Source organism: Eumetopias jubatus, unplaced genomic scaffold (genome assembly GCF_037043125.1).
Source record: "Eumetopias jubatus isolate StellerSeaLion01/CBP00866 unplaced genomic scaffold, mEumJub1_p1.0 scaffold_2, whole genome shotgun sequence".
Taxonomy (NCBI): domain Eukaryota; kingdom Metazoa; phylum Chordata; class Mammalia; order Carnivora; family Otariidae; genus Eumetopias; species Eumetopias jubatus.
In genome coordinates this window covers 184,552,714-184,841,071 of record NW_028274808.1, presented here as the reverse complement: position 1 = coordinate 184,841,071, position 288,358 = coordinate 184,552,714, and the positions used below count along the sequence as shown (strand labels likewise).

The 288,358-nt window shown below is 40.6% G+C and overlaps 1 protein-coding gene and 1 pseudogene across 1 annotated transcript; one reads left to right on the top strand and one right to left on the bottom strand.

The window, feature by feature from the left end:
* Nucleotides 1–32,220: 32,220 nt before the first annotated feature.
* On the top strand, nt 32,221–33,178 carry LOC114198511 (mitochondrial coenzyme A transporter SLC25A42 pseudogene; annotated as a pseudogene).
* Nucleotides 33,179–77,680: 44,502 nt separating this feature from the next.
* ADGRA3 (adhesion G protein-coupled receptor A3) lies at nt 77,681–199,927 on the bottom strand. Its single transcript, XM_088020870.1, has 19 exons — nt 199,680–199,927; nt 167,074–167,145; nt 153,654–153,725; nt 147,423–147,494; nt 141,164–141,235; nt 138,699–138,859; nt 136,342–136,555; nt 131,008–131,172; nt 127,968–128,169; nt 126,903–127,058; nt 110,555–110,716; nt 108,226–108,429; nt 100,772–100,985; nt 100,352–100,560; nt 91,671–91,795; nt 90,462–90,585; nt 81,613–81,758; nt 79,067–79,162; nt 77,681–78,923 (listed from the first exon to the last, which is right to left on the bottom strand). Exons 1-19 carry the CDS (start codon nt 199,925–199,927, stop codon nt 77,681–77,683), a joined length of 3,957 nt encoding a protein of 1,318 aa, XP_087876996.1.
* Nucleotides 199,928–288,358: the final 88,431 nt, after the last annotated feature.

Genomic DNA, 288,358 nt, shown 5'->3' with positions numbered 1-288,358 from the left:
CTTTTTGGCATCACATTTTATTGATTATAAGATGCCCATTCAGTTCTCATGTTAATCTCTTTGAGACTGGTTACATTTCATAACTGGTGCAATAAGTCATTAAGGGAGAGCTTAATTGAGTTTATTTTTCCCTTTCTGAGTAGCACAAAAAATAAAGGTGTGTCTTACGATCTATAACAAAACATAGTCTATGAACTATGGACATAACTTGCAAAATGTAGTTAATAACAACCAACATAAATAAACCTATTAACATTACCTTTCAATCCCTCCTCTAAGAACTGTACCCTCAGCATATAGGTAGCTCTCTAAGTGACCAGAGATACCAGTTTTACCAGTTTTACCACCACATATGTGGCCCTCGCACCATCAGATTTTTATTCTTGTTTTCTCAACACTGGCCACTCAACTCAAAAAGCAAATATCCTGGTATCACTCCCTGGGCGGGCACAGTATTTTCCCCTGCCATGTCTGCGAAGAAGCTATACACATGCTTGCACACTTTGTTCTGGCCTTTTCCTCCCCCTTCCCATGAGAACAGCACGTCGCAAGTAAATCTGACCCTTCGGTCTACGTCCCAAGATAAGACATACAGGGCAGAGCTGAGCAGATGAGATATACCATGAAATCCAAAAGATACTAAGTTTAGGTGATTTTTAGAGATGATTTCTATTAACCATACAAGGAAAAAAACAATCTTTGTTTTACACAAACTGCATCACAGAATATTAAAAAAAGAAAGCTACAAACTCATTTTATGAGGTTAATGTAACATTGATATCAAAACTAGAGAAGAACAGCACAAGAAAAAAACATTTAAGCCAATCTCACTTAAAAATATAGATGCAAAATTTTAAACACATACAAATACAATAAATTTAGTACTCTGTTAGAAGTATAATAACAAAAATGGGTTAATCCCAGGAAAGCAAAGGTAATTCTACATTAGAAAATCTATTACGATAATACTAGAATAACATATTAGGGGAAAAAACATATAATTACCTCAATCAATGAAGAATCACTAAATCCTACTTCTGAAACTAATATTACCCTATATATTAACTAGAAATTAAAGAAAAGCTTGAAAAAAAGGAAAAAATCACCTGACAAAAACAATTTCGTGAAGAAAACCTCTAAACAAAGAAATAAGGAAAATATTTTTCTTAATAAAAATTATATATGAAAAGAACCACACTAAATCTCTTTCCTTACAACCAAACATTAAAGGAATTTCTTAGAACAAAAGTGCAAAACAAGTATACAACTAAGATCATTTATATTCAGCAATGTACCAAGCCCTAGCCAAGATAAAGAAATAGGATATAAGAATTGAGAATAGAAATTATGTCCCGATTTGCAAATAATATAATTATAAAAATTCCTAGAAGATCTGCCAACAAATTATCAGAACAACTAAGGTAATTCAGCAAAGTTTCTAGATGAACTTCAGCAAGAAAAATGAGCAGCCTTCCTTACATGGTTAATAATCAATTAGAAAATGTAATAGAAAAATGCATGAAATATTTTGAAATATTTGAAACATATGAAATAATATCAACAAAAAATTTAAGCTATGAAGAATAAATTTAACAAAAGATTTTCAAGACCTTGTTGAAGAGAATTATAAACCATTTCCAAAGGGGGAACAATTCAAAGAAGCAGCTGCCTCGAATAAGTGAAGACATATACTGTGTCCATGAATAGGAAGAATCGGTATCTTAAAATGTCAATTTGCCCCCAAATCGTTTATTGAATACAATGCCGTTTCAATCAACATTTCACAGGGCTTTGATGTGTTGCTTTGTAGCCTTATGTTTTTGTGGAATATGGCCAGCCAAGGGTAAATTTCATATGGAAGATAAAAGATTTTGGAAGAAGATAAGAGAGTTGCTCTATCTGATATCGGGAATCATTACTAAGTTAGTAACCGACACAGTCTGCTATCTGCACAGGAATAGATGGAGAGGCCCACCACAAACTTGATGGCTTAAATGGTGCACACAAATTTATGTTACATCTCAGTACTTTAGAAATCCAACATGGGTCTCATTGGACCAATAGAAATGCATCAGCAGGACTATGTTTCTGGCATCTCTAATCAGCTTCTTTGTCTTTTCCCACTTCTCGAAGATGCCTACATTCCTTGACTTGTTGCCCCCATCTTCATCTTCAAAGCCAGCAACATTGCATCTCTCACCATTCCCTGGAGTCGTAGCTCCTTCTGCCTTCCTCTTTCACTTTTGAGGATGCTGGTGATTACATTGGGTAACCTAGGATAATCGGCATATCTTAAAGGCAGCTGATTAGCAACCTTAATTCCATCTGCAACACCAATTCCCTTTGGCCATGTTACCTCACATATTTCCATGTCCTGATGATTAGGATGTGGACCTCTTTGGAGAGCTGTTATTCTACCTACAACAGACAGCATTAAAAAAAAATCAGTGGGCACCAGATGCATCCAGGTGATGAATGGTGAAGCCTGAAGCTTATTTGGAACAGGTGCTCTCTTTAAGAAAAAGAGTACAAAAATATTTTTGAAAGATTTATAGAAATAATATGACTATGTGACCACAGTGCTAAAACTCTTGCTGGGGTCTTAGAAGGGTCTGGGAACAGTGAAGATACCTAAAGCTTATGTTGCATTTGCTTTGTACTAATTCTGCCCCTGAGCAAAAGATGACTATTTAATATAAGTAAGCTGGAATCCTTTGTTAGAGAGATGGACAAAGATAAAAATAAATGCCTTACATTACCTCTACCAAAAAAAAAAAAAAAAAAATCCCAGTAGAATAAAAAGTTAAATACAAAAACAAAACTTCAAAACATTTAGATGAAAATATAGACAAATATTTTTATAACTTTGGGCTAGAGAGGGATTTCTAAAGAAAAAAATGGGGGTTTAAACTACATGAAAATTTAAATCTTGTATCAAAACTTGACGCTCTCCGGTTTCCCTTTGACTCCCACTCAGCTGTGTCTGCATTCAGTCCTTGTTTCCCCCGCCCGTAGTCTGCCTTCTCTGTTGCTGCAGGAGTGGGAGGATTATGTGGCATGCTGTCCTGCGAGAAGAATAACTTCAGGGTTAGCTGTACAATAAAGACAGATGGCCCCTTGCATAGAGATGGGCGGCATGGAGTTCGGTGTTAACACTGTCCAACATCCTCTCGAATGGAAGGAGCTCAAAATCTAACTGTGTAATCACTGACTGCTGGACCATGTCTGCTCCATGCAGCATGTTCTCCATGAAAGAATTGCCTTGGCTGGTCTTGTGATAGTCTTCCTGTGATATTTTTCCTTAGGGAAGAAAGGGGTTTGGATGAGTATTGGAAAGCAGGGATATTCGGAATTAGAGGGAAAAATCAGTGTGGGAGAAAAGATGCCCATCGCCATCGATCTTTTCCATCAGGCTGCTCTACACTAAGAGTTTTCTATAACTACTTTCTGTTCAAATTTAAGCTCCTGTTTATAAACAGAAATCAAGTTAAAATATAAAAATTAGTATCCAAAGATTCACACATCTGAAATCTTGTAAGAAATGCTAGAGCCAGATTTCAAGCCTGTGGAGGCCCCTGAATGCTTGTGTTTAACCAAGTCCTGCTTCCTGGTCTTTGGCTCCTCTTCTGCTCCAGGGACCAAAGCTTTAACACCTGCAGTCACCTCGTCAGCCATGCCTGTGCTGTTCTAAATCCTGAGACGGCACAGAGGAAAAGCACTGAAGAATGGTCCCCAATGTTCCTTTGGCTGCCATTGCTTCCGAGTGCCAAAGGGAGCCAGGGAGCCCGAAGGCTGTCACAGACACTCTCTTGAAAAGAAATAGCATGTCAAGTGACTCCAGTATCTCCTGCTTTCAGCCAATTCTTTTGGCAGACAGCACAAGTGCTGCTGTCACTTGAATTTCTCTGCTGGAAGCAAGGAAAGGGCCAACTAGGTTTTCTTGAAACCACGTCCTTGCACAAACACTGCCCTATCTCCATGCTTCCGCCACTGGATCTGAGAGCTGTTCAAGCCACAATGGCCGGCCCCAATTTGGTTAGGTTGTTTTTGTCATTCCTTTAGTTCTCACCACCTGGGGAGGAAGTAGGAGTTAAGGAGGAAAGGACAAAGGACATGCATCTGGTATATTCTGCTACTTTCTCTTCTCTCCAGGGCTTTCTCACTCTCTCTTTCTTGGTTCAGGAAACCAGTGCTAAAACCAGTGGGAAGTGCGGCAACATCTCCGCAGGAGCACTTCCTGCCATGTTCTTCTCATGCCAATTACTATGTGCTGAGAACAGTTATCTCATTTCCCCCTCGTTTTCCCTTTCTTTCTTTCTTTTTTAAAGATTTATTTATTCATTTGAGAGAGGTGGGGAGGGGCAGAGAGAGAGAGAGAATCCCCAACCGGAGTCCCTGCTGAGTGCAGAGCCAGACGCTAGGGCTCCATCCCAGGACCCTGCGATCATGACCTGAGCCAAAGGCAGAGGCTTAACTGACTGAGCCACCCAGGTGCTCCTTGTTTTCCCTTTCTTATAGCATATAAGCCCCACAGCATCACTTCATTCATCCAACAAATATATCTTAAGCAACCTGCCAGGGCTTTGCACGAGCTACAAGAGATACAAAGGCAGATAGAATATGGTTTCCTGCCCAGTGGGCGCCTCTGATTCATGAATAGGACAGTGCAGAAACACTAAGGTTAGAATGCTAGGTAGGCTTTGTGTGGGAGCACAGAGGTGGGGCACCCAGCCCAGCTTGGAGGGATAAGAAAGACCTTCCTAGAGGAGATGACATCTCAGCTGGGTCTTATGTGAGTCAGAGACACCCAGCTAAGAGGGGAAGAGGGACAGGAACAGACCAGGCAGAGGGAATGATATGCACTAAGGCAGGGCTTCTCAGTCTCAGAACTACCAGCATGTAGGGCCAGATAATTCTCTCCTGCAGCGGAGGAGGGCTGTCCCGTGCATTGCCCAATGTTTAACAGCATCCCTGCCTTCTGTTGCTTAGATGACAGAAGCATCCCCTTCCTCAGTTGTGGCCATCTTAAATATCTCTGGACATCGTCAAATTTTACCCCTAGGGGACAAAACGGCCCCTCTTTGAGAACCACTGTGCTAAGCACAGAAGACTAGAAGCAGGTTGGCAAAACTACGGTGTAAATCATGCGACAGAGAGCAACTAGTGTTGGAGGTAGAGAAGTAAGCAAACCCAGATCTCCCAAGGCTTTTCAACTTTAGGAAAGAGTTTCCTCTTTTATGGAAATAGTGATATTTTCTCCAGAGGAAGGCGATGAGGGCTAAGTCAGATCACATATGTAAAGAATGTAGTACAGAGCTTGCGACACATAAAAAGAGATTTGTCCCCTCTCTTCTGCTCAGTCCCACTGTCTAGTATGGGAGTTAGGGGGAATGCAAGGGAGGGCAGTCCAAGGGCAGAATGAGTGATAGGCAGGCCCCCTAAGGCAGGAACAATGAAGCCAGAGGCAGAGCTGATGAATGCGGAGCTGGACCTTCCCCCACCTGGCAAACGGAAGCTTGAAATCCTCTGCGACTTTGCCTTTACCCACTTCTGAGCTATCTTTCCAGAACACCTGGCTCACATGTGTCAGACATACTTCTTTGTCTGATGTTAATCTCAACCCAGCAAACAGCTACCCTGTTCCTTATATAGACATACTAGGTCATGGACAAGGTGGGGGGTGGCAGGCAGACACCATAATAAATAGAAAATCTGGCCTTCAGGACCTCCTTGTAAAGGGTGAGGAAAATAGCACCCCTGCTCCTCCCTCTCTCTAAGCCAACAAGTTCAAGTCCTAGCCCAGGCATCAGTGCCTCTCAGAACCCAGTGCTGGTGGCCTCCCAGTACCCATCGGGGCGCGAGCTTCACTTCTCCAAGCGACTCATCGCATCCATACCTCCCCTCTATCGCAGCCATCGGCATGCTGCATTATAACTGATTTGTTGGTTGGCTTGTTCACTAACCAATGACTTAAGCAACTTGAAGGCAAGCATCCTCTGTTGAATTAACGTGATTGATTGAATTAACGTGCCTAGCCACACAGCCCCAGGACAGCATTTCAACTGCCTGAATGTGAGCAAGCCGAGACACTCGCCTCTCCCCATGCCAGTGCTGGCGTGTGAATTACACCGTAGCTAGCACGCACCTTGTTTTCAGTTCTGTGTCTCAGATTTTCTGCCCTCCCATCTTCGTTTCCTAGGGCTGCCGTCAGCACACCATAAAATTAAAACAACCCTGGTGACTTAAATCAACAGAAATGGATCCTCTCACAACTCCAGAGGCCAGAAGTCTGAAATCAGTATATACAGGCCCCAAATCAAAGTGTTGGCAGGGCCATGATCCATTCAGAGGCTCTAGAGGAGATTCTTCCAGACTCTGATGGCTGTGGGCATTTCTGGGCATTTTGTGGCGGCCTGACCTCAATCTCCGCCTCCGTGGTCACACTGCTTCTTCCTTTTCTGTGTCTGTCCTCTGTGTGTCTGTTCTAAGGACACTTGCCATTAGACTTAAGACCTGGATAATCTAGGATAGTCCCTTGATCTCAAAATCCTTAACTTAATTACATCTGCAAAGACCATTTCCAAAAACAGTCACATTTGTGTATTCTGGGGATAAGTCACGGACATATCTTTTTGGAGGTCACCTGTCAAGCCACTATCCCATCTTTCAACCAAGATGCATTGTTTAGAAACCCAACCAGGTATGGTTCCTTCCTCCAAGATTTTAGCCTGTTGAAATCCAGCTGTATATAGTTAGAATTAAACAGAGAATGTGGGTTCTTTTGAGCTCTACCTAGTTATAGTAGGTAACATGTGTTGTTTAGAAGTATTTTTCTTTCCTCTGGTATGTTGCAACAGAAAGACCTCTGTGTTCAGCGTTGAGCATAGGAAGATAGAGTCCCAGGTTTGCACCTTGGAAACAAGTTAGCTTCAGTTTCCTTATTTGTAATCGAGGGCCTTGGACAAATTCATGGGTTTCTTTACCTCATTACCCATATCTTCTTTCATTTACCCTTCATAAAAAGCCTTCAAGGTGGGAACTATTGCAATACTGATTCTTAGAAATCAGGAAATTGTGGTTTAATATGACTAAGCAATTTGCCCATTATCACAACGTGGGTCAGTCCAAGGACTGGTCTGACTTCAAAATTTCTCCTTCCCCCTAAACCATGTTACCCATCTCTTCCACCATATCTGGGACAAGAAGCTATTTTATCCTAAATTACTCAAATATAGGATTTCATCAGCGATCCAGATTCAAAATACCACACACACACATTCTCTATTCACAAAAGATTCTATAAATAACTGAAAATCAGTTTTCATCTGCTTGACACTAAGTGTTGACAGGGCCCTGAACCGGGGCCTATGTCAGCATTCTTCAGAGGCTTTGCTGGTATTTGATAACTGCTTGTAGCGAAACAAACTCACTGTCAAGCAGGCTAGGTTTGAGATAAAAGTTTCTACAAAGCAAAAATCTCTTCTCCTGGACTGTCAACCCAACCTCAACGAGGAAGTGACCCTGTTAGGACTATTTTCTTGTCAGTGCTGGCTTTTAGCCTGATTTTTTTGGCAGACAAATAGCCAACTTAGTTGAAGACTAAACCTGTAGCAGGAAAAGAAAGAGGAGGGCAATAAAAACTGTAAACTGAAAAGGAAGCTGTCCTCATCTGGTAAACAGGCCTTTCCCCCAAGGAACATATATTTTGAAATATTTGGTCCTCCATATTGCATCTGCAAAGTAATAATCCATCCTATGTTTTTGTTCATTGTAGGCCCAGGTGAATGCCAATCAGAGATTCTGATTAGAAGTGTATTAGGATTTTCATTCTGAGTTACTGTACTTAGATGAAAAGCTCCAACTCTTAGCGGCAAGACTTCCTACTGTCCTAGGTCTTAACATCTGATGTTAAGGATGAGAAAATCAGAATACTGGGGAGTGAGAGGGGGTTGGTGAGGTGAGGAAGGGGTAAGAAGAGGGCATCTTGCATTCTCTCTAGAGGCTGGAGTGGTGACCCCTCACCTCTGGGGCTCACAGAAAACCACCGTATTGAGCAGAGCGGACGTCATCCCGGAGCAGGGCCCATACTAATGGCTCATGCTGACTGCAGGATTTATGAGCTCTCAGGAGGAAGTTTGTGACCACCCGAAGGCAAAGCTACTCTGTCACAAAGCTACATGTTACCCCTTCAGTTTTCTCAAGAGTCAGATGAGGCCAAGGTTATGGGACCAACCTACAGATAGATCATTTAGCTTTGACTTCACCCATGACCACAGGTTCACCCTTAGTGTCCTAGCCCGGGCACCTGGGATCGCCCAGCTTCCTCTCCACAACTGCACCTAACTGCACCTAAACACACATGGCGCACTCCCTCCCTCCTTCAAGTCTTTGCTTAACTAGCACCTTCTCAAGAGCATGTGTGCCAATCACACTATTTTAAATGACCATCCCCCACCAAGGCACGCCTGATGTTTCTTATTAGCCTTTTTTTCTTTAAAAAAAAACAAAGATTTTATTTATTCATTTGAGAGAGAGACAGACAGAGAGAGCACAGGCAGGGCAAGGGGCCAGAGGGAGAAGGAGAAGCAGACTCCCCGCTGAGCAGGGAGCCCGATGCAGGACTCAACCCCAGAACCTGAGATCATGACCTGAGCCGAAGGCAGATGCTTAACCATCTGAGCCACTCAGGCACCCCAAGCCTTTTTCTTTATCTATAGTAATGGCCAGCTTCTAATAAGCCCTATAGTACTTATATGTCCTATCTCTTTTCTATTTTCTATCTCCCCTGGTAGAATACAAGAGCCATAAGATCGATGAGGACAGGGATCTTTGTTAGTTTCATTCGTGATGGAATCCAAACACTTACCACAGTGTCTAGCACATTGTGAGCTCTCAGTAAAATCTCATTCTATCACTTTGGTTTTCCTAGCTTCTTATCCCGCCTCAGGAAATCTAACTCAGATGAATTCCATCAACTCTTCCAACTTAGATCAAGTAAGTAGGATATGTAGCCAAAATAGTACATCAAGATCTGAGTTGTGAGATGCTCGGCTTACCCCTGGCCTAACCAACTGATTCTCCTTGACCAAAGGACTTAAACATTCTCAAGCATGATACTTGACTGTTGAATCCATCGCTTATTTTCTCTGATATTTCATACAAGATATTTACTCATTCATTCATTGTTCACTGAGCATTGGTCTATGTTTATGTACAGACATTAATGCCAGCATAAAATAATTTAATACAAAACCAAAATACACTGTATAAATTATCCCCAAGACCTGCAATATATTCCACGACATGTAATACATTTTCTCACATAGTCAATAGAAACTGGGTAACTGTACATCTTGCTACCTGTGAATCATAGTGATAAACTATCAAGGCAAAAGGCAGATATACCAATTCAGATCAATTGAGCTTAATGTGGCTGCAAACTTATTAAAGGCCATGCCACCACTGCCTTTCTAGTGAAGGATGAATTGCCTAAGGAATATTAATACATTTCCAAAGTGAAAAATCTTATATAAGGCCAGACCTAACTGAGACATACATAATTCCTTTTACAATTCAGATTTTCAAATACATAAATGGGACAATAAATTTTGAGGGAAGCTATTCAACAGGCAGTGGCTTCAGTTCCTGCGGCTAGCATTCTGTTAGTGACAGTATCATCAATGTGAGTCCAAAGAATGGAGCTCTGTTTTGATCTTTGGGAAAATCCAATTCTAATACCACAAAAATGAATTACTCTTTCCTTTTAACCATTACCGTTACCATTCGATCATGGTAAATGCTCTATCTTTGGTTTGATGTGGTTAAATTATAATCCCTTGTTTTGTTATTACTCTCACCCTTCTCAAATTGGATTTTCCTAAAGGACTCATTCTTTGAGCAATGCTAGCCACCGTGATGTTGCTTGGTGCACAGAGAGCCTTACGAAAGTTGCTCCTTTCAGCACTCAGATGACATACGGTTGCATGGACAAGATTGCAGAGGCAAATGAGAGTCTGCAGGCTTGGAGGGAAAGGCATTTAATTATAGTTTGAGTTCTGAGCCTGAATTTCTTGGGGCACATCCAAGGTTTCTACCACAGTGTGGGCACCTACAAAATAGGTAAAGCACAGCTCATCATTTATCGTCTCACAAGAAAATGATCACCCACATCTATTCCTACTCAGGAACTCTGGCTCTGGCAAGGCAAGTGAGATGGGACAACGATCTGTAAAACACGGTGTGAGAGCTGGTGGTGAAACTGGCCAAATTAAACCATCATGATTATTAAATACAGAGAAAAGGCAATAGAAGGAAGACAAGAATAGTACCGTGCACCGTTTATCGAGCGTGTGGCAGATGTCAGGCCTTCTGCAGGTGGCTTTATGTCCCTCGTGGTAAATCGTCCCTGACATCTTGGAAAGTAAGTGTTCTTATTCCCATCTTTTCACACAGAGGAACCCATGGAGATTTACAGACATCAGATAGTTTGGCCAAGGGCCCACATATAACAAGTAGCAGAGCCTGCAATTAAATTAAATCCAGCTTCACCTCTGATGCTTAGAAACAAGCTGTAGCTATGTAATTGTCATGGGATGCAGAAGAATTGAGGGGGAAGAGGTGGGCTTTCATATACTTTACAGGTATCTCAACATCTCCAGTGATGGGGAGTGTGTGTGTCCATCTGTCTGTTTGTAAAACGCTGACTCACATGCTCCTTTCTTCTCCTTTGTTCATTTCCTAAATCACAGCAAATCTTTAGCCATCTTTGGGATGTTCCACAAAACAGTGTGACTGAGTCCACTGGCCTTGCTGTGTCACTGCTGGTACCCAACATTGTATATGTGACAGGGATTATCACTACCCTTCTGTGTCACTATTCCAGAGTCTGTGGTAGCCCTAACTCTCCAAAAGCAATGGAAATAGCCATGTTTGAGGCCCTTGCGTCCATATCTGATTTTTTAACTCTAGTGAGAATTTACCATTGGAGAATGAACAATCTTACAGCTAAACCACCTGTCCACTCAACACACTGCACTCCTTGCTATCTCTAGGACTTGGTCCATGCTGTTTTCTCTACTTTAATGTCTTTCCCTTCTATTTCTGGTGCATTTGTATCGGTGGTGTTCATTCTTCATGGCCCAGGTGGAATGTCACAGTTTCTAGAAAGCTTTCTCCAAAACTTCCAGACAAAATTAATCTCTTTCTGTGTTTCTATTCATATTTTACACTTTACTGTGGACGTTTAGCATTTATTTGAATAGAATCAGTTGTGTTCATCGCCCCCTATTGTACCTCATTCCTCTATTCCCTGCATCTAATACAGGGCTTGGAATATAACAGCAGTTCAAGACCCATTCACTGGGTTGTGTTGACAAATGAGCTCCTCTTTGCAAATTTTTAGAAATTGGAAAGATGGCGTGTCAAGGATCATCCTGGAAACACCTGGATACAATCCCTTGGGAAGTAAATGCTAAATTATATTTAACTTTCAACTTCTGTGTAAGGATTTTCTGGAGATAAAATTCATTCTGTAAAGACTGAAGAAAGAAACAGAAGACTGAGCTGGGTGGGGGCACGAGCTGAGGGAAAGCAGTGAGGCAAAGATGGACGCCCCATGGAAGCATGTTTGCTTGGGACCATAGTTCCTATTTGTAGCCTTGACTCCGCTCCACAAAAAGAGATACCACTCTTAAAAACAATCCTCTGGGGCGCCTGGGTGGCTCAGTTGGTTAAGCGGCTACCTTCGGCTCAGGTCATGATCCTGGAGTCCCGGGATCAAGTTCCGCATCTGGCTCCCTGCTCAGCTGGGGGTCTGCTTCTCCCTCTGACCCTCTTCCCTCTCGTGCTCTCTATCTCTCATTCTCTCTCTCTCTCAAATAAATAAATAAAATCTTTTTTTTAAAAAAAGAATCCTCTGATGCAAGAAGTATGATCCCTCTTTGATAACAAAGAACTGAGTCTCAGAAAATTGCTCAAATGTCACATTGAAAATCATATAATTGGTTGGAGGCTTAGATGAAACTAGGACCTAGGTAGGGTTTTTTAGGGTTTGGCTTTGTTTTGTTTTGTTTTGTTTTGTTTTGTTTTATTCCACTTTCTGCTCTTTGCCTTACAGCATATACTGTGTCAGTCAACAACTTTCAGTTGGCACTTGTCCTCAGTTTACTCTTTTCCTTGGTTATCCCTTTTTGTCACTTTTTTCCAATTCCCTGTACTTTTCTCCCTAAAATCCCTGCACAGACCCTTTTAGATTGTCACTGTGAAGAAAGAGCCCTGTAAACAATGCCAGGTGCTCTGCCTCGTCTTAAATCATTAAACCCCAAGTCTGCAGCAGGAAAGTGACTATTGGCAGCAAATTGGTCTTTTCAGATACACCTGTTCATACAGAGAACTGTCACTCCTGGGAAAACCATCCTAAAATATTGACTGTTCTACTTTCAGAGTTCTCCAAGGTACTGCCATTTAATGCACTTGGGGGAAAAAAAGGTGCTGTTTGCTAAGAGTATTTCATGTCTACTGCTCTATAGCTGCCCAAATTTCAAGTCAACAGAAGTATATTGAACATCTAATACAGGTCATGCCCTGTTCTGAACACTGCAGATTCTCCAAGTTAAATGAAACATGGTCCCTGCCATCACCGTGGTCTTAAGAATAGTGAGTTATAATACAATAACCGGGTAGAATACAGTAGGCTGAAGTTATGCATCACAAACTGAGCAGAATGGTCCCACAACCAATTTATGGCTTCCTTTGGCCCTTTCAAAGCCACTAACCTGTCCAGGCACCCATCTGCCTTTTCCTAGGCAACATTCATTCCTTTCTATTGTTCACAACAGTTCATACCTTCACCACCCCTCAGCGCTCTGCTACCTAACACCTTGATCCTTACGCTTAGCCAAAACTTTGTCACCTCTTAGAGAAAGTTTAAGAAGTCCCTTCATTTTCGGAGCACTGTTGCCCCATCTACTGCAGCAGCACAGGCTTATCTGCACCCATTTCCCTCTTTGTGCCTTGCTTTTCCATTTCCATGGAAATGATGTTTCTACTCCCACTGGCACCCCATATCATCTTGCTTCTCCAAGACCTCACAACACCAAATAGCCTCTACCTGTGCTGTCTGGCCAATATTTTCCACCATCCCTGTCCGGACAGATATACAAGTCTCTCTCATTTTCCTGGTGTCCACGTCCAAAACCTAGTAGTCATCCTTGACTCTTCTCCCTTGCTGCGCATCTAATCAGTCACTATATGTAGAGATTCAAACTCCTAAGGGCCTCTTTCATCCACCCCGGTCTGTGCTCATGCCACTGCCTCAGTTTGAGCCAGAATCCTTTCTTACACTGGTCATTCCAGTAGCTTCCTGACTAGTTCTCTCTTTTTCTATTCTATGTTCTCTCCAATCTAATGGACACCATGCTTCCAGAGAGCCTTCTAATATCTGCAACTAACCATGCTCCTACTCTGCTTAGTATCTTTTCATGGCTCCCTCTTGCCTGTGGAGTAAAATTAGACTCACTTACATAATGCACAATGCTTTCCCGGATCTGCCACCTACCTACCTGGCCAGTCATTCTGCCTCTCCCACTGGCACTCTAGCCTTCTTAACTTAATTCCTCCCATGTCTTTATCCTCCTGTTCATGTTCCCCCTCTGCCTAAAACACATCGCCCCTTCCATAGCCTAGCCTTGACAAGTCCTTTTCCTTCACCGATCCTTCAGGAAGATTCCCCAGACTTCCGCTGGGTCCCTCCCATGTCACACACACACACACACACACACACACACACACACACACACACACAAACACACACTGACGGTGTGGCCAGTAATGTCAAATGTTTAGAGAAACCAAAAAAGGAGAGTCATTTTACCTGTTAAAATATTGTTGGTTTTAGGGACTTTATCTAAGCTGATTTATCTAAACAGCCCATGTATTATTTGGGGCTCTGCTTCTTTGAAAATCGAGTGCTAAATTATTACAGCCTCACTCATGTACCTTTTTTGATATGAAACTCCCATTTTCATAGAACCTAATTTTCATGTCAGGATGAATTGCTTCAGAAACTCCAGTTGCAAAGCCTAGCAGATGCAGATGGCTCTGGGAAAAGAACAGTCAGAGGCAGTTAATCATGAGTGCCTGCTTTTCAGTAAGCAAAGCCAGATGCTACCGTTGTAGGTCAGTGACAGGTAAACTGCAAATAAAATAAATTATCACATAGGCCACATCACGTGTCAAAGCTTTTATTGAGGTTGAGGTTCTTCATTCTTTAGGAGAAAACATGTGCTTGTTTTCCATCAGGAATGAATGAAGACATCCCTCCGCCAACTGGATCATAAAAAAGATCACCCAATTATATACAATCAGTCCAGTGGTAGCCCCCGTCCTGTGGACAGGTTCTGACTGTTACAGAGATGAGCCAACGATGGTGCCCTGTGTGGCTTGTGGCCTTGAGAATCCTTTTGCCTGGGTTTAAGCCACTAAGCCTGGCCACTTAGTGCCTGCATGGCTTGAGTGTGTTCCTTGACCCCTCAGTGCTCCAGTCTGCTCCTCTACAAGAGAGGATTAATAAAGATAATAAAATTTACCTCACGGAACTGCTACAAAGATTAAATAACATATACAAAATTCCCGACACTCGTTCACCCCCAATAAGTGGCATTAACAGTTATCTTGGTGTTAAATAACAAAGTCTAACAGAATCCATTGAAAGGGAAATGCTCTTCTTCCATGAGTTTTGCTCACATTTCACTCCCTCTCCTAAACTTTACCTTTAACCATTGCTCTTTTGATAGCACAGTGCAGCTGTGTTTGGGACCATGGCTGAAAAAAGGTTTGGACTGTTGCAGACAATTTTACCATCAAGATCTTAATTACAATATTTTTGCAATGATTTCAATTTCAAGAGGGAAATCTCAAGTCCCTGACTCTGTATTTCAGGAAAAGATCCCTGCCCAAGATTCAGTTTGCTCCCTCAGTCTTCCTCTTACAAGGTGGCTGGTCAAGACCACACTGATGGGGACGCCTGGGTGGCTCAGTCGTTAAGCGTCGGCCTTCAGCCCTGGAATCAAGTCCCACATCGGGCTCCCTGCTCAGCAGGAAGCCTGCTTCTCTGTCTGCCTGTCACTCCCCCTGCTTGTGCTCTCTCTCGCTGACAAATAAATAAATAAAATCTTAAAAAAAAAAAAGAGAGCACACTGATGTTTCATGCCATCATACTGGGCACTTAGGTCACAGAGGAATCCCTCTACAAAAATTCATGTTGCCCAGCTTGCAACTAAAGAAAAATGCCCAATACTTGCCAGATATAGAGGTCAGCAGAACTTACCCTGGTGCTTTCTTTAAAAACTTCACTGTGGCCCTCAGTATCTAAAGCAAAATTTTAAGTTCATCAAAACTGCAGAAGATATTCCAAAGTAATGGTTTTAAAAACTACTCTGGTATTTATTTTGATCTGATCACTTCAAAAAAGGAAGGGAGGGAGGGAGGGAGGGAGGGAAGGAAGGAAGGAAGGAAGGAAGGAAGGAAGGAAGGAAGGAAGGAAGGAAGGAAGGAAGGAAGGAGAGAGAGAGGGTGGGAGGAAAACAGGACAGAAGAAGGAGGAGAAGATTATTTCAACTTTTTGTTTTATAAAATCTCACTTTTGGGCGCCTGGGTGGCTCAGTCGTTAAGCGTCTGCCTTTGGCTCAGGTCATGATCCCGGGGTCCTGGGATCGAGTCCCATGTCAGGGGTCTGCTTCTCCCTCTCCCTCTGCTGCTCCTGCTTCTGCTCTCTCACTTTCAAATAAATAAAATCCTAAAAAAAATAAAATCTCACTTTTTTCTTATTTACATATCAATGCAAAAATCTATCACTAATTAAAATATATGGACAAGGGGCGCCTGGGTGGCGCAGTTGGTTAAGTGACTGCCTTCAGCTCAGGCCATGATCCTGGAGTCCTGTATCGGGCTCCCTGCTCAGCAGGGAGACTGCTTCTCCCTCTGACCTTCCCCCCTCTCATGCTCTCTCTCTTTCTCATTCTCTCTCTCTCTCTCAAATAAATAAATAAAATCTTTAAAAAAAATAAAATGAATTATATGGACAGATATAGTCTGAGCTATGGATGAAGAAACATATAGATATATACTGTTTATACACACACACAAATACAGTATTTAAGATAGGACAAAATCGGAGGAAACATTTTCTAGTTTCTTTTTGCAAAGATCTGAATGGCTTTCAAGCACGTACAATCCATTGTGTTACACTGTGTTTTGTATCTCCTGCTCTTTCATTTTTCTCAAATTTGTTTCATGATATTTCCCTGAGAAAGAGTAGCCTATGAGTTCAGGAATTAAAGGAAAATTGTCAAAAGGGTGAGCAATGTCTTGTGTAGGAACCAGGGACTGGGTTCAATGCCTCCCAATTGATGTTAATGTAAGGGATCCTGCTGTTCTCCCTGCTTCACAGATACAAATGAAGAGACAGTTAGGCAGAGGCACTTTCCCCTTCACAGAACTGCCTCACCTTCCTAGAGTCTTCAGTTCTATCCTGTAGGTCTAATTCTCTGTCTCTCACATGCAAGAGTGTACACACACACACACACACACACACACACACACACACACATTTGATTCTAGGCTTAGATTTCCTCATTCATCCAACAAATATATATTGAACACCTGCTCTGCTTCAGTCTCCATTCCAGACATGAGGGATACAAGAAGCCTATAGGAAGCTTGCACTTTGTGTGGGTAACAGATATTAAAGAAATGTATCAAACAAAAAATCATTGATTACAGTCATAATGAATGCTAGAGTAGAATGTAGAGTATGAAACGACAGCTCCTAACATGGGGATCTGACCCAAAATGGAAAAAAAAGCATACTAAAAATATCATTTTTATTAAGAACATATTGCACTGGTCCACTCGCTTCTTGACGGTGTGAACTAGCCCCCCCCCCCCAACCCCCGGCTTTCTCACTGCTTGAAGCAATTGTATATTTTTGATCCATGATACCTTGTCCCCATACCAGACCAAAGGTTACAGAAATCTCGAAGCTTCTCAGGGTTCAACAGGTGCCTGGATTCTGATTGTCATGATGCACCCTCCTATGCTAGTTTTTTAACATATATATGCTGTAGCTTCAATTTTTAACCTATGGATATGTGTCTTTAGATTTGACATTCTATGTCAGGCATTTTTCTTTCTCTTGATGACTCTGATTTGTTGAATACACACTATAAAAATTGCCATAGGAGGGTTTTTACTGTTACTTTGCTTAACTCTTCTGTATTCATTTTCTCAATCACAAAGTGTATATTGATGCTGACCCTGTGCCAGGCATTGTGTTGCCCAATGAATACACAGCTGGGAACAGAACAGGCATGACCCCAGACCTCCTGGAGATTATACATTAGGCTGATTCTTTGTTGCTATACGATTCCTCAAATACTTCCTAAAATGTTTAGAAAAGGCTTAGGACTGTCAAAGATGCAGATGCTGCCGAAAATCACATCTCTAGCCCTGCAGAATTTAAGTTCTTATGAGGGAGACAAGACCTAGCACACCAAACAATACATGAGATTATACTGTCGAAAAAGGAAATGGATATAGATAGATTCAAGATTCCAGGGGAGATTCTCTGAAGAGATGAGGTTTGAAAAGTGCCTTGAACAAAAAATAATCTTGGCTAAGTGACGAGAAGAGAGGAGGTCATCCAGGGTGGAAATGACAGAGGACCACCTAAAAAGGTTGGGGAGAAGACAGCAAAGAGACAGGGTTATCTAGAAGGCAAGCTGACAAAAAAAAGAAAAAAAAAAAAAAGAAGGTGGGTGTTAAGTGCTCAGATAAGTTCTTGAGAATTGTTTTGACAGATAACATGAAGCTTTTCTTTTCCTGGAGTAAGGAGCTCTTGGATCCCCTTCTAGTCATGTTTATGCTGCAAAAATTATTTTTGAAAATGTATTTGGATTTTAAAGACAAAGAAATAAGAGGCAGGGAGAGAGGTGAGAACATTGTTGATTTGATTTAGGTGTGATGATACCTATCCAAGCATGTACCCAATGGGACTGGAAGAGATGAATCCAAGAGATAATATATAAATAAGCCTGTGCTACAGTCTGAATGAAAGGGCTAAGGGAATGATGAACAGGAATATAGGCCAGGGAATGTGGGAGGCGAGGGAGTGAAAGACAGACATGAATGGATAGCAAAAGAATCTTGGTTAACTTGGGGTTTATTGAATTTTATTTGGTGGTGGAACTTTTGCATGAAAATGTCCTGTGTTTGTTTAAAACCATGGGCCTGGGCGCCTGGGTGGCTCAGTTGGTTAAGCTACTGCCTTCGGCTCAGGTCATGATCCTGGAGTCCCGGGATCGAGTCCCACATCGGGCTCCCTGCTCAGCGGGGAGTCTGCTTCTCCCTCTGACCCTCTTCCCTCTCGTGCTCTCTATCTCTCATTCTCTCTCTCTCAAATAAATAAATAAAATCTTTAAAAAAAAAATAAAATAAAACCATGGGCCTGGTGCCTGGGTCAGAAGCCTAGCCTAGAAATCAGGAGGTCATTGGAGCAGGAGGGATGTGTAATTCTGAAAACAGATGAGCCCTATGGATGGAGGGGATGTAGAGACAAACCTAAACTTTCAGAAGCCAAAAAAAAAAAAAAAAAAAAAGTTAGCAGTAACTATCTACTAGAAATAAGAAAACAGAATAATTAGCCTTCAGATGATAAGAATGTCTATGCCATTGACATCAGGCATTTATTATGCTTACAAATTTCTTGGGAAAATGTAAATGCTAATTTAGAAAAGAAAAAAGCCCTCTTGATTCAGTTGCCCTCATTCTAATTTTGTGGTTTCTAGAGAGGTCAACACTATTGGCTTGGAAGAGGCAAGCTTCCAGAATTACCTGACAAATGCTAATGATTCGTGGGAAAATGGTAAACTCCCCATAAAGACAATGAGAAGATGGAAGCTGATTTATTTCCAGTAGCTTCATAAATCATAAGAAAACTTGAAAGATTTAATTAAGAACAGAAATGGCCCCCAGACGATTTGGTAAAGGTAGTTTTTTTTTTTTTTTTTTCCCAGATTCTTGTCACTGTTAGCTCAAGGCCCCCATGTTAAAAGCTTTAGTGACAGATAACAAGCTTTTATTTCCAAGACTCTTGCAAACGATTTGTGATCTTGTCATTGAGTATGTTCCATATATACCAACGTATTTGCCAGTGAACTCTCATGACCCCTCTTCCCAATCACACAGAAGATACCCACAAAAGTTTTTAAATTTTAAATTGCAATTTCACTTTTAAAAATACCAGAGAATGAAGGTATAATTGGAAAGACAGAATCCATGCAATAACTCCTGAATGCAGACACCAGTTCTGATACCCAGAACTTCTTAAAAAACCAAAACATGTCCCAAGTGTTAGTATTCAGTCTTAGTCTGGCTGCCTTGAGTGAAGCATATTTCAGTCCATACTATGTCCGCTTTCAGTCAGTTATTCCCAACCATTGTACTGCTAGTTCCTTATCTTTAAGTGTCTCTCTCACTAGGCAGTTTAGGAAGAAACAATACCTTACAGTTTTAAAGTCTCACTCCATCATCTTGGTCTGACAAGCTCTTACTTAGTTCCAAAGTCCTTTTCCTTCTGAAATCATTCATTCATTTGCTAAGAAGAAGAAGGAGGAGGAGGAAGAGGAGAAAAAGAAGGGGCACCCGGTTGGCTCAGTTGGTAACACATGTGACTCTTGATCTTGAGTTCGAGCCCCAAGTTGGGCATAGAGATTACTGAAGAAAAAATAAAATCATTCATTCATCCATTGCACAACCATCTAACGATAAGTGCTGGGTGGGTAGATATGAACAAGACAGAAGAGGTCCTTGATCTTACAGAGCTTACACCTGTGAGTGTGTATGTGTGCATGTGCGCGCGCGCGCACGTGTGCATGTGTGGGGGCGTGTGCGCGCGCGCACGTGTGCATGTGGGGGGGTGTGCGCGCGCGCACGTGTGCATGTGGGGGGGCGTGCGCGCGCGCGCACGTGTGCATGTGGGGGGTGTGCGCGCGCGCGCACGTGTGCATGTGTGGGGGCGTGCGCGCGCGCGCACGTGTGCATGTGTGGGGGGCGTGCGCGCGCGCGCACGTGTGCATGTGGGGGGGGTGTGCGCGCGCGCACGTGTGCATGTGTGGAGTGCATGTGCGCGCGCGCACGTGTGCATGTGTGGGGGGCCGGGATGTGGGAGGATTGGGGGGAAGAGACAAAGGAGCGTCCATGACAATTTCAAATACTGGTAAGTGCTGTGAAGAAGGAAATAAGGAGTGAGTTGCTAGAGGGTGAGGAGGGGACTTCTGAGCTCAGGTCTGCAAGAAAACAAGGAGCCATCCAAGGGGGTATCTGGGGAGAGTGAGTTCCACGCAGAACGTCTGAGGTGAGAGCAAGCTAGACACATACAGAAACAGAAGGAAGATTGAGACACACACAACAGTGTTAGTGTAACCTGCAGTCCCTACCATGGTGCACTATTGTGCCCTTCAGTTATTACAGTGTGGAGCCCAGAGGAAAGGGGACGGAGATGCAGAAGCTATGGGATCATGTTGGGTCTCATAGGTCTTTGTCAGGGACTGGGTTTCATTTTAAGCCTAACAGGAAGGCCCTGACGGGCTTCAGACAGTAGAACACGATTTGCTCTGTATTTTTTAAAACTCTACTTACGGCTGTGCAGAGAATGCACTGTAGGGTGGCAAGAACAGAAGCGGGGAGACCAGTGCAAGAGGACCCGGGGAAAGTGGATGGCAGCCTGAATTTGGGAGAAAACAGTGCGGTTGGAGGTGAACCGGCAGGTTTAAGATGCAATTCAGGGGAAGGGTTTGGCTGGACCAGCGGATGGACTGAAGGTGGGAGATGAAGGAAAGGGCCAATTCATGGATGATGCCTACGTTTTTGGCTTCAGCAGCTGGGAACACTATGAGGAACGGGAATTGTTTGGGAGAGTTGGAGCAGGAAACCAAGAGATCACCCCCAAATCTTTTCTTACTGGTTTTCTTACCTTAAATACACCTTGTTGCTGTGTGTGCCATGTTTTATTGTAAACTGTGTTTTAACAGATTTTTGAGTCCCTGGAAAGGGTCCTGTTTTATTCATATCCCAGATTCTACCAAAGTGTCTGGCACATAGTAGGTGCTCAAAATATGCTTATTCAATAATCCGTGAATTGAAGTAAAATGCTTCAAGTCCAATTGCTTGTCTCTTTGGAAGAACAGTGTTTGCGTAATTGAATATTTCCTTTTACTTTGACTTATGAACTATTTTATTCACACTGGAGAATGCACACCATATAATAAAAAAGAGCTATGACTGTGATTTAGATGTGCCATAATTAAAAGAAGCCCCTATTTATATGTAAAGCAGGTCATACTTTATGTAGAGAAGAAATCACATAAGTTGTTTATAAACAAGAAATCTTTGCAGTCCCTGCACGGCTTGGGTTAGTCCCTCTGAATTTAGTAGGGTTTCAATACATATTTATTTAATAAATGGAATCGAAAGTAACAGAGTATTTTACCGAAAAGCCTTCATTGGTCTATAAAAATTATATATGAGCAGAGTCCTTCAGAATAAACTATTAAAATCTTGGGAGGGTTTAAATTCGCTATCCTGGAAAAGGGAGCCATTTATATTTAAAGGCCAGAGTAAGGAATCAAACGGGCACTTTTCATGCGAATTGGCCCCTGGAGATTATACTCTCTGGGGCTGCTCAGCAGCTAGCTCAGTCCCGTGTCTGTTGCGTGTAACTTACTGTTTTTGTTGTAATGGCTTCCCTATATCTCCTACTTATAGGAAAATGAAATGTTTAAACCACAGAATCCCAGGTGGTTCAGCTGACAGGTATAAGAAGCAATGCAATACAGAAATAAAACATTGTCAGTTTTTGATTAATGGGAGGAGAAGTTTTGATATAGCGTGCAGGCTTGAGGTTTTTTTTCCTTTCCTAAGCCAGAATGTTCTATAAAACCTCCACTGACACAATCACTACCAAAAAGCATGGAGAAAAATCATTCTCTGGGTACAGTAAGGAATGCATTGGAAAAAATGCTGGTCTTGCTTCAGCAGAGCTAATATATAAGAAATTATAGAGACACAAGAGCTCAGATGGAGGAATGGGGCTGATGAGGACTCCGTGGTGGGTAGCTAGAAACTGAAGCCACTTCAAGGCTTGAATTCTGCATTTCTTGTCTAGCAGGACCTGGCCATTCTGTCACGGGGTGTCTGGGGGTGTGTGTGGAGGGCCACAGGAAAGGATGCCAAAAAAGGACAGCAACAACAATAAACGGAAGTATTACTTAACGGATTTTTTAGTAAGCAATCTCTGCGGCTAACACAACACCACAGGTTTGTATTTGTTGGCCCTAAGTCCACAGTCATCTCACGAGGCAGATTTGTTAACCCCACTTTTATTTTTTTTAATTGTTTTAAAAGATTTTATTTATTTGAGAAAGAGAACAGGAGTGGGGGGCCAAGGGGGCGAACAGAGAGAGAGGGAGAAGCAGACTCCCCGTTTAGCAGGGAACCTGATGCGGGGCTTCATCCCAGGCCCCTGGGATCATGACCTGAGCCAAAGGCAGACGCTTAATGACTGAGCCACCCAGGTGCCCCATGTTACCCCCACTTTTGGCAGAAGAAACGGCAATTCAAAAATGATAGAGAAACTTACTCAAAACAATATTTCCGGAAAGAAACAGGCCAGAATCCAAACCCAGCTACAGTGGATCTAAAACACCGTCCTGAACTAGGGAGGGATGCAGAAAGAGGTGACATCGGAGGGCCAAGGCATGAAGCAGAAGAGCCACATCTGTGACCAGGTCCTAGGGAGCAAACCTTGGTTTGCTTGGAGAACCTCCTTCTCTGCTAACCCAGAAAGTATACTGTACTGAGAATGAGTCCTTCATCTTGGAGAGAGTACTCACTGTCTCACTGTCTTTCGCAAATTTATTTAGTAAATGTAGCTTCTAAGTATAGTTTCAGTTCTTCTCAACTAATCCTTGCTATCTTCAAAACGCACCAAGCAACCCCCCATTTGGGGTATTATTGACGAAATGGACCTCAAATGAACTAACCCATCTCATCACGGTGGTCAGGGTTTGCATCCCAGAGGTGCAAACCGGGTAAGCAGAACGCCCCAAGAAGGTGTTACCTGAATAGGGACCTGAGTGTGCCCTGTGACAGAACAGGTGGAAATGTTCTTCAGTCTCCCCCCGAAACCCTTAAATGTCTGCCGCGTTTAGCAGTATGTATGCATGTTTGCACCATAAATAGTTTCAGTGGGGTTGCATTTTATAAATACATCTCTGGCCCATTTTCCAGGTGCTCTGCGATTGTAAGCTACGCGGACATCATGAGATTCAGCATTGATTGTAGTTCAACTGCCATACTTTCCTAAGCCCTTTCAGCTCTTAGGCTTTATGATCAAGAGTGACCAATTCTGTGTCCAGTAACTTTCTGGGTACACTGGGGTTGATGGTGAGCTCTTCTTAGAGGCACAATCCTGTTAGTCAATTTCAAAGATAAGAGAAAGAATGAAGAAAAACTCAATTCTTTGATAACAAGAATAAAATACAGGAGTTCATAGAAGGGAAGGAAGGAGTTGAAATTAGCAAGGAGAAAGGATTTGTAAAGCAGTGAAGATGCTCTTGTCTGTGACAGATGTGTAGGGGTGGGTGATGTCACCGGGATATCAACGCTTACTGATCAGCTACTATGTATCCAGCAACCTTCTGGACACCGCATGTAATTTCTCATAGGCAAATCTCACCCATGTTACAGATGATGACGTGGACATTGCAAGAGAATATATTACCTCGGCTAATGGTCATATGACAAATAAAAGGCACTCAAATATTCAAACTCAGATCTGAATATGTCAAGATTCTGTGCCATTCCCAGTATGCCAGAAGAGGGACCATTATTTCATGGCCGGGGTTATAACCCGGAGGTTCTCTCTGTTCTCGGGTATGCCAGACTTTGCAATGTGTCCTTTGCCGGGAAAGTCTTCTTCCTCCTTTTCCCTTGGTTAATGCCTAACTTGTCCTTCAAATTTCCGTTAAAAATCAGCTCATCAAGGAGTGAAGCATGGAAAAAGGGGGGAGAGTCAGAAGATCCCCCTAAACCTCCAAAGTGGATGACTCCCCCAGTCTCACAGCCACCTGCACCCTCACACCTGTATTAGAATTAGGCTTAGCTCAAAGTTCTGACCTTTGACTCCTTGGTCTTGGAGATCTGCCTCTTCTCTCACCCCTCAGCTTTCCATGTGAGGATGCAAAGGCCATGTGAAAAATGAGGCGGGGCAGAGAAGGCGGGCATCCCAGATCCGAGTTTTGCTACAGGCCTGTTTCACCTTGTCTGCCAGGGATTTCAACAGGAGGTTTGCGGGAAAGGTTTGGTGCCACGGTCTTGCTAAGTAGCTTCTTAGAACTACCTGTTCAGTTTTCCCATTTGGGGTGCAGAACGCTACCGTACCTCCTATGACCTAACTCTCTGGCATTCAGGAGTTAAAGCTGCAGGAAGGGGGCCTCCCAGAGCACAGCTCCGTTCCTTCTTCTCTGCTTACCCTTGGCTAGCCTCTGTCCATCCCTCTCACAGGACTTTGCTGAAATCAGCAACGAACACACACACCCACATTCTGAACATGTTCATTTCTCCCCAAGCTACAGGCTTACTTAGCATGTGGTCGGTTTTCAGAGGTATCTCAGGTTGAAAGTCACACTGCCTCTTTGGCCACAACTTTCCAGCCTGTGAACCTGTGTCTTTGCCACTTACCACCTAACGGGGAAGACGGTACCACATTTTTAGGTTAAGTCCCGGAACACAGTTGAGAGGGTGAAATTCTACATGAGATGTATGTTGGCGGGGGCGGGGGGGGGGGGTGAAGTACAATGGAAATCGATTAAACCAAGTTTTTTACCTCCAGTCTGTTATAAATTATTGGGAATCACTTCAGTTTAAAGTGCTTTGTGCGGGTGGCTCAGGCGGTTACGCGTCTGTCTTCGGCTCAGGTCACAATCCCTGGGTCCTGGGGTTAAGCCCCGCATCGGGCTCCCTGCTAGGCGGCGAGTCTCCTTCTCCCTTAGTGCTGCTCTCTCTCTCTCTCTCTCAAAAAAGTAAATAAAATCTTTAAAGAAAATAAACTGCTTTGTGCAATATAGTCCTCGAGAAGGATGAAAACCGCAATTCAGCATGTTTTTTCATGATTTTCCAACATTACATCTTATTATCAAAAGTCTCTCCATACATTGCCTGTATTTTCCCCAAACTGCCGTAGATTGCAAACACCTAGTTCTTTTCCTGCTAACAACTCACAGCAACCCCTGGCAGATGAGGCTGTGGAAGGTGTTCATTCCAGGCTGCTGCCCTAACTCCTGGGGTTCACAGCTCCAATCTGGGCTCTTCTGCAGTGGCCTCCCAAGCCCTCCACTTAACCTGTATCTGAAGCCTTGAGTTTAAAGCCAAATTAATTAAAACTCTTAACTTTTCACTCGGCTCTCGGAAGTGGCCTTGGGTCTTTATAAACATGTGTGTACATTTCTCTGCTATTCTAACGGAAAGTGACAACATCCTTGTATGTATGTGTCTATGCATTTGTTGACAAAAATGAATGAATCTCTCATCTCTTAGTTACAGTCTGGATGCCAAAGGAACAGACTTTATGATCCCACCTACTTCCTCTCCTACCAGACAACACAGGTTGACTTTTCCTTTTCGTGGGTGGGTAAGGAGGTAGATGGATAATTGACAGATGGAATTGATAGAATCATGGATGGGTGAGAAAGAGGGAGAGGCATGCGTGTGTGGCCGATCTGACAGACTTGAAATCTAGGTTTGGGTCATCCTGAATGAAAACCTATTTTGGTGCTCCTGAGGCTCCTGAGAATGTTCCTTCTCTCACTGCCCACTCTCTTTGAGCCATGTACTCTTGTCTGCTTTCTTTCCTTCACTTCAAAGCAGTAGGCAGCGGTAGCAGCTCCTCTGGAAACCTTGGCCTGCTGTTTCGTGGACTAATTTATCCTGTCTTCTGCTTTTGACCCCAGCTGCGTCCCCCACCTCGTGCGCTCTGACTCACTGGCCATAACAGCAGAGGCCCAGGGCATTCTGTGAAGCTTTCTTTCTTTCAGAAGGCCAGGCCGGGCTCCTGCGTTCACAGAGGGGGTGTCTCAGCTTTGGCGAGTGCTGCAGTTAGCAAACCACAAATACCAGCTGACCAACGAGGGTTCTGTGCAAAGCCTGCCCTATTCAGCCCTTCCCACCACCAAACGCATTCCATCACTGCAAAAAAGCCACCAAGCAAGGTCCTGATGCTTTTGAGCCTCTGGATTCCAAAGCCAGCAAAGGGAAAATATGCTGAACAACCAGCTAAGGTCCCTGACCCCAGAGCCAATTCCAGAACTCCATTCCTCCCAGGACTTGATGCTACATCAATTAAAGATTTATTCCTATTGACAAGCACCTTAGTGAGAACTAAATTAGATCAGTTTCTTCTTAACACGTAGCTGTTCTCATTGTCAGGGAAGCAAGAAATATTAAGACGGAGAGAGAAAAAAAGAACGACTGAGGGATAAAGGATACGTGAGGAAGAAAGCTGGAGAAGTCCTGGGTAAGGCTAAAATGGTGCCTGATCAGGGGATGTGGAAAATAGGAACCTAGACCACTTTAGTCTGGGTGCAAAGGCTCTAACCCTTGGAGAAGGTAAAGAGAGATAGAGAGAGAGAGAGAGAGAGAGGAGATGGTGTCCTTTCACTACCCATAAAGTGTGTGGGAGGGGCGGTTCAAAATCAAATAAACCTCATTTCTCATTTCTCGTTTTTTCTATTCAGGTTCTCCTTCCCACACTCCACTCAGGCCCCCGCGGCCCCTTCTGACATTCATCCGCCATCCCAGACATGTCACGTGCGTGTGCAACAGAGCAGACTTCTTTATGCCACCCCACCTCAGAAAGTTCCCTAAGCCCTTTTCCTGACTTCCTTCTCTCTCTCTGACTTATCGCCAACTAGCATGTTTTACACACTTTGCTAACATATAAACACACGTCCAACTGTTTTGTTTCCACTATAACTAGAGAAGGGCCTGGAGGGCTAGAGCAGACCCCCGCTCAGTACTTGCTGCCACTTTGCATGAATGAATGAACAAATGAGAGCCTGGCTACCCGTGGAGATGTTTCAAGATCTGACCTATTCTCTCTCCCTTCAGACACTGTGGTTTGACTTTTCTTTTTTATGTTCTATTTTATGTTCATCAGAGCAGAAGTCCACATCCTGGTCACCTATTGCTAAAACCAAAGGAGGGGTCACTTTCAGGAGAATCTCAAAGTTAAAACAAGCCACACCAAGTGAAGGGAAGTTGTATCTAATGTTTTTTTGTTTTGTTTTGTTTTTGTCTTAGTAGGCTCCATGCCCAGCGTGAAGCCCAATGCAGGGCTTGAACTCATAACCCTGAGATCAAGACCTGGGCTGAAGAGTCACTTGCTTGGAAGGCTGAGTGGCTCAGCTGGTTAAGCATCTGCCTTTGGCTCAGGTCATGACCCCAGAGTCCTGGGATCGAGTCCTGCATCAGGCTCCCTGCTCAACGGAGAGCCTGCTTTTCCCTCTGCCTCTGCTGCTCCCCCTGCTTGGGCTCACTCTCTCACTCTATCTGACAAATAAATAAATAAAATCTTAAAAAACAAAAAAGTCAGCTGCTTAACCAACTGAGCCACTGAGACGCCCCCTCCCCAATACTTCTTTAGTTTAAAGAAGAGCCTATTTTCCCGTGTGCAGCGTGTGCTCACGTGTAGGTGTGTTAAGCAAACCTGTAACTATAGCAGGAAGGCTGCTAAGAATAAATGTCCAGCTTTCCAAAATTTGGCTGTGAACCCAGTGCCAAGGAAGGTGGGTTAGACCACTTATACCATTCTTTTCACGGGAAAAGACATCCTCATTGGACTTGCCTAGAACACTAGAGATTTAAAATGTGTAACCCAAGGCCAATAAACCACAGATCATACTGGCAAAGACATGTTCTGACAAGTATACTGGGCAATTTGTGAACGGTTTGAAATCTAGGCAGAAGGTATGGCTAGCAGCTTGTGTCACCCAACGAGTAGTAAGAGCTTGAGCAATAGCAACTCTATTTTAAGAATGACAAAGGCCGGGGCGCCTGGGTGGCTCAGTCGTTAAGCGTCTGCCTTCAGCTCAGGTTATGATCCCAGGGTTCTGGGATCGAGTCCCACATCGGGCTCCCTGCTCGGCAGGAAGCCGGCTTCTCCCTCTCCCACTCCCCCTGCTTGTGTTCCTGCTCTCTCTCTCTCTCTCTCTGTGTGTGTCAAATAAATAAATAAAATATTAAAAAAAAAAAAGAATGACAGTCTCCAAGCCAATAAACACATCGGATATTGCCCTTGCACCCTTGTCCTGGAGGTGGAGGTACCCACACTGGGAATGAGCAGGCGCAGAACAAGAATCAGTAGTTTGACTGTGAGCTGACCTCCTTTCTCACTCCTTCCTGCAAATACAGTTTTACTTGACATAAATCAGATTGACCTATAAATCGTGTTCTCCCTCTTTATTATTTTCCACTCAATACTATCACTTTTAAGATGTACATAGTTGCTGTATGTAGCACCCTGATTATTGCTTCCTAATGCTAAATAGTAGGGCTTTGTGTGCACCCGTCTTATTTTACTTACTCTTCCCCCAGCGAAGGTTTCCTGCAGTTTCTCACTACCGCAAACAGTGATGCAAACAGGGATCCTTAGACATGCTGAAGAGCAAGAACAGGGTTGTGGGAGTGTTAGGGGGTACACATATCTAATCTCATTTGTACTGCCAGCTTTCTCTCCCCCAAGTTTCTACTGGTTTACCCTTTCTCCAGCAGAATATGAGAATTCCCCATTTCGTTCACCAGTACTTGCTATTTTCCTCATTACCAATCTCAGAAGCATAAAGGACTGTATCAGTCTTGTATGACCAATCTGAAGAGTATAAAGGATTAGATCATTACTGTTTTAATTTACACTTCTCTGATTATTAGCCAGTGTAAGAATCTCTGATACTTAAAAGCATTCAGGTTCCCCTGTTTGCGAATTGCCAATTCACATCTGTTCATTAGGTTCTACTACTTTGTTTTGTTTTAATTGCAGATCAACAGACATTTCTATTATGTCCTAGATAATAATCCTTGGCTTTTAATGTTGCAAATACAGTTCCCAGTTCCCAATTTGTAAGTTGTTTTGTTACCTTCACTGTCCTTTATTGCCAAAAATCTTTAATTTTGTTGTAGTCGTTATCCAATTATCCAACCCACTCTTTTTTTGAGATCTTAAAAAAACTTTTTTAATTATTTTATTTTTTTTTTAGAGAGAGAGAGAGCATGAGTGGCAAGGGGCAGAAGGAGAGGGAGAGAGGGAATCTTAAGCAGGCTCCATGTCCAGCATAGAGGCCAACATGGGGCTTGATCCCACAACCCTGAGATCATGACCTGATCTGAAATCAAGAGTTGGATGCTTAACCGAATGAGCCACCCAGGTGCTCCCCCCATTTTTTCTTTTTTTTTACATTTATACATTTACTTCATGGAAACATGTCTGCAACATATTGTTAAAGGAAAAACAATGAGTTCTAAATTAGCAGGTATACTATGATCCTACTTATATACAGTGATTCACAACATTAGTAACAAGTATGCCCCCTCATTGGTTTGAGTACAAAGTAAAGCCATATTTCTTTTACTGTTCAAATTATAATAACCCAGATCCTATTTTGCTCAATTTAACAGAAAATATCACTTTCTTTCTTGGCTCCCCTGTCCCAAGATCCCTCAATGTCAGTTTTTATGATCTTTTCATAGAACCAACTCTTGGTTTTGTTGATTTTTTTTCCTGTTTGTCTATTCTCTATTTCATTTATATCTGCTTTAATCTTATTTATTTTCTTCCTTCTGCTAACTTTGCTCAACCCACATTTGACTTCTAGGGCGTGTGCCTTAGTGTTCAGTCTAAAAAGTCACATTTTTTAAAGTTTAGCTTTCTAATTGGTGTAAACACCGATTTTTTTCTCACATAAAAAGCAAATTTCTTCAACATCAGCAACTAAAAAGTCCTTCCTTTCCCTGTGATTTGTGGTGCAATTTGTATTATTTAATCAGGAGTAGATTCTGAGTTCTTCCTTATATTTCACTGGCCCTCTTGAATTCATGAATTCTGTTATCCATTCATTAAACAGATACTTACTGAGCACCTGCTATGACTGAGACGTTATTTTATGTGCTGGAAAACAGACAAGTTTCCTGACTACCACAGAGCTTACCTTAGGGTAGGTAGGTAATGTAGAGCCTTCAAGGTCACTTAAAGAACTTTGGCATTTACTAAAATAACCATAACGGCCGGCACATATATTTTTGCACTGCTGTGCACCAGGCACTGTTCCAAAGGCATTATACATATTAATTTACCTGATCCTCTCAGCCACCCTGTGATAGACTTACTACTATTATTCCCCACCTTACCGATAAAGAAACCACAGCAAAAATGGCTTAAGTAACTTGCCTAAGGGCATACAACTGGAGGGAGACAAAGCCAGAATTCAAACCTGATCAGTCTGATTCTGGAGACTGTTCTCTAACACATTGCTCTCTACTGTCTCTACCTGGGATGGGAACCCACTGTGTGAATACCACGAATGATCCAGATACTAGGTTTACTTAGACTACTGTGTGGAAAGTAGGCTGTAGGTGGGCAAGAGTAGAAAAAGGAGACCTGGGGTGCCTGGGTGGCTCAGTCATTAAGCGGCTGCCTTTGTCTAGGGTCATGATCCCAGGGTCCTGGGATCGAGCCCCGCATCGGGCTCCCTGCTCCACGGGAAGCCTGCTTCTCCCTCTCCCACTCCCGCTGCTTGTGTTCCCTCTCTCGCTGTGTCTCTCTCTGTCAAATAAATAAATAAAATCTTTAAAAAAAATAAAGAAAGGAAAAGGAGACCGACCAGGGACTATATCAGTAGGCTCAAGAAGAGCTGATGGTGATCAGGACTAATTAGCAGCAATGGAGGAAGTAAGAGGAGTCACATTCTTGATTTGTTGACAACTGGGCAGTGGAGCATTGGAGAGAGAGAAGAGTCACTGACGATTTCAAGGTTTTTATTTTGAATGACTTGAAGGATGGAGTTGTCATTTACTAGATGGGGAAGACTGCCTGAAGAACAAATTAAGGGAAGAAAACTCCCTTAGCCTTTTAGATGCCATTATATAAAGGGATCAAGGGCGCCTGGGTGGCTCAGATGGTTAAGCGTCTGCCTTCGGCTCAGGTCATGATCCCACGGTCCTGGGATTGAGTCCCGCATCGGGCTCCCTGCTCCTTGGGAGCCTGCTTCTCCCTCTGCCTCTCTCTCTCTCCCCCTCTGTCTCTCATGAATAAATAAATAAAATCTTTAAAAAAAATAAAAAAAAATAAAGGGATCAAAAAGATCCCTTTTAGATGTCATCAGACACCGGGATTTGAATAGGCAGTTGTATATGTGAGTCTGGAATTCAGAGGCAAGATCCGTCTAAGACATATAAGTATGAGTAACATTGCCACATCGACTTAAAAGGCTAGAAGAAATCACCAAGGGAGAGGGAGTAGGAAGACAAAAAGTCCAAGGACTGATGTTAGCATATTCCAACATTAAGAAGGCACCGAGATGCAGAGGAAATGAAAAAAGATTAAGATGAACAGCCAGTGAAGGTGGTATAAAACCAGGGGGCTACAGTTTTAGAGAAGCTAAGTCAGTCGAGTGTTTGGAGGAGAAAGTAATCTTCTTTATCAAACAGGTGATGATTAGTACCACTGTTTGTTTTTGTAAACTCATGTCTCAGCAACAGTGCTACAAGATCTTATTAGTTATAATAATTTGTTTATTTCTTGTTGGCTTATGTAAGAACTCATAAATCTATAAAGAAGGACAATTTTGTGTCTTGTCCCCTTTTCCTATTAATATACTTCTGTGGTAGTCATCAGAAAGGCCCACCAGTAATTCCTATCTTCCCCTTTCCGGGTACATATTAGGATTTAACTCCCTGTCTCTCCTGTCGGCGGGTGGGGCCACGGGGCTCTTTCTGGCCAACTGAGTTTTGAGCCGAGTGACACGTACGACTTTGGAACCACAGCATTTAATTGTGGATGCCAGACCTGCCTGAGTTGTCATTTTCCCTTAGACCTAAAGACTGGCAATGTTTAAGATGATGGCTCTTCCCTCAGCCTGCCTCTCGGAGCGGTAATGAGCCCAATCTCTCTGCCAACCCATAAGGAGCATTTAGTAAGAGCAAGAAAGTCTTGTGGAGGCGTCCAGAGGCCTCGAGGCCTGTGTCACAGTGTGAAGGAGGGCGCGGCGCACCTGCCAGGAGGATGCCCAGGCCGTCCTGCCCTCACCTTTCCCATCCCACAGTGACCACAGGCAAGTTCTCAGCTCCCTCCCATCTGGAGATTAGGTCTAGGGGAGATCGAGGCCAGTGTTCTCGCCAAATCGGCCGTATCTCCCCCAGACCGACCCCAAATCCTCTTTCAAGTGTCTTCAAAACGATTTTCTGCCAAGAAGGCCCTCCAACTCCTCTACTCCATCCTACCGCCACGAGGGCTTTCTCAGCCAGGGGCGCGGGAGCTCGGGGTGCCCTGCCCCGCCCCCCAGCTGAGCGCGCACGCGGAGCCCCACTCCTCCCGGGCGCCCCCGCTGCGGAGACCGCGGCTTCGCGGACGGGTCAGAGCGGGGATGGCCGTGACCTCAAAGGAAATATACAGCAGCACCTTTCCTGTCTTCTGCCTCAACTCCCGAGAAGAGGGCCCGAAGACCCTTTACCAGGGATTCCCGCCCACCGTGCTGGGGATCAGGGCCGACGCCGGGCGGAGCTTCCTCCCCCGGGAGACGCTCAAGAGCCTGCCCACAGCCCGGCCCTTTGCCCGCGGGATATTTGAGGTCTGCGTGGGTCTCCGCCGGCAGTCTGCCTCTTACCCGCCGGCCGTGGTGCCGCGGCGCCTGCAGACCTCCGGGTCACCCGCCACCTGCGCGCCTCCATCGTGTGCCAGCGAGCGGGAGGAGGGCGCCGCGCGTGGCCCAGGAACTGCTTCAAGGGCCCGATCGCCGTGGGCATCAGCTTCACCATCTTGGACCTCATGCAGGCCCCTCTGCGGCACCTGCAGAGCTAGGGGCCCTGCGCGGGCCAGCCGCTATTGAGACAGGGAGCAGAGCTTCGACGTGCGCTGAACTACTGACCCCTTTTGTTTCTGAGCCGGGGGAGTGACGGTGGGCTTGGTTCCACCCTACGAGTCACGTTGGAGCACCTTGTAAAACAAGCTGGGGGGGCCTGTACTGGGTCCCAGAGGTCCATGAGTAAAACCAGCGGCCCTTGAAATGCAGCGGGACTGGTGAGCGGGGCTCCCACAGTCTCCCCATCCCTCCTCCCCAGGGCTGGCACTGCCTCCTGGAGGTGTTGCCCTAAATGTCCCGAGCTGGGAAATGCAGCGGGACTGGTGAGCGGGGCTCCCACAGTCTCCCCATCCCTCCTCCCCAGGGCTGGCACTGCCTCCTGGAGGTGTTGCCCTAAATGTCCCGAGCTGGGAGTGACCAGCACCGCTTCCTGGCGCTCTGTGACCTTGGACATGCTTCTAGTTCTAGTCAGCCTCTGCCCAGGGGGCTCAGAGCCAGACTTGGCCTGCCCCTATGCTCACGGGAAGGAGGGAGCTCCAGAGCGTATAGAGAAGCTGGCCTCCGGGGCCTGGTGAGCTGGGGACAGACTCATACTCAGTTGGAGCTCTAAATGTTGCCTCTTCCCAGTCCAGCCCCGCCCCCACCCCACCCCCACCACACCTGTCCCGCCTTTACCATTGCTTCCCAGAGGAGGGACGTGACTCCTCTATCACCAGAGCCTCCGGCTGGGGAACAGCCTTCTCCCAAGAGCATTATTCGGATCCGGGACTCCACGGCCAAAGTCAGGCCCCAGGAGTGCGTTCTCCCCTCTGTTGCCCAACTGCCAGTTTGTAATGGTCCCAAGAGGGCCACGCCTCCCCCAGGCTACAGGATTTGAGGAATCGCCATGGGTCTGGGTCTGAGTCATAACCTGGGGGCATCTGGCACATCCCTGGCTCCCCTCCTTGGCGGGCGCTTGGCCAAGACACGGGGCAATGTAGGGCCCACAGGGTTGTCTGATTTCCATGAACGGAGTGCTGGGAAGTAGCTAGCTGGTAGCCTTGATCTTCCTAAAGTGGGAGCCCCTGAGACAGAGTGTGGCATGGGGGCCGGAAGGAAGCTCGGAGGAATCGGAGGAGCGCACGGAGAAGTGCCCGGGGGCCTGCTGAGTTTCTTGATTTCTTTTGGTTTTGCTTTTCAAGCCGGCTGACCCTGACTCTAGTCAGGGTCTAGTCACAGTAAACCCTGACCAGCGCCATCTGGTTCCAGGCAGAGGGTGACCAGAGGGTCAGTGTTCACAGATGGCTCCACAGCCAGGATGTGTGAAAGGGTCGGTCTGAGAAGGCATGTTTGCCCCTCGCACATTCCCAGTCATGGCTTTCATTTCTCCCCTTTGTTCTGTCCCATTTCTGTTCTTGCCTTGGACCTGTGGGTGTGAAGACCCCTCTCTGTCCTTCCTTGCATGGGTCCAGCGGCCAGCCCCAGTCTCCGCCCCAGGGTCCCAGGCAGCCCGTGATGGCTGTCCTGTTGGGTGGGCTTCCCACCTCCTCTCCCGGCCTTGCCAGGCTGGACAAGAGAGGCAGGGACTGCTCACAGGGAGACAGGGTGGGGACCCAAGGGCCTCCCGGTGAGAGAAAAGTAGCAGGGGCTGGGGGTCCACTCCAGGCAGATGAGACCAAATGAATGGTTGGGCAGCACTCTATGCTGAGCTGCAGGCTGGGCAGCTCCAGGTCCTGGGGCCCCCGTGTTCCTCCCCAAGGTGGCTCGCAGCAGAGTGGGCCTGGGCCACACCCCGCACCCCCAGCCCCGCACACAGCTGGGCTGGTGCCCTCCAAGGTCACACCCCTCCCCACTGGTGTCCATCCTGATCTGGAGTTACCTTTTGATGTCATGAAGACATTTTGTTTATATATATATATATTTATTTATTTAATTCATTTATTTATTTTAGAGGGACTGGTTCTTTGTGCCAAGAGAGAATATTTAATAAAAATAAAAATGACCAAAAAAAAAAGAACTTTTTTTTTTTTTTAAGATTTTATTTATTTGTCAGAGAGAGGGAGAGAGAGCACATGAGCAGTGGAGAGGACCAGAGAGAGAGGGAGAAGCAAGCTCCCGCTGAGCAGGGAGCCTGATGCGGGGACTCTATCCCAGGACCCTGAGATCATGACCTGAGCCGATGGCACACACTTAAATGACTCAGCCATCCAGGTGCCCCCATAAACATGTTATCTTTAATATCAATACATTTTTTAGTATTTGGGGGCAAGTGGAATCGTATAGGAATAGAACAGAAACAGAAAAGCAGTATTTTGAGATAGGAGTAGGTTGAAAACTTTTTTGTGCCCATTTCTTTCAGACCCTTAACTGACTGAGCCACCCAGGCGTCCACTCTTGTGGTTTTTAAGCAATTAAAGCATTTAGGTTTTATGAAGTGTAGCATCATCTCAATCATCCTGATTTGATATGTTTCATTTTTTTTTTATCTTGTTACATTGGTCAGGACCTCCAATTCCGTGATGAAGAGTAATGGTGGGAGTGGGGATCCTCATATTATTAAATGGCATTACATAATGTTTGTAGTGAATTTTAATCAAGTTAAGTAATTCTCCATTCATTTCTAGTTGTCCAGATTTTATTTTTCAATCACAAATAGGTTGGATGCTATCAAATGCACTTTCTGCATCTATTCAGTTAACATGTGATTTTTCTCCTTTAATCCATTTGCTGTAGTAAATCTGTTTTAAACCATACTTGGATTCCTTTTTTTTTTTTTTTTTTAAGATTTTATTTATTTATTTGTCAGAGAGGGAGAGAGTGAGCACAAGCAGGGGGGTGGGAGAGGGAGAAGCAGGCTTCCCGCTGAGCAAGAAGCCCGATGCGGGGCTCGATCCCAGGACCCTGGGATCCTGACCTGAGCCCAAGGCAGATGCTTAATGGACTGAGCCACCCAGGCGTCCCCCATACTTGGATTCCTGAGATAAACCCTAATCATGATACATTGTTACATTGTAGGATTTAATAAATATCTCATTTGCATTTAGTCACCTATATGCAAAGGGTCTATAATTTTTTCTCATATCTTTGTATTTGGAAGAATGGTCTTCCTAGTCTCATAAAACAAATTGAGTCTAAACAAAACCATCATGCTGTACACCTTAAACCTGTACAGTTGATGTTTGTCAACTCTTTCTTAATAGAACTGGGTAAAAATTAATTGGGCATGATTGATTGATCTTCTTAAATCGGTGTTGGGTTTACTTGACTTCTCTGCAGTAACATGTGCAGTGGCTATCCATTGCCTACGTAATAAAATTTAAGGGGGCTCCTGGGTGGCTCAGGTCATAATCCCGGGGTCACAGGATGGAGCCCCGCATCGGGCTCCCTCATCACCAGGGGGTCTGCTTCTCCTTCTCCCTCTACCCCTTCTCCCTGCTCATGCTCTCTCTCAAATAAATAAAATCTTAAAGATAAATAAATAAATAAAATTTAAATATTTCTTAGGAAGGCATTCAAGGTCTCTCCATAATCTGGCCCAAATCAAACTTCTCGGCTTTACCTTCTCTATCTCATTCTCTTCCTGTCATATTGGACAACTGGCCCTTCCCAGAACACATTCTATTTTGCTTTATAGGACTTTAATGCTGCCTTTCCATACACTGAAGAAGACTTCTGCCTTTTCTTTATGTCCCCCAGCCTTACCTCTCAAATGTGTCCTTAAAAATCCAATGCAAATCCCCACTTCTCCATCAAGCCCTCCTTCTCTGACTGCCCAAAGGGTTCTGGCACCTTCACATGCTTCTTTCATTTTAGTTGTCTGGGTCTTTGACTTGGTCAGTCAACACATCACCTGAGAATACAGGGGCAAGAGATCTGGTGTTTTGCTTTCTTTTTTCCCAGAATCCATCATCTCCCTTTCCTCTGGCAACCGCATTTATATGTTCCTTTGGGAAACCTCTCCTATCCTTTTAATCCATATAATTTGGGGAAGGGCACCCTTGGGCAAGGGAGGCATAAATAACCCAGGCCCACACGCAGTAACTGGCTCAGGAAGCAGATATGTCACTGAAGCCATGGAAATTCGAATCTGTGACCATCAGGTCCTGGAAGTGCTTCTAGAAACATGGAGGCAGGGGGAGCTCCTTACTGGTGGTGTAAAGCAGACTGCATGTGCTCCTGAAGCTGTTAGGGAAAATCTGGCTCCCGGGAAGAGGACTTTGCTGAGAATTAAGCCAACAGAAGAAAGGAAATCCAGGAGAACAAAGGACAAATACTGTTGATGTCATCGTTTGCATCCTGGGATATGCCCATGCCAGATGAACTCCTGGGTTTTTCAGTTATGCCACCAACGAATGCCCTTTGTTAATGCAGCCGGAGTTTGAGTTTCGAATACTTCAAGTCCTGTCACCTCTACAAATGGCCACACACAACGTTCTCTCCCAGCTCTAGGCCTCTGGGGCACCTACTGTGTAGAGCACTAATTCAATATTTAGGGCAAAGTGGGCTATATGGTGATTGACATGGTTAATGCATTTCCTGCCTCCCCACCCCTCCCTGCCGTTTTCTGCAGACTCTGACGCCACATTTCCTGGGGCTTGAAGGCTGGCTCCACCACGTACCGAGTGACACTGAGCAAAGCACTTCACCTGCTTGGGCTTCTGCTTCATCGTCCATAAGATGGGAATTAAAATGGCAACAACTGCAAAACAAAAACAAAAAGAATGGTACCATCTCAGAGAGCAGTTGTGAGGAGTTAATATACGTGAAGCCTTTAGAAAAGTATCTGGCACATAATATGCACCATACCAGTGAGCCCTATGTAAGTGTAAGCTATTTTTATTACTATTATTATCACAACAATGCTGATTATCATTATTATTATTATTTGTAACCCCAATGCCTACTGCAGTGCCCCTCAATTATAAAGAGTGAATCACTCTTAACTACTATGTAAGAGAATTTTAATATAGTACTTGTTTGTCTGGTCCTACAGTTTTAACATGGATCAAACCACCAAGGCGTTAAAAGGCAGCCCCTGCCATCTCAGCTCAGAGTACTGCCAAAGTCCCAAATCCTCCTGCCTCATTTCTGCCCCTTCCTTCCCCTTCCCCTCCGTCCCCGCCTGAGCTCACTGCCTGCCCTATTAGTCTCCTCTCTCATGCCTAGCCTCCAACAGGCCCTAGAACTTGACGGATTTCTCCTTGTTCGTTTTTGGGTATCGGTGCTCTTCTCTTCATCTGTCTCCCCGCCTTCCTGTGGCTCCTCTGTATTACGGCACACTGGCCTTCTATCCTGCCATTTAACAGTTAACAGGAGAGCATCTACTCCAGTGTAAGGCTTTAGGATACACTCTAATCGGAATTTAAAATGTAACCACCAAGACACAGGAAGTAACTGAGTATTTCAAAAGGGACTAAGAATGAAACTACATCTTTTCTTCCACTAAAATCCTGCCCCCCTCCCCCATGGCTGTTGCCCTCCAAGTCCAAGGAGAATTTCTAGGTTAGGTTGTGCCACCGCATGTCAGCAGTAGTCAGTCACCCACACAGGATTAGGATGCTGATAGGGTTACATTAATCACTCACAATCTGATCATTTACAATCTCAGGCTGGAGGGAAGAGGGGCCAGTTCGCAAATCATGAGCGCTCCTGAGCTCTATGTAAAGTCTATTTATTATGACCTGGCCATGTTGAGAGTTGAACACCATCACCAGTCTGGATGCAGAAGAAACTGCCATCATTCAGAATATTACCTGAAGCAAAGTGGGAGATAAAGTTAGCAAAAGGCACACAACCCATAAAAACATCTATGATTTAAACATGAGACATTTCCAACGTGCTAAATTTGGAATGATTTGCTTACCCATGGTCCTGCTGGAAGAAATAAAATGCGCAGCTTGGGAAATGAAGGAAGAAAACATATCAATGTTTTGCTCATAATGCTGAAAGAAACAGAATTATCTGAACCATGTGAATTCAAAATGTACCCATTTTTAAAAAGCACATTGGCTATATTTGGAATACAACTTAAGAACTTAGACTTTCAAACTCCTAAAAATTCAATAGTGGAATTTTTAAGGCAATTTCTAGTTTCCATACAACAAATACACATAAGCTGCACTTTTATACATGAACACACTCAGCAGAAAACTTTTCTGCATGGTGTGCTACAAAAAGTATCAAAGGTCAAATCAAATCTTATGAAAAGTCATATAGTAACAGAAGGCATCCTAATAGGACACTGCGTGTAATGTTGGTCATTGATTCTTTCCTACCTAAACAAATTACAAAGGCACACATACCATGTTGAACAATGAAAAGAAAGAGGGAAAAAATGAGAATACGCATTAGATTTTAATGTATACTTTTTCCTAGGTCAACTTCCCAGAAGCAGATCCTGAGATGAAGGTTCACACGCAAGGGATTTATCAAGGAAATGCTCATCAGTAAAACCAACAACAGGCTGAAGGAAGAAGGACAGAGAAGGGGAGGAAGCCACATAAGGGTATGATCTCAAGCAAAATCCCACACAGCCTAATCCCATAGGGGACTTTGAAGAAGAAAGTATCACCTGAGAGTTGTTCTAATCTGAGTCAAGAAAGAAGGGCTTTGAAACTCCATTGCCAAAAAGCATTGCCAAAGGGTCATCCCAGGAGGAACATAAATTCCCATGCGTTCAGAGAAGGTTCCAGTAGACCAAAGAAAGTCTCCCCCCAAATCACTATAGATTATGAATGATGGGAATAAAAGCACACTGAAGTCTGGAGATACAAAGGAAGAGTGAAAAGGATATTACAGAATCTGGATAGAGTACTGACATTATTTACTATTTGGTTCTTTAATGATGTTTACTCATATAAGTAATGCCTCATACCATTATTATTAACTTTATTATTTGAAAATACTGGATAGATACACTTGCACAATTCAAACACTGGATATATCTTCCCGATATGAATAAATACGTTTAACTGCCTATCCAGACCAACTCAAACCAAGAATTTACTCTGTGATCCACCATTTTTATTTATCCAATCACTCAAAAGTATTTATTGATTGGCCACTATGGACAGTCCATTTAGCAATGTTGTTAATAACTCTGGAGTCACAAAGAACTTGTTTTGAATCCCGGCTCTACTGGTTACGAACTATATGATTTGGAGCAAATGACTAATTCTCTAAATCCCTGTTTGCACATGTATAAAATGTCGGCAATCATATGAGGATTAAAGGAGCTGTTACATGTAATTGACTTTGCATTAGTGTATAGCACAGAAGTGCTCAATAAATGTTAATAACAATGAAAATTATGATAATGTTCAAGGCAGGGTGGTAACTTCTGTGTATGCTATAGTATGCTTAAAAGAAAAACAAGATGTGGTCCCTGCCTTAAATAGTTTATCGTGGAGGGCAAGGCATGACATTTAGCACAGAAAAGAATAATCCATAGAAATAAATAATCCAAGAAATAATCCAAGAAAGCAATGTATGACCGATGCTGAATGAGATACATAAAAAAATGAACAGACATCCCACCACCAGTCTCTCCTTTCCACTAACATGTTCTCCACACTGACACTGGAGTTCTTTTTCTAAAACATAACTCTAATAGTGACACTCTTGTGTCCATAAGTTGTAATGGCTCCTGTGTATTATCCACATAAAACAGTCCAGGTTCCATAGCCTTCACCCCTCATCTATGTGCTCCCTGTCCCCAGCGATCTACTAGCGTTCACATCTTCGGCTTCACCCCAGTGATAGTTCTTCATCCCAGGAGAGTTAAGAATAATATCTTTCTACTTGTGTGTCACCGCTCAAGCAGTTCATCCATGTGGAATCTCTTTTCCACTTCTTACTGCTGAAATTTCTCCATCCTTAGACATCCATCCCAAGTGCCATATCCTGCATAAATCTTCCCTATCTCCTTCATGCAGATGACTTCTATTGTGTCCATTTCCTGTAGTACATTGCTCTACCACTCAATGGGTAGTGCCTAGCTTGACACTTGTGTACTAACAGATGCATCGAAGTAAATGGCTGGGGCGGAGACGTCTGTGCACTGAGACTGGGCCAGCCACTTAGCAATGTCTGCCAAAATGTTAGACTTGGCACCGGACTGTAAGTTTCTTGAGGCCAAGGATGACCCCTAAGATATCATAGGCAAATTACAAAGAAGGGAAATTAGCATACTGCCATATTGTGGAAATTAGAGGAAGTTAATGTCAAGAAAGTAGACAAAGGATTGGGTGTCAAATACTTCTGAGAGGTCCAGGAAAACAATGACTGAAATTTGTATAGACAAGATCATCGGTGATTTTGGAAAATGCAAATAAAAGCTATGAGACACGGTAGCTGGTGGTGGGAGGTTGAGGAGATTTACGTCATGAGAAAGTAATTTGCAAGATTTTTTAAAAAGCTGTTTTTGTTAAAGGATAAAGGAAAATGATTCATTTAAAGAGGGACATATTAAAAATGCTAGAGAGAATTATTTGAGAAGGAACTGATTTTTTTTTAACTATACTCAAAACTTTACTCTGTAATTAAATAATGTGGTTGTGTAATTCCTGTAATTTCAGAATGAGGAAATTAAAACCACCCAAACTCTAGCTTGACCTTTTTGCAATTTAGCATTTTCCCATTACCATTTCGTAGCTAGATTCGCTTATCTGAATTCCAACAGCAGTTGTCTGCCTCTAGCTCCATTCTTAGGGAAATTCCCCACTGGTTCTCTATGGTTCTCCCTTCAAGCTCTCACACCCACTCAGGATGACCAGATTCTCCAGCCTGTTAGCAGAAGCTTCCAGGTGTTCCGGACTGCTGGAGAGTAGCTCGATTGTCCATGGGAGGTCAGTTGGCAGGTGTCCACACTAGATGGTGTGCTTATCACGGATCATTTCCAGATGACTGGCCTTTCCTCTCCCTCCTACTTTGGGGATTCCTAGTCCCTTTTCCCGTTCTTTCCTTCCAGAGTCACCGCCCTGCCTTTTCTCTTTCTCCAGCCCCAAACCCTCAACCTTACGTTCTATGAGAAAAAGAAAACAAAAACAAAAACAGACCCAAGAATCTTTGTTTAGAATTCAAGTCAATAGTCTGAATCTTTTTTTTTTTTTTCAGCATTGTGTGGGGTGAGGGAGGGAAAAGCTCTCAAGAGATATGGAAAACTGATTGGTGGTTATGAGAAGTGGGGAGTATAAGGTGGGCAAAATGGCTGAAGGGGTCAAAAGGTACACATTTCCAGTTCTAAAATGAGTAAGTCATGGGGATGTAATGTACAGCACAGTGACTATAATTACAGGATACTACATATTTGAAAGTAGCTGGGAAAGTGAATCTTGAAAACAAGTTCTCAGGACAAGAAAAAAAAAACTTGCAACTATGTACGGTGATGGATGTTAACTAGACTTACTGTGGTGATCCTTTTCCAATAGATACAAATATCAAATTATTACGTTGTACACCTGAAACTAATATAATGTTATGTCAGTTATATCTTAATTAAAAAAAAAAAAACCTCAAGATTCCAGTGAGAGCAAAAAGGAGTAGAAAAATATACCAAAAACAGATGAATGACCCGAGGCGTAATTCTGCCATGTTATCAAACAGATTAATAATAAAAATGGCTAACTTTGAGTTAGTATCTACCAGACACTGGTGTCAGCTTTTATGTATATAACTTATGTAATCATCATACAAACCAATGAGAGAGGTGCAATTATGTTTGCCACTCTACGGATAAGAGACAGAAGCACAGAGCGGTTAAATATTTTGCCCGAGGGTACTCAGCTAAGAAGTGGTAGAATTCGGAGTGGAATTCTGAGTCTGGACTGTCCCGTTCCAAAGAGGCCACACTTGTAATCTTCACTCCATACAGCTGGGATATCATGTTCTTTGCTTTGCGGATATACCACTTCTCCAAAATTAAACACTGCCACTTTTGGATAATATTTCAAAAGTAGATATTATTTTGATATTATTACCCTGTAGGGAAAGATTATGTCATGCAAATCGACATTCTTTGGTCCCTATGTTGGTCCAGCTATAAAAGTACAAAGTATAGCTGTGGATACCAGGTGAATGCAATATTGAGAATATTATCTGTTAGATTCCAAGTAGAGTGACAGTAACTAGTTACATTTATTACCCTAATTTACACAGATGGTTTATAAAACCACATATAACTTGCTCTGAGAGTACGTAGGTTGTTAGATATACAGAGAAATGTGGGAACTGACAAAATGGATTTGTCTCAGTTATATTTCAATTAAGTTTTTATATAACTACTTTACACATTGCTTGAGTAATGTGAAAATCATCTGCAGATACACAGCACATTTATGTCATATGGATTCTGAGGTAGATAATTACAGTTATCTCCAGAAACATACTATAAATATGCTCAACATCCAAATGAAGCCTTCCTAGAGAATCATCTATAGATACAAATGGAAGCATTACTGCGGATATATCAAAAACTGGTAATTATCTTTCGGTTTCCCATAGAATTTTTTTTTTTTTTTTAGAGATTTTATTTATTTGACAGAGAAAGACACAGCAAGAGAGGGAACACAAGCAGGGGGAGTGGGAGAGGGAGAAGCAGGCTTCCCGCTGAGCAGGGAGCCCAATGTGGGGCTTGATCCCAGGACCCTGGGATTATGACCTGAGCCGAAGGCAGCCGCTTAATGAATGAGCCACCCAGCCGCCCCTCCCATAGAATTTCTATATAGAATTCATCCCCCTTGATGTTGACAATATCTAAAACAGTAGTTTTCACTCATTCGAAGAGGCTAATTGTGTCTCTGAAATGTAGATTCCTGGACATGCCCAGAAATTCTGAGTCATTAGGTCTGGCATAGCCCCCAGATCTGTGTTTTTAAACAAGTTCCTCTGGGAATTCTGATACAGATCATTAGCCCACCACACTTTGAGAAACACAGATCAGAGACAAACAAACTCAGGGCAACGTATGGCTCTGTCCTGAAGAAACACATGCTTTGTTCAGTAGCATCTGGAGAGGAGGCCATTGACCTGGTTTGGTCCACAGCCACTGGCTACCCAATTTGTAGGTACCCAAATTGACTACCCAACTGTGGTACCAGTTTGTGCCTACCCAACTGAGCTATCACCCTTAACCACTGCTGAAGGATTCAGTGACTTGGGATTTTGAAAACCAACACAAGGATTAATTGAAACTGAACCTGGAATATAGAATGAACTCTTTGCTATTTACTCAATATCAATTTACTGCTTGCATTATGCAAACATGTAGACAGCAAATTTTTAGGATAAGTTATTAATATCTTATCCCTCCTCATCTAAGGACTAATGAAAATTATATCCAGATGAGATTAGGGGTGATGTTTTTGTCCTTATTACTGCATGAATCATCCCTGTTCGTTGTCTTAGTTTAATGGAATCTGCTGCTTGTCTCAGGTGTTAACATTGATTCGGCCATCTACTGATTTAAAAATATTCTTATACTATCTGTAATCACTCATGAAGTTCTTTGCCAATTACGCATCTATAACTGTAGTTTTTCCTACTTTTCTTAGCTACTGCACAGATCTGTGTAGAATTAAAATCTGTTTCTCCTCTGACTTGAACATGTTCCCATGTCCAGTTATGACAGTATGAGGACAAATACCATCTTTGTTATGACAAAGTGAAGATGACAGAGACAGCCTCGCCTTTTCACAAGATAAGAAGGGCTGCCAAACCGAGTGATGTCTAAAATGGTTTCCAACAATGGGCAGAAGGCTTTACTTTTTCCGTATGTGTTACATAATCCAACACCCAAATGGATGCTGCTATTTAAACATACCATTCCCTCTTCTGTGTAGGTTTTACGAGCTTAGTTTTTGTTACCATGTTGGTTCTTTTGTGACACAGCGTTGCATCAAGATCTACTTGCTGGGGTTGCAGTTTGTAGTGGAAAATACATTTTTAGTATCTTTGGAAAGCTTGGAATTTTACAGACTAGTCTTTTTTAAGGGGGTTAGGAAAAGGAGAGGTCTTCAACATGCCAAGACCTATAGAGAGACAGCTGATAATTGTTTTCAGTCCCTTTTCCCAGTGATAATTTCCTAGGAAAACCAGAGGATGAAATCTTTTCTTATATCCTTCATTGTATAGTTTTTAATTCTAAAAATTCATAAGTCGTCAACAGTGCTAAAAGGAAGTCAGGTAGTTACTCTTGTGCTTCTGCACAAGTACCTCCTGTCTCAGTAAGTGGCGCCCTGATGAGAATCCTTACATAACATGCACCATGGAAACTGCAGTCCATGTGGGTCCATGGCTCCATGTGGGGAGCCAAAGTGCTCAAGGTCAAGCATCTGCACCCAAAAGTATGTCTGGGAAGCTTTGGAAGCCAATCATGAAGAATTTCTCTATTTTAGCTCCCTAAGTAGGGGAAGAAATCTTGTTATCCTAAGTACAAAGAAAGCAAAGAAAATCTGGCTTTCCCATTAAAGTTATGTGTTTTAACAAAAACAAAACAAAACCAAACAAATGAGGATGAAAGCAAGTCTGAGTTCCTGCTTAACCTTAAGTTCATTCCAGTTACATTCTGATCAATAACAGAGCTTCAGAAGTACCGTCTTGTTTTTTATCCCCCCTCAGACATGTATCATATTTTTTTTAAAAGATTTTATTTATTTATTTGAGAGAGAGAGAGAATGAGAGAGAGAGAGCACGAGAAGGAAGAGGGTCAGAGGGAGAAGCAGACTCCCTGCTGAGCAGGGAGCCCGATGCGGGACTCGATCCCGGGACTCCAGGACCGTGACCTGAGCCGAAGGCAGTCGCCCAACCAACTGAGCCACCCAGGAGCCCCACGTATCCTATTTCTTGAATTCTACACTACTTACTATTTTGAGGTATCTATCCATTCTCAAGGCTCTAAAGCTTTTGTTCTGCCCAACTTGTGTGAAATTTGGGGGGTAAATTTTTGCTTTTTCCTTGAAATTTCATTGCTCAGCTAAAAGTCTCAGAACCAACATTTGTATTTTTGATGGTTATTTTCAGAGCAAATAAACACTTCAGGTTGATTAAGCTAAAGACAAAATAGTTATTTTTTTCTAAAAAAAAACAAAAAAAAATGTTCAAAAGCTTAGTGGAACATGGGTTCGTTAGTTGTGATAAATATACCAGAGTAAATTAAGATATTAACGTGAAGGAAAACTGGCTATGGGTATAAAGAAACTCTCTGTACTAACCTTGTAACTTTTCTGTAAATCTAAAATTATTCCAAAAAAATAAGCTTTTTATAAAGCTCAATGGGTACAAAGAAGAGAGATAAGTGAGGTAAGAATTGTGTGAGAGACTTTAAAGATGATTTAGCCCAACCAACTGCTGAGCGTTGAAATCTTTTTGTCAGCGTCACCCAGAAAGTGTCATCCAGGCTAGATACACTTGAATTGTATTGTAGACAGAAAAAGCTCTAAGCCAAGGCAACCCAATAAGCCTATTTCTGGGAGACACCTTACAAAGTTCTTCCTGTGACTGAGTCCAAAGCTGTCTCTCTGCAGATTCCAATTTGGAGCTATTCCTTGGGAGTCCTCGTCAGCAGGGGGCTCCTCCAACTCATACCCCTGGCTCAACACTTTTTTTTTTTTTTAAAGATTTTATTTATTTATTTGACAGAGAGAGACAGCGAGAGAGGGAACACAGGCAGGGGGAGTGGGAGAGGGAGAAGCAGGCTTCGCGCCGAGCAGGGAGCCCGATGCGGGGCTCGATCCCAGGACCCTGGGGTCATGACCTGAGCTGAAAGCAGACGCTTAACGACTGAGCCACCCAGGCGCCCCTCAATACTTTTTGAATATAAAACAAATCTCACATCTTCTGTCAGTTTGCTAGGGCCAGCCTAACAGAATACAACTAGACCTTTGTCCTTGGCTTGCAGATGCCACCTTCTCACCGTGTCCTCACGTGTTCTTTCCTCTGCTTGCATGCACACCAGTACCTCTTCTTAGGAGGACATCAGTCCTACTGGATTAGATCCCCACCCTTATAATCTTGTTTCATTTTAATTACCTGTTTAAAGGCATTTCCAAATACAGTCACAATTGGAGGTTAGGGCTTCGACATGTGAGTGGGAGGGAGCACAATTCAGTCCATAATACTCCTTGTAAGCATTAAAGCCCTTCAAATATTGGAAAATTGCAGTGAGATATTACAGTACTGGTAAGGAGTATGGACCTGGGGTTAGTCCTGGGTTCAAATCCCAGCTCAGGCACTAGTTAGGAAGACGTCTAAGGGTAGCTACTGAACCTTATGGAATCTTCATTGTCTCATAGGAAAATGAGGAGAATAATGGTAATTACTTGATGTGGTATTATGAGGTTTTTAATTCATAATTCACGTAAAGCACCTAACAGGATATCTAACACATAGTAGGACTTTACTTAATATGCATGATAATAATACATTTTGATTCTCCTCCAGCCTAAGAAACCCTTACTTCTTTGAAGTAGTTTCAGTTTCCTGAACCTAAACTGTGTGTCCTCAAAGTGACTGTCTGGGTGTGTCCCTGCACGTGGGTTACACTAAGCCAACTGCTTCCATGGGGTTGGAAACATACATCCTAATACAAAAGCTAACAGCACATGTACTCTTCTGGCTCTCAGATCACAATACCTTCACATTAAGCTATTCAGTAAATAAAACCGCCGTGTCTTTTTGACTCATGAGTCTTCTTCTTTGGAGATTTCTGCTAAGCCAGGTCCCATTCTCAACTAATGGGAAGGTCAATTTCCTAGAACCAAAGTCATGAATCCACATTCACTTACATCAAATTTTATCTTGTTAGCATCGTATCTTCCGCTCATTCTCTTTTTAGATGTTCACAAATCATCTTCTCTCTCATCAGTTATCTGTTTAAGAGTTTTGTTTAGATCCATCCAAGTTTACTGCTGAGCACAGGGGAACAGCTCCAGCCTGACGACCTTGCAGGTATCCATATAAACAAAGCTTGAATGGGAGCTTATCTGAGTCCCGGCGGAACACCATCCTGGAGTGCAGAGAGGGTGGGTGGCCTCTAAGGAGCTGCTAGGAAGCCAAATCCCACCCACTTCTCTATCTCCCCGCGAGGATGTTATGAGACAGTTTCTCATTATCTCCTGGGTTCTGATGAAGGACAGGCAACTCAGTACCACGGCATCCTACAACTAATCTTGCAATCATTGCCCTTTGTTTGGGTGTTACCCTGTTTGGTGTGTAGGACACAGAACTTGCCCCTCTGACTTATTCTTCTTCCTGCTGTTTGTAGTGAACTATCAAAATCTAAAAATGGTTCATTATATTTCTACTGGTTGACCCGTCAGGCCTTGGCTTTACCTTGTCTTCTAAGTGTAGGTGAGCTTGGCAGCATAGGGAAGCTTCTCATTCTTTAAAATCGAAAATAAGTGCACCTGAGTGGCTCAGTCGGCTAAGTGTCTGCCCTTGGCTCAGGTCATGATCCCGGGGTCCTGGGATCGAGTCCCACATCAGGCTCCCTGCTCTGCAGGGAGCCTGCTTCTCCCTCTCTCTCTGCCTGCCACTCCCCCTGCTTGGGCTCTCTCTCTCTCTCTCTCAAATAAATAAATAAAATCTTTAATAAAAAATAATAAATAAAATCGGAAATAAGTTTACCCAACTCCGATTCTTCCAGAGTTTTCCGCTCCTCACAACTGAGGACAGCTATGACTTAAAGCGGCTGGTTGTTGCTTGTTGCCTTAGAATCTTCTCACCCATTTGAACTTCCTTTCACTCTTACCCAAGTTCATTTCATACTTTACAGCTTTTGTTGTGCATGCGAACTTCAGCCACCATTTACACACCACCACACCAATGTCTTGGCTCTAGAAATCACAACCTTTGACTCCTGGATAGCTGTTTTGCATTGAGGCACACAGTTGTTCTTTTATTTGGGCACTTAGCAAGTGGTGACTAACAAGGAACACTAAAATACTAAGGGGTTAACACTTAACAACGGTCCTTAGCAGGTGTGTATTCTTTACATGTACAAACCTGTTTGATTCTCACAACAGACTTATTTAGTATGTTCCATTATGATGGCATCCATCCTATTGATGATTAAAACTACAAAAGGTTAAGTAAATTCTGTTTACCACAGGATGAACAAGGAATGACCCCAGAGGTTCAGGGGCTCACAGTCCAGCAACTCTGAGTCTGTGATGTCTAAGTCATTGGTCCTGAAACCATAACTGATACACTAATGAAGGGCTTCCTGAATCTGGGGCTAACCAGAAGTAGAGCACATGGTGCCAACAGGCAGAAATGAAAGAAGATCATGAAAGATTGAGGAAGGGAATGAGAATACCCCGAGATCATGACCTGAGCCGAAGGCAGATGCTCAACCGACTAAGCCACCTGGGTGCCCCAAAAACATTATTTTATAACTCGTTTAGAGAAAGCAATTTACTGTAAGGAAAAGGCTCACACTGTTGTAGAGGCGGAGAAGTCCCGGGGTCTATACAGCCAGCAAGCTGAAGACAGGGCAGAGTCGATGGTATATACAGTTCCAATCAGAGTCCAGAGGCCTGACAACCGGGTCAGCTGATGCGCTAAGTTCCCGTCCAACACTAAGTCTCAAAGTAGGACAAAGCTGGTGTCCCAGCTTGAAGACAGAGAGAGTGATTTCTCTCTTATCTTGCCTTTTTGTTCTATTCAGGCCTTCAATGGATTGCATGAACTCCACCCACCCCACCTTGGGAAAAACAATCTGCTTTACTCAGGCTATGGATTCAAATATTAATCTCATCCAAAAACACCCTCACAGACAACACTCAGAATGACAGTTAACCAAATATCTGGGCACCCCCTGGCCCTGTCAAGCTGACACACAACAAAATTAACCATCATAGCACCACCAAGCCATCATTCCAGTTCAGGGTTAGGGGAAAAACAACATTTTTTAAACAATGTGTCTCTGATGTCATACATATCCCTTCTGTTCCTATCCTACCGACCAGAAATTAGTCACATATCTAGGGAAATATCCAAGTTTTGTGGAGTCTGAGATTTAAAAGACATAACATTTAATATTTAGAATGAACAAAATATACAGCTTTTTTAAAGCTATCAATTTCCACAAATATTACAAAATCCAGAAAAATAATGGTATTAATCCCACTAAACCTTCATACTATTTTCCTATATTTTTGACAGTATATTCTGATTACTTCTTCACACAGTATTCCCTAATTATCATTTTGTATAGTGAGAATAGAAAAATAATTTCCTCTAATATGGATTATCAAATTTTGTATTTTACTATTGATGGTTTAGAAAAGTTCCTTTCACCTTCACAATCCACTGTTGGTAATGTCAACATCAGGCAACATCTGATACTCTGAAATGTATAAAACATGTAACTTAAGATACAAATACTCTATTTGTAGACTTGCTAAAGATTTATGTACCACACATGTAGGAATTCTGATCAGTTTAATTTCATGCAATTCTCATCAAAGTAAGAAAAATGTGTAGAATGCTTATAATTGTATGCTTTGAATAAGTATATTCCAGATGGGAAAGAACTTCCATTTTGATTAGGCATCAATGAAAACTGAAACCTCGGACTCCAATCTGATCCTTGAAAGACCTTTCCACAGTCTAGCTTCTGGCTCTGCACACTTCAAACCTACTTTCCCCTCCAGTACCCACACACTTAGGAGCCCTGAAGGCCACCTCTACACTGGGCTGGCTAATGATAATGTAACTCTGCAAGGAAGTGACTGCAAACCACACAAATATATCACACTCAAGGAAAAGTAAATGGACACCAATTCCTCTCCCCCTAGATCCCCAAAACCTCCTGTGACCACTCCATCATAGCCAACACAAAGTGTAATAAAGAAAAAGCTAGGAAGGCAAAGACGTAGTAGTCTTAACCTGTTGTGATCACAATATCTTACTCTTATACATTTCCTAAACTTATGACAATACAAAACAAAACACACACCAAAACTTAAGATCAGGTGAACAGATTGAGAGGGTCCCTCCTGGGTTTGGGAAACAACTTTTGCCAAGCAAGGACCTCAAGCTTGCTTACGTGTCATTGGTTTTGTTGTAAATCTCCTTCAGAAAAGGCCAGAAAAATGTAGTTACGAAATGAGCAGCCATGGACCCATCTAAAGGCATAGATAAAAGAGAGAAATGGACACTGGAAAGCCATTAGCAATCACTAATCTCTGGATAGCCTCTATTCAGCTTCTTTCAGTGATAATCTCTGTCCAGGGAGAGAAGAGTTGAGAAAATAGGCAAATATTTACTAATGCCAGTCATATTTTCAGGGCTTACATCATGACCATAGAAAAACTTACAGTAATGTTTTATTTGTTTCAAATATTTAGAAATAATGGAGCTTGTTTCTTGAACCAAGCTTTGTGTGAAGTCAACCTCATGCACATCTAGGGGGGAAAAAAGCAAAAACAAAACAAAGAGACATCTCAGAGTAATGGCTCTACCCACATCTTCCTTTTGTTTGAGAAGCACATATCCTCACGCTCACTCTCCTTCACGGATAACTTGTATTTGTTAAATCTTGTTGCATAACAAATCACCCAAAACTTAATAGCCTATTATTATTTTTCATGATTCTCTGGGCTTGTTCGAGATGGCCTCATTCATAGATCTAGTGGTTGGCAGGCTGGCTGGGACGGCTTGCGTCTGGTCCACATGATCTCAACTCCTCCATATGCTAGCCCATGCTTCTCTCCATGATGGTCTAGGGTTCCAAAGAGGAGCGAGAACAAGTAGCTTTTAAACTTACAGTTGTGTCACTTTTGCTATATTTTCTGGCCAAATCAAGTTATATGGTTAAGCTTAAATTCAAGAGGGAGAGAAAATAGACTCCGTGTTTTGATGAGAAGAGCTTCAAAATATTATGACGATTTTTGCAATCTACAACCATCTGCACTCTAGCCAGAATCACTTCAAATCTTCCCAAATGGGAAATATGCAAACCCCCAACCCTGGGGCCCTGAAGTCTCATTCAATTACGGTGTCAGACTCAAAGCCCAGGATCTCACGATCTATATCCGGTCCAGATGCAGATGAGGCTGCTTGGATTCACATCATCAAGAACAGATTCTCCGGTTCTGGAGACCTGGTGAACTAAGAAGACAAACCACCTACTTCCCTTCAATGAAAACGCACTGGCGAAACCAGAACAGGATAACCACAGTGGACAATCCCATCCAAAAAAAGGAAAAGCAGGAAGCTGGAAATATTCCTTGGTTGGAGTCTAGATCTTCTCCCTGGGAAAGGTTTACTCTTTGTACCACCTTCTGATCTCATCTTCAAAATATCCTTCCATTTTAATAAAAAATCTCCCATGTTTCCAGAAGACAATGCTTCTGACGCTTTTTCCTAGCCACAAAAGTTGGAATCCTAGAGGTCTTTTCTCATTTTCAACTTTCTCTGTCCTTTTTGGTCCAAGCTGGAAGTACGGACTGTCCTAACATAATTTTCTTAAAAATTATGTGCATGTCCTACGTTAATTAGCAGGGCTCATTTCCTACTCCAAACACCACATCCATAATTCTTCCAGAGAGATTTCTCTGTACTGGACCACAGGATAGGTAACTGAGTAATTGGACAGAGCTAAATCGGACTCTTGGCTGAATTTTGTTTCTAGTTCTGGTTCTCATGCTTACTGTTCCTAGATGACTGTGTCCACACCAGTGGCAACAGTGTAATGGCGGGGGGGCGGGTATTATTATGGTCAGCTCCTTAAGAGATTTCTATTGGGTATCAGATGTCAGGAATGGGGGTACCTAGGTGGCTCAGGCAGTTAAGCATCTGCCTTCAGCTCAGGTCAGGATCCCAGGGTCCTGGGATTGAGCCCCATGTTAGGCTCCCTGCTCAGTGGGGAGTCTGTTTATCCCCTCTTCCTCTGTCTCTCTCCTGGCTCCTGCTATCTCTCTCTCTCTTTCAAATAAATAAATAAAATCTTAAAAAGAAAAGATGTCAGGAATGGGTATGACAGTAAATGTAGAATCTGGTATACTTAGCCTTTTCCTTGGCTTGTATTTGTTTTTTTATCTGCAACAATATGGGCTCCTTTAACTCTAAAGATTCTTCTTGCTTGTCCAAAAACTCTAGCCTTTTATATTTTCCCTTATAAGGGGTCCAATATTGTCAAACTCCATGAAAACAGGATTTCTAAACTAAATATAAAAATAAACAATTTCTGGCAGGCTCTTTGATTTCTCTAAATAAATGAATTAATTCCATATCAATGTCCCTGCAGGGTCTTTAATTAAGGCTAAAGAAAGGAGAGAGGACAAATCTGTATCACTTCAAATTAGAAAAATTGATCCAGAAAAATAAGGGTTCCTACAAGCCGTGTAAACCAAGAATTAATGGTTCTACAAAATATAATCAAGTTCAGCCTTTAAAAAATGATGAAAATCAATGACATTATTATAAGGTATATGGACAATGAAAAAAGTTCTGCCAAATTCAGAAGAGAACAAAATTGCAGAGATGCACAACAATGTTCCCTCAACCGATCTAGTGGTCTTAATTATACAGTTTTGTCTCTTTAACTGAGAAACATTCTTAATAGCTACTAACAACTCCGTTTCTACCTTAAGAGCTGTAGCTTTATCACAATTAACTCTTCTAATTTTCTAAATAATTGATAAAATTTGCATTTCATGAATAGAAAATACATTTTGAGCAAACAGTTTGATATACCTTGGTCACCTCTAGAGTGAATGAACAAACAACATTGTAAGTTGTTTTAAAATCTAATGGGAAAGGGGGCTTCACTTCCAGCAATATTAGAGTACCCTAGATCAGATTTGTCCACATACAGTAAAGAAGTAGGGAAATGGACAAAACATGTGGAACTGTTTGTGGACATTAGAGAACATGCGGCAAAGGACAATCCCTAAAGGAAGAGCAACATCACAGTCACCCCAGCTTTCTGCCTGGAAGCACTTTCTCAACTGTGCTGGAAAAGAGAACGCCAAGCAGAACTCAGGAGTGGCAGTGAGTTCAGGAAGGAAGACTGGCACTCAGTGAAGCCCTGTGATTGTACTTGTAGAAAAGAAGCAGAAACGAGAGAACCATATGAAGAAAGAGCCCCAGGAATCTGCAGGGTATCTGCTCCAGACTATAACTGAATACTAAGTTGTGCATGCATGAAGTGAAATTTCACCAAGTCAGGAAAAAGCATCTGAGAAACTGTAAGAACTCTTACATGGAACTGAGAGATGTTTGCGTTTTAACCAGGCAGGGCAGGGAGGCCACAGTACCCACCAAGAATAGACACCTGAGGGTTACTGCTAAGTTGTAGTGGTAAACCAGCCTCACGGTGAAGTCCACACGACACAACCCTGAAATACCAGCCTCTAGAGGATCAAGCAAATCTGCAAGTGTCTTAACTGCCTTCCAGAAGAAAATAACTCTAGTGCTTAAGACAACAAAATCCAACACTCAACAAGATAGGAATCACAACGTACAACCTTCAATTAAAATCAATAGACTGAGAAGCTGGAAAATGTCACCCAGGAATGAAGGGGGAAAAGTCAGTCAACAATAAAAAACACTAGAAATGACATAGAATGATAGTATCAGACAAGGACTTAAAAGAGCTATTGTAAATATGCTCAATATTTTATTCTAAAGGGAAACACACACATAATGAAAAATACAAAGAAAGACCAAATTAAGTCCTGGAGATGAAATATACACTATCTGAAGTAAAAACTGAATGGGCTTAATAAAGTATCTAATCTCTAGATACTTTAGAAGAAAAGATCAGTGAACTTGAAGATACAGGAATAGAAACTATCCAAACTGAAGAACAGAGAGAAAAACATACAAAAAATGAACAGAACACCAGTGATTTTGGACAATGTCATGCTAATTTATGTGTAAGAAAAAGAAAAATCAAAAGAACAGCCTGCAGATTTCACAAATTTGATAAAAACAATAAACACGTAGATCCAAGAAATACATACATAAAGAAAACCACACCAAACACGTCATAATGAAATTGCTGAAAACAAATGATAGAGAAAAATCTTAAAAGTAGTCAGAAAGATAAATATTTTATTTAAAAAATCAACAATTCAACAGGCATAACAGTTCTAAGTTTATATATGCACTTAATTACAGAGTTTCAAATATATGAAGAAAAAAGATGACAGAACAGAAAGTAGATTGACTATTATCACTAGAGATTTCAATATCCCTCTCTGAACAATAGAACAAGTAGACAGAAATCAATAAGAACATAGACATCCTCAATAACACTGTCAGTCTAACTAATCTAACTTACATTTATAGAACATTCTATCTAACAAGAGTAAAATGTACATCCTTTACACATGTTCATCAAACATTCAACAAGAGATCACATGCTGGACATAAAACAAGTCTCAAATTGATAAGGCCTAACGACTTATGAAGTGTATTCTCTGATAACAAAGGAATCGAATTAGGGAATCAATAATTATAATAATCACATCTGGAAAATCTTCCAGCATACTCCCAAACACCACATGGGTCAAGGAAATGATGAAGAAAATTAGAAAATATCTTAAAATGACTGAAAATGAGAAAATTGAGGGGATCCAGCTAATATAGAATTTAAAAGATAAATTTATAGCTCTAAATGCTTACACTAGGAAAGAAGAAATGATACATAACAACGGTGAACAAAGTTCCCATTTTAAGCATAGAAAAGAATAGCTTTGAGTTAATAAAAGGCATCTATGAAAACCCTATTCCTAACTCATATTTAATGGTGAAAGAATAAATGTTTTTCCTTTCAGATTGGAAATAACCTCAAGAAAACAAAATAAAACACATACAGATTAGAAAGAATTAAAATTGTCTTTACTTGCAGGTAAAATGATCACATATATAGAAAATCCTAAAGGATCTACAAGAAAGTTACCATAATTGCCATGTAAATCTAGCAAGTTTACAAGATTAATAAAGAAGTATTGTTTTTCTACATACATCAATGAAAAATTAAAAACTGTTACTTCTTTCCCTTCCTGTTAATCCTGTTTTGCTTTGTTCCATTGCCAATTCCCAACTGTTAATTTGTTATCCAGCTTTCACATACTACATTCCAAACAAAACCCTCAGTTAATCATAGCTCAGGAAGAACCTCACATTACCTGTAGATTGCAAAAAATGGCCACAAAGTCTTCCCATCCCGTATGCACATTCCTTTGAAGTATGACTTTATAGCTCTTCCCATCAAGAGATAGTCTGTTCTCTAGGTCCTTGCATCTGGGCTTGCCCACATGACTTAGGTGTTTAGCAGAACCTTAGCAGATGTGTCAGAAGTAGAGGCATGAAAAGTGCTTGGCCCCTGGAGTTTACTTTCTCTTCACGCTCTTTGGAACCCTGGGACTCCTGTATGAGGAATCCAGAGCTAGCCTGCGGATGGATGAGAGAACACACAGAGCAAAGAGATGATGCCAACTGAAGCCCTCCTGTACCATCCAGCTACAACCAGGCTGACAGCTGACCACTGAGATAAGCCAAGCTGTCTCAGACCAAAAGGTATGCCCACCCAGGCCCCAGGATCACGAGAAATAATGCTTGCATGAAGCCACTAAATTCTGGGGTGATTTATTACACAGTAATATCTAACTGGTACAGGTTACTCCTGTTCTCATTCCAGTAGTGAAAGCAAATCACAAGCCCACAACTCACTTCAACGTCCAGCATCCCCAGCAGGTGTGTGAGGCAAGCTCCTAATGAACAGTAATCCTCTATGCCTCAGGGGTTAGGCTGTAGATCACCTTTGTTCTTTAGAGATATATATGGATATATTTAGAAGTAAAAATGACATGAAGTCTAAGTTTTAATGTAAAATCGTCCTTAAAGGAAAGGAGGAAGAAGGCAGAGGAATAGATGAAGGAAGTGCGACAGAACAGTGATAATTTGTGAATATGGGGTGTGGAGAGAGTGCATTCATCTGCTTGGGCTGTCGTGACAGAATACCACAGGTGGGTGGTTTAAACAACAGCTATTTCTCTTCTCACAGTTCTGGAGGCTGGAAGTCTGAGGTGAGGGTGCTGGCATGGTTGACTGCCGGTGAGAGACCTCTTCCTCACTTGCAGGGGGTCACCTTCTGTGTCCTCACGTGGTCTTGTGTGCATGAGTGTGGCGAGAGGTCTATCTTCTTACAATCCCGAGATTAGGACTTCATCCTCATGACCTCATTTAACCTTAATTACCTCCAAAAAAAAAAAAAAAAAAGCCCCATTTCTAAGCAGAGTCCCATTGAAGGTGAAATGGGGTTAGGACCTCAACAGATGAATCTGAGGGTGGGTACAAGATTCAGTCCACAGCAGGGATTGAATTCATTATACTACCATTTCTAATTTTTTACATTTGAAAACTTCCATAAGATTTGGGGGATGTAACTGTATTTTGGCTCCTGTGTGTTTATACTTGATTTAGTGAGAAACAGAAAACATTGGAAGGTTCTATGGTCCTGTCAGACCCTTAAAAATCTCTTGACTAGGTAATTAGAAATGACAGTTCAAGATAGTAAAGCTGTGAATTTGCATTAATGTCCCATCTTCTACTTCCTTCCAGGTTGCTGATACTACTATAGTTCCACGTCTACCATAGAAAGAGAGGGTGACCGGCCTCCCCAGGGCTGTGTCTCATCTCCCCCATCTATCTCAAGTGGCTCTAGCTTCTATTAAAATGAACACGCTGGGGGAAGAGGTTAAGAAAGGTGTTACTGGAACAGGAACTCTCATATGTTGGCCCTGAGCTCTCTGGGCCCAACTCTGCTGCTATTTCCTTGACACAGATGTGTGCATATGGTCACTTGGTACTCCTTCCTTAAGCCAGGAAGTCAAGGGCCCACTTCCAGACTCTTCCGGCAGAGACTCCCTGCCCCCACAGAGGGCAGTCCTGGGCAGGCCTCACGGAAACCTCCCACCAGCCATCTCTCCTGTGAGGCCCGTATCTGATCCACAGAAAATACTCACCCTTCCTTTCCCCCCAAGTCTGTGCCTCTCAACCTACATGACAGCAACAACACTCTGAGCTCGGTCCCCGAAGCAGCAACCTGCGTCTTAGTTTCCAATTACACAGAAACACATTATCACAGATTTATCATTTTACAGTTCAGGAGATGAAATGTCCAAAATCACCAAAATCAAGGAGCCACTAGGGTGGCATTACTTTCTCTTTTTAATTTTATTTTATTATGTTATGCTAGTCACCATACAGTACATCATTATAGGGTGGCATTACTTCTAAGGGCTCTGAAGAAATGGAGAGAACCCACTGCTTGCCTTCTAGAGGCTACCTGCATTCCTTGGCTCATGCCACACTGCTCTGACCTCTACTTCCGTTATGACGTCCCCTCTGGCTGACCATCCTGCCGCCACCTTCTCCAAAGGATCCTTGTGATGCCACAGGGCCCACCTGGTTATCCAGGATCATCTCACCACCTCAAAATCCTGAACCGCTTTTGCAAAGTCCTGTTTGCTAAGTGGGGTAACATATTCACTAGTTCCAGGGATTAAGATGTAATCACCTTTGAGGGAACATCCTGTCTTCTATGTTTCTCGAGGGTTGGAGTGAGTTGGACCCCAATTCATTATGCCTCTGTTTCAAAGGACACAGAGGGCCTTCCCTGGCTTCCTCATGGAAATCCTTCCTACCAGGTTCGAGGTAAAGAAGGTAGCACTCCACTCCTTCCCCAGGGACAGCAAGAGGCCTCCAAAGAACTCTCTTCTCCTGTCCCCACACAAAGGGCTATCTGGCCCCTTCTCTGACCCTTAAGTCTGTCAGACAGATAGAGACTCGTGGAATAGGTACCTTCACATTTCTTTCACAGAATTTGTATGCAATGCTTTCACTCCATTTGGTATCTTGATATTCAGAGAATCGGCACCTTAGTTGAAACCGAGGCATGGAATGTTCCACTCTAACATCCTGTACATAACTATTTCCCTAAAGCAGAAACATGAAATTATAAATAGATCCTCATGAATTGTTAAATTCTTAAAGCTTGTCTCCTATTTGGTGACGGAATGTATTTAATGAGTCAAAGGAATTTTAATATTCAAAGGTGAATATTAAATGAATAACATTCTATAGAACACAAAAATACTTTTAGGAGAGTATTTTTGCCTCTGAATAGCTTTTCAGTCAGTTATACTGTTCCTTCTTGAATTAAGAACTATCACTCAACCAATCTTCTGCTCATGTGAAAAGAGTAATTTGAGCTGGAGAGCAAACCTCACCTGCAAAACAGTAAATGTGATATGTGATGTTGGCATACTCTATTTTGCCTAAAGAAAGGTATTTTTTCATTCTCAAACCTCTCTCTCATAGTGTGATAGCTAAAACATTTATAAAATCCACAAAATAATGGTGCTATAATTTACATGTATACATTATTAGGCATTTCTACTAAAATGATGAGAATGAATAGAGTGTTTATGCAAAAAAGAAAACTATAGTATTTGATTGTCAGATCTGGAATATTTCTTCCATCAGATATTCCATCAAAACAGAGATGTCTAACCTCTGAGAACACACACACACAAAAATGAGATGGAGGCCCTACTAGTATATTAGTTTGAACTCTTTTGAAATGCAAGTAACAAATTAACTACAGTTTCAGCCAAAAAAAACAGAGTGGGGGAGGGAGGGGAGACTCAATGATAGAATGTATGGCACAGAACTCACAGGCAGGGAATGCAGCCCAACTGGAGGAAATTTCTAAACCCTGTTTCTTGTCTCCACTCCCTCTGGTTTTCTGCATTATTCTCTCTGGCGGCAGGGTGACATGACAGAATATAGGACAGTCAAAGGATCCTAAGTCTTAACCCATCAAGTGACTAGAAGAGATTTCTTATTATTTTTTTTAAAGATTTTTATTTATTTATTTGAGAGAGAGTGAGAGAGGGTGTGAGGGGGGGAGGGGCAGAGGGAGAAGCAGACTCTCCGATGAGTAGGGAGCCTAATGTGGGACTCCATCCTAGGACTCTGGGATCATGACCTGAGCCGAAGGCAGACACTTAACCAACTGAGCCACCTAGACACCCAAGAAATTTCTTTTTAGTTCAAATTCCCAAGGAAGAGACGGCCGAACCTGGCTGGGATCATATACCCATTCCTGGAGTAATTAACTATGGCCAGGAGATCACACTGCATGGAGACGGCCTCCACTGTAGATGAGCGTGAGATGGAGAGCTGCCAGAAAGACGACTGTAACAGGTCACTCCAAAGTGCTGGGGTAGCTAATGCTGAATACCTAAGAGACGGTTCACATCTGGACTCATAAATCCTACAGGTCTCCGAGAGTGTGAGCTTTCAGTCTTGTACTATGTTTGCTTCTTCCATCCGAGGAAGTGGCATCGAGCAAGGACGGCCATATTTATTTTACCATCGCTGGTTGGGGGATATTTATAGAAGGATGCAGGCAGTAAAAATTTAAATACCAACCCATGTGGTTATAAACTCACAGAGGAGATAAACCAGAGCCCAGGCCATGACTGATAAACTCCCGTTTTCTATCTCTAAAAGTGGGTAGATTTCTTCCTGTGACTACAGCCCCTGAGGGACTCACTTTTGTGTGGTATATCTTGGCTGCAAATTCCTGTCTCTGTAGGTATCCAGGCCTTCTGTCAACAAAACCAGTCAAACCTTCCAGGCCTGCCATGGTGTCAGTTTGCCAGTGGAACCCTGATGTCAGTAGAATGTATGGAAATCTCGTATAAACGCAACTTATCAAACATAGTTTGCATTCGATGCTAAGAACTTTTAAGTTGTAATGAAAAGTCTGACTCAAATCATTCCCTCTTTAAAAATTTCCATTTTTTACTATAATAATTCTAAAGGGTTTTCTTCACTTTTTCATAAAGCTAAACTACTTCAGGGAATATTCTAGGTGAGAAAATCATCTATGTGTCTCCCGAATCATGGTTAGAATTGTTCTACAGCAAGATACTCTCTTCGGGTTTTGCCTACACCGAGAAGTCTCACAGGCAATGTGTCCTCAAATGGAAGCACATTCTGGCATTTTTACCACATGCCATTTACCCCAGAAACTTCTAATGGCATGGAAAAAGAAGAAAACCCTGTTAAAATGAGGAGTTATGAAACTTAAGCAGGTAAGGGGATCCTTGGTGGGAGGGTTAAAAACAGAAATGATGAATGAACTTTAAAAAACAGTTCCTCACTGTACTCTAAGGGAAGCAGAAGTAGCCTATTATTTTATTTATAATAAACAAAAAGGAAAACATGAAAGTATTTACACAATCCTATGGTCCTCATTATTTCCAAACAACACTCACAGAGAAATACAGAGCTCTAATTGTAGATTTTTTTAAAAATGGAAAAGTTAAAAACCCTTTTGAAAAAGCCAGAGAAAGGAGTGCCTGGGTGGCTCAGTTGGTTAAGCGACTGCCTTCGGCTCAGGTCATGATCCCGGAGTCCCAGGATTGAGTCCCGCATCGGGCTCCCTGCTCAGCGGGGAGTCTGATTCTCCCTCTGACCCTCTTCCCTCTCGTGCTCTCATTCTCTCTCAAATAAATAAATAAAATCTTAAAAAAAAAAAAAAAAGCCAGAGAAAGGAGTGCCTGGGTGGCTAGTCTGTTAAGCATCGGACTCCTGGATCTCAGGGTTGTAAGTTCAGGCCCCATGTTGGGCTCCACCCTGGGTGTGGAGCCTGAATGAATGAATGAATGAATGAACGCCAGAGAAAGGATAGCAATGCAAACTGCAAAAACAGGAGAAAGAATAATGAAGAACAAAAGGTCACAGCAGGAGAAAGCAAACGTAAAATAGACAAAGTGAACAATACCAGAGCTGGTTCCCTGAAAAGGTTAACACAGTGTCAAACCTCTAAGACTGAATTTTTTAAATGGAGAAAGCCCAAGTAGCATTAACAGGAATTAAATAGGTGAAATTAGTATACACTTTAAAGGATGAGAGGAAATTAGAAAGATCTTTATGACAATAAATTTGTCAACTTTTGATGAAATGGCCAGAGTCTTTAAGAAAATAATACATCTTATACAACTGAACAAGAAAATACAAAAAAATTTTAATAGTTCAAGATCTTTCAGAAAATTGACTCTGTAACTGAAAAACTACCCATGAAAGAAAACTTGAGGCCCAGGTAACTCCCCTTGAAAATGCTCTTAAATACGTAGGGAAAAACTAACCAATCTTACAAAAACTCCTTCTGAGAACAGAGAAGTATCAAGTATCACAATTCATGTTAAGAGGCCAGGATAACATTCATCTAAAACCCTTTAAAAAGGATATTAAAAGTATAGACCAATTTCTCTAATAAATGTAGATGCAAAAACCCAAAAGGGACTTATGCAAATCAAGTCCAGTTTAACAGAGAAAGGGTAGTATTATACGACCAAATAGCATTTACTCCAGGAAGGCAAAGTTGTTTTCACATTCAAAATTCAGTCGAGTACTTGACTACAGTAAAAGAATAAAGAAGAAAACCAGGCATTTCAACAAATACAACAAAAGCATTTGATAAACTTCAAATCCCATTCATGGTAAAAACTCAGCTAACTAAGCATTAAAAATACTTTCTTAATATCATGGAGGGTATCTACAGAATGCCTATTTCAGTATCATATATAAAAAGGTGGAAGACTATGATTATCAGTGCAAAAATCTGCAACAAAATACTAACAACAAAAATCCAACAGCACATTGAAAGGATTATACAACATGGCCAAGTGGGATTTATTCCTGGAGTGAAAGGATGATTCAACATATGAAAAATCAATCAGTGTTAATATGCCACATTGACAGAAAGAAGAGGGAAAGACATGATCATCTCAATTGATGCAGAAAACGCCTTTGACAAAATTAACTTAAACAAAAAAATTAAAAAAGCAAAACAAAACTAGGAACAGAAGGAAATTACTTCAACACAATCAAGGCCATCTACGAAAAGCCCGTAACTAAAATCATACTCAATCGTGAAGAAAAACTTTTTCCTCTAAGATCAGGAACAAAACAGAGATGCTAACTTTTATCACTTCTATTCAACACAGTACTAGAAGTCCTAGCCAAAAGCAATTAGACAAGAAATAGAAACAAAAGGCACCCAAATTAGAAAGGAAGTTAAATTATCCCTGTTTCCAGATGACATGATATTATATCCAGAAAACCCTAAAGATTCAGGAGAAAAACAAAAACAAAAACAAAATCCTGGTCGAATAAACAAATTCAGCAGAGTTGCAGGATATAATAATATCAAGACACAAAAATCAGTTGTTTCTACACACCAACAATGAAAAATCCAAAAATAAGGTGAAGAAGACACTCCCATTTACAATAGCTTCAAAAAGGATAAAATACTTAGGAATATATTTAACCAAGGAAGTGAAAGACTTGTACACTGAAAACTACGAAACACTGCCAGAAGAAATTTTAAAGAAGACACAAATCGATGGAAAGACATTCTGTGTTTATGGGATTGGAAGGCTAAGTATTGTCAGGATGTTAGGATGTTATGATCACCATGCAAAGTGATCTACAGATTTATTTTTCTTTAAAGATTTTATTGACTCATTTGACAGAGAGAGAGAGAGAAAGAGCACAAGCAGGGGGAGCGGCAGGCAGAGGGCAGAGGGAGAAGCAGACTCCCCGCTGAGCAAGGAGCTCCATGCGGGCTCAATCCCAGGACCCTGAGATCATGACCTGCACTGAAGGCAGACGCTTAACCTACTGAGCCACCCAGGCACCCTGTGATCTACAGGTTTAATGCAATCCTTATCAAAATCCAAAAAGTATTTTCTGCAGAAATAGAAAATGCCATCCTAAAAATCATATGGGATCCCAAGGGGTCCCAGATAGCCAAAGTAATTGTTTTCTGAATTACATACCCTCCAAATTCCTATGTTGAAGCTCTAACCTCCTCCCACCCCTTCCTCCCTCCACATAGCTCAGAATGTAACTGTATTTGGCTGATTGAGTTAAAAAGAGGCCTTTGGATGGGCCTTAATCCAAGCTGACAGATGTCCTTCTAGGAGGAAATTTAGATACAGAAAGGGACCTCAGGAATGTACCCACAGAGAGGAAAGGCCATGTGAGAACAGACCAAGAATGGGACCATCTGAAAGCGGAGAAGAGAGGCCACTTAAGAAAACAAACCTGCAGACACCATGACCTTAAACTTTTTGCTTGTGTTCCTTATGCTTTTGGTATTATATCCAGGAAATATTTGACAAACCAATGTGATGAAACTTTTCCCGTTTTCTTCTAAGACTTTTATAGTTTAAGGTCTTACATTGAGGTCTTTGATTCACTTTAAATCATTTTTGTATTTTTTTTCCACTCGTTAGCCTTGATTGAACCTCCTTCCACGTGGCTTCAAGCTACCAGGACACAAGACCCCCAGTGCTTAATCTTCTCCCCAGCTCTTCTGATGGAGAATTTGGCCTTCATGATGGCGGGCTGTTTTAGAAGCTCTCCCTTCCCCAAAACTTTGTAGTAGCCTGATCGCACCACATCAGTGATAGGAGCAGCTCCGGGCTTATTTCTGGAGGTATTTACCCACATATGCTTGCTGACCCAGGTCCACAGTTTATCAAGGTTGACAGTTGGCCAGGAGCTCATGTTCCTCCTTACGTGGTAATGCCTCATACCAACTTTTCCAAAGCAAACTGGGTGGTGTTTGTCAAAGCTGGTCCTGTGGCGATGCACACCACCACCATGACCCCAGCAAAAATTGATAAATAGGACATCAACTTAAAAACTTCTGTGCATCAAAAGACACAATCAACATAATGAAAAGAAAACCTACAGCATGGAAGAAAATATTTGCAAATCATACCTCTTATAAGGGGTTACTATCTAGAATATTAAAGCACCTCCAACTTCACAAAAAAACCGAATAACTCGATGAAAAAAATAGACAAAGGATCTCCATATTTCTCCAAAGATACACAAAATGGCCAATGACAATCTGAAAAGATGGTCACTATCACTTAGCAAAATGCAAGTCAAAACCCAAATGAGCCACCACCGCCTCACACCCATTAGGAAGACCACTAAGAAAAAAAATAGAAGTCAAGTGTTGGTGAGGATATGGAGAAATCAAAACCCCTGGGCAAATGGTGAGAATGTAAAATGGCGCAGCCTCCAGGAAAAATATTATGGTGGTTTCTCAAAAAATTAAGAATAGAATTGCCATATGATACGGCAATTCCGCTTCTGGATATAAACCCAAAAGAATTGAAAACAGGGTCTCAAAGAGGTATTTGTAGTACACTGATTTTCAGAGTAGCATTATTCTCAAGAGCAAAAAAGATGGAAGCAATCCAAATAAAGACAATGTAGGACATACACACAAAGGAATATTATTCAGCCTTAAAAAGGAAGGAATTCTGACGCATGCCACAACACGGATGAATCTTGAGGGCATTATGCTAAGTGAAATAAGCCAGTCACAAAGAGACAACTATGTATCATTTCACTTACAAGAGTTACCTAGAGTAATCAAATTTATAGAAACAAAGTAGGATGGTAGGTGCCAAGGGCTGGGTGGAAGGGAAAACGGGAAGTTAATGGGTATAGAGTTTCAGTTCTGCAAGACCAAAACGTTCTGGAGGTTAATTACATAACAACTGTGAATATATTTCACCTTCAGCAAATGAGCCTTGCAATATAATCACTGTTAAATAAGAATATCAAAGGACATATAGATCAGGATGGATACTGAATTTCCATGTATTTCCTGAATTCTTTTAAAAAATGGTGACAATGACATAATTTGCAGACTGACATGAAATCTAATATTTTTGTTTGAAACTCATAATGGATCAGGGCTTTTTTTGAAATTAAGATTTTTAACAGGTAGGACGACAAGGTGGGAATAGAGCTCACCGTTGTCCATCCTGGGAGTCTATCCTCGCGGCTGTCTGGTTATTTGTTCACCAAACCATCTTTCCTTCCTTCCTGGGCACAGAGCTGGACTCAGTTGCCTAGCCCACACTGCAGTTAGGTACGGTCACAACTGTTCTCTGGGCAATGCCATCTCCAGGTCTGATCCATAAAACGCTCCCATGCGCTACCGTTCATCCTCTGAGGAAGGGCCTAGAGAGCGCAGAGATGGGGTGAGAGCCCCTGGGGGAGGCTGCCAGGCTAGTGATATATACACCAGACCACTGCTTCAGCGAGAAATTCTTATTGTGGTAAGCCCTTAAAATGATGTATTTTTTTAAAATATAAAGTTTAAAAGAAAATATTTAACTAAGCAGTAAAAATTGTTAATCATGGTTGCCCACTAAACATTTTTAGTCCGCGTTATGTAGGGATGGACACCAATCACAAAACAAACATCCTGCTTAGCAGTGGAGGTTCATTACTTTCACGTGGAGTATCTTCCTAGACCCAGTCTTCACCGAGTTGGGGACCCATGACTGCTCCTGGCTTTGTGAGCAGTCACATCCTGCCTATCTATTTGCTCATGTGAACACTCTACTTTAGGTGTACAAACCAGCCTTCATCAATATTATATGCAAAGACACCATACACTATGATCGTGCCATTCAAGATGGGATTAGCTGGATTCTTTACATGGTGAATTCATCTCAAGAACCCTCTAGAAAGATTCTGAACTTCTGAAAAAATGCATGGAATATTCTGATAAAAAATTTCATCAGTACCTTCTCAAACTAGATATACAGCAGCTGGTAATGGATTAAACATATACATGCACACACACTTTTTTCCCACCACGTTGTAAACATAACACAATGAGAAGGACAATATGTGTTTCAGACAATATAAAGCGAAAGTCGGCTGGAAAGAATCTAACGAGATTTTGGCCAGGAATTAATTCTAAGCATCCAACTCTATAAGCGTAGGTAGTGGTCCATCGCTGACTATAATATGGATCTTGTAAGTTCACACTCGGTGTCTACCTCTGAGCCACTGGCATCCCCGGTAAAAAGAAGCTGAAAAAAAGCTATGACCAAAGGCTGCTGGGGGCTTCACATACACCAGCAGGTTTACCAAGGAAGGTAGAAAGACAGAATGAGTCAGTAAGAGTGACTGAGTACACAGAATAAACGGTTACCAATTTCTCCCAGAGGATTTGGCTTCATTAATACAAATAAATCTATTGGATTTATCATCCCTTGTATTTCACTGAAAAAAAAAATGAGTTGACCCATATGAAAGCATTAATATAAATGGAGAAAATATGGCAAAATTGGCAAGAGTGATGAATGACCCGTTTGGGAAACACTATCCTAAGTGCTATAAATAATCAAATCATCTCTCAGATAAAAGCACTGGAGTGAATATTTAAATAATTAAATGATTCTGGGACTCTGAAGAGAAAAAGAGACTTAACATTTGTTTTAAATTTTGGATTGCTGCTGGAAGACTCACTTTTCTTGATGATTTAGCTTAATTCCTGGCTGAAATGTTTTCAGTTAATTTTTTTTTTACTTCCACATTTTTATGGTCTCAACCAACTGCAGTTTGGGCATTCTGAACTCAGGACCTGAAACACGTAGGTTTGCAGGTTTTAACTTTCTTATTTTTCAATAATGAGCAAAATGTAAGCCTCAGCATCTACATATAAGGTGCCATCTGTTCATAAGATTACATTTATATAAATATATTGAACATGGATATAGAGTTAAGTTACATGTGCAAAAAATCCCAAGGTTTCAAGATTAGTTACTACCTATTATGACCTGAAATATTAATATACATTTGTATATGTATATAAATCTAGTCACACAAATACTCAAGCACAAACTTGATTTCTAACTGCTACCTAAAAACATAGGCTGGTATTTAACACTAGCAAATAACATCAAGTTACTATATTATATTACATAGTGTGTGACAACAGGATTAAAAAACCTTTCATGGAATAAAATAATAAATCATATGCATTTCCTTGAGCAGAACATGACCAATTATAACTCATTATGAAATTAAAACTCAAGCGAAATAACCGGGATGAGAAGAAGGTTTGGTTAAACTATAGATCATAAATACCATGAAGAAATCGAGTCATTGCCTCCAGGGAAGCAAAGCCATGTGCTGCAAAGCTTGGTGACCTCAGCATCAGAAATGGGTCCTGTTCCTAGATAAAGCGTAACTGGCCAGCATATTCAGCAAGTCAGAAATTCTTTGAGTCCCAGTTGCCAAATTTTTAAATGGGGAAAATGAACGAGCCAATCTCTGAGAAAACTGAAACACCTCTTAACAGTTTACACTCCTCTGAAAAATGGAGAAACCTCAACCAGCAACAAGCCATAAATCAAAAATGACAAAGGTGGGGGGATACAATGTGTTCTTGATATTCTACCCACAAACATCGCATTCTGACTCAACTGACTACTGAGTGGGATACATAAAGTCATTGCTCATCACTTTCTATGCTTTGAGTATCCACACACTCCAAATATTTTTAGTGGTATCTTTATTTCATTCCAAGTATTTGATTTTTTTCTGTCCTCCACCCCTCCCGTAGGCCCAGGCTTCTTGTCTTCTGTTACCTGCATGAAGTTATATTTAAGTTAATAGATACTTACTGAATGGCCAGTATGTCCAGGAAGGGAAATTCCTCACTTCCTGTGAAGAGGTAGGAAATAGTAGAGGAACAAAGTTCTTTTCCCATGTGAAGTCGACCTATGGGTCAGAGAAAGAGGTCAAACATTGTAAGGATGCTTTGCAAAATATAAGAGCAAAATTAAAATAGCAATAAAGAAACAGGCATTATTCACTCCATCTCTTATTAGTCTATCTTTGTCATTTCTAAACATTATCCTACACATATACATCAACTTACTAGGAGACCCTGGGTCAGGCAGTGGTTCAATGTGCAAGTGTCAAATCTATCCATTTGGTTTCCTTGTTTCCCCCACCAAAAAGAGTGTCTCTAAAACTAACATCTGACAAAAGCTATTTCTATTTAAATAGAACTACCAGTTTTATTATTGCAAAGCAAAATAATGTCTAATGCCGTAACCCAATGACAAGTGAACATTTACACTCTAATAAGCTATCTTGTGGTGTCTCTGAGAATTACTCTATATTCAGTGCAATAGTACATCGCTCAGATTTGAGGTTGATCAAGCTACACTTGACTCTCAGCATTTCTTGAATGTATACTTTGAATCTGATCTGATTAAAACCTTTAGTCAGCTGCCACAGATCTGAGCTGTGCCTCACTTCTCAAGCGTTGTCTTGCCTATCTGAGGGCCTAGATGCACAAAGGAGTTAGGGCAGACCCAATCCTACCTTCAAGAAGTTCCAGGAATGAACTTCCAGGGAAGATGGTGGTGTGGGAGGACCCTAAGCTCACATGATCCCACGGACACAACTAGATAACAGCCAGGTCAGTATAAATAACCCAGAAAATAACCCAGAGACTGAAAGGCCAGACCCTCCACAGCCAAATGTAGAGAAGAGGACACGCTGAAGAGGGTAGGAAGGGCAGAGACAAGGTTCGGTGCTAAACAGAACTGCAGGACTGTCTACAGGAGGGAGGGACACCACGACACCACGGGTGTAGAGAGGGGAGGGCAGCAGATTCTCAACCCAGGGAGCCTGCATGGGAAAGATGAATCCCCATAATGTTTGGCTTTGAAAACGAAGGGGCCAAATTTCTCGAGTTCCTACAATCAGCAGGGCCTAATATCCAGAACTTTAAAAATCAGCAGGCTCCGTTCCAGGAAAGCAGAGGGTGGAATTCCTATCCTTAAACAGACAGCACAGCAAACAGCCCCATGGAAAGATAGCATAGAAGCAGCAGTCTGAAAAATTCCTGGGGCATATAGGACACAGATTAGTTTACTAACCTCAGAGCATGTGCTGCAGGACCCGGGATCTTTGGGAGACTTCTCCAGAAAAAAAGGAGTTGGCAGGTGCCCTTTCCCTCCCCTGCACCCGTCTAGACACATGAACACCTGCGAGAACCAGCATAGTGGCAACACTCTTTACCTAACTTGCTAAATCCATGCCCCACCCCCATGTTCTCCTGTGGACACACCCACCCCCAGCCAGATGCGGAAAGGTCCCCTCCTGCAGCAGACCCACACAAGCCTTGCTAACACCACAAGCCCACCCTCTACTCCCCTCCACCTGCCACACTTCTGCAGATCCACTCCCTCCACCTGACCTGCCTCAGTCCCTTCCCTCAAAGGACCAGTGCAGACCTTACTGGTACCACATGCTCCAACACCATGTTCTTCCACCAATGAACCCCCTCCATTTACTCCTGTCTAGAGCCCATACGAAAAAGTGCCACAAGCCTGGCAGTGTGCCAGCAGCCCTGACAGGGGCCAGCACCACTCCAAAGTGACCCGTGCCCAAGGAAGAGAAGATAACCACACACACCGGTCTGACTGCAGCCCCAGAAGTAGGCTGTGGGCAGACATCTGGTCTGACTGGCATGCCCCATTCAACAGTGAACACTTCTCAGGGAACAAGACAGGGAAAGCACCCAGCAGTTCAGTGCTACTCTATCTCTGATGAATACCTGGTCTGACTCAACTTAGGCCCAAAGTGACCCATTGGCCCACTAACACAGGGACCAAACCCTGCCCACAACAGGCAGAGAATCATTGCAGATGATTGAAGCATCAGGTTCTGGGGGAGAACAGGGAACTCTGCACTGCAGGACATACAGGCCCTCTTCTTCATAAGGCCACTACTTTCAAGAGTAGGAGACATAGCTGACTTTCCTTACACAGAGAAGCAAACACAGAGTTAGACAAAATGAGGAGGCAAAGGAGTATGTCCCAAGTGAAAGATGACAGCAAGGGAGCTAAACAAAATGGAGATAAGTAATATGCCTGACAGAGAATTTAAAGTAAGGTCATAAAGATACTCACTAGACTTAAGGCTGTAGAACTTCAGTGAGACCTTAAAGAGAGAAAACAAAAAAGAACCAATCAGAGATAAACTCAGTAGCTGAAATGAGTAATACACCAGATGAAACACGTAGTAGACTGGAGGAAGCAGAAGAACCGACCAGTGACCCGGAGGATAGAGTGATGGAAAACAATCGAAGCTGAACAGAAGAGAGAGAAAAAATAATAATAAAAAATGAAAACAGACTCAAGGAACTCAGCAACACCACCAAGCATAAGTGTAGTAACATTTGTATTATAGGGATTTCAGAAGGAAAAAAGAGAGAAAAGGGGGTGGAAAATTTAGTTGAAGTACTAATAGCTGAAAACTTCCAAATTTAGGGAAGGAAACAGAAATCCAGATCCAGGAGGTACAGAGAGCCCCCAACAAAATTAACCCAAGGAGGTCTACACCAAGACACATAGTAATTAAAATGGCCAGAAGTAGTAATAAAGGGAAAAATTTTAAAGTAGCACGAGAAAAGAAAGCAGTTACATACAAGGAAAACCCCATAAGGCTATCAGTTGATTTTTCAGCAGAAATTTTGCAGGCCAGAAGAGAGTGGCATGATATACTCAAAGCAACGAAAGTAAAAAACCTGCCCCCAAGAATAGTGTATCTAGTAAGACTATCATTCAGAATAGAAGGAGATAAAGAGTTTCCCAGACAAACAAAAGTTAAAGGAATTCATCACCACTAAATCAGCTCTACAAGAAATGTTAAAGGGGACTCTGAGTGAAAGGGGAAGACCGTAAGTTGGAGTAAGGAAAGCAGGAAGGACAAAGCAGTAAAATCAATACACAAAAATCAAAAGATTCACAAAATAATTCACAAAATAAAAGGAGGTAAAGTATGACACCAATACCTAAAATGTGGGAGGGGAGAGAAGTAAAAATATGGGTTCAAACCTAAGTGACCTTCAACTTAATATAGACTACTACATGCATATTATATACAAACCTAATTGTAACCATAAATCAAAACCCGGTAATAGAGCTGCAAAAAACAAACAAAGAGAAAGAGAGAGAGAGAAAGGAATCCAAGTCGATCACTAAATAAGGCTAGCAAGCCATGAGAGAAGAGTTTAAGAGAAGAACAACAAACAACAAATTGGCAGCAAGTACATACCTATCAATAATTACTTTGGATGTAATGGACTAAATGCTCCAATCAAAAGACACAGGGTGATGGAATGGATAAAAAAAACAAGACCCATAAAAATGCTGCCTACAGGGGACTCATTTCAGACCTAAAGACACCTGCAGATTGAAAGTGAAGGGACGGGGAAACATTTATCATGCAAATGGATGTGAAAAGAAGGTCAGGGGGCACCTGGGTGGCTCAGTCATTAAGAGTTTGCCCTCAGCTCAGGTCATGATCCTAGGGTCCTGGGATCGAGCCCTACATCGGGCTCCCTGCTCAGTGGGGAGTTTGCTTCACCCTCTCCCTCTGCCCCTCCCCCCACGCATGCGCACGCTCTCTCTCTCTCTCGATCTCAAATTAAAAAAAAAAGTCAGGGTAGCAATTCTTAGACTTTAAAACACAGTAACAAGAGACAAAGATGGGCACTATATAATAATAAAGGGAACAATCCAACAAGAGGATATAACAATTGTCAATGTTTGGACCTAACAAGGGAGCACCCCAATATATAAAGCAGCTGTTATAAAATAATAAATAGTAATACAATAATAGTAGGGGACTTTAACACCACACTCACATCAATGGACAGATCATCCAAACAGAAAATCAACAAGGAAACAATGGCTTTGAATGACAAATCGGACCAGATGGATTTAACAGATATATTCAGAACATTCCACCCTAAAATAGCAGGATACACATTCTTTTCAAGTGCACATGGTATATTCTCCAGAATGGATCATACTAGGCCACGAAACAAGTCTCAAAAATTCAAAAAGATTGAAGTCATACCATGCATTTTTTTTGACAACTTTAAGACACCAAAAATTAACCACAGGGAAAAATCTAGAAAGAACACAAATATATGGAGGTTAAATAACATGCTACTAAACAATAAATGGGTCAACTGAGAAATCAAAGACAAAATCAAAACATACATGGAGACAAACTAAAAAGAAAATATAACGGTGCAAAATCTTTGGGATGCAGCAAAAGTTGTTCTAAGAGGGAAGTTTATAGCAACAGAGGGAAGTTTATAGACCTATGTCAAGAAGCAAAAAAAAACCTCAACTTAACCTTGCACCTAAAGGAGCTAGAAAAAGAACAAACAAAACCCCAAACCAGTAGAAGGAAAAAGTTAAAAAGATTAGAGCAGAAATAAACTAAATAGAAACAAACAAACAAAAAAAAATAGAAAAGATCAATGAAACCACAAGTTGGTTCTTGGAAAAGATCAACAGAATTGAAAAAAGAAAGAAAAGAAAGGATTCAAATGAACAAAATCAGAAATGATAGAGAAAAATAACACCACCACAGAAATACAAAGGATTATGAGTATTATAATGAAAAATTATATGCCAACAAATTGGACAACCTAAGAAGAAACAGATAAAACATAAAACCTACCAAAACTGAACCAGGAAGAAATACAAAATTTGAACAGAACAATTACCAGAAATGACACTGAATCAGTCATCAAAAAATTCCCAACAAAAGCCCAGGACCAGTTTCATAGGTAAATTCTACCAAATATTTAAAGAGTTAATAGCTATTCTCAAACTTTTCCAAAAAATAAAAGAGGAAGGAAAGCTTCCAAATTTATTCTATGAGTCCAGCATTACCCTGATAACAAAATCAGATAAAGACACTACATAGAAAGAGAACTACAGATGGGTTAGCCTGGTGATGGGTATTAAAGAGGGCACGTTCTGCATGAAGCACTGGGTGTTATGCACAAACAATGAATCATGGAACACTACATCAAAAACTAATGATGTAATGTATAGTGATTAACATAACAATAAAAAATTAAAAAAAAAAGAAAGAGAACTACAGGCCAATATCTCTGAGGAACATGGATGTAAGATTCCTCAACAAAATATTGGCAAACCAAATCCAAGAATACATTTAAGAAAATCATTCACCATGATCAAGTGGAGTTTATTCTTGAGATGCAAGCATGGTTCAATATTTGCAAAGTGATCAACATGATAAATCACATCAACAAGAGAAAGGATAAAAACCATATGATCATTACAACAGATAGTATAACATCCATTCATGATATAAACCCCCAAAACAAAGGTTTACAGGGAACATACTTCAACATAACAAAGACTGTATGTGAAAAACCCACAGCTAACATCATACTCAATGAGGAAAAACTGAGAGCTTTTCCCTTATGGTCAGGAACAAGACAAGGATGTCCACTCTCACCACTTTATTCAACATAGTACTGAAAGTACCAGCCACAGCAGTCAGACAACAGAAAAGAAATAATAGATAACCAAATTGGTAAGGAAGAAGTAAAACTTTCAATATTTGCAGATGAAATGACACTAAAGAAAATTCTAAAGACTCCACCAAAAAACTACTAGAAATGATAAATGAACTCAGTAAGGTCACAGGACACACTATCAATATTCAGAAATCCATTGCATTTCTATACACTAAAAGTGAGTAGCAGAAAAAGGAATTAAGAAAACAATCCCAGGGGTGCCTGGGTGGCTCAGTTGGTTAAGCAACTGCCTTCGGCTCAGGTCATGATCCCGGGGTCCTAGGATCAAGTCCCGCATCGGGCTCCCTGCTCTGCGGGGAGTCTGCTTCTCCCTCTCCCTCTGCCACTCCCCCTGCTTGTGCTCTCTCGCTCTCTCTCAAATAAATAAATAAAATCTTAAAAAAAACCCACACATTTACAATTCCACCAAAAGTAATAAAATACCTAGGCATAAACTTAACCAAGAAGGAGAAAGATCTGTAGTCTGAAAACTATAAAATGTTGATGAAAGAAACTGAAGATGACACAAACAAATGGAAAGATATTCCATGCTCATGGATTGGAAGAACAAATACTGTTAAAATGTCCATACTACCCAAAGCAATCTATAGATTTAATGCAATCCCTATCAAAATACCAACAGCATTTTTTTTTTCACAGAACTAGAACAAAGACTCCTAAAATTTGTATGGAACAAAAGATCCCAAAGAGCAAAAGCAATCTTAGAAAGGAAGAACAAAACTGGAGGTATCACAGTCCCAGATTTCAAGATATACTACAAAGCTAGTAATCAAAACAGTATGGCACAGTCACAAAAACAGACCCAAGATCAATGGAACAGAACAGAGAGCCCAGAAATAAATGCACAATTATATGGTTGACTAATCTTCAACAAAGGAGGCAAGAACATGCAATGGGAAAAAGACTTTCTCTTCAGCAAATGGTGTTCAGAAAAATGGACAGCCACATGCAAAAAGAATGAAACTGGACCACTTTCTTACACCATACACAAAAATAAACTCAAAACGGATAAAGGACCTAAATGTGAGTCCTGAAACTATAAAAATCCTAGGAAAACAGACAATAATTTCTCGACATCAGCCGTAGCAACATTTTTCTAGGTATTTCTCCTGAGGCAAGGGAAACAAAGAGCAAAAATAAACTACTGGGACTACATCAAAATAAAAAGCTTCTACACAGCAAAAAGAATCAATAAAATGACAACCTACTGAATGGGAGAAGATATTTGCAAATGATAAATCCAATAAAGGGTAGTATCCAAAATACATAAAGAACTGACACAACTCAACCCCCAAAACACAAAGAATACAATTTAAAAATGGGCAGAAGACATGAACAGACATTTCCTCATAGAATATATGGAGATGGCCAACAGACACATGAAAAGATGCTCAACATCACTCATCATCAGGGAAATGCAAATCAAAACGACAATGAGATACCACCTTACACCTGTGAGAATGGCGAAAATCAACAACACAAGAAACAACTAGTGTTGGCAAGGACGTGGAAAGAAAGGAACACCTGTGCACTGTTGGTGGGAATGTAAACCGGTGCAGCCACTGTGAAAAACAGTATGGAGATCCTCAAAAAATTAAAAATAGAACCACCATGTAAACCAGTAATTCCACTACAGGATATTTATCCAAGGAATATGAAAACACTAATTCAAAAAGATATATACACCCCTCTGTTTATTGCAGCATTATTTTCAACAGCCAAATTATGGAAGCAGCCCAAGTGTCCATCAATAGATGAATGGATAAAGAAGGGTTGGTATACGAACACACACACACACACACGAATATTACTCAGTCATAAAAAAGAATGGAATCTCACCATTTGCAACAACGTGGATGGATCTAGAGAGTATAATGCTAAATGAAGTAAGTCAGAGAAGGACAAATACCATATGATTTCACTCAAGTGGAATTTAAGAAAAACAAGTGAACAAAGAAAAAAAAAAAAAGACAAACCAAGACACACACTCTTAACTACTGAGAACAAACTGATGTTTACCAGAGGGGAGCTGGGGTGGCAGGATGGTTGAAATAGGTGATGGGGTTGTAGAGCACACTTATCATGACATGCGCTGAGTAATATATACTACCGTAAACTAATGTAATAGTGCACGTTAACTATACTAGAATTAAAATTGTTTTAAAAATGCAACATATTAAATAACTTAAAAAACAAAACAAAACAAAAGAGTTCCAGGAATGGACTCCAGTGAGACTAGGGACCAGGGATGTTTAAGGACTGTAGTGCATCAACGACCGATGACATTTGGATCCGAGAAGCTTTTGCCCTCAGAATGCAATTTAAAGATGAGTACTTCAGCATGAACCTGAGGAACTCTATTCTGTTCGAGAACAAAGTAACAGTCAACATAACAGCCAATACTGAAGAACTCAGAATAAGTGAGTGTGATTCTTAATTACTCCTCATTTACATTCAAGAATAATATATGTGCTGGAGGGGGCAGGGGGGGAATGAAAAACAAAATTAAACCAAAATGTAAATCACTGAAAAACCACAAAGGTGACAAAACAATATTAATAGGACCGAAGTGATACAGCAAAGTGATGCAATTTAGAAAGAGCTTTTTAGGCATTTTGATTTTCAAAAAAACATTCCATGAGATCTTTTAAAAACCTTGTAGCATTTAAAACTGTATTTCTAAAATACATCCATCCAGAAGAGCTTTGATTTATGTCATAATCAGCGGAGTTAATACTGTGAAAGTCTGATAATTGATTTACGTATTATGCTCATTAAGATATCCCCATGTATAAACACAATTAAAACAGAACTACATGCTTCTCTTATAAAATACAAAAACATAAGACTGACACAATGACAAACACCTATTTATTGTATTAAATACAGGCCTGAAATGTTAAGTAGATATAACAGGTTCCAAAAAATTACATTTCAGATTCTCCAAGTTCTGCTGGTGTTTTACAACTAAAACAATGCTTTGGAGGTTTTTTTTTTTTTTAATTCATAAAAAAAGCAACAATCGGGGGATATAAAATCCATAAAATCCCAAACGTAGAAGTTTATTCAAAACGGTGCCGAATCCCTAAGGTGGCCGTAAACAGCACATGTTCGTAGCTTAAAGGAATGTGAAGCTCACAGTTTGCATGGATTTCTGCCTTGGAAGCCACTGCCCACGCCCCCCCCACCCCGCCCCTGCCACCCCCGCCGCCGGCTACACGGCAGTTTCATGTTTCCACAACCCGGTCCTAACGTTGCCAGTGCTCTCCGTACCCAGCAAGGGGCCGTCCTGCCCGTTGCTCTTGATTGGTCCATTCTGGACAGCCAAGTTGAGTCCGTAAGACTTCTGCTGGCTTTCAAGTTCAACTACAATTGGCTTCCTTAAGGCATCTTTCTTACTACTACTTGAAACGGGCTTTTCGAAATTTCTGGGGCTCTGGGGGAGTGTGCTACAGCCATCGCTGCTCTCCTGTTGGGGTGGGTTGTACTGTCTCTCTCTGTAGGCTAAATACGCTCTTCTGCTTCTCGCGTGTCCTTCATTACCGCCCGGCCGGCTTTTAGGGAAGCCGTTCTGCACACTGCCCTCCACGCTTGTTGGGACGTCATAGGCATATTCTCTGAGGACGGCGAGCCGGCTTGCCCGGTGTCCTTTACTTCTGTTTTTATGATGGCGGCCCGGGTGCATGTTTGGGCGAAACTGAACTTCTAAAGGCGCCACGTGCATCTTGATGTCATTGTCCATCGAATGTTCTGTCAGACTATTATCGAGCTGAGGTGTGGAGTTTAAGGGCAGAGGGTTGGTGTGGCACTGAGCGGCAGCAGCCTGCAAGTTTGTTAATTTGCAGCCCTGGGAGGAATTCTTGAAGCTCGATGTACTCTTGTTGGTGCACGAGGATTCGGCGCTGCTGCTGGTGCACTTCGGGGCCTCTCCGTTTGTGCCACTGGAGTTGGGGGGCTGCACGTCAACCTGCACAGAGTACGAGCTCCGGCCGGGGCAGCAAGTCATGAGCCAAGCAAGTCTAACGTCCTCCCTGTTAACGCAGTGGTGAACCACGATGAAGGCACTGAGGCTTAAACACGTAGCTCCAAAAAAGAAGCTAAACACCAAGTCCAGGGGGTAATACAAGGAAACAGCCAAGGCCCCAAACATCCACAAGGCGACATATAAAAGCAAGGTAAGACTGGCCCCCAAAAGTTGAGAATGGAAAGTGTGTTCATTTTCCAATGCTGACGTCGAGATCAGAGACAGAGACAGTGAGTCCTGATGATGCACTTCGCCATTTCCACCGGCCGTCAACCGCTGCTGTGCCTCAGTGGGCTCCTTCAGCTCGTATCTGCGCTCAGGGTGTCTTTTCAACTGAATAAATATGCTTAGAAAGTACACACAGTTTACGAAAGTGATGAAGCTGGCAGGCCCGTAGAAGGCTCCCAAGGAGGGCTCCCAGGCCATCCAGCAACTAGAAAAGAAAATGAGAAACCGAGTCAGATGCTATGATGCATCAACAAACTGTCCCAGAAACTGCAATAAAGTTAGGGCCTGGGAAATCATTAAAAAGAGGAGCAATCGGGGTCAGGTATGCAGAGAACACAAAACACTCACTAGGGCGCATTTGGCCGACTGCCGTAATTCTTGATGTTGGCCGCGGCTGTTATGCCACAAACTATGATGGGTATGCCACCTCCGATCAGGTAAAACCTGGAAGAAGGAACAATGCAAATAGCAGCTCATCATTCCAAGTTACCAAGGTGCGCACATCCCAGTGTCTCCATCCTGCAAAAGTCTTTCCTTCGTGACCAATTATTATTCCTATCCCAATAATAAACTGGAAATTAACTCCTGGAGGCTGCTTTGTTAACAATAACTTTCTGAATTTTTTTTTTTTAAATTTTTGTTTGGATATCTTTTTTTTTTTTTAAAAGCAGGCTACCAAGTTTCTGACTAGAGGAGAGCTGGTCAGCTTCTGCCACCCTGTGGACAGGCAAGGCTACTGCAGGTAGGGTTTTAGTTCTTTTTGAGAAGGCACTAACTGGCTTCCTTTCGATTCAGCTGGCGAGCCAGAAGTTAGCCCACTACCAAATGGACCTTAAGGTCTCCCTGTGCCATACGTCAGACAAAACACGTAATGACATTATTTGTTCATTAATGTCTGGCTAAGCCTCCGTGTTCTGGGACACCCTACCGCTGTGTATGCTTATCCCTAGTCGACTACTCAGGCAAAGTAGGTGCTTGGTCCCAGCAGCTTCATGCAATGGGAAGGCCCTTCCTGACCCCTTTCCCGTGGACTCACTGGCGACAGCAGGAAAAATGAAGGTGCCTAAGAACGGAGGACGACAGAGTGGTGGCAGGCCCTACAAAGAGAAACCTCTTTCCTTGGCTTCTTTGAGCTCTCTGAAAAGAGACGGTAGGAACTCTATGCCCTGGCTGGGTCCTCCTGGGCACAGTCACAATCCTAACTCTGCATCTGCCACTTTGTAGAGACACAACCTGAGTTCCTGAGCTGGCTGGCTGAAGACTGTATTGGGGACTCAACGCCTGTGCTTGGTCTTTTTTTTTTTCTCAGAACCTAAAAGGAAGGAAGATGGGACCCCCAAATCTTCAAACACCATCTCTCCATTCTTTTAAGGCCAGGGACAGACACGTAAAATGGCCTCCCGACTCTGTGGCCGGGCACTCCTGCTGCCCCTCATCATCCAGGGACCACTCACCTCCTGAATCTTCTATGTTCTCAGGTGTTCTCTTTCAATCCTTCCCTTTCTTGGCTATGACCCCTCTACTAAATGTCAACATGGCCCCAGGACCATGCTTTTAACTAACTTCTCCCTGGGGCATGTGGTTCACGACCACATATGAGAACATCTCCTGTTATCTGCAAAACGCCTTGCACCGTCTCCCTGCTGAGCCCCCGGTTTCCCACAATGTGAACGACTCACAGAAAGTACTACCCTCCCCGCCCATTCTACGTTTCCCTATATTCTCAGCTGATGGAAGCACCATGTGCTGAGGTGCCCTCACTAAACTAGAGTAATTTGAAACCATCTTTGAATTTCTCTCCCTCCCACAATTTTAAATCTAAGTGGCCATCCATTCTAGAGAAGCTGCCTCAAGTGTCTTGAACACGCACCCCCTCTATTCTCTCTGACACTGTTCTGGTTTCAGTCCTCATGCGGACCAGCGAATGACCTCTTGGCAGAATTCCTTACTCTCAGGCTCTCCCATTGAGACAGGTTACTAATGCAAGGCTGTCCCTCTAAAAAGATAAACCTCGTAGGGCCACTCCCTTAGGTAAAAGTCTTCAGTGGCTTCCCACATTTGCACATGGCTCCCAGAGGCCTGACACAGAGCTTTCACCCTGAATTCCTGCAATCTCCACCGTATGCCGTCGGTTCCAGCCAAAGTGCAGGCTCAAAGTTCCCTCAGCTCCCCACATAATCCTGTATCTGGAGTGTCACCTCTGGCCTTTGCCCTAATCACTCAGGAAGGTCATCCCTAATGGTCAATACTTCCCAACACCCACCCTCCCCCCAAATTAATGGCGCCTTTGTTTGCACTTTCCAAAAGAATGTTATCTCCACCACAGTTCTCACCCCACCCACAGCTGGTTCTTCACGGTCTCCTCAGGCCGACTGGAAACTCTTCAGAGGCAGGACAGCTTAGGTGCCTGGCCTGGTGCTGGCTACAGAGCCAGCGTTCAATCCACAAGTCACCACTGGTCAGTTTTTACTCCTCTAGTTTGGTAATCCATTATTTTTTTATTATAATTGGGAAGAAGGGTGTAACTCCAAAACTGTGTTGTCTTTTGTGGAGAATAATTAAATTGAAACATATTGCGGAGGTTAAAATCTCTGACATGACCCCAAGGAAAAATAACCACAGCTAACATTTTCTTAGAGCCTGTTAGACGGCTGGTGCCACCTTAAGGCATTTATTTATTCCCACGTTACAGATGAGAGAGGGAGGCCGGGAGAGGGTAGCGAACTTCACGGGCGGCTCCCGGCCAGTACTCAAACCCAGGAAGCCCAGCTTACAAAGTCCATTCTGGACTTTCCAAAAATTTACTCAGCATTGTTTTGTTACGTTTAAAACGGCTTCACCTCAACTGTTTAATGAACGTTTAATATAATGCAGTAAACAAGGATATCAGATACCTGAGCATCGGTCTTGGAGGAGGCGGCAGTTCATCGGGATCCTGGCATCTTTTCGCCTTTTTAGTGACTTGTTTATAGATATTTCGAGCTGTCACTCCAACCCATAGTACTGTAGCAAGAGTGGAATAATGAAGAATTATTCCAACCTAGAAAGAAGATTGAAGAATATATAAACTGAAAGGAGAAAAAAAATTCCCCAGGAACAGGGGCCTCCAAGGTTTACCAAAAATACCTGGTAAGTAACTTTCGAAAACAGAACTCAAAAACAGCATGAAGGTATATTCTAAAGATGGATTCCTCTGCCCACTAACGAAACAAGGCGTTCTAACAGCCGTGGAACAGAGGATCATGTCCTCTCACAGACCCAGGAGAGGCCCACAGACCATACACAACGTTTACCCAAGATAACCCTTCAGACGCCATGGAATTGACTCTTAGACAACATTAAACCAAAGGTGTGTTTCTCCCAGACGCCATGTTATAAAGTAGAGTTCAGTTTCTGAGGCCCATTTTAAGGAGGAAGGTAGAGGGCAAGGGCAGAGAATAAGCTTGTGTGACAGCCCTGAGTTGTTCTAATTCAGAGCTTTCATATATGGTAACGGTAGGTCAGCAATAGAATATATTGGCCAGTAAGAGGGTGAGATCTAGAATCAAAACTTTTACCCGGTTTTAAAACCAGGATCCACCCCTTATCAGCTGTGATAACTTCAGCAAAGGCGTATAACATCTCAAACACTGGTTTCCTTGTTCGTAAACAGAGAGAGAGAGATGAAAGTACTGTGGGGCTAACTAAGACTGTCTACATAACGCATTTAGCATGTTGTCTGGCCCATGATAAGCAATCAAGACAAATGATAGCTATATTTTTATTATTAAGTACTTATTAGGAGTGTGGTTTTAAGTAAATAAAGTCACCTCTCTAAATGAATTTTCCCCTTTGGAAGAGTGGGAAGATTATCAATGACTATCTCTGGCGTTTCTACAGGGACTGTATGGGCACAGTATTTGAAACATAACAGGTACTCAATAAATAGCGGAAACCTGCAGTATAGGTAATGGTCACACTAATTAAATTTCTTCCCCCAGGGGGTTATGGAGGGCATGTTTACCGTGTGACCTGTGAAGCAACTCCGTTTGGAGCTAGAATTCTAGATGAAGATATATATGGGTCTAAGAAAGGTTTAAATCCATTTTAAGAAAAGTGTATGTGTCACTGGAACATCAAGGACACTATTCAGCTTTCTTAACTGACTAATTACTTATTATCTGTTTGATCATTTCTTTTTATATAATTACCACAGGTAAAATCCTATTAAGGAAAATCTTCAAGACAAATTTTTTCCTTCTAAAAGGATGGCTCTCTGATCTCAAGAAAATCAAACTGACATTATCAAACCTAGGGCAGTGATAACAGCATTTAGATTGTTGCCCAGAGTTCATTTCATGAGAATCAGCGTGCAGCCAAAATGTGGCAAATGAAAACCCAAGTCTTATTTTGCAGGACAAAAATGAGGACAGTCACTGTCCAGTGTGAATCTTGCTCTAACTCGGGAAGTGGCTGGCAGGGTGGGTCCAGGTTGGCCAAACTAGAAAACTCAGTTATTTTCTTCATAAGGAGAAAAGTGGCTCCTTGGTTTCCATTAGTTTTACTGTCTGTATGATAAAAGCAAAATTTACAGAGAAAAGTAGAACAAAAAGCATAAAATAAACCTTAGGCTATCTGGAGTCACACCCAATACTAGAAGTAAAAATAATGTCAATGAATTTGGTATACAGACACCGAAACGTTCACGACAAATCACTGGTATTGACTCAAAACGGTAGGCTCCACCAGAGGTTTCTCAGATGATGAGGTCAGAAGAACGAGACGGAGCGGTGAAGTAAGTTTAAAATAGGAATGAAAATATTTTCAACACAGGAGGTGCAAGATGGAGCATTTTCTTGTTTTAGACCTAAGAGGGAAAACTCAGCCTTTAGATTGTGAAGTGTTTCCTATGGTATTTCAAAATTTCCAGAGTGTTCACACTTGAAAGATACTAAAGCCTTCAGTCAAACAAAATTATTACTAATGGTAGAATTTTAGGGGTCTGATGTCACCTAGTAACCATCATGTAAGCAAATCCCCAGACATTCCATGAGAACCAGAATAAAGGGGGAGCAGAGAACCGGCAGAGAGGGTATTTCTTTTGGAATGGGATACATCCTACTGTTTTCTCCATCAGACACTTGAAATGCAACCTGTCAAATTTCTTTCACATAAATCAGAAATACATGTGGAAACTTTGTAAAGTTTGGGAATAAGTAATCTAATTCATAGGGCATGTAAACGATTAATTAAATGCAACAGATAATTACTTGAGAAAGTCACCTGACCTCAGGACATCAATTTCCAAAGCTGTAAAACGGATATAAAATAATTATCCTAAAGAGTTGCATTTTATATGTTACTGAACCATACATAAGCTCTCACAAACTAGAGACCGGACATTATAATAATCATATCTGTAACCACCAATAACCCTAAGATAGTACAGTGACTGTGCAAAAAAATGATCTTTATATTCATATAATCATGAATGAATACGTGTAAAAGAGCAACAGCTTCCACTATTGAATACCCACTGTGTGCCCCAAAATGTACGAAGACAATCTGTAAGTGCTTCCATTTTATCCTCCTAACATCACCGTTTGGTGGAGGGTATTAACCTCGAGCTACAGACAATGAGACTGCATCTGAAAGGCGTCCAATCATCACTAGAGGTCACCTGGTCAGTGGCAGGGCTGCAACTCAAACCCATGTCTGCTGGTTTCCAAAACCCATGCCCCTCCTCTTAGGCTGTGCTGGTCCTCACTAAATAGTGAAGCACAGTGACCCCAGTGCGGGGGCGGGGAGCGGCTCGCGGGGGACCACAGCTGAGTCAGCAAGACTGGCATCTGAATCACCCCTCCGCCACCCAAGAGCCCTAGGGATTTGGGACAAGTTGTTCAATTCCATAAGACTCAACTTCTGTACTGATAAAATATAGGAATAACAAGTACCTCCTGGGGTTAATATGAAAGTTAGGATAACACATTTGCAGTAGTTGGCAAGGAAAAGGTCTTCAAATTCACTGATTAAATTTCCCCAAGGCATTTCACGTGCCACGGCAGAAGAACTCTTGAGAAGAGACACAAAAGGACACCAGAGAAGGTTAGCTGGCGCTGTATTTAATAAATTAAATCATGGAGTGGTAGAGCAACAAGGTGACTTAAGTAAGATTCGGCTGTATCTTTTCACCACACAGCTGAGGAAACCAAGGACCAGAAAATTAATTATCACACAATTATTTGGCAGCACATCATGACCCAGAACCCAGGACCCTTCCCACCTGGAGTGAACAGCCCTCGCTACTCTGTCACTCGGCTACTCAGCTCTTCTTCAGCTCCTTCTGCAAAAGAGAGCCCAAGCCTGCAGAACGCACCCACGGTACCACCAGAACTGACTCATGACTCAGAGTGGGAAGGACCTGGCTGGTGCCTCATGGCACCTCCAACAACCTCAACCCATCACTGTGGGGAGGAAAGCATCGTAGAACCCGTTCGCACCGTCCATCAAGTATACGAGCTCTGAAAGGGAAATAAGAAACATAAAACTGCACCAATTATGTGCACATATGAAACTGCATATAAGGTATGCACACATTAGGATTCTAGTAGGTGCACTTAGGGCTCGGCTGGAAGAACCTTAATGATCACGTAAGTTAACTAGCCAACCCATTATTTTATAGAAGAAATGTTAAGCCCCTACTAGGCTAAATGACTAATCATACAGATGTGGGAAACAAAGGCAGAAGAAAAATTATTAAATTTCCTACTACCTACAGCCCATCGCCAAATCCTTGAGTGACATTCCTCTAGGGGCTCAGCTGCCTCGATGTTACTACTTTGCTAAGGGCAAAAGCCAAGCTTAGCCCAACTCCCAGGATCCTGTAAGTCTCCTTTAACACATAAAAATTCCTTTAGAAACTTCCTTTATCTCTACCCCTCAAGATACCTGTTGGCAATCATCCCCCAAGCATATGGCCCACTGATACACATCTGAAGGGTCTCATGACTACAGTTTTATTAGAAGGCAGTAAATGACTTCTTCCCAACAATAGCTAGCCCCCTCAAGGTCCTGGAAACCTTGCTTCCAAAATTCCTTAGAGACTTTCACTCTCCCTAACCCCCTCCCAACTTGGAAGTGTATAACGGGCCACTTGTCATGACCCGGGTGCAGCTCCTTCTGCCCACGGGTCTTGTCCCTCTGCTTTCATAAAACCACCTTCTTGCAGAAGAATTCTTTCTTGGCCGTCGGCTTCGAACCTTTCCATCTTTCCTACACCATACTAGTCATCCCGGCAGACACAGAATTAGAACCTACCTACTAGTGTCTGGAAGCCCAGGCCAGTGCTGCTTGCCTTCCCCAACCCCCCGCTCGGTTGGCTCCTCACTGAACTACCACAACAGCAAAGAGAAGCCAGTCATGCCTGAGTCAGAAACGGCAAGAGTGTTGTTTTTCACAGAAGGAAGAACCATGGAAAAACAGAAGAAAATGACATGTAAAAACATCTAAGGACCTGCCTTTCCCTTTAAAAAAAAAAAACAAAATATCTTTAAGCCACGGACATTCAATGTAGAGGCCCTGAACACTCCCTGCAAATTCCTCTCCTTTTCTTTCTAGAAAAGGTATAAAATATCATTCAGGACAATGAAAGGCAGTCATCTTCACAATGGCCTCTTTCTATTCATTGCCTCAGTGAAATCAAGGTGTCTGCTTCGTGAAAACAATGAATACTTTTAGACAAACCGAGACTACCTTTGCCACCACCATGTGCTGAGCACTCTCCTCACAACCTCTGCTCAAAATGGTTCCAGGGTCAAATGACTTCTACCATTTGTAAACCGAGGCCTTTTTTGTTCATTCGCCCAATAAATATTTGCTAAGCATCTAGTATCACCTACTCTGGGTCAGGTCCTGTGCTGATCCTTGGATAAACACAGGTGAATCAGATCATTGGGATTCCTTGCAGAGCGTCAGGTCCAGAGACAGAGAACAGGTAAACAGCAGTCAACTGTGAAGGGTTGTAGGCATCATGGAAATTTAATAAGCACCATGGGATAATGAGGGAAGGGGAGGGACGGTATCTCTCAAACAGTAAACTGAGACCTACAAACAAGATGAATAGGAATCAGAAGGGGTGGGGGGGACGCTGAGAAAACAGATCATCTTCTGTGCATGGATTCAGCTGACCCAAGACCCATTACTGACCTCTCGTACGGTCCAATCAAGTTGGATTCCCAGTGTATACTAATGGCCTACAACAGAAACACTCTGCACAGCAGAGAGGTAATTTTTTCCATAGTGACACTAGCAGTAATAAACTCTCCAGCACCTTAATCCTCTCCATGATTCTTACACACACTCACATTTTAAACTGGATGTCAGCTATACAATATTGGATTAGTTGTCAACCTTAGGTTCATGACACATTCTAGTGACTGGACCAAGCACGTCCTGCTTTTATTTAATTAGTTATTATTCGTAAGTGGCTAAGAACTTATCAGCAAGACAAAAGGCAAGACCTTGACCAAAACCTGTATCAAACAGTGTAATTCCCTTCCCCCAAGGTCATCATTACTCTCTATCTTGTTTATCATCCTTTGCCTTCCTTCTACAGTTTTATTGGATCCACATATTTTCATTAAAAGTGAGCAGTTTCATTTTCATTACTTCCTGCTTTATAAAAAAAAGACAGCAGGGTGGATGTAATTTATGGGACTTAATTTTTTTACATATATTCCTAAGACTTACTCATATTGTTACACATTGTTGTAATTCATTAGTTTTGACTGCTGCATAATATCACAGTTTATTCACTCACTCTGTTACCAATGGGCATTTGGGTTGCTTCCAGGTTTTCTCTATTGGGCACAGTGCTGCTATGAATATTCATACGCACGTGTATACTCCTAGACACACGTCTGTTACATAGGGGCGAGCGTACTCTCTGAGTCAGGAGCGGGGCTGCTGGGTCTCAGGGTCTATGCATGGTTAACCTCAGACCGCAAAGCCTCCCAGAATCATCTGCTTAGCATTCCCACCCACGACGCAGAAAACATGCAGACCCAACATGTTCTTCATGACTTGGCATTGTCAGGCTTGATTTTTTGCTGACAGAAGAGGCATAAATGCTACCTCATTGTCTTAATTTGCATCTCCATGACCACCGATCATGCCGAGCACCTCTTCCCACGGATACGGACTCTGCGTGTCCTCTTCTCTGAAAAGCCTGTCCACTCTCGCCACTTTTTCTACTGGGTTGTTTGTGGCATTTTCGTTGATTATAGTTCTTAATGTGTTTTTTATTCCAGTGCCTTTTCAGCAGTATGTATTAAGAAGAGCATCTTCCAATTTGTTAGCTTGTCTTTCCACTTTCATTAAGGAACCTTAATTAACAAAAGCTCTTATTTTTAATTTGGTTAAAATTATCTCTTCTAGTCAATGCCTTTTAGTGTCGTATTTAAGAAATCCCTATCCCAAGGACTGTGATATTTTCTAATGTGAATTTTAACATTTTGGTTTGGCCATGGTAGTTTTTTAATCCACCCGAAGTTGACATTTTTTATAAGGCATGACCACAGATCCACTGTAATGTTTTTCCACGTGGATTTTCTCCAGCTCCTTTATGCTGCACAGAGGTCTCTCTTCCCTGCAACTGAAGAGCATGCAAACGTTGGTCTCACACCAGAGTTGCACATGGGTCTGCTTCTGAGTCTCTGTTCTACTGTGCTGGTCCATGTCTCTCTCCCTACCCCAAATGCCGCAGTGTTAATGATGAGAGCCTCCTAAGTTCTGATGCTTAGAAGGACAGTCACCTTGCTCTACTCTTCCTTTGCAGAAGTGTCCTGGCTATCTTTATCTTTGGTCCTTTGCTTTTAATGTAAATTTAAAGACCATTTTATTGTGTTTTGTGAAAAACTCTCTTATGTATATATTAATTTCAGAGGAACTGCCATCTTTCTAATAGTAACACTTCCTGTCCTTGGGCCTAGTATATCTTTCCATTTATTTAGGTCTTCTTAAATATCTATTACAATTTTGCCTGTAAATCGTGAACATCTTTTTTTCACTCTTGGTACCTGATATTCTGATACATGGCATCTTCACATTAATTATGTTTCCTCATAGTTGCATTTCTGCATCCAACTTCTTTTGTTAAACTTAGATTCACTCTTGGCTAAACCTTCCCATTACCTCAAATCATTTATCTGTAAATTACAGTAGGGTTTTTTATATATATATATATATATATAAATAATCACATCATCTGACAACAACTCAAAAATTAGTCCCAACTTATGGGTGAGAAAGCTGAGACACAGAAAAGTTAAACATTGAAATCACAGGATCTCAAAGAGACATCTGCACCCCCACGTTCACTGTAGCATTATTCACCACAGTCAAGAGATAGAAGCAACCTAAATGTCCATCAGCAGATAAACGGATAAAGAAAAGATGATGTATCTGTACAATGGAATATTACTCAGCCATAAAAAAGGAAGGAAATCCTGTCCCATGCTACAACACAGATGAACCCTGAGGACATTATGCTAAGTGAAATGAACCAGTTGCAGAACGATGAACGCTGCATGATTCCACTTAGACGAGGTATCTAAGCAGTCAAGCTACAGAAAAGTAACACAGTGGTTGCCCAGAGCTGGGAGGACAGGGAAATGGAAAGCTGCTGTTTAACAGGTACCGCGTTTCAGTCATGCAAGATGAAACAGTTCTAGAAATCTGCTGTGCAACACTGTACTTGTACTTAATATTAAACTGTACACTTAAAAGTTTGTGAAGAGGGTAAGTCTTTTGTCATGTTTTACTGGCAATTAAAACAAAAGTTAAATAAATTGCCAATAAAAACAGCAAAGTAGACCTGAGACCCAAATCCAGGCAGTTTGAACTCAATCACTACATGGCACCACTTCCTATCCTGTATATGGAAAACAGTATGCAAATATAGGAAATATGTACAATTTTTGATGTCTATTCATATGTTGAATAGTTTTGATTTTTCTACATATATCCCAGAAGAATACTAATACTGTTCACTAAGGCGACATGTATGGTAATTTATTTGGAATTAAAAGTTGAGTATTTTTAATTTTTCTTATTTACCACACATGAGAAGCTTCTGATTTCTGTATCTTACAGTTAAATCTTTTTCAAATTCCTATTATTTCCATAAATAGATGAAATAATTTTTAAAACCCTACTACTGGGGCACCTGGGTGACTCAGTCAGTTAAACATCTGCCTTCGGCTCAGGTCATGATCCCAGGGTCCTGGGATCGAGTCCTGCATCGGGCTCCCTGCTCAGCAGGGAGCCTGCTTCTCCCTCTGCCTCTGCCCCTCCCACTGCTCATTCTCTCTCTCGCTCATTCTCTCTCAAATAAATAAATAAAATCTTTAAATAAATAAGTAAACAAATAAAACCCTATTGTCAGAAAATATCACTTTTTTCTTAGCCCAAGTCAGGGTTTTACAAACTTTTTAAATTAAATGTTCGGCATTATAAAAGACATAACAAGTAGCAATGAATTCCCAAGGATAAAGAGAGAAGTTCCCTAAGTCACATGTCCAATTGTGAAATAACAGTTCAAAACTTGGGAGTACACCAGTTAAAAACATGTGAGTGACAGACGCTCAAGTTTAACTGTAAAGAAAAACAACTTTAAAAAACATGCTTCCTTCTACAGTTAATAAAACATGAAATTACTTTCTAATGTCATTATTTTTTCCCATTTCAGGTTTTCACTCTGACTTACCGCTTGGCAGACACTGCCATTTCTGGTTTGGGTTATTCCTCCCACGAAGACCACACAGGTCAGGAAAACATGAAAGCACAAGTTCACAAGCATATGCCAGCCCTTGAGACTGATTCTAATCAAACTGTTAAAAGGAAAAATATGAATATTCAGGCTAGTTCATGTAAGGCAGGAGGCTATGATATTCATCTGCAAGTTTGCAATTCCAACTGTATAAAAGGCCAAACGTAAATGTTTTATGCTTAAACATCTTACTTAAAATACATGTACTATCAGACACACACACACAAACACAGGATTTGAGACCTCATTTAACTCAATACAGTTTCTTAACATTTCACTTCACGCACTAAAAAAGACAAGTCATTTATGGAACTATTGCACCCACTAAAGGCTAAACAAATTCTCCATAATAAGAAATATCTGGGCTTCTGTTAGTTACCACGTCTTATGACAGCTGGATTATTTGTTTGCTTCCAGGAGATTTCTGCTTTTCTTGACCTACTAGGATAACACGGTCTAAATGCCCAGTACATTTCCTCCTGGCCTTTCATAACAAAATGTTGAAGTCTTTCTTTCTTTCTTTTAATATCAAAATCTCCTTTTGTTTCTTCACTAAATGTCAAGAAATGCCATGTAAGTCCAGCTTAAATAGGAAAATACATTCTAGCAAAACCTCTTGTAGAGTGAATTTCTGCTTAGCAAATCCTTCCAGTTCGTTATTTCCTACCATAAAATAAGTTTCTGTAGCTTTGCCTCCAATTAACAGAAACCATATCCATGTTTAAATGCCACAAACTGCCTTACAAGGGCCATCTATAAAATAAAGAAGATCACAACATGCACAAAGGCATAAATTAGAAGTAAACACCACCGTCGGCTTCTGGAAGACACCGCCACAGGTAACAAGCCTCCAGCTCACCTCACCTGCCTGCTGCCCCCGTCCCACCTCCCAGCCTCCAACACATACCTCCCATATTCTTTCCCAGAAACAAACAGAGTGAATGCTACAAAAGGTGAACTGACCATCTCCTGGACTAATTCCTCATGTGTCGAACTGCATGAACTGAAGGAAGCTTGTATGTATTCTAAAGTAACGGCTCTTCCTTCAGAAGGAAAGCATGGTGTTGAACTCAGTTTTATCCTAATTTGATGTGAAATAAACTCCCTCCACTCGAAATCCCCCATTTGCCAAGCTGCTTTTCTTACCTGTGATGGTATAGATAACTGATGAGGACCGCCAAGAGGCTTAAGAGGAGAATGACGGCGGTAGTATAAACCACGGGGTGCAGCAGACCGGCGGCCTGGGCATAGAGTTCAGATCCTGTCAAGTCCTGAGGGAAAAAGGAAAGCCCTGTTCCAGGTGCACGTTTCTGGACGTGCAGAGATTTTCTCCAGGGATGAACATACGCTGACCCTCATATCTCTTTGTTTTATTCAAGGACCAATGTTTCATGCTATCTTCTTCACACCTTACTCTGCCTTCCTAACTTCCACTGTGTAAGCTACTTATGGTGTATGTACGTATGGGGTGTGTGTGTGTGTGTGTGTGTGTGTGTGTGTACATGCATACATGCACATGTACATATTTAGACATGCACACACCCTTGCTCTACATCTGAGATGTAGATAAATCTGAATACTGACTTCGCTACAAGGGTCATGGAGAGACAGCAACAGACTTGTGATAAGGCAGAGTAGTACCTCTTAGACAACCAAGCCTAAACGGGCCTCGCTAACCATCTGCGGTCAAGTTCAACTCCGAGTTCAACAAATACAAGCGGACTGACCACTGGGTGAAGCACTGGGGACACAATGGTAAGACGTGGTTCCTGCCCTTGAAGAGCTGCCCGTCACAGGGGAGAGACACCCACAATCAGATTGCAACAATGTCTGAAGATGGTAAAGGCAACACGGTTTTGGGAGTGAAGAGCTCAAAATCTATACTGTAAATAAGAGCAAATCACTTCTAAAGCATTCATCATAATCCAGGCACCGTGCCAGCACTTTACACCGAGTAACTCTACGAGTTATAGGTACATTACCAGCCCTGCTGTAGAGGTTGAGCAAGTGAGGCACAAAGCGATTAAGTGTCATGATGATTTGGTCCAAGGGAACGTTGCTGCCAAGTATGTCCTCCCGAACACAATGCAGACAGTGCCCGACTAAAATGAAAACAGTTGACACCATAAGGCTTCCTTCCTTATAAAGGACCAAAGCAGGCTGGGCAGGTGCCTCTGCCCCAGCCACAGTCGCCACGCCAGAAAACAGGGGTTGTAGAGTCTCCAGATCCTCTCCCAAAATTATCCTTCTAAACTGACTCTGGAAGCTACAAAAGGACAGCTGGATGGAGGAAGTCGTCCACAGTAAATGCATCTTTAATCCGGAGGTGCCTGACACATCTATAAAAGCTAGATGGAAAAGGGGGCAGATTTTCCTGAAGAATCAGAAGTCAACAATATACAAATTGTAGATCTAAAAAGATCATATCAGAACACCTTAACAAGCCCCTCACTGTAACAAATGATGAAGAGAGGCCCACGGAGCCTGACAAAAATCACAGTTAATAGGAAACTGGAGCTACAACATGGGAAATTGAATTCTAGTCTAAGATCTCCACTACGTCGTGGTGAGTCTCAAACCTGCAATTCATCTATATATTTGACAAATGTTAACTGGGTACCCACCATGGCCAGGCACTATGCCAAGCACTGGATACCCAGTGAAACTCAGAACGTAGTCCCAGCCCTCGAGAGCTGACAGGCTGTAAACTGAGTACCAGAAAAGGGAAAATATAAGAGAAAAAGCCTATCACCATGAAGTCTGCACCATCTGCCCCTATGAGATGCCCACACGATTAGTCTATGGTCCCAGGACCTGCACGCACTCACATTTTGCCAGAAGTCCAGAATATCCATGGGAAAACTAAAAAAAAAACTGGGGCAATGAGAACCAGTTAGATGCTAGTAAAAGCAGTTCCTCTCAATTTCTACAAAGAACTACTATTCCAGTGCAGAATTAATAACTGGTATTATTCAGATAAGATAATTCAATATCTAGGATTTGGCCTCTAGACTCCTCCCATGCACCACGTATTTGACATTCCTCTAGGAAATGTTCAGTAACACGTCACGACTCACTTGCTGGCTACCTGAGTCTGGAGCCGTTACCTCCCTATAAAGTGAAGACACCACCAATCACCTGGCAGGGTCTGGGTAGGGGCCATAGGGAGGGCACACCAATGTGCCTTCCACAGGCCTCATCGGAGAGCTAACAAACACAGGTGGCCACATATCTAATGAACCATCAAAGTGCCAACTCAGTTCTCAAAATATATTGTATATAATATTTACATTTAAAAGCAGTTAGTGTTTTTCAAAAATCAAGTGAAAAGAATAGAGTATAAGAAAGAAACTGGAGGTTGAAATAAAGGGCAAAGACCCTTATCCAAGTTACAACTGGAAGAAGGCACAGGTGCTCCTGTCACTGGTCCCACAGGGCATGCTTCTTCTGGGGCATTTTGGATTGTCACCACAAACTGACCTACCCAAATGGAAGAGAACCCCAGCGGAGAGACTGACCCAGGGAAAGGGGTAAAGTGCCAAACAGTAAGTGCTTTAGGCTTTGAGGGCCAAGAGGGAAATTGAGGTTACTATGCAGGTGCTTATTAATCACTTAAAGCAGCTGATGGGACTGGGCCTGTGGGTCAAATGCTCACCATGGTTTACAGACCTCAGATATAAAGAAAACAAATTAAGCTAAGAAAACCTATCTCTTTTTTTAAAAGATTTATTTATTTGAGAGAGAGAGAGCAAGAGAAAGTGTGTGTGTGTGTGTGTGTGTGTGTGTGTGTGTGTGTGGGAACGGGGTAGAGGAATGGGGGAAGACAGAGAAACAATCCCAAGCAGAATCCATGCTGAGCACAGGGCCAGATGCAGGGCTTGACCTAATGACTCAGAGATCATGACCTGCGCTGAAACCAAGAGTCAGACACTATTGATTTTTTTAAAGAGGATATAAAAAGCACTAACTATAAAAAGCAAGACCTTAGGAAAATTAAGCAACTCTGTTCATAAAAAGACAACATTAAGAGAAAAAGGAAAATGGCACTTTTATAGACTGAATGTTTGTGTCCCTCCAAAATCCATATGTTGAAACACGAATCCCCAATATGATGGTATTAAGAGGTGGGGTCTAGGGCGCCTGGGTGGCTCAGTTGGTTAAGCGACTGCCTTCGGCTCAGGTCATGATCCTGGAGTCCCTGGATCGAGTCCCGCATCGGGCTCCCTGCTCAGCGGGGAGTCTGCTTCTCCCTCTGACCCTCCCCCCTCTCATGTGCTTTCTCTCTCATTCTCTCTCTCTCAAATAAAGGAATAAAATCTTTAAAAAAAAAAAAAAGAGGTGGGGTCTATTGGGAGGTGATCAGGACACAGTGGCCTCATGAATGGATTAGCACCTAGATAAAAGGGACCCCGGAGAGCTCCCTTGCCCTTTCCACCATATGAGGACACAGGAAAAAAACGCCATCTATGAGCCAGCAAGTGGGCCCTCACCAGACATCGAATCTGCTAGGACCTTGCTCTTGGGCTTCAGGCTTCCAGAACTGTGAGAAATAAATTCCTGTTCTTTATAAACCACCCCAGCCTCTGGTCCTCTGTTACAGCAGCCCTAACTCATTAAGACCGGCATGAACTGGGAGAGATACTCGCAACACATAAATCCAACAAAGAGCTCCCATTCACCATTCATATCTAGAATTCCTGTAAGTCAGTAAGAAGACAACAGATAACCAAAGTAAAAATAGGCAAGATGTAATGTGGAATCTTAAAAACAAACAAAACAAAACGAGCAAACCAACAAAAAACCCTCATAGAGAAAGATCACTTTTGTGGTTACTAGAGGCAGGGGAAAGCGGGGGGGGGGGACTGGATGAAGGTAATCAAAATACAAACTCCCAGTTATAAGATAATACTACTGTATGGTATATTTGAAAGTTGCTGAGAGTGTAGAGCCTACAACTTTTCTTTCTTTTTTGGTATCTATATGAGATAACAGATGTTAACTAAACTTATTGTGGTGATCATTTCATAATATGTGGAAGTCATTATGCTGTATACCTTTTACACTTATGCAGTGTTGCATGTCAATTATATCTCAATAAAACTGAAAGAAAAAAAATTAAAAGTCAAAGATAATGAAAACAGGCAAGATCTGAGCAAGAACCTCACAAAAGGGGATACCCAAACTGACAATAAGAAAATGGAGAGGTGCTCAGCATCATTAGTCAACAGACAACAACAAATTAAAACCACAACAACATATCATAATACCACCACCAAAGACTAAAATGAAAGACTCACGCTACCCAGCATTGGCAAGGATGTGGAAAACCTAAAACTCTCATTATTGTTGAGACTATAAACCAAAACCACCATGTTGGTCAACTGTATGGCACAAGCGACCAAAGCTAAATATACGGATAGCCTACCAACCAGTAATTCCACTCCAGAGTGCCCATCTCCATCAAAAATCATGTACATGAATACTCACAGCAGCTTTCTCTTGAGAGCCAAAACCTAGCAACAGCTCAAATGCCCATCAAATGTGCAACACCCAAGTTCTGGTATTTTCCTACAATGAACTGTGTAGCAATGAAAAAGAATACACTGCTGTTACATGCAAAAACAAAGATATATCTCACAGATGTAGTGATGGGAAAGAAACCAGACACAAAAGAGTATATACTGTAAAATTCCAATTTTATGAAGTTTAAGAACAGGCAAAATTGATCTATGGTGACAGACATGGGACAGGGGATATCTCATGAGACGGTGCGGGGATTAACCAGAAAGAAGCACAGGAGAGCTAACAAGTAATCAAGCCAAAATCTTGATCTTGATGGTAGTCAAAGGTGCGTATTCACATAAAAAAATCATTAACCATACACCTAAGATCTATCTTAGGATCTATCTATGCATTTTGCTCAATACCTCCACTGAATAAAATTGGTCCCCCTTTGAGACCACTTCAGAAAACTTATCCTGCAGATTTTCTATAAATATGTGAAATAATACTGTACAAGGCAATTACTGGAAACAGAGGAAGACCTAAATAAGTCATGGTAGGAACATAAAATAATGTTCAATGGTGAAAAAGAATGAAGCCGGGGAGCCTGGGTGGCTCAGTCGGTTGGGAGTCAGACTCTTGGTTCCGGCTCGGGTCCTGATCTCATGGGTTATGGGATAGAGCCCGGAATCCAGCTCTGTGCTCAGCGGAGAGTCTGCTTGGGGATTCTCACCCTCTGACCCTCCCCCAGCTTGCTCTTGCACTCTCTTTCTTGCTTCCTCTAGAATAAGTAAATCTTAAAAAAAAAAAAAAAAAAAAAAGAATGAGGAAGATATAGGAAGATTTCGGAAAGGAGATTTAGTGGAGTGATTAAGACATTGATTTCTGGAGTCTGAATTCAAATCCCGATTCCAACACTAACTTTGCAAAGTTGGGCATGGTGCTTAACCTCACTATGCCTCAGTTTCTCCACCTGTAAACTGGGGTTAATGAGAATAGCACTAGACCTCATGAGGTAGCTACAATGACCAAATAAGTTAATGCATGTAAGGATTTCAGGAGAATGCCTAGAACATAAGCACTTAATGAAAATTAGCCACCAGCATCATATCATCCGAAAGTACCATAAATTATATTATTCCAAGGACACCATCACCGTCCGAAGATACACTGTTTCATGGGGGGAAAAAAGCATGGTTTGAAACAATGTTTAGAGCATGCAGCCTTCATGCAAAAATGGAAGAAAATAGGACTAGATATTCATTCTGTTTCAAGATACATGAAAATCCCTTCAACAACAGGCAAGGAACTTCTATTAGTGACAAGTTACCGACTTTGTACAGATAGTGACCATAATGGAAGAGAGGGGTGGAGGTCAAGTTTTCCCTATACATTAATGCGTTGAAATAACTAAGACATTTGATCCCTGTGAATGTAGTAACTACTTAAGAGTTGTATTTAAAAAAAAATGTTGCTAGCATGCATGTTTAATTATAGCATAGGTGAAGCTGAAGTTTGCTTTCATTCAGCAAGTTTTATACAAACAAAATTTCAAAGCTACACTAGAGGGATGTAGAAACAAATGAGAGCTCTCTAGTTTCCTGTATTTCTGTGTGAACACAGTAACAAAAGGGAATCACAGTACAGGGGCTATTTTATCTTTACTACTATCACCGATGGTACTACCCAAATAGTCTGACCCCACACGTTACCTCCTTACTATTCAGGTTTCTTTTGTCTCCTACTAACCCCAACTTCCAGGAATCTTTCTGCCCCAATTCCTACTATTTCTGATCATTTATTTCAAGCAGACCCAATTTCTGCTTAAGTTTGTTCCTCTGGCTCCCACTGTGACCTAGGATATACATAACTGGTTACAGCAGGACATCTACTGAACAAAACCATGGTATCTATTCTGATTTGCAAACAAATATATTCTTTCTGTCTCATTTTTTTAAGCACGATCAGGGAAAAGTTTTTATCTGCCAAAATAGGAATTTAGATTTGCTATAGAAAGCCATCTATTAAGACAGTTTTCAAGAAAAATAGGATTTTATCGATTATTCAAAATAGTGTCAGATAAGGAAAAAAGATGCTGATTTCCAAAATTTAGAAGACACCTGTTTTATCTCAGACATAGGTTCATTCAAAAGTAGGCATAATTCCATCAGCTGTGCCTTCATGTTTAATTAGCAATTCTAAAAATCCCATAATTTTTGTTAACAATTTTTGACAATTTCAGACACATTTCACTTTGCTGCCTCTAGGTGGCACAGTTACATTTTAAAAGAGCAAAAGAAAGGCTATTCTTTGAAAATAGAGAAATATCTCGGTACTGTATTTTAGCTTTAAAGAATTGTGTATTACATTTTTTAAAAGATTAAAAGCATGAAAGATAAAATAGCTTATTCTTTCTAGAAAAGGATTATGCCAATTTAAATAGTTTAGAAGAAGAGCTAGGAAGTTCAAAAATAGATGCTTTTAAGTATTAAATAAAAAGTTTCACATGTACAGTATCATGTCATTAACAGTGAAGCCTATAAAATGCCTTTTGTGTGTGTTTTGCTTCATTTATTTTGCCCAACTTTCTCTACTTATTATGTAAGATACAATGCTGTATCTCTATTATTTCTCCTCCAGTACTTTCTAATTTCAGGTTATTTTATCATCAAAACCTGAACAATAAAACACTTTGAAAGAAAATGTCTCATACTTTATGGCTTCATGCTTGAATGTGAAAGGTTACTACAAAATAATAAAATGTGAACTTAGAGAAACCAGACTCAAACTTACACATATCAAACACCTTCTATCTGGGAGAAGTCTAAACTTACCAACAAGAACTATAAACAAGAAAGGGATAAATAACTTAAACAAGTATGACTGAGTCGGCGTCCTGCAGTCTCCACCCACAGTCAGCTGAGCTAAAGAACAGACGTGCTGACAGAGGTCACTGAAAGACAATCCTCATGCCCCTCTAAACAATCTATTTATTCCCTGCTCTGCCTGTCTGACCAGAGGCTGGGTACGGTATATACTTAGTTGAGGTGCAAAGAGAAAAACCAAAAAAGGAGTTCAGGAAAATCTATTCTACTTCAGGCTTGCTTCAAAATCATTTCTAGTGGTAAATACACTTTCTGGGTTTGTTTGTTTTTTTTTTAAGATTTATGTATGAGAGAGAGCGAGCGCGTGTGAGTGAACACAAGCGGGGGGCGGAGGGGGCGGTGAGAGAATCCCAAACAGACTCTCCGCTGAGCCCGGAGCCTGACATGGGGCTCAATCCCACAACCCTGAGATCATGACCTAAGCCAAAATCAAAAGTCTGACGCTTAACCGACTGAGCCACCCAGGCACCCCATGCTTTTGTTTTGTTAAGAAAAGAAGAGTTTACAAAAATTAAGATATATCACGTTTCAAGATTATTTAGTGCTTTGATAAAATCCTGTCTAGATAACAGATTCAGATCTGGAGGCAGGAACAGAAACATAAGCATCCTCACTCCCAGGCTAGCCTCGTGCCATTTCTCAAAAATGTCTTTCAGATTCATAAGTAATTCCTTCCACTGCTCTCCAAATGCATGTCTACGTACTCCATGTATATACTGTAATATAAAATACAAACTAGTATGGCTAATTTCACACTTACCAGCTCAGGAACCAGATTCACTTAAGTAACTCGTTAATAACACAACTGTTCCTATACATTAATATACACATTTACACACATCTATATATTTTAGTTTCCCTGAGACTAAAGAAACTGGCTAACACAGACTAACAGGTATGAAGAGTGGTAAATAACGGAAAAACAACATTAGCGTGATTAGCATTAACGGTGAAAAGACATGACCTGGGTCAATACTGTCACTTACCGTGACTAAATTAAAATTGCCACGGTTACTCTAAATTCAAGAGTCTAAAACCTATGCTGTATAGTGGGAAAAAGTGGTAGATGGCAAAGAAGGAAAATCTCTCACTATTCACTGTGTATCTTTGGGCAAATGAGTCACTCTTTCCTGGTTAACAGTTGGACTGTATGGACCCAAAATGTCTTCAAATTTCAGAAGATCAAAGTTTAGTGGAACTGATTCACTTATAAAGTTTCCTGAAAAATCGCTATAACCAAGTTCAATCCCATACATCGCACTCGGTCGTCACTTAATTTCCCTTTAAATTCAGAATTACCCCAAATATCACCTCCTAACAAAAGGTAACAGTTTATGTTAAAAGTTAAAAAAAAAAAAAAATCTTCACTGGAGCTTAACTATGCAGAGGGAAAAAATGAAGAAATTTAGTGTGTATGCATAAAGTTAACAACTGCCGTACCATTAAAACTGCGTAGTTACTAAGGGAATAGCACTGAATGGTGGTGATATTTTCATCCGAGTAGAGTATATGGCACCCATCTGACTTCCAGCCTCCTTGTCCGTTCAGCAAATCGAAATCCCACTGGGCGGCCACAGCATCTGCTCCGTGCGCAATTCGACGCAGCGTCACATTAACAGGGATGTGGTGGGTATCCACATTCACACCATCTGGAGAAAATGGGAAATGAAAGTATTTCTGAAACAAACTTCAGAAACAATGAAATGTCGACTTACCCATGAATGGGTACTCTGTGGTATTGTTTCTCACTAGGGACTCATTAAAGCGAGAAGGAACAAAAAATAAGCATTTTTTAGGTATGGGGTATCATAAAGTCCCACTGCCCAGTCACTACAGGAGAACCTAAGCCACGTAACAAACCTATTTTGGTGAGAATCACAGGGGTAACCACCGTACGCCGTTTTCCATCATCAGCCAAATTTGTTGAATTCCCAGTGGCTGGGAAAAGCTTTCCATTGCGGAATGCGATGAGTTGAAGCTTATAGAGGGAGTCATCAGTGGGTCTGACTTCCCTTTTTTGCTTTGGTGAGAAAAGGGAAGGAGGAAGCTGAATAGAAGCCTCGACGATAGTATTCTGAATATACATAAAAAAAAAAAAACAAAATCAAAGAAAGTTTGCCATATTAGTGTGCAGAAGCCAGAAAGAATAGTTCAGACGGCTATGAATGTTTAATAGTTAGAACAATTTATCAGTTACGCGAAATATCCGAACACCACACCAAAGCACAGAAGAAGCATAAAATAAAGAGAAATGCAAACTCTATTTCAAAGAGTTAAAGTCGTAAACAAGGAATTATTTCAGACAATAAAGTGAATTTTCCCATGGTAACAAATACTGCTGACGTCGATAGCATTAAACAGACCAGGAATCTCAGTGATCACCCTTTCTATCAATTTTACAACAATCAATTATAGATATAAGCATCAATGCAGCCCACCACAAATGTGAGTTTAATTAATTTGGACTTATGGAACTCTAAGGTGATTCAGGATGGATTCAAACTGTCAACAAAAAGAAATTCTACAGACTTGATAGAAACTTAGATTCAAGCAAACTCTGATCTTAGCAGAAGTGCCCCTGAGACTAAGAAACATGTTAGAAATCAGGTTAGAGAAACACAGTAACAAACAGAGCAGCTGATCATCGAATGCTTTACATACTTCTTTATTAGGGATTGTTAAACTATAAATTATTTAGCATTCAATAAAAAACAAATCTGTATACTAAGGAGGCAAATAATTAAGCACTTAAAAAAATTCCGTTTTAAGAATTCATCCAAAGTTTTTCTCTTGACATCAATCTCTCCAATCCACAGAATTTCCTCCTAAGAAACATATTTGATCTTAAATTAGTTTAAAGAGCAACCCGGTTCTCCAATGTTTAGTGAATACTGCCCCCAATCCTAAGTACATCATATGATTTGGCTAAAACCTTCATTTCAAATTCCTCTTCTAACATTCCCTATTCCACCACCTGTAACCTGGCCACCCTGAATATATCAATCCTTGAGATTTCCTACATTTTTTATGCCACTTGGGAGTGCTGCACACACCAGGATCCCTTGCTGAAATGCCCTGCTGTTCTTTTGTCTGGCAAACTCTTGAACTGGGCAGATCTGATTTCTAGCAAGATAATTTTGCAGGCAATGCCAAAGACGGATCAGAGTAAGAGCTGCTGACAGCCAGGAGAAAGACATCCTTAACATGGGGCTTCTTTGGAGGATTAATTACATGACTCCTCAGTATGCTGCTTTTCCAGTTAGCTGCTCCCTCTTCTCGCCTCCCGTGGCATTCTGCACACAGCTCTATCGTAACTAATACATGCAATATCACAATGCAACTCACTGTCTGCCCCTTTAACTACAGTAGCAGGATTTTTGAGTGCAGATCATCTCATTTACTTTTCTGGACCCCCTATGTTAATAATAGTTCCTGGTATTTGTATTTGATAAAAGTAACCCATTGTTTGTAAAACTAATGAAAGTCTGTGTGGCATGATTATATTTTTTTTAAAGGTTCTATTTAAGCAAGTGATTAACTTTAAAATGAGTTTTTAACGGCTGTGCTTAGAACAATGCTAGAACACACTGGACACACACAAATATCTGCTGAATAAAGTATTCTGAAAGTCTGAATATTGGAAGTGTGAATACTTCTTTTAAATTGAAGATGCCAAGAAGATAACTGTTAGAAATATTTTGCCTAAGAAACATGCACAAAAAGGTTTCTACTATTCTCACAAACATAATAACCTGATGGAGATACAAAGTCTGTTATAAATTCATCTAGTAAATTCCTATTCTGTATATAAATTTATCTGAAGTGTGAAATGAGGTATGCAAAAACGGAAAAACATCAACAGATTGACTAGTTAAAAGGTCAAAATCCTGACAAAGCGTTACAAACTGGACATTTATTAAAATTTAAGAACTATATGATTCAATAAAATAACTTTATTGTGAACACAAAACGACTCAAAAGCAAAGCACAACTCTCTGGGAAAGCATTACCTATGGGTTATCAAATTAATTTTAAAAAGAAGACATACTGACACTTTTTAAAAGAGCTGAAAAAGGAAATGACATCTTTGATTTCTAGAAGTCAGAAAATGTTTTCTCCAAAGTTTAAACTTGTAAAACCATCCAAACAACAAATTATAAAAAGTCAGAAGAGTATGAACAGATCACCAATAGATGAAAGCTACATATTCTGGCTTCTAAAATATCCTTTAAAGTCCAATAATGGAATATGGCTCAATAATAATTACAGGGGCCCTGGAATGGACAGAGGATGGCTAGGAGTGCTGGAAAACTGTATCAATAATGAATGTTTGGATTTTTATAGTAAGAATATAATATTTGTATATTTCATTTCTTTAAAAGAAGTGATTGTTAATTATGGAAAAGTTGGAAATTTCATGAACCAAATCACCGAGGAACACCCATTTGTTACATCTGTCATGATTTTACCTTTTGCCACTTGGCCTAAAGGCAAGGAACCAGTCTGTCATTTCATTTAAACCATCTATTCACTTTAAAATGCATGGATCACAGCAATGGAAACAAGGCAATTATAGCTAATACGTCAGAAAAAGCGCTCTTAAAACCCTTTGGGAAATACATGTTTTGGAGTCTAATGTTCATTATTGCAGGTCATCTGCCACCACTGGGGAAAGGAACATAATATCTGAAATAAGAAACCAGGATGTGGGTCCCAGCCTTACTTCCTGGCCCCTTAACACGGCACAGTTTTGTTTACACTCTCTGGGTCTCATCTGTCATGGGCATTGAATGATGATCTTTCTAACAAATGGCTGTGAGGACCACAGGGAATCATGACCACGACAAGCACAAGAGGCTACATAACTGTGGGTGGTATTTTTATGACTATTACTGCCTCAGTGTGGCAGGTGGTTATCTGGAGGCTGGCGGGGGGGGCGGGGCGCGGGGAGAAAATGCCTTCAAGTAACAGACTTACCAACAATCATCTAGAACCTCATCATATTTTGAGTTCCACAATTCACTTTTAGTATTAATTTCAATACTAAAAATTGACTAAGTATGAACACACATGAAATGGATGTTATCATAGAGCTCTTATTATTTTATTTGCAAAATTCATGTTTATTTCCCTACTTACAATGACATTAAACTGGGAAGAAAATACACATCATAAGGGATATTAATTCAAATACTTCCACTAGATTTTAACACTTTTCCTTATGAAACAATTTGAACTTCTGATACTGTGTAATTAATAAATTAAAATTTCCTGAAATCCTAATTTTGCTCACTTCTATAGAATTCTAACACTAAAATTGGAATGAGTCAGAGGCACCTGCCTTAAAACAATAAAATACTAAAACAAACAATAAAAATACTAATTTACTTATGTTGTCTTAATCTACACTCTTGATTTTAAACAGATAGATATGATATGTGCTAATTTTCTTGTGTATAATTACTTATTAAATGCATACCACTTTTTGATTATCTCACTGCTAAAGATTAACAGGGATTTTGTTTGCCTTCAGAATCAAGTTTTTAACTAATTTTCCTTGCTAATTAAGCTTTGGCTGCTAAATTTTATCCAACAGTATTTACTAGATGTTTCGTTGCTCTGTGCTAGGCACTCTGGAGATATTCGATGAGTAAGCCATGGTCCCTGCCTCAAATTTTCATAATCTAACAAGGGAGAGGCAACAACAATAAAACAATGATAAGAACATTTATCAAGCGCTTGTTCTGTGCTGGACCCTATTATGAATGTCCACACATTTGCCTCACATAATCCTCTCAATAACCCATTGAGGTAGGTACTATTTCATGATGCCCATGTAACAAATGAAGAACTCACATTCAGAGAGGTTAAGGTACTTGCCCAAGCTTGCACAGCTGTTAAGTGGGGGAGAAGAACGTGAATCCAGGATGTCTGGCTATTGAGACCACATTCTTTGTCCCCATATCCCATGGCTTCTCACTATAACTCAACCTGCCATGATACCAGCTTCTAATTATTCTGGAGAACGAACAAAGCACTAGGAAACTAACAGGCAGGGATGAATTCTCAGGAAGAGAAGGAACGTACTATTTGAATGGAGTCTTAGAGGAGCAAGGCTCTTACCGGGCAGGGGTATGGGCCTGAGGGCAGAAGAAGGGGCAGAAAGGAGGGAGGGGGCATTAAGACATACACGACTGGTCTGGAAAGTTAAAGAAGTTCAGCTGGGCTAAAACCCTAGGTGTCAAGGACGAGGGAAATAGGGGATGCAGAGAGAAACACTGATTTCTAAATTCCAGTCAAGAAAACTTTAAAGAACCAGTTCTTTTAGGCTATATTACAGCTCTATATTGAACTCAAAACACCAGCAAGTTCTAAAAGCTCTTAGTCATTTATCACAAACAGGTACTGTCTGGTCTGTTATGGTGCCAATGGGGGAAGGAAGCACTCGGTGAAGACAAGAGCAGAGATTCGGTGCTGTAAGAGTCGGATGACAGCTACCTCAGTCTCCCCCTGGCCAACCGACCGAGGCCAGGCACTGGAACTCACTGCTGACTCAAGCTCTCGCTCTGCCCTCAAGCAATCCTCGGTCCGGTGTAGGAGCCACGTCATGCACAATGACACAGGAGCCGAGCATTACAGGCAAAGTACAGAAGAGAAATAAAGGAGATGAGGGTGGGAGAGGACCGACAGGATGGCATTTGGTCAAGGTTTCTTGAAGGTGACATTTCTGCACATAGCCAAATTGCCCAGGAAGGGCAAGAGTAGCAGCTGGGAAGTCTAGCAGGAGAATTAGCATGAGACTGGCCTAGGAATGGCCAGCGGTTGGGAGAGGAGCCAAGGGAGGTCTGTTGTTACCGGACCGAAGAGAGGAGGGAGGAAGAGCCGTGTGGCAGGAATGCAGATAAATGCCAAAGGAGGAAGCTACCCGATGGCCAGCCTCCAGATAGACAAGGAGTGTCCATCAGGGGATGAGCAAGGTCAGTATCCATGCTGCGTAATCCAGGGATAATGCTAACAATAGTAACCACCTGAAATGACGTGCACACAGACAACCTGCACAGCTTCCACAAACCGGAAGGCTCCTGGAGGCCCTCTGTTCTGTAGGTACCTGCCCTTCAGTTGCTAAAGGATGGACGGACTGGGTGATGCTCCCTGGAGGACCAGCAGGGCTCGGGGAGCCCTCGGGAACTGGTACAGCAGCTGAATTTGCTACAGGGTAAGGAAGTATTTTAGTATCTTACTGACTGTCCTGGTTACATCGGGACATGCTGGTCGAACGTCAGGCAGGCCTAGGTAGACCAATCTATACAAGAAGGATGGATTTTTAAGGAAGAGCCTAGAGACCCAAAGACTACATGGGAAGTCACAATGGTTTGGGTAATATAGAAGTCCAAACCAGACTGTGATGGTAGCAAAGACAGGACAGAGATCAAAGAAATACGTAGGGAGCAATTCACGTAAGGTTCCTATTGCTAACAGAGAAACTGCCTTTTTAGAGGCTTAACTTCATATGTTAGCATATTCTCCCATTCAAGGGTAATATCATTAATTAGGAGGTGTTCGCATTATCTACTTAGGATATTCAAGGCATTTAAAAAAAAAAAAGACATGCAAGAAGAGTAAAAATTGCCCTAGTAATAAAGTTAAAAATGTAAAGTAAATTTTCTATTAAAGTACTAAAGCATTTTGCTCTGTTGATGTTATAATTTTTAACTAATTTTATGTCACAAAGGATATATTTCCTTTCTCACTTGGTTTAATCATGTCCATCAATGAAGCATGAATAATAGTGTAATGTGTCCTTGGTTTCTGGCCATAGATGATCTTAAGAGGATAAAATAGTGTGAAATTGACAAATCTGAGTGTGTTCATTTAAAGCTTTCTACTCTGGCAGGTAGAAACTCTCCTTACCCGAAGGGGCAGCTTGTGAAATTGATGAAATGCAGGGTTTCATCATTTGTAATCCCTTTCTACCAACTATGATCATCTAAGATAGAAGTGTTCATCAATTTTAAGTGCTCCTCAAAGACACATGCTTCCCTCTCTTGGGCTGGTGTGCGATCCTGTGTCTCTGCCTTCTGCGGTGTGTTTTTACTGACGAACAACACAGTGAGGAAAACAGCAGGTTGGCAGGAGTGTGGCTGGGTACGTTAAGTACCCTCCCAGAGGGAAGAGTCACAAATAAATCTTGCCAGTTTTCCTCTGAGTATATTATATCAAGTAAATATATTATCATTATAGACATTCTGACCTAGCTGAGATTGTCTTGGGCAGTGGGGGAAGTTGGATTACTTCTAAATTTGGCAAACCGGCTCTCCTTATGGAGGTCACCGGCAGCAAAGTGAAGAAAATTAGGTTAATTTTCTTTCATTCATTCTTTCAATATCTACTGAGTGCCCACATCCATCCATCCACCCATCCATTCATTCATTCAATATTTACTGAGTGCCCACATCATCCATCCATCCATCCATCCATTCAATATTTACTAAGTGCCCACAAAGTATCAGGACACCTAACACCCATTTGATCAATTACCATGCAGCCTTTAAAGTGAATGCAATGCTGTTTGTGATATAATTCAGGGACAAGCCAGAACCAAAGAACATACTGTGTAATTAAAATCCATAGAGAACACAGTTACACATGGCCACACAAAGCTAAATGAGAAAATGTGGTTCCATTAGGGTGTTGGAATTGTACCTCCACTATGTGCTTTGATGTAGTTTAATGAAACACATCTATACCCCAAATGTTGAAACTCAATAAAAATGCTTTTCATTGCAATAAAACACACATTTTCTGAAGACAGATCACATGTTTGCACTTCTTTGCCAAAAATCTTGATCTACAGCTTGCCTGATTAAATGCCCGATCTCAAGGCTGGCTTTTCCATTAGGTCCAGTGGGCACAGAGCCAAGGGCACACAATATCTGGAGGAGGTCTATGGAAATGTTTTCATGTCTTTAAAATTGGGAGCATAAAAATGAACTTTCAGGTCAAAGAAAATGTTCTAAAATGTATTAATAGATTCATCTTTTACCACTTGCAGTCATAAAATATAATTTGATATTTTTGTGTGGAGAATGGGGTCCAAAGGGCAAAAGTGTCTAGGCCCATGAAAATTATAACATGTCCCTTCCCGGTCTGAATTTCTTTTCAAACAACAGCCAAAACAATACCAATACCCACCCTACCCTGCCCCCAAATAGCTTCTAAAAATTAGGTTATTTTGCAAAGCAAACCATTTTGAGTTTTCTAATCTGACAGTACTAACAGTAAAGAGTCTTAAATGCTTATGGAATACAACATACCTTTAGTGCCAGACTTGAAAACGTATTTGAAACATTGCACTTAAAGCTCAGCTGCTTATCCAGGTTTCCGTCCGGGTCCCGCCTCCCATACTCGGAAAGGCCTGTCCGATCAGCAGCTGCTACCTTCTGGAACACGGTGCATGTCATCCCAGTGAAGCCCGCCGCCTTGATGACATAAGCTTCCAGAGCAATATTGGGTGAATACTTCAAAAGTCAATCAAACAGGAGTTATGAAAGATTTACAGCATGAGGGAAAAGCACTTTTGAAGAGTTTTCAAACACAAATCACTGTACATAAGCTGGAGGCAAAGGCTCCACTTCTTACTTAACAAAGACATTGTGCAGGTAACTGGCACATAAAAAAAGATGCTGGAAACCAAAGGATATCCTAAACTAGACAAGATACCAAGTGAGGAAACAAGTCATAAAGTATGGAGGATCAGAGATAAGTGAGAAATCAATAAAAATCACTTAAAGAGCACTTTGAGGAAACTATAAGCTAAAAATGGAAGTGTCTTATTAAAAAAAAATGAGCTAGAGAAATCAGTGGACTCTCTTAATGATAATACAAGAGGAGTACTAGGGTTTGAAAAAAATACACTCTTAACAGTCGCCTCACTCTCGACTGGCTCAGTTGGAAGAGCATGCAACTCTTGATCTTGGGGTCATGAGTTGGAGCCCCACGTTGAGTACAGAGATTACTTTAAAATAAAAATTTAAAAAGTAAAATTAAAAAAAAAAAAGAGGTCTCCTCATTCCAATACTTCATGCCATATTCACTCTTTTCTATTACGGGGAAATGAAGTTAACTCTTTGCAGGCAGACAGCATCTCCGTCCTTCCTTTAAGGATGACTGAGTGATGCCTACTGTAATCAGCAAGGCACCATTCTAAGTACCATATACAGACAATGTCCTCTTTTTCAATTTTTTTTAAGCATAAAATTTCTGTGTGAGGTATATAAAATCTATTAGGAAGGTAAGATACAAATTAAAAAAATATAAAAGGCCACATAGAATCTGCCATGCACCATACGCATGGTAGAAAAGAACTGTTTTCCCAAATATTCAAGACTGACAAATCTTTACATTAGCTTCTGTCACATGGATGACACATGGTGAAAATTCTTACTAAGTTCAATTATATTTGTTAACAAATGACATTCCATTCTTTTACTGAGCAAAGATACATATAATTATGACAAACATGTGAAACCTCCGTCAAAAGAAAACTGCAGTTTTGAGGTGCTCTGGAAGCTGTATCACATTACAAGTAGATGCATAATTTCCTGGAACCTTTTTCACACTTTGAAGTGGAGTGCAGACACCTACAATGCCCCTTTATTATATCCTAGAGTTCTCTGAAGAACCAGTGAGGTGCAGAGGAAGGAAGCAGCTCTTGGAGCCAAGTAGTAAGGATAAAGCATGGGATTTAAAATGGATCTAGATGACCAGACAGGACAAAATGTGGCCATAAAAATGGCGAGCTGGTTTCAAGTAAGTTCATGTATCTGAGAAAGAAATTACCCTGAACTACATTGTCAGGATAGCAGCCAAGGTAGACCTCCATTCCATTTATTATTCAAGGAGGTAATCCTAAACTTCACTGAGCAAAAGGAACAATAAAACATAGTATCATCAAAAAGATCCCATTGATCTTTGGGAAAACAGTAATCTTTAACTGTATAAAATCATAGGAGGATTTCTAGAATATTCTATGAACCCACTGAAATAATTAGGAAATGAAAACCATGGTCCAGATTCCAGAGTGTGAGTCATAAGGGAATGAGACTTTATTTATCACATTTTACCACACTTTTAGAAAAAGTCAGCAGGACAGCAGCTCAGTTTAGCACAAATAAAATTTAATACTATTTAACTGAGTGATTATTAAATATAAAAATTCATCATTCCAAGAGTGACACCGACTGGAAATGCCAAGAGTTCACATGTGTTGGAGGGCCTCCCAGTTCTCTTCTGAAATTAGAACCCGGGCAAGCAATCAGACACTCTCTCAAACTGGGACTGGATGGTGGGTCGATGACAGACAGTACAGCAAACCTACCGTGTGCTTGTTTGGTTTTAGATTAAATGGTGAGAACCATTTAAACAGCAAATTAAGAAAGTATTTTCCAGTTACCAAGAAAACAGACCACTCAAAAGCAAAATGAGCTTTTAAACTGTTAGACAACAGGAAATTCTGTAATAATCGGCAGTAACGGAAAATACCCACCCTATCATGAGGGGGGCAAAAAAACCGTATCTTTTTTAAGTTCAAGTTGGCTTTCAATGAATTTTTTTCTTAGAATTCGAGGACAGCTTTACACTTACTGTTGAATAAACATGAGCTCCGTTTGCTAATCGGTATGTAGCAATGCGCTGCAGACACTGAACAATTCTACTGCAGGCCTTCGCTTCCCTCTGTGCCAACCCAAGGACACGCTCATCAGCCAACATGATGTTACTTGCAATGTCGACCATCACATCACCTAGCTAGCAGGTGTGCAGGGGAGAAAAGAAAGACTTCTAAAACCAATGCAGGGTATTTTACATAATCAAAATCACAATGAGACACCGAAATTAGCCTTCAGCCTCAATGTTCACGTGAAAACCCAAAGGGCACTTTTATTTTTTCTCACTGAAACGTTTCCAGACAGGCATAGCACGTTCGGTTATGACCATTTGGTAATATTTAGCTCAAAACAGTATACTTAAACCACCAACTCATTGGGGAAGGATGGCAGGTGGTACTCCATTTGACAAGGGGGAAAAAAAAGGCAATTAAGTTAATCAAGGAGAACGGAAAGACATATGGATCCCCGAATAAAAAGATCTCAACTCTTTGTCTGAGAAAACATTTAAAACACCTCTTTCTGTGTAAGTGTTAATTCAGTATTATTATTAAGAAATAAACATGACCACCTCATTAGTATCCTGTCACGTCCAAAAAAACCTAAGTGTGTCCAGTTACTGAGTTCCCCACATGGGCTGGGCCACTGGATGGGTGTTAGCACATATGGTTTCCACTACCTCGAATGAAGTTCTTCCGTTCCTCCCAGCCTGATGAATGCTTTAAGATCCAGTGCCACGAAATTAATGGATCCTAAGAGGTGCTCACTTTTCCACCGCTTGTTTTGTTTCATTTACTGAATTCCTTCTATTAAGTTCAGTTCCTCACTCACAGATGTAAGTATCTGCCAGGCAATCCCAGCAAAGTGTCAATTAACTCTTGTTGATCCTGACTTGTATGTCCCATGTCAATGAAATGCAATGAATAGTCCAGGCTAACGAGACACACTGGTGTCGAGGGGGTTTGGTATCGAGCAGAATGTTCATGAGAGGGAGATCTATGGCAGAAAGAACTACAAAAGCATTCCAGAGGCAGGATCAGAGGATTTACAACCTGCTGGGTCCTCTAATCAAGAAGCAAGTAGCAAAGGTGGTAAGTCCCAAAGCCTAGCGAGAAAGCTAAGGCCGTTTTAGCAGATGTCTTCTGATCATCCCAGAAGATCCCAGATGAGTTTTTCAACCCTATTCTGCATCCAGTACTCTTCCCAAGATGTGTAATTATGAGGCTGAAGCGGGACTGGAAAATGTTTGGTCCATCCCACCCATGGTTCACTTCACAAAGGAGACCAGAAATCCACCAGATCACAACAGCTGGAACACAATGGGATGAGGAACTGAGTGAGCACAGGGGCGAAGGACACGACTTCAAATCCTGACCACACTGGCTGGCTGGACAGTTACCCTCCTGTGTGCCTTCCTTTACTTGTAAAAGGGGGGTAACAACAACCCTGTCTTTCCTGAATGTTGTGAAGATTAAGTTCCTGTAATAAATACTAGGTTCCTGAAACCACGCCTGGTTAGCGGTCTTCATTATTTTATTGCCTTTTTTTTTTTTTTATCATTTCAATTCCAGCACAGGCCTTTTGTTGCAGATAGCTCTAGAAGGAGTGTTAAGAGGGGTGGTACATTTACATCCGAAAATATGTAAGAACTCATATAACTCAACAGCAGAAGAATCAATCTGATTAAGTTGGTTCTGGAGTGGAGCATCTGAATAGACATTTTTCCAAAGAAGACATACAGGTGACCAAAAGGTACATGAAAAGGTGTCCAACGTCGCTATGCATCAGAGAAATGCTAATCAAAACCACAATGAGATGTTACCTCACACTTGTGAAAATGGCTACGGAGAAGAGAGGAGTAAAAGGGGATGAGAACGTGGAGACGGGGGGCCCTGGGCACTGCTGGTGGGAATGTAAACTGGTGCAGCCGCTTACTTACAGAAAACAGTATTGAGGCTTCTCAAAGGATTAAAAACAGAACTACCATATGATCCGGCAATTCCACTTCCAAGTATTTATCCAAAGAAAATGAAAACACTAATTTGAACAGATACACGCACTTCATGTTCATACCAGCATTATTTATAATAGCCAAGATATGGAAACAACCTAAGTGTCTACCAATGGATGAATGGATAAAAAAGATGCGATGTGTGTGCACGTACACACACACACACACACACACACACACACACACACACACACACACACACACACACACACACACACACACACACACTGGAATATTACACGGCCATGAAAAAGGACATCCTGCCATTTGCGACAACATGGTTGGAACTTAACTTGAGGTATTATGCTAAGTGAAATAAGTCAGAGAAACACAAATACCGTAGGATCTCACTTACATGTGGAATCTTGAGAAAATAACAAAAAACCATACCCAAACAAAACAAAACAAAAAACCACCAAGAGAACAGATTGGTGGTTGCCAAAGGCGAGAGTGGGGATTGGGCAAAACAGGTAAAGGGAATCCAAAGGTACAAATTTCCAGTTATAAGTAAGTCATGGGGACGTAACGTACAGTATGGTAACTATAGTTAATAACAATGTATTGCATATTTGAAAGTTGCTAAGAAAGATCTTTCTCATGACAAGAAAAAATATCTTCTAACTCTAGGTGATGGATGTTAACTAGACTTACTTTGGTGATGATTTCATAATACACACAAATGTTGAATCATTATGTTGTACACCTAAAACTAATATATCAATCACACCTCAATAAAAAATTTAAAAATTGATTTATAAAGAGGGGTGCCTTTTTAAAGTCTGAGTTCATATAGAAAAAGGATCAATGCATCCGGCAAAACTGCCTTTCTCTACTCTCTAAAGTGCTGCCACCTCATTCAATTAAAAATACTTCACAGACTTCTTAATGCCCCTAACATAGTATATCACAATTCTTTCCTTATTTTATTTACAATGTAAACATCTCGAGGGCAGAGACAACACAATGTCTTACTTATATTTATACCCTTACTCAGTAGTAAAACTCCTGGTATAGAAGCCAATAGCTACACAGTTCCGTTTACTCACTGACTAGTTATTGAGGACCAAGGTAAGCCAGACACTGTCCAGAGCAATGGAGATACAACGGTAAGAGAAACATACAAGATCTATCTGGGGGCTTATAATCTTTGAGGAAAATACAAAACAAGCAAGTAAACACATATTTTTGTAAGTGACTAGGTTGGGGTAACTGCAGTGAACAAACCTACCAGAGTGATATATGATGAAGAGTATTAGGATTTAATCCAAACACCCTATTTTAATAGACTCAGACATTCTCAAAGGGCATTTCCCCCAAACCCAACACATTAACAGGATCAACTGAGAACTAGAAAGACCTGTAATCAACCTCAATGCAATCCAGAGCCTATCCATTTTATACAACTCATGGAGTACTAGCATCCTAGTATATATTCTACATATTCCTAACAAACAGGTATGGGGCTGAATTTCATTCTAAGAGAACCCTTTGGGGCGCCTGGGTGGCTCAGCCGGTTAAGCGTCTGCCTTCGGCTCAGGTCGTGATCCCAGGGTCCTGGGATCGAGTCCCGCATCGGGCTCCCTGCTCAGCGGGGAGTAGTCTTCTCCCTCTCCCCCTCCCCCTGCTTGTGTTCCCTCTCTCGCTGTGTCTCTCTCTGTCAAATAAATAAATAAATAAAATCTTAAAAAAAAAAAGAAGAGGAAGAAGAAGCAGCCCTTATTTGTAGAGTTATAAAGAAAGGCAGTGGTTCTCAATATGGCCAATTGCTGAGTATGTCCATCAGCCATTTATCCACCAACTAGAATAATACCTGCCAACTCTTAACAGGAATTCAGAGTTAGCTGGAAAAAGCTGGCTAAGGGTCTATTATTACCTATTGTTAGTTCAAAAAAAATCTTTAAAGCAATTTTACCAGATTGAAGTATAAGGGACAGGGAGAGCACAAAATGTAAAGGGGATTCTGAACCCTGAAACAACTCTTGCCAAGGAACAGGCTGATACTCTTTTCAGTTAAAACCATGGGCCACTTGTACAGAAAAAAGCTCACTCAGAATTTAAAAGAAAAAAGCAGCCCAAGGGAGGAGCCAAGAATTGTGGAGAATTAATTCGAGGCTTACTCAAGGGACTGGTGATTTCAGGTGAACTTCAGAATCTCAAATGGACCGGGTACTACCGTGTGACTCCTACTCCCCCTCTTTAGAGAGGGAGATACTCTATCTCACAACTGTGTGTTTGGTGAGTGCAAGGCACATAACTTGTCTCCTTAGTTCACAGGTCTTTAGACTGAGAAGTACTCGACACAAGGAACCTCATTCAAGGAGCCAAATACACACTTGGACCTGATTTTGATAATGGGATCCTGGGGCTCAAGCCTGACCTGGAAGCAGTAACAGGATGAAAATACTGGAGTTTTGGGGAGTATCTTGCATGTGGGGAGGGATATAGATTTTAAAACGATTTAACACTTATCCCGGGCTGATGTACTGTACTGCTTAAATTCTGTTACATAGGTCATACCTACACTGGGTGGACAATTGTGCAGGAGTAAAACATCTCTACTGTGGAAAGAAATGGGTTGTCACACCAATGATTTCTATCACCCATGTGTATTTGCTGTGGGAGAACCTAAGAAAAATTTCTTGCTCCAAGGAGCCTTGTGAAACAATGTGATACTCTGACTGCATGAGCTTCTTCAATTATTGGCCACATATACACAGGAGACAAACAAGCAAGCAGAAGGGGGAAAAGAAGTCATGAAAAACTAATTCAAATTTTTATGCAAAAATAAATAAGTAAAAGAGATGATGGGGTTAAAATATACTCTGTGGCTACCAAAGAAATTCCCATTGGCTGCAAACACCTAAAAGATAATATATAAGAATATCCAGATTCTAAAGTACTAGAGAAATAAATATATAAGGTATTTATAAATTAGCAATTTATAAATTTATAAGTTAACAATTACAACTCCACTTGTCTCATGCTTTTAGTTTTAAACGTGTGGACTTTATAAAGATCCAACATGAGACCTGACAGATACATCATTTCTACTGAAAAACTATAATTATTACCTGATCAAAGAGCCATGGCTATGGCCCACTAAGTAAGGCCAGTAATGCACTTTAATATGTGTTAATAATTGTAAAGAAAAGAAATCTCTCTAAGAGGGTACATAGCTAGCCAAGAGTGATTGCTTTCACACAGAACCAGCTATCTTTCTCATTATTTCATTCCAAATGGCTAAGAACTTAGGAAAGGGATTTGTTGCCAAAATATTCCCTAGAGCAGGTAATCACAAAATGCTGTATACTTCCATAGCTTGGTTACGGAAGCAGTTCTGAATCTGTCACAGTGGCAAAAAAGGACACAGAAAGGATAACAGCGCATGAAAAATTACATTGGATTAAAAAAGTAGTCCTACGATCGGACACACAAAGATAGTTTGGCAACTGCAAGGAGCGTTAAAAAGCATTGTGCTTCTCCTTGACCTCATTTCCCGAAGGCCACTCCAGCCACAAAGGGCCAGGAGGAATCATGCACCTGCTCTCCCACCTGTCACACTAAATGGTTGAGGCTCAAATAAAAACATGTGGGAATGCAATTTTATCAAAGATAAAAGGGTAAAGAAATGAAAATGCCACATGAGTAACAAAGAAAGTATTAAGTGTCATTTGTTGTAAGAATATTTCATGTTCTCAATATATATGTTTATTTTAGAACTCTGATCAGAACGAGCTCCACATCATCTGTAAATTTCATGAATTTCTGAAATGCTAGCATATGAAACACACAATACATAAACTAAACTTGGTATATAATTTTAATGGAGAAGTAGAGTATAACCCTGAAGACAGAATAATTTTGTGCTTTAAATACTCCTGGGTTAAGTCTTCGACTCTGTCACCTGCCAGCTAAATGTCTATGAGTCAATTATTGAGACTCTCCAAGCCTCAGTTTGTTTGCTCGTTTGTAAAATGAGACCAGGAACCCTAAGAGAATTTCCCAGAAGGTTTCATTCCATAGTAAATAAAGAAAACAAAACTAAAGACAAATATCCTCCTGAAGAAATTCATGCCATTTTTGAGAAAAGCCAAGGGATCTAGGCCCCTCCCCAGTTTGCATTTTCCAGCTAAGCAGCAGGGGGTACCCACTCCCCTCGCCCCCTTAAATCTAATAACCAGAAAAGCAAGAATTACAGACTCATGTGTGGAACTGGGCAGTTGCTTGGGGACAGGTAAGGTGGTGATGGGTTGTGCAGGAATGATGTGCAGTCCAAACTCGACTACATAAAAATAGTAATAAACAATAATAATAATAATAATAGCAGCCGCTGGTATTATTATTAAGTTCAGGCAATCCTCATGATTTTCTCCTAGATACAAATTACATATAATACTGAGAGCATACCTATCTCTAAGTATGTTACTGCCTGCTTACTTTTAATGAAGGACTTGCCCCACTGTGAAGCCAAGTTTTAAAAGTGTATTTATGTCCCTCTTCACTAGCTTCAGTGTCCTGAGTGCCTCAGGATCCCACCGCAGGCTTCTCGGCTCGCTTAGTTAAGCAGTCAATATTCAGTGAGAGTCTCACTGTGATAATCACCAGGGCCTGTGGCAAAGATTAAAGATCTGATTTTATTGTGGTCGAGGAGCAAAGAAGGTAATGAGGAACGCGACGATGAGAACCATGGGGGATCCAGGGAAACAGATGGGGCGGGGGGAGATGGAGAATAATGCTGTGTGGAATAAATGTCACATTTATGGCCCATTTCCTCACAAAGAGGATTTAAAGTAGCTTAGCAAAATAAAAAGGATTATTCTTTTTAATTAAGAAAACAAAGAGTGGGAAATACAGACTTACAAGAAAAAAGAGACATAGGTAAAAATATGCATCAGTGCAGAGCTTCTAGGACCCGAGGAAGATGGTGTGTTTCTAGTCAAAGCGATGAAGACAACACCGTAATTATCAAGAGAAAGGAGAATATTTCGGGGAGTCTGGGTGGCTCAGTCGGTTGAAGGACTGACTCTCGGTTTCAGCTCAGGTTATGATCTCAGGGTCGTGGGATCGAGCCCCATGCAGGGCTCTGCACTCAGCAGGGAGTCTGCCTGAGATTCTCTCTCACTCTCCCTCTGCGCCTCCTGCTCATGCTCTCTGTCTCAAATAAATAAATAAACCAGGAAGGAAGGAGGAAAGGAAGAAAGGGAATGGAAGGGAATGGAAGGCAGGGAGGGAGGGAGGGAGGGAAGGAAGGATAGACGAACATCTCTTCCAGGTCAACAAAGCCACTTTCCTGACAAGTTCTCGGGACATATGAGGTGGAACTTGGGGGGCGGCCCCCTGCACCCTCAGCCAGACCTTCACAGTGAATGGAAGAACTGAACTCGGGAGAGTCCTCTAATTCTCCCAAGGGAAGCACAGTTTGTGTTTTCTGATGAAAGACACGTGCATCTCCCTCTCTGGGAGGATGGAGAACTAGGTACTCGGGATGATTCTCCTGCTAACACGTGAAAAATGCTGAGCGAAAACAAGTGAGAGGAAAACCTGCGCCACTGACCAGTCAGAACATAAAGACTATTCCAGAGGCCAAGAGCAAAACAGCAACAGGAATCCAAGGAGCCCTGAGGCTGAACTCTGATGGCTACGACCAGTGATCTGCCTTCCAGGCAGGGCCCGGATCCTACCGATGCAGGCCCAAGAGGAGATCACTGCACTAAGCTGATAATAAAAAGGGGACACCTCCAGGGTCAGGGCGAACCAGCAAGCAAATGTGCCAAGGTCAAGACAGTTTCACAAGGTGAGAGGTGAAAAATCTCTTCCCGGACAATTTGTAAACACAGCTGATCTTCACACAGGACTAAGGTCAGACATCACATTATTTCTGAGGTCTAAAAAACCTCAAGGTGAGAACTAATTTCAAAGCGAACCCCTTACCTTGGTATCTCCCCTAGGCACTTGACAGAAGCAAACAAATATCACACTTAATAAGGATACATTCGACTGTTGCCATTTAAGACTTCTTATCACCAACATTACAGCATTGTTCTAGAGGTTCTCACTAACGTATACCAGAAAAAAGAAAAATTAAAAAAAAAAGAATACAATTTAAATAGGAACAGATAAACTGTTATTCGCTGGTGACATCTGTCTAGAAAATCCCATATAACCAACTGCAAAATTATGTGAATCAAGATGCACATTTTTAAAAACCATAATCAAGGAAAATTGAACAAGGACTAAATATTTGATGGTATTAAGGACTCAGAGCTCATTTGAATGACATGTATCATGGTTCTATTTTAAAGTTCCTGATATTTCAGAAAAATTATGGATGAAATAGGTCTTCTAGAATTTGCTATTAAATGTTCCTGAAATGAAAAAGGAAAACAAGAAAGAAAGGAAGAAAAAGAGAAAAAGAAAAAAAGAGAGAGAGAGAGTGGACGGAACGGGGACAAAGGAAGTAAATGGACAGATGAAACAAGATTTCAAGTCTGGTGAAAGGTAAGACGTAGATATTAATGATCATTAATATCATTACCCTTTGGAATTTCTCCTACCCTTTTGGAATTTTCCAATAAAAAAGGTTTCTGGGGCACCTGCATGGTTCATTCAGTTGATGTCTGCCTTCAGCTCAGACCATGATCTCGGGGTGCTGGGATCAAGTTCTGTATCGGGCTCCCTGCTCGGTGGGGAGTCTACTTCTCCCACTCCGTCTGTGCTTTCTCTCCCTCTCTCGCTCTCTTTCAAATAAATAAACATAATCTTAAAAAAAAAAAGTTTCTTAAAAGTTCTTAGGAAGTTAAGCCCAAAGATTACTTTTTCTAAAAAGAAGCAGGACAGGGATAGAAAGGGAAGTTACTACAGTGGTTCTCAAAGCTGGTGCAAAGTCATGCCACCTCGAATCTCAGTCTAAATCCAATTCTCAGACCTCCGGGCAGACACACTGAATCAGAAACTCAGGATGCAGGCCCACCAATCCATTTAACAAAATCTTCCAGGGGATTTGGATACACACTCAAGTTTCAGAAACAATGTTTTAGAAAGGGTAACAAAGCCAGGCCCAGGATCTCAGACCAGCTTAACAATACAGAGAAGTCTGACAAAATCAAGAAAAAAAACACTAGCGCTACTGAAAAACAAAACAAAACATAACTGTTCATACGGAAGTGATTATGTTTTAAGATTAAGTATGTGAACTTTACATTTGTACATAAAAATGTGCCAAATGCTCAGAGATTTACAACGAGAGCACTACGATGCATAGCCCAATCTGATCTTCAGATCCATTCTCAATCTTCTGAAATGCATATATATTGTTATCCTAAGAGAAATCACCACAGTAAATATGGTGCAGACACTTAAACTGCCTGACAGACAACCTTCAGCTGTTTTTAAAAGACCCCACTAAATACACCATTTAGACCTGGTAGCTGTAGAGCTTTCGGCACCCACCCTAAGACTGCAGAGCACCGGTATGTGCTTGCTGCCTGAACTTAATCACAGGTTAAAAAGCAATTGCCTCACAATATCGTGTGTATGAATTATTCATAGCAGAGAAACTTTTTGGACATAATGCAAAAAATCAATTTAATTATTTGTCCAACTAAGCCGTACACATTTTGGGATACCTTAGAATAATTTCACAGTAATTAACATAAAATGAAGCCCTTAAACCTCATGATTTCTTTCTACTATTCTAATAAATGGCGTACACTTTTACTTCCCGAAGAATCTGATAGGATGGCTGCCACTGCACCACAGGTAATAATATTACATTTACACTTCAATTATGCAAACCTGAAATTTTTCCTCTGTTTCTTCTATTTACGCTTAATAATTTGCCATCATTTGTCTCCAAAGTTAATTCAAACTTTACCTGCTATGACATCAGTGAAAGTGACAGCAACCTCCACCACACTAATTTTTAGTTAGATAATTAAAGCACTCTGGTGATTTTTTTTTTTAAAGGACCTCCTTCTTAGCTTCTGAGATAAGAATGTTAAGGAGGGCAAATATCATCCCCGTTTTAAGAATAAAGCGCCCAAGGTTAATAAGTAATTCATGAAACTGTATCTACCTCCAGTTCTCAACAAGATGCTTCTACCTGAGCACATGCCAAAGTAGCAGCCCACCCACTGCACACAGTGGTAAACATGGTGAAATGTACACTTTCTGGGCATCACACTGCTCTTCACTAGCTGGGAGGCACACAAAGCTCCTTCACATCCAAACAGAGCAGCATGGGAACAAATTGGCATTATATGATGGCAAACTATTTTTCAGTGTCCACATTCTAGTGACTCAAACCATCCCACTTCCATGCATAACGTCTAATCATGGGGCAGCTAACCTGTGATTATAATGAATAATGGAGCGCAGTACTACCACAGAGCCGGAATCCAGACAGCTTCTCCCACCGCTGGGGAAATTTACCACCGGAAGCAGGCTGTGGCCCAGAGAGACAAGCAAGTACCAAGACCGTTCTTGAGAAAACTGTGGTCTGAAGTTCAGATAGCAACACTGAAATGCTATCTCATTATCAAGTGGCCCCGTTGACCTGAGTCCCATGTAAAGACATGTAACTACTTTCCTTCCTTTAGTAACACTGGGATGTAGCTCCAAATCCCCAAACTTATCACCAAAATGCAAGATATTAATAGACAGTCTACCAAAAAAAAAAAAAAAAAAAGGTTCCTTAGTTTAAATGATTTGGAAAAACAAGGCATAGTATTTACCTTTTAACATTACTAATGAATCTGAGATGTCCCACATAAAGAACTATATGAGACTTTGTTCACTCCAGTATTTTCCCCACAGCTGTACGTGGAGTTCTTCCAGAATTCCACGACAGGGCAACACTACCAAAAAGTGAGAGATGATACAGCAGGAAGCCTCTGGATCACACACACAGGACTCCTGGGTTCTGTGTTCAGCCCCACCCTAACCTCGCCATATAGAAACTCAGGGAAATCATTTAATTTTCTTTGGGTGTCTGTTCATGACATCTAGATTTTATCTATCTCTAAAATCCATTTTTGCATAAGTGACTCTATCACATAAGAAACAGTTACCTATCAAGTTCTCAGGTAGCATGAAACTTACAGTTTAAGAACACATTAATCTGTATCTAAAAACTGACTCAAAACATTGTTTTCTGCTCATTCATTCTTAAGATGGTAGTTGTCAATGTTTTCACCCAAAGGATATCATAGTTTTAAGAACACGGCCCTGTTAAAATATACTCATTTTCCAAAGTCACTAAATTTTCCTAACTTGCATATTATAATCATTGGAATTTCAAAAAGGTTCCTAAAAAGTGGTTTCATTTTCCAGGACATTACAAAAGAAATGAAGACATTCAATACAAGATCTGGGTGACTAAAGCTCACATTAAGGATGGCTGTGCTGCTAACCCATGGCCCCATCTACTCCTGAATATGGTCTCCAGTCCTGACCGTATCTAGTAAGCCTGACCAGAGAATTCAGGCAAATGCAAAGCCCATCCCACAGCCTCACTGGGGCAGAGAACAAAGCCCGCAGTTCTCAGCCAGGGGAAAAAGCCCCCATCCCCATCCTCAGAGCTCTAACAGTTCCCTCGCCCAGAAGCAGATGATACCAGCAGGTCCCACCTGCCCAAGGACATGCCCAGCAGACACACCCAGAAACCCAAACAGAGCTGACTGGTGAAAAAACTAACCTGTGAAGACTAGAAGAGGAGCCCCATTACTCAAATGCATAGACACCAACGCAAGGAATCAAGGATCGTGAAAAGTCACGTAACTAGGACACCACCAAAGGAAACTAATAAAGTTCCAATAACTAACTCTAAAATAATGGAGGACCCATGACCTGTTAGACAAAGAATGTAGAATGATCCTGTTAAGGAAGTTTAGTGAGCTCCAAGAAAACAGAGACAACTACACAAAATGGGGGAAACCGTGCATGAACAAAACAGTAAATCGGACAAGGAAACAGTGGCCATTCAAAAACAAACAAATCCTGGAGTTGAAAAATATAATAACTGAAGAATTCAACAGAGTTTCAAAAGTAGACTCGACCATGCAGAAAAAAGAATCAACAACTAGAGAGGATAGGACATTGGAAATTACAGAATCATAGGAGCAAAAAAGGGAATGAAACAGAATGAAAAAAAGCCTACAGGAGTTATGGGACACAATGGGAAAACAAAATAAAACAAAACAAAGCAAAATATTCACATTATGGGAATTCCAAAAGGAGAAAAGAAAGAGAAAGGAAAAGAAAATATATTTAAAGAAATAATGGCTGAAAACTTTCCAAACCTAGGAAGAGAAATGGACATCCAGGTCGGTGAGGCCCAAAAGACCCCAAAAAGGTTGAACCTGAAAAGGGCTACGCTGAGAAACATCATAATTAAAAAGTCAAAGACAAATAATTTAAGAGCAGTAAGAGAAAAGAGGGAAGTTACATACAAGGGAAACCCCGTAAGACTCTCGGATTTCTCAAAAGAAACATTTCTGTCAAGGAGAGAAGACGACATGTTCAAAATACTGAAAGAAAATAACTGTCAACCAGGAATTCTACATCCAGAAAACCTGTCCTTCAGAAACAAAGAATGGATTAAGACCTTCCCAAACCAACAAAAGCTGAGTGAGTTCATTACCACCAGATCCGCCTTACAAGAAATGCTAAAGGGTGTTCTTTGAATAGAAGTAAAAGAGCACTAACATAACAAAAACTTAAAAAGGCAGTGTAAATCTCACTGGTAATGGTAAATATATAGGCATTTTATATTCTGTAATATGACATAGTGGTGTATAATTTGCTTAAAACTCTAGTTTCAAAGTTAAAAGTGTAGGGGTGCCTGGGTGGCTCAATCGTTCAGTGTCTGCCTTTGGCTCAGGTCATGATCCCAGGGTCCTGGGATCGAGCCCCACGTTGGGCTCTCTCCTCCGCAGGAAGCCTGCTTCTCCCTCTCCCACTCCCCCTGCTTGTGTTCCCTCTCTCGCTGTCTCTCTGTCAAATAAATAAAATCTTATAAAAAAAAGTTAAGAACGTACTTAAAAAACCATAATTACAATTAACATGGTATTTAAAAATTTTTTTTTTATGTAAACTCTATGCCACACAAAGGGCTCCAACTCATGACCCAAGATCAAGAGTGACATGCTCTGCAGACTGAGCCAGCCAGGCACCCCTACATGTTTTTTACATTGTATAAAAAATAACAGCAGTAACCTAAAACATGAAGAAGAGGAGAAGGAAAAGTGTAAAGCTTACAAACTCTACTAAAGTTTTTATCAGTTTAAAATGCGTGTTCTTAGTTTTAAGATCTTTTATGTAAGCCTCATGGCAACCACACAGAAAAATCTTGTAGTAATTACACAAAAGAAAACAAGAAGTCAAAACATACTGATACCAAAAGACATCAAAAAAACAAAAAAGGATAAGATCATAGAATAATGGATCTACAAAACAATCAGAATACAACTAACGAAATGACAACAGTAAGTCCTTAGTAAGGACTATCAATAATTACTTTAAATATAAGAAAATTAAATTCTTCAATTAAAAGACACAGACTAGCTCAAAAGATAAAAACAAAAAACAAAAAAAACCCCAAAAACCAAATACAAAAACAAAAAAATAAAAAACAAGATCCAGCAATATGCTGCATACAGACTTACTTTTGCCCTAAAGACAGAGTAGACTGAGAGTGAAAAGGATGGAAAAAGACCTTTCAAGCAAATGGTAACCACAACCAAACAAAACAAAGAGGGTAGCTATATTTGTAACTGGACAAAATGGACTTTAAAAGTGGTATAAAAAAAATCATTATACAATGATAAAGAGATCAACGTAACAAGAAGATTAACAACTGTAAATCCAACACTGGAACATGTAAATACACCTAACAAAAACAGAACTACAAGGAGAGACAAACAGTAACACAATAGTAGTTGCCATCTTTGATACCCCACTCTCAGCAATGGATAGATCATCCAGAGAATCAATAACACTACAGAAGATCCAAATAACACTACAGAAGAATTGGGCCTAACAGATGTACATAGAGCATTCTACCCAAAAATAGCAGAATACACATTCTTCTCAAGCACACACAGAACATTTCCTAGAATGGACTATAGGTGAGGCCACAAAACAAGTCTTAACAAATTCAAGAAGACTGAGATCATCTTTTCTGCCCACAATGACATGAAACTAGAAATCAGTAGCAAGAGGGAAACTAGAAAATTCACTCACAAACACATGGAAATTAAACAACACTCTACTCAATAACCAACAGATCAAAGATGAAATTAAAGGAAATTAAAAAGGGCTCCTGAGGATCGTGTGGTTGGCTGGCTCAGTTGGTAGAGCATGTGACTCTTGATCTCCGGGTTGTAAGTTCAAGCCCCATACTTAGCACAGATTACTTAAAAATAAAACCTTAAAAAAAGGTTCTTGACACAAAAATGGAAATACAACATACCAAAACTTGTGAGATGCAGCCAAAGCAGTTCTAAAAGCAAAGTTCACCACAATAAACACCTATATTAAGAAGCAAGAAAGAGGGGCGCCTGGGTGGCTCAGTCGTTAAGCATCTGCCTTCGGCTCAGGTCATGATCCTGGGGTCCTGGGATCGAGCCCCGCATCGGGCTCCCTGCTCTGCGGGGAGTCTGCTTCTCCTCTCCCACTCCCCCTGCTTGTGTTCCCTCTCTCACTGTCTCTCTCTCTGTCAAATAAATAAATAAAATCTTTAAAAAGAAAAAAAAAACAGCAAGAAAGATCCCAAATAACCTAACTCTATGCCTCAAGGATCTAGAAAGAGAAGAGCAAACCGAACTCAAAGGTAGCAGAAGATAATATTTGACAAGGGAGCCAAGAATACTCAATGGAGAAAAGATAGTGCAAACCATTTATCTGGTAAGGGGTTAATATGCAAAATATATGAAGAACTTATATAACTCAATAGCCAAAAAAAACACAATTTAAAAATGGGCAAAGGACCTGAAAGGGCAATAGGTACATGAAAAAGTCTTCAATATCACTAGTCATCCAGGAAATACAAATTAAAAGCACAATAAGGCACTACCTCACACTCGGTAGAATGGCCATCACTGAAAAGACAAGAAAATACTGGTAAAAATATGAAGGGGAACCTTTGTGCACTTGGTAGAAATCTAAATTTGTATAGCCACTATGCAAAACAATATGGAGGACCCTAAAAAAATTAAAAATAGAACTACCACTTGATCCTGAAATTCCACTTCTGGAAACATATGCAAAGGAAACAAAAACCCTAACTTGAAAACATATCTGCATCCCCATGCTCACAGCAGCATTATTTATAATAGCCAAGACATGGGCACAACCTAAGTATCCATCAATGGATGAAAGGAAAGAAACTGTGATATATACATGCACGCACGCACACACGCACGCACACAAACACACACACACACACAAAGGAATATTATTCAGCCATAAAAAAATGAGGAAATCCTATCATTTGTTCCAACATGGAGGGACCCTGAAGGCATTATGCTAAGTGAAGTAAATCAGACAGAGAAAGACAAATACATCTGATCTCACTTACATGTGGGCAAAAAGAAACCTCACAGAATGACAACAGACTTGTGGTTACCAGGGGCAGAGGGTGGGGGAGGGGAAAGAGGAAGATGGTGGCCAAAAGGTGCAAATTTCCAATCACAGGGTAAGTACTAGGGACGTAAAGCACAAATGGCGACCCAGCGAACACTGCTGTGTGGTATATAGGAAAGTTGTTACAGTAAGTCCTAAGAGCCCCCATCACACAAAGAAATTTGTTTTCCCTTTTTTTTTCTTTTTATTTTATCTATGTGGGAAGATGGATGTGAGCCTAACTTATTGTGGTGATCATTTCACAATATTTGTACATCAAACCGTCATGCTGTTAAACTTATACAGTGATAAATGTTTATTTCTCAATAAAACTGGAAAAAAGAGCGAGAGAGTGAGAGCGAGAGAGAGAGAAGGATGAACACATGGCTGTGTGGGGAAGAGAAATCCCAGAATGCCCGAGAGGTAGCTACAGCCAACCCACAGTATGGACACAGGCTGGCTTTGCTCTATCATGATACCTTAATTTCCAAGAACTGATTGTCCACCTCTATTCCCTCCAACAGCAGATGACTATACTAAATGGAGCATAAATTTCTCCTCAACAGTTTTGGAAATTAGAAAGGGCATTTAGTTGAAATACAGCAAACATAAAGAGGCTTTAAAAATAGAGATTCAGCTCTACCACATGACCATATGTTGACATGCTATATGCTACAAAGGTGAACCAGAAAAATACCTCTTTGGACTTCTCCTCTTTGGTAAATCTTCCAAATTTTTCTATCATTTCAGCCACAAATATAACATCCATCTTGTCAGAAAAATTGGCGGCTTCCACAGTGTAAGCCAGTAACTGTCGGGCTGTGGCCACAGCATTGGTAAGATTGAGAGGCATCTATATTAAAAAGGCAAAAATGAACAACGAATTTTGATATTTTATCTTTGCATTTCAAAACATGGCAGCGAATTCAAACTCTTTTATCATTTATCACCAGGACCTTCTTAAAACGCTTTCTCAAACCTGAGGAAAGCGGAATTATAATGGTAACTAACCTGAAGGAATTTTTTTTTCAACTTTGAAATACAGTAATACATCAAAATACATCTGGTAAAAATGCTGCACCATCTCTCCCTCTCTACTTATCCAAATTCTACACATACTCAATGCCAATTGCTAGTAAAGCCTTTCCCGAGTATTCCGACTGGGAGGGATCAATAACTCCCCTGGAGCCCCACGCATGGGAGGAAGAAGCATTTATCTCTACTGCCATGCACTGCCAGTAATGGTCTACATTTGCTTATTTATTGACTTAAACACAACTTGGCACCAACCATTCCACAAAGGGTGTAACAGGTACCAAGGAGCGTAAGAAAATGCGTAACACAGAAAACCATCTTTCAACTGCTTCTAATCTGGTCAGGTTAAAAAGAGAGGCGTAAGAGCGGAGACAAGAAAAGGCATCTGAGGGGTACAAGTAGGACAAGGGGTCATTGGGGACAAAGAGATTATAAAAGAAGCCCAAGAGGTGGCTTCTCAGATGGATTTGAAGGAGGGTTGGGATTTGGAACAGTGGCTACAGATGATAAAGATGTTCAAACAAAGGCAGCGATTGGAAAGGAAAACAGACACCAGGGAGGACCCTGAATGCCGGGGGCGGTGACGAGGCTTGATCCCGAATACAGACGGACTGAATGTAAACACCAAATCCTTATGCTTTACTAGTATTTAAAACACACATACACACCTGGTATTTCAACTAAAATACATTAACAACCTCAGCAAAAGGTAAGACTTTGCAGTTACCTGATTAAACATATAAAGCACCCTAGTGACATCGTTTGCATACTGGCAGCGAGAATAATCATCATCCGCCCAGAAGCCCCCTCTATCGCATCTGCGCCAAGCCTTCCTCTCATCCTGTGGGTTTCCAGGATAGATCCCACTGCCGTGGGTATTCCGAGCGCACTGAAGGTACGCAGTAATGCCTGCTAACGTTCTGGGCCATCTAGACAGATGAAGACAAAACAGGATGTGAAAACCAACACGGACGCAAATCACAGCGGAGAAACATTCAGGCTTAGGACAGGTCACGGATAATCATGGATAAAAATCAGGAAGAAACGGATTCCTTGCAGAACAAAGAGTTTAAAAAAAAATTAAAAGGTTAGCATGGACTAAGCTGTTTTAAACTATCAGCCACATTTATTTTAATACCGTAAGACATTTTCTTAAAATGTTCTAAATGTTCCTATAAACACAGCAAAATGGTCTTATATCCAGTAAAAGAAAAGAAAAGAAAAAAGAAAAGAAAAGAAAAGAAAAACAGTTCAAGAGATGGCACAGAAGCAGTGTTCCCAGATGTGCCGACAATTCACTACAGCAGGTGCAGGACTGCTATCCTTAGCAAGGCCTGACTGCCACCCTGGGGGGCCCCTTCAGTGGCACCTAGGAATTTGGGACTTGGGAGTATTCCCATGAACAGTTAACCAGTAAGGGTTGTTCACCATGCCTAGACTGTTTGGAGAAGCAGTACGGTTTATGCTGAAACTTGCTTTCTTCCCGGGAGTCTGAAATTTTGGTACATGCTAGACAGAGGGTGCCTTGGAGTCTGAAATTTTGGTAGGGAGTCTGAAATTTTGGTACATGCTAGACAGAGGGTGCCTGCCTACTCGACCAGCAAGAAGAACTTTGGATACTGAGTCTCCAAAGGGCTTCCTTGGGGAGCAACACTGTATCCACTTCTCTACAGTGCTGCTGCCCTTTTGTGGCTGGAGGAATACCAAGAAGCCTGCCCTTGGATCTCTCCAGAATGCACCTATGTCTTTCCCCTTGTTATCCAGCTACCATCTACTATATAACCAAAATCTATTTTAGCTGTGACTACAACTACATGCTGGGTACCATGAGTCCTCCTAGCAAATTTCTGCAAGTGGGGGCGGTCTAGCAGACCCGCAACACAGTATAGAACTGAATTTATCTGGGAGAAGGTACGTACCCTCTATGCAAGAGACTACACAAATCTGTGGGCATGGATTGTCACTAGCAGTTGGGAGAAATCTTTGTCATTTGAGCTCCCTTTCTCCAAAACTGGGAATGAACTGAATATATTTAATAAAAGTTACAGTTGACCGATAACATAGGAACTGATAAATTAGAATAGCAGTCATACCAAAATATAATTCATTACCAAAATCTGCATAAACAGATTAAGCAACACTAAGCTAAATCTTATTAATGCAGTGAAAGTTTAACTGCATAATATACTAAGGAGTGTTAAAAGCTAATTCATTAATCAGTCAAATAATCAGATTCTTCTATTTTTAAAAAATGTAAAATAGTCAAATTATGAGCAAAAACAGAAAATCCACCATAAATGGAAAACATTATGATTACTTAATAAAAGATGCAGAATATAACAAAATTCACAAATGTTACCTGTTTTTTAGGTATACAGTATAAATATTATCTATTAACAGTTAATCTACATAAAGGACTTATCCATTGGCAATAACAAATGCTAACTTCCATATACTTGCGTCAGGGAGAATTTTTTTTTTTAAAGGACAAAAGACAGTTTTTAAAAAAAGCATTTAAGAACTAGCTGAGCTAGTTCTTGGATTTATTTTTTATTTTTATTTATTTATTCTTTAAAATTTATTTAAATTCAATTTACTAACATATAATGTATTATTGGTTTCAGAGAGAGTTCAGTGATTCATCAGTCTTATATAATACGCAGTGCTCATTACATCATGTGCCCTTCTTAATGCCCATCACCCAGTTACCCCATCCCTCCACCCCCCTCCCCTGCAGCAACCCTCAGTTTGTTTCCTACGATTAAGAGTATTTTATGGTCTGTCTCCCTCTCTGATTTCGTCTTGTTTTATTTTGTCCTCTCTTCCCCTATGATCCTCTGTTTTGTTTCTTAAATTCCATATATGAGTGAAATCATTCACTTTGGATTTAAAAGATTAATACCAAAGGGTTTTCTTACCCTTAAAACTTGGGTAGTAGGAGTTCCAATCACAGGAGTACAAACTGGGTATTCAACAAACTTATGCTGCTTTAAAGAGCCACACAGTTCCCTTCATTTACAACAACTATAAAGTCATTATTAAAATCCTGAACATAAAAACATTAAATACGTAATATATTTAAAAGACGTTTTTTAAACAACCTTGAAAGTAAGGAGAGTCTAAGGCAAAAGCTGTTACCTCCCACAAATTTTAAATTTTCTCTTTAAAAAAACTGTAGTATCTCACTCATTCTGCTTATCTCAATAGAGTCCAACAGCAGTGGCTCCCAGAGTTTCAGGCCATCCAAAAGCTTTCATCCCCCAAAGTCCTTCTTGCTTAGGACCAAACTGGGGAGGATATTGAACTTGGCTTTCTCCTCATTATCATGTCTACTTAACTGCCAATAGTTAAAAGTATCTTAGCAATACAAAACCTTCCAAAGGTCATCCATAAAAGAGCCCTTAAAAAAAACAGGACATACCATTAGCCTTTCTGAATTCTGCAATTTTAGTAGAATTTCCAAAACGTTTCCCTAAAGTAGTGGTTCTTAATTTTTACAACAAACTGTTAAACATGAAACACTCTGTCTGCACAGACTTTATATCAACATGTCTGAGATAAAGTGCAGGCACCTTTTCTTCTTAATCTTCATATATGACTCTGACATCAGTGTTCTGAAGGGCAGTTCTTAGATATATACGGATATATATGTGAAAACATAGATATTTCTCAAATTTTCTTCTTGAGGATAGTAGACCAATTATGCGCTTTAAGAATAAAAACAGATATGGGCAAATCATTTTTCCAGCACTCTCCATGTCACTGACCTGAAATCCCCTTTATTGTTTACCACCCTCTCGGGAGGACAGTACTGTGCAGAGCTTTCTAATACCACGATATCGACCGTTCTTGTATTGTTCCCGCGTTTGGTCTGGACATGACAGCCCCAATTTCCAGTCGATCCAGCCTGAATATTAGAAATGGTTAGGGCACTGCATGGAGAAAGATTTTAAAGAGAGAGAAAAAAATGGTTAGACAAAAAAGGGAGACAACTCAGGCTTCTATCATTCATTTAGTTAAGTATGTCTGAATGCACAGTGTGGGCAAAGCACTTGCTTATATATAAAAACGAATTTAAAAAACTATCCCTTGGGCGCCTGGGTGGCTCAGTCGGTTAAGCAGCTGCCTTCAGCTCAGGTTTTGATGCTGGAGTCCCGGGGGTGAGTCCCACATCGGGCTCCCTGCTCAGTAAGGAGTCTGCTTCTCCCTCTGTCCCTCAACCCGCTCTCATGCTCTCTCTCTCTCTCTCAAATAAATCAATAAAATCTTTAAAAAAAAAAAAATCCCTCCACTTAAGAACTTCAGTGGAAAGTCAAGACAAGCAGGTGAAGAGCTACTTAAAACACTCTGGTAAAAACTATGGGAAGAGCCCAGATGTCCATCAACAGATGAATGGATAATGAAGATGTGGTATATATATACAATGGATTATTATACAGCCATCAAAAAAAAAATGAAATCTTGACCCTTGCAACGACGTGGATGGAACTAGAGAGTATTATGCTAAGCAAAATAAGTCAATCAGAGAAAGACAATTATCATCTGATCTCACTGATGTGAGGAATTTGAGAAACAAGACAGAGGATCATAGGGGAAGGGAGGGAAAAATGAAACAAGATCAAACCAGGGCGGGAGACAAACCATAACAGACTCTTAATCTCAGGAAACTGAGGGTTGCTGGAGTGGTGTGGGGTGGGAGGGATGGGGTGGCTGGGTGATGGACATTGGGGAGGGTATGTGCTATGGTGAGCGCTGTGAAGTGTGTAAGACTGATGAATCACAGACCTGTACCTCTGAAACAAATAATACGTTACATGTTAATTAAAAAAAAAAAAAACGCTCTGGTAAGAGCTATGTTGGAAGTATGAACAAAGTGCAAGGGTACGTCATGCCTGACATTTCTGCCAGAAAGAGTGAGAACAGGACGCAGCCCGGAGGGGGACAGCAAATGCAAAGGCGAAAACGTCACAGCACGTTCTTCAGCAAAACTAATGGAGACGTTTCCAAGTTATGTCTACCTTTTCAATGATTTGGAGGGAAATATTCAAGCATGAAAGAAGGAGATTAATATTATGAAGAGAATATTTAAAATATTTAAGGTAAAAACATTTTGCAGAGGAACTCATTAAGTCTCTAAAAAGATTTAATAAATTACCAATTGATGCTTTACCGAAAGGAGTTTTCCATGTAAAGGAACACTTCCATTTATAAAACAGCTATATTTCTAAAGAGCTGTCAGTATATTCAATTTTCAAGACGAACTCATAATTCTCTAATATAAAGCCTATTAATTAAAGAGCAAATGTCAGAACCTTCAATTAACCTTTCTCCCTGCCACATGACCCACCATGCTATGCTTTTATGTAAATAGAAAAATAAGAGATAATTAGACATAAAAGATATATCATTTTAATTAGTTTACAAAGTTATGCCTTGAAGTTAAGACACATTTTTCCAGTCTCCTAAATCATTAATCGCTACACAACATCATATGTTCAAATAAAGACTTTGAGGCACTGTTACTCTGAATCAGAGAAAATGTTTATCATCTTTGTTAATTAAGTCAGTGAATAATCCAAAACGCTGTAATAAATATATTCAAGATAAAGTGACACAAAAATATTTTACATTAAATTTAAATAACCAAATTCCAAAATAAGCAATCATTCTCTAATCCAGAGGCTCCCAAACTCTCTTGGTTCACAGCACCTTCACTGACCAGAAAACTGTTTCAGAGAGCTCCGAACCCAAAAGAAATACCTCTGATGGTCCAATTACTAAATCCCAGAACTGTGTAGCTATGTCCTAATAACTTCATAGCCATTTGAAAAAATAACACACATCAATTTGAGATAAATATTTCATTCTTAAATAACCCAACTTCCTGATGGGTTGTGCTTGTCTGTTGAGCACTCCAAAATTAATCTAATGTCAGATAAAGAACAGACAGCGAGACCCTTATTTCACGTTCCACAATGACTTTCACACAGTATTTGCTCTGCACCATAGTGATCACCAAGAACTCAGCACCCTCAAGTATGGCATCAGCAGCATGATCGAATGAAATCATCACTGCCTGGGGCTGGTAGCTGTGTGGTGTCCAAAAAATGTCAAGTATTACCATGCTTCTTCCAAAACTTAAAATACCCCACAGCAGCTCTCTAAGTGAACTCACTGATGTCCCAGGGGCTTTAGCACACCCACTGGGAGCTCAGGTCCTAATATATTTTGCCAATGTGTTTTTAAAGATGACCTTCAGCAATACATTCAATGTCTAAAACTAATGATCAGAATACAATTTCCAGGAATCCTCAAGGCAGCGTATTTAGAAATTTAAGGAGGAAGAGGCAGCTTCAATTTCATCTTTGAGGAAAACTACAAACTCTGATTCTTACTAATGAAGGGTGGATGACATAAAGAAACCAATGAAGAATCAACAGCTATCTCTCAGGTTAACCAATTCAATACCATACTTCCTTTTTCTGTAACTTCGTTATTAATACGGAGGCAAATTCTGGGTAAAGGACTTCAGTCTTCACACAAAAGATTTTCATATGAGTCAAGTGTCCCTCCCAACAAAACTATGAGGCAAGGATGCTAACCTTAATTTTCTGTACTGCTATAAAGAATTCAAAGTATGACTTGCAGAAATAAATTTATAAAGTTAATCTAGTTACTTTATAGTTGCAAAATATAAAGAGTTCTAAATTAGAGAGAGAGAGAGCATGAGCGCGATCAGGGGTCAGGGGGGAGGGCAAGGGACAGAGGGAGAGGGAGAGAGAGGGTCTCAAGCAGGCTTCACGCCCAGCATGGAGTCTGATGCGCGGCTCCATCTCACAACCCTGAGATTATGACCTGAGCTGAAATCAAGAGTCAGACAACTTAACCAACTGAGCCACCCAGGTGCCCCAGGGTTCTATATATTTTTAAAGCTTTATTGTCGTATCATGTGTCAATTATTACCTATTCATATAATAAAAACTGCTTAAAGCTCACATCTTAATGAGTTTTAACCCATGTATATACGCTTATGAAATTATCACCACAATACAAGTAAAGTAACAATTAAGAGTCTTCTCTCACTGGGACCTAATAAACTGTTTCTGACAATCTTATGCCCTAATAAAGGAACTTTGATTCTGGTAACAGCAGACCAGCTTCTACCAAACTACCCTCCGTGCAGTTCACTATTATTTATAAGCTCTGCACAAACTACAAAATGACAACTTTAAACTTTAAACAAAACTTTAAACAAACACATGGCCAGTGATCCAAAACAAGCAGAAACCAGAGAGAAGTTGACCCTAGGAAGAAGGCATCAGCACTGGGGAGTAAGACCCAGGAAATGGTTTCCAATGGCTTTTGTGCAAGGATAGGCCCTACTCAAACAGAAATTCAGTCTTCCTTGTTGAAAAATCACAGAGGAAGAAAGGAACATGGCTGGAAGCCCAAACTTCTGCATATAAAATCACACAGATCTCTAACTGGCCCCTGGTTCCCACAGATAGGGTAGACACCACGCGGATCTCAGCCGCTGCCATCACAGAAAAGACAACGAGGAGTTTCAGTTTAGCCAAGTAACTGCTCAAGGGAACAAAAACCAGCTGACTTCAAGCAAAGGGAAGAGAATCCAGAGTCAGGGATTTGCAAAAAGTGGTTTTCTTTAAAGGCCAGACAGTGGGATGCCGGGGTGGCTCAGTTGGTTAAGCGTCTACCTTCAGCTCAGGTCATGATCCCAGGGTCCTGGGATCGAGCCCCGCCATCGGGCTCCCTGCTCAGCGGGGAGCCTGTTTCTCCTGCTCCCCATGCTTGTGCTCTCTCTCGCTGTCAAATAAGTAAATTCTTTAAAAATAAAAAAAATAAAGGCCAGACAGTAATTATTTTAGGCTTTTCTGGCCAAGAAGCAACTTGGAAGATAGTATATAGCTACTTACATAACCATTTGAAATGTAACCATTTACAAATGTAAAAAATATTCTTAGCCAGCAGGTCCATCAGGCCACATGTGGCCCATAGGCTGTGCTTTGTCAGCTTCTCTACAGTGAATCATTCATACTGTCCAAGATAGAATCCAGCATTACTAGGCACATAAACAATATTTTTTTTAAATAGGAAACTATAAAATATATACAGAAGCAAAGTAGTCAGTGGTGATGCTCCCAAGATGACCCAGATGTTGGAAAGAGCAGGCAAGGATTTAAAAGCATCTACTATAAATATGTTAGAAGACACAAAGGAAAACATGCTTCTAATTAACAAGACAGCAAATCTCAGGAGGGAAACAGAAATTATAAAATAGGATATTCTACCCCAAAAACTTCCACACGATTCTCAACTCAGAGGGTCTTTATTTTCTAGACAGATAGCTACAGACTTTTTTTTAATGGCACTTCTATGAATCTGCAGTGATATTACCCTAAGACGCCCTGGCAGAGTGTGGAAACTACAAATCTATTATTAAATGTTCAAGTTGACTTCTGTCTTTAAGAAACTGGTAGGAAGGGAAAAAAGAAAGAGAGACAGAAAGAGACACACAGAAACAGAGAGACGGGGGGAGAAGAAAAAGGAAATTCAATGCCTATAGATTAAGATTTTACCAAAACAAAATATATAGTGATGGTAATACATACATTTTTACTCTCTTTTTTTACACTTTATAAAGTTCATTTGAATTAATGATTTTGGTGATCATACCAGGCAAGGGATTAACAGAACAGGTGTTATATATTTTTTATACCAGTGGAGTAGAGAAAGGAAGTATCTTAAGATGTAGCATTAACCAAGATAGTGAAACTTAGGTGATTGCTAAAAGTGAAAATCTGAGTTTAGCAGCAGTAAATGGTTAGAAATTAAGTTTGGCATTAAAAGTTTACATTTTCCCACCTAAAACTTTAAACAAAAAGTATAACAGTGTTTCCCTTTAATCCTATGCTTTTTTTCATCACAACTGGATGGAAAAGGCAACTCCTTAATTTCTGGAGAAGTAAAAATCAGGAAAAGGAAAACCAAAGGTTTGCGTTTTTAAATGCAAGAAGAAAAATTATTAATTTAAATTCTAACTAAACGTGACAATTCTGAAATAAATAAAATCCACAGTTTACCTTGCAATCAACGAGCAGTTGTGAATCATGTTCTTTTCAACAAAGATACCTTGTGATTCATCAGTTTCAACTATCCGTCCATCCTGATACCATAACACTTGCATGTCCTGATCAATATATGAAGCCATACACTGGAAGGGAAGGCTGTCTCCTTCAAACACAACTTGACGATGAGATGGAGTCATGTAGAAAGATGGTAATTCAAGGGGTGGGTCTACAGACAATAAAACGAAGACTCAGTAAACAAATACAATACTATATATTCACACTCCCGAATTAAAAGTTAACAGAGGGGCAGCCTGGGTGGCTCATTCAGTTAAGCATCTGCCTTCGACTCAGGGCATGATCTCAGGGTCCCGGGATCGAGCCCCGCATCGGGCTCCCTGCTCAGCGGGAAGCCGGCTTCTCCCTCTCCCTCTGCCCTCCCCCTGCTCATGTGTGCGTGCGCACGTGCTCTCTCGCGCGCTCTCTCTCTCTCTAATAAAATCTTAAAAAAAGTTATAGAAATTCTAATTAAAAATTTTTTAAATGGAGAAACAAGTTTTTCTCAGTAACCAACATTTTAATGCTAGCACCAACAAGGCTCCTACTGAGATAAATGAGTCCTAGATGAAAACAAAATTAGTAAAATTGAAATGAAACCATCTCATAATCAGTTCTGACACTTAAAGTTGTTCCTTTTTGGTGGTATCTAAGCAATTACTAAAAAAAAAAAAAAAAAACAGATTGTAAAATGATACTTAAACCTGGAGAATGGAACTGGTGATAAGTATATATATAATTTTAATACCCTCAGCAGACAGCACTACCTTTGATTAAACCACTGGTTTCTGTTTATATAAGTAATGCATACTCATTGAAAAAATTTAGAACATTTAAAGAATAGGGAAAGAAAAATCTTTTAAAATCCCATATATTACCATCACTATTAAAAAGCTGATATTCTTTTTTTCCAGTCATACAAACAAAAGGGAGGAATCCTAAATATGTATGCAAGAATACATACAAACACCATGGACTCGTTAAAGGCCTTTAGAATATTTAGCCCACTGTCTACTGTTTTTAGCAGCAGTCTATTTAAAATAAGGAGGAACAGCACAATATGCAAACGTGCATGCAAGGAAATTAATCCTTGCAATTATTTATGAAGAAATTATTAACAACCTAAAGAGACATGGTAACAACATCTATATCATGAATTGGTATGCATCTATTTTATATGATAAGAAAATGGGTTTACATTATCTCAGGTTTTAAAAAGTTACAAAATACCATTAGAGTATGATGACATTTTGGTCAAAGCATAGGAAAAAGATGAAGAAAATATGCTAAGTTATCTTTGATAACAGCTACCTTTGAGTGATAAGAATGCAAGATGGGCTTTGTTTGGTTTACTTCCTTTAGTTTCTTTTCTCTTCCAGCTTTACTGAGGTATAACTGAAAAATTGTAAAATATTTATTTGTATTCTCCCCTCCCCCATTCAAAATTATAAGATATTTCAAGTGTACATCATGATGATCTGATATATGTACATGCTGTTTCTTTTCACAAATCTTAATTTTCATCCAATAGCATACTTCACTTGTGGAACTACAACAATAATGATAATAAACAGAAAAGGTAAAAAAGTACAGAACTCTTATTTCCAGATACAAAGACTAAACTGGAATCTCCTTTGATCATTTTAAGGACTGTTTTTGGTTTATGTGGTTTTTTTTTTTTCTTTTCAATTTAATAAACATATTTCCCTCAAGTCTTCAGATACTATTCAAAATCATGATTTTCAATAGCTGCATATTATAAATGGATGTGTCACAAGTCATTTAACCAATCCCCTATTTTTGAGACTTGAAGATATGCTTATACTTAAATATTGACATACAAAGCTGATCATTTCCTAAGAATTAAACCCTCGTGTAGAATTACTGGATCAAACTGTATCAAATTTTTAAGAACACTGATACATACTGCCAAACTCTGTATCAAAAAGTCTCTATTATTTCACATTCGTACCAACAAATAATGGTTGCATTCTCAGATTTTTTTTAACTATCAACAAATTCCTGGTTTGCCAACTGATGGAAAATCTGAAGCTCTACACTATTCTCTGAAATTGTTTTCCATAAAGAAAGGCTATTCAGAACCCAAGAACCTTTTAAACACCAATCAAAAAAATGATTTTTTATCCAGCTGACTTAACTGTTCGCATAAACTAAATATGTATTATCAGATCCGTGAAGATTAATGGTTATAATCAATTCCAGCACAGTAAACAGAGAATTTTCAGATTGTCAAGAAAAACAGAGTAGCAAGTAAAATATGACGAACCCTTCCTCTGCTTCCCCTTCTCCCTTACCGCATGTCAGCAACTCTTGCCTCACCCCCGTGACTGGCTGGGCCTGAAGAGACTTCGGATAAACACAGCGCGTGTCCCGAACAGTGATGTTTCTCTCCTTCACCCAGCGATGCATCCACAATATGTTACAATCACACAAAAGATACTCAGTCTGAAATTCTCTGTAGCATACAAAATACAAATTAGGGAGTATGGTGAGTAAAATTAAATAGCATGTTTGCTTTATATTGGCTTCTGCTTTGGGTGACAAGCACACCACCGCTCACCCTCAGCGGCCTTTGGCACATACTATACCAACCGGTTCTCTTCTCCCTTCCAGTGAGAAGAGAGGTGGAATGGCTGACCCCAGCACGCCTCCCTGCGAATTCAGGGACTACCTGCTTTAGATCAAAGCTGGGATGCAAATACAAATCTACATATCATCCCCCTTCTATGCAACAAGTTCCTTAATCCCAGGGTCCAGAAGACCAAATCTCCCATCTTCTGTGCGAATCAAATTTCTACCCATTCGTCAATTAAGCATGGTGGCACTAACACAGGACCTTGAAGACTTCCCTAACTGTTCCAACATCATTGCCATGTTCTTGCCTTAAATGCCTTCGAACTATTAATTTTGGCAACATAAAGGAATATGTGACCATTTACCATGGTTATATTCTGTCTAGTCTGACTAGAGTCTAAGTTTATCAAGAGTGGAGACTCTCTCTGACATCTCTCCACTTGCACCAAGTGATACCAAGATACTTACAAACTTAAGGGGTACAGACTCAACCAATCAAAAAGAGAAGAATACCTCACACTTGATATGAAAGAATATACAGAATTATTTTTACATGAGGCAAGAAGTTTTATAATTTGGCACCTGGGTATAAGAAACAAAGAGAGGATAATATATATATAGCTTGGATAAAAGCACAATAATTTATTGAATACTTGGTTTTACAAAGTGCTATTTATGTGCCGCACAGTGTGCTAAGTCCAGCTAATAACAATAAATACAGATGCTGTCCCCTGTCAACCCGGAGGACATTATATAATAGCGGAACAAAACAAATACAACCAATACAGAATGTAACGTGTTCTATACAAATAAATCAAAGTGCAAAGAGCAAACATAATATGTGCTCCTAACATAGATAGCATACAAGCACAGGCTTCAACTTATTAGTTCTGGCAAAAAAAAAAAAAAAAAAAGGGATGATGGGAGCTGGAATGAGATACACAAAGAGAAAGTAAATTTTAAAAACCAATACAGGATGCCTGCACTGATTTCTAACTCCTAAGCACCACCTTCTGGTCAGTTTCCAGCACTATCGGGTAAAAAAACACTGGTCATTTTCCCCCGTTTTTGGACAAAAATACTTCCTACATTCCTGCTACCCAGGGTCTCAAAAGCCCAATTATTCTTTGTAGTCTTTTTTATTTTCTTACCTTCACATAAATGGCTGACTCGAGCCCACTAAATATGCCAAAAAGAGATGTTTTCACTAAAAAACAGTAATAGAAACAAAAAGACCAGACAGAGTTTAATCCAACATAGCTCCAGAAGCATGTACAGGGGTCCACCATAATGCTGAGGAGCCAGATGAATGCCTAAGTATTAGCTACATCTCACTGAAAACTGCTAAGTGTTAGGTCTAGAAACTTCAAGAAGAGCAGAGAAGGGGAGGGGAGCGGAAGGGAGGGCTGGTAGGAAAGAAGTCAGCAAACACCGAACAGCATCTGCTAGAGAAGACATTTTTCCTTGGAAAAACAGTCAATCCCATAAATTATACACAATAAAAACTTAAAAAGCATTATATTTAACTGTATCTCCAATAGAAATTAGTGTAACTTATAGTTCAAAATATATTATGGTTTAGCTAGAAATACCATTACTGTCAAAAGGAACTCCCGTACAATCTCAGTTAACAAAACTGTTCCAGGAGGGAAAAAAAAAAAAGAAATCCACCAATTCTAAAGCTACAGAGAAGTGTCGATATGATCTTGCATTGATTTCATAAAGCAAGCATTCTACATAAACATTCCTAGCAATGTCAGTAATAAGTTGTGAATTCAGTTTGGGAAAGGGGTTACAGGATAAAAGGTAAATCCCAAAAGCATAAAATATTCTTAACTATAGATTCTTCATAGGGAGGGATATTTTATACTTTGAGGATTCAACTAGTCAAACAGTAAAATATTTTCTAACTTGAAAAATAAAGTGAAAGAGAATGAATTGCCAATTTATTTACTCTAAATACAGAGAGAGATATAGTATTCTAAGGAGAAAACGGTTGTCCCAGTCTGAAACACATTATTCAGGTTTACGGTATGTTTTCCAATGAGAACGCATACTCTCGAGTGAGAGTCCAACTTTTGCAAAATCATCAGATTTTCCCTATGAAGTCTCTTAAACCATTAATAACTTTTTAATTTTTAAAAACCAAGATATATTTATCAAAACAGGAAAAAAAATTACTTACAAAGACCGTAATGAGCCAAGATAATCAAAAGTTCCTTGAGATAATGAAGAAAACAAATTCCCTGAAAGGTTTCTAGGAAAAAAAAGGAAATAATCTCATTTAAAAAAGACTAACAATTATATATCATTTTATACAATTTCCTAACGTGTCCTATAATCACTGAATAATGTTATAAAGAACTTATGAAAGTTGTTTTAAATCTTATAAAAAGGGAACAACTAGTAAATATTTTATCCAGGGATAAAGAAATTTGTTCTCAACCAATATAAAGTAATAAAATTATTTTGAAGTTATTACTATCAGGTAATGATTACCAAATACCAGGTGAATCTGAAAGGTACCTTACTGAGCCAGAACTTCAGTCACGCTCTCATTATAAGTGAATTACTCCTCACATGTTAATTCATCATTTAAGAAAACAGAAATGTGAGAACAAGAAAAGGACAGGGATGATCTGAATAACCAGCAGTAGCAACCCACAGGAACTGAATAAAATATGTCAACAGAGTGCAATGAGTCTGGGGTTTAAAACCGATATAATTCAGTGCTGGCCTTGGGCAAATTACTTAACCTATCTTGTTTCCCCTTGTATCGGATGACTTTAATAAATATGTAAAACCTCGCAGAGTTTTATATGAATTAAACCCAGAATGCCCTATGCTACAATTTGAGGTGGTTTGTTATACCCATAATGATTCCACACTTCACCCTAAGCTCCAAGACAGAGGGCCTTGTGGGTCTTATTTACCAGGGTACCCCTGGCAGCTAGTAACAAGCTGGGGTACACAGTAGGTGCTCAACAGTGGTGGCTATTCAGGATGTAGACTCCATCTTCAGGAAGCTTCTAATACTAAATTGGGACTGAAGGCTCTGGGAAGATGGCAGGATGGTCTAATCACCACAAGCTCTGTTCAGTGCCTGTTGTAGTATCAAGAATAGATACAACTTAAACCTAGAATTCTCAAGGAAGATGTCCTGAGACCTGGGCCTCTCCTCTAGAGTCTGGGCTGAATCCCTCCCATGTAGGAGAAAGTGACAGTCGATAGATGGATTCTGCAGCAGTGTATTCCTGGTTGGGAAGACTTAGTACTACACAAATGCCAATCCTTCACAAATTAATACACAATGAGATTCAGTAAAAACATCCCTGGATTGGCTTTTAAATGTAGCATACAAATTTTTGATAGAAAACATCTGGATAAAAGGATTCTGATCTTCACAGGAGAACTACCTAGGAACTTAAGCAAACGACCAAAAAAGGGTATCTGTCGATTAAAAGAACAATGAAAGAGATGCCCTTCTCTTTTTTGGCCTATCAGAGGGGATACTGAATGTAGATCTTGAAAAGGGTATTGCAATTAAAACAAACAACAGTACTTTTATGAAGCTATCCTATGTGGAATTATATGATTACTGAGATCTGTTTAAAATAATGTAGACAGGAAGACAAAGAGATGGGAGATAGAACTAAAACAAGACTGGCCATGAAGTTGCTAAGTGTTGAAACTGGGGGAAGGGGACATGGAGATTCCTTATACAATTGTTTCTAATGTTTTGGGGTTTTTTTGTTTGTTTGTTTGTTTTTTACAAGTTTGAAAGATTCCATAATAGTAAGTTGGAAATAAAACTCTACCATACAAATACAGGATTTAAGTATAAACAAAATAATGGCATTTCAAAGGGATCATTAGATTCTCATTATTAGGTAATTTCATTCTAATCATTAGATATTATTAGCTATTTCCTCTTAAAAATCACAGAGGAAGGAAGGAATCACATTGGAGTAAGACACACCACCCTCTCAGTAAATCCCAACACACACCAATTTTCCCTCCAGGGCTAGAAGAAGACTGGCTGAACACCAGAGTACTGGCTTTGGTCTGTGGACCATAAAAACTTACACACATTTTAAAACACCAGAATCACACTCCAGCTCTGAGATACTTACACAAAAAAGTAAAAGGGAACTGAGAATGACAACCAGCAAAATCACTGCTCCCATGTCCCATCAGCTCCCTGAATACAACAGTAGGTGAATTATCTATCCATCCCCACTCCCACCCCTCTTTACACTGTGGTTTCTTAATATCTTAATTTTTCTTTATTTACTTAACTTTTTGCTAAACAGATATATTTGGATTCCTACAAGTTAAATATATATGATGCATCACCTATGTATATACAAGGGATGTTTACCAGGGCCAATCTGTTAAAGGAGGGGGAAATGCAATCAAACGGAATCTCCTACAACAGAGGAATACGTGACTAAATTATAATTAGTTCTATACTTGGAATATTCTGTAATTATTAACAAACACAAACTATATCAACATGTGCCTTCTTGAAAAGATATTAATGACATGCTGGTGATTTTTTTAAGTAAATTGCTGAGTACAGCACAAATTTAAAGCCCGGTATGTATGCCTGTACCTTTGTGGGGGCAACAGAAAATCTGAAAATAATACACCAGATAGCTAGCACACGCTAGCTCACGATGATACGTCTGAAGTGATGGGATAATTTTTCCTTCAAATCTCTATGTGGTTTTATTGCTTAACGACATCAGTAATTGTTCAATTGTATCAAGGAAGTTCTTATAAATATCACTCATCGATTATTTCTTTTTTAACTTTATTTATTTATTCAAGAGAGAGCACAAGCAGGGGGAGGAGCTTGGGGAGAGGGAGAAGCAGGCCCTCCACTGAGCAGGGAGCCAGACCGGAGGGGCGGGGGGGGGGGCCACCTCCATCCCAGGACCCTGGGATCATGACCTGAGCCAAAGGCAGATGCTTAACTGACTGAACCACCCAGGCGGCTCCACTCACCAATTATTTCTGATAGAAAAATATTAAAGGTATAATTCTTAGAAAAAAAATACAAGATTTAAACTGATAAAAATTCATAAAAAAGGGGAAAAGGGCGCCTGGGTGGCTCAGTCGGTTAAGCGACTGCCTTTGGCTCAGGTCATGATCCTGGAGTCCCGGGATCGAGGCCCGCATCGGGCTCCCCGCTCAGCAGGGAGTCTGCTTCTCCCTCTGACTCTCCTCCCTCTCATACTCTCTGTCTCTCATTCTCTCTCTCTCAAATAAACAAATAAAATCTTAAAAAAAAAAAAAAAGGGGGAAAAAAGAAAGTTTTTGACCTGTTGCGCTCCTGACAACTTCTCTGGAAACTGACATCCTAAGTGAAGGACAGAGACTTCACAGAAGTTCATTTCCAGCTCCCCATCTTTGGTTTGCCAGTTATTTCCACTGTGGAGAGGTATGGGGTAGGAACATCTGGGAGTATGTCTTCACTTCTCTGAGACAGTTGTCCCCAGAAATTCTCCATCAACAAAGGCAAAGATCCATATACAGGATTAATCAATTACGCCCCCCACATCCATGTCCACTGAAGCCTCAGACATATTTAAGGTTATTTCTGAATTCTTAACCTAAACCTCCAAAGCCATGACTTGTTTCAAAACGATGAGAAGCATGGGCGAGAAGACCACCATTTGTCTGCCAGGGTCTCACCCAGTGTCCACTCCAGCCTCCTTGGCTAAGAGGCCCCACCAGTCCCAGATCCCAGGTTCCAAGGCAATCCAGAGAATCCAGCTGAAGAAGCAGTAAAGGAAATACTATAAAGAGTGATCCACTCTGGATTCCCTTCTTCTATACACCTGCTCTTCTGGGTGGGAGACAGACTTTATGTAAGAAATGTACTACATGCCCGATTGCTAATCAAATTCCCTTTTCCACTTGTTGGATTGAGAAGATGCTTTTCTTCCCGAGCTGAAGGCAGTCGCTTAACCAACTGAGCCACCCAGGCACCCGATGCTTTTCTTCCCAGTGGGAAACACAGATAGTTATCAGCCTTCATAACCAGCAGACAGGCTGCCTCAGAGAGCCTAGAAATCTGCAGTTTGCTGCTACCCATACAGCACACTTGTCCAAAGTTTCTTGATCCCTGACTCTAGACCTGTGTCAACCCAACTTATTATAAGCATCTCCACTGCAATGCATTCCTGAAGTTAAAAAAGCTACCTCAATGGCCAATTTTTCTTAGAACAGTCTTTAAAGGATATAAAGTCAGGTTTATTTCTGTATGTGCCATAGAGTGTTGCATTTAAAAGAGCCACAGTGACCTATTATTACATGGGCTACAAAATCACTCAAACCAAATCTCAAAGAAGGAAACTTGGTAGCACTATTCTTCTGTTTTAATGATTCACTTGGATAAATGTCCTGTAACGTCTCACAACAGATAGCACAGAATTAATAAAAATGTAAGAGATGGACCCAAGCTTCAGAACTTCCAAAAACTTCAGCTTTTGATGCACAAGGGAAAAAAAAGTGTAAGGAAATAGTAAGTGGCCCTAATGTAAAGACTGTCCCTTCCAGCTCTTTTGCCTAAAGATTTGCCGATAGGTCAAGAATCTCTGAGCCACAGTTATAAATTCATCTGGAACTAAAGTCGATGAAACGGTAAACTCAAGGCTCTTTCATTACTTGAGTCACAGCTACCCAAAAATATAACAGATTTTTCCTTCATAAATGCCTCATTTTGCCAATTCTTATGCAGTCCTCAGAACCAAAAATACAAGACTCTCAAGAAGATAACAGAAGCACTGAAATAAAATTGCTGCAATCCAGCCACAAAAAAGGAAAAATGCAATTGGTTTAATTAATTTCAAGTTATGAGCAAAGCTGTACACTAAATCAATCTTATACTTAAACACTTAAGTTTGGCCATGTATCTCTCCTCCCAAATTAAAGGGCTCACGGAAAAATGCTACACGTTTGTAAAGAAGCAGGAGCACCCGGTGGTATCCTAACAAGTGATCTGAAGCCCCCTCCCTTACTGCAGAGATGAAATGATCTCACTATTGAAGGCCCTAAGAGCTTTTTTAAAGTTAACATGAATGGGCGCCTGGGTGGCTCAGTCGGTTAAGCGTCTGCCTTCGGCTCAGGTCATGATCCCAGAGTCGTGGGATCGAGCCCCATGTCGGACTCCCTGCTCAGTGGGGAGTCTGCTTCTCCCTCTACTCTTCCCCCCTGCTCATGATCTCTTTCTCACTGTCTCTCTCTCTCAAATAAATAAATTCTTAAAAATATATATAATAAAGTTAACATGAATGAAGTTGCAGCAACATTCTGAAAAGCCACAGAAAGAACCAGGCACAGACAATCCTTGTAACTAGACCTTCGACCCTCAAATCCCAAATTTCATCCTGCACCCTATTCCCAGACAACTATTCTGTAAAACAGGATGCCACTTTCCCAACGTAAATGTCCTTCAGTGGCTTCTTATTGTTAAATCTGTTCTAAGCCTGTCTGCCTTTCATACGCTCCCATATAAAGTTCTATTAAAGATAATCAGCCTGATTTCTAGTTACTCCCAAACAGAGCCTCCTCATTTTCACAATAAAAATGTTATTTGATGGCTTATACAAAGTTCTTCTGTATTTATATTATATATAAATTATAAAAGAGATAGATACAGATCATTCAAATTTTAATTAATCTTTATAAGAACTTCGAGGTACCATGAACCTACTTTAACAGATGAAAAAAAACAGAAAAGCTCAGAAGAGTGAACTCACCCCAAATCACAAAGTCAGAGGCATGATTCAAATGGTGATTTCACTCTTCACATCAACGGCTTTCCCCTTAACACTGGCTTTGCTCTCACCTTCCACCTTCATGCATCACTGGCTCTGCTTCTTTTCCTAACTAATCAAATCTCTGCAATCTCTGGACCATCAGCTCAGGTTTTACCCCTTCCAGGAAATTTATCCAGGCCAGCAAAGCTTCTGACCATTTCTCTCAACATGAACATGTTCCCTGAGGCTTATACCCCATTAAGGGGCTGTGTGTGTGTGTGTGTGTGTGCATAATACATATTATGTTCTGATGACATTATATCCCCAAGATTGAATTTCCAGCTCTTATCTCCTCCACTGTGTGTGTGTGTGTGTGTGTGTGTCTAATACATAATATTATGTCCTGATGACATTATATCCCCAAGATTGAATTTCCAGCTCTTATCTCCTCCACTGTGTGTGTGTGTGTGTGTGTGTGTGTGTGTGTGTGTAATACATAATATTATGTCCTGATGACATTATATCCCCAAGATTGAATTTCCGGCTCCTTATCTCCTCCTCCTTCTATAATGCTGACAGCTGCTACTTCACTATCAGACATGTCCTAGGTGTCTATAAATATCTGGGTACTAGTCCACATGCCTTCTTATATTTTAATAGAAAAGACATACTTACAGCCTAACCAGATTGGCGAGTCCTCGAAATATGTCTGCATTCAGACATCCTATTCGATTGTTAGTCAGATCCCTGAGGAGAAAGGGGGAAAAAGTGTCTTCAATTAGTTCTCTTGGATGAAGGTTTCATACGTTCGATATTCAAGGACAGCACCCAGGTATCATGCTAGATCTTTCTTTTCAGCATCCCTGAGAAGTTTACCTACTTCAAGTGAGTTAAGGGGAGGACTGAGAGAAAAAATAATCCTTGCTTTCACCTATATCTGCTGCATACAGACTAAGCACTGCCTAATTATAGTGCCCTCTATATTTCAAGCACTTAACTCCTGTAAAATGACTCACGATAAGACTTGAGTGGTAAAAATGAGACTCAATCTATCTTACTGTTTGTGAGAGAATACCTTAGATGACCTACACCGTTCACTAAGCTGTGGAAGTCAGGGACAGAGCCCAGTGTCAGCGAATATCAGACAGACAAAAGACAAAGGGGCAAATTACCAAAAATGCTGGAGTTTTTATTTCCTCAAGAATACCTGAAACTTAGTGCTTTCTGATGTCATCCCTTAAATAGTCAGAAGTTTTGACTGTAATGAGAAAACTGAGTTTGCTTTTACCTCACAGATCTATCGTTTAGTCTCCAAGCCAGACTACTTTAGCTTTATCTAAGTAATGGCCTACCTAGTTATTTTTTCCCATCACTCTAAACTCCTTTTTTTTTTAAGATTTATTTATTTTAGAGAGAGAGAGAAAGAGAGGGAGGGAGAATGGGGTGTGGGGCAGGGGGAGAGAGAGAGAATCCCAAGCAGACTCCCCCTGAGCATGGAGCCCAAGGAGGGGCTCAATCCCATGATCCTGAGATCATGACCTGAGCTGAAATCAAGAGTCGGACAGTTAACTGACGGAGTCACGTGGGCGCCCCACTCTTAACATTTTTTTTCAGATTTTATTTATTTGAGGGGGAGAACGTGCATGCGTGCCCTTGGCGGGGGAGGGGCAGAGGGAGAAGCAGACTCCCCACTGAGCATGGAGCCCCACGTGGGGCTCACCACCAGGACCCTGAGATCCTGACCTGAGCTGAAGTCAGAGGCTTAACCAAATGAGCCACCCAGGCGCCCTGCCCCATTCTTAACTTCTTAGAGTTCCTATCAAATGTTACTTTCTAAATATTTTTTTTCTCCTCAATCCACGAAACTTTTTCCTTTTTATCTACATATAATGTGTAGTAGATATTGCGTTCTTTCTGCACTACTTTTCTCCATACCACAGACAGTGAACACAATTTTAAATTTTAATCAAGAGAATGCATTCTAACAGGGAGATAATAAATGACAATTTCTGTAAACTTCAAGTAAGAGCCCATGGCTTTCAGCAATTTTTCCATCACTAGACTTACTAAACTGTATGCAGGAAAACCCTAAAACAATGAATCTTAATTTTTATCAGTTCCTACTTAGGAATTATTCACCCCCTGGATTTTGACAAAAGAATTAGACAAGATTCTAAACCAAACTTCCAAAAATATTTTTATCACCTTTTCTTCAATGTCCATATTATTCTTTGTAATGGAAAAGTACCTATTCTTTGAGTTATGCTCTGAGTTACTCTTTAGAGAAGCAATATGCACCACCCATTTCTGAACTAAAACTGTTGTAGTCCAAATTGTATAACTTGGTAACAGCAGAAACTGTGTTAGCCAGACTAGAAACCAGAAATGATAAGGATAGGGCATCTGAATCAGGCACCTATGCACTAAGTTTCTCCCCTAGATATTCCGAAACCTAGCTTAGGTAATCCTGAGTTTCCCTACATTTCACAGTTCTGCCTTTCCTATCTTAGGGCAACTTTTGATTAAAAAAAAAACAAAAAAAAAACTTAAGCAATATGAAACTTTATCTGCGCCTGCTGTGTTCCAGGCTTCTGCTCCTCAGAATATTAAAGTAAGTATTTAATCCGATGGGCCTTTTTTTATTCCAGCTGATTTCCCTTTTATTTCTGGGTTTTACTGTTTAAGAAAATTAGGCATCATTTTGTGAACTGCTGCTTAAACAAGCATTTCTGGGATCAATTCATTATCTTGTCTCACTTCTGAGCTTTAACTGGTGTAATTACCAGTGAATCTTTGGGAAACAATTTCATTATAGCTACACCTATTTAAAATGGTATTTAGGTATTGATAATGGGTTTTATTTAGATTGAGAATCAGCTTGAATTTGTTGATAAAGTAAAAGAGAAACTGAATAGGTCTAGGTTTTGTTTTACCTACTTTTGGTAGTTTATACTTCAGAAAGCCACTTAATCTTCCGGATTCAAATTATCTATCAAAAAAAGGCAAAGGCATGGTACACTTACAAAAAAGCTTTATGTGTGGCTGTCGAGTGAGAGGCACAATTGAAATGAATGATTTAGAGCCTCATAAGATAGGGCGCCTGTATCCACAAGCAACCAGCAAACATTACTACCAGAAAATATCTTTGTATCTCATTGAGTTTACATATAGGACTCTCTCAGCTTGCAAGTCGTATACCATAGGTTCCATCACATGTCAACCGTTTGAAATTAAGAATGTATTTTCTAGTGGGAAGAATATTATAAATGGCAATTACCTTCCTAGGCAAGAACACAAGAGACTACTTAATGTGTAATGCAATGAAAAAATGCTCAGGCAGTGCCAGGGACGAGATCAGTAATTAAATGCTACTGAACAAGAAATTTATTTATTTATTTTGAATGGAAGTACTTGAGAAATTATTTACTGAAGGATAAAGAACCGGAGAGAGAATCTAAGATATTCTGCATTATCCTTAAAACAACCTGATGAAACCGCTTTTTATTAGCAGTCAAGTTCCCTTCAACCCGTATCTCAATGAAGACATTATTAGCATGTTATCTTTCTAAAAAGAGCTTCCCTCCCAAAAAGCTGGGAGTAAAGTGGGGCCAATCACAATCTAAATAAAACCCATTATCAATACCTAAATACCATTTTAAATAGGTGTAGCTATAATGAAATTGTTTCCCAAAGATTCACTGGTAATTACACCAGTTAAAGCTCAGAAGTGAGACAAGATAATGAATTGATCCCAGAAATGCTTGTTTAAGCAGCAGTTCACAAAATGATGCCTAATTTTCTTAAACAGTAAAACCCAGAAATAAAAGGGAAATTAGCTGGAATAAAAAAAGGCCCATCGGATCACATAAGCTGTCTGTCTTGTCTGGCAATATGACGTCATACCCCTCCATAGGAGGGAAAAAAAAAAAAAAAAAGAAAGAAAAAGCTGGAGGGGAAGATATTCTAGAAGTTCCCAAACTCAGAATTTCCAGGAGGGACAAATAAAACAAAGATGGTTCGGCCTCAGCCCCGGGTCTTGACAGGATGGGTCTAACACCCACACTCCCACTTCCTACTTGAGGCCGCCTGTTCCCACCCCTGATTCAAACGGACCCTCCGTGTGCACCTGGTGAGGAGCACAAAAAAAGTGACTCACTGTCATCAACCAAGCTTGCTGAGCCCCTCCTCTCCCTGACCGGTGCACGCAGCCTGACTACGGCTGTGTCCCAGGCCCTTGCCCGCGTCAGAATGCCTGGGTCCTAGCAGCTCTCGGCAGCCACGCTCTGGCCACAGTTCCCTCTCTCTCCAAGGAGATTCCAAGTCCGCATCGAGGCTCCTGGTCGGTGCACAGGATTCCACGAGACGGCCAAGCCCTCGAGGGGTTCCTGCGTTACCCTTGTATCTCTGGACCCGGGCGCACTGCTGGGCACCCACAGCAGACTCCATTTTTGTTCAGCGGAACTGATGCCGCTCTGTCTCACCACCTGATCTCCCCACTGGATGCAGTTACCACTGTTACTGGGCTCTAAACCGAACTCTACACCGTGAGTCACTGCCACTCGGACGCCCACATCATGCCCACTCACCTCCAACACTTATCTTCCCTACCCAGAACTCCAGTCTCCATTAACACCACTGACCTACTCCAGACGGGCCAGTTTTTCTGACTTGCCTCATTAAAAAGCCTAAACTGGAAAACAATGGAGAGCAGGGCGCACGGGGAAGAAAACGGATCAAGGGTGAGACCTCCTGCAGACATCCTGGGGCATCCGGAGCATACAGAAGTCTGATAAAAACAATGAACCGCCACCCAGCGCCCTCACCAAAAACCATGGTAATGACGTTCCCTCCTACAGAGTCTGACTGAAATTCCAAACAATGTTACACAATGAAGAGAGAACTCCTCCACTCCTACTAGGCCTCATCGTCTAGAATTCTGAACACTAAGACTGACTAAGACAGGGGACTGAGAGGAGAGCTTCAGAGGATATGTTTTAAATGAAAAAAAAAAAACTGTATTTGCAAAAGTATTTTTTAAAATAGGCAAAAATGGCATAGCCAACTCTTACAACTGGATCTGACCGTAAAAAGGAACGAGTTTGGAATGAGAGAATAATAGATACAAAATGTCAAAAGTATTAGGAGGGAAGGTCCTTGTCAGCATTTAAGTATGTCCTGGCATGATTCAACTCAGAGCAAACACAGCTTATTTTATTATACAAACAACACGGGAAACAAAGAAGACGTTAAAAAAAAAAAAAAAGGTACCCAGGCACCCCCGATACTTTATAAACGTTAAATAGTAAGAGAGCCTGAGAGAGGCGCCTAGCTGGCTCGGTCAGTAGAGCAGGCGACTCTTGATCTAACGGTTGTGAGTTTGAGCCCCATGTTGGGTTAAAAATAAAATTTTTTAAAAGAGAAAGTAAATAAAAGAGTATGATAGAACCAAAAAAAAAAAAAGAGAGAGAGAGAGAAAGAGAGATAGGGACACAGGGAAGGATGATTGTTGAGAAGAATGAAAGCATCGTCTCATCCCCAACATCCTCTGTCCCCAGTTCTCTGCACGTAAGTGGTTTCTCCCTCCTGCCATCAGAAATACTCTGAAACACAAATCTGATGTCAACTCCGTATTCAAAAAGTCCTGCTAGCCCCACACTGTCTAAAGAGCTTCAAAGTTCTTTAACATGGCAGGTCATCTTAGGCCTACAAGAGCCAAGTCTCTCCATGACTAGCCTAAACTCCAAAATCCCTCTTTCCCCGCTTTGTACTTCATGCTCAGGCTCCACATGGACGCCCACTCTGCTTAGAACGCCCGTCTTGTTATTTTTCAATACGTAGTACCCATCCCTCGGGAGCAAGGTCAAATCTGCAGGCCATTCCCCTCCCAGGTGGTCTCTCCTTTCCTTGGCACGTTCTTACTATGATTTTATCTGTGATGGCTCCCATGTGAGTGTGTTAGGGCGTATTTTCATTATCTGGTTGCCCCCAAGGGTCTGTGAGCTCTTCCCAAGAAGTCAGACCATGGTAAGCAGCCAGCACTTAATAATAAGAAATGTCTTTCGAAGGAATAAGGGACGGTGGGACAGTCCGCAGGGCTCGAGTGTAGGGTTACCTCTCCAATTGGAGCGTGCTCACACGGCAGCTATGAAAACTGCATAAAAAGGAGTGAAGGGGAGTTGTTCAGCTTCAGAAGGAATAAAAACTGCTCTGTGGGTTTGAAATAATAATACACAGATAAAATATACATGCAAATAGCAAGACTTTGAACCATTCATAGAAAGGGGCCTCAATTGATAAGCATATACAACAGAGTTTGAATGCATTCGTAACTTGAAAATCCTCTACTCATGACTTATTATGATCACTGGCAAAGCCAATACAGTAAACATCTTATTAGCATAAGAAGGACACAACCATCTACCATCAAACAAGTCAAATTATTGCCCAAATTAACCACTTTCTAGGCTACTTATATTAAATATTCTTTTTGTTCTATCATGGACCTAGTCAATAAACTAAAAATTGTTTAAAACCCATTTTTTTATCATGTTAAAGCTTGAAGTGGGTTAACAGTTCCTTATAAAAGAACAGTTCGGGGGTGCCTAGGTGGCTCAGTCGGTTTTAAGTGTCCGACTCTTCATTGCAGCTCAGGTCATGAAACTCTTGATTTCAACTCGGGTCATGATCTCAAGGTCGTAAGATGGAGCCCCATGTCCTGGCGCTCAGCACGGAGCCTGCTTGTCCCTCTCCCTCTGCTCCTCCCCCTGCTCACGCTTGCGCGTGCTCTCTCTCTCCCTCTCTCATGTGTGCTCTATCTAGCTGTAAAATAAATAAATAAAACCTTAAAAAAAAAAAAAAAGAAAAAAGAACAGTTCAAACTCAGAAGCAAGCAATTCAAATACTTACAATCTTTTTAGCGATGAAAGTCCCCAAAAGGCGCCTGGATCTATACTACTAATAAGATTATTTCGGAGGTCCCTGTTAAAAACAGAATAAAAGTTATCACACTTATCAGCCCTATAACAAATATTCAGGCAAACTACAGTTACGTGCTACACAGAAAACAACAATAATGGCAGGAAATTAACGCCAAAAAGGTTAACCCCGGTAGTAAGTGGCAGAGCCAGAATTCAAATTCAAGAAGTCTGGTTCCAAAGCCACTTATTTTGGTCAATATATTAAAGCCATATACCAAAAAAGGATATATATGTCCCTATATTATTCAAATTCAAAGTTATGGCCAGGCTACAATCTTATACATTCTTTCTACAATTTTCTCCTTAGTATGCTACACTTGACTTTTATCAAAACAAATCAGAGATTATATTTGTGAACACGATTAAATTGAATTTTTAGAAACTATCTTCTAAAATACACACTCTAAAATTCGTGTCATTTAGTTTTTCATATTTTTCCCTCCCTGGGCTTCTATGGTTCGGGTTCCTATAAAATAAAACTGTGATCATGCACAACACGCAGCTCAAAGCAAAGATCCAGCAGCCCCCAAGACCATGGTGTCTGAGGGCAGTCTCAACGGAATCCCATTCTCGCGGGCAGCCCTGCCATGTCAGCACCCCGCCACCAGGGGCCAGTGGTGAGCGCCACCGCCACAGCCCTCCCCCAGGGAGGATCTGGGGGGACCCCTAAGGCGGCTGGCTGCTCTCCAATGGGTAGGGACCCAAGTGGCCGCACACAAATGTTCACACAGACCTCAAAGACAGCACTCAACTACAGGAGCACTTAGAAGCAGGACAGTGGCCCGTTTTCCCTGACCACATTCCCACCAGTGGCTGGCCCACACTTGAGCTTTGTCAGACCCTTGGGCCGGACTCACTCATAACCTTGCCCGCTGAAGTCAGGCGTGGTTTCCAGTCATCTCTCAGAGCACCTGACGTCAGACTATGAACAGAAGAAACTCTTTGCAACTTCTCTTGTCCGTCCCTTCTCCCTTCTTTAACCCACAATGGCCAACACTGCCCCTTCCGTGTGTGGCATCTCATTACCCATAGGGATGCACGCAGAGTGGGTGAGACAATACAGAAACGCAGAACAACGCCCATTACAAACCACCTCACCGGGTCCTTTAGTCCCTTACTTACTGGAGATTTAAAAGGCCCTCCTAGAAGTGTATCTGGGGTCAATGGTGCCACCTGTTATCATGACATTAAAGTGACAAGTCTCTGGGATCTTTTGTAACTATTGCTCCATCATGGTAATGTTAGCCTGAGCCCACACAGTCTATAAACTAGAGAAAAATCCGGTGTTTGCCTTTTCAAACCACTCCATCTCAGAAAGCGTCTGACTTCCCTTGTCTATCTGTGCTGAAGAAAAGAACCCCAAGGAAGTCTTACTGTAGTGAGCACTGATCCATGTTATTTCCTTCCATCCAGTGAACGGAGGCACATTCAATTTTCCCGCCCCATCACCTAATGAAAACTATCTGATGTATGGCCTGCTTCATAACATGCTATTTTTTTCTAACAGTTCATTCGAACTATCAATATATACCAGTGACAATGCTGGGGTTAGTTGCTGAACAGGTTTCCTGGAAATTTCACAAGAACATCCTGATGAGACTGGCCGTCTGCCCATCGTGGTGGCAGTCATTCGTTTACTCTAAGTTCGGCATTCTTTTTTTTTTTTTTTTTTTTTAAGATTTTACTTATTTGACAGAGAGAGAGTGAGAGAGCACAAGCAGGGGGAGCAGCAGAGGGAGAGGGAGAAGCAGACTCTCCAGCTGAGCAGTGAGCCCAACGTGGGGCTCGAAGGCAGACGCTTAACCGACTGAGCCAACCAGGTGCCCCATGTCCAGCATTCTCGCTGTGTCACTGGCTTCCCAAACTAGACATGCTGTTTAATACGTGGTGACAGACGCTGGTCAGAACGTCTCATAACACTTCTCTGGAAGTGCATTCTGCGAATGCCGGGAGCATCGTGCTCGCCAGCAAATCCTGCTCTGCTTTTCTGCAGTTGTACTCCCAGGGTCACACACCTGGTGTTCTTGCGGGGGAGGGCAGAGCTGGCATTCCACCCTCCTCCCCAAATCAGAGCCTGATTTGTCTAAATAAAACTGAACCCCCAGTACGTTGTTAACTCTTGTTTTTGTTTTTTTTTTAAGAAATAACTGGGGCACCTGGGTAGCTCAGGGGGTTAAGCATCTGCCTTCGGCTCAGGTCATGATCCCAGGGTCCTGGGATGGAGCCCCGTGTCGGGCCCCCTGCTCAGGTGGGAAGCCTGCTTCTCCCTCTCCTTCTCCCTCTCCCCCTGCTTGTGTTCCCTCGTTCCCTCTCTCTCTCTCTCCCAAATAAATAAAATCTTAAAAAACAAAAGAAATAACCATTAAACATAAAATCTACGCTCTGGGGGTGCCTGGGTGGCTCCCAGGGTCGTGATCCCAGGGTCCTGGGATTGAGCCCCATGTTGGGCTCCCTGCTCAGCGGGGAGTATTCTTCTCCCTCTCCCACTCCCCCTGCTTGTGTTCCCTCTCTCGCTGTGTCTCTCTCTGTCAAATAAATAAATAAATAAAATCTTAAAAAAAAAAAAAACTATGCTCTGATTACCATTACTCCGTAAGTATGTCATTGATCAGAACTCAGATTTTATATTCCACAAGAAAACAGCTTTGTCAGGGCTGGCAGCTGCCCTAACTTTTTGGGGTTTTTTTTTTTTTTTTTTTGCACCACAGCCTATAAGATATTTTTTTTTAAATACAGTAAATGAAAATATCTGAAAAGGCCAGGTAGCTTCACGAAATGGAACTGGATGGTAATCCAAGTTTCAAAAGATATTCAGGGGAACTCACAAATCCTACCCTTCTCTCTGAACTTCCAATCAGCTTTTAAGTTCTCCTCTTAACTAAGGAGTCAAAAAAAAAAAAAAAAGACGTCCTTGGTGTAGCAACTTTAACAGAAAAAGAAAATCAGGCAGAGAATAAGTTCCCTGCTACAAGTGTCATGGCCTCAGCTTCCCTCATCCCTGAACACCTGCTGGGAGCCCAGATGGCTACATAGGGAGATTCGCACAGCCCAGCCCAGGACAGCAGCCCCCCTACCCGCCACGCTGCCCTGCAGCCTTTCTCTTGGCCTACTCCTAAGAGCCACTCTGGGGAAGTCAGACGTGAAGGGCGCAAGTGGCCCTGAGAGGAGCCATCGTCCCACGAGAGAGGGAAGCAGGAGCAGCCCGGCCTCCAGGGGGGTGAGGATGAAGTATGCGCCACAGAGGCTCCCAGCGGGCCAGGCCCAGCTGCCTGCCACACGGGCGGCTGCCCACGCACCGACTTCCTTCCCTTTGCTCTCTCACTGTCCCATTCCCTGAGACGTGTGATTTCTTGGACCACCTCTCAAATGAACCACCTGAACCCAAAATTTCATCTCAGGACCTGCTCCTGGGAAAACTCAGGTGAAGACACCGGCCCACGAACATGAAGCCCACCAGCACCAGGCCAAGCGTTCACATCCAGGGCAGAGACCTCGGGAGACTCTACCCACCTGCTCCATTTTGAGGGCAAGAGCAGAAACGGGAAGACTATTAGTCATTCAAAATTTCAAAACCTTGGGCGCCTGGGTGGCTCTGTTGGTTAAGCATCTGCCTTCGGCTCAGGTCATGATCCCAGGGTCCTGGGATCAAGCCCCACATCGGACTCCCTACTCGGCCGGGAACCTGCTTCTGCCTCTCCTTCTACTGCTCCCCCTGCTTGTGCTCTCTCACTCTGTCAAATAAATAAATAAAATCTTAAAAAAAAATACAAAACCTTAAAAGAAAATAAAATTTATTCCTAAGGGGGAAAAAAAAAATTCAAAAACTTTAGAGTAGGTGGAGGTAAGGAAGGAGAGCACATATGAAAGGCTCCAGAATTTAAAAATGATAACTCCAACTATGACTGCTATCAATCATTTCATGTTTAATTGCTGTGCTAAACATTTTTTTAGGGTTTTATTTTTTGGTTTGTTTTTCTGGTTTTTGTTTTTTTGGTTTTTTTTTTAGTTGTTTTTTGCTGCCTTCTCCCTTGCACTGGGGAGGAGCACCCCTACTTGTCTCATAGATCATATGGTACCAACAGTGCCCCAGAATCCCCAAAACCACCCCTCCAGGTATGGCACTCGATCAACCTCCAACCAGATTTTTCAAACGTCGTAGTCTCAGTAACGTGAGGATCACATGACCCTGGTCCAACTAAACCTAGGGTCTGAGGCAGTGGGGAGGAGATGGATGGGGACAAGGAATGGCCATTTCCACTGGTCTGATTAGAGGTCAAGAGGTAACCCCAGGACCCTCCTGCTACCATGATTTAAGAACTTGTCTAGGGGGCACCTGGCTGGCTCAGTCGGTAAAACACGTAACTCTTGACCTTAGGGTCATAAGCTTAAGCCCCATGTTGGGTGCAGAGCTTACTTAAAAGTAAATAAATAAATAAATAGCCTGTCTAATGAAGCCAAAAGATAGGAAAAGAGAATTAATGCTGAGCCCTTGGATCCAGCCAAGCCTGAAGTCCAGCTCTAACTCTCTGGGCTCCTCAGTTACACAAATCATTAATTTCAGCAAGTTGATATCTGGCACCTATCATCCCATTAAGATCTCACAATCAGTCCTAGGAGATAGGACTCCTGCTGCAGATAAAGAACTCAGGTGAAAAAAAGATTATGAAATCAGGCCAACTTCTGAGCGGCCGAGCCAGAAGTCACGATTTAAACACACCTTTCTGACTGATAACAGTGGAGATTTACACCTAGAGCAAGAGGGAGACAGATAAAGCAAACCGGCCAAGAAGTTGGCAATGGTTAAATCAAGGTGCTAGAGATACCGTTCTCTCAAATTCTCTGCAATGTTTGATAAATTTTATTCACTGGATAAAGTTATTATATGTGGTATTGTCCAGCCTTCCAACTTCACGTGAAAGCCTTCCGCCTCTCCCTCCTCGCTGTCATCACCCCCACCAGTGCTGACTGGCGTCCTTGCTTCTCTCATCCATGCTCCATTTAAAGTGATCCTCCTGGGGCGCCTGGGTGGCTCAGTCAGTTACGTGTCTGCCTTCAGCTCAGGTCGTGATCCCGGAGTCCCGGGATCAAGCCCCGTGTTGGGCTCCCTGCTCAGCGGGGAGTCTGCTTCTCCCTCTCCCTCTGCTGCTCCCCCCTGCTTGTGCTCTAGCTCACACTCTCTCTCTCAAATTAATAAAAAATCTTAACAAAATAAATAAATAAAGTGATCTTCCTAAGCATAAATCTGAACCTGTCTCTGTGCTGGTTAAAACCTCCATGAGCTCGTTCCCTCAGAACGGAGTCCAAACTCTTTAAATACCTTACGAGCCCCTCCATGGCCCCGGCCCTAACTCCGACTTCTCATTCTGCTCCACACCTTTCTTTGACACTCAGCCAGCCTTTCTCTCTTCATATTACTAATCATATCTCAAGACGTTTCTAGAAAGAGTCCTACTTGTCTCACCTCCAGGCCTCGGCACATGGTTGCTGTGTCCCTGACACACGCCCTCTCCCCCGGCATCTGTCCTCACCTCCATCCTGGTTTTCTTGCCTGACTAACTCCTACTCATCTTGAACAGCATTCCTTTCTCCAAAAAAAGTATCTCTGAACAACCGTGCCCTGGACTCTCCTGCCGTGGCCCCGTCGCTCTCTACTGATTTGCTTAAACCACCTTCACTGAGAGACCAGCAGTTCCACGAGGGCAGGATCCACATCCATCTGTTCAGTGAGACGGACAGACATACATTATAGTGTGCGGACACTGCTATGGTCTGGATGTTTGTGTCCTACCAAAATTCGTATTAAAATCCTAACTCCCCAAGTGATGGAATTAGGAGGTGGGGCCTCTGAGAGGTGATGAGGTCATGAGAGCAGAGACCTAAGGAATGAGGGTGATGCCCTTATAAAACAGAGCCCAGAGTGTCCTCGCCCCCTTCCACCACGTGACGGTACAGCCAACTAAGAAGCGGCCCCTCACTGAACACTGAATCTGCTGGCACCTTGATCTTGCACTTCCCAGCCTCCAAAACTCAATGTTTGTTTGTTGAAAACTACATTTTGGTGTTTGCAAACTACTCCATTTATGGTATTTTGTGATAGCAGCCAGAATGGATGAAGACAGTTGATAAATGGATAAAAATGTACACGAAGGCTGAGAGACAGAAATATATTACCTGTCCTTCACTACAAAAATCTTTTTGGTAAATTACAGTTAGCTACAAAATCATTATGATATTCATAAACTCAGGCAACACAGAGACGGCTGCAACTCATTCATAACCACTTATATTTCTCAATAAAGGCAGAGGGTCATGATGCCTGCAACTGACCGTCAAGTAATTCAGCAAACGTGTGTATGTGCAGGCATGTTCCAAGAGAAAGAAAAAAATGACAGCAAATCATTCTAATTATTGCATCTGGGTAAGTAAACTGGTGATACGGGAGGTTACTACATTAATTCTTTAAATTTGTATGTTTAAAAATTTTCATAATAAAAATTATTTTTGTCCCCAACTTTTTAAGTTCCAGGAGGTATAATTAATCATCAGGTCCAACTTATTAGTCCCTGTCTCCCCCTGGCCCAAATGATCCCAATCCTACACCTCAAAGAGAAATGATATTTTAGGAGAAAATTCAGTCAGCATATAATTGACTCATACTGAATAAGCAAAAAAGCTCTGCAAACAGAAATATATGTCAGTTTCATTTTTTTTTAAACATGTGTTTCCCTTTTCAGATTTTAAACCGCATCTACAACAAATACTGATTTAGCTAAAGCAGTCCATAAATTTGTGGCCAATGATATACTGCATGTGTTTCTACATTATACCTCTCATGAATAACTGAGTACTGTAATATGACTTAAAGATACACTTTTTCTTTAATAATAAAAACTCCTTGACACATTATATAATACTTAATAATAGCCATATTAATCAGGCATTGCCAAAAGATATTTATAGTCCAATTCTTTCATTTAATATCTCCCCTTCCCTTACCAATCACAGCTTCCCTAGGGAACAAGAGTGTAACTTTAGGGTCTATCGCTACATCTAACTATGTTGGATCATTAAAACATAAATGAAAAAGTGCACAAGAATTGCTGAAACAAAATTAAAGGAGTGTTAATAGTTCTTGGAAAAAGAGTAAGCTCCTTTAGGAAAGAATGCCAAGTGTAGCAGAAAAGATGCTTTTTAATTGCAAGTATCAGAAACTTCTACTCAAAAAGGTTTCAGCAATAAAGGAAATTCTCTGGCATTAAGGGAAATCAAGATGTAGGACAGCCTAAGGGGTTTCTCCGCCCTTCTCAGCATATCAACTTGGCCTTCACGCTGACCCTCAATTGTGATAGGCTATGCCAAGGTCCACAAACCACCTCCAAGCACAATGACAAAGAGCTGATTCTTTATTCCTGTAACTCTTTAGGAGCCAGGAAATCTTTCTCAAAGCCCCACAGCTAAATACCCCTCATCATTCTTACTGGCTCCAGCTGGCTCTGGCAATAGTTAGAACAAGATGCTATGGTGACCTGGACCCATCATTTGGAATGGAATAGAAGCTAGGGAGTCGAACACATTGCTGGTATGTTATCTTAGTGTCCGTAATTAGACTATAGAGGAATGTCACTAAATACTGACAAATACATAACAAGAATCACAATACTCTCAGGGCACTTGGGTGGCTCAGTCGGTTGAGAGTCCGACTCTTGGGTTTCAGCTCAGGTCATGATCTCAGGGTCGTGAGATCAAGCCCGAGTTGGGCTCTGCACTGAGTGGGTAATCTGCTTAAAGAGTCTCTCCCTCTGACCCTCCCCCGACTTGCATGCTCTCTCACTCTCTCAAATAAATAAATCTTTAAAAAAAAGAGAGAGAGAGAAAGAATCACAATACTCTAAAATGAAGGATATGTGCACCCAGGCCTGTTTTATTATATAAGAGAGAAAGAGAGAGAGAGAAAAAATGAATCCCCTTCATGAAAGAAGCTGTTCTTCAAATCAAAAGAAATGACAGGGACAGCCTGACCTGCAGATTTCCTTAATCTCTGAAGTGTATTTGCTAGTTAATTCAACCCAGCCAGCCCTTAATGAGAAGGAAGCCCAGACAAGGGGCACCGGTGAGGAGACCTCCAGTCCCCTGGGGAACCGTGGAAGACAGTGTAGAGCAGCTGCAGGGTCACCCCTCCTGAGAGGTGAGGTGGTCAGGTGGTAACCCACCACCTGCTCTCAGTCATTGCCCGAGGGTTCCTGGGGCAGAGGGGAGTGGCGTTCAGCCCAGTGCTGGAGCACCAAAAGCTCTCAGGTTCACATGTGGAAGACTGAAGGAGAGACGCACAGGAATGACCAGCAGTGAAGGAATAAAATCAGCTACAGTGTTTTTTCAAGTAATTCGGAAAAATCTGAAACTGATGTCATTTACAAAGACCTTAAGTCACTTATGTGGCTAGCTAGGTCTTCAGTCCAGAACTCGACTTGAGTAGCCCAGATCTTAAGTCACTTACTGCCAGCCAGTAGTCTACTGTAGAAAGAGCACTAGCTCTTTGTGAACAACCCCATCTCTTTGCTCAGCAAGGGCCATTCTGCTGTTCCCCTGGGAAACTCTACTAGACTGTCCTAGCCCATGTGCCTCAATGGCTATGTGACCAGTTCTTCTGCGCCTATATTGCACTGGGCCCTGGGAAATTTCAAGGGTTTGCTTCTTCTCCAGGAAAGATGCCTCAGAGGCCCTCTGCCCTTAGATCCAGAACTATATATTGGTTTTATTACATGGTCTTTTTCCCTGTCCTTCCCCTAAACCCGGTAGGGATGGGGAAGCAGAGACGAGAACCTTCTTAGAGACTCACCAGCATATAAGCTCTTCCTACAGGACCTCTAACTCCCCAGTGAGTCCACAGAATGTGTATCTAGAAAAGGAGGAAGTTTCTCTTATGTTACCTTTTCTCAAATCTCTTTTCTATTTTGGACTAGGTAGGACTTCTGAACTCAATGGCCAAAACTGTGTCCTTTTTTCTATTCTCTCATCCCTTCCAAGACAGCGTAATTAGGAACAGGCAAGAAAAACACACATTAGCAAATCTACAAAAATGCTACATCATCGTCATAGGATGAATTGTGTTTCTCCAAAATTCCATGTTGAAGTCCCAACCCCTCCTCCTTCAAAAGAGGACTGTATTTGGAGATGGGTTCTTTAAAGGGGTGATCAACTTAAAAATGAGGACATTGGAGTGGGCCCTAATCCAATGTGACCAGTGTTCTTATAAGAGGAGGAAATGTGGACACACACACACACACACACACACACACACACACACACACACACACACTGAGGAAACACCATGGAAAGACACCGGGAGAAGATAGCCATCTACAAGCCAAGGAGAAAGGCTGGGAACAGATCCTTCCCTCATGGCCCTAGAAGAAGCCAACCCTGCCAGTGCCTGGATCCTGAACTTTCAGCCCCCAGAACTAGGAGCAAATAAATGTCTGTTGTTCAAGCCACCCGGTCTATGGCATTTTGTAATCGCAGGCAGAGCAGACTAATGCAACCACTGCATTCACACGGCTTGTGTCTGATACACAGAAAACCCAAGACAAAGTCCTAAAGGCTCTGCAGAGTCTTGGAAGAGAAGACCCCTAAGATTCACAGATAAATGATGAGATCCCACAGCAAACCAGAGTCCATGAGAAGAATTCTACAGTGAAGAAAATCACAGAAGGATTCAAAGACTACAACTTAAAGAACAGAGTTGCTAGACATGAAGGAAGGACAAGACAGTCTGGATTCCATCACAGGAAGGGGACAGTGGTACACAGAGGCAGAGTACTTTAGTTAAGTTAGATGACCTGGTAGAGAGGGAAATGAGAAGAGCTATGAAAATAGTAGAAAGAATCAAGAGATTATTCAAGGAGTTGGTATGGAAATTACAAAATCTACAGAGGCTTTAGCTTTAACATCAGTACAGCAAATCAGAGAAGAACAAGACAGCAGAAAGTGTAACTGTAAGAAAGACAGTGCTGGGCTCCAGGGGAAGGAAAGCCTGAGTTACCCCCGGGCCTCCCTCCCCATCACCCTGCACCGACACCCACCTTCCACGCCCACAGAGGATGAATGGGGCTGCTCTAGGAAAGGCCTGAGAAGACATTCATCAGTGTTGGGTCATGAACTCCTGGTAAAGGGTCAAGCCACTGGCTAGGGGATCTCTTTGTTTTACCTCATTTTTAGAGCACAAGATAGACCAAAGACCAGGGTGTTTCCACAAGGGGCCAGCCACCGTCAGCTCTCAGGCCCTCTGGGGCCTTTCCAACCACTGGTCCCAGCAGGAACCTGGAGGAATAAGGAGCTCTGTCTGAGCTCATGCTCACACACAAAGGAAGGCCCTATTGACAGGACGCTTCCTCTGGAAGTCTTGCCCCCGCTCCCCCTGCCCCGTCCTTCCTTCTCAAAGCCAGAACAGTAAGAGCCTAGCCATATCATCTCTTGTTCTTTCTTTCTGAAGTGTGCTGTTCTCCCGCGAAGACAGCACGGGGGACAGGTCCCACCCAGGTGTGCGTGGTCTCTCCCTCAAACAGTGACCGTGAGGCCAAGATTCAGGTTTGGGCTTTGAAGGGTCTGTAGGAAATGCTGAGCTTAGGTAAAAATGTTTCCCAACAGAGATGGCCCAGATCCCAAAGTCATCACTGGGGTCTTTGTGTGTGTGTGTGTGCGTGTGTGTGCGTGCGTGTGTGCGTGCGTGTGTGCGTGCGTGTGTGCGTGCGTGTGTGCGCGCGCACACACACACTCATACATGTACATATATGTATGTATGTGTGAGTCTACGTGTCTACGTCTGTATCAGTTGTCCCTACAAGAGATCCGGTGTTCTGGGACTCAGGTATACATAGGCCCTTAGCTAAAAACAATCACAGCCGTGTCTTCCTATCACCTAACATGTTTGTGGCAACCTAGTATGCTTCTCTCATGTACAGGGATTTATCATCAATAAACGATGGAAAATAGGTCAAAGACCAAAATGAAATTAAAAAATAAAAGTAAAAAGGGTAGTAATTCACAGCATAGCACAGATCATTAGCTATGCTACCCCTACTTTTTTACGATGTACATGAACAACCACAGCAACCCCAGGGGCCGAAACTAAAACATGTTGATAAACACAACAGACACCATTTGTAACCCAGGCGTCCCTGTCATCCTTCCTGGGGAAAGAAAAGATCCCACTGATCCGTCCATTACTGACCAAGCACCTACTCAATGCCTGGCAACGTGCTACATGCTAAGACTATCTGTCAAGCGCAGTGACTTTTCTTTCAAGAAACAGAAAGCCGAACAGGAACACACTGCCTCACAGAACTGTAACAGCCCAGAGGCAGCCCTGCTTCAGCAAGGTCCCTCCAGGTGACCATGACGTCGGCTCCGGCCCAAGCCAGTGGCAGGACAGCCTCTAGACGGTACAATCATCCGTTCTGATGACAGTAAGGAAATGCCTTTCCCAAAGAGCCCTGAGCAAATCCTGACTGGGTTAAACTGGTCAGTGCCCATTCCTCACCCCCTGTCTCTGGAGTGTGAGTGAAGGACTGTCCCCTCCTGGTCAGGCCTGGCGCTGAGTTCGACCGGCCTCCTCTGAGGCACACGGCCTACATGGAACAGGACAGGAATAGCTGAATGAAAACAGAAACAAGAAAACCTGAGAATTAAGCACTGCTGTGCCAAGAGCATTTTACGTACGTGTACGTGTACACACATCTATGTATACAGACACGTGTATGTGTAAATATGAATGGACTGCTACTTTCTACACGTAAATGTCCTATTTTCATATATGTTTATATACATGTAAAAACCTAACTTTAAGACTTTTGATTTAAGGGGCACGTGAGTGGCTCAGCTGGTTAAAGCGTCTGACTCTTGATCTCAGCTCAGGTCTTGATCTCAGGGTCGTGAGTTCAAGCCCCGTGTTGGGCTCCACGCTGCACGTGGGGCCTACTTTAGAAGAAAAAAAAAAAAAAAGACTTTTAAGACATACGATCAATGAAAAGAACAGATGTATATAAAAGGATAAATAAAAACTCTGTGGGGGCACCTGGGTGGCTCAGTCATTAAGCATCTGCCTTCGGCTCAGGTCATGATCCCAGGGTCCTGGGATTGAGCCCCACTAGGGCTCCCTGCTCAGCGGGGAAGCCTGCTTCTCCCTCTCCCACTCCTCCTGCTTATGTTCCCCTTCTCACTGTATCTCTCTCTGTCAAATAAATAAATAAAATCTTTAAAAAACAAATAAATAAATAAAAACTCTATGTACATGCTTAAATAACACATCTGTGATCAAAGCAATGATGTCTTGTGGGAGTTTGTAGAAACCACTGGGTCAGATGGTCAAGGGAAGATCACACAGAAAGAAAGTGAAGCAGAACAAAGAGAACTAAGAAGGGAAATCTGTAATTCAACAGAAATGGAGAGGCTCACAGTAGAGCTTCCTTATATTACCTATACCTTATATACATCTGAAATGTTTTTGTAGGGGCGCCTGGCTGGCTCAGTCCCTAGAGCATGCGACTCTTGATCTCAGGGTCGTGAGTTGAGGCCCCACGTTGGGAGTGGAGCCAACTTGGGAAAAAAAAAAAAAAAAAAAAAGAATGTCCTGAAATGTTATCCTAAATGTATGAGTAATAAAGGGAATCTGAAACGTGATCCTGGATTATCATTCATAAGGCAAGCAAATTAAATATCCACTGTGTAAAATCCAAGGCAAAAAAATAAGCACTACTTCTATCTGATCATAAACAAAACGACCTAATTTCTAAGCAAAACACAATTATCACATTCAAAGACATCTGAATAAACTACCAAAGTTTATCCAAAAGTTTTCCTCCTTAATGTGTTTAAATTCTACTTGACTATTTTATAAGGCCCATGCACACTTCATGACAGAACTTCAAAACAGCATCTACACTCCAAAAGCCAGTGATCAACAAACCATGAGCCCCAGCCTGCTTTGCAAGTAACGTCACCTCCACATCGATTCATTTCTTTATTGTCTATTGCTGCTTTCCCATTATCATGGCAGAATCGAGGAATTGTCACAGAGACCGTATGGCCTACAAAGCCTAAATTATTTACTATCTGGCCCTTTACAGAAAGTTTGCCAACATCTAATTAACTAATTGTTCCTTGAAATTAAATTCTTGAAGTTTTTCATAATAAAATGTTGGGAAAACTCAAATTTTTATTTTGGAAAATTCGGGAGTTTAGTAAAAGACTTAAAAATGCAGCTCAGTATTATCTCACTCAAGTAAAGTTCATAATAAACAAAAAAAAAAGTGCAGTAAGTAAAATAACAATAAGATATAATAAAAGATACTCACAATCTTTCAAGGAGACTTAACCCAGAAAATGAGCCATTCTTCAGCTCGGATATTTTATTGTTACTCAGAATCCTAAAAATGACAGAGAAAAAAAGGTAAGTTGCAGAATATATGTACACCATCAATATCAAAATAATTTAGCTCCTTATTTTTAAACCTATGAGGAATTCTAAGAAGTCACTTATTAGCCAGTTTTTGAGATGCCTGACAAAAACAGGAGCTTCTTTCTTTCTTTGAGAAACCACCTAAAATAACTCGCTCACTCTTCTTGTCACCTCTTAAATTGTTTCTATCACATTTGACTAAAAATTTTAAGGTAGGGGCGCCTGGGTGTTTCAGTTGGTTAAGCGACTGTCTTCGGCTCAGGTCATGATCCTGGAGTCCTGGGATCGAGTCCCGCATCGGGCTCCCTGCTCAGCAGGGAGTCTGCTTCTCCCTCTGACCCTCCCCCCTCTCATGTGCTCTCTCTCTCTCTCTCTCTCTCTCTCTCATTCTCTCTCTTTCAAATAAATAAAAAATCTTTAAAAAAATTTTAAGGTATAAAGGGAGAGAAGTGAGCAGAAAATAGCTCTCGAGTTCAATATGAGAAGAATGCCACATACACAGAATTAATCAACTTATGTAAGTCGAACATTTATTTAAAGACTAGAAACTTAATAGAAAAATGTGTAACATGCCCTATAAAATACTGATCTTACAAAAGAAATAAAGCATCCACTGGATATGGCAATGCTGAATATTATTCGTAATTTAAGAGTATACAAATCTACTGCCTGTGTGTATGAAAATAAGCTTTTGCACACCCTCACCTACAGATAACACAGGCAGCTGTATAACGGTGTTGTATCTCATGTATCAGGAGGATGTTCTTAAAGATAGGACCTGACAACAAGAACTTACTGAAAGAAGTCAGTCAAGCCACCCCCATAATAGGACTTGCCTGAGAAGGTACTACACGTGCACATGATCTTGCTCCCTCTCTAGGCATTGTAGCTAGGCACCTTTTGTAGCTCAAGTACCGAGAAAGATTTTCCATAAAGAAAGTGAAAATGCTAAAGCTACCTGATTTGGAGGAGTGGGGACATCGAGATAAGAAAATGAGAAAACCAAGGCAGAGAAGAATTAACCAGGTTAACAACCCAAGGTGACAGCAGCAAATGCCAGAACCAGATCACAGACCCAGAAAAATCTCTCTTCCAGACCTCATGTTCAACATACGTCAACGTGGGTCCTGACATACTACTGGCCTCGCGGGCAGAAAGTCCTCCATCACAGACTGTGCTACACTTCAGGGGCGCCCTTCACGTGGGGTACAAAGTTGCACGGTGCCCCCCTCCCACCCCCCAGACACTGCAACGCAGTAATTCCGTGTATATATACATAACAGAGTGCCTCTGGGTCCTAAGAGTTCAGGTATTCATTTTTAGTGTATCTACTTTTATTATTCTAAAAAAGAACCCCTAATTACTTGTCTTCAAACAAAAATAGCCATTTGACATCTGCTTTTCTTCTGATATAAGTGTAATTTAAAAACAAAATCCCTGTTCACGCAGATGCACATTTCAGAGCCTTTTTCGTGGGATGATTATTAGCAGCTTCTCGAGTCAAGGATACCCGTGTTTGAAGCTCCGCTCTCTTGCTTTCAAGTTCCATTGATCTTGGCCAGTCCCTCCACCTCTCTGTAAGAGTTCCTTCCTCATTCATAAAACAGGAAGAAAAATATCTACCTCATAAAGAGCAGAAAGAGATTAGGAAATGCATGACACACTCAATGAGTATTCATTAAATTTCAGATTGTTTCCTTGGTTCTAAGACACACATCCTCCCTCATTTTAATGTTTCTTGCAATCCAGGTATATTACCATGTAATATCTTGGGTCTCCCTCAAGCCGTTGCTGAAGGAAGGACAGGGCATTGTCAACTATTGGGACCAAGAAAACAGAAAATGTGGTGGTCGAAAACACTGCAATTAAAATACAATACCATTTTCTCTAATCAAAATTGCAAAGGTTTTTTCCAAGTGAGGTGGTTGGCTAGAAAGCAAACTCAGTCTCGCTTATGGCCACCGACGTCACTGAAATAAGCCTTCTCAAGCAGCCCATGGTGCACCGTGAAGAGCCTCCCACCTTGCTGCCCAAAACATCACTCCTAAACAAGTCACCAAATCTGACAAGAAGGATATCCCATGACCTTATTTCAGCATTATGTAAGAGGAAGAGTAAAATGATGGTACATTCAAACAAAACTTCATGCATCCATTAAAAAAGGATTCTTCCAGAGGGAACTTGATAAAAAGCAAAATGCTTACACTCAGTTCAGAAGCAAACAAAACTGACAGCACCAATTGAAAAGAATCTATGCAGAGATCAAAAACAAACGAACAACAACGACAACAAAAAAAAAAAAAAAAGAAGAAAAGAAAGACTGGGAAAAAACACACCCTAATGGATCAACACCTTACTGATGGGGCTTCTATTAGTTTCTCTCCTATTCTCTATAATCTTGTAGTATCTTTTGAAATACCTAGCAGACAACTCTTACTATTTAAATATTTTTTCTCCTGATGATAAACATAAGAATCTCCATAACTAGGGAGAGTTTGAAATTGAGTTAATTTTGCATATAATTCTATCTTAGAAGTACATGAATACTTTAAGCTTTCAGATTAAAGACTCACGTTTATTTATGTTCAAGAAACGTATATGCAGCGGCAGTTTGCAACTTAACAGGCACTAGGAATAGTCACTAAAAGAACAGAAAGGAACAATGGTGTTGAGATCCACCGCCCAGAGTTTTAATAGAGACCCGCTCCCCCGCCCCCAGCAATAAATGATTTAGGTCACCTCTCTAGTTCGACTTCCATTTCACCACTTTTAAGATGGAAAAAAATCAGACCAGAATGACCACCAAGATCCCTTCTAGCTTCTTTTACTTTTCTGTATTGGTGTTTTCATGAGCAAAACTGCCGAACTTGACAGTGACTGACAATTTATCACTGATAAACGGAGAACTAAAGAAACAAAGGAAAACTACACAGTCTACCAGGTAACAGGCTCGGTGACAAGAGTACCCAGTGTCTGGGTGAAGAATGATCCCCAAATACGAAGGGAGCTTATGAAAAACTGTCAGGGCGCCCGCTGAATTACACTCAGTACTGTTGCAGTGAAAGGACTGTCATTTGCTCGGTCATAAAGGCTTTAGTACAATAAATGATAGATTTTATTGAGAAGAGTAAAAAGGAAGACATTTCATCACACTTAAAAAGTTATAACTGTAACCTTAAAAATACAGTTTACAACCTCATGTTAATATATTCAGTCTATCCATTACTTGGTGTGTTTAAGGATTTTGTGCAAGAAAACAGGATCGGTATGAATAAATCTACTTTGCAGACAGTTTTTATACTCAATTTTGAGACTGGGGACTGTGGAGCGAGCAAATGCATAATCTCATGTATCATTATAAGCCTAAAACCCATTGTAATCAATATTTTTGCTGACATCTTTGAAATTTCAAACTTTCCAGAAGGTAACTAAATGAAAAGTACAAAACTTGACCAAAGTTATAAAGCTTATGTATATCCATTTCTGTTCTATACTAACGATGTTATAACACCACCTGATCTATAGATGATGCTTAGGAACACTATTCTGGGCTCGTGCCTCTTGAATTTAAACACTGTAAGAAGACTTTGATGTCCACTGTTACATTTAACACGGTATCAAGTTAGTTCAATATATCATTTAGGCTGAAACGTGAAAAAGGGAGTAAGACCTAACGTAGACATGTTTAAAAAAAAATCAGAAGTTTATGGAGCAGAAAAAAATAAAAATTAAGTATTACAAGTTCTCAGTCACTTGCTCTTGCAAGTCCCAGAATGGAATGGCTATGCATAGCACCCACACACTGTATGGCAGAAGGCACAGAATAATTTTCCTTTTGAGAGGAACTGAAAATACATTTTAAGAGCTTTAAATATTCAGATCAAACGTTAGGAATATAATTCTTGAAGTCAACCCCTGGAGGGGAAAATCAGGAAAATAATCAAATAGAGCTCTTACACTGGGTGGAATGGTGGCCCTCCAAAAGATATGCCCCCCACGCCGAACCTATGACTTTGACCTTAACTAGAAAAGGATGTTTACAGATGTAATGAAGTTGAACGTTTCGAGATGAGATCATCCTCAGTGAGTGTGGGTCCTAAATCCAATGACAAGTATCCTCAGAAAAGAAAGAGGGAAGACTAAGAAAATGTCATACTTAAAACAAGGACACTCTCATACAGACTAAAAAAATACAGAGAGAGAGAAAATGAAAGGCAGACAGACTTAGAAGCCAGAGTAACTAAAGATTTTCTAGAACTAAGAAAAGGTGTAAACAGGACTACATCTTTAAAAGTTTGATAATTTTAAAATCATAAGCAATGTTAAAAGATAAACAACAAATACTTATGACTACTACCAAAAACAAAGGCCTCATTTCCCAAATATATAAAGAGCTCTTAAAAAATAAAAAAATAAAAAAATCCCCCATAGAAAAACTAGCAAAGGCCATAAAAAGACAGTTCAGTGAAAGTAAATACAGATGGATCATAATCATATGAAGGGATATACAACCACAATCATGAGAGAAATGCAAATTAAAACCAAACAAGGTACCATGATTCACTTGAGTGCAAGGAAAGTGTGATAACACACTTTGTATTTAGAGGGAAACAACCACTCATATTTTGCTATCAATCAATACAAGCATTATGGAAAGCAAAAGTACAAGTGCACTTACAGCATTTGATCCATTAATTCCCCTTCTGGAAATTTATCCTAAAGATAAATTTGCAGGTGTGCAATATACATGTTATATATTAAATTATGCAATTATATATTTATACAACAAAAGTATTCGTTGCACTATTATTTGTAAAACCCAATGACTGGATATCTAGGTTGATTCCAGGAATGGAAGTTTGGTCCTGATAGAATACAGGATCCACAAAATGGGATATCATGCAGATGAGGGGCTGCAGAATCGGAAGAGAGAATGCTTTTTAGGTGTTCACTCAGAAAGATCGAAGACAGACTAAGGACTGAAAGTATGCATTTACATATTAAAATTCTCCATCTCTTGACATCTCTGATTTGCTCAAGCAATACAAACTGTAGTAAGTAACACAAACTGATTCTGCATTAGATTATGTAGAGTAATAATTGTTATTGCTACATCTTTATCAAATACAAGAAAAACAGACAATATGGCTAGGCTAAGCGTTTGAGTCACTAATTGCAATAGGCACATGTTCTAAAAATTTAGGACCGCCTGTGAGAAGCTAAAATCAGATATGCTAAATCCTCAAAAATCAATTTTAGTGCTTTGCCTCATTTATCCCACTAATGAAAACTGGTTACTCCCACGTTCGCTGAAGTTCTAGTCCAGGGGGTGGCCAAATCCAACCCACCACCTGTTTGGACAGCCTGTGGGCTTCTAAGAATGGTTTTTATATTTTTAATGGTTGAAAAAAAATCAAAAGAATGGTATTTTATGACACATGAAAATTGTATGAAATATAAATTTCAGTGTTTTTAAAATTTTATTGGCACACGACCATGCCCATTTGTTCACATATTGTCTGTGGCAGGTTTCCTGCAATGACAGCCGAGTTGAGTAGTGACAACAGAGACTGTCGTAGCCAGGAAAGCCTAAAATATTTACTATCTGGCCCTTTACAGAAAAAGAAAAAGTCTGTCAAGCCCTGTTTTAGCACACTGTGTCCCAGTTTATTCTTTGGTTTCCGGCGAATGAAAATCAAGTGCTCTTTTCTAAATTAATTCTCCCTAATAGTAAGAGTTAAGTATCTACTAGAGGGCAAAAATCCTCATCAATCTGAGTAACCTTTATATTAAAACCACATTTAATTCAGCACACCATCGGCGATACACACATTTTGCCCTAAGTATTAGCAGTTTGTTCACCAATGTGTCCCCCGAATTCGATGCATCCATTCATTCAGCTCTGCAAGAGAAAATTCTGGGTGGTAGGCTTTAGTTCCAGTGTGTCAAAAAATGTTTTGCCCTCAACTCTGCTGCATCACCTTGTTTTAACAAGGACTTTGTGAAATCCCTGTTCAGGGACTTGTGTATTTGCCATGTCTCCCATGACTGGGTGAATCCCACATAGGGATCTTTTCGAACATGACCATCTCTGCATCCCCGCAGGAGTGGACCTAACAGTGAACACGTAAGTGAGTCCACCGTCCAGCCTCTCTTTATATGGGTGTACTCAGTTACTCTTCATCAACACCCTACAACATCAATATTATTTTCTCTAAAACTAAAATTTGCAGAGCACCTGGGTGGCTCAGTCTGTTAAGCATCTGCCTTCGGCTCAGGTCATGATCCCAGGGTCCTGGAATCGAGTCCCATATCAGGCTCCCTGATCATCAATCAATAAATAAAATCTTTAAAAAAATAAATAAAATAAAACTAAATTATTGCAAGTTCGGTGACTCGTCCAGGTTCAGATTCAAACCAAGTGGCAGAGTTAAGATTCGAATGACGCCTGGTACATGATGAGACTCTTGTGGCTACGGAGGTGCGCCCCGCAGATCCTCCTTCAAGAGTGACCCTAGACAGGAAGGCAGTTAGCAGAGAGCCTCCAGCTGCCGCTGTCCGGGGGGATCTGCCTCAGTTTCCAAGCACAGTCCATCCATTTTGTAGGCAATGCCGGCTGAGGACTCAGCACAGCGGGGGTGACAGGGCTTTCCATTCCTGGCCAGCCCAGACTCCCCAAGAGGCGATTTCTACACCAGCACTGGCCCAGACTTCCGCACAACTGTCCTACACTACTGTCCTTCCTGCCCTCTCTCCCTTCACAGAGGCCAGACCTCCATCCCTGTCTGAAGGGTCACCCTGCCCACTTCTGCTTCATTTCCCTTCATCTTCCAGATATATTTCCATCAGTACAAATCTTGTACTTCTAACCCCTTCTGTATACTTGACATGTGCTTCCCAGAGGATCCAACTGGCAAGATGCCCAGAATATCTGTTCAGTAAATGAATAAAATAAAAAAATATGGCTGGGTTTAAGGTTCCGCATTCAAAGATCCCTCTTACGGAATTAATAACATAGCATCTACAACATACCCAATGTACCGGCTTCCTACGGTACAGATGAGGAGTATAAACCTCAGTGCTGTTCTCGTTACTCCTTCTCTCTGAAGCTTATGGAATTTCTTTTTGGGGGGGAGGGGAAGAATAAAAAACTCTACCAGAATATATCTAGTTCGTGTCTTTTAATATTGCAATAGAAGTGTCCTAAGCTACTGTTTTCCACATTTTCACCCTTCTAAAATTAGGACCATTTTAAAATTGGTATCAAAGGAAATTTCCAGCTGCTAGGAAAAGGAGTAAGTTGAGAATTTATCAGTAGTTGTCATTGTTGGCACACACACTAACTGTGGTTGAATTTTAAGTCTGGATCCTTAATTACGGCTTAATGTTTACACATTAAGGTTTCACTATGATACAGCACTGAAATAAAAAGTTGTGCAATAGGAGATTGCATATTATATGGCAGTAGGCGTAATTAAAGGCAGTAGAAATGCTAAATCTCTCAGAATTTAACATTTAGGAGAGGTTGGTGGGATTCATTCATGTGTCATGTGTCATGGAGAATGATCACTCACGCAGCTCCCAGCTCTCATGAGTTGCCAGCTCATTCCTAAGGGAAGCAGTTAAACTTCCAGTGATACATGATTAAATTAAATTGGGGGGGGAGAGCTTTTTAACTGAGTAAAAAGTGCAAACAAAAGCCTATCTTCATCGATATTCAAAAGATACTATCAAGACTAAAGAAGGAAACAAAGTCAAAATCACCTTAATAAAAAGATCAGTGGGTTACGATGTGTGCATTATACTGCCAAATGATTTAAAATAGATTTATCGCACACACAAAGAAAAAGCAATTGATAAAGGGGTAAAATGTTATTAACAGCAAAAGCTCCAGGTCAACGTGGGTCACTTCTTGCTTATGCATTTGAGAATTGTAAGCAAAACTAACCTAGTTCCCCGCAAACTGATATGAGGTAACCACTAACCAATTCCTCTATTTTAAGAAAAGTCTTAATAACACTCACTGCCTTCCCACTCCTAGAAGCTACCTTGGAGCTCCATTCCATGTTTGGGGTTGAGGGCTCCTGGTTTGCAAACAGTCTTCTGGTGTGTGCACAGTAAACTCTGACTAATGACCACTTTGGTGATTCACTGCTTTTCCGTTCTTTATAAACTTTGGGCACAGGTCATTAGAAGCCGACTTCCGGATTGTTCCCGCGTCCTCTCTGGCTACTGGGTCCTCTGAAGTGGTTGGGGTTTCCCGAATCTTGCCGCGGCCCACCTCACAGCTGTGTCTGGCTCAAACACCTCGGTACTCTTCTAGCAGCCTGAGCTTGGGAGTGGCGGTGGGAGGGCTCGGCAGCGGTCTCAGTTCTGGCCGGCTGGTGGGAGGCACTACCAAAGCTCACCTGAGGAGTTAAATGAGGTCAGACCCCAAGTCTGAAAACTAAGCTAACAGATTCATGTGCTTGGGGAAAGACAAAATGTACTTGGCCTCCAAATTTAGAAAACAGGTATCCTCCTGGCAGATTTACGGAGTCAGTGTCTCCTAAGAGAAAGGCACGGTTTTCAGGGAAGGGGCCAAGGGAAGGAGTTATGGGCTCTGATTAAGGAACTCTGAACCTGACGCCTATCACAACAGCTTTGTTACCCTGAGGAAGTTCCTGGCGTATCATGGTGGGGTTTAGAGTAGAAAGAGGACCTGTGAGATCTACCAGCACAGGACAGATCTCTCATTTATGTCAAGTTTCATTTCATTTCACCCTGATGATTTATAGGAATTACTGGGAGTAGCTTACCAGGCGGTTCCTCAGCCCCATCAGTGTTATTATCTTGAGGATCTGAAGGTTGAGTGCTCCCTCTTCTTGGATAATTAGGTTGTTTGCGGGCAAAGTCCTTTTTTTTTCAATGTCCCTTCTGCTCACAGTCTTGACAAGTATCCTTGTCAATAGGGGCAGGTACAAAGTCAGTTCTAAAGTTTAGTCGACGCCCCTGCAGCTCCTTTAATTGTAGGGCCATGAGTTTATTTGCTTGATAACCCTTTTTCTGTTCTAAAATTCGTTCAAAATGCTGAGCAAGATGTTGGAGCTCAGAAAGGGGAGTGATCTCCCTTCTTAATTTATGTTTCTTTAATAAATCAGGAAGCTCAGGGAGAAGCCCATTAATGAAATGAACAGACAAGGCACTACCAACTTCGCAGTCCCGGAGACCAAAATGTTCTCTAAATATTTCTTCTAAGCAAAATCAAAACTCTGCAACTGATTCATCCCTTTTTTGTTTACAGGATCGTATCATGGCGCAACTGATTCTCACGGGAAAAATCCTGGGTATAGCTCAAGGAGTGAATGACCTACTTTTCTCACTTTTTTTATTGTTGTTCTTTTGAGGCATGTTTGGTGGGATCCTCAAAGACGTTTGGAGGGGGTCTTTCCAATCGTCTGCAATGGAGCCACCTCTCGACGCCTCCTGGACTCTTTACCCCATGTAAATGAATTGATATAAAGCAGAAAATCCAGGGTCAGAAGCTCCAACAAGAATCTTGAAGTCTTTATAAATTTAGTTTGATCCATCTTTAGGCATGGACAATACTTTACAAATCAGAGCTGAGGTGAAGACCAGGGTTTACATTTTGCTGCAGCTGAGATCCACGGTTCACGGGATGGTCTTACTGTCAAGGACATCAGGAACTTAGGAGGTTCGGGGAGGTTGAGGGGGGAGATCGAATGGAAGGTTAGCATCGGGACAGGCAGGTGCAGAGGGGGTTAGCTGGAGGGTCAGGTCAGAGTTTTGTCTTCAATGTTTTGTCTCCTTGTAATGATTCTTTTAGAAAAGCTATTTGAGAGCCATGCTGCCTTCTGAAGGCCTCTGTTACCCAACAAAAGAATACATTTCATTGTTTTTGAGAGATTCGGGATCCTCTTTTCAAGGGCGCCCTGAAATTCGATCATCTTTTCTAAACTGTAGGTTCCCCAAAGTGGAGGCTAAATTTCCAAATTATGCTTTTGTTAGGTCCACCCATTTTTCCAGAAAGGCACAAGATCCTGGTCGATTGTGCGTACACATCATATAAGACACAGGAGTCTTTAAGGGAGGAAAAGAAGATTTAGACCAGTTGGAAACCATCTCTGCCTTTAGGTTCCTTAAAACAAACCGCGGGGAATGGGGTAATCCCACCATTGCCTTAAAACCCAGGGAAATCACAGGTTTCTCCCCTTACAGACGGGAGGGTGACTTACCAAAGGAGCTTCAGCAAACAGAAAGCAAGTGTGCTGTCAGTAAAGTTGGACAGCTCAGAACCCAGAGCAGAGCCGGGATCCTAGAGACTGACCCAAGAAACTCCAAGGTCAGTGAGAGAAAACAGTGAGCACAAAGGGCTCAGTGGGGACTGACACCGGTTTTGCTCACAGGCCTCGGAGTCGCAAGGGGTCAGCGTCTAAGGAGCCCACCTCTGACACCACTGTGCACACAACCAAAAAAGACTGCCAACCCACAGCACTCACACCCAACATGGAATGAGGCTCTGAAGTGTACTGTTCTAAAGCAGCTTCTATGGCGTGAGGGCGGCATTTACTCTAAGTCACTGGTTACAATGTTAGAATTTTCTTAAATGAAAGGGAATAGGCTAGTAGTTACCGCTTATCAATTTGGGGGAACTATTTTAGTTTTCCTTATGATTTTCAGAAGCATAAGCAAGGAGTGACCCAGGTCAAGTTAACCTCACTTGTCTTGCAAAATAAGCTAAATTAAGCTTTGCTTGTATGACTAACTGGTTTTGTCTGTTCAAAGCATTTTCAAGAATGGTCTCCGTTTGTGTTTGATTTTAACATGGAACTATCAGATGGGACATAAAATAGTACTACACAAGAAGAGAGAAAGAAGGGAGAAGTCAGACAACCTACAGAGATGTAATAACAGCATACAAAATTAAAATTTTTTGGAAGAACATGGCTTGACTTATTTTAATGTATAATTCTAGCCTTATTACTGAGCTGTATAACACACATACAATAAAACATACAGAAGTATCCAGTTTGATGACTTGACAATTGTACATGCCTTTGTAATTGCCACCCCAACAAGATAGAGAACATCATCCTCTCAGAAAATTCCTCCCTGCCCCTTTCTGCTCCCCTGCTCTTCCCCATGTGATGCCCCCCCAGCCCACAGAAACCACGTTCTGACTTCCATCATCATAAATTAGGTTGGCCTTTTGGGGAGACATTTATCACAGTTTGTATGTGTACATCTTCTTTTGTTTAATGTAATTTTTTTTAGATTCATCCATACTGTTGTATTCTAATTTGTTCTTTATTTCTGAGTGCTATTCTACTCTGTGAATATACTTCCATTTATGTACTATTCCCCTGTTGATCGATATTTGGGTTTCCAGTTTCCGACTACAGTAAGACTGCTGTGTGGGTCTTTCTGTGGATGTTAAGTTTTCTTCTCTTGAATAAACCTACAGGGTTGGAATTCCTGGGTCACAGGGTAGTATATGTATAAGGTGTTGAACTCAAAGCAGTTGTACCCTCCTACAGTCCCCCTGGCTATGTGTGATGGTTCCAGTTCTCTCCACATCCTCTCCAAAGTCTGATGGTCTATTTGATTTGGGCCTTTCTAGGAGGTCTGAAGCTGTATCTCATTGGTACTTTTGTCAGTATAAAGCAGAGCTTCTCTTGATGTGCTTATTGACCATTCCTATATGTCCTTTTGTAAGGTGTCCATTTAAATGTCTTGCTCATTTCTTGGGTGCCTGGGTGGCTCAGTTGGTTAAGCGACTGCCTTCCGCTCAGGTCATGATCCTGGAGTCCCGGGATTGAGTCCCACATCGGGCTCCCTGCTCAGCAGGGAGTCTGCTTCTCCCTCTGACCCTCTTCCCTCTTGTGCTCTCTGTCTCTCATTCTCTCCCTCTCAAATAAATAAATAAAATCTTAAAAAAAAAAAAAGAGTCTGTTGCTTCGTTTGTTTCTTCCCCCTTTGCTCCTTTGTTTTGTTTCTTAAATTCCACAAATCATGTGGCTTGACTTTTTTAAAATTCAGTAAATAAAAGACAAGAGGCACCTGATGAAATCTGGAGACTATGCAAATAACAGGGGTCCAGGGGGTAAAAAAAAAAAAAAAAAAAAAGGAACAAGTAGTGGAGCGCCTGGCTGGCTCAGTTGGTGGAGGAGACTGGATCTCAGGGTTGTGAGTTCAAGCCCCGTGTTGGGTGTAGAGATTACTTTAAAACATCAAATTAAAAAAAAAAAAAAAAAACTGGTAGAAAAATGACAATTAAATAAAAGGAAATGTCTCTGCAGAAAATAGAAGAGAAGTCAGCAGGGTGAAAGGAGCAGGGGAGGAGGGTTTAGGGAATTATTATGTAGCAGATACAGGGTTTACATTGGAGATGATGAAAATGCTGTGGGTATAAACAGTGACGGTGTTTATATATATCACCACAAAGGTCTTTAACATCACTGAATTATACACTTACAAATGGTGAAAAATTATGTTATGTGTCTTTTACCACAATAAAAAAGATAATGTCTAGGGGCACTTGGGTGGCTCAGTTGGTTAAGCATCTGCCTTCGGCTCAGGTCATGATCGCAGGGTCCTGGGATCGAGCCCCGAGTCGGGCTCCCTGCTCAGCGGGGAGCCTGCTTCTCCCTCTCCTCCCCACTCATGTTCTCTCTTGCTATCTCTGTCTCTGCCTCTCTCAAATAAAATCTTCTTAAAAAAATAATGTCTAATAAACGTGTATATAAAACAAACAAAAAAAAGGACATGTCTCCAGTTTGAAGATGTATAAAAACCAACCATATGCCAGGCAAACTAATCTAAAAACAAACAAAAAAAAGTCATGTACACCCAGGCATATTCTAATAAAATTTTTGAATTCCATGATAAAGAAAAAAAAAACCCTCTAAGTTTCCAAACAGACATGAAAACATGTGGGTGTTTTTATCATTTGGTTTTAATATCTTTTTCACAGATTTGGCAAATTAGGGAAGAAGTTCTGTATACTCTGCCTGCCTTCTTGAAGCTGGATGCAATAGTACTTCCAACTTTGATCTCCGTGAGGTGAGTAATTATTAAAATGAGACAGCAAGTCAAAGACATCAGCTGCTAACATTGTCTTGCAGGGGTCACAAAATAATTTATCATCAAACAGACACTTGAGAATAACACAAGGTACCATTAATAATTACATGAAGACAACAGGTGTCAACCTGGACATATGGTCGCGCTTAACTATTCAAACGGTTCATTGAATAACCTTTCAAGTTTCCACGCATTTTTAATCAAAGACCTGACATTTTTTAAGGCCTTTTCTTTCTTATAATTATTTCAGATTCTTTATTTAGCAGTTTCGTAAACAAAAAGGAAAGAATCTATTTCTCTGCTGACATTAAACAGTAAGTCTATGTGTATTTAAATAGCATTTGGTTAAGAAAAACGAAACGGGTTTTTATGCCATGCTAGATATATGTCTGAAATGCCTAAAAATGAAAAACTCTTTATTAACACTTCATCTTATCTTATGAACACACCAGCTCCCTGAGAAAAGGGAGCCCCATTTTTCAAGATTTCTATACATCATAAAGAACACTGGACACTTAATAGTTATGATACAATAAAAAGCAAGTTATTTGGCATTTTAATCAAATAAAGAACGCTCTCTAGGGAGCATACTGAGGTCTTTTCAGGATTTTGAATCTTTGATTTTTAAGCTAAAATTCATGATGGACCTACTACACATTAATACACTGAACCAACCACCTATTGTGCTAGGAGTGACACCAAGGATACATAGATCCACGCGTAGTGTTAGTCCTTGAGGTCTAAGTGTAAAGTGCTACATGTGGGATGCATGACTGATCCAAACGAAATACAGAGGGGGTTTTTTTTGTAGGATTTATTTCTTTTAGAAAGCACACGCACACGCAGGCCCAAGTTGGGGGAGGGACAGCGGGAGAGACTCTCAAGCAGACTCCCCTCTGACCACAGAGCCCAAGGAGGAGCTCGATCTCATGACCCATGAGATCATGACCTGTGCAGAAACCAAGAGTTGGATGCTTAACCGACTAAGCCACCCAGGCGCCCCAACACAGAGTTTAAATGTTGCTGAAATGCGGAATGGTGAAGGGAAAGGTTTCTGAACTTTATTTAAAAAAAATAAAATAAAATGAGTAGTAATTCCAAGGGCAAAGAAGAAGGGGGAAATCCTTTTAAACAGAGAAAACCCCTCAAAGGTCTGTATTAGTTTTCTACTGCTGCATAACCAATTATACAAAATGATTGCTTTAAATCAACACATGTAACTGGGCACACAGCTGTACAGAAGTCCAGGCACTGAGTGGGTGGGTCCTCTACTCAGGTGGAGCTGGCTACAGAGTACCTGAACACCACCAGGAGAGATGCTTGAGTTAATGGATGGGGTGGAGGGAGGGAAGGATTAAAGTATACACATCAACTATGAAGTAGTCTTACCAAAGTCACACCTGAATCTAAGTAGTGAAAAGTGGCACCTCCAAATTTTAATTCGCACTTCCAATTGTGAATGTGTGTCCCCTTCCTGGAAATGTCCTTTGACCACTACAACACAATGGTTACAAGTATGAGCTCTCGAGTCAGACATTCTGGGCTCAAATCCTGGTTCTATCACTTACTGGCTAGTGACCTCACGGAAATTAATAAGCCTCCATGCCCCACATCCTCAGACACAAAAGAGGAATAATAATAATGATCTCATTAGGGAACTGTATGAATTAACTTAAAACATGCAGGACAGGATCTGGCATGCTCAGCAGACGTTACCTATTATTACTGGCCCCTACTTCTGATAGATCATGTATTGTTTTTACTAATTTGCAGGAGTTCTTAATATATGGGACCCACCATTTTCCTCCAATACAATCTCCCAAAGATCCTTAGGCAGCTGGTCCAAATGCTAGGAGCCACTCTACTAGAAGATATTTGGAAAGCACATTTTAGAAACCATCACCAAGGACTGAAATCTCTATTTTGACAGAGCTTACTACTAAGTATAGAATCTAAATAATTCTCCTAGTAAGAAATCTCTCAAGACCTTTTGTAAATTTAGGTGGCTAAGCCACTCTTTTAAAGTAGCTATTGAAACTCTCTCAAACAGTAAAGAACACTGATATGCATATGCCATATGATCCCAAGATTATAAAACCAAAGAAACGATTAATGTAGTCATTAACAGAGTCTTGGGCTTCCACGGACAATGGCAAACAATGACACGTGTCCCGCCACCTCCCTGTCCCGTGCCCAGGGCAAATCATGTGTCAGTCCCAGCTCTTTCCTGATAAGCTCACACAACACTCCTGATGGCTAGTCCCAATTCACCAGTGCAGACATTCTGGAAACCTATTTCCCATCCTGGTTCTAGTGCAGAAGTAGATCACAGTCAACTAGGACCCCAGAGGTACTTTTATAATTGGTGGAGGGATTGTGACCAGGAATTGGCCGGCCTCCTAGAGAGGAGTCAGGCAGTAAGGGTCAGCAGGGAACAGCGTGAAACAGCATCAGCCGGAACGCCAGCAATAAAAGATTTGTAGTAAATAAGCGGTAATACAGGCAAAGCCATGAAGGGTGGGGAAGCAGCATGCCAGCAAGAAAAATAATTGTGTGACACACAATCTGCAAGATCTCCATTATGTGTGTATGAAGTTATGAGGGGTATCTTCATCATGATGAAGAGAAAAAGTATGTTTCCAAATGTTATGGACACCCTGTAAATTCCTCTGAGACTCAGAAATTCAGATAAACAAGCTGGCCAACTCATTGAGCTGGGGGTGGTTAAAAATCTATATTCCTGTAACAGAGGAAAGAATAGGCTTATACAAAGAGACAGCCAGAGTTCAGATGCTAAAAAAGCCTACCAAGATCTTAAAGATGGGAACTCAGAGACAAAACAGAAATCCAATTAACAGAAAGGGAGTGCAAGGTCCCAATGTTGGGAGTAGCCCTAGGGAATGAGGGCAGGTCTCAGCCTGTAAGTGACGGGCAATTAGCCCAAGGAGTGGTGAAAAAAGTCATGCAAGCTCAGGAACCACACAGGCCAGAATTAAGGACTGAACCGACCCAACACCACACCCCCTCAACCAAGAAAAGAGCCCCTGCACTTACTATTGCAATGCAGTCAATCAATTCTAATAAATCAATTTCAGCTTCATTAAATGTGCTTATAATGTCTGTGGATTTTTAAATATACCTCTGTGATCTTATCAGGTGTGGTTTGCTTTAGTGGGATATATAAAACCATAGAACTTTAGCAGTTCAAGAGCCCTTAAAGATCATCTGCTTCAAAACCCCACTTTACTATTCAGGAAAGGGAGGGCCAGGAACATTATGACTGGCTAAGGGTCACAATTCTACATGGTAGCAAAGCTAACCTGAGGCCCCTGTACCCATTCAGCCTCATAGTTATTTCCTCTGTACCCTCCTTTCTGGTCACGTCTTTATCCAATAAGAAGAATGCCAGTTCTCTGCTTACCCAGCACAATTGTGACATGTAGGTGTGAACCGCCCCCAAAAAGGGAAACCTACCCAAAAGGCAACTATTTCCCTATGCTCCTATTATTCCTTCCATCTTAACATGGCAGCCAAGCTTGAGATGGGGGCAATTACTCCTCCAGGATAAAGTTTTCAACCTCAAGAACGCAGGCAAGAAAAGGACTGGTTATCTAATCATCAATAATACTACATTGCAGTCCTACGTGGGACCGCCCCAGTCACTCCCAAACCCCTCGATGGTATTAAAATGGGATGTTCAAATTCTTTCTTCTACAGCTCCTTAGACATAACGCGCAGCTGGTGAGGATTCTCAGTTACGTCATTATCCCAACAGCCAGCCGCCTCTAAGAAATGGTTCAAAGCAAACAAGTCCCATATCCTTTGTTTCAACAAAGACTTAACCCCACCCTACTGCCAAAGTGAGCACTTAAGTTGTTGGTTATGTCTTTTACGGACATAATACTGAGAATTCTGGGCCTAGAGGTCACAGTCCAGGGCCAGAAGCCTACATAACAGGTAACTTGAGAGAATCAATTTACCTGTCCACGCTTCAGTCAACACACCTGTCAGACGGAGACACTACCAACCTCACAAAGTGGTTTTAATGAGATGTGGTATGTGAAGCATTTGGCACAGGACCTGGCACATGATAAATATCTGAATGTTGGCTGTCATTACAACTTTTAAATCAGTTAAAGGATCTTATATAGTTCTGTAAGCCAAAGAGCTGTAAAGACAGCTTAAGGTTCTCTCGTCATTGTATTTCCATGTAATTACCAAACTGGTTTTGGGAGAAAGTTAAACTAGCAATAGAAACAGTTTGTAACCACGTAACTCAATCGCGAATCCTGCAGGTTAAGTCAAAACTGGAAAAAGCAGGTCTATCAAACTGATTTCATCAGAAGGTTAAGCCAGGTTTTCTGAGTCCCATGCTCTTGAAAGAGAATTAAGACCAGAATCTTTCCATTGATTTTATTATCCTGCAACATCCCAACGGAAAAATAAATGCATCCCTAAAAATAACCCAACCTGAACTGAAATAAATTAAAAATAATCACTCAGGATCAAAATAAAATATAACCATGAAGGCGTACATGTAGTTTCATCGACTAGCAGAACAAAGAAATATAAAAGAGCAAAAGAGAGCCTGATGGGGCCACCTCCCAGCAATGTTTTCCAGGCACAAGGGGAGTCTGGTATTCACCGACTGCAGGTCCCCACACTTTCCATTTGAAAGCTGCCACCATCTATTAACACTCAACCTAGGAAGACTACGTAGAGTGCCTCCATGAACCCCCCTCACCTGTGCTCACGCAGTGACAACAGGATACCCGCAATCTTTAAGGGGTTTTATAATCACTCAAATGGGAAAAGATGGTAACACTAACACAAAGACCTGAGAACATTAGAAAGCTGAAACAAGGGAAAGTCTGACCAAGTTTTTACACTCATGGTCCCAATCTGTGGTTGCTAACTTCTAGTGGAGCTGATGGACAAGTTTTTCAACTTTACCCCTGAGAGAAGAGCTTTTTTTTTTTTTTTAGTAAGGAGCCCTGAAAAATCTAGTCACAGAACAACTCTCTCGGATTCTTTAAAACAGGCAATAATCTCAAGTGGACAATCTCTATTTCTCATGGGTTCAGAGTGGACGACACCCATTCTAAGTACTTCAGGAAGCATTAATCAGGACGTATGGCTCTTCGTGGTCGATCTTGGCAGGGAAGCCACACAGCCAAGCTGGCCACCCACCCCTAAGAGCTTCCCGGCCCAAACCATGTGAACTGCCAAGATTCAATCATTAGGCAAGCCTGATAATAGAGGTGGGGACCGACAAAGAAAAGGACCAGAAGATGATCCATGGGGGTGGCGAATGGAACACGTTTGTGTCTAGACAGATTTCAGACTGGGCACAGTCCAGAAACTAGACAGCAATGGGTTGAAACTGAAATAAAAAGTGAAGAAATGAAGACAATGGATTCAAGCCATTTTTCAAGAAGTTTTATTGTGAAGGAAGAGAGTGACCCCTCCAACACGGTGTGACCAGGGGGTATTTTGGGGAAAGGAGAAAAGGCATGGCTATGTATGCCCAGGAGAAACATCACAAACCAGGGGAGAAACTCAAAACACAGGAAAAACAAGTGATGGTTTCTCAAGAGATAGGAGGAAACAGGATCAAGAAAAGTGGGGGAGGGGGAGGCAAACTAATCTGGGTAAGACACCTTTCATTATCAAATGAAGAGTCAGAGTGGTGGGAATGTAAGCCTTGACCTTATTGGGTATTCCTCTTTGAAGAACCCCAAGCTTATCCATGACAGATTCGTCCCTCGTTAAGAATGATGCAAGATTCTCACCCCAGTCCTACTTGAGAAAAAAAACAGCGGGGAAAATGAGACTTCTTTATACAAAGATTTACTGAGTGCTTATGTGCTAGACACTGAAAATACAGAGATAAATATCACCATCAAGAGTTCACAATCTGGTAAGAGAGGGAGGATTATAAATAGCTCAAACAGTATGAAGGCTGCCTTGTTGCAAGCAAACGAGAGGCAGGACCCAGTCACAAGGAATGAAGAGTCAGCCTAGCATTGTCAAGGTGGACTGCAAGTCCCACGGTATTGTAATGACTTTAGAATTCTAGTCGAGTCTTAGCCATTAAGAGAGAGTTTATGCTTGGTCTTGTCTAAAACACAAACAAAAGACAGGTTTAAAAAAAAGATTAATCTAATAGAAAGCACATTTATCTTACACATGGTCCTGGAGATGGATACAGCACTCGTCAATTTCTCTCTGCCTCTTCGTGAGAAAAGAGCTGGGGAGCATTGCACAATAAAACAAAGGATGCTTTTAAGTCTTATCTTGATGGGAAATGAATCAATTTAATTAGACTTAGATTTAAGCAGACTTAAAGAAAGAAAAGTTTAACAGTTGCATTAAAGAATCTGTATTACACTTACACCTCGAGGCCGCTCTAAGCTTCCTTCGATTAAATTTAAGGAGGGTTTGGACTGAAGTGTCATCCCCCACACAATCTACAACCCCCTTTCTGTCCAGCCCCCACTATGAGGCCATCACAGAAATACCCTTAAATACGCGTCACTATTCCAGGCGCTACAGTTCAAGAGGGAACAAGGCAGAGTCAGTTTCTGACCTCGGTGGAACAGACATTCTAGATGAGGCCAGGTCACATATTTGGAACTACATATTCTAATTCAGAAATATCTTCATCTAGGGAGTGAATTTAATTCAGAATCACATACTGCGGATTACTCCCTGTGCTAGGGATGCAGGAGTGGGGAGGAGCAGGGGGCTAGGGGAGCTCTGATGACCCCAGGAATCCCCTACATCTCCCCAGCCTCAGTAGAGGGCATGCTTATTCCTCTCCCGCCAAGACATTTTGGCCTGCAAATACCATTCTTAAATAGGGAGGAAGCGGTGCTTTTTCATGGAGAGCTAACAATTTTGCCAAAAGATATCCTTTATGCTCAGGGCACTGTCACCAGAAAGTTTGAACAAAAATTCTAAAATGATTCTAAGGGTCTGGATAATTTAGCTTTCTTTGTATAGGATATATAATTCTATAGACCTGCCCCCCCACAGGATTACTCAGGAACAACCACCAAAAAAAAAAAAAAAAATTTCAAATATGTAAAATTCAAACACTATGTAATTTAAACTTAAGGCAAAATAAGGGAGGGGGGTGCAAAAGATGTAAGATGTATTTTTTTATTTTATTTAAACTAGGAACGAGGAATGTCCATCATCTGAATTGATGATCAGCTAAAAGCAACTAGCAAAGGCCTGCTGTGTGAGCTGATTCAGGCTCACAGCCTACAATAGAGAAAATCTCCTATCCTGGTCTGCCCAACATGCCTGTCACTCAAAGTCAGAAATATGACAAGGATTCCCCCCGTCTGGCCTCCTTTGTCCCAGCCAAAGCAGCAAGAAAATAATTTTAAAAATGTTACCAGATGATTAGGTAGTGTCTAAAAATCTCAAGAATATCAAGGGGGAGCGGGGGGAGGGAAGTAGTAGAAAATAAAAATGTACAGAGAAGGTGGTCAAATACGAACGACCCTTTTGTAAACATGCCAAATTATATTAAACTGCGCTAATAATCACAATGCAAATTAGAAGAAGCTCTTTTTTTTTTTTTTATTGTAAAGTCCCCCCCCCCGCCACCGCCAAAGAAACCAATCCCCCGAGCAGGTACACACTTGGGAAATTGGGCCTCTCATACTTTCTCTCTCCTTTTATATTAATAATGCATTATGAGCAGGAAATCTTTATTTTTTTAAGATTTATTTATTCATAACTTTAGAGAGAGGGTGTGGTGTGCAGGGTGAGGAGGAGAGGGAGAGAATCGCAAGCAGACCACCCCCCCCCCCCCACTGAGCACCGAGCCCATCTCAAGCTCGATCCCAGGACCCATGAGATCGTGACCTGAGCCGAAATCAAGAGTAAGGCGCTCCACCAACCGAGCCACATAGGTGCCCCAGGAAATCTCTATTTTAAATCTAAAATAACGGATTTAAGGTACACTAAGTATTTTGTGGCCTGCTCCACCTGAGTACCAGGCCCTCAAATGCTGGTTTGGACAAACACTCGCTGCTGCTAGGTGCTTTCAGTTCACTCGATGCCACCACACGTGCTAAAACTTTAGTGTCCTTAACCCCATGACCGGATATTAAATCACTGCCCTCAGTTTGTTCCTCCGTTCCTTCTTCTACTTCTGCTGCAGAACAGCTGGGCCAGATGGTTAACCCTCAGGTCGCTAGGCTACTAGACAACAGGTTCTTAACCCAGGTGACATCAGAATCACCTGTAGAGCTCTGAAAAACACCATCATCCAGGCCTCATTCTGGAACAATCAAACAAGAGCATGAAGTCTGTAGCCCAGGCATCTGAGCTTTTCATGCTCCCAGGTGATTCCATGCAAGGCTGAAAACCTCAACAGCAAATTCACCATCCGGGTTACAGGAAGGTGGAGAGGGCTGCTCCCCTCGACCCCCTGGGGCTGGGATGCAGGGGCTGGGGCATCATTCACACAAACATCATTGTTGCCTATACAGGTTATGGCATGAAAGTTCTCGGAAAGAACTGCCATAAATAATGGAAGCGATTATAAGAGATCTGAGACACACTAGGTTGGGAAAAGGTTTTGTGCCTGGCAGGTGGACGTGAGGGGTAAGCAGGGATGGTCACTGAACGAAAAGGTCTATCAACTCCTTTAGCAAGATTCTCCTAAGCCAGTCTTGCAAACTTCCCTGTAGAAAATGCCTATAAGAATTTCTACAAACCCACCTGTTACCCCTCTGCTGTCTCTAGCTCTCTCAGCCTATTTGAGTGCAGCCACGGAGCGAGATACCAGTTAAATCACATCACAAAGAGCCAGTCTAACCAGGGAAACGTAGGCTAGATACTGTACAGTTTAAAGGCAAAAAGTGGGGTTCCAGAAAGGGATCCAAGCATACAAGATTCGGATAAACTGGTCTTAATGGGCCAAAGAGGGAGTCATGCCCAGAGATGATGATGATGATGATGATGATGGAGGACGAGGAGGAGGAGAAAAGTACCGGCCAATATCCTTGATGAGCATATGTGCAAAAATCCTCAACAATTTCAGAATTAGCAAATTGAATTCAACAATTCGTTAAAAGGATCAGTCACCACAATCAAGTGGGATATTACAGGAATGAAAGGAGGGTTCAGTGTCCATAAGATCAAGCAACACGTTGCATCACATTAACAAAATGATAAAAATCATGTTATCATCTCAGTAGATGCAAAAAAAGCATTTGCAAAGTACAACATCCATTCGTGATAAAAACTCTTAAGAAAGTGTGTTTAGTGGAACATACTTCACTATAATAGAGGCCATATATGACAAACCCACAGCTAACGTCATATGCAATGATGAACTGAAAGCTGTTCCTCTAAAATCAGGAACAAGGGGCACGTGGTGGCTCAGCCAGTTAAGCATCCAACTCTTGGTTTCAGCTCAGGTAATGATCTCAGGATTGTCAGATGGAGGCCCACATCAGGCTCTGTGCTCAGCAGGAAGTCTGCTTGAGATTCTCTCCTTCTCCCTCTCCCTCTGCCTCTCCCCAGCTTGTGCTCTCATACACGTGTGTGCACACTCTAAAATAAATCTTAAAAAAAACCAACTACAAACTACACTTATCCTGATGCACAGTAATTTACAGAATTGTTGAATCACTATATTGTACACCTGAAACTAATGTAACACTGTATATTAATTATATTGGAATAAAATTAAAAAACATACTACAAAACCATGGCAATCAAAACAGTATGATACTGACACAAAAATACACATAAATCAATGGAACAGAATAGAGAGCCCAGAAATAAACCCATGCTGATATGATCAATTAATCTACAACAAAGGTGGCAAAAATATACAATGGGGAAAAGACAGTCTTTTCAATGAACAGTGTTGGGAAAACTGGATGGCTACATGCAAAAGAATGAAACTGCACCACTTTCTTACACCACAAAGATAAACTCAAAATGGATGAAAAATCTAAATGTAAGACCTGAAACCATAAAGCTCCTAAAACAAAGCATGGACAGCAATGTCTTGGAAAATGGCCTTAGTAACATTTTCCTGGATATGTCTCCCCAAAGGAAATAAAAGCAAAAATAAACTATTGGGACTAAATCAAACTAAAAAGCTTTTGTGCAGCAAAGGAAACCATCTACAAAGAGAAAAGGCACCCTAGTGAATGAGAGAAACACTTGCAAATTATATATCCAATAACAGGTTAATATCCAAAATATATAAAGAACTCAACACAATTTAACACCAAAAAAAAAAAAAACCCAACCCTAACAATTTGATTAAAAATGAGCAGAGGACCTGAATAGGCATTTTTCCAAAAAAAGCGTACAGATGGCCAACACATGAAAAGATACTCAACATCACTAATCATCAGGGAAATGCAATCAGAACCACAATAAGATAGCACCTCGCACCTGTCAGAATGGCTAGTACAAAAGACAAGAAATAGTTAAGTGTTGGCAAGGATGTGGAGAAAAGAGAACCTCTGTGCACAGCTGGTAGGAATGTAAACTGGTGGAGACCCGTAAAGAGGCTGCTCAAAAAATTAAAAAGAGAAATACCATATGACCCAGTAATTCCATTGCTGGGTATTTACCCAAAGAAAACAAAAACACAAATTCAGAAATATATATGCATCCCTATGTTTACTGCAGCATTATTTACAACACCCAAAACATGGAAGCAACTTAAGCATCCATTGACAGATGAATGGATAAATATGTGGCGCACGCACGCGCGCGTGTGTGTGTGTGTGTGTGTGTGTGTGTATCATAAAGTATTACTGAACCATAAGAAAGAATAAAATTTTGCCTTTTGCAACAACATGGATGGACCTACAGGGTATTACGCTAAGTGAAACACAGAGAACGAATTGGTGGTTGCCAAAGGAGGGATGGATGAAAACAGGGAAGGGGATTAAGAGGTACAAACTTCCAGTTATACAATGTTACACAGATGAAAAGTACAGCATAGGGAATACAGTCAACAATACTGTCATGAGTTTGAATGGTGACGGATGGTAACTATACTTACTGTGCTGAGCAGTGCATAATGTATAAAATTGTCTAATCACTATGTTGTATACCTGAAACTAATATAATACTGTATATAAACTATGCATCAACTTTTTAAAAATACATCACTTCAGCAAATACCAAATACTTTCCCATTCCGTATCTCTTCAAAACAAGATCATTTCGGGCGCCTGGGTGGCTCAGTCGTTAAGCGTCTGCCTTCGGCTCAGGTCATGATCCCAGGTTCCTGGGATCGAGTCCCGCATCGGGCTCCCTGCTCCACGGGAAGCCTGCTTCTCCCTCTCCCACTCCCCCTGCTTGTGTTCCTGCTCTCGCTATCTCTGTCAAATAAATAAAATCTTTAAAAAAAAAAAAAGATCATTTCAAAGACTGTATGTTTTTCCTTTTCTTTCCTGGTTTTAACCTCAAGGAATCCTTTAAAACTTTCCCTTTTATTAAGGATTTATAAGATTACAGTTCATTGGGGAACACAATTTCTTTCTATACAGTTTAATTGTTTTCTTTGTATTTTTAAACCAATGAAATGAATAATGAAACCCAAATATTAGCTGCCGTAAGAGAATGGGGTAAATTAAAGTTGGATACTAGAACCATTAAAAAAAAAAAAAAAAAAAGAATGTCACTAGAGAACAGTAAATATCCAAAGTGGTTTCTGGTCTTTGGACAGACGCTGCTGGATGTGGAAAAGCACAGATTTAAGCCTGAGCTTGAAGTTTACAAAAAGGAAAAAGAAGACCAGAGTGTCCGGGGGCGGGAGGGAGGAGTGGGGGAGGGATTATTCTGAATAATTCTTAAACCAATCCCTTAAACTTTCCTTTTCTTTAGACCCTGGACAGGAGGATCTGAGGGCAAGAAATGCTTCCCTGGGCGACAAGCCCAGTATCTGCCCTGTGCTCAGCTTGGTACTAAAAGAACGTGCCTTCTGTGAGATGCCCTCTACATCTGGGTAGAGTGGGCCCCACCGACTCCGACATGCAGGTGATTCCCTTACTAGACACGCAAAATTTCTGAAAAGTTTAGTCATGAAGAAAAAAGAGGAAAAAAAAGGAAAGAAAAGAAACCCCAGCTTGGGAGACCATGCTCACTTTTTTTTTTTTTTTTAAGATTTTATTTATTTGACAGAGAGAGACACAGCGAGAGAGGGAATACAAGCAGGGAGAGTGGGAGAGGGAGAAGCAGGCTTCCCGCGGAGCAGGGAGCCCAACGCAGGGCTCGATGCCAGGACCCGGGGACCATGACCTGAGCCGAAGGCAGACGCTTAACCACGGAGTCACCCAGGCGCCCCCCCCCATGCTTACTTTCTTTAAAACTCCCTCCTCAGACTGACATCATCTGCATTTGAACAGAAATGCAAGCTACACCATAAAGCATTAAAATTACATTAAGTTTTAAAATAAATTTAGTTGGGCAATAATTAAAACTTCATTGAGCAAGTAGACATCTATCACGTCCTTATCTTTGCAAAAACTGACTTAATAAGCTACTAAAATTTAAAGGTCTCTGTATCCTAATTTTTGTCTGTTTACGATAAAAATGTTGACACAACAATAAACGAGTGTATTCTCTGGATTTGAGATTCCTCCAGAGGAATACAGCCAATATAGAAAACAATGGCTTTCAGACATGCAGCAAAATAGGAAAAAAAAAAAAATCACTGATGACATTAAAACGTTGCACTGTCATTTTCTGACTTACTTTCAGAGCTTTTACTTTTGTTTTGGGGGGGGTTTTGTCCGTTAAAACCATCTTTACAGGCTCCTGGGCAAAGCAGCTGAACTGGAGCAAGGATCTCCAAACGCTCCTGCATTCTTTTGTTCCTGGTATTTTAATTTCTGGTTTATTGCCAAACCTACCAACTTCTCTCATACACTCCTGATGATGCTGGAGCACTCCAAGCAGGCAAGAAGCAACAAGATTCACAGGCTGGGTCATGTAACACCTTCTCACCATGTTGGAAAAAAAAAAAAAAAACCTTAAGATTTGCATTCATGGACCAAATGCCTCAGTTGCCCAAAATTCTTCACTATTTCTGAGCAACTTGCCACCACACTGTCTCATGTGCGGTCACCACACACATAAGATCACTTACTTCAAATGTAAACAGGGGCACGTGGGTGGCTTAGCAGGTTAAGTGGCCAACTCTTGATTTCAGCTCAGGTCAGGATCTCAGAGTCCTGGGATGGAGCCCCGCACTGAGCTCCACCCTTAGTGGGAGTCTGCTTGAGATATTCTCTCTCTCCCTCTTTTTGCTCCCCCCGCCACTCTGTCCCTGCTCAAGCACATGCACTCACTGTCTCTAAAATAAATAAATCTTGGGATGCCTGGGTGGCTCAGTCGTTAAGTGTCTGCCTTCCGCTCAGGTCAGGATCCCAAGGTCCTGGGATCGAGCCCCGCATCGGGCTCCCTGCTCAGCGGGAAGCCTGCTTCTCCCTCTCCCACTCCCCCTGCTCGTGTTCCCTCTCTCACTGTGTCTCTCTCTGTCAAATAAATAAATAAAACCTTTAAAAATAATTAATCTTTTTAAAAAAAGTATAACTGTAAAACAGATTTGACATACCCTACGGCCGTAAAATGCTGACCTAAATAAATAATTGTTCTCATTTGCCGAAATAGGGTAAAAATCTGAATTCACATCCCTCTTTCATCCCCGCACGTCTTTTATCCCACCATACGGTATTATCTTTGTTAGCATGACTCTTATCAATAAGGAACAACTATGTTCTCACCCATACTCTCACTGGACTAAGGTTTCCCAGTCCTTCCCTTCAAGGGTATGTGCTTTAGGAGAGGAATATCAAGTGTCACATAAAGTGACATGGCAACACAGATAGCAAGCACTACTTGGGCTCAGAGAAGGGATGGATCAAAAGCCAGAAGGTGAGAGAAAAACTCGCAGGAGTTGAGCTGGATTGTGAAGAACCCAGAATTTACCAGGACAGGGATTCCAGGCAAGACTGAGAGACTAACCCGAAGACATACAGGAAACCAAGTCCAAACTCTGCTCGGGGGACAATGAGAGGCACACTTAGATTAAGCAGCAACTTTGTGTGCAGGACTGATCCTTAGATGAAAGAATCATGTCTTCTTTTTCTCCCTGAACAGCCCTAGCACTCAGCACAGTGCCTACAGTATTCAAAGTGCCTCAACCGATGGGCAGGGAAAGAAAACAGAATTTGTACTGGCAGTATTGGGAGATGAGGCCACAGAGGTATGGAAGACTTTGAATTCAAAGGTAAAAACCTAACCCTGGACCCATAAGAATTCAGGCTACAGCTCGCACCTCTCCCTCTGCTGCACTCCCCTGGCCAAGCAGCAGCCAGGCCAATCCCAACTAGTCACACCTCGGGGCTGAAAGCGGCTGGAGAAAGAACTGAGCTGACCATCTGTGTCCCTTCGAATTTGATCACAAGGCAGAAGTGAACACAAGTCCACCTTGCTGGGGCTTCTCACGCGTGCTCACTTCTCCCAGTTTCCAGAAGGACCGCCTCACTCCTGTTTCTCCTCCCTCTCCACACTGCCTGCTGCCCCTTCCTCCCTCACCCTGCGTACCCGTCTTCTTTGGGAAAATAAAAGCAATGGGGCAGGAACTCCCACTTCAACCCATCCGCGCTTCCAATGTGCTCCTGCCTCATGACCACCTTCTCTCCTAACACGGGGATGAAACGTGCCTTCTGCCAGGAGGACCTGATGCACCTGTGCGTGGCTTCCACCCCATCTCACCTTCCAGCATCCATTTCTCCCACTCCCAAGTTACTCCCCAGTTTACTCCGATGCGCTCTCATTGTCCTTCCCTAAGAACCCTTCCTTCATACCAAAATTCTTCGTCATCTAGATGCTACTACCACCATCCTCCCTCCCTCCGACTCCCTTCAAGCCGCCCCAACCTGCCCTCATGGCCTCCGGTCCACAGAGGGCGCCAAAGCGCCAGGCTGGCCAAGCCAGTGCCCAGCAACTCAGCTTTCTGGGTCCCTGATCTCTCAGCATCTCTCAACTGGGGCACCCATTGCTTCCTTCAAACCTGAACGTGCCTTGGTCTCTACGACCACGTACTCCCCTCTGTGTCCCCCACCCCACCAGCTGCGCCTTCTCAGGCTCCTTTACTGCTCCCTGGAGCTTCTGCCTGAGCCACCTTCTCCTCCCACCTGCACATATTCCCCCAACCGAACTCCACCACACCTGGGCTGTAAAAACCCGGTACAGTCCACCGGCTCCGAACACCACCTCTCCGCTAGAGAAGAACCACTCCGTCCGCACCGCTACCTGGAACTCCGGAAGGCCAGCGCTCAAGCCAATCTTTCCTTTCCCTCAGGCCAAGCTCAAGTCCGAAATTCTCCAGGAAAACAGAAAATCTCCCAGCGCCTCCATAGCCCCACTGATCTCCCCTCTTTTCAGGCTTCCTAAAGCATTTAAACAGTCGGCAGTACAGGATTTATTACTTAATTACACACATTTGCAATTGTTCCCTAAATGCTGCTTTCGTGCAAAACTTTTCTTCCAACTAGGTTTAGTTTTCTAAACAATACAAGCATTCCCTTTTGTCTACCTGACACTGAGCTGGGTGCCCTGGTTGATGTCTGATTATCAGTTTTTTTATTGTTTTTTTTTTTTTTAAGATTTTATTTATTTGAAAGAGAGAGCGAGTAGAAGCAGGGGAAGCGGCAGGCAGAGGGAGAAACAGGCTCCCTGCTGAGCCGGAAGCCCGATGCGGGGCTCAATTCCAGGACCCTGAGATCATGACTGGAGCGGAAGGCAGACGCTTAACCGACTGAGCCACCCAGGCACCCCCTGATCATCAGGTCTTTGATGGCAAAAACAAGCATAACGTTTTACAAAGTAAAAACCAAAACTCACACACTATTTTACTTTGTTGAACGGTCTGAGAAAAAATATGGACTTTGTCCCTAAGTTACTTGGCAAATCGTAAATTAAAAAAAAAAAAAACCCTTTACCTAGAATCACTATGTAACATTATGAAAAAAAAAATCTGAAAATCAGGGCTAAGTTTGTAAAACTTTCTATCACGGAAGTCCTAATTTTTAAAACTTAAAATATTGAGCAGCATTTCAAATAAAACACAAGAATAGAGTAACTTATATTTCCAACAAAAATACTGAAAAGTTAAATTTTTATTCAATTTGGATGTAAATAATAGGGCAGGAATTAAAGAATTTAATTCTTTAATACAAAAGACTACATGATACAGGAAACAAGATTGGTCAAGCTGAGGATTTCTGCTGGACCTCTCCATAAACACAGCTAAATAAGAAAGTAAGTGTTTTTCACTAAGGTAGCTGAAGGGTCTGAGCTCTTGGCTATGCTGAAGTCCAGTTCACCCACTAGATAGAAATTACCTTATCTTCCATTGTTTAAAAAGAAAAAGAAAAGAAAAAGAAAAAGAAAAATTCTATCCCATCAATTTTCCTTGCCACAGCCACATCACAGCTCAGCTGAACATGGCTGGCCATACCTAAGGGATTAAAACTCAAACCAGAGAGACTGCCTGTCCTTGACCTGGCCCTTACAGGCTCCTCTCTGACCACTCCAGGCAGTGGACACTTGCCCTTGACATCTAGCAACATCAACTGCACAGAACAGCAACACTGACCATCCCCCTCATTTCTTCCCCCTCGACCCATCCACTCACTATTTGGTTCACAATTACCCATCTCATCCTTCTTGAATTGGCTCAGGATCCTCAGAACCTGGATCCCACCAACTATGTCCCAAAGAGACTTTGGATGCCCTCCTGAGTTCCTTTTGCTACATGTGCACCCCAATATTAGAGCATTCACCATACTGTTCTGGATTCACGAATATTTCTCTCCCAAAACTTGTAAGTTCCTGAAGAAAGACCTTGTTTTATTCACATTCTGTAGTGAGTTGAACAGTATGCCCCCAAAAGGGGTCCAAAGTTCTCACCCCTGGTTACCTCTGCAAGTGACCTTATTTGGAAAGAGGGTCTTTGCAGATGTAATTAAGTTACGCATCCTTAGATGAGATCATCCTGGGCTTTGGATCAACCCTAAACTCAATGACTGGTGTCCTTATAAGAGAAAGAACAGTCTCTGAAATACAGAGACACGGGAAAGAAGCGACCTTGAGGCAAAGGCAGAGATGGCACTAGGGTGCCACAATCCAAGGCAGGTCAGAAACTGAAGGCCCTCTGGAGAAAGCAAGGTTCAAATCAAAAGAACTTGATTTTCCAAGTTCTGGCTTCCAGAGTTGTGAGAAAAGAAATTTGTTGTTTTATGCCACCAAATGTGTGGTAATTTGCCACACCCTCAGAAAATTAACACCTAGTCTAAACCTCAATGTGCTGCCTACTACCCAGGAAACACACATACACACACATGCACACACACAACTCTTGAACTAAGAAGGAAGATGAAGGCGGGGGGAAAGATGAGAAAGAATCTGAACTGTACAGCAGGAATCTGGGACATGGACCCTGCCGCTCAATTTCTATGGGAACTTGGGCAAGTCACCTATCTGCCATGACTCTGATTTATTCCCTAGTAAAATGAGGGGACTGGCCCAGAAGACCCTCTACCAGGTCCGATATACCTTCACTCACCTTAATCCAGAACATCAGCTGATCCTTATATCAATTCTAAATTCTTCCCACTCACTAAATTCTAATTTTATTTTCATCTAAAGGTTTCAGGTGCAAAAAATATTGGATTAATATGACATTTCAAAGGCATTTATATTTTAATCAGCTCATGAAAAATTCACTGGAACAGTTTAATACTATTTAGTAATAGTTTAATACGCTGAAGAGTGATTTTCTATGATACCACCTAAAAATCTGCAAAGCAAAAACAATTTACAAATAGCCAATTTAATACTGCTGAAACTTGACATTCTGAAAAACTCGACCTAAACTTGAATCAGCTGGAGCGCCACTGATCCAGAACCCAGTGAATGATGACTAATTTCCGCAAAGTTATAAAGGGATATATATCTCCAACACTGGGGTTTTCTCTACTTGACTCAAAACTGTAATTAAAGGTCCCATACCCGAAACTTCCACTTCAAAGAATCTGGCTAAGAAATAAATAAATACAGCTGCTGCCACTACCAAATGGTCAAGCGTCAGTAAAGAAGTCCAACAAAAACTATTTTACCCATTTTCATCCCTCCACAGACAGAAACACATACGGTTTTCCTGTGTTAAACCTTTCGTAATTCAAACAAATGGAAATGGGAGAACAAAGACGTAATGAGATTTATACTTCTCCTACCCATACATTCTCCTTAATTTGGGTTAAATTCAAAACCATATTTTAAGCTTTTCATAGGTCATGCTGCTCCCCTTGCCTTCATGTTTTTATAGTGGTAGCCTTGATTTTTCTTTACGAAACCAACGGAAAGAACACAGAGGGGCAGAGGGACTCATATTTCAGTTCGACAAAATATCCATTTGAAACACTTAAACTTTGCCAAACCAATTCATCGTTCAGAAAATAAAATCAAGATTCCAAGTGTCCGGCTAAAATGGGCAGAACCAAACCTGCAAAACTAGACCGTGACTCTGAGCACAAATGTAGTCACAAGACCAAAAACTTTTCCTTCCAGGTGGGAAACTCAACTCAGTATCTAGTCCCTCGAGATGGAAGGCTCAACAAACCCAGTTTTCAATTCCAAAGTTCTCGGGCTTTTAAACATGAGTGCTCAAGCACATGAAAACCAGGCTGGAAGGTGCACGACTCACCTCAAATGTATTTCTCGCCCTTAATAACAGCTCCATTTTATTTATTTTTTTATTTTTTTGGAGGCTAACAACTCCATTTTAAACGGTGCTCTTGTACTGTGATAAAACTAAGAGAGCGAAAGGCAAGGAGAGTCTGGGGTTTTGGAATTACACACACAGCCAGCCATTCCAAGTCCCGATGTTGTTTGGTATTCTGCAAACTATTCTTGCAAACTGCACGGCAGTGTAAGTTAATGTGCATAGAAGCTGAAGGACCGGCGCTCCTACGGAGCACTGTGTTTTCTGGAAGCCCAAGCACGGAATAAACGAGCGACAACTCGGCGGACTGCATGTTTACTTGCATCCTCACGTGGCACCGCGCAACCATAGAAGCGCTGCGCCGGGACTGCGCGGGGCGCGCGGGGGAACCCGAAAACTTTTTACTTTGCAAACTAGCGGAACTGGAAAGCGGCTCCGGGGCAGATTCACTTGCCTTCCCCGAGACGCGCCCTTGCCAAGTTAACCACCCCAGCACCACCCCTGCCAGCAGCTTCACTCACACAAAGGCGCGTGGGTGCCGGCAGGACCCCTCTCCAAAGTTGCGCGGACAGAAAGCGGCGCAACGAGAAGGCGCCCCCAGGGAGGGACCCGGCGCGAGGGCTACTCACAGGGTGACCGTGCGGTTGGGCAGCGTGTCGGGGGGCAAGACCTGCGCGAGCTCCAGGCTGCTGCACACCACCTTGCCCTCGGCGGCGCCCGCCGCCCTGCCGGCCCCTCGGGGCCGCCCGTCGTGCTTGCAGCCGGCGGGCAGCGCCGCGGCGCCGCCGCCGCCTCCGCCTCCCAGCAGCGCCAGCAGCGCGAGCGGCAGCAGCAGCGGCGGCGGCGTGCGGCCCCGCCGGCGCCCGGGCGGCTCCATGCGGCGGGCCGGGGCCTGCGGGCCGAACGGCGGCTGGCTGGCCTAGCGGGCCGGCCCGGCGCCCGGGCGGGCGGGGGCGCGGCACGGGCCCGGCGGCGCCCGGAGCCTCATGGCGGCCGGAGGACGGGCCCTCCTCGGCGCCAACATGCTCCTTTGTCCGCTGCGGCGGCGCTCGGCCTCCAGGGAGCCGCGGGGTCACGGCCGCGCGGGTCCCAGCACCGCTCTCTAGCCCCGCGGGAGCACCGCCTTCTGCTCCTCCACCTCCTCCACCTCCTCCACCTCCTCCACCGTCGCCGCCGCCGCCGCCTCCCCCGGCCACTGCCCGCGGCGGCTCCTCCCCGCCCGCGGCCGCCACCGCCCCTTCCCCTCCTCCTCCTCCTCTCCTCCTCCTCTTCTCTCCTCGCGCCTCCCGCCGCCCGCGGCTCGGGTTAGGACGAGCGCGCTCCCAGACCTGCGCCGCCCGCCAGGGCCCGGGGGCCCGACCCCCGACGCGGTACTCGACGGGCCCGGCCTCGGCCTCGGCCTCGGGCCAGCATTTGTGCGGGCCCCGCGGGAGTCCGGTTACTCTTGGAGAGGGCGGAAGAAAGTTCTAGTCCGAATTCCAAGCCACGGTGGCCACTGTCCCCCGCTTCCCTCTGCTGCCCTCCAGACAAAGCCGCCCTGTGCGCCCCTGGGGGCCGCCCATTCCGCCCGCGGAGCCCTGGCCTGGAATTTGGAGTGAGGGAGAAGAGCAGGAACGAATTTACTCGGAGAAAGAAAGGAAAGGGAAAGTGCCCCAAGCCAACTGTATCTTCCTATCTCACCCCTGCCCCCCCCCCCCGCAAGGGATTTCACGCCTTCTCTTGGAACAGGGTCGTCTCATTTGTCCCAAATGCACCAGAGCAAGGAACGGGTCCCTCTCCAGAAACGTGGACTCTCAGAAGCTGTTTCTGGCCTTCAGCAGCTCCAGCTGTGAACTCGAAAAGATGCATCGGGGTCCCACTGGACCAGCAAGCAGCCTTTTGAAAGAAATTTTCCTCTGACATCCGCAGATACCTGAGATGTAACCAGTTAGAGCAATAATGACCAAACTAGCCAAGAAACCCCAGCTAAATCTATTACTCCGCTCTGTAGGGCTGACAGCCCCACCCTAATATTTGCAGGACCAGGGCTGACATACTCTGTGTTTCAATATTTACAAGAAATATGTCAAGCTAAAAAATAAAAGATACTCTGTTTTCTCACCTTGAGTAACGTACCTTCATAACACCCGCCAAGGCCAGGTGTGTCTGCTGAGATTTCAGATGCCTTGCATGTCCACCCTGAAACTGGCAGGGAGCAAAGAGCCAGACCCCAGCCCTTGGCCTACACACTTCCACCCCCCCCCCCCCATTGCTTCCTGTGCTGGCTCCATTCGTGAACAAGAGGGGCTTTCTGCACATGTATGGATACCTGAGTCCACTCATCCAAGCTCTGTCCAGGACCTCAAGCAGTCACCCTTGGCCTAGCAGGGCACGCATCAGTTTTTTGGTCTTCCCTTGGGAGGACAATTCTGGAAAGGGGTCTGCTCAGAACCCAGAAGTAGCCTTGGGAATTTTTTTTTTTTAAAGATGTACACATTTATTTGAGAGACAGCTCTCATGCCCATAGGGTTTCTGAGTGGGGCAGGGGCAGCTGAGGGAACCAGGAGCTCCATCTCATGACCCTGGAGCTCATGACCTGAGAGAAAACCAAGAATCAGATGCTTAACCCACTGAGCCACCCAGGCACCCGCAGGAGTTTTTGATCAGTGAATTACTCGGTCCTGGGTACCTTGGATTAGGTCTAGAAGCAGGAAGGGGACACAAGCTCTTGGGGAACACATCCCTTGTCCCTGGAGAATTTTTCCTCTTGGGGAGGGGAGCTAAGATGGTGCCCTCTAAAAGGCAGAGCCCAGGGCAGGGTTTTTCTTGCCTGGGTCTAAGGCCCCAGCAAGAACTGGCCCCTTATCCAAGGGACCAGTTCCCAGGAATCTATGACTAGATTTTTCTCAATAGTAAATAAATTATCTCCATCTAATGTACACTCTTGCATTAATATTTAAATAGGACTTCATTCGACCAACATTTTTTGAGATTCAACTATATGAATCCAACAGTATCCATTGCTAATAGTATGTTCCCTGACAGAAATATTCCAGGTCTGTGTTGTCCAATATGGCAGCTACAGGTGACTGCTTAATACTTGATGTGTAGCCAGTGTGAGGTAAGATAATTTCTCATTTTAATTTTAATTAATTTAAATTTGAGTTTAAATAGCCCAAGGGACCCAATGGCTACCCCATTGAACACTACAGATCTCCACACCGATGGGTGGAAAAAGTGGGAGATCCTCATCACTATTAAGTAGCTTTAAATCTGTATATCAGGGGTGCCTGGCTAGCTCAGTCAGAAGAAAATGCAGCTCTTGAGCTCAGGGTTGTGAGTTCAAGCCCCATCTTAGGCAGGAAGCCTACTTAAAAATAAAAAATAAATACATAAAATAAATCTGTATATCAGCTAGAAGGCAAAAATAAATGCCTCTGTGTTAAGTAGGCAAAATTGCTTACATTTCTCTTGAATTTATGTAAAGAATTATTATCCACTAACACAATCGTCATCATCATCCATTTTCTTTATAAAAGAAATGGAAGCAAAATGGAAGTTTTTAATAGCCATATTCTTATCGTCATAGCTACAAATTGTCATGTGAATTTAGAATCTGCGTATTTTCACATATTCTGTTTCAGCCTATAGTTGAAGTAACTGTGCATGTCTGTTTTGAAATTTGTGTGCCACAAGTACTAATACCAATTTGATACATATCTTCTTTTCACTTCACTGTGTTAAGAAAGTTATATAAAGTATAGAATTACAAGAAAAAGAATCTCAAGTGGTACCATGAATCCAAGGAGAAACATGGAAGAAATGAAATGTTTTCTTACATGGATAACTTCAGCCATTCTTGCACAGAAATCTTTGAAAAATAAAACTCATTAGAGATCACAATATAGTGGTATATGAAAACTGGAAAGAACTTAAGGAAGCCTATCTCTCAACACTCTAGTCCTTTGTATTATCCAACCCTCGTTTATCATCATTTCTGTACCAGTATGTGTTCATAGAACGGCAAGTCATCTTGTCTACACTTAGAAAAATCTCAGAGGATGATACTGTCTGAAATTTACCATCGCTTACCCTCAGTCAAATCAAAAACTTCGCTTTAATTAAGCTACCCGAGCCCTTTCAGCCTCTTGCCAGACAGGTCTGTCTACTGCTGATACCCCCTTAGGCATCACGAACATCATAGCATTTGAAGTTGTAGGACTTAATAGGTCCTTTCAAAGTTCTCACTGTGTTTGTGATTGTCCCACTTTAGAACATCCTATAGAAACTCCTTGAGAAAGCGCTCGTTAACCGTGTTTGTGTACACATAGTCCAGTAAAACTGCGTTGCTTTAAGGATGGTAGGTGGACGACATTCCAAAGCGTCTATGCCGTCAATCTTGTCTTGCTATCTTACATAAGGCTAGTAGGAGACACTGGAGAAACCCTCCAAATGCATTGTTCCTCCTAATAGGGACAATGTATAACTATGTATGTGTGAATATGTAATAAAAATGTGTGTGTATATATATATGCCACCTGGTTTATTGTTAACAATTTATTTTACATGCTTGTCTTCTTGCTCCTCTACCAGCCTGTGAGCTCCTAGAGGTTTTCCCAACCACCTTCTTAAATTACTCCCACCTCCACTCACTCCCTATTAATTACTCTAAAATCTAGACCAATCATCTAGACTGAGTCTAGATAACATGGCTTGTTCAAACCTGAAGATAGCTCCCTTTTAAAATTTATTTGTTTACATTTTTATGTTGTTAGCCTTCCACACTACAACACCAGCTCTATGACACTCTTATCTACTTTTTATGGCAGACGCTGTTACTTCTGCCAAAGAGCCATTCCCAAACCTTTTCTCCTTTAGAGACTGAAAAAGCTAACCATTTTCCCAGACTCGTTTGCAACCCTAGGTGGCCATAACCTCACTCTAGCCAAAAAGAACCAAAAGTTATACTGTCCAATATGGTAGACATTAGATACATGTGAGTACTGAAATGTAAATTAAGGGCGCCTGGGTGGCTCCGTTGGTTTAGCCACTGCCTTCAGCTCAGGTCACGATCCCCAAGTAGTCCCGGGATCAAGTCGCGCATCGGGCTCCCTGCTCAGCAGGGAGTTTGCTTCTCCCTCTGACCCTACCCCATCTCATGCTCTCTCTCTCTCTCATAAATAAATAAATCTTTAACAATAATAAAAGACAGCCCGGTGATGGGTATTAAAGAGGGCACGTATTGAATGGAGCACTGGGTGTTATACGCAAACAATGAATCATGGAACACTACATCAAAAACTAATGATATAATGTATGGTGATTAACATAACATAATAAAATTTTAAAAAAAGAAAGAAATTGGATGGACTGACAGCCAAAAAAAAGAAAAGAAAAGAAAAATAATAAAAGAAAAATAAATGTAAATTAATTACCATTAAATAAAACTAAAAATTCAGTTCTTTCAACACACTATCCACAAGCCAAGTGCCCACTAACTATATGTGGCTGGTGGATATCATTTTGGACAGCACAAACTCTAGAATAGTTTCAACACCACAGAAAGTTCTGCTCATCAACACCAATCTGAGGGGAAGTCTGCAGAGAAGCCTCAGGACCGAAATTTTCTAAGATAGACTTTGAAGATAATATCTCTCCCACCACCCTCATTCTCCCTGCTTTGGAGATGGTAATGTGGGGACAGTAGACCTGGAGCTGAAGCAGGTATTTTGTGACCACTAGATAAAAAGCCTAAAGGAAAATTCTAAAATAATAGGAGTGACAAAAAACACCATTTGGGTCACTGAGATTGTCATAGTTGAGCTGGCAAATCGAGCCTGTGGACTTAGTTTTATTGGTAATGAATATTCTCTGGTTTAACGCACTGTTCTTACGGTTTACTAGTTCCTAGATCAGTGTCTGGCATGTAGAAGGAAGTCCAAAATACTTGTTGATTCACACAGTTTAAATTTTGGTCATTGTTAGGTTCCAAATATCCCACACAGCTCTTCATATATATTAGATGGTGAGTAAAAGCCTTTACGAATTAAATATTTTTGGTAGCTGGGCATGAACTTCCAGCAAAAATCAACTAACTTGAGAAGAATGACTGAAGCTCAGTCTCCTAGAATCAAAGGGCAAGGTGTAATGTCATGATTAAATCGACAGGAGGAAAAAAGAGCTATTTTCAGCACTTGAAATGTCTCAGTGACACCTCTATAAACCATTAGTAAAGAGACATTCTCTGTGTATTTTTGCATCATTTAATATTAATCTATTAAATGTGACAGCTGTAGTTCATATTTTTAGCCATTGCATAGCATGTGCTAGAATGCATGCTCAGTCATTACCCAGGACCCAGATAGGAATAGCAATAGTATCTCAGATAACCCCCTAGCCTCTTTAGGGAGCATTGGCTCCTGTTCTAGCTTTCTAGTTACTAGAAATAGTTATCTTCACCAAGTCACTAAATCTCATCTTTTGAAATGAGCTTGAACTAGAACCAGCTTTTAAGCACTATGATTTTTATCCTGCTGAAGCATGAATTCTTTTGTTTGTTTGTTTGCTGCAGTCAGACTATTATTGGAATGTATCCCTGTGACAGTTAAGTGCTCTCTTTAGATGACCAAATATCTTTCTGAAATGGTATATTCTTTGCCCACTCCAGTGTAATTACCGTCAGTTGTAAATATAAAGAAGAAATATGAGGCAAAAATTGGCCAGCAGTGCCATGCAGGGAATTACTTCAATGCAATAGTAACCTCCAAGTACACTATCAGGCCGGTTACATAGAGGTTGTGGAACAGAAAGGTTCACCATTCAAATAAAGATACTCAAATCACACAGTTGATTACATCCATTTAAAACACTTGGTGAGAAGCAGAGGAAAGTGGTGGGGTTGGTTAACCCCACATAGGATGGAATGCAAACAGATGAAAGATCATACCACCTGAACATTGGGCCACATGGTGTTCATGGGAACTATCTGAGTCCATCTCTCTCTCTCTCTCTCTCTTCCTTCTAACTCAGACATATCAATCTTCCCCACTGCTGATACGGTTACAGGGACCAGAGCTGAAGTTTGAGCAAGTTGATCCAAGAGATGGAAGGTACCTGGGGCCAACATCTCGTTTACTCTATGAAGGAGATGCAGGGACAATTGTGCCTGACCACGATGATAACTTGCCTGATAAGTAGCCATGGGTTTTATTGGTGCTTCTTGGACAAAGGATACATAGGGCCAGATTGGATATCACCAATGGAGAGCTGGTTTTCAACCCAATAAATATTGAGTGCCTCATATGCCTTATGCATACCTAGTGAGCCATAAATATTTGGTGCATAGTCAGTTCTTCCATCCTTTTCTCCCTATGGGTCATTTTCTCCCTTGTCCCGTCATTTTTATCTATTTACTACACAGGTGCCCTACTTTCTTTCCCTATGTCTACCATGTGTCATAAGCTATTTGCTTCTCTACTTAGTGTCATCTATTCTCCTTCCTTTTTTTCTATTTTTATAGCAGAATTAAATATTTTAAAATAACACAGAACGCACATTACATGACAGATGAAACAACAGACTTTGGGGAAATTTAGAAATATAGTGCACACCAGAGATGTGGCTAGCTTCCCCAAATAGCAGTATTGCCTATCTGTGTTCCAAAGACAATGTAAATAACCTGTCTTGTTATATCAGCTATCTATGTTCTTATAAGTTTTAGTCCTATGTACCAACAATAATTATCACGATCCATCAGCCAACTAGAAACAATTACTCATAGGTATAGCAGCAGATAATGTCAATCAAAAAATTTCCATCTATATTTTAAAAAAGCCCAGTAGCTTCCTTCTTCCTTAGTGTCAGTTAACATATCAAAATCCATTTGTTGAGCTGTACAGAATGGGAAGGTGTATTTGAAATGATACCTTTCTCAACAAAATAATTGTTGCTTCCAATCAACCTCTGAACCAGTATATTGATAGCACATTGTACATCTTGGTACTTGGATTTCTGTAACATGGTTTTTTTTTGTAACATATTTTTTAACACCCTCCTATATCACTCAAAACCCTCAAACACTGCTAAATCTAAAATTAGGTTATTTATACAAACTTAGTCAAACTTCTAAATTTTAATTTAGGTATGTTAAGTATTTCTCTCATTATATTACATGTGTTTTGGGTAACAAGATTGTTTTAGTTTATATGCCAATGAATCAAAATGCATGTATGTTTTTGTATAACTTTATAGAATGCTAAAATACAGAGGAAATGTGAAAATATGGAGGGAAAAGCATTGACTTTTGCAATTAGGAGATCTGGATTAATATATTGACTTTATCTGGGTTACCTTAGGCAAGTTACTTAATTTGGGGGGGGCCTGGATTTTCTCATTTGTTGTGAGGTTTAATTTAAGATTCATTTCTTTTTAGAGAGAGAGAGAGCATGAGTGGACACTCAATGGACTGCACTACCCAGGTGCCCTTGTTGTGAGGTTTAATTTAATTTAAAATTTAATTTAATTTAATTTAATTTAATTTAATTTAATTTAATTTAATATGATAACACTGAAAGGTCCTGGAGCATGACTCACACACAATAGGTGCCTAGTGAAGATTAGTTGAACCTGAACCTAGAGCATTGCCTCATATTCCCGATGAAGAAGCTGAAACCTAGAGGTTATGCGAAGGTATCTAAGGTCGTACCCTTGGTGCATGGTAAGCCAGCACCAGAAGAGCTGGGAAAACTGCAGGTCTAGCTGGTTTCCCTTTTAAATCTGTAATCAGATTTTCTCATCATCTGGTCATGAGTTACTACTTAAAAAAGTCACTTACTAAATATCTCTGTTTAGCTACCCGCAGAATCGAGGAACTAATAATTGCCCCCTATATTTTGGTAATATTGGAAAGGCAAAGAGTCATACATGGAAGAAATCACTGGGAAAAACATTATAGGTAACCAAAACATATCATTATAAACATTAGAAATTGCAAAAGCACCTCATCTTTAATAACACATTACAATTATATATAGAGTTCTTTCATCTCTAGATCTCTAAATTCCAAGAAAACAAGTGCTGTGGACATTCTTAGGCAATGGTTCTCCTAGGAAGGCAAAATGGAGAATTGAGGTGATCATACACAAAATTCAGGAAAAAAGCAAGCCCATATTCTCCATGCGGACTGACTTTTACAGTTGTTTGTCCAGGTAATTACCTCAGTTGTCCTCACCTCTTTGCAAGTGAATCCCCATCACCATTCAGATATATGTGCATTCTAAGTTGAGTTCATTATAACTGAGATGCTTCTGAATGTCTGTTCCACAAAGGGAAAGCCTTTGTCTTGTTTATTTCTATGTACCCAGCACCAGAACAGTGCCTAGCATGCAATAGGCACTCCATAAATATTTGTTGACTGAATAGATGAATGAAAAAATAAACAAAAAAAATGGATAACATTTCTCCATTCGTTAATTTGTCTTTTCATGACTACCAAATAATCACAACTTAGTTGTGGTACAGTAACTTAAGCAAAACTTTTATTTATGAACTCCACTCTTAGTGCAGGTGACTGTGCATTGAAATTTCTCATACTTGCACTCACCCCTTAAAACTATGTGAATAATAGGGGCACCTGGGTGGCTCAGTCAGTTGAGCATCCGACTCTTGATTTTGGCTCAAATCACGATCGCAGGGTCATGAGAGCGAGCCCCGTGTCAGGCTCCACTCTTAGCGTGGGGTCTGCTTGGGATTCTCTCTTTCCCTCTCCCCCTGCCCTTCCCTCGGCTCATGCTCTCTCCTCTCTCTCTTTCTAAAATAAATAAATAAAATCTTAAAAAAAAACCTATTTGAATATATGATGCTACCACTGCTAGATTATAAATGATAAAATTCCAGCAGTCTGACTCCTGTCTGTCCCTATCAAGAAAAGTTACTCATCTATTTGAAGCCTGTTTGGCTGTAAAAGCTCGTATATTAAATTCTAAATCCACTTAATTAGCTTCTCTAATCTTCATGATATAAAACTCAGTCCCTTCTGATGGGAATATATAATAAAAACAACCTCTCCGGCAGCTAATATCTCAACATATAGTCTTAAGGGAAGAGAGAGATTCTGTCTAAGGCACTGTCCAGTGCTGTCATTCACCTTTACTTGATCCCTTCAGGGGTTATTTGTTACTCAGTCAGCTAAGAACATTCTTTTCTTTGTGTATTCACACCCCTAACCTCCTCCCTGCAGAACTCTGAAAGGAGGAAGTCAAGAGTCAGGTGCTCGTGGGTCTCTGCCCATAACACCATGAGAGTCTACGGTGTTATAAACTACTCCTATTTTAGTCAAAGCTATTTCAGGTGAAAGTGACGGAAACACAATTCCAACCAGCTGAAACACAAAAAGGAATATATTGGTTCATATTAATAGGAAGTTGTTTCAGGCATAGCTGGATCTAGGGGCTGAAGCAGTGTTCTCAGGTCTCTCTCTTTGCATCTCTTTGCACTTCCTTGGCTTTGTTCTCTGGCAAGAACTATTCACTCTGCAGGTGGAGAGCCACCAACGGCTCCACACTTATATCATTCTCACTTTGTAAAATCCCAGTAAAAAATAGAAGTAACAAAACAATCCCCTTTCCCAGCATTCCCAGTGAGGGATATGATTGGCTTGTCTTGGGTTACAGAAGAGGAAAGGAGAAGGGGCAAGAAGTCCTCTGTGACTAACCTGGCCTGGGTTGAAAATACACTTTCCCCACCTAAAACTAACGTAATGTGTGTCAATTACACTTCAATAAGGAAAGCAAGAAAGCAAAGAGAGAGAGGAAGGAAGGAAGGAAGGAAGGAAGGAAGGAAGGAAGGAAGGAAGGAAGGAAGGAAACCAAGTTTTAGAACAACTTATTAAAAAAAAAAGAAAGAAAGAAAATACATGTACTGGAAAAAGTGTAGGAGAAGGTGAGTTCCCAAATACATACTTGATGGCAGAAAAAGAAAACTGTCCACTATGCTATCTTTACCCCTAATAATATATTACGTAGAGAAAATGATAGGAAGGAAGATCCACTAAATGTGAGTCATGGTTTTCTCTGGATGGGAGGCTTGCCAGCAAATTTTAATGTCTTCTTTGTATTTCTCTTTATATTGTTATTTTCCATTTTTATAATGTACATGAGTTACTAATATAATTTTAAAATTAAGTATTATTTTAAGAATGTATCCATATTATCAAATAAATGAATGAATGTAATTCCTGAGTCTGCTGTGTATAAAGCACTTTCCTGAGTGCTAAGGACAAATTAAATGAATAAAATAGGCTTGGTCACTACCATCAAGGTATTTGTTGTCAGATGGGAAGGACAAACATGTACTCATTTAATTACTATTGTGGAGCTCCTTAAATTCCTTTGGCAAAGGGATAATTACTATTTAAAAGTTACCAGCCATTATTACTCACTGCTTATCACCAAATCCCTCTCTTTCATAACAGAGAGATCAAGGATTTAAATATAAAAATATTATCATAAAACACGTTTAAAAATAATATTTATATGCATATATATATATAATCATCTAGATGATATGTGTGTACACATATATACCACAGCAAGACACAAACTCAAAATGATATATTTTGTCTCATAGAATTTTAAATTCTGCCTGAACAAATAGACAAAAAAATAAAAAATCAAGTTGCTAAAAATCTTTGCAATATATATGGTAGAGGAATAAGTAATATATTGAAAAACTTAGAAATCAGTGAGAAAACATTCAACTATTTAAGAAAAACAGGTGACCTATATGAAGAGCTGGCTCACAGAAAGAGAAAAATAAAAATGATATGATATGAAAGAATGATTAGCCTCGGGGTGCCTGGGTGGCTCAGTCGTTAAGCATCTGCCTTCGGCTCAGGTCATGATCCCAGGGTCCTGGGATCGAGCCCCGCATCGGGCTCCCTGCTCCGCGGGAAGCCTGCTTCTCCCTCTCCCACTCCCCGCTGCTTGTGTTCCCTCTCTCGCTGTCTCTCTCTGTCAAATAAATAAACAAAATCCTTAAAAAAATTATTAAAAAAAGAATTACTAGCCTCACTAAATAATTAAAGAAATGCAAGCAAACAAACCAACCTACCAACAAAAATCAAGATACTAACTTTAACCCTTCACATTAAAAAAAATCAAAGTTAGATATTACTTGGTGACTTCTAAGTGTTGTGAAGCCAACATTCTCTTAAGTGATTAGAGGCAATATAAATTGATACAACTGCTGGGTTTTTTTTGTTTGTTTTTTTTTTTGGCTTTCTTCCCCAGCTTTCTTGAGATGTAATTGACACATAACGTTGTGTAAGTTTAAGGTGTCAATCTGTTAATTTAATACATTTATGAATTGCAAAATGATTATCATCATAGCATTAGCTACCACTTCCATCCCATCACGTAGTTTCCTTTTATTTAACCTGTGTGGTGAGAACATTTAGGATTCACTTTCTTAACAATCCCCCAGTGTATGATACAGTATTATTAGCTAGAATAGTCATATGGTAAATTAGTGATACAACTTTTTTGTAGGACAATTTGGGATCATCTTTCAGAAAAATTAACAGCACATACCCTTTGATATAGCAATTCCATTCCCTGGAATTTTTCCCTCAGATTCAGTACCTACATGTATGCAAAGATAGCACACATAGAACATTGGTGCATTTTTTTTTGTAATGACAGAAGACTGGAAATTACATATATGTCTACTAGTAAGTTGAAAAAAGAGAGTGGGTTCAGTAAGTATGGTAAACCACAAACGGAGGTCACTTCGTTTCAAGGGAACTTGAAGAAAGAGAATGAGAGGAGCTATACGTGGTGATCTGCGGTGATCTTCCAGTTAAGTGAAAAGAGAGAGAGAGTGGATCCCCGTTTCTATAAATAAATGTGTGTATGTTTGTACTGTGTATACTGAATATTTCTGGAAGGATATAAAGAAACCGTATAAATAATGAAATCTTACCTCTGGGAGAGGGATCGGCAGTGAAGAGACTGACATTTCATACTGTAATTTTTTTTTTTATTATTTGAGTTTTACCAGTTTTATACCTGCCTTTACTTTTTATTAAAAAGACAAACTGATTTTAAAAATAGACTGAGAGCAAAAATTGTAAATACATTTTTCAATTTTTTTGGCAGCAGTAGATTAGCAAATCATCATATTTGTTCCAGGAACAATGTCTTGAAGGAAGACTCTTAATGACCTAGGCGTAAAAACTATAAAGCAGGGAGGTATCCATTGCCAGGGAGTCCCCATCTCCTGTTTTTTTTTTAAGGAGTTGAACAAAACTGCTCTTTTTAATATTCCTCCAAATGTAGAACTTTGTAGGTCTTTGAAGGCAGGGTGTGTAAATTTGCGTACGAACAAAGGAGATTCCTGGGAGCTTAGGGATGGAGATAGAGGACCAGAAAACCCTTCTGAGGCTCAATGGCTTTATATCTCTGATGGACTTAGTGGTCTTGAGGGGGTTCTATTGTAACATTTTAGCTGAACTAGAGGAGAGCTGCCTGTGGAAGGTTCCTGCAGCCTAAAAGAAAATAGAACATTTGGGAAGATGAGAAAAGACCAATTTGGCAAGGACTCCGACAGAGGGAAGATTGCCATCCAAAGAGACCAGTGAGGCAGGCAAAGGTCAGATCTTGCAGGGGTTTGGCCATTAAGAATGTTGTTTACCTTAGTAACAGTTGGAAGCCATTGGAGGGTTTACAGGAGAGGGAAGACACAGTAGAAGTTACAGGTTTATATGCTTCTTTTGGCTCCCGCATAGAGGTTGGAGGGAAATGGAGAGTGCACAGGAGTAGATTCTGGGAGACGATTTAGGTGTCTACAGCCAGAGATGAGAGATCATTCTGGTAGCTTAAACGAGAAGGATAGGGATGGAGATGAAGAGAAGTGGGTATATATGAATGATACAATATTTTAAAAACTATAAGACTCATTTTTTGTAGTCATTCAGATGGAGGGCATGAGGGAGAGGGCGATGTCAAGGATGACTCCCAGTGTTCTGGTTTGCCCAACTGCATAGGGATGACCTTCAATACTATAGGAAACCTTGGAGGAAGACAAATTTGCATGGGAAGATCAGGAGTGCTCACTGGACATGCTGAGAAGTCCATTTTATTTATTTGATTTTTATTTTTTTAAGATTTATGTATTTATTTGAGAGAGACCGCAAGTGCGGTGGGGAGGGGTTAGAGGGAGAGGGAGAGAGAAATTCCAAGCAGACTCCGAGCTGAGCGTGGCGCGCCACAGGGCTGGTTCTCAATACCCTGAGATCATGACCTGAGCTGAAACCAAAAGTCAGACGCTGAACCGAATGTGCTACCCAGGCACCCCTGAGGTCCATTTTAAACATTCAGGTGGCAGTGTTGGGTAGGAACTCTGATAGCCTGGAGTTTTCAGCAAGAGCTGAAGATTAATTTTTTTCAAAGTCAGAACATAAACATTTTATCTGAAGCATAGGTGAGGATGAGATTTTCTAAGTAGGAATATTAAAGTGAGAAAGGAAAGGGGATTGGCGATCATCTATCCTAAAGAAAGTCAACTTTTAAGTGGTGGGAGAAGGCAGCCGAGAAGGCCTAGGAAGAGGAGTTGGCAGCAGAGAAAGAGAGACAAGTTGAATAAAGACTTTCACAAATGAATAATGTAATAAAAAGTGATTGCTGATTAGTCCCTACGATCATTTAATTTCTCCTTGTGTTACAAAGTTAACGAGATCACTTAGTGACAAATAAGATTTGTTATTTATCAAGAACGATATCTATTTTAAATGAACCCTTCTTAAATTACCTGCTGGAACACCAAAGATGCTGAACACCAATTTAAACACCAAAGGAACTTAAAGCACTAACACTAAAAGCACAAAATCACCTGTGCTACGTACCACACCTGCCACACTCCATCTTCCCCACCCCCTGCACCCCCACCGCCGCTGAGTTAACAGAATCCTTTTCCCATTTATGGTGTGGATTTTTATGAGAGTGACTCTAAGTTTTACTAATAAGTATGGAAATTCCAGCTGACTTCTCTGCAGCTATTGCAGGAATCAAGGAAAATGATTCTTTTCTTTCCTTTGTGTCTCTGCTCAGTTTTTAGAAGACAGAGCTAAAAATGCCATGCCAGATGGCACCGGGGAAGGCGCATCTAAGTACTCTTTTGCCACCAAGTCATAATGGAAGAAGATCTTATCAATCGATCATTGAATTGGGGCCTTTTGCCCATTTCTGTCTTTTATTTTTTTTAAATATTTTTTTTTAAGATTTTATTTATTTTTTGACAGAGAGAGAGAGAGAGAGACAGCGAGAGTGGGAGAAGCAGGCTTCCCGCAGAGCAGGGAGCCTGGTGCGGGGCTCGATCCCAGGACCCCGGGATCATGACCTGAGCCAAAGGCAGATACTTAACGAGTGAGCCACCCAGGCGTCCCCCCCATTTCTGTCTTTTAAAGATAAATATCTAGTCTGGTCCACTAGAGTCTTTGTCATCGGCATGCTAGAGCAGGAGTCAGCCAACTTTTTCTGTAAAGAACCAAGTGGCAAATATTTCAGCCTTTGCCAGCTATGGAGTCTTGGTTACAATAACCATGGTGAAAGTAGTGATAGATGATACATAAATCAATGAGTGCCACTGTGTTCCAAGTAGACTTTATTGAGGGACCCTAAAATTGGAATTTCATATAATTTTCACATGTCCTAAAATGTTATTCTTCTTTTGTTTTTTTTTTTCCTATCCATTTGAAAAAATGCAAAACCATCTTGGCTTGTGGACTTTGTAAAAAGAGATGGTAGACTGACTTCTGCTCTGGACGAGAGCATCATACCAGGTCTTGAATTTTCACCCCAATCTTTCCTCCCCCCAATAATTAATTCAGAAAATTCAATTCTAGATGTTGAAAATGAAAATGTTTAACCATGGGGACAAAAAATCTGGCAAATATTTGAGTCCAGTTCTTCCAACATTCTTATTTAAGGCAATCTTAGTAGTCTGCACCGTCCGGGGATGGCCATTTGCTTGGGGTTGATAAGACATAATGGTGACAGCTCAGATAAGGTTCCCAACTACAAATTCTCACCACTCATGCTGAGGTTGAATCAGAACTATTGTCAGTAAGGATGGTGTCTGTCAATTCATGTGTTGCAAAAACTAGCACAGAGCTGATTGTTGCAGCAGATGTTTGAAATGTAATTATAAGCACTTAGAGCCATTTTGAGAGAGAGTCTAACCCAAGAAGTTCTTTTGGTATCAGACTGCAAAATCAATATGAATTCTTGAAATGCATTTTGAATGCTTCTGGAGGCCTTAGCCTGGAGTGACCTTGGGCCAATAACGTCAAGTGGGCCAGAATGTGGTACAACTCTTTTTACAGTCTGTTATTATCTGTATTTGTCCCCGGCTGCCTGATGTAAATTTAAGCAATGAGGTCATGCAAATTTCTTCTAAGTGTTTTACACCCAAGATGATCTGATAACCCCCTTTCAGAAAATCAATATTACTTCTCTACAAAATGCATCCTTTATATAAAACTAACTCATGGACTTTGGGTCAAGTCTTTATTTCATATCCCCACTCTTATCCTAATTTGAGACATAGACCACATAGGATCTTCTAGAAAGATAATTCTGTAATCGGATCAGCCAAAAGATATAAACACTTAGAGGCCCTCAGATGTTGATGACAAGGGCATGATAAAAATCTGTAATCTCCAGGCATTCCAAGAAAAATTCTCAAAATCAAAGCTCAGACTAGTAGCCAGACTCTTAAAGCTAAAGAAAATCCCTTTGCTGACAAATATGCTAACACAGCTGCATTCTAAGAACCCTCTTCCTCAACCACCACTTACTCCCCCTTGCTCAGTCTCCTTTAGACACAGAAATTCTACTTAAGGAATTTTTTTGAGGATTTTATTTTTTTTTATTTTTTATTTTTTTAAAGATTTTATTTTATTTATTTGAGAGAGAGAATGAGATAGAGAGAGAGCATGAGAGGGGAAAGGGTCAGAGGGAGAAGCAGACCTCCCGCTGAGCAGGGAGCCCGATGTGGGATTCCATCCCGGGACTCCAGGATCATGACCTGAGCCGAAGGCAGTCGCTTAACCAACTGAGCCACCCAGGCGCCCAGAGGATTTTATTTTTAAGTAATCTCTACACCCAACGTGGGCCTCGAACTCATAACCCCAAGATCAAGAGTCACACACTCTACCCGCTGAGCCAGCCAGGCGCCCCCTCTGCTTAAGGAATTTAAGGCATAGGAACTGGTAGCACCTGAAGCTGAAAAAGCTAATTGGAAACAGTAGATTTTTATCCACTCAGATGAGCTTTGGAGACACACAGGTCCATCTGTCTTCTTCTCTTGTCTGCAATTTAGTCCCCAGCTTCTGTGAGATTACACACCATGGCCAAGGAAATAAAGCTCTCCTGCACAAATATTAGTGGGAGTGCACCTGCCTTCATATTGAACAGATAACTTCCACTTGCCCAATCTGCGAGAAACACAATCCTGGTGAAAACATAAATGTGGGACAAGGATGAAAGCCAGCTCCTTCTGGCTTATTTCTCCATTTCTCCAAAATGGATTTTATTCAATTCTCAAGGTTTCATGGACAGGAATATGTTCTAAACCATAGTCTTCATATTTGCAGGATGGTTGAAAGCTTTTCCCTGCAAACACGGCCACCATGGTAGCTAAGAGTAACCACTTGGACAGTCTTTTTGGTCCTCTCTAGCAATAGAGGCACTCAATTCACTGGTAGGATTATTCAGGATGTTCAACAGGTACTTTCACTCTCACAAAATTTTCATTCTTCCTACCATTCTCAGTCCTCTGGAAAAAGGGAATGGGCCAAACCAACCAAATGCCCTGAGGAACTCACATTTGCCTGGGATCAAAGTGATTCCTTTAGCACTGATCATTATTTGCTTCTTTCACTTTGGCCTTTATGAAATAAATACAGGCAGGCCAGTGAAGATCCATTACCCCTCTTGGACCTTAGGAGATCTAATTTGATTCAATCTAATAAACTTAAATACTGCCAAGGTCTTATTAAATACACGCATACTTATCACCAGAAGGTCAATTCTGTTTTCCCCCAGACATCCCACTGCAGCCCTCACATGATTTTCAGATTGGATACCTCATTTTCTGGAAAAGACAGGGCTGAAAAAGTGATCCTGAGTCCAGGTAGAAGGGACCTAACTCTGTCCTCCTAACCACCAGTACTGCTGCAAATCTACAAGGGGTACAACCTTGGGCTCATGCTGCACAATTAAGGAAAATACCAGCATCACTCTGAATAAAAATCTGATCTAAGAGAAAACCTTAAACTGAGACTCTTTTGAGAGCCCCAAGAAGCGGACAACAGCATGAAGGGTACTGCTTTCCCAAGACCCACCAAACAGACATAGAGCATCACAAAATGATCAGCTTTTACCCAAGCTGCCAAAACAAGATGCTGCATGGTTTCTCTGCTTAATCCCTGGCATCTTTGTCTACTTTTTGTCAAGCTGCTTCTTCTCTTCCATCAATCTCTGAACCAGTGTTCCTCTTATTACCCAATACCTGAACATGATTTTGCCCCTCTTTGTTCTCAATCCTTTCTTGCCCTGCCAAATCAACAAAACGAGAACAAAACTCTCTCATTCCGTTTGTTCCATTTTTTCCAACTGTCCCTATACCCTCAACCCATCCCTCACCTGACCACCAGGATAGACACCCCATTGCTGTTTCCCTCAACACATCCTAGGGAGACTTTGCCCTTAATGGTCTGTATTGGTAATTCAACTACTCCCACTTCATCAACCTCAACCTCTCAGCATGTACTACCTGGAACTTAATTCCCAACATAATTAATGCTTCTCTTGAAATCTCAAAAATTCATGACTCTACTGCCTCAGAAACAGTTGTAAAAAAAAAAAAACACACACATCAGCACTTTTATTTCTAATAACATCTTCTCCTTCACTACATTTCAACTACCTTGCAGACTTTGTTGAATTCTAAGCAATGACTATGGCCTCCTGCAACATCTACCCCATGGTGAACTCCAACTATTATTATTAATTCCTATACCCCCCAAAGTGCCTGTGCCCCCCTGCCAACTAGATTACTTTTTATGTGGTAGCACACCTACACCTGCCTTCCCCACACCATTTTTTTTTCTCTACATCTTTGGAAAACTTATCTGGGACCTCCCATTATTTAAATTCACGAGTCCACCTGTTGACCATGTGTCATCGGGAGATTTAAATGGTGACTCCAAAATAGGCCAACTGCAAGTTATTCAGGAGAACTGGGGGGGCGGGGTCATCAATTCCCTCTTTATGTGTGCTATGAAGGCTATTATACCCACCATGGGAATTATACAATTTGAAAAAATAGAAAGTTCCCCTAACCTAGACAGAAGTAATAGATGATACCATTTCTGCCATAAAACCAACAAATAAGCCTAAATACATTGGCTAGTGGTGTTACAGAAATCACATAGCTCCCAACGTCTTCCCAGCTGGTCAGGGAAGTGTCTGCTACATAACCAATACTTCTCGTTGCACTTGGATAAACATCACAGACCAAGTACAACAGTCAACCACTAAACTCAAGGAAAGGCTATGTGGCTCTCTTAAAGTTGATCCAAATGGTCTCTCAGACATGTTCGTCTGGATGGGAAATAGAAATGCAGGATCTTGGCTTTGAGGTATGTTGTAAGGATTACCAATCCTTCCGTCTGTAATCTTATGCCTTGCAGTTAAGTGATGCATCCTGTCCACCATCTTAAATGCTACTCATTGTCTCAAAATATGATTCAAAAAACTGCACTTCTAACTAACTTCCAGCTAACACAGAGGCTGAATTTGAGCTGATAGCTTTAAACACCAAGATCAAATCTGGACTGACGAAGGTGTATCAGATTTGGACATTCTCCATTGCCTTGTTTCCCTTGTAGCTATTTAAGGACAACCTTACGGTTGTCTTCAACAAGAGGGAAGGGAGATGTGACAAGGTCAAACACACAGCTTTCCCCTATTGCCTGAACCTGCCAACAAGGCCAGACACAGACCCTTCCCCTTTTGCCCCTAGCCAATTTCTAATTCTTTGTCTCATGAGTGATTAGCTAACATTAAAAATGTGTGTCCTCTGAAACTAGCTGAACACAGACATAAACATTTCCTGTTGAGCTGACTGAGACTTCCTCTGATTGCAAAAACAATTCCAACAGTAAATCACTCCATCTATAACTTAGCTACTTCTCCCTTTAAAAGTCTAGGGTGAAACCACCCTGCTGAGAAACTCATCTTCAGATCTAGATGCTCTCCCTATTGCTGTAGTGTGAATAGAATCATTCTCCTTAGTTGTTCACTTTTTGTCTTTGACAGAGCTTAGGCAGGTGGGAAGGAGCATTTTCATCTTTCTTTGGGAATAGTGTTACTACATCTGGTCTCCAAAGAGTCCAATCATGCATTAGTATATTTTCAGGTAGTCAGAAGAAAATGGCTTTTGCTCCATTGAGGCAGATCTGGGGCTAGGCAGAGACTAGGAACCAGTCAAGGAGAAATTTCTGCAAGAAACCCCCAGTAGATGATAGATAAATTGCCTGGTGTAATATTGATTATTTTCTGGCAGGTTACTTCTGTATTTCTATCCCTGTCAGTATCTTCTCACTCTTAGTACTCAATAAATTATTTTTAATTTTTCAGTCTGGTTCTAGCTACACTATGGAGAGTCCTGTGTTCCATCTTAGAAGAAAATGCCAAAGGGGAAGGAACACCTTCTTCTTTTTTTTTAAAGTAATCTCTACACCCAACATGAGACTGGATCCCACAACCTTAAGATCAAGAGTCACACACTCTACTGAGCCAGCCAGTTGCCCTGGGAGTAACACCTTCAAGTAGCTGAGGAAATTAATGAGAAGTCTCCAAGAACAAATCCGAAGTCTTTGAGATCTGCCTCTCTCCCCATCAGATATTCTTCCTGAGTTGCCAATTTGTGATGAGCTGAGTTAAATTTCATTACGAGTAGTTCCCTTACACAAGAAAAGAAGAGTTTGTGGCCCCTTATATAGAACATGAGTTAATATGAAATTCAAGACCTAGGCATCCAGTCAACAGGAAAATATTGGTGGTTTGGAAGCATGCTCAGACTATTAGCGAGACGGAGAGGTTGTGCAAGATAAACACAGAACAGATGGCCAGATAATTGAGAAGCTATGGTCTATTAATCGAGGGAAGATTGTTAAGGCTAAAAGCTAGATTAGTCAGGTAAGGCAGCTTCGAGGGTCTGCTGTGGATGATGTTCACATGAACCAGGATCTTACTCCACTAGGGTTCAGGAAATCAGTAAGAGTCTCACCTCAAGAGTTAGTTCTATGATTTAAGAGACCAAATTCTTCAGGTAAACTGGACTCTAAGTAAAACACTACCAACCTAAAGAAAGCTTGGCTTTTTCTCTTCACATCAAGGGTAGGTGGGGAATATTTGCAGTATGGGTGAACACTGGCTATATTGATATGATTGCTTAAGGAAGAGACACTGGAAATTTAACTTTTCGGATTTTCCCCACTGTTATAACTGCAAAATGATTTAGGACCTCCCAAATGTCTCTGTAATTCATCATCTGTTGATACTGCTGTGAGATCGTCGAGCACAACGGCCAAGAAAGAATTCTTGAGTCATTTACAGTGCAACTTAGTAAGTTTATTTAAGTAGCACAGGGACAGGACTTATGGGCAGAAAGAACTGCACTTTTGCTCTATGAAGCTGGTGGTTTTATGCTTAGTGCTCAAGGGGGAGGGAATATGCAGGGAGTATTAGATCATAAATGTCTTCAAGTTTCTACTCATAAAACGACTTTCTCAAGATTTCTCTGGTGCTTATCATTCAGTTTCAGTTTGATATTAAATATCGGTGAGATACAGAGGCAGTCATGAGATCCTTTAAGGATGTAGCAACCAGCAGTATTTGATCCTTATCAGAACTATGCAGGCTTTAGGTCAGCCTTCTGGACTAAATGTGAACATTTTTCTGCTTCTATCTCTCAACAATACCAGAAAAATGGTGTAGAAATATTGGATTAAAGCTAAGAAGGAGAAGCACCAAACTCTAAGCCTTACACTGCTGCTCTTGGGTAGGTTTAATAGTGTTAATGTCCATGACATCTCAGAAATGCTGCATAACACAGAGGAATTAAAAAAAAAAAAAGTTTCTGGGTCCTAAGCAACTAGGGGCAAGCATTAGGTGGCAAGAATTAGATGAAAGATCCAACTTTTATTACGGTTGATGATGTGTCTGCATTAACCATCTGAACTTTGAACAATTGCAGGTGCGGACACTGAAAGTTCTCTGCCATTGTCAAGAAGCCTCTGATGAAGGATATTGAAAGTTAAGTAGGGCCACACCTCAGGAGACACAAGAAAGATTGGCTGAACTCCAAAATGAAGAAGAAGAAGAAAGATAACTAATGAATCATTTTTAGTCTCTACTGCATCTTAACTACAAACCTGGTAGACTAGTTAAACACTACATGAATTACATTATATAAGAAACATACATGTATAGAGAGAGATTCTCTCTCCATCCACTATCAAGCTTATTTACCTATCTATAGCTTATTTGAAGACAACCTTTCTGACCTGAAGATGAAGGTTGGGAATTCAAACTGCCAACCCTTACCCACAGTTTGGACACCGAGGAATTAAAATGCCCGTTCTCCTCACTCCCCACAGCTAAACTAACCATTAACCGGTGACGTTACTACTCCATTGTTTTCACGGATGCAACTTTCAAAAGACCCATCTATTCTCCCATGGAAAACATCAACACACAGTTTGCATCCTACAATTCTTTGAATGTCTTGCCTCTAAAATCCTTACCTGCTGTTTTTTGACAATCCTGGACTATGATCTATTCATCCTTACATCGTTCTCATCAAACCCCCTTGTATTGAAGCACTGAATGAGATCTCTGATTCTCAATTAATTCTGGATCTCTTCCCTCATGGAGACATTACCAAAGCTTTGCAGAGGTGTGTTCTTCATTAATACGTAAACAATATACTTAGCTTTGTCTTTTTTTTTTAATTTTTTATTGTTATGTTAATCACCATATATTACATAATTTGTTTTGGTGTACTGTTCCATGATTCATTGTTTGTTCATAACACCCAGTGCTCCATGCAGAACGTGCCCTCTTTAATACCCATCACCAGGCTAACCCATCCCCCCACCCTCAGTTTGTTTTTCAGAGTCCATCATCTCTCCTGGTTCGTCTCCCCCTCTGACTTACTCCCCTTCATTCATACTTAGCTTTGTCTTATCCACAGGTTGTGTTTGGGGTTATTTGAGGAAGCAGAACGTGCCCTCTTTAATACCCATCACCAGGCTAACCCATCCCCCCAGAAACCTCAGTTTGTTTTTCAGAGTCCATCATCTCTCCTGGTTCGTCTCCCCCTCTGACTTACTCCCCTTCATTCATACTTAGCTTTGTCTTATCCACAGGTTGTGTTTGAGGTTATTTGAGGAAGCAGCAAGCAACAGATCTTTTTTAGTTGTTTTGCAAAATTACACTTCTGGCTTTCAAGAACATCTATAAATGGTTAATTTGCGCTGGCTTCCTTAAAAGATAGATTACAAGGTCTCCCTGCACACTTACAAGACAGCTTCCAACAGGGACAGCTCTATCATCATTGTAGTCTTGGGACATATCTAATGGTCTCAGTAACTGAGGTATAGGATCTTTTAAGAATGTATGGCAGATGTCATATTTTTTATTTTTGTTGGCACATCATGACCAGGGTTGCTTGCTTTCTTCCCCCATGTTCATTTATTACACAGACTCTTATTCTTGACCCCCAGGAGCTTCGCTGGTGGAGTAATTGAGATCACCTGCTACCACACGATATGAACTGCAGTAACAGTTTCTGAGCTCTTTTCCTAATGGGTTTTTGAAGAGCATGTCCTATTCAAGTGACCCTTTTTTGATAGAAAACATAGTATACGTTATCATGCCAGAAGCAGAGACTTTGGGTAAATATCTGAAGTTGAGTAGTGTTACAGGTCTGCTGATATTAATGAGTATATGGCTTTCATGCACTGATAACCTGTGGGTCTGTATTGAAAACCACTTTTAGTGTCTATGACTGAAATGATATGATGTCTGCAATTTCTTTCAGATGGTTTGCGCATGGGGACTTAAGTCGAGTTTCTAGATGAAATAAATTTAGCCTCAAAGATGATAATTTTGAGGCTAGGTGATGGGTGTGTAGAATTTTAGTATATTGTTCACTCTATATATTTTGTCTCTATTTGAATTTTTCCTAATACCAAGTGGACAACACCCCACACGCAGTTTGGAACAGCTGTACTGGTTAGGAATTATCTTAATTCTTCCAAAAGGTCAAATCTGGTATTGTCAAGAGATACCACTTAAGGGATTTACAGTGATTTGAGAACAATGCTGAAGCTCTAGGGAGGGAAAAAACAAAAAGTAAAAACGAATACCATGGAGCCACTGAGTCTTTTGTTCAGTTTCAGTTTCTGAAGAAAAGAGTCCACGTGAAAAGACTCCCAGCTTTTCTCTCATCACTCCTTGGTACGACAAGGGCCAGATCTGAGTCATTGTTGTGGCATGAGACAGAAACCCTCAAGATATTCCACTGAAAAAACATTACATAATGGTTTATACCAGAGCAGAGGTTTGCAAACTTTTGCCATAAAGACACAGATAGTAAACATTCTCTGCCTTGCAGGCCATATGGTTTCGGTCCAGTCTGCCACTGTTGTGCAAAGCAGCTATAGACAATATACAAACAAACACATGAGGCTGTTCCAATAAAGCTTTATTTACAAATACAAGCAACAGGCTGAATTTGGCCGGATGTAGTTTGCCAACCCCTGAGTCAGAATATGAGCTTTGGAATTACACAGATCTGAGTTTGTATCCTTATTTTCTACTTGACTGTGTGACCTTGGGCGATTCACTTAACCTGTGAGCTCTAGTTTTCACAATTATAAAATGGAGAATTACAGGATCTGCATCCAAAAACTGTTGAGAAGAATAAGATGATATACATGAAGACTTTAGCTAAGTAATAGGGTTAAGTGCTAAGGAAATAGTTTTTTTTTTAAGATTTTATTTATTTATTTAAGAGAGAGAGCATAAGCAGGGGGGGTGGCAGAGGGAGAGGGAGAAGCAGGCTCTCTGCTGAGCAGGGAGCCGGATGTGGGGCTCGATCCCAGGACCCTGAGATCATGACCTGAGCCAAAGGCAGACACTTAACCGACTGAGCCACCCAGGCGCCCCGGTGCTAAGGAAATATTAAGTATTATTAATTGACGCTCTTTTGGTATATAACTTATTACTTATTTAACTACATACACCTAACTATTTTCTTCATCAGAATGCAAAGATTTTGTCATTTAAGGAACTGAGATCCAAGTGTAAAGTATCTAAGAATTGTCCAAGTTTACTAGTTTTCTCATCGTTGTTGTTGTCATCTTGTTGAGGTTCCAGTTGGCTGATAAATAACACTTTTTTCTTCAGCCCAACCCCACATTTCCCCCCTAATGACAGAGATACAAAAGTCAGAGATCAGAATATCAGCTTTATTGTTGATAAGACTGAAGACTGTGGTTTAATCTGTGGCCACCAGGGCTTCCTGATCTCCTCCTGCATTAATTAGTTCATTGCATCTACCAGGTCAGAGGCAGTGTTGGGCAAAACATATGCCTCCCCTTCACAAAAACCGAAACTGCTTAAATAAGCTTTCTGTTCAGCACAGAAAGCAACGCAATGCATTTAGCCTTCAAATAGGCTAGTTCCAAAAGAGAAAATGAATATAAACTAGAGAAATGTAGGATTTCCACTAACCCATTATACTAAGTCAACTATGTGCTCTAAGTTGTGCAAGGTGCTTTCATTCAATTAGCCCACAAGATCCTTGAGGCAGTGTTATGAGTAAACAGGACAGAGAGAAATGAAGGAGAGAATTCCCTAGGATCTCCCAGGAAGAAAGCGGTAGAGCCAGAATTCAAATCCATATTCAGTTCCCTGCCCTCCAAAGCTCAGGAGTTCTTTCTAGCAAATCTGGACCTTCTGAAAAGAAAACAGACAAGCAACAAACCAAAAATAAAACAAGAATGCAAACGAGTTTAGTTTAGACCTTGTGTGTGTGTAAGCTTTTATTGGAGTATAACCTTTACTGCTTGATTTTCTAGACGTTTGAAATGCATATGCTTAATAAAGTCGCTCTGAAGATTTGGCCTGCCATCTACGTCTACTACTTAAAACAAAACACTCCAATATTCCTATCAAAAAAACAGAGCAACAGAGAGCTACCTTCAATTTTCTGGCTTCTACTCCTTTCTTCATACCAAACAGTGGTGCTGAGATTCCATCTACAAATTCCTTCAGCTTCTGAAGATGTAATTTGCTTGGTCTCACAGACTTAAATTCACTTAAAGTGGCTATGTGCCCTTTTTACTATCTTCCCAACTATCTGGGGCTATAATTCCTTTTTTTAAATTGGACCTTTTCAACTTGAAGGAGACCAAATAGAAATATTTTAGTGTTCTATCACTTGTTAACATTATATTCTTTAAACGGTAGGCCTAGCCCATCACTTTTTCTAGCTCCAAACAGTTGAACAATCCCTTTCTGTCATCTTTAATGTCTTTTGGATACCCTAACTTACTTAGCTTTTTACCTTCCTGGCTATTTTTAGAAGCTCTTCTTACTCTTTTACATTCTCCTTCTGGTCTTAAAACATTCTATTATAGGACAGATGCAAAGGTAATTCCAGACAAGTCCGTATATTGTACATTTGACCCATTTTCAATATGCGGTTTTTATACTGAAGGGTGATTTGAGTCAAATTGTTAAATTCCATAAAAAATGAGTGAGGTGTTCTGACATTTTGATAAAATACCGTTCCCTTAAATAGCCATACATTTAGACGTCTTATCAAAACAACCAACACGATCGCCTTACATGATTTGCTCTTGCGTTTTTAATTCGGTTGCTTTCCCAACTGCTACAAATATTTTCTAAATGTTAAACATTTAACCAATGTTAAACTTGTTGTTTTGCTAGATAATGTTCATTTTAGCAGACAGTAGTTATCAAAATTTTGGTGCATTTTAGGGAATTTGGTTTGGATTGTCCTTCAAATACAAAATTGATGCTAGTGACCCACCATTAGTAGGACACGAAATTTGAGTTATTTCCCCCGTGTTGGTGATGGATTGTGCTGCCCGAGCCACTGGCACTCCCTTTCACATTATCCATTGTGACTAATCACATGCATTTGCAAGATGATTAGCCAAGGTTAGGGGTACAGACTGTGATTATGGAACAGATTTTTTTCTTTATGTGAAAAATTACTAGCTTATAATAGCATTAAATTATAATTTTGCTTCATATCCTAACCAGTGGTAGATTGTTAATAGCAATTCATATTCCTATGGCTATTTATATGTTGTTTGCTACATTCCTGAGTAGGGCCCTGTCCCATCCTTGTGTATCTCCCATTAGACATTTACAACTTTTGAATGTACCAACTCCACTGCTAAAGAGCCAGAAGTTCATTCATTTGTTCGGCAAACTTAGTGCTTACTATGCAGTAAACTCTGTTCTAGTGTTGGGGATACAGCAATGAATAAATTAGTCCTTTTCTTCCTGGAGCTTTTCTTTTAGTTAAGGGGAGAAGGAAATACACAAGTATGCAAGGAAAGGTGTAAGTCAGATGCTGGGAAAGATAAAGGGAGGAAGATAGGAAGTGTTAGGGAGGGAAATCATTGACAATTTATAGGGTAATCAGGGGAGGTCTCGCTGATAAGGAGACATTTGAGCAGAGACTAAAAACTATGTGGCTACTGGAGAAAAGTCTTCCAAGCAGATGAAATAGTAAGCGCAAATATTCTGGGACAGGAGCATGCTTGCCTGTTCAACAAAAGCCAGGAGGCCAATGGGAAGCTGTCGTAGGATTTTTGCTGATGCTCCAAGTGAGATTGCAAACTGTGGAATGATTTTAAGTGGAGGAGGGCCTTGACCTTTAAAGCAGTCATTTGACTGCTATTTCAGAATTGACTTTGGAGAGATGTGTTAGTTAGCTATTGCTCTGTAACAAATTGCCTCAAAATTTAGTGAGCTAAACACACATGTTTGTTTTCACATAGTTTCTATGGGTCAAGAATTCAGGCATGGCTTGGGCCTCTGCTTTAGAGCCTCAAAGTGTTGCTGTCTAGGTGTTGGCTGGGACCTCAGTAATCTCAAGGTCAACTGGGGCAGGATCTGCCTCCAACCTCACTGAGTGGTTGTTAGCGGAGTTCAGTTACTCATGGGCTGTTGGAGTGAGAGCCTCAGTTCCTTGTGGGCTGGTGACCAGAGGCTGTCCTCTGTGCCATTCCAGGTAGTCTTCTCCATCAGAGTAGCAAGCATGAAGAGCAGAGAGGGAAATCTCAGCAAGATGAAAGTCAGAGTCTTTTGTATCTCAATCACAGAAGTAATGTCCCATTATTTTTACTCTGCCTGGTTAATTTAGAGTAAGTCATACATCCAGCCCACATTCAAGGGGAGGGGATTACAGGAGGAAATGGCTACCAGGAGGGGGGGTCACTGGGAGCCACATCAGAAGCAGTCCATCAACAGAAGGCAAGGACAGACACAAGATCAGTTAGGATGTTACTGGGGTACTGATACTTCTGTGGCTATTTATGGTGTGGGGTGCTAAATAGTTCCAAAAGCCTTGTTTATTAGGCATATTCTAGATATATATTTTTTAATTAAGTTTTTATTTTAATTCCGGTATAGTTAAGAACTTGATTATCTCTCACCTGGATTTTAAAAATCTTGTCCTAGCTGGTCTCCAACCTTACAGCCACACTCTACCAGGGCCATCGTTCTGGAAAGCAAAACCAATTGTACTGTGGCCCTTCTTAAATATTTTATTGACTCTCACATCATGTAAAATCGAGTCGCAAGCCTTAGCATTTTCAGACTCGGTGTCCTTTGCAGACTCCACCAGAAAGGTGGAGAAGGTTCAGAAATATCCAAGTACCCTTTGCTCCAGAAATTCCAAACTTCTTTTTCTTCACCTATGTTTGACTTTCTTCTTAGAATGCCATGCCTTGGGGTACTTGGGTGGCTCAGTTGGTTAAGCGACTGCCTTCGGCTCAGGTCATGATCTCAGCATCCTGGGATCGAGCCCTGCATTGGGCTCCCTGCTCGGCGGGGAGCCTGCTTCTCCCTCTCCCTCTGCTCCTCCTCCCTGCTTTTGCTCTCTCCCTCTCTTAAATGCATAAATAAAATCTTAAAAAAAAAAAAAAAAGAATGCCATACCTTCTCTCTTCTAACTATAAAAGTGTTACCCATAATTTAAGATCTAGTTCAAGTATTACCTCCTCTGTGTGCCTTTTATAAATTTAGGTAAAGCTAGTCTCTCCATCTCCTGGGCTCTTGGGGCTAATTTCTGCTTACATCTCTGCCTCTAACAGTAGACTCTGAGATCTTTAAATACAGAGACTGTCTTGTTTATCTTTATATTACCGGTGCTACCACATTGAGACATCCTGTAAATATCTGTTTTTACAGATGATGACACCATCCATATATCTGATTCAGATTTTTAAAAATGTACAGATGAGCTGTTGCTATATGAAAGGAGACCACCTCTTGAATGCATTCCATAAATTCCAGTAAGGATGGTATTAGTCATCCTTGTTTATGTACACCTAAGGTATATTTTGCAACTTTTTGTAAGGTGGAAATCCCTGCTGTTCTTGCAGTGTGAATGAATTGGATAGATAAGAATAACACAGTTAAGTTACATATTTCATACCAATGACAATTTAAAATTCGTTAAATGTCATGCCATCAGCATTGACTAGACAAGTAGCTAACACATTCGTTTGTGAGATCCCAGACCTATGGGAACTACTCAGGGTTTAGGGAAGGCTAATAAACTGGAAGTCCTGATACTGTTCCTTTTTGTTCTTTATTTTCCCTGCTTGCCTTTGACATGCTGTGAACATATCACCTGCTACTTGTTTTGTTCAAATCTGTGCATAGGCCAACCCACATAAAACTGACACTATCTACTGAGTGTTTCAAGTCATCTCCCATCACGAACTTATTTTTAGAAATGGAAACAACTGAGATGCTTTTGAAGTTGCAATAATCTTGTTCAGGTTAATTTATCCAGTAGTAATTTAAAGATTGAAAGTCTCCCCTTCACCCCAGAAAATGATTACAATGATGATGTGTTTTACAATTTGTTGATGGCAAGGACGTTTTCCTTCAAGAGTTTTTTGTATACTACTTTAAATATGGTCTTGAAATAGCAATTGTGCAAAATGTTGTACTAATTAAGCAAGCTGGGAGTAGTAAGAAAATTTGTGGTTTGTATGTTAATTTCTGGACCAATAAAAAGGTGCAGTCAATTCCGTACTGTACAATTTATTTGACATCTTTTATTACCTACCCCAGTATCCATTCACCTCTTCTCAATAGACTCTGACTGCTATCTGGGATACCACGTGGTTTTAGGGAAAATAGTAACCCCATCCATCGGCTTGAAGAATAGAGCATATGACCTAGACCAAGCCAGCTGGAACAATGCACTCCTCCAGCTACCATGATTGGTTTAGGAGTTGGCATGTAAGCACAGCTGGTGTATTCAGAGAGAGGGAACTCTGGGAAAGCCAAGACCTTCTTTTCCTTCAGACAGGATGACTCACAGATGTGAAGTCTAGAACTCCTAAATCCATCTTGTTTTATTAGCAAAACCTGCTTATGAATAAGAAGGGCACACAGAGTAAGAAAGGGGTGAAAAAAATCAAGACTGAGACACAGACTGATCGCATCTTAACCAAATCATGCCTAAAGGCTGCCCGATGTTTGGTGTGTCATTTAGAGCAGTCAGTAAATTTTTCTTATTACTTCAGTCACTTTGTGTTTTCTCTTACTCGAAACCAAAACATTCTGATGTATCCATTTCAACGTGTGGCAGAATGGATAAGAGTCTTCGACTCTGAGAAATACATTTTGGTATTTATATTCGAATACAAATATGTTTGATCTATAGTATTGCAAAATAAGTATAATAAAGCCACATTAGGAAGTCTTAACTCCGTAGACTATGTAGTCAGATTTGCCCATCATATTCTTGCTCAGGGTCCATTCTGGCTTTTTTTAAAGGAAGAATCACCCTTGACAAACTCAAGAGTAGGGGATTTCAGAGTTGAACTAGTTATACTGCTTATGATATATGATAACTTGGATGCCTCAACAGGGGTATTAGGAGCTCAACTGAGCTGGGAAAAAGAGAGCCGAGCAGCTAGGTATCAGAGTAACTGATTAAAGCAACAAGACAAAAATGAAGTTTTTTCACCGCTACTGAGGTAATGTAAGAGGCTAAAACCAGAAAAAGTGCCAACTCCCCCTGGTCCATTTTCCCCCATAAAATGGCACACTGGTCCTAGATCACTGTGGTGTGGGGGTCTCGTTGTTGACAGAACCCTGAACAAAAGACTGTGTTTTTTCACAGACCCCAAGTGGCTAGGGGGAAATATTGAATACTGAGAAAGGGGAAAAATGTCTTCAAGGTTTGCCCCTTTGCCTGATAAGGAGGGCTTGGTAGAGGTGCCTGAGGAAGCCCTCAGCCCAAGGCCTCAGATAAAGAAATCTGGGAATATAGAAGCCTGAGCTAGGAATGCAGATAGACATAAGAGCATGACCAGCCAGAGGAGCCTGGGATCTTGACTGCAAGTCCCTTCCGAGACTGCAATGCACTGACTGTGTACCATGTCTGGTATAGGAAGGGCAGCTTTCCCTTGTGAGACTTGCCAGGTAGAGCCTTTGTAACTGGCTATGATCAGGCCTGAACAATCACACATTGGTTTTTAACCAGGAGCTGGACCCCTCAAGAGGAAAACCAGATTATTTTTTAGTTCTAAGATCCCGAGAGTTTTCATAAATACCATGTAATGCTATGTATGAGTATCTGATATATCACATGGGTGAAAGTTATCCTTCATTGGAATACTTTTGCATTTGTGGATTTTACTTTTCCTTGTTGGAAATCTTTAGATTCAAAGACTTTTAAGTGGGTTATAATTTACATGGAAAAGTAAATTTCAACAGGCACTGCTCAGGAGGAAATCAGCTGCTCTATATAATCAACAAAACATGGTGTCACTTATTCTAAAATTTAGAAATCTTTTTCTTTTTAGAAGGGGGAGAGGTGCAGAGGGAGAGGGAAAGAGAGAATCTTAAGCAGACTCCATGCCCAGCGTGGAGCCAGATGCAAGGCTTGATCTCATGACTTGGAGATCATGACCTGAGCCAAAATCAAGAGTCTGTTGCTTAACCAACTGAGCCACCCAGGCACTCCTAAAATTTAGAAATCTTAAAGAATAAAGAGATCCCTAATTATTTGTTTCCTGGACATGCAACTCCTAGATCATCAATTTTTTTTTAAGATTTATTTATTTATTTTAGAGAGAGAGAGAGCGCACAAGTTGCAGGGGAGGGACAGAGGGAGGACAGAAATCCTCAAACAGACTCTCCACTGAGTATGGAGCCCAAAGCAGGTCTCAATCCCAGGACCCTGAAATCATGACCTAAGTCGATATCAAGAGTCAGACTCTCAACCGACTGAGCCATCCAGGTGCTCCTAGTTCATTAATATTTAATTTTGGTGGGTGAGTACTGTAACCTCTTGTATGATCCTAAATGTTTTACCTGATAAGTATTATAAACTCTTCTAAATATATGACATCAATACTCTTTTCAAATGGCTTTTTACAGTTTACCAATTCAAGATAGTAAGTTCTACATTCCCTATCCCTTGCTGAGTGCCAAGATATCTCAACTTTCTTGAGGGTCATGAGGCCTCCTCTGTGTTGATCAAAAGGCGAATCTTAAAGCAGTGGGAGTCCTTGGGTATACTGCACATAAAACAAAAACAAAAGCAAAAAACCAACCAAACAAACAAACAAAAAACTGGCTTTCATATGTTAAAAAATGGGATGTTCTCTTCATGTGAGGGAAAAAAAGAAAAACAAACTGGGATGTGAGATAAGCTAAGAACACAGAACGAGTGTACACATGGGAAGACCCTGAGTGTCTTTGTATGACTAAAAATGTATAGGAATTAAACTTTTAAAAACAACATCCTATTTTGCTCACAGAATTTTAAACTCAAACATGATAAATACAACTTTCAGTGGCTAAATAACAAACCATAGACCAATTAATTGATGAATGTGAGGGTCATAAAATGATCCCAGAAAAAAAAAAAATGACACTTTAAAATCTTGTCTAGGTTAACGTGATATTATGTTACGTGTATTTTTCCACAATAAAAGACAAGAAAAGAAATCTTGTGTATCAGCAAAAGCCCAGATTTTAGAAAGAAGATAATAAAAGATGAGTGAGTGAAAGAGAGATTTGGATCAAACAAACTTTCTTTTTGCTCAAAAGACTCATTTTGGAATCTTATACTTATTTCCTACAACACTTACCTCAAACTGAGATATTTTAGAATAGTTAGAAATAAATCTTTTATATTTCAAAATCTGATTTTAAAAATTGGCAAATGTATTGGTTCTATAGTGGTATAGTTATTACAAAATGTGATGTGTGTTAGGGGTATGTTATTTGGTTTCATACAACTTTTTAAAATGTTGCCTCCAAATTACAATTGTATATTAATTCGAGCATGACCTGGGTGATCTGGAAAAGAATGGGTAAAGAAATTTCCCTTGACCTTTCTTGGATCGGTGTGTGATTGCTCCACCTGCCATAACAAAATGCCAGAGGCTGGGGGGCTTAAAGAGCAGGATTGATTTTCTCACAATTCTGGAAGCTAGATGTGTAAGGTCAAGGTGTCAGCGGGGTAGGTTTCTCCTGAAGTCTCTCTCCGTGGCTTGCAGATGACTGCCTGTTCTCTGTGTCCTCACATGGCCTTTTTTCTGTGCATACAGAATGTGTGTGTCCAAATTTCCTCTTCATATAAGGACACCACTTGGATTGGATGAGGGACCACCCATATGACTCTATTTAACATTAATCACATCTTCAAAGGCCCTATCTCCAAATACAGTCAATTTCTGATGTATTGGGGCTTAGGGCTTCGACATATAAATTTTGGTGGGACACAGTTCAGCCCAATAGTATGGCACATTTGTGTAATATCTCACATAATTGCCAGTTTTTTAAAACTTTAATTGTATTTTATTTATTTAGTTGTATTTTATTTTGACATACTCTGGTTAGTATTTTATAACATTCTTAATACGTCAAATTAACATAATAAATATTTGTATATATCCAGTGGCTTTTGAGTTCTACATTTGGTTTCTTTGTAATTAAAGTAAGAATATGGGTATATATATATCTCTCCATGAATATATATGTATATGTATGTGTCTATATATTCATTTTTATATATTAATGAATTCTTACATTTTGATCCTGAGTCACATAATGATTCAGGCAAAATCCCAGCAGCCTCCATTGACATAAATTGTTCACTGTTAATCAGATGTAGTTAAAAAATGCAAGGTGTATCCTTAATCCTCCACCAGAAAAATGTGGAGATTTCATTCATTTATATGAATTATTTATAGTTGCTTAACAAATTATCCCATACCTTAAGGCTAAAGATGACAAACATATGTTATCTCCCACAGTTTCTGAGAGTCAGAAATCTGGGAGCAACGTAGCTGGGTGGTTCTGGCTCGCAGTCTCTTACAAAATTGCAGACAAGATGTCAGCCCGATCTGCAGTCAACTGCATATTTGACAGGGGCTGGAGGATCAACTTCTGTCTTTTTTTTCTTTTTAAAAAATTTATTTATTTATTTTAGAGAGAGAGTGTGTGCAGGGATAGGGGGAGGGGCAGAGGGAGAGAGAGAGGGAGAATCTCAAGCAGACTCCCCTCTGAGTTCAGGGGCTAACACAGGGCTCAATCCCAGGACCCTGAGATCATGACCTCAGCTGAAAGCAAGAGCTGGACGCCCAGCTGACTTAGCCATCCAGGAGCTCCTGCAGGATCCGCTTCTGAGACAGCTCTCTCAAGGAGATCTTGGCGCTCTTGGCTGGATGCCTCTTCACTGGCTGGTGGCAGGAGGCCTGAGTTCCTGGCCACGTCAGCCTCTCCACAGTGCTGCTTGAGCATCATCTCCACATGTCAGCTAACAGCCCCCAGGGTGAGTGATCCAAGACAGAGCAGGCAAAAAGCCACATGCCTTTGATGACCTAGTCTTTGAAATAAGAGTGAGTCACTAGGAATTAAGCTTCAAATTTTAAAGGAAGGAGAATCAAAGACTTTGTGGATGTATTTCTAAAACTACCATATAGGGGCCCCTGGCTGGCTCAGTCAGTGGAGTGAGTGACTCTTGATCTCGGGGTCCTGAGTTTGAACTCCACATTGGGCACATAGTGATTACTTAAGTAAAAAACACACATTAAAAAAACAACCTACCACATATTACCGGGTAAAGATAATACAAATTTGGAGGATTACTTGGATTTAGATACTGCAAACCTTGGTACGATAATCCAGAGCATGAGTAATTAACATGTTAAGGGGAGCCCCCCAAAGGAGCCCTGCTAAATCACTAAGTGATAACATCAATTAACTAGGGTGGTTACTCTCAACCTTTAGATTTAACATTTTCAGCCTGGAAAAATTTTAAATTAAGTATTAAAACATGTAAGAGAATTAGAGCCATGTGTTAACAGTTTTTATTAAGAAAATAGCTGTGAATATTTGAAATTCCATATACTATAATGTCTGGTAGTGGCTTATTATATTCATAGCCCTTTAACTATAATTTGAAATGTGCACTTAAGAAACAGATGTAGACCTATGATTTTAGGTAAAATCTTACGAGTAACTTTTAGCAATGAAATAGCCAAGAGAATTTAGGTTCATTGCATTAACTGTAAAAAAAAGTAGGATGAAAAAACTATGATATTAAAATGACTATGTACCTGTTTTGATTAAAAAATAGTCCCCTTAAATATACCAGAACCTAATCCCTAGAACCTGTAAATGTTACTTTATATGGCAGAGCTTTGCAGATGTGATTATGGGAAGAATCTTGGAGTGGAGAGAGAATTCTGGGTCATCCAGGGGACCCTGAAGGCAATCCTGTGTATCCTTATAAGAGGGAGGCAGAGGGAGCGTTCACAACACCCAGAAGATAAAGCTGTGTGAAGACGGAATAGACAGGGAATCAACTGGCCTTGCCCGGAGGGGTATGGCCGTCAACCAAAGCATACCAGCTGCTACCAGAAAATGGAAGGAACAAGGAGTGGGTTTTCCCCTACAGCCTCTGGAGAAAGCAGGGCCCTGGAGGCACTGGTTTTGGCTCAGTAAAACTGATTTCTGACTTTTTGCCTCCAGAACCTCCAGAATTTATGTGAAAGCATAAATTTATGTTGTAGGCCACTGAGTGTTGCTAATTTACTATAGCAGCCATAGGAACCTTATAGTGACTTTGCCACAAAATAGGTTATAGAGTTTGAAGTACTTTCAACTAATGTGGTTAGCATGGGAGTTGTAATTCAAAGAACTGTAGGGTTCAGACCCCATGAAACCATCATTAGATGGGACTTGCTGGTCCCAGCTCATATTCCTACTGTATCCCTCCAACAACTGGTGGGCAGGTTGCTGTTACTGCCAAAAATGCTTCACCATAATCCCTGTTCATTTGCAGTGTGAAATGTGGGTTGGCCAATACTGGACTCCATATCAGCACATCTCTGAAGCCATGGTCTATAGAAAAGAATTCCAGAGATATATCTGCCTTGCACTGGCTAGCTGGGCCCTATGGACTCCCAAAACCATATGGGGCAGCAGACCATGCCTGTGGAGAAATAAATCTCATTGAAAGTCCGTTCTGTGTAAGAGAGCCATGGAAAACGAGGCAAATTATGTTACAGCCACCACCAAAACAAGGTGCAAATAAAAAATGATCTGTAAGATCTCCAAAGTTATAAGGGAATCATCTTGCCCCTAATATTTATGTAGCCCTGAAGCAAAAACACAAATGCAGGCATATTTACCATAGATCTAAATATTTAAAGGTTATAAATCAAAGTAACAAATTATTATGTAAAGCATGTCCTAATTGCCTACCTTGACAAATACACCTTTACAATAAACTCAAAAATATATGGAAAACTATGGTTTTTATATGAATGGTATCAAAATAGTGAAGACAACTCAATTTAATTATTAATTATATATGTCTGGGTCTTGTGCTGATGTAGAGTAGTGATGTTTGAATGACTGATTAAAAAGAACTCATAAATTATTATGTGTTTATTCCATGAAATTTATTTTTCTTGCCTCCATTTCAGCAATATCAATAATTATGTTATTGTAATCATTATTTTTCCCTTGAGTTATATTCTATTAATAGCAATTATATAAATGATTAAACAATTCCATTGTATTCAAAAGAGTAAATTTCATATATTTTCAATACAAATAAATAGAAAATGTCAAAAATTAAGTTAATCTTCATAAGTTTTCAAAAAGTTATTTTTATTCTAGATGATTCAAAACTAAAGCACAAACACAAATAACAATAAACAATATTTTAATTCAAAATTATTAAAGTTGAAATTTATTCATTTTTGAAAATATTATTGTCATATTAAATACATGCACAAAAATAAAACTATTCCCATCCCTGTATTCATTGTCCATCAAATTGCTCATGTAAAGATTGTCAAGCTTCACACATATTATGTCTCAAATTACACAATGCAGATGTGAGAGTAACATTAATTACTATTATAAAATGTCCATCAGTTGCTGTGTGCAATGTTGCAAATACTATGCTAATTAATTCCTAAGTACCTCCTGAAGCACAGTTTGGAACACTGATAGGAAATGATACTTTTTTACGCAAGTATGTATGGCATTTATGTTGAGAGGAAGGAGCTGATAATTTGTTGGCTCTCTTAGAGGATATCCTTCCTGCACTCTGAAGCATTGTCTGTCTCCAACATCATTAGCTTTACAATCACAAATTTTCAACCCTGTCCCTACCACCAAGGACACAAACGAAGAGACCTGGGAAAGCATCTCCCTGGGCCCTAAAGAGTGTTATTCACAAGAGAGGCTGTTTAGCATCTGGCCCTGAAAGACACAGGAGCCCAAGTGCTTTTTAATGCCTTTGGTGGTGGTGGGGGGGGGAGTGCGTTGGAGTATTTTGTGATTTACTGTGCCCTTCTATACCATGGTCCAAGGGCAAAGGCCATTACTGCCTAGAACTAAGGGCAGTGCTGGAAGAGAATTCATTATGTTTTCACCATTCTTTAGTACACAGGCTGGAAGAAACGATGCCTTGTAGTTACCCCAAATTTCAAAGACCTGCATGTTGACATAGCACAAATAACCTCAGAACTACTATATAACCTAGAAAACCACTGCAGATTTCCTAACTGTCTTTACCTTGCTTGCATGTGTAGTCTGCTGCTAAACTAAAGGGGTTTCAGTATAATCAGTTGTGCAGCACCATTATCACAATCAACTTTAGAACGTTTTCATCCTCCCCAAAAGAAGCCCCCTATATAGCAGCAACACTTCTCAGTCGCCGCCCAACCCTCCTCAGCCCTAGGCAACCCCTAATCTACATTCCATCTGTAGATTTCCTATTCTGGACTTTTCATATATGTGGAATCATATCATGTGTCCTTTAAGACTAGCTTCTTTACATACAGTTGGCTAACAGACACAAGAAAAGATGCGCAACATCACTCACCGTCAGAGAAATACAAATCAAAACCACAATGAGATACCACCTCACACCTGTCAGAATGGTTAAAACTAACAACATAGGAAGTGACAGTTGTTGATGAGGAAGCAGAGAAAGGGAGCCCTCTTACAGTGATGGGAATGCAAACTGGTACAGCCACTCTGGAAAACAGTATGGAGGTTCCTTGAAAAGTTAAAAATAGAACTACTCTATGATCCAGCAATTGCACTACTGGGTATTTACCTAAAGGATGCAAAAATACTGATTCGAAGGGGCCCGTGCACCCCGATGTTTATAGTAGCACTATCAACAATAGCCAAACTATGGAAAGAACACAAATGTCCATCAACTGATGAATGGATAAAAAAGATATGATATGATACACACACACACACACACACACACACACACACACACACACACAATGGAATATTACTCAGCCATTAAAAAAACAGAAAAAAAAGAATGAAATTTTGGGACAAGCTTCTTTTCCTTAACATATGTTTTTAAGAATATGGCTATGTTGTAGCATGTACTGATGCTCTATTCTTTTTTGTTGCTGAATAATATTCCATAGTATAGATACATTAATTTTATTTATCTATTCATCAATTGATACAAATTTGGGTTGTTTCCATTTTTTTGCTCTTATGAATAATACTGCTATGGACATTTGTGTACAGTTTTTGTGCGGATATACTTAGGAGTGGAATTGGTGGGTCACATGGTGTGACTTGGTTTAAATTTTGAAGAATGCTAAATTGCACTATTTTGTATGCCAACCAGCAGTGTGTGAGTTCCAGTTTCTTCACATCCTCTCAAATTCATTATTGTCTTTCTTTTTTATTATAGCCATCCCAGTGGGTATGAGACAGTTGTGGTTTTTTTTTTTTTTAAGATTTTATTTATTTATTCATGAGAGACACAGAGAGAGAGAGAGAGAGGCAGAGGGAGAAGCAGGCTCCGAAGGAGCAGGGAGCCCGGTGCGGGACTCGATCGCAGGACCCCGGGGACCATGACCCAAGCCTAAGACAGACACCTAACCATCTGAGCCACTCAGGCGCCAGAGACAGTTGTGGTTTTGATTTGCATTTCCCTAATGGCTAATGATGTTGATCTTCTTTCCACATGCTTATGCCCACTTGTGTTTCTTATCTGGAAAAATTTATGTACAGATCCTTTGTTCATTCTAAATTTAGGTTACTTATCTTTTTATTATAACGAATTCTTTACTGGATATAAGTCCTCTCTAGATATATGATTTACAAATATTTTCTCTCATTTTGGCGGTTGACTTTCACTCTCTTGATTGTAATGTTCATAGCACAAAATTTTAAAAATTTGATAATGTCTATGTGATGGTTAATTTTATATCAACTTCACTAGGCCATGGAGAGGATGCTCAGATATTTGGTCACACATTATTCTAGAGGTATCCGTGAGGCTGTTTTTGGGTGGCATTAACATTTAAAGCAGATAGAACAGATTGCTCTAACTATTGTAGGTTGCCCTCACTCAATCAGTTGAAGACCTGGATAGAACAAAATGAGTGACACTTCCTTGAGTAAAGGGTACTCTTCCTGACTGACTGCTGGAGTAAGATTGTGGTCTTTTCCTGCCTTTGGACTTGAACTGAAACATCAGCTCTTCTTGGGTGTCAAGGTTGCAGGATTTTGGACTGGAGCCTACACCATGGGCTTTCCTGGGTCTTCAGTTGCTGACTACAGATCTTGAGACTTTTTAGTTTTCATAACTGCATGAGCCAATTCCTTTCTCTCTCTCTCTCTCTGTGTTGACTTTGTTGGTTCTGTCTCTCTAGACAAGCCTGACTAATACAGTCTAATGTGTTTATTTTTTCTTTTATTGCTTTTGATTTGATGTCATATCTAAGAAGGTTTTGCTTAACCCAAGATCATGAAGATTTATGCCTATATTATCTTCTAAGACTTTGATTGTTTTAGCACTTACATTTAAGATTATGATGCATTTTGTGTTAAATTTGTATACTGTGTGAGAAATAGTTCCAACTTCATTCTTTTACATAGGGATATTCATTTGTCCCAGCACCATTTGTTTATAAAACTATTCACTGCCCATTGAATTATCTTATCACCCTTGTCAAAAATCAATGGACCATAGATATGAGTGCTTATTTCTGGACTATCTAGTCTACTCCAAGAAACTATATATCTGTTGTTACAGTATCACATTGTCTTGATCACTACAGTTTTGTACTAAGTTTGAAACTGGGAAGTGTCAGTATGAACATTCATTCTTTCACTTTAAGTACAATGTTAGCCATAGTTTTTTGTTTTTTGTTTTTGTTTTTGTCACCAGTGCCTTTTATTGAGTTGATGAAGTCCCCTCTTATTCCTACTTTGTTGATGGTTTCTACTATGAAAAATTGTTGGTTTTTATCAGATTATTTTTCTGCATGGGTGGAGATAATTCTGTAGCATTTGTCCTTTATTCTATTGATATGTATTACACTAACTGATTTTTAGATGCTATACCAACCTTGCATTCTGTGGAAAATCTTATTTTAAAGTTCTAAGCCTGTGCTCTTTTGATACCATAATATTGAAATACATCAGTATGACCAGATAGCTTGTTATAATGGGGTAGAACTGATTCTATGATGCCTGGACTGTTGAGATCCTCCAATCTGAAGATATGATACATCTTGGTAATCCAACTGTGAATAGAGATTCACTTTCCTACCTCCACTGTCATTCTGATTTTTTTCACCATTGGCAGCAATGAGTCTTCAACCCAAATGAAAACATCAGAATTAGAAGCCTAGGGGCGCCTGGCTGGCTCAGTCAGTAGAGCATGCAACGCCTGATCTCGGGGTTGTGGGTTTGAGCCTCACGTTGGGTGTAGAGAATACTTCAAAATAAAATCTTAAAAAAAAAAGAAGAATTAGAAACCTAAAAGTAAAAAATAGAAATAATGTGAAAGTTAGCTACTACGTTAGTTTGCTAGGGCTGCCATAACAATGTGTCACTAACTGAGTGGCTTAAGCAATAGAAATGTTTTCTCACAGATCTGGAGGCTGGAAGTTTGAGATCATGGTGTTGGTAAATTGTTCTGTGGTTGTTCTTCCTGAGGGCTTTGAGGGAGAATCTGTTCCATGTCTGTCCCTTAGCTTTTGGTGGTTTTCAGGCAATCTCTGCGATTCTTAGCTTAGAGATGCACCACACTGATCTCTGCGTTGATATTCACATAGAATTCTCCCTGTGTATGTGTTAGCGGTCTCCAAATTTCTCCTTTTTTTTCTTATTTTATTTTGTTATGTTATGTTAATCACCATACATTACATCATTAGTTTTTGATGTAGTGTTCCAAGGAGACCAATTGGATTAGGAACCACCCTAAATGATTTCATTTAACTTAATGACCTCTTGAAGACCTTATGTTTAAGTAAGTCATATTCTGAGGTACTGTGGGTTAGCACTTCAACATATAAATTTTGGGGGACACAACTGAATCTATAAGAGCTACCTTCTGAGAAGTGAGTAAAATTGTTTTCTAAAACCTTCCTGGAGAGCCTTCAAAAAGGTATTAAAATAATAAACTTGAAAATGACATCTCTATATTTTCAGTATTTAATTCTTATTCATGGAATAAAGTTGAAGTATGACTAATTTTTACTTATTTGAATTTTCTTGGTTGGTGCTAGAAAGATCCTGGATTAGAACTAACTACCATATATTGCCAAACCTATTATTTCCTGCTGTGGCTGGGACAGATATTTCTAGGAAGGAAAAGCCTTTAATTATGGAATTCGAGGACATCAGGTGTAGTAGCAGTGGTTTAATTAAGTAAGCTTTTTTTGGCACTAGGAGGGGAAAAAAAAGAAAAAAGTACAAAATGAAAGTGGAAAGGTAGAAGGAGAGAAGGAGAAAGAATATAAGCGGCAGATAGAGGAGGGGGAAAAAAAAGAGGAAGAGACAGTAACTCTGATAGATTAATTCTTTCCTGGTGATATGACTGTCAGAGACAAATGATAGAGAATTACCATAGATTTTAAAGTCAGATTCAAGCAAAACTCTAATAAGTCTGTGTTCTGCATGGATAAGGCTTTTAAGATGGTACGTGGGTTTTTTTTCCCTTTTTTCAGTTTTAGAGTGCTGTCAGAAAGGAGTCAAATCCTTTGTATCTATTTCCAAGATTTACATATTCATCTATACTGACATTTACTTAAATGTGCTATCTTCTTCCCCCAATAAACAAGTAATATTTGAGCTTTCCAAGTAGAAATCCAAGTTTAGCAATAAAAACATAAGCTAAGTAAATGCCAAATAATTATTAGACATTTTGTTTGGAAATTTAAAAACTAGGGCAGTAACTTAACATTTTAATTATAAACAATTATATAACTGAGAGCATTTTATTGTTCCAGTGATGTGTATGTAAACTAATTATATGAACTAATCTGTTAAAAAAGATTAATTGTCATTTATGGAACATTAATTTAAATGATTGTCCAAAGCATGACATTCTCCAAAGAGTCAATTTCTTTATATAACTCTTTTAAGAAATGAAAATGGTGTTAGACTACATAAATTTACTTAACTTTAGAATTTTTGTTACTAGCTATTTGAAATGACTTTGGAATAATATATTCAATCCCAAGCTTTGCTTTTAATAGATACATTAAGAGTTGTTTGTTTTTTCCTTGTCATTTTTGGGCAATTGGCACTACCTGTTCATAATAGAAATCATACATTTATTTGAAAGAAAATCTCTATTGAAAAAGACATTTTCAGAGGTTCACAAAGATCAAGAGTGCTAAGCTCAGCCCTTAGGGCATGCACATTTTGGGAATGTAAAAATGACTAATTTGCAAAACAATGGGTAAAGTGAAGATATGTACAATACATACATTACAAACATTACACATAAAGTAAGGTTGTTTCTGAAAATATCCCTTATACCTCACAGATTTTTAGAAAAATAAAATTTGAGGCTTCAGGGCAATAACTCAGGGTAATAATAGGGTTATGAACCTTATTATAATTTTTTAAGCTTACAATTTGACTCAAATTTTCAGTGCAATATCTCTTGTAGACCATGAAATTAATTTATCTTTCTTTTTTTTTTCCTTCTTGTAGGCATGGAAGAGAAATTAGTGGTTCTTACTGGAGGATGAAGGATAGAGAAAGACATACAATGTTAAATACATATTAGCTAATTATTTTTTGTCTTTACAAAATCACAATGATGTAAATAGAGCAAGGATGTTTTTCTGGTCATAGGTGCTGAAGGATCCCCAATCCTCTTGTAAGTTTTTAGTGGATATATAATATGCTTATGATCTTACCTCTTACAGAACTAAAATTAGCTATCCTAACATTGACATCTGAAATTAGGATATCTTGCGGGGGGCGGGGGGAGTGTGTGTTTTACACTAATTTCTGCATTTGTTTTAGCTAAGAGATTTAGCCTGCCATCATGAACCCAGTTTTCTGAGGTTAGATTTTCACCTGAAGATTTAGGGACTGTAATGAACTGAATTGTGTCCCCTCAAAATTCATAACCTCTCATGTGATGATATTTGGAGATAGACTCTTTAAAGAGATAAAGAAGGTTAAATAAGGTTATAAAAGTAGGCCCCCAATCCAAAATGACTGCTTTCCCTACAGGATGAGAAAGAGACACTGCATGTATATGTGCACAGAACATAAACTACGAGAGAACATGGTGAGAAGATGATCATCTGCAAGCCAAGGACAAGTCTCAGAAGAAACCAAATCTGCTGACACTTTGTTCTTGGACTTCTAGCCTCCTCCAGATTTGTGAGAAATAAATTTCTGTTGTTTAAGCCACCTGGTCTGTGGTATGTGTTGTGGCAGCCAGAACAAAGGAATACTGGGACATTTGCAGAAAGTGACTACAGTATGATGAAACATAGACTCTACATAATTTATTGCTTGGGTTAAAATTCCCACTTCATTCCTCACTCATTGTGTGAACTTGGGCAGGTTAATTAACCTGTCTGTACCTCTCCTTCATGTTCTGGAGGGTGACTGTAACGGTGGTATTTATCTCATGTTGATTTGCTGGAGAATATGAATAGATTATTATAAAAAATAGATTATTATATGTAAAGGAGTTAGACTAATGCCTGGCACATAATATGCCCACACAAATGTTAGCTATTTAATTTCTCCCTCTTTTCCTTCTCCTCTTCTCTTCTCGTCTTTCCTCTTCCTATTTTTTTTAAGAAAAAGAAATGTACACAAAAATGCTCAAGTAAAAATGGGAGTTATTGTAAAAACACAGATCTCATGAATTTTAAAAAAAGTTTTATCAGTGCAGTAGGGAGAGACTACGGAAAATTGCCATTTACTGAAGACCTTGCTCAATTTATAAATTCACCCAGGATACTATCAGAATTTAAAAATAGGCATTTAAAGGCCAAAACAAAGCTTGACTCTTGTTAAGAAGACAGCAAAATTCAGACACTCAAAAAGTAACATTCAAAAGGTCCAGTATACGATTAATTCCTAGACATTTCAAGCAATAAGAAACTGTGATTCATAGGGCAGAGAAATCAGTCGCAAACAAGAAAAACATATATGACCGAGATGATGGAATTAATGGACAAGAACATGGAAAGAATAATATGATTTTGTTCAAACATTTAAAGGAAAATGTGAACAGGAAAAGAGAAATTGAAGATTTAAAAATGGAAACTTTAGAGATGAAAAGTAAAACCTCTGAAATGAAAATTTCACTGGATGATATTAACAGAAAAAATTTCAGAAAGACCAGAGAACTTAAGATTTAGTGATAGAATGTACAAAAAAATGATATACAGAGAGAAAAAGTAAACTGAAAATGAAACAAACAGGTCTCAGTGGCCAGTAGGAAAATATCAAGCAATCTAACCTACACTAACTGGTATTTTCTGTGGGATGGAGGTTGTGCGAAGCAGAAAACATGCTTGAAAAAACAATGGAGGAAAATTCCAAAGATGATAAATAGTATAAACACACAGCTACAAAACTCAATGAACCCCAAGAAAGGTAAAAAAGCACTCCATTACCTCACTTATCCCAAGGCACGTCATAATCAAACTGCTGAAAACTAATGAAAAATAGAAAATCTGGGGCGCCTGGGTGGCTCAGTTGGTTAAGCATCTGCCTTCAGCTCAGGTCATGATCTCGGGGTCCTGGGATCAAACCCCGTGTTGGGCTCCCCACTCAGTGGGGAGTCTGTTTCTCTTTCTCCCGTCCCCACCCCACTCCCTCTGCCCTTCCTCTCGCTTATTCTCTCTCTCTCTCAAATAATAAAATCTTTAAAAAAAGAAAAATAGAAAATCTTAGAAGCAATCTGAGTAAAAGAGATAGAGTCTACACAGTAGATCAAATAGAAGACTGATCCAAGACTTCTCATCAGAAACCATTCCAGGCAGAAGCCAATGAATTGGTATCTTTCAAGTGTAGACAGAGATTTTCAACCTAGAAATCTGTACCCAATGAACATATCCTTCAAAAATGAAAGGAAAATAAAAACTTTTTTTGATAAACAAAAGCTGAAAAACTCATTATAGATAGATCTGTACTATAGGAAATATTAAATGACATTATTTGGTGAAACATAAATGGTATCTGATGGAAATTTGAATTGACACAGAAATAAAAAATACTGAAACTGGTAAATATATGGGCAAATAAATGCTTATTTCTCATTTTTAAATTTCTTGAAAATATAATTAACTCTTTAAGGCAAAACAATAGCAATATGCTGTGGAGTATACAGTAAATATAGAATTAGTGTATGACTTCCATGACAACAATAGCACAAAATACAGAATGAAAAAATATAAGTATGTCATTATGAGTCTTTTGTTATACATGAAATAATATAATACTATTTGAAGTTGGGTTGTGATAAAGATGCTTATTTTAAACCCCATAGAACCACTAAAAGATCAAAGAGATATCACTAATAAGCCAATAGTGAAGATAAATGGAATACTAAAATACACTCAATCCCAAATGAAGGCAAGATAAAAGGATTAAATGAGAAAAGAACAGAGGAATAATAGACAAAATAGCAAAGAAGTAACTATAAGTCAAATTATGTCAATACCTACATTAAATATAATTATATAGTTAGAGATTGTCAGACTAGATGAAAAAGCATTACCTAATTACCTGGTGGCTATAAGAAACCCAACTTATATGTGAGCATATAGATACATTTAAAGGAAAAGGATGAAAAAAGGATTGGCATGTAAACAGTGCGATGAGAAAGCAGGAATAGCTATGTTAATATCATGTAAAATAGACTTCAGAATAAGGAATACTATCAGGGATAAAAAGTGATAGTTTATCATGATAATAAAGGGATTCTTCCATCAAAAAGACATAAAAATCATCAATGAGTACATAACAGTAACAGAGTTTTAAAGTACATGTAGCAAAAACTGTCACCTGAAAAGAAAAACAGAAAAATCCATGATTATAGCTGGAGGTTTCAAACATCTTCTCCCACTAGCTGAGAGATCAAGGAGACAAAATTAGTAAGGATACAGAAAATGTAAAACTATTAACTGCTATTACCCAAATCCACCTGATGGACATTTGTGGAGGACTTCATCCAATTTGTCTTTTGGTTTTGTTTTAATTGCTTTAAATGCACACAAAACATTCACCAAATGCGGTCATAAACTAGTGCATAAAATAAGTGCCAGCACACCTTCCCCCAGCTTCATAGGAGTATAACTGACATATAACATTGTGTAAGTTTAAGGTGTACAATGTGAGGACTTGATATATGTACATGTTGTGAAATGATCACCACAGTAAGGTTAGTTACCAGTTAGTTACCACATCTATCACCACACACAATTACCTTTAGTGTTTGTGTGTGGTGAGAAATTTAACATTTACTCTCTTAGCGCTTTCAATTATAAAACATGATATTAGAGTCAGCATGCTACACATTTGATCCCAGAATGAATTCCTCTTATAACTGGAAGTTGGTATCATTTGACTACCTTCAACCATTTCCCTCACCCCACTCATGGTACCTGGCAATCACCAGTCTACTCTGTTTCTAGGAGTTCAGCATTTTTTAGATTGTACATGTGAGCGAAATCACATAGAGAAAGTGATTTCATTTCATTGGGATATATACCCAGATGTGGGATTCCTGGATCATAGGGTAGTTTTATTCAGAAGTTTTTAGGAAGCTCTACACTGTTTTCCATAGTGCTATACCAATTTACATTCCCCAAAACAGGGCACACGTGTTCCCTTTTCTCCACATCCTTGCCAGCACTTGTTATCTCTTATCTTTTTCATAATAGCCATTCTAATATGTGTGAGGTGATATCTCATTGTGGTTTTAATTCACATTGCCCTGATGATTAGTGATATTGACCATCTTATCATATACTTGTTGGCCATTTATATAGCTTCTTTGAAAAAATGTCTCTGTAGGTCCTTTGCCCATTTTTAATCATTTTTAATTTTGCTACTGAGTTGTATGAATTCAGATCCATGATTTGCAAATATTTTCTCCCATTTCATAGGTTGCTTTTCATTTGTTAATCATTTCTCATGCTGTGCAGAAGCTTTTTAGTTAGATGTAGTCCTACTGGTTTGTTTTTGCTTTTGTTGCCTGTGTTGTCACTACGTTTTAATGAATTGAAATCATATATTGTAATAAATTGGAAAATGTATTTAGCTTTTGTCCCTGGTTCCTGGTACCTAACTTCAAAACCCTTGGAATTTTCAGAGTGATGGGTGTCTTTTGTATGTTAACAAGATGACTGGTGGCTGGGGACTCCTAGATAGTTTCAGGATGGGGGCTGGTCACCCAAAGGACCAAGACATGAGGGGGCACCAGGCTAGCTTAGGTTTTAGAGCATGCGACTCTTGATCTCAGGGTCGTGAGTTCAAGCCCCACATTGGGTGTGGAGCCTACTTAAAAAAAAAAATTAGAAATAAAATAAATAGGGCAAAAGGAGCAAGACATGATTAGAGGGTTAGAATGTTCAGCTCTACACTCCAACCTTTGCGGGGAGCAGAGGGGCTAGAGGTCGAGTTAATCACCAATAACCAATGATTAAATTAATCATGTCGGCAAAATAAAACCTCCACAAAAATCTCTAAATGTTGGAGTTTGGAAAGCTTCTAATTGGGGAACACATTGAGGAGCTGGGAGTGGGGTGCAGCTGGAGAGGGCATGGAAGCTTCATGTCCCTTCCCCCATACCTTGCTCTACTCATCTCTTCCATTTGGCTGTTCTTGAGTTATATCCTTTATAATAAACTATTAATAACAAATAAAGTATTTCTCTGAATTCTCTGAGTCATTATAGGAAATTATTAAACCTGAGGAGGCATCATGGGAACCTCTGATTTATAGCTGATCAGTTATAAGTATAGGAGGCTTAAGACTCTGAATAGGTAAGGGAAGTGGGGCAGTCTTGTGGGACTGAGCCTTTTACTTGTGGGGTCTGTGCTAATTCTGAGTAGTTAGCGTCAGAATTGAATTGAATTGTAGCTGGTGTCAGGAGAGTTAGAGAATTGGTTGGTGTGGGAAAAGAACCCACACATTTGGTGTCAGAAGTGTGAGCAAAAATAGTTCATTCATAATATCTTCTCCGACTACAATAAAATTCAGTTAATGGCCAATAATAGAAGAGATCTAGAAAACTGTCAAGTATATGGAAGTTCAACTCATGGGTCAAAGAATAAATCACAAAAAAATTAGAATGGAATGGAAAAGAAAAAAATACATATCAAAATTTGTGGGATATAGTTAACATAGTACTCACAATGACATGTGTAGCTACTAGGAAAGTAGAAATTTAAAAATCAATGATTTAAGCATCCACTCTAATAGCCTAGAAAAAGAACAAATTAAATCAAAACTAAAGAGAAGAGAACACAGACATAAAATGAGTAAGAAATAATTTAAAAAAAAACAACAATGAAACCAAACTTAGTTCTTTGGGGGAAAAAAACCAAAATCCTGATAAAATTGATAAATCTCTGGTTAGACAGGAAGACCTCTGGCTAAATCAAGAAAAAAAAAAAAGAAGATAACACAAAACAGCAATATAAGAATATAGACATTGTAACAAAATAAAGGAATATTATGAATAATCTCAGGCTAATCCATTGAACAACCAATGCAAATGGATAAATTCTTTAAATACATGCTACCAAAACTGATTTAATAAGAAACAGAACACAGGATGGCCCCATATCAATGAAATAAACTAAATTTGTTTTCCACAAATAATAAATCCCTTTCCACAAAATAATCTCCAGAGACAGACTGCTTCACACAATGCCATCAAATGTTTAGGAGATAAATAATTCCAATCTTATAGAAAACCTTTCAAGAAGGAGGAGGAAGGAATACTTCCTAAACTTATTTTTATGAAATCAGCATTACCATGATACCAAAACCACACAAAGTGATTAAAAGAAAGAAAACTACATGCCAATATCCATCATGAGCAAAGACCCAGAAAATCCTCAATAAGATATTAGCAAATGAAATCTAGCAATATATGAAAGTATGATAGAATGTGAGCCAAGAATATATGGGTGATTTAATATCAACATTTAAAAATCATTTTAATTAATCATATTAACAAAATAAAGGAGAAACATTGTACAACATCATTAGATGTAGAAAAAATTGACAAAATTCATACCATCTTTTAAGAAAAATATCTTAGCAAATTTGGAATAGAAGTGAAGTTCCTTAGCCTGATGGAAGGCATCTACAACAAAACCTATGGACATTGTTAATGGTGTAAGGACACACATTCACAAAATCTTAAAATTGGGAATATAATAAGAATATCCACTCTTAAAATTTCTTTTTTTTTTAAGATTTTATTTCTTTATCTGACACAGAGAGACACAGTGAGAGAGGCAACACAAGCAGGGGGAGTGGGAGAGGGAGAAGCAGGCTTCCTGCTGAGCAGGGAGCCCGATGCAGGGCTCAATCCCAGGACCCTGGGATCATGACTTGAGCCGAAGGCAGACACTTAACAACTGAGCCACCCAGGCATCCCACTCTTAATATTTCAATTCAGCATTGTACTGTAAGAATTATTCTATGAAATAAAGCAAGAAAAATAAGTAAAATGTATATAAATCAGAAAAGAACTATAATCTTCATGTCATGATTATAAAGCAGGTAGGTTGTAGGTGCAAAGTCCTAAGATATCTACCAAAAACTTCTAGAACTAATAAGTAAGTTCAACAAATTCCCAGGATACAAGTTTATTTATAAAAGCCAACTGTATCCTTATGTCAATATAGAATTACTGGAAATTGAGATACAAAAATCATTTGCAAGGGCATCTAAAATCATGTGAGGCTTGGGGATAAATTTAACAGGGGAGTTTAGCAGATTGGGAGGATATAAGGTCAAGACACAAAAAATCAATTGTATTTTCAGATACTAGCAATGAACAATTGGAATATAAATTTTGAAAGTACTAGTTTGAATAGGATCTGAAAACATGAAACTTAGGCATAAATTTGTTAAACTATCTGCCAGACTTGTGCAATAGTTCCCGCTGCTGAGGAAAAATAAGGAAGACCCAAGTAATTTGAGAGAGATACTAGATTCATGAGTTGGAAGAAGGAGTACTGTTAAGATGACATTTCTCCCTAATTTGACCTCAAGTTTCAGCGCAATTCCAGATTTCTTTGTAGAAATGGGCAAGTTGATAGTAAAGCATTTATGGAAAAGAAAAGGAGTTGAATAGCCAAAACAAAAAACCTTGGAAAAAGAACGATGTTGCAAGACTTACATTATCTAATGTGAAGATTTACTATAATGCTACAAGAATAAAGATAAGGGTGTTAACATTAAGATGTAAACATGTATTAATGGAATAGGAAAGAGAGTTCAGAAATAAGTCCATGCACGTATATGGTCAAATAATTTTCCATTAGGTGCCAAGTAATCAAGAAGGAAAGAACAGTCTTCTCAATAAATGGTGCTAGAATAACTGGATATGTAAAATGGAAGAAATAAAGCCCAACTTTCATCACACACCATACACAAAAATTTACTTGAAATGAAACATAAAATATAAAGCTATAAAGCTAAAGTCATAGGAGAAAACCTTCCTGGTCTTGGAATAGACAAAATATTTAGTTAGATCACAGACATCATGAAATACAGAAGAAAAAAGTTTATGATAAATTTGACTTCATGAAAATTTAAACCTTTTGCTCTTTAAGAGACACTATTAAGAAAATAAAAAGGAAAACCATGAACTAGGAGAAAATATTTCTAATACATGTATCAGATATATGTAGGATGTATATCCAGAATATATAAATGTATGAAAAACTCTAATTCAATAATAAGAAGGTGAACAGCAAAAGATGTCAAACAAAGAGGGGGCAAAGATTTGAACAAACACTTTGCAAAAGAAGATAGGCCAAGGTCCGTAAGTCCATGAAAAGATCTTCAAAATCATTATTTATCAGGGAAATGCTAATTAAAACCACAATGAGAGACAAGTCACTATACATTCACCAGAATGGCTAAAATTAAATACACCAACAATACCAAGTTAACTCTCACACACTGCTAGAGAGGATATAAAATGATACCCTCTGAGAACCTGCCAACCCCTTCAAAGTTATGTATATATTTACTGTAGGACCCAGCAATTTTACTCCTGATACGTGTGGCTGAATGTTCTAAGCTTTGAATCAAGATTTGTTCTTTCTGGCAAATAGCTTCCCATCCTAATGCTATCTAGGGGCCCGCCAAGAATTGTCTTGTTAGCACAAATCACTTCGATCCCTTTTATCACTCATGGAGGGCTTCAGGAGTTGGAGATAAGAACCCAACACATAGTTCTAGAATATTTGTAAAGATGATATATTTCATAAAACAATACAGAAATACCAAAAAAAATTAGGAAGAATTGTTTTAATTCATCAAATATGGCTATAATATATTTGACCAGTCAGTAAAAAAATGTCACATGAGAAGCATATTTTCTAGAAGAGGGGAGGGAGCAATGGCAGAATTGTAGCTGGTGGAAGTCCTGTAGAATTATTGTTCCAAAATCTTTAACTCTTTTTCAAATCTATGAATCACTTTTTATAATCTCTTGTTCTTTGCCCATGTTTGTGATTCTTTCTGTAAGCATATGAAAGATTCTTACTTTATATACTTATCTTATAATTCAATCATATGAAGCCTTTAGGAGTCTAACCACTCTGTTTTCTACTGATTCTTGTTTGTGGTTTGTTGTGGAGTCTCTAATAGTTCATGGATATGGGCCTTTAGCTAGTATTGTGCTAATAAAGTGGCTCTCTTAACAAAAATAAGACCCAATTTGTGGTGTTCACCAATTTCTGTGGAGTAGATACTTCCATCACAGCTAATTACAAATTACCAGTGTGGCGTTGCTGAATGTGGAGCTGGGAAGAGATGTGGACAATGGCTCTTGCAAGGTGGCACAAGTCCACTCCAGCCTGCTACTTCCCTTATCTGTAAGAATTTGAACTAGATCATGATGAACCGTCTATTCCTTAGAGGGGATCTGCCATGATTTTTGTTAGGTACCCAAAATTGTTCTCAATTTCAGACCACTTTAAATTAATTTCTTCCCTTTTTTGGAGCATGCAGATAGTTTTGAATTGGAGCCCCAAATCCATTTGAGGACTGATTCTATTAACAGAGTCTCAGAAGAAATCTCCTTTTCGTCTTTTCCTGTGCTGAAGGCCAAAAATAGTTTCCCAGTTATATCCCTTTGCAGAGCTTATATTTTTCTATTCAGTCTCTCATTCAGGGCACAGCCCTGTAGGCTCTTGGCTTACTCAGCACCTCCATTCCAATTCTCTGTTTTGCGAAGGCCCAAGACTCTCTCTCTCTCAGCCACTAAAACCCAAGATTCATGATTTTTGGAGCCAATGTCCTTGGACAGCTGCCAGTGTTAGCCCTGCTTACCAGTCCAGATTCATCCTAGGCGCCTTCACTTCTGAATAGTTTTTTATCCTCTTGTGAGCTTAGCTATGCATTTAAAATAATTTTTCAAAAAACGTTTTATCCAGCATTTTAAAGTGTTTTGCAATGGGAGATTTTTCAGGATATGTAGCCTGAAATGTTACTGACGTAGAGTTCCCATTTTAAATACCCAAAAATCAATCTAATTTTTCTGGTTATCTATTTCTGTGTAGCAAACATTCCAAACTTAGTTGTTTGTAAAAACAATCAACTTATACTCCTGATCTGTGGGGTCAGGAGTTTGGACAGGGCTCTGCTGAGTGAGTCTTCTACTCTGGGTGGTACCAACTGGGTTCACCTAGCGGTTTTCAGCGGGAGGCTAGTTGGCCTGGAGAGTCCCAGGGCACATATCTATCTGGAAGTCTGGGCTCAGTTTACTTGTTTTCTTTTTCCTTGCAGTCTCAGGATCTATTTTCAGGATCTTTTCAGCAGAGTCATCAGACTTCTGACATGGTAACTTAGGGCTCCTAGAACCACTGGTCCAAGAGGCCAGGAAGTAGAAACTGTCAATCTCTTGGTCTGAGAATTAGCCCATTGTCACTTGGGTCATATTCTATTGGTCAAACAGCCCTCTAGCCCACCCAGATTCAGGAGGAGAAGGCCCTACTGTCTATGGGAGGGGTGTCAAAGAATTAGTGGCCTGATTTAATCAACCACATTCCTGGATTAAATCTTTAGGCCTTCTTGATTTATTCTACTGATTCTACTTATTTATGTGGCTGCAGAAACAGAAATTTGATTAAACTGGCATGTTTAGGGCTCTCAGGGAATTGATGTACTCAATCACCAATTTCCATTGTCATATCACAGCATTCTTGCTTTTTTTACTTGGATAATATATTCAGTTTGTTAAATGGCTCACCTAATTTACATGGAAATGATAGGCCATAAAGGTTTTCCAAACAATTGACATTATCCCACCCACATAAAGCCAATTAAAATAAATTATTGTTTTTATCATACAAAGTTTAAAATATTTTTCAGTTTTGTTGGTTTCAATAGGTATGAAAAGAGACGATTTTGTGACAAATGTCTGCAATTGATATTTAATTTTCATTAAGTTGAAAGAATTTTGAACATTAGTTAAGGAACATTCTAATAAACATTTCAGAAAGACATGTTATGCTTTAATAAAAGAAATATAAATTAAGACATGTCAGAGATTTTAACTTTTTATTTTCATGTTATTAGAACGATATTTGGATAGAGTGTTTCTGCACTTAAAGAATCATTTATATTAAAATTCAAGAAAAGTAACATAGCAATTTTGATTTCACTCATAATTGTTCAGATGCAATAGACTAACACAGAAACTATTAGTTGTCCACAGAAAACTGTCCTTGTCTTCATCCATGGTGAAATGGCATGAATTCAGGTTAATCTTTCTAATGATGTAGAGTTCCTATTTAAGCTATTTATTCCTCTTCTTTTTTCATTCGTCCACCAGTAGACATTCAGGCTGTTTTCATATTTTGGCTATTGTGAATAATGTGACAATGAACACAGGAGTACAGGTATCCACATCTGTATCATCTATGTATACAATGGAATACTATCAACCCTAAAAAAAAAGGAAATCTGGCCATTTGCAGCAACGTGGATGAACCTGAAATTCATTCTAAGTGAATAAGCCAAACATAGAGACACAAATATTGCATGATCCCACTTATATGTGGCATCTAAAATAGCTTCCTAGATAGAGAGAGTGGAATGGTGGTGACCAGGGGTGAGGCGGAGGGGGAAATGAGGAGATGTTGTCAAAGGTTACAAAGTTTCAGTTATGCAAGATGAGTAAGTTCTGGAGATCTAATGTACACATGGTGACTATAGTTATACAATTCAGTCAACAATACTGTATTGTATACTTGAAATTTGTTAAAAGGGTAGATCTTATGCATACTCACCACATATAAAGAAAAGAGAGAGAGAGAGAGAGAGAGAGAAAGAAATGAAATAGTAACTGTGAAGTGATGGATTTGTTAATCATCTTGATTGTGGTGCTTGTTTTATAATGTATGTATATCAAAACATTAAGTTATATTCCTTAATTATATATAATTTCTATTTATCAATTTTACTTCAATAAAGCTGGGAGAGGAGTATGAAGCAAGATGGCAGAGGAGTAGGAGACCTGGATTTCGTCTGGTCTCAGGAATTCAGCTGAATAGGGATCAAACCATTCTGAACACCTACGAACTCAAGAGGAGACCGAAGAAGAGAGTAGCAACAACTCTCTGAACAGAGAAGCGACCACTTACTGGAAGGTAGGATGTGCGAGGAAGTGAATCCGAGGTGATATTCGGGAGGATAGACGGCGGGGGAGGGGCCTCCGTTGGCTGATTCTGGCAAGTGATAGAGCCGCGGAGCACAAAATCAGAACTTTTAGAAGTCGGCTCCGCTGAGGGACGTCATTCCAGTGGCTAAGTGGGGGGTGGAACCCTCATGGGACAGTGTGGTCTCAGGACCCTCGGGGTCAAGAAAGACCGTGGGTGCCTGAGAGCAGCAGAGCTCCCAGGTATTGGAGCAGGGAAGCCAGCTGCAGAGACAGAGCCGAGGTGCGGGCTCTCAGCTCGGGGTTGCCATAAACTGTGATCCGCGGCCCAGTCGGGCCACTGCTCCTCCAGCAGGGACCCAACAAGCAGCAGAGCCGGGGAGACTCCTCTTCCTCCCCCAGGAGGAGCGGTGCAGGAGTGCACTGCAGGGATCTGCTGGGTTTGGAGACTCCACACGGGGTCGGGTGCCAGAGATAGAAACGCTCGGTCACAGGCCGGGTGAGCACGGAGTGCGGCCGGAGACCGGGGACACGGGAGTGACTGCTTTTCTCTGGGGGCGCACTGAGGAGCGGGGCCCCGAGTTCTCGGCTCCTCCAGGCAGAGATTGGGAGGCCACCATTTTCACCCTGGTCCTCCAAAGCTGTACCAAGAGTTTGCAGGGAACAAAAGCCCCTGAGAGCAAACCCGAGCAGCTTGCTTAGCCCGGACCGACAAGGGCGGGGCAATTTCGCCTGCGGCAAAGACATTTGGGAACCACGGCAACAGGCCCCTCCCCCAGAAGATCAGCATGAACAGCCAGCAAGCCAAACCAAGTTTACCGATCAAGGAGAACGGGAGAACTCCAGCGCTGGGGGAATACTGCACATAGAATTCATGGCTTTTTTACCATGATTTATTAGTTTTTCAAAGTTAACTTTTTTAACTGTTATTTTCTTAATTTTCTTTTTCCCTTTTTCAACCAACATCTTATCAATCCCTTTTTTAAAAAAAACTTTTTATTTTTCATTTTTAGAGTCATATTTTATCCCTTCATAGTAGTTACCCTTATTTTTGGCATATATATATATAAGTTGTTCTCTCTTTAAAATTTTGAGATACAGTTTCTTCTAACAGATCAAAATATACCCTAAATCACTAGTGTATGGCTTTGTTCTAGTCTCCTGCCTGATCACATTCTCTCCCTTTTTTCTTTTTTTTTTTAAATCTTCTTCTTTCTTTTTTCAAACAACTTCTTATCTTATCAATTCCTTTTATAAAATCTTTTATAATTTTCATCTTTACAGTCATCTTCCATCCCTTCATTGTATCAACCCTTATTTTGTACATATATAAGTCTTTCTTCCTTTAAAATTTTAGGAGGCATTTTCTTCTAACAGACCAAAATACGCCCAAAATCTAGTGTGTGGCACTGATCTATGCACTAGCCTGATCATATTTGATCATATTCTGTTTTTTTTTTGTTCTGTTTTGTTTGTTCTTATCTTTTTCTTTTTCTTTTCCTCTTTCTTTTTTCTTTCTTTCCCTTTCTTTTCCCCTGGTTTCAGGGCTTTTCTGATTTGTATAGAGTATATTGGCTGGGGACGTTGTTAACCTGTTAGCATTTTGTTCTCTCATTCATCTATTCTCTGGACAAAATGACAAGATGGAAAAAATCACCTCAGCAAAAAGAACAAGAGGTAGTACCATCTGCCAGGGACCGACTCAATACGGACATTAGTACGATGTCAGACCTAGAGTTCAGAATCATGTCAGACCTAGAGTTCAGAATATTCCATCCCAAAGCAACGGAATATACATTCTTCTCTAGTACCCATGGAACATTCTCCAGAACTGATCACATCCTAGGTCACAAATCAGGTCTCAACTGGTACCAAAAGATTGGGATCATTCCCTGCATATTTTCAGACCACAATGCTTTGAAACTAGAACTCAATCACAAGAGGAAAGTCGGAAAGAACTCAAATACATGGAGGCTAAAGAGCATCCTACTAAAGAATGAATGGGTCAACCAGGAAATTAAAGAATTAAAAAAATTCATGGAAACCAATGAAAATGAAAACACAACGGTTCAAAATCTTTGGGATACAACAAAGGCAGTCCTAAGAGGAAAGTATATGGCAACACAAGCCTTTCTCAAGAAACAAGAAAGGTCTCAAATACACAACCTAACCCTACACCTAAAGGAGCTAGAGAAAGAACAGCAAATAAAGCCTAAACCCAGCAGGAGAAGAGAAATAATAAAGATCAGAGCAGAAATCAATGAACCAGAAACCAAAAGAACAGTAGAACAGATCAACGAAACTAGGAGCTGGTTCTTTGAAAGAATTAACAAGATTGATAAACCCATGGCCAGACTTAACAAAAAGAAAAGAGAAATGACCCAAATCAACAAAATCATGAATGAAAGAGGAGAGATCACAACTAACACCAAAGACAGACAAACAATTATAAGAACATATTATGAGCAACTCTATGCCAGCAAATTAGATAACCTGGAAGAAATGGGTGCATTCCTAGAGATGTATCAACTACTAAAATTGAACCAGGAAGAAATAGAAAACCTGAACAGACCTATAACCACTAAGGAAATTGAAGCAGTCATCAAAAATCTCCCAACAAACAAAAGCCCAGGGCCAGATGGCTTTCCAGGGGAATCCTACCAAACATTTAAAGAAGAATTTATACCTATTCTCCCGAAACTGTTCCAAAAAATAGAAATGGAAGGAAAACTTCCAAACTCATTTTATGAGGCCACCATTACCTTGATCCCCAAACCAGACAAAGACCCCATCAAAAAGGAGAATTACAGACCAAAATCCTTGATGAACATGGATGCAAAAATTCTCACCAAAATACTAGCCAATAGGATCCAACAGTACATTAAAAGGATTATTCACCATGACCAAGTGGGATTTATCCCTGGGCTGCAAGGTTGGTTCAACATCCGCAAATCAATCAACGTGATACAATAGATTAACAAAGGAAAGAACAAGAATCATATGATCCTCTCAATAGATGCAGAAAAAGCATTTGACAAAGTATAGCATCCTTTCTTGATCAAAACTCTTCAGAGTATAGGGATAGAGGGTACCTACCTCAGTATCATAAAAGCCATCTATGAAAAACCTACAGCGAATATCGTTCTCAATGGGGAAAAGCTGAGAGCTTTTCCCCTAAGGTCAGGAATGCAGCAGGGATGTCCACTATCACCACTGCTATTCAACATAGTATTAGAAGTCCTAGCCACAGCAGTCAGACAACAAAAAGAAATCAAAGGCATCCAAATCGGCAAAGAGGAAGTCAAACTCTCACTCTTTGCAGATGATATGATACTGTATGTGGAAAACCCAAAAGACTCCACCCCAAAACTGCTGGAACTCATACAGGAATTCAGTAAAGTAGCAGGATATAAAATCAATGCACAGAAATCAGTGGCATTCCTCCACACCAACAACAAGACAGAAGAGAGACAAATCAAGGAGTTGATCCCATTTACAACTGCACCCAAAACCATAAGATACCTAGGAATAAATTTAACCAAAGAGGCAAAGGATCTGTACTCAGAAAAGTATAAAATACTCATGAAAGAAATTGAAGAAGACAGAAAGAAATGGAAAAACGTTCCATGCTCATGGATTGGAAGAACAAACATTGTGAAGATGTCAATGCTACCTAGAGTAATCTACACATTCAATGCAATCCCCATCAAAATACCATCCACTTTTTTCAAGGAAATGGAACAAATAATCCTAAAATTTGTATGGAACCAGAAGAGACCCTGAATAGCCAGAGGAATATTGAAAAAGAAAAGCAAAGCTGGCGGCATCACAATTCCGGACTTCCAGCTCTATTACAAAGCTGTCATCATCAAGACAGTATGGTACTGACACAAAAACAGACCCATAGATCAGTGGAACAGAATAGAGAGCCCAGAAATGGACCCTCAACTCTATGGTCAACTCATCTTTGACAAAGCAGGAAAGAATGTCCAATGGAGAAAAGACAGTCTCTTCAACCAATGGTGTTGGGAAAATTGGACAGCCACATGCAGAGGAATGAAACTGGACCATTTCCTTACACCACACACAAAAATAGACTCCAAATGGTTGAAAGACCTAAACGTGAGACAGGAGTCCATCAAAATCCTAAAGGAGAACACAGGTAGCAACCTCTTCGACCTCAGCCGCAGCAACTTCTTCCTAGAAACATCGCCAAAGGCAAGGGAAGCAAGGGCAAAAATGAACTATTGGGATTTCATCAAGATAAAAAGCTTTTGCACAGCAAAAGAAACAGTCCACAAAACCAAAAGACAACCGACGGAATGGGAGAAAATATTTGCAAATGACATATCAGATAAAGGGCTAGTATCCAAAATCTATAAAGAACTTATCCAACTCAACACCTAAAGAACAAATAATCCAATCAAGAAATGGGCAGAAGACTTGAACAGACATTTTTCCAAATAAGACATCCAAAGGGCCAACAGACACATGAAAAAGTGCTCAACATTGCTCGGCATCAGGGAAATCCGAATCAAAGCCTAAATGAGATACCACCTCACACCAGTCAGAATGGCTAAAATTAACAAGTTAGGAAACGACAGATGTTGGCGGGGATGTGGAGAAAGGGGAACCCTCCTACACTGTTGGTGGGAATGCAAGCTCGTGCAACCCCTCTGGAAAACAGTATGGAGGTTCCTCAAACAGTTGAAAATAGAGCTACCGTACGATCCAGCAATTGCACTACTGGGTATTTACCCCAAAGATACAAATGTAGGGATCCGAAGGGGTACATGCACCCCGATGTTTATAGCAGCAATGTCCACAATACCCAAACTGTGGAAAGAGCCAAGATGTCCATCGACAGATGAATGGATAAAGAAGAGGTGGTATATATACCCAATGGAATATTATGCAGCCATCAAAAGGAATGAGATCTTGCCATTTGCAACGACATGGATGGAACTGGAGGGTGTTATGCTGAGTGAAATAATTCAATCAAAGAAAGACATGTATCATATGACCTCGCTGATATGAGGAATTCTTAATCTCAGGAAACAAACTGAGGGTTGCTGGAGTGGTGGGGGGTGGGAGGGATTGGGTGGCTGGGTGATAGACATTGGGGAGGGTATGTGCTATGGTGAGTGCTGTGAATTGTGCAAGACTGCTGAATCACAGATCTGTACCTCTGAAACAAATAATGCAATATATGTTAAGAAAAAAAAAGAAGACGAAGATAGCAGGAGGGGAAGAATGAAGGGGAGTAAGTCGGAGGGGGAGACGAACCATGAGAGATGATGGACTCTGAAAAACTAACTGAGGGTTTTAGAAGGGAGGGGCATGGGGGGATGGGTTAGCCTGGTGATGGGTATTAAAGAGGGCACGTTTTGCGTGGAGCACTGGGTGTTATGCACGAACAATGAATCATGGAACACTACAGCAAAAACTAATGATGTAATGTATGGTGATTAACATAACAATAAAAAAATTAAAAAAAAAAAACAAATGAGTATCCAGTATATAACAACAACAACAAAAAAAAGTTGGGAGAAAAAAAAAAAAGAATCCATACTAGTCCGTGGGGGAAATACGTGATATTTTAGCCCTGTTCGGTGACATGGCCCAGGAGAAGGTCATTCTGTGATGCACACTTAGTGCCCCGGAGCACAGGAGCTCTTGGAGAAATGGTTGATTTTACATCTGTGCTGGAAGGTTTGATGTGAGACTGAGCATCTAGTTGTACCAGAAAGCTCGGGAGCTCTGAAGATTAATGGTGTTGTGTCAAAAGACCACAGGAACCCATTTAAAGTGTACTTGAGACAATTTGAGCACCAAAAGGAGGATAATGGCTCTGGTCAACTGACACAATTTAAGGCTGGAAACTGTTAGTATATAATTTTGTACAAAAGAGAAAATCTAACTTAGGGTGTTGACTCTTAGTATTTAGTCATGTTGGTGTTAGTGACTAATTTGTTGTATTGTTAAAGAGTACAGAAACAAAAAAATGTAGATGCTTTAGTCAAATGTATTTTCTGATTAAAGGGAATATGAGTAGAATGACACCGTAAGTTGTGACTTTAAATCACAGAGGGGGCAGAAGGAGAGGGAGAGACAGAATCTGAAGCAGGGTCCATGCCCAGCGCGGAGACCCACCGACGTGGGGCTTGATCTCACAACCCTGAGATCGTGACCTGAGCGGAATCAAGAGTCGGTTGCTTGACTGACTGAACCCCCCAGATACCCTGGAACCCTGATTCTTAAAAGACTACTTACACACAACAGGCAGCTTAGTGCATCCTATTCACAGGCTCTGGGTGTATGCAGATCAGCTTCCATTGGCCTCGCCCCCATCCCTTGTCCTTGTCCAGGCATCTCTCTAAGTGACACACTTGGGGGATAACAGAATGACGATAATAACAGACTGCTTTATTTTCCCAAAAAGTAGGACCTCATTGTGTGCTCTGCTCCATTTCTGCCACTTATAGTACTTTTCAGGCAGGGAAGCCAGTACGAGTGCAATGAAGGGTTCCATTGGACAGGTGTAGGTCCCTCACTCAGAAAATGACTATGAATTTTTTATCCAGGGGGTTATACCCATGTCCTGCTTGTTCTATACTTGCTCTTTGGATGCACCAAAACTTTCCAAATGTTACTAGTATCAAAAATAACTAGCTGTGTCTTTGCAGATAATATGATAGTTTATGTGGAAAACCCAAAAGACTCCACCCCAGAACTGCTAGAATTCATATAGGAATTCAGTAAAGTGGCAGGATATAAAATCAATACACAGAAATCAGCAGAATTCCTATACACCAAAAACAACACAGAAGAAAGAGAAATTAAGGAGTCGATCCCATTTACAATTGCACCCAAAATCATAAGATACCTAGGAATAAATCTAACCAAAGAGGCAAAGAATCTATACTCAGAAAACTATAGAATACTCATGAAAGAAATTGAGAAATGGAAGAACGTTCCATGCTCACGGATTGGAAGAACAAATATTGTGAAAATGTCTATGCTACCTAGAGCAACCTACACAGTTAAAGCAATCCTTATCAAAATACCATCAACCTTTTTCAAAGAAATGGAACAAATAATCCTAAAATTTATATGGAACCAGAAAAGACCCCGAGTAGCCAGAGGAATGTTGAAAAAGAAAAGCAAAGCTGGTGGCATCACAATTCCGGACTTCAGGCTATATTACAAAGCTGTCATCATCCAGACAGTATGGTACTGGCACAAAAACAGACACATAGATCAATGGAACAGAACAGAGAGCCCAGAAATGGATCCTCAACTCTACGGTCAACTAATCTTCGACAAAGCAGGAAAGAATGTCCGATGGAACATTCTTTTGTCTTTTGTCTCTTCAACAAATGGTGTTGGGAAAATTGGACAGCCACATGCAGAAGAATGAAACTGGACCATTTCTTTACACCACACACAAAAATAGACTCAAAATGGATGAAAGACCTAAATGTGAGATAGGAATCCATCAAAATCCTTGAGTAGAACACAGGCAGCAACCTCTTTGACCTCAGCTGCAGCAACTTCTTCCTAGAAACATCACCAAAGGCAAGGGAAGCAAGGGCAAAAATGAACTATTGGGACTTCATCAAGATAAAAAACCTTTTGCACAGCCAATGAAACAGTCAGTAAAACCAAAAGACAACAGACAGAATGGGAGAAGATATTCGCAAATGACATAACAGGTAAAGGGCTAGTATCCAAAATCTATAAAGAACTTATCAAACTCAACACCCAAAGAACAAATGACCCAATGAAGAAATGGGCAGAAGACATGAAAAGGCATTTCTGCAAAGAAGACATCCAAATGGCTGACAGACACATGAAAATGTGCTCAACATCGCTTGGCATCAGGGAAATCCAAATCAAAACCTCAATGAGATACTACCTCACACTAGTCAGAATGGCTAAAATTAACAAGTCAGGAAATGACAGATGTTGGCAAGGATGTGGAGAAAGGGGAACCCTCCTACACTATTGGTGGGAATGCAAGCTGGTGCAGCCACTCTGGAAAACAGCATGGAGGTTCCTCAAAAACTTGAACATAGAGCTACCCTATGACCCAGCAATTGCACTACTGGGTATTTACTCCAAAGATACAAATGTAGTGATCCAAAGGGGAACCTGCACCCCAATGCTTATAGCAGCAATGTCTACAATAGCCAAACTATGGAAAGAGCCTAGCTGTCCATCAACAGATGAATGGAAAAAAAAGAAGTGGTATATACATACAATGGAATATTATGCAGCCATCAAAAAAATGAAATCTTGCCAGTTGCGATGACGTGGTTGGAACTAGAGGGTATTATGCTAAGCGAAATAAGTCAATCAGAGAAAGACAGTTATCATATGATCTCACTGATATGAAGAATTTGAGAAACAAGACAGAGGATCATAGGGGAAGGGAGGAAAAAATGAAACAAGATCAAACCAGAGAGGGAGACAAACCATAAGAGACTCTTAATCTCAGGAAACAAACTGAGGGTTGCTGCAGTGGTGGGGGGGTGGGAGGGATGGGGTGGCTGGGTGATGGACATTGGGGAGGGTATATGCTATGGTGAGTGTTGTGAATTGTGTAAGACTGATGAATCACAGACCTGTACCCCTGAAACAAATAATACATTATATGTTAATTTAAAAAAAGGTAAAAAACAAACAAACAACAACAACAAAAAACCACAACTAGCCATGGGAAAAGGTTTCTTGCTGAGGATTGTAGACTTAGAGCAAGGTTCTCATATTATGGGACACAATTTCTACATGTATGGGAAACCCTAAATATCAAATATCAACTGATTTTTTTTCCCCACTCTCAAGCACTCTGACAAAGTGGAGAAGGGGAAGTCCAATGTGAAGGAAAAACTAAGTAACCTCTCATGGAATGAAAGTGCAGGTGGCTTGAGACCCTCTAGTGATCAGGATGGACATGTGAGTTGCAGTTCTGGCCTCTGTTGAACTCAGGTCACTGAAATGATCATGAATGATGCAAGCAGAGAACATGGAGGGGTCATTTACAAGGCCTGTTGTGACCATAATCCTTTCCTGCATATCTGTGTAATACCGGGTCAATAATGTATTCTACAACAACATGTTCTTTCCAATTGCAGACTAGATCAATGTAAAGGAATTCTGGCCTAACTGCCTTGCACCTGGATGGACTGTGCTCTGTGAAATTCTCTCGACCATCCTTATGGCTGAATTGTCCTTGGGATCACCCTTGTGTATCGACACATCTCATTGTAAATCTCCCTGCATTATAAGCCAGAGAACTGTGAACTCTAGATTTTAACTATGTCAAAAATGACCATGAAGAAAAGGTGGATTTCTTTAAATCACAAATGCCACTTAAGTTTTGGAAAGCCCAGGAAGGGGCTCCTAGTTTTTATGACACTGCTTCAGCCTCAGACTTAAAATGGGAAAAGGCAGTCATCTAGGGGCATTTTGTCACTGGCGGAGGGGAGACCACAACAAAGTCTTAAAGATCTGGGGGATGGCAAACCAGTGAGTTCAGGACCACTGCTGCAAACAGGAATACCACTTGGTTATTTTGAGGCTGCCAGTAGGAAGGGCCTCTTTCCCTGCCTCCCACTGTATTCACCAACCTCACGGGGCCTTAGAGAGACAATGAGCAATTACAAGATTTGGAAAGGCAGATTTATAGCCTGATAAATATCCAAGAAAAAACTGACGGGTTTCTTCATCAAGACAGATAGAGAGGGGCTGATGATGGGGAAGTCGCCCCCTCCACAACCAAAAGAAATTCTTGCCATGTGTTCTAAAGGTTAAAAACAAAATCTCAATTCTCAAAAAAATCCTTGATGTTATACACCTCTGCACAAATACTGTAATCCCTTAGAGAGCCTAAATGTTTTACCAGATAAATACTGTGTATGTTATTAATACCACATTTAAGTAGCCTTTCCTGAGGCCTTTCAAAGTCCATCTTTCCCTCCCCTGCTGAACATTCAAGTGTTTCATCTTGTCTGATTGGTGAGACGCCCTTCCCGTCCCTACTGACCACAAGACGGTTTTGCAGGGGAGGGTGGCTTAGGTGTATTTAGGCATCATTGAAAGCCATTTTTTTTTTTTTTTACACGTTGACCTGCTGGAATGTGGTGGTCTCCAGCCACAGGGTGGTGAGAGCTTTTCTTCCTTCCAACAATGGAATTCCTATAAATAGCCAAATCTTGTATTAAAATTCCAAGTCTATGTTTTTTTTTTAATAGTTCTTATCCCCAAAGATAGCTAATATCCCTTTTTTTCCATCTTCTATCTATTCTCATCAGGCTCCCTCCCCTCTGCTTATAGATTTTGCCTCTCAAATTCTCCTCTCTGTAACTCCTTTATCTGTGGCTCACATGACTTTCCCGTCTCTTTCCAGATTCCATCCTAGACCTTGATTATATAAATCACTATTCAGTCCTTTCCCTCCTCTAACTAATCATGCCAACCCTTTATGCCAGTTCCTAGGTTAGTTTGAAAAAAATTCTCTGCTTAAGTTTTTTGGACTACCCAGTTTCAACCTATGCAAGCTTCAGACCAATGTAAGGACCGGTTATGGTGAAAACTTCTTAAAAGTATTTTTCCTGGGGTGCCTGGGTCGTGCAGTCAGTTAAGTGTCCAACTCTTGGTTTCAGCCGAGGTCTTGATCTCAAGGTCTTGAGATCAAGCCCCACCTCAATCTCCTCAGTGAGTGTGGAGTCGACTTGAGATTCTCTATCCCTCTGCCCCTCCTGCTCGGGCATGCGCATGCTCTCTCTCTCTCAAATAAATAAATCTTTTTTTTTTTTAAAGGGTGTTTTTTCTTTTTGCTAAAGGAATAGACTTTAGATAAGCATTTGTCTTTTAGACCTGAGGGTGTGAAATGGAAGCTTTATTTCTAGTTCACCCTTATTTTGAGGATGAGAGTCTCTGGAGTCTCAGCTTTGGGAGAAAGTGTTTCTTTCTCTTTTTTCTTTCTTTCTTTCTTTCTTTCTTTCTTTCTTTCTTTCTTTCTTTCTTTCTTTCTTTCTTTTTTCTTTCTTTCTTTCTTTTTCTTTCTTTTCTTTTCTTTTCTTTCTTTCCTTTCTTTTTCTCTTTCTTTCTTTCTTTCTTTCTTTCTTTCTTTCTTTCTTTCTTTCTTTCTTTCTTTCTTTCTTTCTTTCTTTCCTTTCTTTTCTTTCCTTCCTTCCTTCCTTCCTCTTTTCTTTCTTTTCTTTCTTTTTTTACTTTGGGTGACCCTGGGCCTAGTTCCTATACGAGGAAGGCTATGACAAACCAAGGAGTAATTCTGTAGGATTCAGTAGATGGTCTCATGCTGAAGGCTAACTTCAGCATTTCATTGCTCTGAGTGTCCACAACCTTTCAGTTTCTGGTCAGAGCATAACTTGCTTTCTATCCAGCCCTTTGATGCTTAGAAGTTGATTTTTATTTTTATTTATTTTTTTAAAGATTTTATTTATTTATTTGAGAGAGAGCATGAGAGAGAGAGAGCACGAGAGGGAAGAGAGTCAGAGGGAGAAGCCGACTCTCCTCTGAGCAGGGAGCCCGATGTGGGACTCGATCCCGGGACTCCAGGATCATGACCCGAGCCAAAGGCAGTCTCTTAACCAACTGAGCCACCCAGGCGCCCAGAAGATGATTTTTAAAAATCTTGAATTTTCAGATGGTTTCAGGGCAAGTGTCAGTATATGAGCCCAGCCTGCCATGTTGCCAGAAATAGTTCATTACAAGATTTTCTGAAGTTGAACCGGACGCCTCTCCTATAGGAAACCTACTTGGTCATGATGAATTTTCCTACTTTTTAAAATTCTTTCATAGAATTTGTGTAAGAGTGAAATGAAAATTTGATAGATCACAACTGTAAAACTGACACTGGGCTTCTTTGTGGAAGATTTTAAATGAATGATTTTTTAAAATTGGTGTTAGGATCATTTAGGTTTTCTATTTCTTTTTGAGGCAGCTCTGGTAATCTAGTATTTTTAAAGAGTTTGTCATCTCACTGAAGTTTTAAAATTTATTGGTCAAAAGTTTCTAAAACCTTGTGGTATTTTCATCCCTAATACATCTGTAATTGTATCTCTTTTTAAATTCCTCATTTTGTTTATTTTTGCTTTCTCTTTTTAGTGATCAATCTTTCCAGTGGTTTGTCATTTTTATTAATTTTTTCATGTAACATACTTTCGGCCGAGTTGAATGTCACTGCTATATATTTGTTTCCTATTTCATTAATTTTTTCCCCCTGTCCTTATTATTTTCTTCTTTCTATCCTTTTGGGTTTATTGTAGTCCTTTCCTTACCTTCTTGTTTTGTATGTTTAGAGCCTGGGTTTAAAGTTCTCTGTTTTTCTAATTACATATATATATGGGGCTATAAATTCCCCTCTAAACACCACTTTAGCTATATCCTTCAACTTTTGATATGTAATATTATCAAGTGTGTATTCAATTTGATTATGATTTCTTTTTGTTCTTGTGAGCTACTTAAAATTTTTTGTCATTGATTTTTATGTTAATTATCTTCTGGTCAACTAATGTGGTCTGTATGATACTGATTATTAAAAAATTTATTGATACTTGATATTTGCTTTATGGTTCAGTATGTGTGAATTTTTATAAACATCCCATATCTTCTCCAGTTGCCTAGTGCAATGTTTTACATGTATCCGTTAGGTCAAGTTTGCTAATAACACGATTGGCAGTTTTTTGTTTGTTTGTTTGTTTTCCTACTTTGGCTATTATAGAGGAAGAAACAATCCTTTTCATCTACCCATTTTAGGTTCATTGGCTGGGGCTCTGTAAGTTAGACTAACAAAAGACAGATTAAGAAGAGAAAAATGAACAGTTTATTAGTATATACATGGAAGCATTTAGAGATGAATAACTCAAGGGCTGGTTAGAACTTGAGGTCTATGTACCCAACTAGTGGGAGTAAGGGAGGGGAGAAAGAGCACTTATGGAGAAGCAAATGGCTTTTTGGAAAGATGAATGGGTACTTTGGAGAACAGGTAGGAGATGTGATCATTTGTGACATGTCTGTCTGGGTGTGGGTGCCAACTTCTCTAAGAAGAGAAGATTAGAATTACTTTGGGGAGGGGATTTATGAAAATTGAGGTCCTTTGGAAAGCTCTGCTGTTAATCATGCAAAGGCTTTTTAAGGAACTCAAATGCTAGCAACACAAAATAATTCCTATGTCAAACTATCACATTTTGGGGTGGCAAATCCTGATCTCCCTCATTCTCAATTGTTGAGAGAGGCGTCTTAAAATTTCTTACTGTGATGATGTACTTGTCAAGTTTGTAAGGCAGTTGTAAATCTTCTTTCACAAAAATATTTTATATCCTTATTTTTCCAACTACAATAGTCATACCCAATAGCTAAAAAAAAAAAAAAAAAAAACTTCAAATGATACAGGAAAAAATTTGAGAGTGAATATCCCCTGTATTTCCATGTAATCATCAACAGTTTGGTGTATAATTTTTCCATAATGTTTTTCAGGTTGTGTGCATGTTTGTGTGTGTGTGTGTGTGTGTGTGTGTTTTCCTGGAAAGTATTATCATTTTTTCAGTCAGGAGACTGCATTGAAGGGGCGCCTGGGTGGCTCAGTCGGTTAAGTGGCTGCCTTCGGCTCAGGTCATGATCCTCGGGTCCTGGGATCGAGCCCTGCATCAGGCTTCCTTCTCTGCGGGGAGCCTGCTTCTCCCTCTCCCTCTGCCTGCCATACCCCCTGCTTGTGCTCTCTCTCTGTCAAATAAATAAATAATTTTTTTTTAAAAGGAGACAGCATTGGAAAGATGTTTTAATAAGGATGGCTGTATACCCATCTCATGGAGAAAGGTAATTTTATTTTATTTTATTTAAAGATTTTATTTATTTATTTGAGAGAGAGAGAGAGAGAGAGGCAGAGGGAGGGGGAGAAGCAGGCTCCCTGCTGAGCCTGATGAAGGACTCGATCCCAGGACCCTGGGATCATGACCTGAGCTGAAGGCAGATGCTTAACTGACTGAGCCACCCAGGTGCCCAGAGAAAGGTAATTTTAAAACAAACAAATAAAGCATAATTCAGATGTCAACTGGATTCTCCCAGTTCCTTGAGGACTAGAGGAATCTAACTTAAATTTACCCTCAAATCCATGTACAAAATTCCAATGCCTTATTCTAGATTTCTTTGAATTTCCAGATGGCCTATATTCTCATAGTTACTTCTTTCTCCAAATTGATGCTCTCTCTGTTTTGTTCACAGTCAACCCAAGGTAAAACCCAGCTATTTCCATTTCAACAGCAACTGCCACCACCACAGCAATCATCTACTCCCACCATCTGAGAGTACAATAGGCAAAATTGGTTGTAGCAGAGATAGAAGAAAACAGAGAACAGGTTTACATGGCAGAGAAGTAAAAATATCATGTGGAACACCACATAGCACAATCCTGAGCATGTCCTTATTCATTTAAACCATTTATTCATTCAAACATGTGCTTGTCAAATATGTATTGAGCACCTCCAATCTGTTGAGCATGGTTCATGTGTAGGTCTTTGTGAACCACTGGGATAAGCTATCTACAGAGCTTGATTAATACAATGACCTTCCACCATAGGCATGTGGTCTACTGGAGAAGAATGTGTCTTTTTGAAAATATAAGACTTTGGCATGGATAATAGAACCACATCCAGGTAACAGAAATAACATCTGGTTGAGGGAGGGGAACAAGAGAACAAATATTCCCTTATTTGGGGGAAATCGTTTAATATTTATACCATCTGAACTATATTATTTCTGGCTAGTTTTGCCAGAGACCATATCCCATATGGGTACATATTTGCTGCTAGAGGGAAGAGCGTGGAATGATAATGACTGTGCAGTCATGTTGTGGTGCTAGGCATCCATAATTATTTACCCCTTATTTTGATATGTTATAGCCCATTCGCCTATGATTGGGAGGGCACTGTGATGTAAATAGTGGATTTTTCTCTATGTCTTGGGGGTGGAAGATAGTGGAAAGAGGTATAGGAGAATTAAAAAAAGGAAGAAGATTTAGGAGCAGTAATAGAGAGACTAAGAGAATATGATAGAAATGATGGGGAAGAGAAGGGTAATTAAGAAACTCAAGAGTGAAAGGGCTCCATCCCTTCCATAGTATGCTGCTTCCCATAATACAGTGCTTCCTCTCTCTTCTGGCCCTTGATCCCCAGGCCACAGTAGCCCTATGTCAAACGTTTTCTTTTCTCCTGCCTCATAAATTCTACCTATGGCTTTCACAGCAGACATATTGTAAAGGGTCTGTTGTCTTCTCTGATATGTTCTCTTACATTCTACTTCTGGTACAGACATTTTTGTTTATTGGCATCTGGGCTCCTTTGACATCTAAAGTTCTTCTGTAGTGAGACACTTGGAAAATTCATTTTTCCTATTCTTGAAGGACAGAGCTTCCCAGTCCAACCATGGTCTTATAATGACCCCAACTCTGAGTCACAGACCAATGTGTTCTTGAACCACATAGGTTTGCTTACACCTTTTTACTGGTTGTTGTTGGCTGTGGATAGCACTCTACCCTAGTAGGGGAAGGTGAGGTTAAAATTGTGCCATTGGAAAGGACTGATGAGGGGTTTTCACATAAGAATATGTGACATACGAGGCCAGAAAATCATGCTGTGTAAGAAACTGTCGAAACTTTATAGTAAAGATTAGATGCTAAGTATATATACCTACAAAGTGGTTTCAAGTACATTATCTAATTAAATCCTCCAAATACATGAGTTGTGTTGTGTGGAGGATTTGTATGTTAATTTGGCTGACCTGGAGCTAATATTTCCAGAATTTCCTTCTCCTATCAGAATTTCCTTCTGATCAGCATGAGCCATAAAGGACTTTAAAAAAATTATTTTATCTTATTATTTATTTTATTCTATTTTATCTTATTTTTATTATGGTTACAAATATATAACATTAAATTTACCATCTTAAACATTTTATTATTATTACTATTATTTATTTTTTTAGAGAGGGAGAGAGAGAGAGAGCAGGGGGAGGGGCAGAGGGAGAGGGAGAGAGAGAATCTTAAGCAGGCTCCATGCCTAGTGTGGAGCCCAACACAGGGCTCGAGCTCAGGACCCTGAGATCATGACTTGAGTTGAAATCAAGAGTGGGACACTTAACCAACTGAGCCACCCAGGTGCCCCACCATCTTAAACATTTCTAAGTATACTATTCAGTAGTGGTAAGTATATTCACATTGTTGCACAACAGAGCTCTAGAACTTTTTCAACTCGCAAAACTGAAACTATGTCTATTAAACATTAATCTCTCCTCTCACCTCCCTCAGTCCTCAGAAACAACTTTTCTACTTTCTATCAATTTGATTAGATACTTCATATGAGTGGAATCATACCGTATTTATCCTTTTGTGACTGGCCTATTTCACTTAGTATAATGTTCTTGAGGTTCATCCATGTTGTAGCATGAGCCAGAAACTGCTTTCTTAAGGCTGAATAATGTTTCATTGTACATATGTACCTCATTTTGTTTCTCCATTCATCGTCGATGGACACTTGCATTTCTTCCATCTCTTGGCTATTGTGAATAGTGCTGCAACAAGCATGGGTGTGCAAATATCTTTTTGAGATCCTGCTTTTGATTCTTTTGACTATATACCCATAAGGGGGACTGCTGGATCATATGGTAGTTCTATTTTTATATCTTGAGGAACACCTATACTGTTTCCATAGCAGCTGCACCATTTCACATTCCCACCAACAGTGCACAAAGCTTCCAATGCCTCTGTACCTTAAACACTTGTTTTCTGTTCTTTTGATTAATGGGTTTGAGGCAGTATCTCATTGTGGTTTTGATTTGCCCACAAGAGACTTTTTGTGTGAATTGGAAGGTAAAAGTAAAGTAACATGCATAATCTTTTTAGATTCTGAAGGCCAGAAAGAGCAGGTAGGGGTTGTCAATAAAATACAGGATTCAAATTAATTTTGAATTTCAGATAAAAAAAATTTTTTTTAAAGATTTGTTTACTTGAGAGAGAGAGAGAGTGGGAGGAGGGGTAGAGGGAGACGGAGAGGGAGAGGGAGACAATCTCCAGGAGTCTCCCTGCTGAGCGAAATCTTGACACCAGGTTTGATCCTACGACCCTGAAATCATGACCTGAGCTGAAACCAAGAGTCAGTCACTTAACTGACTGAGCCATCCAGCAACCCCTAAACAAAAATAATTTTTAGTATAAGGATGTTCCAATACTGCCTGAAATATATTTACATTAAAATGTATTTATATGCAATATTAGGCACACATTATACCTAAAAATTATTATTTACCTGAAATGTAAATTTAGATAGGCACCTGGCATTTTATTCGCTAAATCTGACAGCAGTGATTTCAGGGTCCCCAGCACTGTTGTGGCTCATGCACATTGCTGAGGATACATGGGTTCACCCTTTGGTATAAGAAAGCAGCCAGATCTGGGGCACCTGGGTAGCACAGTCCCTCTCCTTCTGCTCCTACCCCCACCCAGACTCTCTCTATCTCGCTCAAATAAATAAATAAATCGTTAAAAGGAAGTGGCCAGATCTGCAGCAACTCGAGCAACTGCTGTATCTCTTTCAGTTCCACAGGTTCCTTAGTCAGGTGTGTGTTTAGCTTACGTGTTCATCAGTGGCTTAATGGATAAAGAAAATGTGCTATATACACAGAGTGGAATATTATGAGGCCTTTAAAAAGGGGGTGTAAGGAGCAGCTTCTCCACCAGGATACCCCCATCATTGATGCCGGAGGCTTGGACTTAGCGAGAGACCAGTGTGGGATCCAGAACATTCTTGTGGATTCTCCAGAGCCTTGAAGTTTCCTATTTGTCCTTATTCCCTACTTCACATTCATCTCTTCTAGACTGCTGGCCCTCTGATTTTGAGCTACAGCAGCAGATGCAGAAGCGACAGCCTCACCTAGATGGTCTAATCAAACCACAATTGTATAAGATCCAGACTCTGGAATAAATCACATCTATATCTATATTTATATCTCTATTGATCTTTCTCCAATAATTGTGCTTCTTTGAACAAATCTTGAACGATTCAGCTGGAATGTATTTATATACATTTTTACATCAGGATGCTGGATCTCACAGATGTTAAGTACCTTATCCAGGGTCATATAAAATAGCAAGTGGCAGAAAGAAGCAATATTTGATCTTGGTCTATCTACCTCCAAAAGCCCTCGTCAGACTCATCTGTCTTAGGGAATACAATGAGGGAACAACACATATGTGGAATATTAATTGACTGATGAGTGTCACATTCCAACAATGAGGGAACCACACATATGTGGAATATTAATTGACTGATGAGTGTCACATTCCAAACAAGCAAGGTAATTAATCTAATTCAGCACTAGTGATTAGGTCTCATTAATACTATATTTAGTAAGTGAGCATCTAATTTCTTTAAGAGACGTAGATAAATTGGAGGAATTTTTAAAAGATCAACCAACCAGAGAGGGATTTAGAAAGAGAAAATGTTAATGAAATAATGCAGGCAATGAAGTATACAGCAAAGAATACGAGTCCTGGTGAGAGCATAGGTATACAGCACAGTTCACAGAACTGGGCAGAGAAAAATTTTAAAGCTCAGAGCACGAACAGGATTTTTAAGAGGGGCAGGTCCCTTATACATCCATCTGCTATTCCAGAGAACTGTAAAAGGTGGATACAATTCTCAAACAACTAGTTAAACACTCAAGTGCCTTAAATTATTTCAAATAAGTGAAAATGCCCAACCCAAAGGCCTGATACCCACCACTTACTCCTTATTTCATCAATTCTAAGATGCATTTCTTCTTTTTCATTTAAAAAAATATATAAGTTAGGGATACCCGGCTGGCTCAGTCAGTAGAGCATGAGACTCTTTGATAGTGGGGTCCAGAGTTCAAGCCCCAAGTTGGGCATAGAGCTTACCCCCCCAAAAAAAGCAACTCATTTTTTATGGCAGTTTTATGTTCACAGAAAAATTGAGGGGAAGGTACGGAGATTTCTCAAATACTCCCTGCCCCCAACATGCATAGCTTCCCCCCATAATCAACATCCAACCAGAGTGATACATTTATTACAGTTGTATCATGCTGACACATCCTTATCACCTGTAGTCCAAACTTTACATTTTAGGGTTTTAATCTTGGTGTTATACATTTTATAGAATAATTTCATTGCCCTAAAAATACTCTGTGCTCCACCTATTTAACCCCCTCTCCCCCCGACCCCTGGGAACCACTGAAACATGAAACGTGAATTTTGATTTTCAGGGTTTCTATTTTTTTTTTTTTTAAGTAGGCTCCCTGCCCAACCTGGGGCTTGAACTCATGATCCTGAGATCAAAAGTCACATGCTAAAAAGAAAAAAAAAAAGTCACATGCTCTACCAACTGAGCTAGCCAGGTGCCCCTGTTTTTCATGACTTGATATCTCTGAAATTAAGGTGCACCTTATTTTAAGTTGTAATATTTCTCAGTGGTATATTAAATAATGGTGCATTTTGTAACTGATGGTGTTCTATAACATGTAAAATAAAGCAGTTTTATGATCTTGAGCAAATTAATTTATCTCTCTGTGCCTCAGTTTCTTTATATCTAAAGTAGGGTAATTATAATAGCTCTCATATAAGGCTGTTGTGAGGAGTAAATGAGAAAACCATCTGACATGTTTAGAGCAGAGTAACAGTTGTCTATGGCCACAAAAGTGCTGCATAAGAGCCCACACCAAAACTTGGTGGCTTATAATAACCCCTTATTATTTCAGCTTGGTGGTTCTGCTGTATTGAACTGGACTCCAGGGGCCTCACTTGTGTGTCTGTGGCTAGCTGTGGGTCAACTAGGAAGTTCTGCTAATCTTGGCTGGCTTTCTTAGATTTCTGGAGTCCTGACTAGGAGAACTCTGTTTCATGTGTTCTTTTATCTTTTGGCAGGCTAACCTGAGCTTGTTTTTCTGGTGGTGGGAGAGTTCCAAGAGTGAGCATGGGACAATGCTCCTAGCTGGCACGTTGTTTTGCCTGCCAGATTCTATTGGCCAGAGTATGTCACAAGGCATATTCAGAGGACAGGGAGAGACTTCACCTCATGATAGGAAGAGCTGCAAGGACACATTACACATTACAAAGAGCATAGATGTGCGATTGCACTAGAAAATTGGGGCTGCTTTTTACAATCAATCTACCATAGTCAGTGCCTGGCACATGGTGAGTGCTCAATAAATTTTACCTGTCATTATCATCATCATCACTGAAGGGCCTCAGTAATTATAGGTTAAGCTGAACTGGTTTAGTCTGACTCGGTTGAAAGACCGAGCGTGGGTTTACCATGTAAGTGTTGGATGCAGCCCATGCTGCTATGTGCCTGCCCATCAGAGTCTCAGAAGCATGAGGTCTTGGAACATGAAAGATGGAAAAATATTTGAGTCCAACTACTCTCGCTCGCTTACTTTACTGGGGAGAAAAATGAGCTCAAGGGAGGTAAAATTACTTGCTCAAGATTGCACAGCAGAAGGGCTTGGATATGTATATTCCCATGCCAATGCTCTTCTACCATAAAATGTTGCTTCCCTTCCAACTATGGCTTTAAGAGAAAAAAAGAAGTCCTATTTCTTTTTAAAATCTATGGCAAAATAAAATTCGAGATGAATACAAAGTATAATAAAATAAGCACTTAAGCATACAATCATAAATATATGTTTATTCTTTGTACCACTTTAAATGTAAGCTTTTAGCTTGTTGGAACTTGTGAGTTCTTTTTAATAATGTCTAAATATTGTACAACATAAAAATAGTCCCTAATTTTAATGACAGCCACCTATTTCCAATTTTAAGTATATATATGTATATATAATAAATAGATTTTTGGGGAGGCTTCAATAAAAATGAGAAGCATGTGTAATTCGGATACATTTTTATTTTTATTATTTTTTTTAAAGATATTTATTTATTTGACAGTGAGAGATACAGTGAGAGAGGGAACACAAGCAGGGGGAGTGGGAGAGGGAGAAGCGGGCTTCCCGCTGAGCAAGGAGCCCGATGCGGGGCTCGATCCCAGGACCCTGGGACCATGACCTGAGCCGAAGGCAGTTGCTTAAGGACTGAGCCACCCAGGCGCCCCTCGGATACATTTTTTAAAGGAGCAGGCAAGGATAAATTTTTGTTGTTTTAGAGTGAGAGACAATGAAAATGAGCCATTTAGCACTTAGATACTTAGTAACCTTGATTTACTATTTCAAAGACCAAAGTCTGTGATCTGACTTAGAATTATTGGGCATCAAAGGCACTCTGAAAATACATTTTATTTACAAATAAATGAGTCTGAAATTCACAAGTAAAAGATAACATTATGATGCTCAGCAAAATGCATTGTTTCCTAATGAGAATAACACACACTATACTTGTATTTGTATGACTGTATATGCTGTTTGCTCACATATTCAAATGTGTATTTATTAGAGTTAGTGGAGAAAGCAGTGGATTAGGATTCAGGAGACTTTGATGTGAACTTGGCAGTTATATAGCATTGGGTAGTCTCATAAATTCCTTGTATAGAGACAGCTATTCTTGTTTTTTTTAGAAGATTTTACTTATTTATTCGACAGAGAGAGACACAGCGAGAGAGGGAACACAAGCAGGGGGAGTGGGAGAGGGAGAAGCAGGCTTCCCGCGGAGCAGGGAGCCCGATGCGGGGCTCGATCCCAGGACCCTGGGATCATGACCTGAGCCGAAGGCAGTCGCTCAACGACTGAGCCACCCATGCGCCCAGAGACAGCTATTCTTTAAAGATTTCTATGAAGGAGCTGTGTGGAGAGGGACAAACAGAAGTTCCTTGTCTTTCCACAAAATAGTTTTTTTTTTTTTTTTGGCCTTAATTTAAAAAAAAAATTAATTGTAAAATACACATAACACAAATTTACCATTGGAACTATTTTTTTTGTTTGTTTTATTTAAGTAATCTCTACAACCCACATGGGGCTCAAACTCATGACCCCAAGATCAAGAGTCGCCTACACCTCCAACTGAGCCAGCCAGGTGCCCCCCCGATTGGAACTATTTTTCAGTGCACTCTTCAATGACAATTAAGTACCCTCACATTGTTGTGCAACCATCACCACCATCCAGCCATAGAACTCTTTTCCTCTTATAGAACTGAAACTCCGCATCCACTAAACAATAACTCCCCATTTCCTCTCCTCCCAGTCCTGGCAACCATCATCCTACTTCCTTTCTCTAGAAATCAGACTCTTTAGAAATCTCATATAAATGGAATCATATACTATTTGTCCTTTCTGACTGGCTTATTTCACTTAGCAGAATGTCCCCAGGGTTTATTCATGTTGTAGTGTGTGTCAGAATTTCCTTCCTCTGTAAGGCTGATTCCATTGTGTATACATACCACATTTTGTTTGTTTGTTTATTCTGAATAATCTTCCACATCTTCTTTATCCATTCATCATTTGATGGACACTTGGGCTGCTTCCATAGTTCGACTATTGTAGATAATGCTGCTATAAACATCAGGGTGCATATATCCCTTTGAATAAGTATTTTTATATTCCTTGGGTAAATACCTAGTAGTGTAATCGCTGGAATGTAGGCACATTTTGTTTATTCATTCACGGACACTTGTTGTTTCGACCTTTTGGCTATTGAGAATAATGCTGCTATGAATGTGAGTACACTCCACAAAGTATTTTATCTGTGGCATACTAAAGGTTTAAAGATTTATTTATTTGAGAGACAGAGAGAAAGAGAGAGAGAGCATGCGCATGTACACACACAAGTGGAGGGAGGGGCAGAGGGAGAGGGAGAGGGAGAGAGAGAATCCACAGGCTGACTCCCTGCCCAGCACGGAGCCTGACATGAGGCTCAATCCCAGGATCCTGAGATCATGACCTGAGCTGAAACCAAGAGTTGGCCGCTAAACGGACTGAGCCACCCAGGCACCCCCTGTGACATACTAAAGGTTTATATGCTGACATTACTCTTATTCAACATACCCATTTTTTAATTCATTGTGACAAAACCTCTAATTCATTTTAGTAAATCTAAAATGGGGTGTAGATATCTCTTGAAATAAACTCTTTGTATTGAGGGAGCAGCATAATAGTTTATAGACCACAAACTCAGATTCAAATACATATATTTTTCAAAGGAGGTAAAAAGTATGTGTGAACACTATCCTGAACTATCATCCCTGATGGAGAAAACTTCATGTAGTTTCCCATCACTGTGACTAGTAACAGATTAATGTACTTGCTCGAGATCTGCCCTCTCCTGATAAAAGGTCCCTTCTGGTTTGATGTGCCCTTTCATGCATGTCTCTGATCTCAAGATATTGAGACACTTCTGTATTCTTTTTCATGCTCCCTGGAGCCAAAGAAATCTCAGTGGGTGGACTCAGGTTCTCTCTGTCTGGACACACCCCGCCACTGTTTCTGATGTTGTCTCACCACACTGGTGCCGCTGCTGGTTGTCATGGTGAAGTCTTTGGAGGACTGGCCACCAACTGAGCTTCATTGCTTGAGGTCCCTCTACCCTAGGATTCCCTCTAAACCCACCTGTGGTTTCTGTCATGTCTTCCTTCTACCTCCCTACTATCGCATACCCTACCTTCTTAGACACATGTACTAGAAATTGACGCTATTTTCTTCTCTTAGAAGAAAACTCTCATCTAGCTACCCAGCTTGTATTCTGATTCCTCAGCTACCTATTTTCCAGTCTGCAGTTAGACATACAATTTGTGACTTAATTCCTTTGACTTTCCATACATAAAACCATTTTTTTTTTTTGTTTATTTGACAGACACAGCGAGAGAGGAGGGGGAGCAGGGGGAGCCTGGGATCATGACCTGAGCCAAAGGCCAACGTCTAACGACTGAGCTACCCAGGCACCCCAAAATAAAATTTTTGTGGGTTTTTTTTTGAGAGATAGGAAAAAGGAAAAAAAATCCTAATATTTATAAATTAAAAAAAAACTTAATTTCAAGGTGATTGTATAGACTATGAAGTTCAGGAGCAAATTTTGGAACGCCAAAGCCAGGATAACTCTTTGTTCTGTATATTTTGTGCAATCCCTCCCCTCAGATGATGCATGTGGCTGACTGCAGAGGGGCAATGTGAAGGAAAGAGGAAAGGACCCTTGATTCTCACTCAGCAAGAGAAGACACACAAAGAGCCACAGAGCGGGGAGGGAGTGAGATGGTGAGAAAGCGTGTTGCTTGGAAGATTTGATCTGGGTGAGTAATTCAATACTTGGGTACAACAACTGTCTCTTCAGTGCAGTGAGGAAGTAAGTGGGAAGGAGAGCTGGTGGGGTTATGTGTATGTGTGGAGGGGGCGTCATGGGGGGAGGTGGTTGACTAACATGAATCAAACACCGACTATGTCCAGGCACATGGGATACATTTTCTGATTGATCCTCCCAACTACAATAAGTAGTAAGCAAGCTGCTGTCCAATTTCAAAATAAGGAAAAAGATTCTGCCCTTCGCACTACACATGGTTGTTTGCTTTTCTCCTCCTGTCCTGAAGCAAGTCACTCTCATAAAGTTGTAAAAAATTCCTTTCTGACAAAAAACAAAAACAAACAAAAACCTTGGGTTAGAATCTCAAAAATCCTAATTAAGGGTCCTTACATTTTATTCATAGAAGACAGTTCCAACCCACTCCTGATTCTTTAAAATGTGTTTACTGCTTCACTCTATTTGCATCTGTATTTACCCAGAGGATAAACCAAGAGAGAGGAGGGGCTGGAGGAGAAGACTTGCAACCTTCCTTTGGGACTAACTGGTGATCATTTGGTGTTAGCCTGGCGAAGCTGCGGCTCACCCTGGGCGACTTAACATTAGACACCAGAGCCTGGACCCTGGGCCCCAGCTCCTGCTCAAGTCCCTGTACTCAAGATTGACCCCATCTTCCTCCTTGTCTTATCCTCTGGATCCCTGACTTGGCAGATGGTTCTTAAGATTGAAATTATTTTCTGGCCATTAGCTCAGCAACTAACATATGTGTGATATTTTTAGCTAATATTGTTTTTTTTTTTTTTGGCCACCTATAAGGCAATTTCCAGTAATGAACCTAGAATATTTAGACACATAAAACTATATATTCTTACTCATGTAAATGTCTATTTTATAATTTTTACATGCAATTTGTGCTTGTTAAAAGTATTTTCACAGTACCCCTGGAAAAGGAGTAAAGTCAGATGGTTGTATTAAAATTGTGGTACGAGAGAGAGGAGAAAAAGAGGCAGTAAGGACTTTGAATAATTCTGAAACAAATAACGCAACATATTTTAAGAAAAAAGAAAAAGAAGAAGATAACAGGAGAGGAAGAAAAGGGGAGTATGTCAGAGGGGGAGACGAACCATGAGAGATGATGGACTCTGAAAAACAAACTGAGGGTTCTAGAGGGGAGGGGGGTAGGGGGATGGGTTAGCCTGGTGATGGGTATTGAGGAGGGCACGTTCTGCATGGAGCACTGGGTGTTATGAACAAACAATGAATCATGGAACACTGCACCAAAAACTAATGATGTAATATATGGTGATTAACATAACAATAAAAAATTAAAAAAAAAATTCCTTCATTAAAAATTTAAGGTTGGGGTACCTGGGTGGCTCAGTTGATTCAGCGCCCAACTCTTGATTTCAGCTAAGGTCATGATCTCAGGATCATGAGATAAAGCCCAGGTTGGACTCTGTGCTCAGCATGGAGTCTGCTTGGATTCTCTCTCCTCCTTCTCTCCCCAGCCCCACCCCAATCCTGTGCTCTTTCTTTTTCTCTCTCTCTCAAATAAATAAACAAAATATTAAAAAAAAAAAAAATCTAAGGTCACCAGCTACTTAGTGGTAGAAGCTTGGCCTGTCTGTCCACACGGTGCCCAAAGACCACGTGTTCTGATATTAATCCTGTAATTTCCTAAGACACTATATATTGGCTCTGTGGCCCTTGAGCAAATTACTTGATCAGAATTTCTTAGTTGGTAAAATATAGGTAGAACAGTAACTAAAACACAGGGTGGTTGTGGGATTAAGCAAGAAAACCTACGTCAAGTGCTAAAACAGTGCATAGTTTCGTTAAGGACTGGGAAGGTAAGGGTTTGGACCCTGCAGCCAGATTGTATTCAAATTCTGGAACTACTGCGTATTCTCTGGGAAGACAACCTCTCATAGGAATTTGTGAGGGTTAAATGTGTTAATTTGTGTAAAATACTTAGAAAAATGTCTGGTCCATAGCAGAGGTTCAATAAATTTCAGCTACGGCTATTCATACTGTTAGCAAAACAATCTATCTTCAGGAAGCTTTTGGATTCTTTTTTAACACCAATAATCTCTATTACGCCACCTACATACCATGCATCAGGTTCCATTACTAAAACCTGCCCTGTGCAGTGAAAAGATAGAATTAGGGAATAAAAAAAAAAAAATATTAGAGGAAGTCTCAGTATCCTCATATGTTCACTTCTCTTTATTGAGTTCATTACCAGCAATTAAAAGGATTTTAATCACAAGTCTCTCAGTCTCAAACTTGTCCTTTTGCATTTGGTAAATGTCTGCTATTTCTAATAGATATTTGCATCATTTCATTATTTTTCCCTATTTAATGTATTAATATTCTTCATGAAGTTGGTTCATTTCACAGAGCGCTCCCCCGAGTTTTATTAGTTGATGATTTCTTTGTTTTTGATAGTTGCTTTTTCATCCTTGGAGAAAGTTTCCTACACTATTAATGGAACTCTAAATTGATCTTCTAACCTTCCTAGATGCCTAGAAACCAGCTTCTTATAGAAGGACAGCGATTATAGAATCTTTTTTAATTTTGCCAGTCAGACACCTTGAAGAAATCAATGAGTAGGCAAATTATTAACTAATTGAGCATTTAGAGTGTTCTTACTTTTGAAAAATCAATTAGGCCTTTGCCCTTAGTTTTGCAGCATTACTTCATTATTAATTGTTTTAAGCAGCAGTTCATCAGCAATGGACTCAGATCAGCTGACAGTTGTTTTTTGTTTATATTCTGTGCTTAATTGATTAATACAATGAGCTGAAAACCTTTAACATCATTGATCATGTCACGGAATGCTGAGTAATTGGCTGGCAAAATGCGATTTTTTAAAATTAATGATTCAATGGTTCAAAGGTTCAATTCAGCAGCAGATTGCAGTCAGCAAAAAGAGAGGATTTTCAGTATTTCTTCAACATGGATGATCTGAATGATAGTCTCATCTCATTTTTGGAGCCTTTTTCTGTCTTCATTAGAGATAATTTCTTGTTCTATATAAAGCACAGGAGCGTCACATTTACTATCTTAATGACACAATTTTATTACCACTGGGTAAACATGGCTTTCAATTCAAATTTTGAAGAGACTGCCACTCTTGTCGGAGGTACAAAAAAAAAAAAGATAAACTTACAGGAGGTAATTTTGTGCTTTGTAAGATCTTCAAGTGGGGACAGTGGTAGGAAGTGGCTGGAATGGTGGGTCAGGGGTCTCAACTCAGTAATACACTCTTCTAGAAAGATTTTCCTGAAGCGCTGCAAGCTCTGGGTCCTTTATCTCTGCTTCCATGGTTGTCTAGACATAGCTTTGTTATCAAAGCTACAGTTATCACAGTATTGGGCTTATTTGCATGGTTTCCTCACCAATGAGACTGCAAACTCTGAGAGGTCATGAACTCACCTACGTGCCTTTGTATTTTTAATGTTACACCTGTTTTTGGAACAAAATTGGCACTGAATTGATTGGCCAAATGAAAGGACAAACACACACACACACCAATTTTTCATTCAGTTAAGGAAATCTATTTGGTTATATATACGTATTGTTCCTTATCATCTTTATGAAAATATCATCTATCTTTCCTTGACATATAGAAACACAGTCCCTGAATTTCCAAGCTGTCCTTAACAATTATTAGGCAACTTTCACCGTATTTTTTTCTGTTGGCAAAACCGTATAGCTTAGGCAGGGTCTTAGGGTCAACTGCTGAAAACCATTTTAATCCCTGCCTTTTCTGTGTATTCACACACTTCCTCAGCTGAAATTTGAAACAGTGTTCTCCAACGTGTATTTGGTAGGAAAAAGCCCATCAAGATATTACTAACAAGAAGTTGACCTATGGACAAGTAAATTAGGTGAAACACGGCAATGTCATCTCTCTTGGGAATGCTCAAGGTACATAAGAATTATTAAAGTATTAAATTTCTGAGAAGCCCAATCACAACTTTGGAGAGCCCAAGTTGTTTGACTTTGAAACTCTTTTTCTGTGGAGCTAACATCTCTGGGAACTAATGGTGTATAGCATATGCTTTGAGAAATGCGACGCTAAACAATAAACTGGGTCAGAGGATGTGATTTTGGTTGTGCTATATATATGGAAAAAAAGTGGTGAGGAAAGTCAGGATCTCACAGACTGCTCGGAGGTATTCTGCTGCATTAGTGTGGTAACTTTCACTGTTTCATTCCCATACATTCGTTGCTTTCTTTTCTGGTAAAGTTTGCTCACTGCAGAAAACTCAGAAAACAGGCAGAAGGAAAATGGGAAAAAAATCTTTATGGCTGTTTTGTTTAAAGGGTTCCATGCTTGAATACATTTAGAAAGCTCTGGGTAAACAAAGTTAAATAGAACTCAGATGGATCAGAGCTAAAAATAATAAAAATAAAATTAATATGCATCTGGGAAACAACTGCTCCAGCAAACCAACACACATAGATAATGGATTCTGTCTGAAGCTTCATTTCCCAAACTGAGGAACAATAATATGGGTATTAACCCAGGTGAATGTCTAAACAGATTGTTGGCAGCTCATGATTAGATAAAGGAATGCATGCATCCTGAGTGCAATTTATGTAGTTAAAATTAAGCACCATCACAAAGGGACACGTTTAAGTTTGACCGTAACACATTGTTACTAGTCTTGGTATATTTTTCTCCACCCTTTTATTTTTAATCTGCATATGTCTTTATATTTAAAAGTGGGTTTCTTGTAGAAAACATGTAGTTGGGATAGTGTACAAATTATTGGTTTAAAATTTCCCTTCTCACTTTCTTAATTCTAAGTAACTTTGAAGTTCAAACACAATTTCATTTTTCTTTCCAAAATGTTCAAGTCTGGGTTTTAAATTAATTGTTGAATGATTAGGAGGCTAGGATAGTGGATGTTGTTTATTTCTTGGAAACAAAATTGAAGAATTTATAAAGAAAATAAAATGATGTAATCTTATGTTCTCAATTCAAAGTAAAGGAAAAATGGTGATTCACATGCTATTGCCATTTGTAGATACAGCAGCTGCTGATAAAATGAAATACAAGGAAATTCCTTAAGAGAACAATTATGCAAGTGATGAAAATATTTCATATTTAAAGGAGAGGAACTTGATTTCAAAAATATTTAGAACAAAATCTGAATATAAAATTTTGGAATGGAAAGAAAAGAGTGCATCTAATAATTCCAAATTTAAAAGCAAGCAAATAGTAAAATTAAAAGGATTTATGGAAAAGGGATGGTAAATATTTTATGAAGATAACACTGCTGTTTATTATAAGCATAGGAGTAGGGTCTGAGTTGTAAAAAAATGACATCAATAGTTAGAGATGGTTAAAACAAGTAAGTTTTTGTGTTTTTAAAGATTTTATTTCTTTATCTTAGAGAGGGAGAGCACAAGCGAAGGGGAGGAGCAGAGGAAGAGGGACAAGCAGATTCCACGCTGAGTGCTGAGTCCACACCGGGCTCAAACCCATGACCCTAACTAAGATCACGACCTGGTCCGAAATCAGGAGTCAGACGCACAACCAACTGAGCCACACAGGCATCCCAAAAAACTAAATTTTTGAAATCTGGTCTTAAAATAGTAATTATCATTTGCTAAGCACCCATTATATATCAGGCATTAACTAGTTTATATGAATTACTTCATTGAGGTCTGCCATCAACACAGAAAGGAGTATATATTTTTTTCATTTTGCTTTAAACCTGGAACATAAGTTAAAGAATGCACAGCACAGTAAAGCATTAGGATATGACACAGTTAGTGATTGGCTCTCAGCCATTTTGCAATAAAATCATCACACCATTACCCTAGCACATCGTAGTTATCCTTCTGCCATCAAAGAGCAGATCAAGAGGCTGCATTTAATTCTCTTCATGGAAGAATTTTCCTTGCCACTAATACTGTTCAAGAGCTTAATTTTTCATTTCTTAAGTAAGATATACTTCATTACTTAGAGTTCCTTTCTTTTCGTCATCAATAAAGAGCTGCATAAATTAAGTCTTTTTAATCATATGAAATTTTAATAATTAAAATCATAATAATTCTTTCCATCTTTTACTTAATGCAGTAAATAAGTTGAAAAGCATTTTGCATATAAAATCACCGCCAAGAATGCTACCTTCCTAGGACATAAATCCGTATCGAGGGATGGAATGAACCAGCTACAGTAGCTTCCGGCTGCAATGGTAAGTGGGCAGATGGGGAAAAGTAAGTATATTTTATTTTTTCTTTCTGATTCTTAAATAAAGAAATAGAAAATACAGAAACAAGCTAACCCAAGTATACAAAGCAAGAACTCTTTATGCAATCATGTTTAATATATTATGTACTAGTATCACTGTAATTTGGGTGGGGGGTGATTTGTTTTGATAGAACAAGAACCAAAAACTTGTGTGTGTATATAAACACAAATAACTATGAAACTAATGACACAAAAGAACTAGAATGTAATTACAGATGCCCTTCTCTTTAACACCCACCTTTTATTTTCATGTTGATGCAGGTGAGGTTTAAAAACACAAAAGGCATTCAATTCAGAATTATGGTTTTCCCAGAAATTGCAGCATAATTCCAGCTCACATTTATTCATATTTTTATAAAACATATGACCATTTCCAAAACCTCTGGGTATCATAACATATTTAAAAATACCAGCAACATTACCAGACTGAAAAAGAGCACTAACTAGGCATTTTCCCCAGAGAAAACCATTTCACACACCTACTCAGAATTGTATATTAAAGCCAAGAATTTAATATTGCAAATACATAAAAGAATGAGTTATCATTTCTTTGGGAGTTGTAACTTTGGATTTTAGACTTCCGTCCATTTAATATTTCAAACATGGCACCAATTTGTGTAATTTTGCGGTGGGTATTGAATATATTAGCTTTGATGATAAACTGGCTCACCTTCATTTCTTTGAAACCAACATAGGCTTGTACCTATTTTAATATGTGTCGGGGTTTCTGCATACAAATGAAGCATTACTAAACAATTCCAACTGTGTTTTAAAAAAATCAGCACAGTTCAATGTTTCCCGAATTCTCCGAGTCTGGGGAACATAAATAATCATTTTAATTCTCTGGTAGACACTGAATTACATAGTAAATTATATCAAGCCTGGGAAAGTTCCATTTTTTAAAACTCACATATTCTTTTCATATGAAGAATCTGAGACATGAATTAACTCAAAATGGTATTTAAGGTTTTGACTAAAATTAACTGTAGCACTTAAAATAATTCTTACTATTTTAAGGAAAAAGCTCCTGGGGCCATTTGAAAAAAAAAAAAAGGATTATATTGAAGAAGAGGAAGGCAGAGAGAAAGAGAAAGATAATTAATAGGACATACTAGAGTTGAACAACTGAATGAAAATATACAGATCTGCCAGGGCCCAAAGCAGTCAGAATAATATTAATCAAATCTTACTGACTCTTAATTGGAATAATGAGAAAACATTCTTAGCCTGCTTGATCATGTTGGCATTTTAATTAAACTTTCTTGGATCCCAGAGAAAACAATAGTGTTTTCCTTCTCTCTCCCTCTTTTTTTTTCTGGAACTCTTCCTGTTCAACTGTTACCAAAAATACTTTTGAAGGCAGTAACCAAGTAGTATAATTGGGGTCTTTATGTATAATAACAAGGTAGAACATGTTGCCGTATATCCAAAGCTTTGGCTTTTTAAAAAAGTTGTCTATAAATCTGCACTACAAGAAACCCCTAACAAGGAAGTGTGGATTTAATTAGAACAAACTTCCCACATTATCAGAGATAATGTTATGGTTATTCTTCTATAGCATGTACCTAATAGAACAGTTCTGGTCTACTGGAATAAAGATTTTCAATAAATAAATAGCTGACAATTTAATATATACTTATATAGCATACCTGGTGCCTGTGGTACCATTCTAAGTACTTTAGAAATATTAACTCACTTAATCTTCATAACCACGTTATAATACAGATATCATTTTTACTCCCATTTTAAGGATGAGGACGTGGAAGCACAGAAACTATTTGTCCTGGACTACATGGGTATCTAGCTGCTGAGCCAGGATTTAAACTAGGTCATCTGATTTCAGAGTCTGTGTGCTTGACCCTTACACCATGCTTCCAACACTTTTCTAAACGCTTCTGCATGCTCAGCACCCTCATTTGGTGCTATACGTGTATCATCTCATTTCATCTTCAGAATGATTCTGCACAGTAAGTATTATCATCCTCATTTTACAAATGGGGAAAATGAGGTGCAGGGAAATGAAATAACTTAACCAAATTTAAACTGCTAGAAGGAAGGATATAAATTCATTTCTGACTCTAAAGTATATGCTTTTTCTAACCTTTCCTTATATACTGGAGTGGTATTTAAAGATTCAGGCATTTAATTTACTATCTTAAATTTTTAATTTTTTAATAAAATTAAGGTGCTGTATCAGATGAATTGAAATTTATCTCATCATGGAAGGTCATTCACTCCTGCACCAAACAGTTAGTGAACATCCATTAGAGATATATCTGAGTTTTGTGGGGCCAGAACCTTATATAACTTCGGAGATCTTCTTTAGGATAAAGCATACACATTCATATGTGTAAAATTAGATATGTAATTAACTGCTCATTATGAATGAGAAAAAAAAGAAAAAACAATTATGACACCATCATGCCATGATGCGGTCTTCAGCCCTGACCTTCAGATTATCATGCTGGGTGAGTTCACATAGGGAGCAAAAGGGAAGTTCACTGGAAAGTTAGCAATGGCCTAATTGCAGATGGAGGTGATTGCAAACCACATAACTGTATCCCACTAAACATAAACTAAAAGGGTCCAAAGTCAGCTCTCCCTTAGCTGGATTTTTTTAAAAAAATGTCCATAGCCATTTTGACATCCCCTTAACACAAGTGCGATTTGACCATGCAAATGGAGGAGTCAAATTGGACAGAGGTAGTGGCCTCACTTTT

Coding starts and splice junctions, on each gene's coding strand:
- ADGRA3 (XM_088020870.1), bottom strand. CDS start 199,927: ATGGAGCCGCCCGGGCGCCGGCGGGGCCGCACGCCGCCGCCGCTGCTG. Junction 141,236..147,422: donor CTCGCCAATCTGGTTAGGCT/GTAAGTATGTCT, acceptor TTTTTTTCCTAG/AAACCTTTCAGGGAATTTGT. Junction 91,796..100,351: donor GTAACTACGCAGTTTTAATG/GTACGGCAGTTG, acceptor TTTTTCCCTCAG/GACTTGACAGGATCTGAACT.